This window comes from Rana temporaria, chromosome 4 (assembly GCF_905171775.1).
Source record: "Rana temporaria chromosome 4, aRanTem1.1, whole genome shotgun sequence".
Classification (NCBI taxonomy): domain Eukaryota; kingdom Metazoa; phylum Chordata; class Amphibia; order Anura; family Ranidae; genus Rana; species Rana temporaria.
Window position 1 is genome coordinate 272,710,653 of NC_053492.1, and position 272,130 is coordinate 272,982,782.

General features: G+C 41.9%; 1 protein-coding gene across 2 annotated transcripts; it reads right to left on the bottom strand.

Moving 5' to 3' along the window:
* Positions 1-25,315: 25,315 nt before the first annotated feature.
* On the bottom strand, positions 25,316-217,665 carry ROS1 (ROS proto-oncogene 1, receptor tyrosine kinase). Of its 2 annotated transcripts, XM_040350297.1 has the most exons (41): positions 217,224-217,665; positions 203,204-203,273; positions 199,257-199,405; positions 196,439-196,574; positions 191,014-191,221; positions 180,510-180,586; positions 172,894-173,010; positions 170,298-170,482; positions 165,750-165,847; positions 162,764-163,287; positions 159,073-159,282; positions 154,721-154,831; positions 150,810-150,991; positions 143,310-143,501; positions 136,614-136,714; positions 132,098-132,312; positions 118,257-118,420; positions 115,258-115,423; positions 109,702-109,964; positions 108,286-108,349; positions 106,407-106,609; positions 105,055-105,266; positions 98,638-98,918; positions 95,085-95,267; positions 93,561-93,781; positions 89,741-89,885; positions 87,753-87,985; positions 87,495-87,668; positions 85,092-85,266; positions 83,165-83,282; positions 78,102-78,286; positions 76,300-76,383; positions 76,082-76,217; positions 71,450-71,612; positions 69,161-69,225; positions 66,982-67,114; positions 65,240-65,337; positions 60,768-60,971; positions 58,914-59,048; positions 36,850-37,013; positions 25,316-25,721 (listed from the first exon to the last, which is right to left on the bottom strand). In XM_040350297.1, the coding sequence occupies exons 1-41, from the start codon at positions 217,293-217,295 to the stop codon at positions 25,615-25,617; spliced, it is 6,723 nt and encodes a 2,240-aa protein (XP_040206231.1). In that variant the 5' UTR covers positions 217,296-217,665; the 3' UTR covers positions 25,316-25,614. The 2 variants fall into 2 exon arrangements, with proteins under 2 accessions (XP_040206231.1, XP_040206233.1); XM_040350299.1 differs by lacking the exon at positions 159,073-159,282.
* Between the last annotated feature and the right edge of the window lie 54,465 nt (positions 217,666-272,130).

A 272,130-nucleotide genomic window follows, 5' to 3' on the forward strand; every position in this document is an offset into this window, starting at 1 on the left:
TAAAAAGTGACTAGACAAGTAACAGGCAAGCAAACACTAGGCTATGGATGGAGAATAGTTATAATAAAGAACATGTGTACTGTTTGAAGAAGATAATATACAATTAATTCTTTATTTTGCTTATTGATTTATTAAATAATTTTTTTTTTGTTGTTGTTTTTTGCATTTGTCATTTGATATTTAATATATATATATATATATATATATATATATATATATATATATATATATATATATATATATATATATATATATATATATATATATATATATATATATATATTTTTTTTTTTTACAGTATATATAGCTTTACTTCCTGGCCAGTCATTTAGACTTTAAAGTGATGCTGGCAATTAATTAGACATTAATACTAGTTTTAACATATTATATTGGAACAAATACTGTATGAAAGTGTGTATGAAATGAATGTTTACTAAACTTTAGGTTTAGCCTATATACACAAAAAATGTAATTGTCTACAATTCTATTCAAACCTTAGAAATGTTAATACCATTTTAGTGTTTAATTACAATTGTACATACACCAGAAATACCAATCAGTTTTTTGTCATCTTTCAAATATTCTTTCCTGCCTATTTCATAATTAATATTTCACTATAAAAAAAATCAGGAAATCAGTTTTTATTATGAGGGCTGTTGCTTGCTTTTTTTTTTCATATCGCTGGATGTATTTTTGTTATTCTATTTTTTATTTAATTGTATTGCATGCCATTCTGTCTAAAACTTTTTATAGCACTACAGTGGAAGCCAGAATGATAATCCGTCTTTAGCTGGAAAGATCATAATAGGTTTGAAATATGTTTTAATATAAAATGCAAATAAACGAATCAAACAAGCTTATATTGTAGATGCAAAAAATAAGTACATTCATGTGGCTGATGTATATTTTCTCATTTATATCCTTTGCGTTTTGGCCAAGCTGTCCATTACGATACAGCACTGAGGACTGGTAAGAATGTCAGCAATGCATTGGTTGCAAAGCATCTCTCTATTATACTTTAGCAGTACACATGTCCTGGATGCCTTGTGATTTGCACACTACTAACACCAACATTTTCTGCATAATTCAGGGATAACCTTTCATATGGCTTTGGCATGTAATGTTTTCTTCTAACATCAAACTGTTGTTTACACTGGCTGGTAAATGTGAAAGCGACTGTAGCTTAAAGACTCATGTGAAAATGTATTTTAAGATTTGTTTTATATGATGTATAAAGGTTGTAAAACTCTGCTCAAAATATTGACACCTGCCCACCTAAAACCTATTTTTTTCTGTAAATTCCACCCTTGACTTCATTGTTGTATTCTAGGAAGGTGAAATTCAGTTACGTAAGCACAAACTGGTAAGTAAGCCCAATGGTAGTTATTTTTTTTCTAATGTTGATGTGAAGAGAGATTACATAAAAAAAATCTGGAATAAGTCTTCAATGCCTAACAGCCCTTCCCTGGCAAAAACCCAGAGACTTGGACCACTGCATTTCTGTGTGGGAGCAGAATTCTGTATTTCGACAGTCCCCTACCCTCCCTGCAGAATAACAACTGTTTTGTTCAATACACACAATGCCCACACTCCTTATGTTGATGATTAGAATAGGTCTCCATGGAATGGCTTCTGGGGTTTAGTTAAAATGAATATTAGAAAAAATATATCACAACAACAACAAATAGTTTTTCTGCAGTCTTACTCCACAGGAACTTTAAAAAGCTACAATTTGATTTAAAAAAAATTGTTAAGTCAACACTTTTCTTAAGTTTTGGATAGATTATGAAATGGGTGGAACTCTTGTTAATTTGTTTTTCTTTTCTTGCATCCTATTGACATACCTCTGTTTAAAAGGATGTGACACAAAATCCCCTCAGAGTGGAAAATCTCTTTTCAGTTTGTAGACAGTTTTTCCTGGGACAAGAGCCCCACGTAAGAAAATAAATCCTTTAAATTTCAGGCCTGAATTGTAGGAAAAGCATTGAAGTCCTGATGGGAAAAGGATATAAATAAAACATCTAGTGGACTGCTTCACAAAATATATAGGGCCAGATCCTCAAAAGGGATACGCCGGCGTATCTACTGATACGCCGTCGTATCCCTGTTTCTATCTTTGGAACTGATCCACAGAATCAGTTTCCAAAAGATAGGCAGAAGATCCGACATGTGTAAGGGACTTACACTGCCGGATCTTAGGATGCAGTACCGCATCCGTCGCTGGGGGCATTTCGAATCCAAATGCTGCTTCGGGTATGCAAATTAGCACTTACGGAGATCCACAAAGCTTTTACGCTTCGTTTTTTCTCCGTAAGTATTAAGTTGCATGTGTAAAATTAATGCTGCTTTTACAAAGTGTAGACTGTTTACACCTTGTAAAAGTAGACCCTTCTTACCCGCGACGCTGTTATTTATTTTAATTTTTTTATTTTTTTTGCCGTATCTTTTTTTTTTCCCGACGCAACTTTTTTTACCATTCACAAAACTTGGCGTAACGTAAAACCGCGCTATGCACGTCGGGAAAATGACGTCGTGAGCATGCGCAGTACGTCCGGAGCGGGAGCGCGCCTAATTTAAATGGGACGCGCCCCATGAAAATAGGAACGCCTTGAGCCGGACGGATTTAAGTTACACAGCCGAAAATTTCTAGGTAAGTGCTTTGTGGATCGGGCACATAGGTAGAAATTTTGCGGCAGTGTAACTTAAATCAGAATATTTAAGTTACGGCGGCTCTTTGTGGATCTGGCCCCTAGTGTAGTACTTCGGAAGCTAAACATGTAATGCTTTTTACACAATAAGATAATGTATTTATGAACATTGGTATGATATAATAACTGATAACCTATTAATTTGCAAGCACAATACTTCAACCCTGATATGGAATGTACACATTTAAGACTAGCTGCCAATAAACTCAGAATAAATAAAAAAAATCTTAAAATCTTAGGGTAAATAGATATATTGGGCCAGATCCACAAAGCAGTTACGCTATTGATATGCCGCGTAACTGCTAGGTTGCTCCGGCGTATCTTTGTTTTGTATCCACAAAACAAGATACGCCTGAAGCAGGGCTAGATCCGACTGGCGTACGTCTTAGTAGGCCGTCGGATCTAAGGTGCATATTTATGCTGGCCGCTAGGTGGCGCTTCCGTCGATTTCCGCGTTGAGTATGCAAATTAGCTAGATACGCGAATCCACAAACGTACGTCCGGCCGGCGCATTTTTTTACGTCATTTCCGTAAGGCTTTTTCCGGAGTAAAGTTACCCCTGCTATATGAGACGTATCCTATGTTAAGTATGGACGTCGTTCCCGCGTAGAATTTTGAAAACTTTACGTCTTTTGCGTAAGTCCTTTGCATCTTTAATATTTGAATTCCGTGCCCTTACGCCAGCAGATTTACCCTACGCCGCCGCAACTTTACGCTACGCCAGACTAAAATTACGATCCGCTACGTGGATCTGGCCCTCTAACTTATCAGGAAGCACAATTAAGGTCTAAATAGTAAATTAGAATATATGCCTGTTTATAGGTGTATTTGATGTAATATTTTATTTATGTTAAATTGGATTTTGAGCTACCAGTTGTGGCTTGTAATTATTATGTTACCATATCCCTTTAGGAAAAAAAGTAGGGTTCTTTTTTTACAGGTGAAAAACTTTAAAGAGGAACTTCACCTTACCTATCCTAATTTTATTGTTTATTATTGTGAGATGGGAAGGAGGCAGCCAAGAGGATGTTATTGAAATAGATAAAGGTCAACTATAAGAGAAATGTAATTGTTTAAAAGGAGTTTATAAGGAAAGATTTCCTTAACTGGACACTATAGTGTGGATTTTAAGAGGCTGTATACTTTAAGGGTAGCTACAACTGGCATATGGGCATCCACATATTTACTGAAATATTTTATATAGTTTTAAACAATTGATACAATTAGATTTTTATACTTCTGTAAATTAATTTTATTTGAGTCCATTGAGGAAGACAGGATTGTACAACAGTATATGGCATATGGGTTAAACTGATGCCTACAGGAATTATAGACACTGGCAAAACAAAAAAGTGGTGGCCATGACCACTGGGGGAACCAACAGATGTTCAATTTTACTAGAATTGATGCCTGAATGGAGGCTTGATGGGTAATCATTTATCAAATATGGAAAAGGGCAGTGTGAGGGGAGTATTTGGGATCAGAACAGACAAACGCCAAGAGGAAACCCATACTTGAAGGAGCAATAGGCCTCTACCAACAAAGTGGGATACATCAAATCATCTCATATCTATACTTTTTTAGAGGTTACTTAATGACTGGGAAAAGGGCTCATAATATATACTTGTTCTAAGTCAAGGGTTAAAGCTACCGTATCTAAGCTTCCAGTTGATATCTAATTGATCTTGAAGTTACTTATATATAAAATATCCAGAATGTAATAAAAAATGTAATTGAAGAAAAAAAATGCAGGAAAAATTAGGTTTTCCACACCAGAGCTAGGGAAAGGGTGTTCAGCCTCCTAGGACACTAGCAAATAATGAGGCAAAACATTTTGACATGGAGTTATACAGGGGCTGACTTAACGTTGTTTGTCTTACCAATGTTCAAACCTCCTGTAGGTAGAGGTATAACCTACATTTTAGACTGTTTTACAATCTTGTGTTCCTCAATGGACAATAAAGAAATAAAGCTAAATAAAGCAATGCTTGGTTATGGAGTGTCTCCAGTAGATGGGGCAGCCATCTTTGCTGGGTGTGACTCGATACTATTGGGGATTTGCTGATGCAACAGCTCAAGGAGAAGGAGTCTGCGGGCTGGAGAGAAGAAGAGAGGACAGTCTTGAAGCTGGAGAGGTGTAGAAAATGATTGAGCTGCTGGCAGTGTGGGATGTAATTTGGATGTCTGGTGTGATCAGACTGTACTAGAGAACACTCTCACCGCTTATAATGAAGTAAAAGGGGGACTTTCTCAACAGAATTGAAAGAGAGAGATCACAGCTACTTCTATACCTTTTGGACTTGAACTGGAATTTTTTTGAACCAAAGTTTGTGTCCAGAGACCCAGAAAAGGGTGCCTTGGGTCTGGTAAGAGGCTAACATTGCACAAGTTAATCTATTGTATGCTGGAAACTGTTATGCTTTCTTTAAGGGCCCCAACTTTGCCAGCCTATGTATTTTTTCATCAACCATTGGTCATGTGAGATAAAAGGGACACTGTTATAGCAAGTTAGAACTGTTTTTATATACTGTTGCTAGGTAAGCGCAGTCAGAATACTGCAGGTTTTTAACCATGTCTTTAAGAGCACTGTTATTGCCTTGGTGATTGTTTGTATAAGTATACTTGTTAATCCTATCTCCTTTTAGGCTATTCTTAGACTAATAAATGTTTTACAATACATAAAGGTGTGTCGGTAAGTGCTGGTTTAGTGAGGTGTGCCATCAAGGTACCAGGCAGCAAGGTACCATAGGATTTGGAATAGACATACAAGGAATTGTGGAAGTTGTGGGAGGAGATGGTCAGCAGACAGGCAGAACTCCCAACATGAAAGAAATTTTTCAAGTAAGCTTATATTGGATTGTCAGAAATTACTATTGTTTTTATAGGTATTACAATGCTAATGTTATAAAAATTAAAGTGTATGCTGTGACCACAGAATTGCTTTAACTTTTGAAGCAATATTGATATATGGGTGTTTGCTGCTTAAAGTGGAGTTCCACCCATTTTTTTATGTTTGTCTGTGCTGCATGCCCTAATCTCATAGTGTTCAGAATGGACAATTTTTATTTATTTTGTTGCTTGTAAATACCTTTATTTTGTAGTCCTTCATTACTTCCTCCTCCTTATTAGCCTAGGCTATTAAGTCACAAGGCTATTCGCAAGGGTTTCTGGGATAGGCATCATGTATCCCAGTAGTCCTTGCAAATAGCCTATTTGCATAGAGAAGGGGTGGCAACTTCCTCTGACACTCCCGTTGCTATGGAAACCTGACTGAAACCTATTACATCACTTGGGCAGCACTGAGCTTGTGCGAGATCTGCAAGGCTGAAATCCAGGAAGTCATACAGTCTGGCTTCATGATGCCCACACTTAAGATGGCCACGGTCTATTTCTAGATTATAAACTAACTAAATGCTCTAACAACCTAACAAAACGGACCTTAGTTTACAGACTAACTTTACTAGACTACATTAAGCTTGTGTATTATAGGGGTATTTATATTTAAAAAGTGAAATTGTGGGTGGAACTCCCCTTTAACAATATGTTATCCTTAATACAGGAAAATAAATTTTTCTGAAGAGGTGTTTTGGTGTTTTAACAGCAGACGTTTGTTCCCTTGCCAATATCCTTCTACAAGGATGAAGCAGAGAAAAGGGTTGTATCCTTGAAGAACATAAAATACTGCAATTATGAGTAAATTGATTTGCTACACTAGATATTTACAATATACAAATTGCATGTGAAAAATGTAACAGTTCCACGATACAAGGATATTATAGTACTTCTGATGCTAACTGAAAATTATGTTATTTACAAAGAAGTAGCTAGAAAGTTTTACTAAACTGAGTTGATACTGTTGGAAATTAAACATGAATTCTAAATGAAGGCCATTTATCGGGGATGGAAGTTTTAAGACTTTTATATTTTCAATTATGTTTTTATGCATAAAACACAAAAATATGCTTAAAAAGTACAACGGGAACTTGGCTGCTAAAAAAAAATATATGTAATACTAATGAATTAGAACATATAAAGAAATATACAAAACTGTGATGTAGCAGCCACACAAGTTTTTTTTTTAGATATATATATATATACATACGTTGTGTTACCTACAGAAGCTTGGTTTGTGCTCACAGTTTGTAATATTTATACATTTTAAAAAGAAGTATGCACCTGCACCTCTGGACCCCTTTCCATTACACAGCACCCTGCATCTCGGGACCCCTTTCCATTACACAGCACCCTGCACCTCTGGACCCCTTTCCATTACACAGCACCCTGCACCTCTGGACCCCTTTATATTACACAGCACCCTGCACCTATGGACCCTGTTCCATTACACAGCACCCCAATCAGGGACTAACTGGCCCCCTGGGGACAGACTGGAGAAGAGTTTTTGATTAAATGAGTAAGAGATTGTGCAAAAAGGGCTCATACACACCAGAATCTCACAGGAACTTACATAAGCACGTTCTGTGCAATTCCATGATAAACTGCTACTTATGATTATTAGCTCATATACAGTGGAGGTTTCTATAAGCACTGCTAAAGGGAAGGCCTGATTTAAGTAAAAATTACACCTAGAATTTTTTTCTATAGTTTAGATTAAGGGTGAACCCAAAGTTCCATTGTAGAGACCTGCTGTTCCAAGGCAACAGGGGAAAAAACTTTGGAAATCAAAACACTTTAGCCACTGATAGCTTAATTTAAATTATACACATCTAAAACAAAATATAAAATCTGATTCTTTGTAGAATGAATTGTAAACTACAATAGATCTGCCTAACAGAAAAAGTTAATGCACATTTCAGCATTTTAAGACAGCAAAGCTTTTACTGGCAAAGAAGGACACACGCAAATGGACATTTGCTAAATTGTTGCATTAACCTCAAGGCATTGTTGCTGAAAATTGTAATATAAAAGACTTGTCTGAAAGCTTTGTGACAATAACATAAAAATCCTTGTCCCTGATAAGCATTCAAGATCTGAAAGAATTATGCACACCTGCAGATATTTCTTTTGTAATTTCTATATTAAAAGTGAAGGGCCAAGGAAGAAGAAAATTCCATTTCTGTTTTCATGTCACTTGAATAGGTCACATATGATCAAGGACAAGGCTTCATTTTTTCTTTTAAATTACTGATGCCTTGCTTAAAAGACATAACTTCCATTCTCAGCACACCAACAAGAACATAAAAACACTGTGCAGAGAAATCTCTGTTTTGTTTGTATTTGTATTTTGTAAAAAGAAATCATTCTTTGAAATATGGATTTAGTTGTGAATAGTCTTGATCAAAAGGGAAATGTTGAGTTTAGAAATTAGAGCAAGGACAAAGCTCACACGTAGTTAAGTCTGCATGTTAGAGATTTACACATAGACAATGCCTATGGAATATACAACAGCATCTTGTAACAAGAGAAATGAAAGATTGTCTTCCATACTTAATTAAAAACGTATTAAAGTTATAGTTTGCCATAATAAGCTGATGGGAACAATGAACATTAAAGAATAGCTGTCAATAGAAAAGGGTGAACTCACAAGTTGACATCTAATGCGGTCACTAATTACTTATCCAGAGTGGATTATATATACTGTATAAAAATAGCTTTCCAATAAATTTGAATACTGAAATATAGGAAATGTCATTGCAGACTTGTAATTAGCCCCTTCATGCCGAAGTCTTTTTCTGACACTTGTTGCTTACAAGTTAAAATCAGTATTTTTTTGCTAGAAAATTACTTAGAACAGCCAAAAATTATATACATTTTTTTTAGCAGAGACCTTAGAGAATAAAATGGCGATTGTTGCAATATTTTATGTCACACTGTATTTGCGCAGCAGTCTTTCAAATGCAATTTTTTTCAAAGAAACACACTTTCAACAATAAAGTTTACCCGATTTGTTTGTAAATAGATACCTAAAATATCATAAAAAGAAAATAAATCAGCGCAAAAATGACAAATGAACCCCTGTATAGCAGCTGAACACCAGGGTCAATAATCACAAAATTCCTGTAGAGAAACAATGAAGGCACCACGATCGGTGCCGATGTATCCAGCGTGTATATTAAGCAAAGTGATAGCCACGGGTGACATCACGACGCTCCTTCCGTACGCGTTACGTCCTCTTTGGGCGGGGACTTCTTCAGCGGTGAAGGAGGCACCCATAGAGGACGTAACGGGTACCGATCGTGGTGCCTTCATTGTGAGTGTTTTTTATCTTTTATTGCGATTAAATGGTTTATCCAAATGGAGAGCACTATGTTTTGGCATTTGTTTATTACATGACCTGGGATGACCTATCAGTTTCTCTGTGACGTCTCTACCACTGCTGGATTTGCTGATATTCACACATACAGCGCATTTGACCCTCCATAATCAAAGGGTCCAGGTGGTGAGGTGAGAGGCCATTTCATGTGGTGGTGGATGTGTGTCTAGCACGTGTGAAGTTACCTACACAGTCATCTGTCTGTCTACATTGGCACTCACTGGAGGTGTACTGCGATTTTATGGACTTTCTAATCATCTTTTATTATTTTATTTGAGCGCTGCACCACCTAAAATATCATTAAAAATTGTGCACGCTCGTGGAATGACAACAAACTACAAAACTTAAAAATATCCATAGGCGACACTTTAAAAACATTTACTAGTTTAGAGTTACAGAGAAGATTTAATGCTAGAATTATTGCTCTTGCTCTAAAGATCACGGCAATACCTTGCATGTGTGGTTTGAACACTGTTTAAATTTTCGAACATGACTTACACATGCATTCGCTTCTGCGCACAAGATGGATTGGGGTGCTTTAATTTTTATTTTATTTTTGTAATTTCTTTTCTTATCTTTTTCTTTTCTTTTTTTACACTGTCCCTTCAATTTTTTCTTTTTTTATTGATCACTTTTATTGCTGTCACAAGGAATGTAAACATCCCTTGTGACAGTAATAGTCAGTGTCAGGTTCTCTTTGAGGGGGGATCTGGGGTCTGGAAGTAAACTGTAAGTGATGTCATGACATCGCTTCCAGGTTACTAGATCCAAGACCAGCTCAAAGCCGATTGCGACATTGTTCAGGCCTCCGGCTGTGCTGGCTGATCGCTTGGGCCTCTGGGTGGGACGAGAGAGTCTGGGCGAGCTGCGGAAGGTGGTGGAAGAGGGGGGACATCCCCTCCTGCTGCTTGTAATAAAAATCAACCGGCTGCTTAGCCGTATCGATTGTTATCATAAGAAAGCCAAACACTGGCTCTAAAGAATGGTTCCCGGGTTGATGCCTGAGGCTGCAGACATCACCCCGGTTCAACCCCTTAAAGCCGAAGGCCACATATTTGCGTTATATCAGTGTGAAAAGTGCTGGCTCCATGGCTGTTATTACTGACCACAGCCGTTACTATATAGCAAATCATTGACCTGGAACAAAAATGCAGGATGGGATTTAAGACTTTTCAGACTGGCCCCATATTTGTTTAAATTGATTGACTCAATAGGTAGTGACTCATCAAGATGAGGGTGACAGCACTGGAGCCTGTACCTTTATAAAATGTCAGCAATTCCAGTTACAGGTTCACATTAATCTTCCTTTGTATTTACCCTCATTTATAGCAAATAAGATAACTAAATATATAAAATACAATAAAAGCAATCAAGCAAAATATGCACATACAGTAGAGTCATGTGAAAAAGTAATGACGCTATATAGAAACAGATTTTTCATCATATTTGAACAGTTAAACACTTCAAATAATGCCTACATATAAAGGTAATATACATAATAAATAACACACAAAACTGACATGGTGTATAGATTCATTCGGTTTTTATTTAATTTTTTTGTTTTTCGGGTCATTCGTTATGATTGTAATTCGTAAATTAGTAAATTTGAAAATTCAAAAATAAGAAAATTAGAAAGAATAACTAACTAATAACAACAAACTGTTAAATTATAGGTATTGGAATTTCCTTTTAAATTTGGCTGTTAGTGAACGAAATGAATACAAATTAATGTGAAGTTACAAATTATCCGAAATAACGAATGCCACATCTAAACAAATAGAACGGACCAAATTAATGATAATAATAATAAAATGTTTTTGTTATTATGATTGTTATTTATTATTATTAATTTGTTACGTTCCATTCATCTAGATACGGCAATCATTATTCCGGATAATTCATAACTTCGTATAAATTCGTATTCTTTACATTCATTAACAGCCAAATTTGAAAGGAAATTCCAATACCTATAATTTAATAGTTAGTAATGGTTAAGTTAGTTATTATTTCAGATTTATAGGTTTTCGGATTTCCAAATATCGAATTTCCAAATTTTCGAATTTCCGAAGTAGAAGTAGAACTAGTAGTTATAAAATACCACTAAAACATTTCTATCTATCTAAATATTAGGTACTAGATATGGCTTTCTTGACAGGCTTTAACCACCAGTACAAGGAAGTGGAACAAATATTTAAAAAACATTAGCCAATTTTGTTAAAAGATAAATACTTACAATTAGTATAACCTGCAAAACCACAATTTATTTATAAAAGGGAACCTGGCCTGCGAAACAGGATTTCACCCAATATCCCTGACCCTCCAAAAGCTTTGTCCACTTTTCTTGACAGAGAGACTTTCTATTATTGTACTCGTTGTAAAGCCTGCAAAACGTCTAAAAGAACTAAAAGAAAAATTACCAAAATTACCAATTTCCAATCAGTAGTGACCAAACATAATTTCATAATTTCAAAATTAAATCGGGGGTTCACCCAAATATTTTTAACATTACATTCAGCCGAGTTGTTAAAATGACAATCGGCTGTTTTTTTTAATCTCCTTGCCGTACATACCGTTTTATATATATATATATGTTCACCGCGGCTTCCGGGTATGGAATCTGCGCGACTGGGCGTTCCTAATTGATTGACATGCTTCCGACCGGCGCATACAGCGCGTCACAAGTTGCCGAAAGAAGCCGAACGTCGGTGCGCAGGCGCCGTATAGAGCCGACTCGCAGTCCGGCTTATTTCGGCAACTCGTGACGCGCTGTATGCGCCGGTGGGAAGCATGTCAATCAATTAGGAACGCAATGTAATATTAAAAATATTTTTTGGGGTGAACCCCCGCTTTAAGTCGCTAATCACATGCGATTCAGAATACATCACATACGTATTGGAGTGCCCCTGTACAAGAATTAATGAGCATATCGCAAATATTGTCAAAGGATTTCTGAAACATAGCGTATCCAATCATTTCAGGTGATTTCACAATCAAGATCCCACATTACTCACATTTTATGGGATCGATAGGGTTAAAAAGTATTGGAGAGTAACCAATCGCAAAAAATAAATTTTGCAAAATGAAACAAAATGTTTATATAATTTAGCTGATGTTGATCTAAACTGCTTTTTAACCAATGAGTAAGTTCTTAATGTTGAGGTACATCAATCAATTTTTACTGATTTCTAGAGAATTCATTTAGGGATTGGTACTAATTGTCTTTTTTATATTGACACTTTTTTATATTAGCACCTTTTTATATTAGAATTATTTTTTTATTGTTTTATAAACTATTTTAAATCATTTATGTACCAGCAGATGTGTTGTGAATAGCAAGACTCACTGTGTCTTACATAGATTGTACTACCCAAATTTGTCCACAAGATGGCTCTGCCGATTTATTTACTTTTAATTTCTATGTCTTACATAGATTGTAGTACCCAAATTCATCCACAAGTTGGCTCTGCCATTTTTTTATTTTATTTTGTGTTGTTTATACAACCAATCACATCTCACCCAGGGTTATAAATACGATACCCATCATGTGACCAGAAAGCTTCCTGACGACATCAATAGATGAAACGTACGTCGAGGTGTTCCTGGTCACGTTCAGCTACTTCTGGATTTGGCACGCTAGACCTACCCACGAGAGTGAGACATCGTGCAGCCGGTGCTCCACGTCACATCTAGCTGTAACACGATTGATTCCTTAGTGCCAAGGTCTCGGCACTTGCACAAGTAAGCGGCCGTTTGGCTTTTGTTTTTAATCTGTTTTACAATAAATAGCGGAACCTAACTATGGCCCATTTTTCTTCATTTTATCCATGGTAATTTCTTCTGTTGGAGTCCATTCTTGGCCAGTCCCATCCAGGTACCAGTACAGACCTTAGGCCACCAACGGTAGTAAAGCTCCACCTGATCCTTTTTTAAAAACGAAGGGTCATGGTGGTCTGGTAAGTAGGCACTTACCTCTACCTCTCACCGGGTGACGTCAGTTTGCTATCTGTTCCGTGGTGATGGTGTCTACTCTCAAGTTACCATTTGATGCATGGACTTACCAATTGCTTATCATTTAGTGAGCATTGCTGCATTTTTTGGACCTGTTTGCACTCATTTTTGATGTTGTTATCATATAAGCACTTGCACTTTAAATCACTATTGTATTGTTGACCTTATAGTTAACATATTATTTCAAGTTAGAATTTGAAGCTTCAGAGAGCTGACTGATGGGCTGGCTGCTGAAGATCTAGTCTGGTACCACTGGAGAAAGGTGTCGCTTGGAAGTTAGGAGGCAACCAACTGTCCCTGGACATTTTGTGAGTACAGACTGCTGAGAGAGATCTTAGAGACTTTTGGGCTGCTGCTACCCCTCTTGTGCTAGACAGTCAGTTGTGTATCGGTCTATAGGGAACATCAGCTGGTGCCCTGAAGAGCTTAGTCTATGTAATTTCTTGTGAAGGGATTGTGCTCTTGTAGCTCTAAAGAAAGAAGTTTGCATTTAACTGTTTCCGCTTCAAAGCCAAGTCCACATTTTGCTGTATGCAAGGACTTCTGCTTCAGCTTTTCAGAAAGGGGTTAATTGTTCTCAATCCATATCATAGTTCTGTTGTTTTTGGAGTATTCCAGCCAATTCTCCCAACCCTATCCAAGTTCTCTTAAAAAAAAAAAAACAACACCCCTAGACTGGTTATTGAAGAAACGTGTGGCTGAGATTGTGTGCCTGGCTGTGGAGCAATCCACTGGAGAAGAACCTGGGCAAACTTCCAGCAGCTCCTACGCGAGTAAACACTACATAAGTTACATAGTTATCTGTATGGAGCTATATTTGAAGTAACAACAGATAATAATCATTTGACATATGTCCTAACCACAGCCAAACTGGATGCAACAGGGCATTGCTGGCAGGCTACCTTGTTCAATTATCAATTCACTCTGAAGTTCAAATCTGGCCCAAAGAACATTGGAGCTGATACTTTATCTAGAAATACAGGATTGCTTATTTCATTAGTGTGTATATACAGATCCTGATGTTTTAGTTAACCCTGTCCCTTCTGGTCTAGGATTAAATAGCTATTTCTAGATTAGGGCTTAATAATCAGCATAGAATAGATGCAGGTTAGGCATCTGGTGACCATTTCTGATCGTAAGGCCTTGTACTCACGAGCAGACATGTCCAATGAAACCGGTCCGCGGACCGTTTTCATCGGACATGTCTGCCCGGGGACTTCTGTTCGATGGCTGTACACACCATCGAACAGAGGTCCGCGCGTAAACAATACGCGGGGCGTGTCCGCGGTGTCGCCGCGACAATGACACGGCGACGTGGGCGGCCTGCCTTTAAAATGCTTCCTCGCATGCGTCAAAGTCATTCGACGCATGCGAGGGATGGCGGGCGGCCGGACATGTACGGTAGGTCTGTACAGACGACCGTACATGTCCGGGCGGACAGGTTTCCAGCGGACTGTTTTAAAGCAAGTCCAGGAAACAGTTGTCCACTGGAAACCTGTCCGATCCGCCCGAAAATGGTCCGCTCGGGCCTACACACGGCCAAACATGTCTGCTGAAACTGGTCCGCGGACCAGTTTCAGCAGACATGTTTGGTCGTGAGTACGGGGCCTTAGAGGTCTGGTCGCATGAAAGATTAGAAAATACTAGGGACTAAGATGCAATGTAGATAGGCGACTCTAAGTTCCAGTGCCACACAACTACCCAGTTTCTGCTGGGGAGAAGCTTCCTTTCAGGCTGGTTGAACAATGTTGGAGGATCTCCCCATCACAGGTGATCTTGTCCTCAGATATCTGACTTAGGCCTCGTACACACGACCGGATCTGTCCGTTGGGATTTATCCGCGGATCAGTTCCAGCAGACAAATCCGGTCATGTGTACGGCCTAGCGGACATTTTCCAGCGGAGATTTCTCCAGCCGACGGTTTTCAAGCGGATAAAAATTTCTTAGCATGCTAAGAAATCTATCCGCTGGAAACCTGTCTGTTGGACTGATCCGGTCGTCTGTAGAGACTCACCGGATAAGTCTGAGCGATCCCCATCCCTCGCATGCGTGGAAGTGATTCGACGCATGCGTGGAAGTATTTACCTTCCAGGGTCGCGCACGTCGCCGCTTCATCGTCGCGGCGACGGCGCGGCACGTCACCGCGTATGTTTTCCGCGGGGATTTTGATCTGATGGTGTGTACAGCCCATCAGATCAAAATCGGGAGCAGAAATGTCCGCTGGAAACGGTCCGGCGGACCGTTTCCAACGGATATCCTCTCGTCTGTACAGGGCCTTAAAAAGGGACACCACACAGCGATTATCCTCAAGGGCCTCTGCAAGTGAACTTTGCTGTAACATTCATCTGGAGGTATCTATATACAAACAGGTACTGTAAATGTGCACAATTCCACCAGGATTCTTGTTGGGCCCTTTGTTGATAATACCTATTTGTACATTGGATATATGCACTTACTCAAAAAACCTGTTTTAAAAGTTAAAAAAATACCTCTTATTGAAACCTCACTGGGATAGCATCTACAGGAATTATCAAACCTTTGTAAACAGGCTAGAGATTGCTTTAACACTGTATATATATATATATATATATATATATATATATATATATATATATATATTAGCCTGTATATTACATTTGTAAATAATAATGTATGGTCAGCCTGCATGGCTTCCTCTTTCTAATAGTCCAATAGTTCGATACAGACTTTCTATAATACATTCTTTATTAGATGGCTCTATAAAACTGTATATAAAAAACCTATGCTGCCTGCCTACAATGTATTTCCTTTACTATTATAAAGGCTTAAATTACTTTTAAAAATGGCTCTTTAACCATCTAATTATTCTTTACTTTATCATGCTTTTTCAGTTGAGATCAGCTCTCCTACAATAGAGCCCCTCTCCCGTTCTGGGTTTTCCTCATCTGCAACACTCAGGTATATATAAATGTTTATAATAAATACCACTAAAATATATATTTATATTGATATACAAACTTTTTATAACTTCCAATTAAACATCTAAATTACATTCACTACATCCCAGAATTATTTATGCATTCTATTGCAGGATATCTTCACATCTGACCCCAGTGAGTTGCTCTGGCCATTCCCCTTCTGTGGGGTTCAGAGAGGGCTGGAAATCAGCTCTTTGGGATAAGACACACTATGGGGCAGATCCACAAAAGTATTACGCCGGCGTATCTCTTGATACGCCGCATAATTTCAAATTTTGCGCGTCGTATCTTTGTTTTGTATCCTCAAAACAAGATACAACGGCATCTCGGCTAGATCCGACAGGCGTACGTCTTAGTACGCCGTCGGATCTAAACTGCAATTTTACGGCGGCCGCTAGGTGGCGTTTCTGTCGAATTCCGCGTCAAGTATGCAAATTAGCTAGTTACGGCGATTCACGAACGTACGTCCGGCCGGCGCATTTTTTTACGTCGTTTGCGTTCTCCGGCGTATAGTTAAAGCTACTGTTATGAGGCGTACTCAATGTTAAGTATGGCCGTCCTTCCCGCGGAGGAATTTGAAATATTTACGTCGTTTGCGTAAGTCGTTCGCAAATAGGGATTTGCGTAGAATGACGTCACCGTCAGAAGCATTGGCTTGTTCCGGGTTAATTTCGAGCATGCGCACTGGGATACCCCCACGGACGGCGCATGCACAGTTAAAAAAAACATTGTTTACGTCGGGTGATGACGTATTTACATAAAACACGCCCCAATTACATCCATTTGAATTCCACGCCCTTACGCCGCCAAAGATAAACTACGCCACCGTAACTTACGGCGCGGATTCCTTGTGGATTAAAAAAAAATTAAGTTACGGCGCCGTAGTGTATCTTAGATACGCTACGCCCGGCGCATAAATGCGCCGCTGTACGAGGATCTGCCCCTATGCATTTATAGGACTCTTTTTGACAGTTGAGACATTGAAGCAGAAAGTCAGCAAGCACAGTTCCTTCTTTATCGTTTCTTTGTTTTTATTTGTAATATGATGGAATGTCAATTTAACACATCACCATAATACATGTAAGGCCGTGTACACACGGTCGGTCCATCCGATGAGAGCGGTCCGAAGGACCGTTCTCATCGGTTAACCGATGAAGCGGACTGATGGTCTGATGTGCCTACACACCATCAGTTAAAAAAATGATCGAGTCCAGCGCTGTGACGTAAAACACAACAACGTGCTGAGAAAAATGAAGTTTAATGCTTCTAAGCATGCGTCGACTTGATTCTGAGCATGCACAGGTTTTTAACCGATACTTTTGCATACTAACCGTCGGTTTTGACCTATCGGTTAGGCGTCCATCGGTTCAATTTTAAAGCAAGTTCTAAAATTTTTGACCGAAGGATATCTGACTGATAGGGCCCTCACACCATCGGTCCTTCAGTCCGTTTCCATCGGTTTTGACCGACCGTGTGTACGCGGCCTTAGTGTACTTTTAAATCCTCTGTACAATTGTCAGTCACAATATATATGTATATGTTGCTATACACTTACTTTGTTTCAAATTATATTATAGATATATTTTCCTCTTCAATATACCTCCCTGAAGAAGGACATATCTGTACTCTGAAACGCATTGGCTGCAAGAGGATTATATCTGTTATGCCAGTAGATGGTGATAATGTCATATGTGTGATATTTGTCCACCTCTACATCTGGCAGTAGCCCCGAAATACATAACTTATGCCGCGTACACACGATCGGTTAAACCGATGAGAATGGTCAAAACCGATCGTGCGCCATCGGTTATTTAACCATCGGTTAAAAAAAAGCCAACTTGTTTTAAATTTAACCGATGGATTCCTAACTGATAGGACAAAACTGATCGTTAGTAGGCACGACCATCGGTTAAAAATCCACGCATGCTCAGAATCAAGTCGACGCATGCTTGGAAGCATTGAACTTCGTTTTTTTCAGCACGTCGTTGTATTTTACGTCACCGCGTTCTGACACGATCGTTTTTTTAACCAATGGTGTGTGGGCATGACAGGCCATCAGTCAGCTTCATCGGTTTCTATATGAGTTGGCAATCTTGTTATAATAAACATTTTTGTTTGACCTACTAAACTCAGATGGCGCTGTTTGTCTTCCCCTAGTCTATGTACACATATTCGCCAACACACCAAGGATCATTGAAAAAACTTCCAAAAATGTAATGCATAATAGCGATCCAAAAAGCAACGTTTCGAGGTCACGCAGGACCTCTTCGTCAGGCAAAAGATACAAACACAATGCAGTACACAAATATATATAGAAAGCTGTCACCAATCAAACCATGTGAAAAAATAAAACCCACCCATCCCAATCACCTCCTCCCCCTCCCCTCCCCCCAATCAGGAACCTTCATTGATTAAATCATGCAAGTACCTGCTAGTAACCAGCTGCTTGTGGATTATCATCAGGAAAAAGCAGCCTGGGGTGCCGACAACCTACCCCCGCTGTACTCACGATCGCAGTGGCGATCGCACAACTGTGTCACACATTGCTAGTGAGATAAATCAATCACATCACATGTAACAGGGCTGAAGGTGTCGACAGTATACCCCCCCCCCGCTGTGTCTGCGATCGTAGTCACGATCGCACAGCTGATACCCCACATAATACAATAAGGATTGCCAAACGCCAATCATGCAAGCGCACAGGATGCGGGAAGACATCTCGGAAGACGCCGATGTGCGGCCGCTGCCGCCATGGAAACAATGACGTCAGGGCGCCGCACATCGGCCCAACCTATCACTCAAGGCAGATGTGACAGCGAGGCTTGGAAAGCAAGCCGCTGTCACATGGCTAAAGGGGCCAAGGAGAGTTACGAAATAGAGGAAGTATGGTGCGCTCACCCCAGCTTAAAAGCGCAGCGGAAAGACAGTAAAAAAGTAGGAAAAACGGAAAAAGAAAAAAGATTAGAAAGAATAAACGCTGATGAGCATACATACAGATAAACAGGCATACATAAATAAAAATGAAAAAAAAAAAAAAAAAAAAAAAAAAATAATAATAATGCCAAAAAACGCTAAAAAAACGCAAAAAAAAAAAAAAAATAGGGGGGAAAAATGTTAAAAATACAAGAAAAATAAAAAAAAGAAGAAAGAAAACAAATAACAAAAGACAAAAAAGTGAAAAGTAGCCAGGATGAGCAGACTAAAAAGTAAAAGATGTGACATGTAGACACTATGCAGAGAGCTAACAATCCGGGTGAAAACACCAACAGACAAATGGTTGCTACAACGAGCTATATCAATGTACACCCTATCAAGACCTGCCAAAGGTCTAAGTTGATGGGGTCATCGTCCATACATGGCAGAATGCACAATGTCTACATTGTCAACATGAAAAAGGAAAACAAAAATATACAATTCAAAAGAAGCCCACAGGGGCTTGAAAAAAAATCAATTGTATAAACAATACCATATGGGGTGTCATTCATAATGAACAATGGCAAAGCTAAAACTAGCATTTAAATCCAGTATGATTAGTGCATACACGAGAACGGTATGCGATTCGAGCAAAAAAGAACACTAAACGAATAAACCTAATAAAGGGCCAAAAGGCACCACATAGGGGAGCCTAATGGAAGACAGAGCGACCCATCAGCGATCATCAATGAAGCACGTCAGAGACAAATTGGTGTTCAACCCACCAGGTTGTACTGTCCCCAACGTGTGTATCCAATACGCCTCACGGCGGAGTAGTGATCGATTACGATCGCCACCCCTATAGGGTGCTTTAACATGTTCAATAACCATTCCCCGAAGTTCGTGGACCTGGTGTTTGACTGTCACAAAATGTAAAGCCACAGGTTTGTTCAGATCTACCTGTTCCCCCTTGGCGGTTTTAGTCAAAGCTATCCTAATGTCGCTTCTATGTTTTTGGAAACGCTTCCTAAATGGGCCAATAGTCTTCCCAACGTATACTAATGTACAGGGACATTTCAAAATATAGACACAAAAGTCGGTGTTGCAATTAAAATATTCGCGTATGGGATAGCGACCTCCCATATGCGGATGTGAAAAATATTCCCCACAAATAAGGGAGTTGCATACATTACAGTTATAGCATCTAAAACACCCGGTTTTATGGGATATTTTAGTTGCGGTCTTAGCGTACTTGTGTCGTGGGTCAGCCTGTACTAGGTGATCTCGTAACGTCTTACCGCGTTTGTACGCCATCATTGGTTTGGTCTTGATTTCAGGACCCAAAGATCTATCTGACTGCAATATTTTCAGATTGCGTTCAGTGGCGCATTTAATTGTGCCTGATTCTTGATTGTACGTATGGACTAGCATAGGGCAAGAGATAGACCTAGAACTTTTGTTACTACCCGCTAGTGCCTTATCCAGAGCCTTATCCAAAACTAATTTGGGATAACCCCGTTCAAGGAATTTCTGGTACATGATGTCAAGTTCCTTCTTTTTATCATGCTCGTCTGAGCAGATCCGTAAGACACGGGCAAATTATGGCGCAAATGTGTAGGATGTGCACTCTGGAAATGTAATAGAGTATTTCTGTCAGTAGGTTTAGTGTATAGAGATGTGGTCATAACACCACCAGTGATAGTGATAAGTACATCAAGGAACGGAATATATTCACCCGAAATTTCTGGGTTAAACACAATCCCTGGGAAAACACTATTAATATACTCCACAAATCTTACAAAGTCCGTCTCACTCCCCGTCCATATAAAAAAGACATCGTCTATATATCTCATCCATTTTTTGACATATCGATGAAACAAAGGGGATAGATAAATATACACCTCTTCCAGATAGCCCACAAACAGGTTAGCAAAAGAGGGAGCTGCGGAGCTCCCCATAGCTGTCCCTCTAATCTGTGTGTACATCATTCCTTCAAATCTAAAATGATTATTCACCAAAATAAATTTGAGGCATTCAATAATAAAAGCACTTGGTAACCCGAGGGAACCTCGTTTGGTCAGGAAATGTTCAACAGCCTGAAGACCAGCTTCATTGGGTATACAGGTATACAGTGATGAAATGTCCATTGTGGCAAGCTTCCAACTGTCCTCGAACGTAGCGGAGGGACCAAGTTTGTCAAGGAAATCACCCGTGTCCCGGATGTATGCTGGTAGATCCTTGACTAACGGTTGTAGATAGTAATCCATAACCTGGGCCAATGGCTGGGTTCATGATGACCACCCCCCCCCCCCTGCCTTTGTCGGCGGGCTTAATTATGATGTTTCTGTCATTCTTGAGGGATTTCAATGCTGAAAAGTCCATAGGTCCCAAATTGGTCTGTGCGTTTTTAGAGGCTTTACTAACAACATCATGTTTGATCGTTCTGATGTAACTCTCGATCGAATGGAAATGTCCAGGAGGAATAAATTTGCTCTTTAGTCTAAATGGAGGCAGAGCTTTGGAAGATATCATGGGTTGATTGTGAAAGAATTGTTTGATTTTCAAAGTGTGTTCAAACTTGAACATCTCTACCTCAAAGTAAAATAAATTTAATCTATTAGCAGGGCAAAATGATAGACCTTTAGACAACAACTTAGATTCGCCATCAGTGATTGGTCTTGAAGGAAGGTTAATCACCGGGCACGACCGGTTCCCCGTCTCGTGTTCATGCGAGGTGGAGGGGGGACTAGATTTCTTAATGCCCCTCCTGGATCTGTGTTTCCGCCGGCAACCGGAAAAAGGTTTGCGTTACTGGCGTTTCCAGCGGGTTTGCTGCCTGCACTAGTCCCAGCCTCACTGTCACTCGATGGATTCCCCTAGTCTATGGCTGCAAGTATCCCCCAACCTTCTGTCTTACTGCCAGCACCACATTGCTCCTTCTCACTACCAGAACTACAGCACTCCTCCTCACCACCAGCACCCCAACTCTCCTCCTCACCTTCAGCACCACAACCTACCCCTTTACTGACAGCACTCCTTTCTCCTCCTTGCATTCCTCCTCTGCTTCCTGCTACTTCCACATTCTACATGCTGATGGAGGGCAGGGATGGCCTTCTGTAAAGTAATGAGAGTTGGTGCGTGAGCTTTTGGTAAACTAATGGTGTCTGAATACCTGACACTGTGGTGTCACATGTCACAAGCTTGCATACACCAGGCAAAGCTGGCATTAAGATGCTTGCTGGGCATGGAGGTAAATTGGGGAAAGCTTTGTTAAGACTAAAGTGGGATTAGCTGAAGTGGAGGAATAGGAAAAGTATGCATAAGCAGCACTAGAAAGGCAAGTGGCTGTTTTGCACCCTTAAGAAGGAGAAGTAGGAGCAGCACCATAAAAATATAAAGTGGCTGCTCTGCAGCCTTAACAGGAAGGAGACGGGAAAGAAATCAAGAAAAAACTGAAATGTTTTGGAATCCTTGGCAGAGTTATGGTGCTATATGAGGGAAAGGAGGAGGAAAAGCAAAACTTAAAAAAAGTGACTGCACTCCCGAGGAGGAGGAGGAGGGGGAGGAGGTGGAGGAGGAGGAGGAGTAGAAGAAGGTAAAATACACATGAGCAACACTAAAAAGGAAAGTGTTTGCTCTGTACCCTTGAACAAGACAAGGAATGGGGTGCATTAGCAGCTCTAATAAATAAATAAAGAAAAACTCTGCTTAAAGCGGAGGTTCCCCCTTAAAAACAACTTTTTTTTATTCCACTGGCCCCCCACATTACAATCGAATTAAGGCTATTATTTTTTTTTTGCTGCTGTACATACCTTGATACAGCATCTTCACCCGTGCATCCGGGTTGTGAGTCCCGCGGGAGTGGGCGTTCCTCACATGTGTTTGATTGACGTTTTTCGGAAAAACGAGCTCCCCCCGTCGCGTAAGCCGCGTCACGATTGGCGAAAGGAGCCGAACGGCGATGCGCATGCGCAGTATAGCGCCGACTCGCCGTTCGGCTCCTTTCGCCAAGCGTGACGCGGCTTACGCGACAGGGGGGAGCTCGTTTTTCCGAAAAACGTCAATCAAACACATGTGAGGAACGCCCACTCCCGCGGGACTCGCAACCCGGATGCACGGGTGAAGATGCTGTATCAAGGTATGTACAGCAGCAAAAAAAAATAATAGCCTTAATTCGATTGTAATGTGGGGGGCCAGTGGAATAAAAAAAAGTTGTTTTTAAGGGGGAACCACCCCTTTAAGAAAGAGGAAGAGGAAAAGGATGCAGATCTACTAAAGTTACTGCTATAAACCCTTGAGGTGAAGAATAAAAAGAGCAAATTTGCAGCACTTGCAGGCAAGTGACTGCTTTGCACCCTAAAACAAAAGAGAAGACAACAATTTTGTCAACCACTTAATTACCTCCTTCTGAAATCACCACTAGCGAGGTAAAAAAAAAAAACAGTTCCTTAGAACTTTCTTATACTGGCTCTCTGATATGTGCAGGTTTAAAGGATAATTTGGGGGTAGGGTGGGAAGCCTTTGTCTATAGGATTAAATGTTTAACTTTCATCAGCTGCTTGTCCTTTCCCCTGGGCTGTAGGGTTTAGGACTAGAACTACCAGCATGCATTGCTATACTTGATCATGTGTGCTTCACCAAGGCAGGGACAGCCTAACACATAAAAAAAAGAATAATAAAAATAAAAAGTAAATAAAAAATATAAATAATACAATGTTGAAAATAATGGTACATAACAGCCGCAAACATAACATAAACAATCTACAGCCTATGATAGTTGATATCCTGTTTCAGACCTTCTCCACAATATAGTTTGACATTTGAAGCTGTCACTAGTGTGGGGTCTCCGAGACAGGTGCCCCACATATCCAGTTTGGTGCCCCTAGTCCTAAAACCATGACTACGAGACACTTTTTTTCCTTAATTTTATGTAGTGTCACTAACCTACCCATCTCATCTTGCTTAACCTCCCTGGCGGTATGATTATTTCAGATTTTAGGTGCTGAAAGCGGTACAATTATTTTGCAAGGAAATTTGGCGTTTTACATTGTAGGCCTGTAATTCTTAGGAATAACTCACTTAAATCTGTCCAAACAAGAGTCTAGTAGACATCTCGGGTATGATAAAGTTTGAAAAACAAAATCATAAATTATAATATAATAAATAACTATAAATAATTATAACAAATAATAATATAATTATAATAAAAATTATTCAATAATGTAATCAAATCAAAAACACAGAAATTTGTTCAGTTGCAGAATTGTCGCTGTCATTACTTTTATTTATTTATGACGAATTTCCCCACAAATCGCTATCGCTCAATTCTGCAAGTGATTATAATTTATTATCGCTGTTTTCTAGCACTTTTGACATAAAGGGACAGTTTTTGATTGCTATGGACAATCTTCAGTTTTCAGGCAGACCAGTTTTTATTATACAAAATTACATGCAGGACACTGGGCAGACCACTAGGGACAAAGGGGGTGTGTATTTTTTACATACAGTACTGTAATCTTTAAGAGTACAGTATACTGTATGTATTGTGTTTATTTACTTTTTTTAATTTTGGCGCCGTTCTCCACCCCCGTGCGTCGTAACGGAGCTCGGCGGCACACAGGCACTGTGTGAATCGAGCGAGGAGACAGATCGATCACACAGCGGGGAGGCATCGCAGGATCCAGGGACAAGGTAAGTAAACCATGCCTGTGGATGCTGCGAGGCGATCCCGAGTCTGGCTCGGGGTTACCGCTCTCGGTTCTAAAATTCCACCCCGAGCCAGACTCGGGAATACCACCAGGGGGGTTAACTGAACAGTCCAGCACAGAAGCTCTTATATGTGTGAGGAGAAAGGTTGGGGGTGGGGCTGTATCATGTGTGAAGCGGGGGGTGTGGGCTGTATTATATGTGAAGGGGGGGTGGGAGTTGTATTATGTGTGAGAGAGCAGGGGAGTTATATTGCAAATGGGAGGTGCGCAATGGGGCTTCATTGTGTTAAAGGAGGTGGGCAGGGATTTGCATTGTGCGTGAGAGGGGCAGGAAGGATGTATTATTTGTGAGTGTGAAGGATGCAAGGGTCTTCATTGTTATTGAGCGTGAGAAGGAGGAGATCAAGGTCTGCACTGATTGAAAGTGGGATGAGCAGTGGATAAGTGAGTGCAAAGACAAATAGTGGATGAGTGAGTGGTGACAAGGGAGCAAAAGTAAGCGGAGGACAGGAGGGGAACTCTGAGCTGTGTGTTAAATGGTGGAGTTGAAGACAAGTTACATGAATGGGAACACGTAGCATGTGTGTTATCCCAATATGGCTGCCAAAAAGGAAATACACTTTAAGGTAACCATTAAAGAAAAGATGGCACTCCTATAACTGAAGGAAAACCAGGAGAATTCCTAAGTTATGTTTGAGAAAAACATTCTACATAGAGTCATTGCTACAAAGTCCATCTGAGAAATAAATATAATATTTCAAATACGAACACAGTTTATTTTATTAAATCGTTTTTTTAAGCAATATGGGTCATTCAAACATGTTTTTACTATGTACCAATATCTTCTTTAAAGACAGAATGAAGGCATTTGACTGAAGCCATCAATTTACATCCTCACATGACTTCAAATTCTTCAGTATTCAGCATCCACACGGTAGCCATTACCATTGTTGGCCTGTTATATTCACTAAAGGAAGTGTTCAAGGCTTTGCTTTTATATAATTCTTAAAACAGGGATTTTTTTTTTGTTTTTTTCCAAGTATACCGACTTATGTAGTCACCATTAGATAATTGAGGCCATCCGCATTCCTTGCTTCTGTGAGGGTCACTGATCCAGTGTCTTCTGAAGCTGAACCCAGAATGCCAACATCTGTATCTGAAAAAGTAAACATGTTTTGTACATTTATTCACTGAAAGGCCAAGGAAAATGATCTAAATTAAAAAATGCAAACCATTTGATGAAAAATACTTCATGATAAAACATTAACAGAAGGAAATGTCTGCAATGTAAATTGAAGTTTTCTCTCTGCTTTCATGAGGAATTTGATTTTTTGTAATAAAAGATCTCGGCAATAACTTGACTTGTTATGAACACTGAGATACTGTGTGGAAAAGACAAAGATTACGACTTTAATGTGGCATAAGAGAACAATGTGCTTGTTAGAAAAAAGAGACATATTGGAGGATATGAATAAATAGTTTTATTCCAACTTTTTAATTTGCCATGGTATAACCGACAGCTGATAAGCTATACATTTCAACTGTCTCTACGTTAATTTAGCAAAAGGAACATGATCTAGTGAATTTGTATGAGAAATAATTGTGAAATGAACACATACACTGAGAGATGTAGGCCCGGATTCACAGACAGCGACGCACTATAATGCCGCCATAGCGTATCTCCTTTACGATATGCTGAGAGGCAAGCATTGAATTCACAAAGCCAATGCTCCCAAATCTGCGCTGGGTTTCCAAGGCGTAAGTCGGCGTAAGTGGAAGTGGGCGTGAGCCATGCAAATGAGGCGTGACCCAATGCAAATGATGGGCCAGATACGTATAACGAACGGTGCATGCGCCGTCCCGTGGACGCATCCCAGTGTGCATGCTCACAATCACGCCGGATCACTGCCTACGGCGTGAACGTAACCTACGCCTAGTCATATTCACGTCCAACGTAAACTACGTAAAATACGCCGGCTTGTGTTCCCTGGTGCAGACCTTTGCATGTCTGCTGCTGAGTTACACCTCCTTTATTGGGCATAACTTTACGCTGGACGTATGACGTATGGCGCACGTAGATTCGTGAATCGTCGTATCTCCCTCATTTGCATATTTGAATAGGAAATCAATGGGAGCGCCAAATGCGTCCAGCGTAAATATGCGCCCACTCTACGCCGGCATAGGCAAGTTACGTCGTGGGATGAAGCCTGCTTTTAGGCGTATCTTAGTTTGTGGGTACGGCGCACAGATACGACGGTGCATATTTGCACTTACGCGGCGTATCTGGAAATACGTTGGCGCAAGTGCTTTGTGAATCCGGGCCGTGATGTTTATAACACAGCACTCTACTATATTAGCAGTGATAATTTTTGGTCGGTATAATAATTCTTTATATCTTTTGACATGGCTGATTAATAATAGATTAGACCTTCAGGTCTATTGACACCACACTGCACTGCACCACACCACAACATGTGCTCTGAGGCTGCAGCACAAAAAATTGTACCCTTTTCAATAAACTGTAACTCACACTGTGCACTGCAGTGCTTTGCAACACAGGTGCATTGGACTGCTATTCAAAATGAATGGCACCACAGCACATCAACTAAAGTTGCCACCTCATCCATTTAAAACTGAACACATATTAAAAGCATTCTGAGCAGTGGTGGCTGGTGTTCAAAATTTTTGTGGGGCGCAAACAAACTGAAAAAAAAAAACATCAATTGCAGCCACTGTGCCCATCAAACGCAGCTACTGTGCCCATCAATTGCCACCACTGTGCCCATCAAACTCAGCCACTGTGCCCATCAATTGCCGCCAGTTTGCCCCATCAAATGCCGCCAGTTTGCCCCATCAAATGCTGCCAGTTTGCCCCATAAAATAATGCCAGTTTGCACCATCAAATGCCGCCAGTTTGCACCAATAATGCCAGTTTGCACCATCAAATGCCACCAGTTTGCCCCAAACACCGCCAGTTTTCCCCATCAAATGCCGCCAGTTTGCCCCATCAAATATGCAAGTTTTCCAAATCAAATGCCACCAGTTTGCCCCATCAAATTATGCCAGTTTGCCCCAAAAAATTCAGCCAGTTTGCCCCATCAAATGATGCCAGTTTGCCCCATCAAATGCAGCCAGTTTGCCCTCCCGCCCGGCACTTAACTTTCTCGGGTCAACGCCGTCCTTCACGCTCCCTCCGAGTCCTCGATGTCTTCTCATGTCCTCTTCATTTCATCTCTGCTATGATTGGATGCCTGATAGCATCCAATCACAGTGCCTGTCGCTTCAGCCAATCAGGTGACTGGCAACCAGACTCGGAGCACCTGATTGGCTGAGAGGCGGGTCAGTGTTAGGGAAGTGATTCCCTAACACAGCACTGTTTAAACAGCGAACGCACGGCCACATGCTCTAATCAGGAAGCCTATTAGAGCCAACAGCCCCACCGCTGTAATTCAGATGGACACCTGAAATAGTGGATGGCAGCGGCGACAATAGATAGATTCATGCAATACATGAATCTATCTATTGTTGATTGATGGGTGCAGGAGAGAGGGTGCGGCACACCTGCGCCCACTATGGATGCACCGCCTCTGATTCTGAGGCTAATTTAATTCAGATAAGGCACTAGGTGAGTTTAATTACCACCTAAATCAGCCACAAAACCTGTGCAATTAATAAAATAATGATATTAATGGGTTAAGGTGGCAACCCTAGTATCAACACACATACTGAGTGTTTCCATGTGTTGTGGCAATGTGCATGTGTGTTTAACAGGCCTTGCTCACAGACTTTTGATGATCGATAAATTCATTATGTTTGAGCAACAAGTGGAATGTCTGTAAGATATCCCTGATCTAAGCAGTAGCTCCTTAGGTATTTTACCCTGATTTTGGGTGACAAATTACTATTGTGTATTTATTAACAAGAGTTTAAACAAAAACATAAAGGGCTAGATTCAGGTAGCTTTGCGCATTGATACGGGGGCGCAGCGTATCGTATTTACGCTACGCCGCCGTAAGTCAGAGTGGCAAGGGCTGTATTCACAAAGCACTTGCCTCCTAAGTTACGCCGGCGTATCGTAAATGGGGCCGGCGTAAGCGCGCCTAATTCAAATGAGGATGAGGGGGCGTGTTTTATGTTAATTATTGGTGACCCGACGTGATTGACATTTTCCCGAATGGCGCATGCTCTGTCCATGGAATTTCCCAGTGTGCATTGCTCCAAGGTACGCCGCAAGGACGTCATTGGTTTCGACGTGAACGTAAATTACGTCCAGCCCCATTTACGGACGAGTTACACAAACAACGTAAAATTTTCAAATTTTGACGCAGGAACGACGGCCATACTTAACATTGCGTACACCTCCTAATAGCAGAAGTAACCTTACGCCGAAAAAGCCTAACGTAAACGACGTAAAAAATAGCGCTGGGCATACGTACATTTGTGAATCGGTGTATCTAGGTCATTTGCATATTCTACGCCGAAAACTACGGAAGCGCCACCTAGCGGCCAGCGTAAATATGCAACTAAGATACGACGGCGTAAGAGACTTACCCAGCTCGTATCTTAGCCTAATTTAAGCGTATCTGGTTTCCAGAATACGCTTAAATTTACGACGGCGTAGATTCAGAGTTACGATGGCATATCTACTGATACACCGGCGTAACTCTCTCTGAATCTAGCCCAAAGCATTTTATTTCACATACAATGTGTTAAAAATTATCATTTTATTGTTGATGGTGCAACCCATGGTCTCGTTAAAAAATGAATATTAAACATTATTTTTAGGTAGAAAGTCCAGGCTTACTCACAATTAAATCACAATTAAATTAGTAATTTAACCTCCCTGGCGGTATGATTATGTCCGATTTTTGATGCTGAAAGCAGTACCATTATTTTGCATGGAAATTTGGCATTTTATATTGTAGGCCTGTAATTCTTAGGAATAACTCACTTAAATCTGTCCAAACCAGAGTCTAGTAGACATCCCGGGTATGATAAAGTTTGAAACACGAAATCATAAATTATAATATAATAAATATATATAAATAATTACCAAATATAATAATAATAAAATGTATTCAATAATGTAATCAAATGAAACACACTGAAATTGCTCAGTTGCAGAATTGTCGCTGTCATTACTTTCAGTGCCTGATGAATTTCCCTACAAACCACTATCGCTCAATTCCTGCAAGTGATTCTTATTTATCATCGCTGTTTTCTAGCTGCTCTAAAACCACTTTTGAAGTGAAGGGACACTTTTTGTTTGCTATGGACTTTCTCCAGTTTCCAGGCAGAAAGAACAGTATTTATAATATAAATCTGCATGCAGGGTATTGAAAAAAACACTAGGGACAAAAGGGATGTGAAATAATTTGATACAGTAATACTATTTGTAAGATTACAATGTACTGAATATGTTATGTATTTTGCACTTTTTGAATTTCCCACCGGGCTCCGTCCCCGTGCGTCGCGACGGGGAAAAACGAGACACAAAATGTATGCTAGATGTGAATGGGGCCTGAAAGTAAAATTGGTGCGATAACACAAGAACGAGGCTCCATTCACATCTGTGCGTTTCCTTGTATTTCAGAGATGTGCTGCACCAAAAATGGCAGTAAAAAAACACACCAAGCTCCGCTCAAAAAAAAAAAGTTCTGAAGCTTCTTTGGGGCGATTGCTGTGGGTAGGGCAGCCCATTCAGGTGGATGGGCTGCCCAATGTGTAATGAGTGAAAATGCTCCAAAATGCCTCCCCCTCGCTAAAAAAAAAAAAAACACGTGGGAATGCGAGTTCCCGTTATGCAGAGTTGTGAACAGGGCTTGACAGCTGAGTGTTTCTGTCCACTCCCTCCTATGTACTTGTATATAGATGGCCATACACTATGCAGCTGGTCTACTGTGTCATGACCTAAAGTCTGATCAGGAAGAAGACATTACTAATCTAAACGTCTGGAAACGTGGATTAGGACAAGAAAAGTAAGTGACTGTAGATTTAAAGAAATAAAAAAAAGTGTACAAAAGGTGAACATTCAGGTCCAAAATTCTAAATATCTTATTTGGTTATTTGAAATTAGATATTTTGTCTTGTCACTGGCTGCTTGTCAATGCTCTGTGACATAGGGGGAAATATACTAAAACTGATGCATACAGAATATGGTGCAGCTGTGCATAGCAACCAATAAGTTGCTAGGTTTAAGGATCCTTTCACACTACCCATCTCCAAAGTTGTGTGATTTTAAGCGCAACTTTGGAGTCTGACCTTGATATCACTTTGAAGTGACTTTGACACTCTCTGGCATTGAGGGCATGTCAACGTCGGATCAAAGTAGTGGAGAAACCTTTTCAGAAGGCGCAGCAATTTCAGTAGTGTCAATTGGAACTGCATTTCACATGTCCTGCGACTTGGGGTCTATGCACAGCTGCACCAGTTTTTGGGTGCCCCAGTTTTAGTAAATATCCCCCATAGACAACCGCTCAGACAACAACCTCCTAGATATTTTTCTTGGCCACCAGAGATACACTATCTTGTCAAAAGTATTGGGAATGCCTTCCTTTACACACACATTAACTTTAATAAGATCCCAGTCTTAGTCCGTAGGGTTCAATAGTGAGTTGGGCCACCCTTTTCAGCTATACCAGCTTCAACTCTTCTGGAAAGGCTGTCCACAAAGTTTAGGAGTGTGTCTATGGGAATGTTTGACTATTCTTCCAGAAGCACATTTGTGAGGTCAGGCACTGATGTTGGATGAGAAGACCTGGCTCCCAGTCTCCGCTCTACTTCATCCCAAAGGTGTTCTATCGGGTTGAGGTCAGGACTCAGGCCAGTCACTGCACTGGTCCAAATTATTTGGTGGAGGAGTAATTATAGTGTGGGGATGTTTTTCAGGGGTTGGGCTTGGTCCTTTAGTTTCAGTGAAGTTAAATTTTAAGGTGTCAGCATACCAAGACAGTTTGGACAATTTCATGCTCTCAACTTTGTGGGAACAGTTTGAGGATGGCCCCTTAATTACTTCCTTATAACATTACTACCAGTGCACAAAGCAAGGCCCATAAGGACACAGATGAGCAAGTTTGTGGTGGAGGAACTTGACTGGTCCTGACCGCAACCTGATAGAACATCTTTGGGATGAAATAGGGAGCCAGGCCTTCTCGTCCAACTTCTCGTGCCTGACCTCACAAATGTGATCCTGGAAGAATGGTCAAACATTCCCATAGACACACTCCTAAACCTAGTCAATACTTTTGACAATATAGTGTATGTAGTGTATGAACAAAAAAAATCATGGGGCCAACAGAAGGGATACTGATGGATCTACCCTGAGACGGTCCCATCCTGATGTTCTTGACGTGAGGACACCAGCAGAGAGAATGGAACTTGGTTTATTTATATAATTCGGTCTATCCCTGACAGCTGAAAGAGTAGATGACAGGAGCACATGAAAATATTAAAATAATCATTTTAGTAATTTTTTATTGTGTCAATGGATGTTTAAAATCGTTATCTGTAATCTGACTGCATTTTAGCTTAAGCTATGCCTAAAGATCTGCTATACATAATTTTGCTCTGTAAGCAATGAGTTTTATTTAGTGATGGCCACCTCCCGCTAAAAATAAGTTAATATACTTACCTATTCCCCGGGTTCCATAGTACAGAGGCTGACATCACCATCCTTCTGTTGATATCCCAGGGAATATAAAGTGGCCGAAACCTCACAATATTGCACTCCAGCACAGAGCAGGATCAACTATCCCTGGGATCTCTCCACAAAGATGTTGACATTACCCCAACAATTGTTGTCCCACGTTTTTCTTCAGCTTAGAGCAAGGGGGAGGTAGCCCTCACTAGTTAAGCAGACCTTTCTATTTAAGTGCAATTTCCATTCGAATCCTTGAAAAATTTCACAGTTTCCTGAATAGTGAATTTCTATGTGTCTTCCGGTCTTGAAAACAGCAGACTTTGCAAGTACATTTCAAGATCATGCTGGCCTTTTCACCATCCTTGACATCTGCCATGTGTGAAGTTTTGTTTCATGAACCACTTAGTTCAAAACCCTTAAGGCTTGGCTGTTTTTAAACATGTAACCCATAAATGTTCCCTATTTTCAACTTGCTCTTGAGGCGGCAACATTATAATACGGGGTTCTAATTAAATCTTGGTATTTATGTTCCAGACACATGCCAGCCAGCCTGCCTATGTTTAGAGCAGTTTCCTGTATAAGTGTATGGTGGTAATGTTTGCCTAAACGAAGCTGTATGAACTCATGATGATATTTTTATTCATGTATGTCTGTGTTCCTATTTCTGTCAGCTGATGGGTCGTGGAACTGCTCTGACTGAGAATTTAGACATGAAGTGTGCTTCCGGCAAACCACAAAAAAAACTTGTGTTGAAACCAAATGACACTATGTAATATGGTTTTGATGGTGGTGTTAATGATGATATTATGTTTATATCAGTATATTGAAAACACACATGAATATGAAATTGCATGCAAGCAATAGAAGGTGGGACATCACAAAAATAGTGGTTTAAAGCATATTGACTTGCAGCACTGGATCCTGGGTTTTGTGAATTTCTTCTGGGTGTTCTTCTGTTCAGAGTAAGATTACATTAGCAATTTTAAAATACCGTATGTCTGAAATATCACTGGATTACATTTATTTTGCAAAAGCACCGTGTACCATGAACAATTCTTCATATATTTTTCTTGGTAAAATATTTTTTTTGCTCTTTTCTTATTTTTGATCTTTTTTTGAACTTCATTGCTTTTGATCCCCCTTCAGCCTCAGCCAGCCACTGCCTGGCCACTTTCCTGAGTGTCAGTACAACCATTTTTATTTTTCACTAAACAAGCATGTGACAAGGTGACAACCGGGCAACTGAGAGCCAGACACAGAGCATTGCAACCCCATAATAGGAAGTGTCTGAACAAGAACCTCCATGGCAAGATTACCAAGTATTATTTAATGAAAGTTGCAGATTTAAAAGATTTAAAAAAATGTAAATTGCATGAGCATGTTAAAGACTTTATGAGATTTTACAGACTAAGTTTACGTCAACATCCAAGCCCAACTCTGGGCAACTTTTTTTTAATTACTTTCAGGTGTCTTAATATAAGTGTATCCCTGCCCTTTATTAAATGTTCACTTTTTATAAAAACTCTAATTACCGTATTTATCTGCCTATAGCGCGCACCGGCGTATAGCGCGCACCCCTAATGTAGAAGGGAAATTCCTGGGGAAAAAAAATGAATTACTTACAGTTTTGGTGTCTTGCCCGGCGTCCATCGGCGGCCTTGTCCGGTCCGGCGTCCGTCTGCGGCCCTGGTGGTGTCCTCCCCGCTTCTCCCACACTGTTCTTGAGCCGATCCCCGCTTCCCACGCTGTGTTTGAATGCCGCCGCCGACATATACCGAGCGCAGTACACTCGGGCACGCTCGGCTCCTCTCGCATAAAGGCTAGGAGGCGGCACAGGGCGTGACCGTGAGCAGAGCCGAGCCTGGCCGAGTGTACCCGAGTGTACTGCGCTCGGTATATGTCGGTGGCAAGGTTCAAACACAGTGCGGGAAGCGGGTATCGGCGTATATCGCGCACCCACGATTTTCCCCTTATTTTAAGGGGGGGAAAGTGCGCGGTATACGCCGATAAATACGGTACTGCTATTTTATGCTTCTCCCCAAAGTAAAGAGGGAGTTTTACTTTTAGCTTGTGGCTGTATCAGAGAGGTTTCTTTGAAAGACTCCAGTGCCAGTGTCAAGTCTCCACCCTCTCTTTGTGCTTTCCATTTACAAACAGCAGCCTGAGATAAGTCTGCAGCCACATGGCTATATGTGGTGGGGCATCATTGGAATGTCATACCAAAGTTTTTTGGCTCAGAACTAGTAATGGCTGCTGTGATAAGCACATTAGCACTTTCCTGATCCCACAACAAATTCTAACACATAAACCAGTTCAGTTATGTTTTAGAACAGTGGCGGCCCATCCATAGAGGGCGCCCGGGCGCCGCCCCCCCTTCCCCATCAGTAAAAAAAAAAAAAAAAAATCTAAAAAAAAAAAAAGTTTATTTAAACATGTCCCTTTAAGGAATTTTTTTTTTTCAAAAAAGGTCCTTCGGTGCACTGTGTCCCAGCGCCGGACGCCGGGCACAGTGCTGTGTGAGTAGCGCCACGTCTGTGCAATCGCAGACGAGGCGCTACATTGGCCGGAAAAAAATGCCATTGTGGCGTTCTCCATCGCGCCACTTGCTTCCGGCGCGATGGACTGTGTTGTTATGGCTCGGGTGCACACTTTCTGTGTGCACCCGCACGTCTCTATGCTAGTCCCGACGTCTCAGGAAGAACCGGAAGTGACGTCGGGACTCTCGAGCTCAGTGCGCCTGGAAGCTGAGCTATGCTGCCAGCATGCCTGCAGTAACAGGTATGAACCCCCTCCCTGCCTAATCAAAGTATTTGCAAATAGCGAACATGTATGTAATAGCGGGCAAACGGACCCCTACCTTCACCCGTATCGGCCCCCCCCCCCGCTTATTCAAATGTGTTTTTTTTGTTAATCGACCCCCCCCCCCCCCCGCTTATTCATGTTTTATTTTTGGGCTTGTTAAAAAAAAGTATTTAACATTGGTTTTTTTAATTTAACTGGTGGAAATAGCAGCCGCAACGGCACCCAAAGCCCCCCCACCCCGCTTATTCATTTTTTTCGACCCCATCCAATCCCCCCCCCCCCCTCGGGCTTGTTAAAAAAGTATTTAACATTTTTTTTTTTATTTATTTAATTGTTTTTTTTTTTTTTTTGGACCCCATCCAATCATATCTGTGCAACTTCAAGTCACAGTGACTTCGAAGTAGTCCCTGCATTACTTTTGTCCCACTTTGATGTGACTTGAGGTGCATAGACCTCCAGAATACATAGGCATTGCTTCAAGTCGCTGCAAAATCGCAGCAAAAAATTGTGGCAGAATCTTGCGACTTTAAGGCTAACGCAGTCTGAAAGTTTGATGCGATTTAAAGCAATGCCTGTGTATTCTGGAGGTCTATGGACCTCAAGTTGCATCAAAGTGCGACCAAAGTAATGCAGGGACTACTTTGAAGTCGCTGTGACTTGAAGTCGCACAGATATGAACGGTTCTCATTGGAAATCATAGGGTACGACTTGTCATGCGACGTTGAAGTCCCAAGTCGCAGGACAAGTAATGCAGTATGTCTGCAGTCTCTGGTCATCTTGTGCAGTATGTCTGCAGTCTCTGGTCATCTTGTGCAGTATGTCTGCAGTCTCTGGTCATCTTGTGCAGTATGTCTGCAGTCTCTGGTCATCTTGTGCAGTATGTGCGCAGTCTCTGGTCATCTTGTGCAGTATGTCCGCAGTCTCTGGTCATCTTGTGCAGTATGTGCGCAGTCTCTGGTCATCTTGTGCAGTATGTCCGCAGTCTCTGGTCATCTTGTGCAGTATGTGCGCAGTATCTGGTCATCTTGTGCAGTATGTCCGCAGTCTCTGGTCATCTTGTGCAGTATGTCCGCAGTCTCTGGTCATCTTGTGCAGTATGTCCGCAGTCTCTGGTCATCTTGTGCAGTATGTGCGCAGTCTCTGGTCATCTTGTGCAGTATGTCCGCAGTCTCTGGTCATCTTGTGCAGTATGTCCGCAGTCTCTGGTCATCTTGTGCAGTATGTGCGCAGTCTCTGGTCATCTTGTGCAGTATGTGCGCAGTCTCTGGTCATCTTGTGCAGTATGTCCGCAGTCTCTGGTCATCTTGTGCAGTATGTGTGCAGTATCTGGTCATCTTGTGCAGTATGTGTGCAGTCTCTGGTCACCTTGTGCAGTATGTGCGCAGTCTCTGGTCACCTTGTGCAGTATGTGCGCAGTCTCTGGTCATCTTGTGCAGTATGTGCGCAGTCTCTGGTCATCTTGTGCAGTATGTCCGCAGTCTCTGGTCATCTTGTGCAGTATGTCCGCAGTCTCTCATAATCTCATGCCCATTTAGAGTCCTTCATAACTAACAGTGTAATTTTTTTGTTTGCGCGATCTGTAAGGCTGCGCTATATACCATGATTTGTGATGCTGGGGCTATATACTCTGTGCTGTGATGCTGAGCTGTATACTCCTGACACTATGAGGGGAAGCAAGTGGAATACAGGGAACGGAGTGAGTGTATTCTATAGGGGGTGTGGCTTATGAGAAGTGGGAGGGACCAAATGTGGAGGGGCGGGGTCTTGCGCCCCCCCATTCTAAAATGTCACCAGCCGCCACTGTTTTAGAATATATGAAATTCATATGTAAATAGTGAGTTACCTTCAAAGCCTGGATTAATAATGCCTTCCAAGTTCATCATTTTCTGTTTGGGCCGAGTGCATCTTAAAGAGCAGCCTTTCAGCTCTTCAAGCTGTTTATGAATATGACTAAAGCTTGGTCTCTTTATCGGATCTTGCATCCAACACTTTAGGATCAGGTCCCAGCTGCAGAAAGAAAAAATTAAGCTACCATTAATAAATGTTTGATAATTATACACTTGTCTGCATTACTAGATAAATGTTAAAGGCTAAGTGTACCTATAGTGAGGTTTTGCGTAGGTAATTTTACATAAATGCTGTGAGAAAGGGGCCCACTAAGGGTAAATGTATGGCCTCGTACACACGACCGTTTCCTCAGCAAAATCCATCAAGAAAAATGCTGGCAGAGCTTTTTTGCAGAGAAAAACGGTTGTGTGTATGTTTTTCGTTGAGAAAACTGTTGTGGATCTCGACGAGAAAAAAAGAGAACATCCTCTCTTTTTTCTCATTGGGAGTCTCAATTTCCTCGTCGTGTTTCTCGTCGGGCTGGTTTACGACGAGAAACACCTTCGTATGTATGCTTAGAAACCCGCGCATGCTCAGAATAAAGTATGAGACGGGAGCGCACCTTCGGTAAAAGTAGCGTTCGTAATGGAGATAGCACATTCGTCATGCTGTAACAGACTGAAAAGCGCAAATCGTCTCTCACCAAACTTTTACTAACACACGGTAACACGAGATTAGCAAAAGCAGCCCCAAGGGTGGCGCCAATGGAATGGAACTTCCCCTTTATAGTGCCGTCGTACGTGTTGTACATCACCGCGTTTGAGAACGATGAGATTTTGTTCTTCAGGGATTGCTACAGTGCAGTGTTTTCTGCAAATATCTCCTTAACCGTGTAGGTTAAGGAGATATTTCTTGCACCTACAGGTGATCTATATTACCTGTAGATGCAAGTTGTCTAGTTGGGTTTACAACCACTTTAATTTATTTAATTTATTAATATATTAATGAAAACAGAGCTACATTAATTTGTGTCTTTTATATCTGCTGGGAGATCGCCTTTAATAGTTCTATCATGTGACTTCATGGGTTGTTATGGGCATACACTCGAGCAAGTTCACTGTGACCCCTGTGAATATCAACAACACTGCTGGGAAATGTGTTTAGGTTATATATTTGAAATTATTAATCTGGGGGAATAATTTATCCTTTAAAAATCATGACTCGTTTTATTCTAGATATAAACCAATTGAATACCTTTTCTCTAAAGGGAGAATCAAACAGTTCAACTGGGGCTGAAATTGTTTTTGTGGGTTATTTTTGGCAATTGAATGATTGATTCTTTACCAGCTGAGAGTAAAAGGAACAAGCAAAGCCTGTGGATCTATAAAATATATGAACATTGATGCCCCATTACCACACTGACACATGCAATAACTGAACCTATACATCATTGCATTTAAAGAGCCCAAGCAATGACGATCAGACTTGTAGCTAGTATAAAAGTTACTTTGATGAAGGGATGGAAGAAGAATATGTTTAGGAAGCTGTCAGCGAGTGTGGTATTCTTAAATGTTAGTGAGCTATGTGACACTATGTTTAGTGACAAGGTCACAGTAAAGTTGGATGGATCTGGTATGCATGTGAAATGTGAGACAGACAGTTGATCTGTTAATGGGAAAAATAGCCTTAAAGAAGAAATCGGCAAAAGGCAAGTGTGCATGCATAGCCAAAGATATCATTAGAGTAGAAGAAGCACAGCCATGTTCATAAAGAGAGCTGCAAAAGTGACAAATAACTTCACATGAAAAACATTTAGTAATAATGGTAAGTGTGCTAGCAAAAGATGTGCACACATGGTTATTTTTTAAAAAAAATTGGAAATGGTGTGCAGCGACTTATGGCAAGTGGCAACCAATGAGAAATCAGTTTGAGCAGTTAGTGTTAGGAAACCCAATGAAAGCTAATTGCAGATATGTTGCTAAAAAAAACAGCACTGCTCTTTGCACACTACAGTTTTTAAGCATTATCTCTTTTTGTTTATTTATTTTTCTGCTTTTTTTTTTTAAAAAAAAGGAGGTAAGATACCAAATAGGGAGAACGAAGTCCAATCTAGATCTAGTTTTTGGCACTAGTAAAGAAGTAGCCATTATTTTGGCATTTGCACAGTTTGAAATGGTCATTACATAAATAGCTCTCTACCCTCTAACACTGGGCACGATTGCGTTCCTACAAGCATGTTTGGTATTAGGATAATGTGGACACGCAGAGGTGACAAAATTATCACAATTTAAAGTTATTTTACTGCTAATGTTTAAGAGGCAGTGTGCATATACACAGGCACACATATCTGAAATGTTGAAATTAACAGTATCTAGTCACTACAGCGTGCATTTATGGGGAAAGCAACAGAATACAAATAAGATAGAGTTACAATATTATACCATTAGTCTCAGACTTCATTTCATAGTATTGGATTTAGTAGTAGTGAGCAGGAATAATGTTACTGTATGTGGCTTAATATGTAGAGAAGTTAAAGGCGCATTAGTTCTCGCCTGCATGTAAACATCAGTAACGATTACTGTCCAAACTAGAAAATAAATTTGCTTATTTACCAATGTAGTAAGCTTTAGAACTTCTCTTAAAAGACCTATACTATAAATAATAACATATTTTGATACCAGTATGCAATTAATACATGTGATAACAGTGTTTAGTTTATTAATTGCTTTTTTACAACATGTAAACTGAGAGAGTTTTGAACAAACAATAAAGAAAACATATTTTTCTTGTCTACATGACATTTATTTTTATTTATTTTTTTCTGTCTTGAATCTCTAGTTGTATATAAAATGCACTTTTTATCTTTTAAACAGTGTTTCCCAGTGCTAAACCTTTCATTCAATTTCCAAATTGCTGTATTTGTGAAAAAGCAAGTATAAAGGGAATAGAAGTGATAAAAAAAAAAGCACTTGTGGATTTTTTTCTTTGTTTGCTTTCGGAAGAGGAACCCCGCCAAACGGCGTCTGTCCCTTAAGTACCCCTCCCCAGAATGCACATCGGGTTGACCACACACCCTGCGCTACTTCTGGGAAAGAGATACCCAATGCATCCAGCCTGCTGCCTTTCCAACCTTGTCCTGTGGTAACAGACACCCACCGTCAAGGGCAAACTTGTGCAACCCAGCTGAACTGAAAAAGAACCAACAATTTAGCATAATCCTTCTGAGCCAAACTACTGCTCAGACAACTATAATTTAACACATAGCGCCTACTCAATGGCAGCAGGGTGCTACAATATATATATATATATATATATATATATATATATATATATATATATATATATATATATATATATATACTATATTACTAAAAGTATTGGGACGCCTGACTTTACATGCATGTGAACTTTAATGGCATCCCAGTCTTAGTCTGTAGGGTTCAATATTGAGTTGGCCCACCCTTTGCAGCTATAACAGCTTCAGCTCTTCTGGGAAGGCTGTCCACAAGGTTTAGGAGTGTGTCTTTGGGAATGTTTGACCATTCTTCCAGAAGCGCATTTGTGAGGTCAGGCCCTGACATTGGACGAGAAGGCCTGGCTCACAGTCTGCGCTCTTATTTTATCCCAATGGTGTTTTATCAGGTTGTGGTCAGGGCTCTGTGCAGGCCAGTCAAGTTGCTCTACCCCAAACTTGCTCATCCATGTCTTTATGGACCTTGTTTTGTGCACTGGTGCACAGTCATGTTGAAACAGGAAGGGGCCATCCCCAAACAGTTTCCTTCACTGAAAGAACAACCCCACACCAAGATCCCCCCATCACCAATATCACAGTCCTGCTATAAGTCTTTAATCTCCACCATTACTAGTATAAAAATAAATAAATAAAAATGTCATTATATAGCCCATAGTTTGTAGACACTATGGGATTTATTTACTAAGATTGGAGGGTGCAACTCTATGGAAGAGCCCTGGGGCCATCATAAAAAAAAAATACTAAATTCTGAGTTTCAAAGTCAGAATTCTGAGATTAAAAAGACAGAATTCTGTGTTTCAAAGTCAGAATTCTGAGATTAAATGTCAGAATTCTGTGTTTCAAAGTCAGAATTCTGAGATTAAATGTCAGAATTCTGAGATTAAATGTCAGAATTCTGAGATTAAATGTCAGAATTCTGAGATTAAAAAGACAGAATTCTGTGTTTCAAAGTCAGAATTCTGAGATTAAATGTCAGAATTCTGAGATTAAATGTCAGAATTCTGAGATTAAAAAGACAGAATTCTGTGTTTCAAAGTCAGAATTCTGAGATTAAATGTCAGAATTCTGTGTTTCAAAGTCAGAATTCTGAGATTAAATGTCAGAATTCTGAGATTAAATGTCAGAATTCTGAGATTAAATGTCAGAATTCTGAGATTAAAAAGACAGAATTCTGTGTTTCAAAGTCAGAATTCTGAGATTAAATGTCAGAATTCTGAGATTAAATGTCAGAATTCTGAGATTAAATGTCAGAATTCTGAGATTAAAAAGACAGAATTCTGTGTTTCAAAGTCAGAATTCTGAGATTAAATGTCAGAATTCTGTGTTTCAAAGTCAGAATTCTGAGATTAAATGTCAGAATTCTGTGTTTCAAAGTCAGAATTCTGAGATTAAATGTCAGAATTCTGAGATTAAAAAGACAGAATTCTGAGTTTCAAAGTCAGAATTCTGAGATTAAATGTCAGAATTCTGAGATTCTAAATATAGTAGTCTCTATTAGGAGGATTTTAGGAGCAATTAGCAATAATGTAGTAACACCCATAGACCATCATTCTGCAGACATACAAGTCTGGTGCTCTAGATATAGATCTGTAAATCTATCTTAGTTACAGCATACAGTATGGGGAAGCAGGCAATGCTGGGCTCTCTGGTTCCTCTACAGTCCCACAGTTTACTGTCATTTGCTCTAACATAAAGAGGGATGCTGAAAACGAGTGTATTGTGTGTGTGAGTGGGGGGGGGGGGGGGTGACACAGCTTCCATAGATAACAGAACACAATGCACCCCAACTTTTAGGAAACATTGCACTGTTGCCCCAACAAGAGGGAATTGTGAGCACAATGTGTGTCTTTGTTCAGAACGGCTTGATTATAGCAATTACATGTCTGGACTAATTCTTTCAGAGAATGAACCCCATATTACACATAAAAATCAATGCATGTATATAGCTTGAGAAGTAGCTCAATGCATAGACTGACAGACTTGGGTTTCATATTTTGTGGGTTCGAATCCAGGAGACAGCACAATTTGTTTTTAAGTTATATGTATATATACATATTATTTTATACATTGCTCTTAGATTAAAATAGAGATGTCCCAATACCAATATTAGTAAATCAATATATTGAAAATGTATATGTCTTCAAAAAATTAAGCTCTGAGCTGGATTCGAACCCAAAACTTATAAACACAGAAGTCTATTACTCTAACCATTGAGCTATAACCCAAATCATACAATTCTACTGGTTTTTTAGGTTTAATATGGGGTTCATTCTCTGTAAGAATTAGTCCAGACATGTAATTGCTATGATCAAGCCGTTCTGACCATAGACACACATTGTCCTTCTGCCTTCTAGCCATTCACAATTCCCTCATGTTGGGGCAACAGTGCAATGTTTCCTTAAAGTTGGGGTGCATTGTGTTCTGTTATCTATGGAAGCTGTGTCACCCCCCCCCCCCCCTCACACACAGAATACACTCGTTTTCAGCATCCCTCTTTATGTTAGAGCAGATGACAGCAAATGGAGGAACCAGAGAGCCCAGCATTGCCTGCTTCCCCATACTGTATGCTGTAACTTAAATAGATTTACAGATCTATATACAGAGCAAAAGACTTGTATGTCTGCAGAATGATGGTCTATGGGTGTTACTACATTATTCTTAATTGCTCCTAAAATCCTCCTAATAGAGACTACTATATTTAGAAACTCAGAATTCTGATATTAAATCTCAGAATTCTGACTTTGAAACTCAGAATTCTGACTTTGAAACTCAGAATTCTGACTTTTAATCTCAGAATTCTGACTTTTAATCTCAGAATTCTGACTTTTAATCTCAGAATTCTGACTTTGAAACTCAGAATTCCGACTTTTAATCTCAGAATTCCGACTTTGAAACTCAGAATTCTGACTTTGAAACTCAGAATTCTGACTTTTAATCTCAGAATTCTGACTTTTAATCTCAGAATTCTGACTTTTAATCTCAGAATTCTGACTTTGAAACTCAGAATTCTGACTTTGAAACTCAGAATTCTGACTTTTAATCTCAGAATTCTGACTTTCAAAGTCAGAATTCTGAGATTTAATATCAGAATTCTGAGTTTCTAAATATAGTAGTCTCTATTAGGAGGATTTTAGGAGCAATTAAGAATAATGTAGTAACACCCATAGACCATCATTCTGCAGACATACAAGTCTTTTGCTCTGTATATAGATCTGTAAATCTATTTAAGTTACAGCATACAGTATGGGGAAGCAGGCAGTGCTGGGCTCTCTGGTTCCTCCATTTGCTGTCATCTGCTCTAACATAAAGAGGGATGCTGAAAACGAGTGTATTCTGTGTGTGGGGGGGGGGGGGGTGACACAGCTTCCATAGATAACAGAACACAATGCACCCCAACTTTAAGGAAACATTGCACTGTTGCCCCAACATTAGGGAATTGTGAATGGCTAGAAGGCAGAAGGACAATGTGTGTCTATGGTCAGAACGGCTTGATCATAGCAATCACATGTCTGGACTAATTCTTACAGAGAATGAACCCCATATTAAACCTAAAAAAACAGCAGAGTTTTATGATTTGGGTTATAGCTCAATGGTTAGAGTAATAGACTTCTGTGTTTTTAAGTTTTGGGTTCGAATCCAGCTCAGAGCTTAATTTTTTGAAGACATATACATTTTCAATATATTGATTTACTAATATTGGTATTGGGACATCTCTATTTTAATCTAAGAGCAATGTATAAAATAATATGTATATATACATATAACTAAAAAACAAATTGTGCTGTCTCCTGGATTCGAACCCACAAAATATCAATCACAAGTCTGTCACTCTATGCATTGAGCTATTTCTCAAGCTATATACATGTATTGATTTTTATGTGTAATATGGGGTTCATTCTCTGAAAGAATTAGTCCAGACATGTAATTGCTATAATCAAGCCGTTCTGAACAAAGACACACATTGTGCTCACAATTCCCTCTTGTTGGGGCAACAGTGCAATGTTTCCTAAAAGTTGGGGTGCATTGTGTTCTGTTATCTATGGAAGCTGTGTCATCCCCCCCCCCCCCCCCACCACTCACACACACAATACACTCGTTTTCAGCATCCCTCTTTATGTTAGAGCAAATGACAGTAAACTGTGGGACTGTAGAGGAACCAGAGAGCCCAGCATTGCCTGCTTCCCCATACTGTATGCTGTAACTAAGATAGATTTACAGATCTATATCTAGAGCACCAGACTTGTATGTCTGCAGAATGATGGTCTATGGGTGTTACTACATTATTGCTAATTGCTCCTAAAATCCTCCTAATAGAGACTGCTATATTTAGAAACTCAGAATTCTGACATTTAATCTCAGAATTCTGACTTTGAAACTCAGAATTCTGTCTTTTTAATCTCAGAATTCTGACATTTAATCTCAGAATTCTGACTTTGAAACACAGAATTCTGACATTTAATCTCAGAATTCTGACTTTGAAACACAGAATTCTGTCTTTTTAATCTCAGAATTCTGACTTTGAAACTCAGAATTTAGTATTTTTTTTTTTATGATGGCCCCAGGGCTCTTCCATACAACTCTGCATAGAAACCAGCTTTCAGGTTTTATTGCCAAAGCTTAATTAAACAAGCTTGAGTTAGAAGCTAATTGTCTACCATGCACAGTTGCACCAGATTCAGACTGCACCAGTTTTTGCAAATCCACCCCTATAACGTTTGCGGAAACCAATCAATATATGCTCATTGGGATTTAAAAAAAAAATATGTAGCAGAATACATACTGGCCTAAATGTATTTTTTATTTTTATCATTGGATATGTTTTATAGATTTTTAAATTGTCAGTCTTTTTTTGTCTATAGCGCACAAAATACACAGCAGTGATCAAATACCACCAAAAGAAAGCTCTATTTGTGGGGAAAAAAATTACATTAATTTTATTTGTATACAGCGGTGCATGAACTAGGGCAGTGTTATACCGCAAAAAGTGGCCTGGTCATAAAGGGGGCTAAATCTTCTGGAGATCATGTGGTTACCTTCTTGACCAGTAGCCGACCAGCCGTCTTCATTATACTGTGGCAGGTCAGCTCTCCTGGGCAAATCACCTAGGTATATGTCAGGAGTGCGGCCGCCTAGAGGGGTGCGCACTCCCGGCGCACCCACGGCAATCTGATTCGCTTCAGAACCGATTATTCTCCAGGCCCAGGTCAATGATTTATGGCCTGGACCTGGAGATCGGTTCTGGAAAATGAGAGACTGTCCTCTGCCTGTCAAAGTGTCACCAAGTGCAGTTTTCACTGATCACTGTATTGGTGTCATTTGTGACTAATAAGTGTTACGGCAGTTAGTAGTAGGCCCGGGTAGGTCTATGGTACCCCCTAAACCCCCCATATAAGGGTTTAACCCCTTGATCGCCCCCAGGTAACCCTTTTACCCCCTGTCTCCAGTGTCACTAATATAGTGTATAGGTCTATATTCTGATCGCCGTATTAGTGTCACGGGTTAGCCAGTTAGTTGGTTTGTTTCACTGTCATTCTTTTATAGCGTCAGGGTACCCCCATACATTACCGAATAAAGGTTTTAACCCCTTGATCTTCCCCAGTTAACCCTTTCACCCCCTGTCACCAGTGATCACTGTATTAGTGTCACGGGTGACGCTGGTTAGTAAGTTATGATTTTATAGCATATGGGCACCCGCCATATATTACCCAATACATTTTGATCCCCCTGATCACCTGGTGGGTGACATTAGATTTAGCATCAGTTAGGGTTTGCGTTGCCAGAGGCAGCATCAGATAAATGCCAGTAGTGTCAACAGCCACGCACACACCATACACTTCCCTTAGTAGTATAGTGTCTGAATGGATCAATATCTTTGATCTGATCAGAACTATATTAGCCTCCCCAGTAGCACCTGCATTTAGCCTCTCCGCACAACCCAGCCCAGCCCACCCAAGTGCAGTATCAAACGATCACTGTCACTTACAAAACACTAAACACATAACTACAGCGTTCGAACACAGACCTGTTGAGCCCATAGTGCCCTTCCTGCTGCATTTGCCAATCCTAATTGGGAGCCCACCACTTCTGCAGCACTGGTACTTCCCCCGTTCACTAATCCCCAGTTGATCCTTGCCAGAGATTGGAAACCTATTACGGTTTCCATATTTAAAACCATCCCGGGCCTATCTCTCCTCATGGGTATAACTAAAAAGAGTGAGTCGCGGTCATATTGGTCCACTGACCCAATTCACCATTTACTTGTGTTCTCTGCATCCATGGCCAGGGCTAGATACGAGCAGATCTTGCAATTTATGTACTTCAATGACAATGAAAATCGGCTCTACAAAATTCGGCCCCTCGTAAACCACTTTAACCAACAGTTTGCAGCCTTGTTTACCCCCAATCAAGTTGTCTGTGTTGATTAGTCCCTGAAAATGTTTTCTGGCCACTTGTCTTTCAAACAGTATCTTCCCAGCAAGCGTGCCAGATATAGGGTCAAGTTGTATAAGCTCTGTGACAGGGTAAAAGGCTATAAATATAGTTTTATGGTTTACGAGGGAAAAGATAGTCACGTGGAGCCGGAGAACTGCCCATACTACATTGGGAGCGCGGGTAAGATTGTGTGGAACTTGGTGTCATCCTTATTCAGAAAAGGGTACCACTTGTACATTGACAATTATTACATAAGCGGACGCTTTTTAGTCACCTTTTTGACTGTGGAATAGGTGCATGTGGCACCGTGTGATCTAATCGCTGGGGCTTACCCCAGCGGCTTGTAGATTCCCGTCTTAGGCTGGGGGAGAGAGCCCGCTTGAGATGTAAAAATTTGCTTGCAGTGAAGTGGAGGGATTTACGGAATGTTTTCATTCTGTCCTCCCTTCATGCAGATACCACAGTCCAAATTCCAACGGGGACTGGTGTTGTGTCCCGCGATCGGTCACTGGAGCTGAAGAACGGGGAGAGGTGTGTGTAAACACACCTTTCCCGCTCTTCACAGTGGCAGTGTCACTGATTGTCTGTTCCCTGATATAGGGAAAGACAATCAGTGACGTCACAAGTCCAGCCCCACCCCCCTACAGTTAGAAACACACATGAGGTCACACTTAACCCCTACAGCGTCCCCTAGTGGTTAACTCCTAAACTGCAATTGTAATTTTCACAATAATCAATGCATTTTTATAGCACTTTTTGCTGTGAAAATGACAATGGTCCCAAAAATGTGTCAAAATTGTCTGATGTGTCCGCCATAATGTCGCAGTCACGAAAAAAAATGCTGATCGCCGCCATTAGTAGTAAAAAAAAAAAAAATTATCAATAAAAATGCCATAAAACTATCCCCTATTTTGTAAACATTAAATTATATTTTGCGCAAACCAATGGCTTATTGCGATTTTTTTTACCAAAAATAGGTAATAGAATACGTATCGGCCTAAACTGAGGAAAAAAAAACTTTTTTTATATCTTTTTTGGGGATATTTATTATAGCAAAAAGTAAAAAATATTGAATTTTTTTCAAAATTGTCGCTATATTTTTGTTTATAGCGCAAAAAATAAAAACCGCAGAGGTGATCAAATACCACCAAAAGAAAGCTCTATTTGTGGGAAAAAAAGGACAACAATTTTGTTTGGGAGCCACATTGCACGACCGCGCAATTGTCAGTTAAAGCGACGCAGTGCTGAATAGCAAAAAGGGGCAAGGTCCTTTAGCTGCATTTTGGTCCGGGTCTTAAGTGGTTAAATACCAGGAAGAGCCCTTCTGATTCTCATTTGTTTTTGAAAATTAAGAAAGAAAAATAAACATTCTTTTTTTCAATTTTCAAAACTTTGTGACAAAAGGCGAGATCTGCAAAATACTCAACATGCCTCTCAGCAAATAGCTTGGGGTGTCTACTTTCCAAAATTGGGTCATGCTATCTTGACATTTCAGGGCCTCCGAAATGGTGATAGGTAGTGAGGATAGGTAGTGAGGAGTGCTTGGTTTCTGGGGTCCTGTACGCAGCTAGGCTCCCAAAAAGTCCAACACATGTGGTATCCCCGTACTCAGGAGAAGCAGAAGAATGTATTTTGGGGAGTCATTTCACATACACCCATGGCATGTTTGAGCAATATATAATTTAGTGACAATTTTGTGAGAGAAAAATGTTTTTGTAATTTTCCTGAAACTTGTGGCAAAATATAAAAAAATAAATGGATTCAATATGCCTCTCAGCAAATAGCTTGGGGTGTCTACTTTACAAAATGGGGTCATTGGGGGGGAGTTTGTGCCATCTTGACATTTCAGGGTCTCCGAAACTGTGATAGGTAGTGAGGAGTGCTTGGTTTTCGGTGTCCTCTATGCCGCTAAGCTCCCAAAAAGTCTCCCACATCCCTGTATCCCTGTTGTCAGGAGAAGCAGCAGAAAGAATTTTGGGGTGTAATTTCACATATGCCCATGGCATGTTTGAGCAATATATAATTCAGTGACAACTTTGTGTCAATTTATTTTTGTAATTTTTCAATCACTTGTGACAAACAAATAAAATATTCAATGTGCTCAACATGCCTCTCAGCAAATTCCTTGGGGTGTCTACTTTCCAAAATGGGGTCATTTGAAGGGGGGGTTGTACTGCCCTGCCATTATAGCCAGGGCCGATCCTAGGGTCAAAGGCGCCTGGGTGCAGAAATATTTCTGGTACCCAAAATGGGTGCGGCCATTTTACTAACTCCTCCCCTTTGTGTGTGTGAAAGGGCTCTTGGTACATCTCATTACACATCACATCTGTAGATGGACTACTGAGGCGCTGGAATGGGCAGGGGCTGTTTATCCTATGCAATCTATCATGCCATAAAACATCCAGAGCAGGGGCAGCCCAGAGGAGATGTAAAGGGATGCTGGGGATGCCATTCCCCAGCACACAGCACACTGAACACTGTGACTCACCTTGGTTCTCTCTCTGTGTCACAGTCGATGTTTCGCACAAAATCAGTGCTTATTCATATAAGCACTGATTTTGTGCGAAACATCGGCTGTTCCCCTGTTTCTGTTGCTGTGATTTGGTGATGTATTTGCTGTTCATTTAATAAAAGACAACCTGTACGGTTTTTGGAGTGAGGCCATCCATCCTTCAATAAATATACGCTTATTGAGTTTTTTTTACCCAAAACATGTGGCTGAATGCATTTCGCTTAAATGTATGACTAAAATTGAGATTATTGTATTAGTAAAAAATGGACACAAATTTTGTTTTGGTACAGTATTGCATGACCACGCAATTACCAGTTAAAGCAGCGCAGTGCCAAATTGTAAAAAGGGCTCTGGTCAGGAAGGGAACAAATCCTTCCAGGGCTGAAGTGGTTAAAGAGCACGCCTCTTCTGTTTACAAGGTTAAAGCAGTATTTATTGCTAGGAAATTATGTATAACCCCCAAACCTTATATATATATATATATATATATTTATTAACAGAGAGCAGTAATAGCAAACCTTGGCACCCCAGATGTTTTGGAACTACATTTCCCATTATGCTCATGCACCATGCACTCTGCAGTGTAGTTGAGCATCATGGGAAATGTAGTTAAAAAAAATCACGGGTGCCAAGGTTCGCCATCACTGCCCTAGGGAATAAGTTGGTGATTGCATATGTGTGCATGACTTTCGTATGCATTTGCTTCTGCGCCCAAGCACAGAGGGATGGGGTGCTTTAATTTTTTTTTTTTTATTATTAATTTTTTTTTATAATTATCACTTATATTTCTATTACAAGGAATGTAAGCATCCACTGTAATAGAAATAAGGATAACAGTTCCTCTTTATGGAGAGATCTGGGGTCAAAAAGACCCAAATCTCTCCTTTACCTTTAAAAGCAAAAGATTAAAAAAAAAATCGATCTTTTTTTTTTTTTTATAAAAAAAATGTGTTTACCTCCGCCCTAGACCGGAAGTGATGTTGCTTTGGTCCTCCAAGGCCATGGAGGCACTCAGAGATGATCTGGTCTCTGTCCACCTCTGTGACCAGCCGGCCACACTGTCGGATCATTTCTCTTGCGCTCCTGTGAAAACGGTAAGTCTGAGAAACTCAGGTAAGTGACAGAAGGGGAGGACATCACCGCTCCTGAAACCATTCCAATGACTCATAAACCACTTGGACTACTTTCATGTGAAAGAAAGCCACTGGCTGAAAAAGAAAATACTGGGATTATGGCCGATAGTTTCAGCAAAAACCCCGGTAAACCACTTGCAAACCATAATGTATAATTTTATATATATATATATATATATATATATATATATATATATATATATACACACACACACACACAAATATATTTCTCAATGGCCACAAATTATATAAATCCACTTTAGTGTGCCTTTGTTAACCCAGATAACACCATATAAAAAGTAGTTGTGACATCATTACATTAATATACAAAGCCTGTTCAAAGAGTAACGTTGTGAGAGGGACCCCACCTACTACAGGCTTTCTGCAGAAAACTACAAGAGGGAGCGGAGACAAGACCAGTCACTCTACACAAGGAGAGAGCAGCACTGACCAGTCTTTATTACAGGAAGTTCCTACACAGAGCAAAAGCTTCACACTGCTTTACTGCCCAGATCTGGAAGAAATACACAAATTACATCAAGATTCAAGTAAAAATTTCACATGCCAATAGTCTATTTACAATTTTTGTTTATCCTAAAGTTCAGCTTTAAATCTATATGATAGGATGAATATAAGAATCAATGAGCAGGCTAACTGTGCCCCAAGTCCAAGTTTAAATAAAATATTTTGTAAAAATTGTATCTGATTGTCACAAAGTCTTATTGCACATGTGCGGCAGTTATATTACTTATGAGCTTGGGGAAAGATGACAATATAGTATATAGATTAAAGGATTTTAAAAGGTATTTTTTCCCTGACACATCACATATAGCCCTACAGGCCAGTTATCTAAAATAACTGAAAGGTGCAATATCATGGATAATTAAATATTTTGTGAAGCAGTGACTCTTAACAGGGGTTTATCTGTCTTTTTGTAAAGAGTAAAACTGTGAAACGACTGTCAGTTTATTTACTGATCACAGCACTTGGAGAAGTGCTCTATAACATTTAAGTGGGTAATGACTGAATGGACCCTGGGGCATTAGGTTTTTGTCATTAAATCATTAATCAAACATCATTCATTTGTCAGAAGCTTCATCATTTGTTTATTGCTTGGTCATGTAACAAAATGCTCAATACCATGAGCACTACAAATTTCAAGATCTTATACAGCATATCTGGTTACAAGAGATATAAAATTTGTGTATGCAAAGATAAGATGTATTTTAAAACTTCCACATAAGTAAAATTATTTGTATCAATGTCAAAATGTTGACGTGTATTAATTATCAAAATTACATCTTTTTATTATGCTAACATTTGTTTGTTGCCAAATAGGATGTCTGGTGTTCTCATTACTGCAGACTGAGTGTTTTAACACTGCTAAATAAAAGACAATACACACAAGCATGGTATAGTTCTGTGTGTATATATGGTTCCCTCTGCTGGTAAGAAAAGAGAAACAAGCAAACAGAAAATAGTGCACATGGGGTTGGGCCATTTAATACTGCCTCTCTCCACCTTTCTTAAATATTAGTATCTGTTTCTCAGTAGTTCACTTTAATCATTTATTTCAGACAAAATCCTTTTTTTCACTTGATTGGGTAATCCAAATTAGCATAGCTTTAGCTTTAATTTTTTTGTGAACTAATTTAACAATCTTTACGCCTTTAGTAAATCATCCTCAAAGACCAATATTCATACTTTCCCAGTGTAGTAGTAGAGAAAAATACATGTGTTTGATGTATATTTTGTAAGATGTCACATCCTTATGCTACGTCTTTAAAGCGGGGGTTCACCCGTACATAACACTTTTTCCCCTTAGATGGATGCTCGTTTTGTCTAGGGGAATCGGCTAGTTGTTTTAAAATATCAGCTGTACTTACCGTTTACGAGATGCATCTTCTCCGTCACTTCCGGGTATGGGCTGCGGGACTGGGCGTTCCTATTTTGATTGACAGTCTTCCGAGAGGCTTCCGACGGTCGCATCCATCGCGTCACGATTTTCCGAAAGAAGCCGAACGTCGGTGCGCAGGCGCAGTATAGAGCCGCACCGACGTTCGGCTTCTTTCGGCTACGAGTGACACGATGGATGCGACCGTCGGAAGCCTCTCGGAAGACTGTCAATCAAGAAGGAACGCCCAGTCCCGAAGACCCATACCCGGAAGCGACGGAGAAGATGCATCTCGAAAACGGTAAGTACGGCTCATATTTTAAAATAACTAGTCAATTCCCCTAGACAAAATGAGCATCCATCTAAGGGGAAAAGGGAAAAAAAAACTCCATTGGGTGAACTCCCGCTTTAGGAGTCATGTATATATAGGACCAATATATATCTTTGATTTTGTCATTTTAGCTACATAACCACATTGCACCCAACTGTTCCTGATTTCAGGAGAATTGTCCCTGAATTGGAGCAATGTCCCACTTTTTATCTTTCAAAAAATGTTTCGCAGTGCTAAACCTTTCATCCCATTTATAAATTGCTGCATTTTTTTATTTTAAAAAGCCAATAAAAAAGAAATAGTAGCGGTAAAAAAAAAACCCTTGTGGATTTATTAACCTTTTTTGGGGGGTTAATTCACCTTTAAGCGGGTGTGACAGGGGGCGTGTCCTATGCCTATATACGTTTGGTACAGTAGGTGCCGCCGATTTTGTATATCCAGCGCGATGGGATTGCGCTGGATATCGCCACTGTGAGGCTGTGCAGCGCATCTATAGGAATGTATTGCGGGTGGAGTAACAGAGCTCAGCGCTGGTTCCAGTGACAGGGGTTGTGGGGCGGCCAATGTCGCACTGCCTGACCGCGATTATGTAAAATATCGCGGTCAGGTACTGAAGTAGGTGTCCCTCATTCCTATCTTGAAATGTTGGAAGGTATGCATAAAAGTCAGGAAGTAAATTTTGGGTACTTGCACATGGTACTGGTGCATGCTACCTGATGTTTAAACATCAGTATTCCTGGCCAACATGTCTTGTGTATGTGCGTATGCACATACACAAGTAAAAAAATAATCAAGCTATCAGGATGGAATTTTGGAATTTTAACCTCAAATTAACAGTTTACAATCACACACATGTAAAATATTGACCAGCAACTCAGATCTTATTTACTCATTTATACATAGTGCATCTTTACATGTCCTTGCATACAGGCACTTTAAAAAAAATGGGCTACATTTTTTTAGTCAGCAGTGTACACAATTAATTATTAAAGATCAAAGTATAAAGCCTTAAGCCTCGTACACACGACCGGTTTTCCCTGCAGGAAAACTGCCAGGGGAGCATTTAGCTGGGAATCCCGGCCGTTTGTATGCTCCCTAGTAGTTTTCCCACCAGGAAAACAGCCTGGAATCCCGACGGGAAAATAAATCATTATTCCTGGTCCATGAGTGCTTTTCATAGTTCCAGACTGCTTCACGTCAAGTTCTACAAGCAAGAGCTTCACGTTTTCAGGAAACAATAACAAAATGGGTCCCGCTATGTAATTATTATTATGCCGCATACAGACGGTCGTTTTTTGTGATGAAAAAAAACGTTGTTTTTTAGCATGAAAAAAAACGACGTTTTTCAAACTTCATTTTCAAAAACGACGTAGCATACACACCATTGTTTTTTCCAAAAGCTCTAGCAAAGCGCGGTTACGTTCAGCACGTACGACGGCACTCTGTTCCATTCAAACTCGCGTCCTAACTTGCTTCTGAGAATGCGCAGGTTTTAAACGTCGTTTTGCCCACACACGGTCATTTTTTATGACACAAAAAACAACATAAAAAATTCAAGCATGTTCGAATTTTTTTTTTTGTCGTTTTTTTTGAAGACATAAAACAACGTTTTGCCCACACACTATCATTTTAAATTACGTTTTTTAAAACGTCGTTTTTTTTTTTCATCACAAAAAACTACCGTGTGTACGGGCATAATACATACTTGCAGTTTCATTTGCTTATTAAAGCTGAACTAAGTCCTCCTGTCCTTTACAATTAAGGAAGCTGCCATCTTAGCCTTTGTTTGTTATGACACCAGATATTTGATGCCTGAACAGTTTAGCTGAGAGCAGAGGCAACTGTGAATTATCATTCATGCCATGCCTTGAATGTAACTGTTTTGGGAAACTGCTAAATTAATGGGTTTAGTTCTGCTTTCACATACAGTATATATACACTACAACGCAAAGGTTTACAATGGGTTGGAAACAATATGCCATGAGATGGAATTTCCTTTTATACTAATTTGGGGATCTGGGTTTATATAATGGGACTGCATCATCTGCAACGTATAACAAATGAACATTGGGACATTTTTTGGACACATCCAATGTTGTGACAATGTTTTATTATTGATGTGGTTTGATGTGCTGTAATAATTTATTAATTTGTTATATGTTTATGTTTTGTTACATATGCCGGTAAAGCAGCAATTGTATTGTACAGTCTTATTTTAAGGTGAAGGATATTGCAAGTTGTCACAGCTTTTATCATGTGGAAAATTGTTTCTTTTTTTTAAATAGTGTGCACATAATATTTGTATCTATTTATGGTCATGTCATTTTTATATTATTTCATTGATTGCTCCTGTTATTTTAAAAAATGGTATAGTTTTCTTATTTAATTGCATAGAAAAACTGTCCAATAAATTGCATTAGAATCTCCTAGGAAAATGAATTTCTTCTTGTGAAGTCTACAAGCTAACTTCATTACTTCCTAATAAATAGCCATATACAAACTGCCAAGGTTTCTAATAGGCTTGCACTTCTCATCTTTGAACCCTAAACTGATCATTGATGGATAGTTTAGGAAATGATAATCTTCTATAGCGAAGCAGAAATAAGAGACGATTAACGACCCTTTCCTCGGCTCTTCATGCTCAGAACTATGTTTAGGATAAATGGAATTTAAAGAATTCAGCACTTCCATTAATAACTGGCTGTAGTGGCAACAGACAATATAGTTAACTAACAGGAGCAACATACAGGCGCTGAGTTCTAGGTCAATCCCACAAAAAGAAGGATAGTGACCTAAGCAGCTTACCCCTACAAGCCAGCCTTGGGCTCCGCAGGCAACAGGCTAGGTTAGGTTTATTTTTAAAGACTGAGGGGTCTTCCGTTTTTTTTTTTATAAACACATCTTTTCCTAGCTACAAATTTAAAGTTGCCATACAGAAAGACTGATTGTTACTTGATCTTGCTTTTATTGCTAATGAAATGGTGAAATTAACATTCATAAGTATTACATGAACAGTAAAAAAAACACAATGTCAAGTGTTAACACGTAAAACCATTATGTGAAATGTACTAGCTAATCTAGTACAGTAAGGTTTACAGTACATTGAAATGTTCACCCTAAATATTAAATACAGCTTATCGAGACCAGCTCAATATGTATATGAACATTTGGCTAATAAAAAATGTATAGTTCATTCAAATACCGTGAATCTGTGGTTTTCAAGAGACACTTCCTGGTCTCCTCTCTTCCCCAGCGCCCCAGTGTTTGCTGGGAGTTGATCGCAATGTCTCCTGGGAGTACAGTGTTGTGCTTTTCAGGAGACTATATTATTTATTAAAAAATCTGTGCAAAATAGCTTATAGTGCAAGTCTCATATTTAACATGTGAAAATGTTCTTGTGTAAAACCAAACACACTTATTCTTATGAAAATAGTGATGTGCCCAAAATCACACTGCACACAGGTGTCCACTTTGTGGTGCCCACAAGTGCTCAAACTCCTTGCCAGAAATATAGGATCTTATATTATAAGAGATAGATGGCAGCTGACTGACACACAGCCTTCATCTACAGAGGTACTCCAGTGCCTCAGCATTTAACATCACAACTCATATGGAGCATAAGGAGGACAAAGTGACAAATCCTATAGTGTAGCGTTTAAAAGACCTTCGCATTTGGAAAAAATATCACTCACATGAGATACAGTATGTAGAGACCAGCACAAAGAGGGAAAATATTGCCGACAGTTCACCGGCGTGCATGATGACATAATGGACCAGGCCCTGCTCAACAAGTTTCTTCGCTAAACTGACATCATCAGGGGAAGAGGGCTAGTCAACGACATCCACAGTCAATGTTATATATAAATTAGGATTGGGATTATCCAGCGCTCCGCAACAACTCCCACATAAGATAACAATATACAGAACGGTCCAAATAACAAAACAAGAAACCAAAACCAATGCAAATTTAAACGGTAAAAAAATATATTTTAATTTACTTTTTTTAAATTGTTATAAAGTACTGCCAGATTGCCATCTAGTGGACAAAAGGGAAATCTTGACGGCTAAAGAAATCCTAATATCATATTGCTGCCATAGAGAAAATCTCCCAAAGCTCCAGACATTATTGTTTAGTTTCAAATATTAAAAGCATAATTGAAATGCCATTACAATAGTCTGTGGTGTGTGAATTCTAATTGTTTACAACATAAAACATTCCAACATAAGACATCAACATCCCAATAAAAACTCAAATAAAAAAATATTAAAACTCCTAAAAAAAACAAGGAACATTTATTTATTGTACTTCAATATCTAAAAGAAGGATAGAATACTGTACTAGAATCTGTTACTGATAAAACCGCCAACGTCCCACTCAACTTTTATTCTGAAGGGACTGTACATCCACTTATGGATGTACAAACTTTTGAGGTTAACAAAGAACCATGCTCAATATTAAGGACAGAATTCATTTCCTATTCTTAAACATCATGCTAATAATCTCTTTTGCAAAAAACTTTGTGTAAAAATAGCCACCTGTGTCACATAATCTTCCCTCTAAGTGCAGTTTCTCCTGAATCGTTTGAAACAGTTCCCTTGGAATAGCCTTCAGCCAAGAGGTGTGGTGGCAACTTCCTATAGGAATGTAGCCTTTCCTAACAGTTTTTTATAGATGGGTTCTGATCAAAAAATAATCCCCCTTGCAAAAAATGACCAAATCCAAAACATTAATCAAAACACTTTTCCATTTATAGGTAAATCTTATACCCCAATTGTTACTGTAAAGGCAGATTATAAAGTTAGAATCAACTTCGCCCCTCAATATAAGGAGGGTGTTATCAATACATTGCCTCCAAAAGAACTCAAGAATAGGGGTTACCAAAAATTGCACTTCCTCCCACCAAACTATTAATAAATTTGCAAGGCTGGAAGCAGATTTTAATCCCTTTGCTACGCATTTTGTTGTAAATAAAAGGTCAACCTGTACCAAAAATAATTATGTTCCATAGCAAAAGTAATTTTAATACAGTCTCTTTCTGTATAAGAGGCAGAAAATCATTCGAATTCAAATAATGCTCAGCAGCCTCAAAACCCTTATTATGTGAATAATAGTATACAAAGATGAGACATTGGCAGTAATGAGCAACACATCTCCACTATGTCTCATAACTTTCAATTCATTATAAACCTAGGTTGCAACCTTCAAAAAAGATTCTCCTGAATATTCATTCAATAACATAATTTGAGCTGTATATACAGGGGCAGGGGAGACCCTCCAACATTTCTCCCCAGAACAAATCTGAAAGATATGAGTTTGCATTGTTGCCAAATCCTTATATTGTGCAAGAGTCAACCATATGCATACACAAATATAGTCCATGTACAATCAACCAGTCATTCAGTACTTTAGTAGGTATCTTATAGCTCCAAATATCAAGGGTGGCTCATCTACAGGGCTATCCACTGGGTAACAAAACAGTATTTCTGGTGTTATAACAGGGCAGCTTCACTAGAACGCATGCAGTGATCATATTAATTTTTTTATTAAACACAATTGTTTTAATCACAGTGGAAACTAGCCTAGTGTCAGATATTTCATTTTTATTTAAAGAGCCAGCAAATGAATGTTAGTAGAATTATATATTTCTTTCGTTATAGTTGTACACTGCATATAAGATGTTTACATAAGCATCAGTAGACATGTGCACTGAATTTTGTTTCGGAATTTCGTTTTCGTCCGAAAAATAAATGTATTTAGTTACTCCCGACATTCGTTCAAATCTGTCATTGAAGGCTTACGGTGTCTGTCAAATGTTCTAAGAAGATTCAACGAAGCAGCTAAACTGTACGTCGAATCGTACATTTCCGGTCTAATGTTCCGCCTACAATCTATAGTAGAATTCTAATGTTGTATGTCACTAATAATAATTATATTTATAAATTATTATTACTAGTCAACCAACATTCAAATTCTTCAATAGCCTATGGGCTGAGCATTTGACTGGAAATTTACAATTGCGGTGTCATACAGTTTAGCTGCTTGTCAAATCTTCTTAGAACTTTTGACAGACACCATAAGCCTTCAATGACAGATTCAACATTTGTATGTTTTTCGCTGCTTCGTCGAATTTTTGTCGTTCTTGTCGAATGGTCTACCCCAACACTGTCTCTATAATGTCAAATCTTTTCTCTCTATGTCAAATCTTTCCGCTCTATGTAGAATAATCTTGGACTAATAGAGTTAAGGTTAGGCACATTTGACCGCAGGTTCAATAGACGAACGAAAATGAAAATAAAGCATTTTTTTATGTCGGATCTTTCGGATTTCGAATTGTGCGCGTTCAATTTCCTTTCTTAAAACTGTAATGAAAATACACAAAATTCGGACAAAAATGCATTTGGACGAAAACGAGTGCACATGTCTATTGTTTAGACTGTTTACATCAAGATAACTTGCATGATAGTAGTAATGGTAATTTAAACGTGCACTGGTACTAGTATAATGAATTAAGGATTTCTACTTACATGTCATCAGGGCAGTTATCAGGAGAATCTATTCTCCTTCCAGAGCGTACATAATGTAAAACCTCCATGTTTGAATAACCTTGATAAGGCTGCTGACCCAATGTAAAGAGCTCCCACAAAAGAACCCCAAAAGACCTGAAATAGAAATATATATATATAAATATCAGCTGGGAAAAACAGTTCTTATAATATATTAAACATATTCCAAAATTATATTGTTATAGGTCATACTGTGCCCGATATATTAAACCTGTAAACCTGTCCTGAAAAAGGACAACAGCTTAATGCAAATAATCATATCAATATGTGATAATAAATAAAAAATCTTGTCAAGTTCTGCCTTACTGAACATTAAAAAAGGTACTAACACCAGGGATTGTTGATCCAGGCATTATATGATTGCTTTCTGGGGATCAGGAAGGAATTTATTTTTCCCCCACTGGAGCAAATGGGACCATGCTTTATAGGATTTTTTTGCCTTCCTCCTCTGGATCAACTGTGGATATATTATTCTGTATATTGGTGGATTTTTATTACACTATTTATGTATTTATTTATTTATTTGTCTACTGGTTGAATTACAAAATTTGAATTAGAAAAAAAACGTACACAGGTGAGAAAAGGAAATTTAAATATAAATCCAGGGTGTTCCTCACGCAGCAACATATTTGCTGCATGCACAGAGCAGAGATGAAAAGAAACTAAGGTAAGAAAATAAGCAGAATGCTTTAGAGGTCTGTTAAGTTCAGAATGAGTTATGTGAGTTATGTGAGCAACAAATGCATATTTCAGAGAGAAAAATAGATGAATAGCAGTCCCTCTCCGTGCTCTATCCTTCACCTGTCACTCCCGTTTGTTTTCACGAATCTTACAGAACAAGGATGGAGTACAATACATCCACATGCATTTACCTTAAAGCTGACCACAGACAGGCAGATGTGTTACTGAAAGTAACAGGTGACAAGTTATGTGCCTGTCCTAATTTACAATCCTCTTCCAGACTCTGCCAACATGAGGTTGTGGCACATGAATAGATACAGGCCCACTCTAACAAAATAGATATAACTAATAAGGTGACCGGATTCTTAAAATGAAATCCGGGACATATTTTTTTTACTAGTAATGGTGGCAATCAGCGACTCTATGCCCGTCGCCGCCCGGCTCACAGCCTGTCAAGTCTTACCCGGCTACTACTGGGTGGGGAGCGGAGGAAGATCACTCCGCCAGGGAAGGCAAGGAGACAGGCAGGCGGCTGGCCGGGACTTGAGCCAAGGCAGAAGAACATGCGAGCGGAGTTGAATGGGCATGCACCTGAAACTGAAGAAATATTCCCTCTGCTCCGACCAGCACACGATCATCAGAAAGGGGCACAGACAATGAAAAAAATACCCCTCCTCTCCCTAAGCTGTAATTCAGATTTTTTTTTATTATTTTGCACTGACTGTTTTTAGAATTGCATCAGCCCCTGCTCAAATCCAATCCAGGGATAAAACCGGGGACAGACTTGGTCCTTAATTCGGGGACTGTCCTCTGAAACCGGGGATGTCTGGTCACCCTATTGTAAAACCTATGTATATGATAATGAGGGCTCTCCAGGCTCAGCCACACACACACTTTTGAGGGAATTTACTAAACCGGAGCACTCAGAATCTGGTGCAGCTGTGCATGGTAGCCAATCAGCTTCTAAATTCAGCTTGTTCAATTAAGCTTTAACAATAAAATCTGGAAGCAGATTGGTGTCTATGCAGAGCTGCACCCTCTATATTTGGTATTCTTCCTGTACTTGCCCTGATCCCTACCTGAACACTTTTTATTTTTTTAAATAAGTTCACAATTTGAGGTAGTAAAACTCACCATACATCAGAGCGATTGGTGAAGATCCCATCAATAAGACTTTCCAAAGCCATCCATCGGACAGGCAGAAGTCCTTCTCCCTTCTTTTTGTAATAGTCACTTTTATATACATCTCTAGCAAGTCCAAAATCCCCAATCTTCACTGTTCTTGTTGGGTCATTGTATTCTTTCACCGAAATCAAGCAATTGCGGGCAGCCAAGTCTCTAACAAACAGTGAAAATGTATAATGAGCACAATGATCCAAAATTAATCAGTGGACAAAGATATGCAAATGCTTTTAGATAGAAATTAACATTATACTGTAACAAATGTTTGTAATGTAGGTTGGACAAAAGCTATCCTGGCTCAGGAGTGTTAATGTAAAACGCTACCATCAATGAAAATTTTTTTATTCTTTGGCACACCAATCCAATTCATCATTCATCCATCTATGTATGTGCCAAGTAACAATGGGCCAGATTCACGTAGGTGAGCGGCGGCGTAACGTATCGTAGATACGTTACACCGCCGCAAGTTTTCATCGCAAGTGCCTGATTCACCAAGCACTTGCGATGAAAACCTACGCCGGCGACCTCCGGCGCAAGGCGGGCCAATTCAAATGGGCGTGTGCCATTTAAATTCAATAACATAATTTGAGCTGTATATACAGGGGCAGGGGAGACCTGATTTTTTCGAACGACGACAGGCGTAGCGTAATTACGTATTCCCGGACGGCTTACGCAAACGACGTTCATTTTTAAATTTAGACGCGGGAACGACGGCCATACTTTAGACAGCAATACGTTTGCTGACTAAAGTTAGGGCACCAAAAAAAAACGACTAACTTTGCGACGGGAAACTAGACTAGCGGCGACGTAGCGAACGCGAAAATCCGTCGGGAATCGCCGTAACTCCTAATTTGCATAACCGACGCTGGTTTACGACGCGAACTCCCCCCAGCGGCGGCCGCGGTATTGCATCCTCAGATCCGACAGTGTAAAACAATTACACCTGTCGGATCTTAGGGATATCTATGCGTAACTGATTCTATGAATCAGTCGCATAGATAGAAACAGAGATACGACGGCGTATCAGGAGATACGCCGTCGTATCTCTTTGGTGAATCTGGCCCTAAATTCTTTAAGAGAGAAAAAAAGCAGTGGAGTTTTTTAGACAAGAGGTCACCATTGTCTGTAAGGAGATATGCAGCTAAGGTAGTATGGTATAGATAAGTAACTAGAAACATTTTCCAAGTTATATATCATCAGGACATAAAATAACTGGTTTCTGGGTCTTCCCTGTGTACATAATTGTGATTTGCTAATTTTCTGGAATAATCATCAGGTGGAGATTCAGTTTATCTGATAATGTTGGTGTTTTTTGGTGCTATAGAGACAACCAGGCAAAAGAACACAAAGGGCTGATTTATTTTGGAGGGCAGATATTGCAAGCCACGCACCACAGGACATTACTGTTATTACATTATACGGTGTTGTATTTTATAAATCATTTATAACATGCAGAGCACAATCTGGAGCCTACCACATTCTACTGAGTGTTCTTGGCATATTGTTGAAGACAACACTTCAGGACAAAAGGAGAGTCCTTTTTTCTCTCCCCAGGCACATTTTTCTCCTGTTCATTAGAATGATAATTTAGAAATTAATTTAGAAATCAAAGGGGTTGTAAAGGTACAATTTGTTTTTCCTACATAGCTTCCTTTACCTTAGTGCAGCCCTCCTTCACTTACCTCATCCTTCCATTTTGCTTTTAAATGTCCTTATTTCTTCTGAGAAATCTTAGCTTCCTGTTCTTCTGTCTGTAACTCCACACAGTAATGCAAGGCTTTCTCCCTGGTGTGGAGTATCGTGCTCACACCCTCCCTTGTGGAGTTACAGACAGAAGAACAGGAAGTGAGGATTTCTCAGAAGAAATAAGGACATATAAAAGCAAAATCAAAGGATGAGGTAAGTGAAGGAGGACTGCACTAAGGTAAAGGAAGCTATTTAGGAAACAAAATTGTGTACCTTTGCAACCCCTTTAAGCACTGATCCCTTATTTTAGAATACGTAGGTTTTGCAGGTGAGAACAGTGTAGCTCACCAGCCACTTATTTTTTCCTCAGTCTTCTTGCCAAATGTGAAGAGAGGAGATGATGTCTCTTTTGAAACGTAGCAGACCTTTGTTTGAAGAAATATTTTATGCTGGGATAAGCACTTTTTAAAGCTGCCACTTACATAACAAACATGTCAACCCTTATAAATATATTTGATAATTTATTTATATGGCGCTCAAAGAACCAAATAATCAATATACCAATAGGTGATGTTGATCTATATGGATAGTGACAACCAATAAATAATTGAAAATTATTAATGAAACCGTGAAGAAGTTATGATAAAATTCCAGTGCTCAACAATACAATTATAGATATGGTATTGGTGAAATGTAATAAAAGTCCATAAATACAATCCTTATTCAAATGAATAAAAAGTACATGTGAAGCTGATAAGTAAATAAGGGTGAGACAGAGATCCTCCACCGGAAAATGCACCCAAATATTGAGATGTAGTCTCCTTACCAGATATATAGATCGTATTTCAACGATCACATGGGGCTCAGGGACGTTTAAAGTCTTCCCAATGAGACTATCTCTTAGTGTGGAAGGTGTAAACAGCAATTCCAAATCCTGTGTACTTCAAAAATGCTTCAATAGGACAGTAGCCATCCGGGCTCCCATGAAATGAAAAAACAGGGGGACCACATAGTGTAAAACCGCTTGATATAGGATTTAATAAGAAATAGTAGTGCACTTACAATTATGTAGAAGTAAGAGCGCAATAAAACATGAGGGGAAGCAGCGTCTCCTCTACGCTTCCTTTGTCTGCTTTAAACGTCCCTGAGCCCCATGTGATCGTTGAAATACGATCTATCGATCTGGTAAGGAGACTACATCTCAATATTTGGGTGCTTTTTCCGGTGGAGGATCTCTGTCTCACCCTTATTTACTTATCAGCTTCACATGAACTTTTTATTCATTTGAATAAGGATTGTGTTTATGGACTTTTATTACATTTCACCAATATCATATCTATAATTGTATTGTTGAGCACTGGAATTTTATCATAACTTCTTCACGGTTTCATTAATAATTTTCAATTATTTATTGGTTGTCACTATCCATATAGATCAACATTACCTATTGGTATATTGATTATTTGGTTCTTTGAGCGCCGTATTTTCTTTGTTTTTTCTGTTGTATTTACTTTGGTATCCTGAGTATTAATACTGGCAGCTCTTTATACACTCACGTATATTTTCTTGGTTCATTTATTGTGTTAGCGCAGTGTTTTTTTCTTCCTCTTGTAGGAAGGAGAATTTTTTTCATAATTTATTTATATGCCAGTTGTTAATCTAAGTGTCTGTGCCCACAAGGCGTACATAGCAGGAACCATCTGAGATTTGAACCCTTAATGGGCAGGCTGAATGTACCAAGTTGATCGATCGATTAACTTGGGTAAACCCAGCCTGCTAGATTCTCTTGTTATAATCACTGTCTTCTCCCAATGGAAGTACAGTGTGTTTGGGGCACTAGGTCACTCTCCTTGAATTTTTGTATTTGTTTTATAAAAGTTCAAAGATGCAAAGGAAACAGTAAGTCCACGTACACATAAGCTCACATTTATAAACCTAGGTTAAAGTCAGTATATGTGATTTTGTTCAAAAGCCAATATGTGAGAGGGATATCAACAGCCCCTTCATTGGAAGAAAAACACTACTAATTGTGTGTAACTTAAACGTCTCCTAATGGAGTTTAATTATGGGAAGAAATGAAAAAGGGAAATCCTTTTTCTGCTTTTGAAACTTGTAATTTTATTTTATACAAGTAAAGAATTTACCTTCTGATAAAAGGTAATGGCAATCCTGTGTGGACATTGATTTATTTGTCTGGTGAGTATTCTTGATGGAAGAACATGTATATGAAGAAGAGAGACCAGACACCTGTAATTTTAGGGCTCTGGTAGGGGGAACTAGTTAAACTGGTTCTACCAGGCTAGTTGCTACCCTGTGTGAGGGTGCAATGGCCTGGGTGATGATTTTCACCCTAGGTGATTTGGGACCTCGGGTACCTGTGTTGGATAACTTGGAAGTCAAAGCATAATTACTGCTATGTTGCTGTGAGGTCTTGAGGTTGGAGCTCCATCCGTGACCTATGAGGATTGGTAGGTCCAGTATTCAGCTAGCAGATCTCCAACTGCTGTGAACTGAAGTCAGGTGTTCTGTATCCCAGGGGATTGACTGCTAAGCAGAAAGTAACCCTGTGTTACACACAGTTGTCTTTGTATGTAGTTTCACAAGTACTGCCTAGAACTGTAACATTTTATTTTGCACATTTTCTTATTTAGCTCCAGATAATTATAACAATTTTTCTACTGCTCTGTTTTCTTAACTAGAAAAATGAAAAAGTCATAGTTACAGCATCAAAGTAGTACCTGTGTACAAAATGTAATCTCTCCAAATAAGCACATCCTCTTGAAATGTCAAGTGATATGTCAAGAAGATCCATGGAAGAAAGCAATGGGTCTTCATACTAGAAGAATTGAAAAGAAGAACAGTGAAAGCTACCATCCTTTCATTTAACTGACTAATGTTCACACAACATTCTCATGATGGCATTTTATATATGATTTATGACTTTATGACATAGTAAGAGGTAGCGTAAGCAAAGGTTTTTCTTTTTCTAGCTTGTCATCACCAGGCTTCATGCATCTTAATAGCAACTAAACTACTTTTAATTTAGTTCCACGGAAGTCAAAATTAAAATGCAGCATGTTGACAAGATTGGAATGTAGCCAATATAAAATACCAAAAAAAAAAAATCTACTTAAAATAGATCTAAACTTTACCATTTAGGCTTTGACTTGTTAATGTAACTTCTAAAGTTAAAGGTGCATATTTTTAAATATGCAACTTTTACTGAAATAATTCTTGGCAATGCTGGCCCTTGTTTAGGCACCACCTGTTGTAGAGTGACAAATGCACTGTCACTGTCTTCCCTTTGTGCTCCTGCATTGACATCTTGTCACATTAATATTATTATACAGGATTTATATAGCGCCAACAGTTTGTGCAGTGCTTTACAACATGATTAGCTACTAGTCAAGGCTACAAGCAGCTGTGCCAAAACATATTGCGCATGCATGGTTCACTGTTGTAACTATCAGAAAGTCGGTCCTAGGCAATGATGTGCAGCTAATATAGGAGGGAGAGGGAGTATGCAGATAGAAAATGCCTGAAGGTTGCCGTAAGAAATTAGCAGCACTGAGATGCATAAAAAAATTAAAACTCAATAAACAGTTTGAATACAAGAAAACATCTGGCAATTGCTATGATACATTATAATTTATATGATACATATCAGATTAATTATAATATAATATCATACATTTGATATATCATCATCCTTCAGTTAGGGTTTAGAATGTTAATGCTGAACTCCAGCCAGAAATAATTTTTACCAATTTTCAAAATCATTGTAAAAATAAATTATTATTATTATACAGGATTTATATAGCGCCAACAGTTTGTGCAGTGCTTTACAACATGATTAGCTACTAGTCAAGGCTACAAGCAGCTGTGCCAAAACATATTGCGCATGCATGGTTCACTGTTGTAACTATCAGAAAGTCGGTCCTAGGCAATGATGTGCAGCTAATATAGGAGGGAGAGGGAGTATGCAGATAGAAAATGCCTGAAGGTTGCCGTAAGAAATTAGCAGCACTGAGATGCATAAAAAAATTAAAACTCAATAAACAGTTTGAATACAAGAAAACATCTGGCAATTGCTATGATACATTATAATTTATATGATACATATCAGATTAATTATAATATAATATCATACATTTGATATATCATCATCCTTCAGTTAGGGTTTAGAATGTTAATGCTGAACTCCAGCCAGAAATAATTTTTACCAATTTTCAAAATCATTGTAAAAATAAATGAACAGTACAGTATGGTCAGAGCCTAACATCTGGCACTGAAAATAGGTTAAGATCACAGCATGTAACTATCTGTGTAGCTTGTATGTTCACAAAGCACCTTGCATTGTTTTTCGGTGAATGCAAAGCATTCTGTGATTGGTAGAGGGGCTATTGGACTTTCAACTGCATATATAGGCATATTTTAGACAAGTATTTCTTTGCAACACATGGACAGAAAACAAACTTACCATAGTATTTGGTCGTGCTCCTCTTAAGTATGAAAGTAGATCGCCACCATCCATTAATTCTAAGATCATGTACTGAGGCTCATTAAAAAGACAGACTCCAAGTAGCTTCAGAATATTAGGATGATGGAACTGACTGGACACAAAGTCAGAGACTGTTATGTTGTTATCATGATAATTTCTAATCTTCTTAAAAGAGAAGTATGGGGTTAACAAAAAAACAAAAAAAATGTATACTCACCTAGTTGGATGCAGCATTGGAATGGATTCTGCATCTGTCCCCCACCGTCTCTGCACTGAGAACTGAGCGATCAAACACCACTGATCGGTCAGTTCTCCCCTCTGCTGTGAGCAGAGACCTTGTGACTGTTCTGTGCTCTACCCCTCCAACGCTCAATGGAGCGCTGGGCTGAGGAGGGGAGGGAGAACCTGGCTTGGCCTTCTCCAGTGGTGCAGCTGAGAGACTGAGTCAGCTGCCAATCCAGGAATTTGGGTGGATCCTGACTGTAAAGTTGGGATCATTCCCCAGCCTGGTATTTTGTAGGGGAAACATTGGTATTCTTCTCTGCCTGTGCAGTTGAAAAAAAGTGCATAATTTTAATCTAATGGAGCTGCCCGTTCCAAAGTTGTAATAAACTAGTAAGTGAAAATATGTATGTGATGAACTGCGCTCCCTATCGTAACCGCTTTGGAAACAATGGGATATCTTTGAATATCCGTCCCAGCAAGCCCAGTGATACCTCCGATTAATCATTTAAGAAGAGATGGCCACACATGTCCGGATCAGACATGAAACAAGATACAATCTCCCATGGTGAAGTATATCATAAAAGCCTCTTAAAGCCATCCAGCAAAAACAGAAGTAAAAAACATACAAATAGGCTTGCTGAGACGAATCTTCAAAGATATCCAATTTTTTCAAAGCAGTTACGATCTCTGTAATAGGGATCATCCTCATCTGGTGAATGGGATGAGTGCTTTGTGTTGGTGAAGGATTCCTACAGTCACCCATTCATTTATAATAATAATAAATGAAATCACCTTCTCACTGGAAAAAAATTTGATGACCCTTTTTTGGACTTAAAACTTTTTTGCTTTAATTGGTTATTGGACATTATTGTTCTGTGACTCTTATCAAGTTGATGGAATGTATGATTGATCACAATTTTATGTACACTTATGTTTACTATTTAGTGTTTGATTACATTTCTACTGATTTTTTTTTTTCACTGTACACACTTTATATTAAGGTATTAAGCCATCACGTACATAATTTCGTTCCCCAGCCTGGACCAGCTGAGTGACTGAAAAAAACATTACAGGAGTGCAGAAAGAACTGCACTTCTGTGATCCATAGGAGAAGTAGGGCCAAAAGAGCTTTGGCCTTACTAAAATACATTTAATACATAGTCTTTTAGTAAATATTTCCTTTACATCGGATTGTACATTACCTGTGCTTATTTAATTACAGTACTGAAAAAAATCTAGTAATGTTACATTTGATAAAGAAATTGTGTGCTATGGGACATGTGTAGAAAGCCATTGCTAACCTCCTAAAAATGTATCTGAATCAACGATTAAGCCTCCTGGTCTGCTCGTTTGTTTCTGATTAGTGTCCCAGGAACACTGCAAGCCTATGGAGCGTGGGATGTCAGCGGTGACATCCGACCCGATCCGCTAAAATCAGACGTATAGCGATACGCCGCCATCCGCCCATGGCGGATCGGATCGGGTGAGATCTGATGAAAACGGACATGCTGTCCGTTTTCATCAGATCTCTCCATAAGAGACAGCGGCGCTCGACAAGCCCCTTCCCGCTCAATGAGCAGAGAGGGACCTGTCATCCGCCAGCTCAGCAGAGATCAGTGGAGAGATCTCCTGCTGAGCTGGCGGAATCTGTAGCGACGTAGTCTGCCTCGTCTGAATGAGGCTTAAGAGAGAAGTTCCTTTTGTATAGACAAGATAAGTGGCAACAATGCATTTTCATTTCTCAAATTAAATTTGCTTTAAGTAATTTTAACATGGATGTATGTTGCACCTTTGCCATGTCTTGACTGTAATTATCCTCCCTTTCTTAGGTAGTTTGTATGTGCACAACTATATTTATTGCCATGTTATCAGTTTACACAAGACAATTTAAATGACATCATATTAAAAGTGCAGTTATGATATTTGACTTTACCTCATCAAGTGGGCCTCTTTCAAAAATTCCACCTTCTCATTATCAGTTGCACCGCTCTTCAGAGTCTATTCAACACAACAGTAATAGAAAATGTGGTAACCATGAAAATCAAGGTATTTACACACATTATAAAGTTTGGCTATTGCACATTTATTCCAAAGCTATTTTGAACCCTTAGCCATATACCATGGTGCAAGTAATCTAAAAAGGCATATTTAAAAAAAGATTTTATTAAGGACTAAAAATGATTTTCCCCTCTTGATCGATCAATAAAGAAAAATAAAAAGACAATCCTAAAGGAACCTGTTAGGTGTTTGTCTCTTCATCCTTAGATGATTCCATCCAAGAGTAGACATACCATTTTAGCAGACTGCATCTGCACAAGTTCTATTTGGGATATAGGAGCCCTTTACATAAAATGTGGGTAAGGCAGACCTTTAATCTGCCATTTATTTTTGAAGGCAGATGATAAGTGGGAGTTATTCTTCATGATCCCCTAAGTGTATTTCTGGTCTGTAATATTCAAGTGGTATTAGGCAGTAAACACCTAACTTCCTGAGAGTCACTAAGACATGCAGGAGACTTCTCCATCCTTTAACACATTTTGAACATAAGGGAGTGCTTGAGTTCTGACCCCAGTTGTATAATTTCCAAAGTATTACAAATGCTACTCTTCTATTAGTCTATTAGTACATAGTAAGTAAGTGTTGGTAAATGGCAGGTGAGTGCATAGGGAAGGGCAATAATTGCTCCTGCACAGGATCTCTTTACGGACTATGGGGTTCATTTACTAAAGGTAAGTCCACTTTGCACTACAAGTGCACTTGGAAGTGCAGTCAATGTAGACCTGAGGGGAAGATCTGAAATGAGGTGAATCTCTGCTGATTTTATCATCCAATCATGTGCAAGCAAAAATGCTGTTTTTTATTTTCCATGTCCCCCTCAGATCTACAGCGACTGCACTTCCAAGTGCACTTGCAGTGCATTTGGAAGTACACAGTGGATTTGCCTTTAGTAAATAACCCCCAAAGTCCGTTGCTGGCTTGATCCTCCAAAAAAAAATATTACAGAACTGAAGCCTTGGCTTCTAGGAGATTTACATGTTCTTTTTGGTTAATTATCTTTGCCTTATCGGTAATTCCATGCACCAATACTACAATGAATTTCTGTGAAATGTATTAAGGGAAACTTGTACTGAAACGACTATGGAACCTGCCTACCGATAAAAAGTTAGTTGCCTCGTTGTTTATGGTTTAATACTTTCTGAATCATTACCTTGGACTAGGCATGCAGATGGTGAATTTAGAGTAAAGTCTGCATACTTGTTTTGGGCTAGTATTTTAGAAAGACCTGCAGCCTTTGGATTAGGATAACAGCCAGCCAGCTATTATTGTAAAAGGTGAGTTCAGCAATATCGCTTTTTGTATTTTCTTCATATAGGCTTCCTGTAATTCTACAACCTGAAGCCACAGCATAAATTTCTGTTTCTAAAATATAAAGCTGGACTCTGGGCACAGAGATAAATACACTCCTGAAATAAATTGTTTTACATATCAGTTGTTTATTACTACCAAGAAATGCTTGTGTTACAGTCATCCCAGTTAGACATCACAACCTGGTCAACAATCTGCACTGTAACAGCACCATTCGTCAGCAACCTCCTCTGTACTATCACTGGACCAATGAGAAGCAGAAGAGGCGAGTGTCCATCATCACCCAGCTCAAAAAATGTACTACTTTTTTGTGCTCCATTCTTATAGGACAAAGAATTGGTATCCACATGGCAGGTAGCCAGCAAACTTGTGGCTCTTTTTGCTAAGGTGATATAATATGTATACTGTACCTAGTGCCTAGTGCCCTAGTTACACTTGTATTTCTTAACCAAATAAAAAATTTAGCAATAGAAATTCCACTGGCAAATATGTTACATTTACAGACATCTACCACCTGTGAATAGGTTGATCAAGACTGTGTGTCAATCTGTACAACATGTTTTTTTTAAAGAACGCCTGTTTCTAAATTGCCCTCCCTTTGGTTTATTTCAGAGTCTAGTTTAGTTTGTATATGCAGGGACAGTTATTTCAATTATTCATATATGCTTGCATCAGAATGTAAAACTAGGTAGGAATCTTCCAAATATAACCAAATTAATTATAATTAACAGCTGCAAATCTGCTTTATTAAAGAGTGTAGACTGTTCTCTGTTCGAGCAGCAAAAAATATATTTTTTCCAAAATCGAAAATGTAAATTCAAATCTTTGCAGATTCTACAACTTCTGTTTGTAATACCTTGACTGCTACTTTGCTGGTCCCGGTCCCAGGCCCTAGAATATCTTTAGCAGTTCCTTCATACACTTCACCAAAGGCTCCGCTTCCCAAGAAATCACAGAGGGTTAAATTCTCCCGAGGAAAGCTAGGTAAGTTCTCCATTTCACTTTTTGTTGGCAAAGTACTGAAAAAAAAACTGCTGATTATACAGAATCAATTGTCATAATAATCAGTGACCAGCAGAAAATCCAAAAGTTGTTTTCAAGAATGAATGCTCAGAACTTTCCCCAGAAACGGATTAGGTTTCTGAAATGAACACATGCCAAATTATCCCATATTGTTAAACAGCAGAAAAAAATAATAAAATGTTACTTCAAAATAAATAATAAATGAAAAGACACAATAATTTTATATAATAATGGGCTATTGTTCACAGCCACAGGAATAAAAATTCTATCTCTGGGTCTCATGCTTGATGTTATCATTATGAAGCTTATTCCAGGCTTCTGGTTCACTGCAATTTAATGTAGGTTCTCCAGATCTAGGGATAAAAGTTGTTCTCCAATATTTAAAGAATTACTGTTCTATTGTCCAGGCTAGGAAATAGCAGATGAATGCCCAAACTTCTACCCATTTGGCCCCTTGTTCGGTGTTAGCTGAGTATCATATATAGAAATAGTATTTATACTGCCTCTATATATGGCAGCTTCTCACTGTCAATCAGTAGTTCTGTCAACTGTCAGTACCCACTGTGTCCCTAGCAATCACTGCCTTCACTATTACATTGGCTTGCATAGCCAGGAATCGACAATCACATAAGAAAATGGGTGGGGATAATGGTCACACCACTGCCCAAATATGGTCACTCTTCATATTACCTTATATAGCTGACCACAGCTCGAGGAGTTGTCATTTGGCAAGCAGTACTGTATGGATTGGTCATGTGTTTGCCAGGTTTCTAATATTGGTGAGTTGGTGGCTGGCATTGTGACAATGGATTTACAAAGGGGCTTTTTTGGGGGAAATTATTATTTTTTAATAAAGTAATTGACAAACGTTTGGATGTCTTTATTTCTAGTTTGTTTTCTTTTTGTGAATGAGTAGGGGTACTACGCACCCATACTGGTTCACATGGGGGGTATCTGGGGCCCCTTTATTTTTAGAGAGCACCTCCAGATTTGCTTAAGCAACCTCTCCATGGGACCCCCACAACCACTGGGCCATGGTTCTGGTGAAAAGACCCTTGTTCCCCTAAACATGAATGTTATGTGACCTGTATGGTTCAGGGGGGTTTATCCCCTCCCCCCATTCCTGGCCAGCTAGGCTGTATCCTCAGATTAAGAGTCCGGAATGAATTTTTAGGGGGACCTAATGCATTTTGTATTAAAGAAACAGCTCAAACAGAATCCAGAACAGTTTGGCTTATTCCTAGTCTTGACATGTTGGATCACCATAAGGGCCATGTGCTTAGGTTGCAAGACAGTGAAGACCATACAGCATGGAAAGAAAATGCTGTAATTTTTTGTCATTGCTACGTAGTAAAAACATGGTAAAATGTGAAGCAACTTCAATGATCTCCTGTTAAAATTTACATAAACCCTAATGAAAAAACGTCTTTAATTTGCACCTTTTTGGTCTGTCAGATAGGTTGAACATATATAAATATGTTAAACATATTTTTTTATATCTGTATGGCAAGGGCAAAAATACCTGTGGATCTTGCCAGAGATTCAGTGAGCTTGTTCCTTTGGTTATGGAGATGAGGAGGGGGTATATTCAATAGTCTCAACATGGTTTCTGTCCTAGAATGACAATGTTGTTCCCCAATAGATATATAGTAGTGAGGAAGCATTGCCACCTTTGGACACGGAATTACCAGGTGAAAACAAAGAAAAAATCAAATGACACCACAACATCTAAGGACTGGTAATACACATTATATTGTATTTGTGTTCTTAGATTTAGAAACATTTTAGGTACAATTCCAGGAATTGCATACATATGCATAAACTTAGCGGTTTTCTAAATGGGCTTTCAATACATTGAGTTTTTCTTTATTTGTCTTTTTTCGTTTTTTTCCTTAGTTTTTTTGTTAAATCCAGATCTACTGTATAGCGTTACTCTCTTACCGGCTGGATCAACAGGTGAAAGTAGAGAAAACAAATGCAGCCACCACATATAAGGATTGGTACGCTGCAATAAATTCCTTTTTTGCTTTTGAGTTTAGGTACACTTTACCTGAATCTGGCTCTTGTCAAATACATACAGTATTGATCTTGCTTAAAATTCAGAGCTGCCCTGTATACTGTCCACACTTCTGTGTTAACTCAAGGGGCCTGATTAGCTCTCGAAGTTTTAATTTAGACTACAGAGCAATTAGTCTTTTTGTTGTGAACATAAAAAGTAGGGACATGATTCAGTAGTTTAGCAAAAGAAAACTGGGCAGGGCTAACACTCAATTCACAAAAATGCTGTGAGTTGCTACTACAGAGGAACCAAGTGCATTTCTGGCACATCAACATACATGATTTCATATTGCAGGGTGATTCGCCCCACTCTCATGTATTTATTATGTTTTGCATTGATCTGCATTAGGTTATCATTCTTCAATAGTATGCTGACATCTAGTGTTAATTTCTGGCCACTTTAACTTGTTAACTTTGTGATAACGTTATTCCCCCATTAATTCCATGTTATTTCAGTCAGTGTTAGTTATTCACAGAGACAGGAAAGTCATTGACTTCTTACACTTCAGAAGACTGTAAAAGCATCATCTGTACTGCAATTGTCGGAAATAAAATTATGTTAGATTCAACTTCTGTGTCTTATTGACAAGTTAAGATGTCTGTGGATGGTGCCAAGTCAACAGGTGACTGTACACTAGACTAAGAGCCCTTTCACACGGGGCGGATCAGTAATGATCCGCCTCCGTGTGTCCGTCAGCTCAGCGGGGATCCTCCGTAAAATCCCTGCTGAACCGTCGGCTGACAGGGCAGTCCCCGCACACTGTGCAGGGACCTCCCTGTCTTTTCTCCGCTCTACCCTATGGGGGGATCGGATGAACACGGACCGTGTGTCCGTGTTCATCCGATCCGATCTGCAGACGGAAGAAAAAATATGATTTTCTTCCGTCCGCAAAATCTGAGCTTTGCGGAGGCGGGTGATTATGGGTGTCAGCGGATGTTCATCCGCTGACACCCGCAATCACATAGGGACCAATGTATGTCCCGTTTTCATCTGCAAACGGATGGATGAAAATGTGGACATACGGTCCGCAAATGTGAAAGGGGCCTTAGTCCAAGGAGATATGTCAATGCATAAAGAGGCATTTAAAAAAAGAACACAGGGTCTTTAAAGGGATAAAACACTGGGCAAGTGAGTAAGTTCAGGTATTTGAGAAATATGCTTAAGAAGTTACAGCTGTCATTACATAAATGTATACACAATCTCCTGTGCTGTGCAACACACCACCATACATACGCAGTCTATGATATATCACAGACCCTTTAACCACTTGCCGACCAGTGCACGCTGATATACGTCGGCAAAATGGCACAGACAGGCAAAAGGGCATACAGGTACGTCCCCTTTAAACTGCCATCGTGTGGTCGCGACGCGCTGCAAACTCCGTGACCGCGCCCGCAGACCCGATCGCCACCGGTGTCTAGCGATCGGGTCACAGAGCTCAAGAACGGGGAGATGTTGTGTGTAAACACAACATCTCCCCATTCTGCCTAGTGACACTGTCACTGATCGTGTTCCCTGTCATCGGGAACAACGATCAGTGATGTGTCACATGTAGCCACGCCCCCTACAGTAAGAATCACTTCCTAGGGAACACTTAACCCCTTCAGCGCCCCCTACAGGTTAACCCCTTCACTGCCAGTGTAATTTTTATAGTAATCAGTGCATTTTTATAGCACTGATCTCTGTAAAAATGACAATGGCCCCAAAATGGTGTCAAACGTGTCTGATGTGTCCGCCATAATGTCACAGTCACGATAAAAATCGATGATCGCCGCCATTACTAGTAAAAAAAATAATTATTAATAAAAATGCCATAAAACTATCTCCTATTTTGTAGACACTATAACTTTTATGCAAACCGATCAATAAACACCAAAAATATGTAGAAGACTACGTATCGGCCTAAACTGAGAAAAAATATGTTTTTTTAATATATTTTTGGTGGATATTTATTAAAGCAAAAAGTAAAAAATATAGAATTTTTTTCAAAATAAAAACCACAGAGGTGATCAAATACCACCAAAAGAAAGCTCTATTTGTGGGGAAAAAAGGACGTCAATTTTGTTTGGGAGCCACGTCGCACGACCGCCCAATTGTCAGTTAAAACGACGCTGTGCCGAATCTCAAAAAGTGGCCCGGTCATTTAGCAACAAAATGGTCTGGGCTGAAGAGGTTAAAGTAAATATATAATTATGTCTTTATGTTATTTTAAAAACAAAAGATGACTGGCCTAGAGTATGGCATTTATTTATGGGTGTGGATTAACGTATACATTTTTTGGGGCCTATAAGCTAGTGGGATGTTGAAAAAACATGTGAGCATTTCAAACAAATTATAACTATAACTATGCTGTTTAATACATATTCCATACAAACATTTCATATAAATTCTAATTACACTGTTTACCTGACAGCATAACATGCATTTGCCAATCCAACTGCATAGGACAACCCTCGAAGTTTAGCAAGTTCTTTGTCTTCATAAATAATACATATTTCATCTTTCTTGTCAATAGACTTCTGCTTGAATTTCCGGTAGGCCACTAAGGAAAAAATGTATTAATAAATATTAATAAATGCTTCCCCACCCAAATATCAAACAATATAACTTGAATTTGTACATACCAATGGCAGCTACCAGAAGCAGGACCAGAAGGAAGCCTAAAACACAGCCAACAACTATTGCAACCACATTGGAAGAACCATTCTCTGAGAAAAGTAAAATGAAAAAAACAAAAATGAATATATGCAAACAAACAAAAACCTTCTGTCATGGTGCAAGCACACACAACTGCTATAAATGCGTACAACAAATACATACTTCCCAACAGCAGTGGCCAAAATTGGGGAAGCTAAAGTGTTCTCATATTTACCAAGAATCATCCAAAGTCAATCATATATGGGCAACCACCCACTCTTTTCAGAATCGCAAGCATGAAATTGAACTATTTAAATTTGTCACTGGAAATTGCTATGACTCATTTAGTATACCCTGAACAAGCATGAAAGAGAGAACACCACAAAAGTATTATTACTGTAGGAAATGTCATACTTGTCATCCAGAAAGTACATTGCATAATACCTGCCATTCAGAAAATTTGCAAGGAAAATTAAACCAGAGAAATAGTTGCGTCTGTTTTGGCAACACAAAGGATATCAATTCTCACTGCAAGAACAAATGTAAGCACAACTGCAGCAGTAATTGAAAAGTTCATTGGATATTGGAATGCCTCATTGACAATGTTTGAAAAAATATACTATGCATCAGCCAGTAAAGTAAGGTATGCTCAGACATCCTTACATCATTTCCTGTGTTCTCTGTAAAATTGGTACTTTGGTTGAGTTTAGATAGTCATGACAGCAGCATCAATTCTATAGTTGCAATCACAAAGTATGGGAACATTTTATTGTTAGTAAACTGATGATTCTGTAGCATATGTTTCCTACAAAATGACAATGACACAAATGTTTCTTAAAACTGACCACGGTGTGTTCTACTGCTTAGTAAGGTTCGTTTTGAATAAGGAATCAAATGGGGGCTAGCAGGAACACCAGGGATTTCACACAAAGGAAGCAATACAAAAAGAACAGGATACTTTCTCATACAAGTACATGGCACTGTAGGCACATACCGTGTCTCCCCGAAAGTAAGACCTACCCCAAAAATAAGACCTAGTATTATTTTCTAGGAGGGCTGCAATATAAGCCCTACCCCTGAAAATAAGCCCTAGTTTAGAATGCTTGTAAAATCCTATTATCCACTCTATTACAGTAGTATATAATGTACAATGTGTGTCTTTCTGTAATTTAATTGTGGGGAAGAGAGCTCCGGTGGGTCACAGAAGAGCAGAGAGGCCCTATAACGAAGGTAGTTGGCACAATTATATTACAGAAACACACACATTGTACATTATATACTACTGTAATAGAGTGGATTATTGGATTTTACAAGCATTTTAACTCAGTTCACACTGGGGATTCCTGACAGGCAGGAAGGGAGAGAAGGAGAGAACACAGCACATTACATGGTAAGACCTACCCCCGAAAATAAGCCCTACTGTGTTTTTTGTTGCCAAAATTAATATAAGACCCAGGCTTATTTTCGGGGAAACACGGTATCAGGAATATGAAGTGTTGGGATAACAAACGCTTTATTGCATTTTACTGATGCTCATTTCCATTTGGAATCAAAATTTTAAACTCTACATTTAGAACTATATATTCTGTATATAGTTTAGAACTTGGAGCACATTACAAATTTTAATCTCTTACTAAATTATTATAAGCAAAAGCAGAGTGCACTAAGATAAGGTAATCAGCTGGTAAAACATCTTTACATTAAAGTTTTTCATAAAATATTAAAACACGACTAAAGTACAGTAGTTTGTTTTCAGTTGTCATTTAGTATTAGAAAAGTAAAAACTGACCTTTATGTAACAAAATATTTTCACTAGTGTCGCTGAAATCTCCGAGCCCTAGAAGGTTGGCTGCCACTGCTCTGAATTGGAATGTTCCACTCATTGTCCTAGACTTCCATATGCAAATGTTACTGCAAGAGCCCTTGTATGCCAGCGTCCATGGCTCTGTCACTTTGGCACCAGAAGCCACCTCCCTAAAAATACATGCAATTGGCAAACTGAGAGTTGTCATCAAAATTAATCACTAAAGAAATCAGAATGCATATAGAACACAGGTTTAGAAAATAAGTAAAATGTTTCATATTTTCATTTTCACCTTCCTGCCAAGTATGAACATTTTCATTTTTACGCTGGTCAGGAAAGTGAATTTGCACCTTTTTATACAACACAATACAATTACATTTATATAGCACTTTTCTCTTTTGTTTTATGGGTATATATATTTCAAGTAGTGGTTGTGATGCACAATGTCTGTGATCGGTGCCACACACCCACCCCTGAATGCTTGCCAAGCTCTACTGTATGGAGGAGTCCATACAGCCGCTATTTTGATACATAAGCACCATACATTTCTGTATTAGCTAAATTATGTAACTACTACTTTTGCTGGACAACTTGGACTGTATTTTAAGGCGAATATAAAGGTCTGTAAAATAAAATAAAAAAAAGAAATCAGAATTTACAAATAATTACGCCCCTCCCCCCCCCAATGTCTTCTGGGAAACACACAGGTTCCAGAAGACAGCGGGGACCAGTTAGGATGCACAGTGCAACTCGCGCATTGAGCAGTAGGGAACCTTTAAGTGAAGCTGCAATGCTTCACTTTCTGATTCCCTCACCCCGGATGGTGACAGGGGCAGCCGAGACGGGCGATTGCTCAGCTTCGGCTGCTGAAATCGCGGGCACCCTGGACAGGTAAGTGTCCATTTTTTTAAAGTCAGCAGCTGCAGTATTTGTAGCTGCTGGCTTTTAATATGTTTTTTTTGGTGGACCTCCGCTTTAAAGTAGCAAGTGACAGAATCTATACATCATTTAAGCTTTTTTAAATTAACTACATATATAGGTGGTTTTTAGCACTGTTAGCCCATCACTGGTAGTTTTGCGCACTGGTTATTTGCGCCCAAAAACAATATTGGATAAAGTGTTTGACCAAGTATACTTGGCATCTAACCTTAATGTACCCCTTAAAGAGGTAAACCCATCAATTTACCAGTTTAAAAAAACAGCAACATTCCCAGTATGACGGGAAGGCTAACTGTCACATTGGTTGTGCTCTCAACCAAACTATTAAACCATCCAATGGCTGATGTTAATAACTGATCACATGTGCAGCATCATAGCAGTTGAAGCTTCCTTGGCTTCCTTGGCTGAAAATGATAAGAGGGTTTACTTCCTCTTTAACTTTCCCCCCTGGCTGTATTCCCGAGTCTGACTCGGGGTAAGATTTTTATACCAAAATTGGTATCCCCGAGTCAAACTCTGGCTCGCCACGCTGCAGCCAGAGACAAAGTTACTTACCTTGTCCCTGGATCCAGCGATGCCGCCGCACTGTGTGAGCGAGCAGGACCTTGCTTGATTCACACAGTGTCCTCCTGTGCCGCCGATCTCCGTTCCCTGCGACGTTACGATGCACGGGGCGGAGAACGGCGCCAAATTCAAAAAGGTAAACAAACACATTACATACAGTATACTGTAATCTTATAGATTACAGTACTGTATGTAAAAAATACACACACCCCTTGTCTCTAGTGGTCTGCCCAGTGCCCTACATGTTCTTTTATATAATAAAAACTGTTCTTTCTGCCTGCAAACTGTAGATTGTCCAAAAGTGTCCCTTTATGTCAAAAATGGTTTTAGAGCAGCTAGAAAACAGCGATAATAAATTATAATCACTTGCAGAATTGTGCGATAGCGATTTGTGGGGAAATTTGTCATAAAAAAATTTAAGTGAGTTATTCCTAAGAATTACAGGCCTACAGTATAAAACGCCAAATTTCCTTGCAAATAATGGTACCGCTTTCAGCACCTTTTTTCTGAAATAATCATACCGCCAGGGGGGTTAAAGTGTTTGCAAACCCCATATATGAAAGTTGACCTAAGAACATACATCTGCAGTGTTTACTTATCTCTCTCCAAAGCTCTAAATACCATTTCTCTCTGGTTCTTCGTTCCTCTATTGTCAGCAGAGTCAATTCTGACAAGTTCTACGACACATGATAAAACAGCAGCTGCAAATTTGTGTCGAGAGGGAACTTAGAGGTAGATAAGCAGAGAAATTGTCTATTCAGACTACAGTTCTGCATGTTCCTTTGTTCCTCTGCCTATGTGGAGGGGGGATGTGTGCCTTTCCTCCAGTCACCTCTCACACAGTGTAAGCCCAGACTCCCCACCCACTGCTGAAAGAGGAAGAAAGATTTCTAACACAATCTGTACATTCCAAAGATTGTAGAAAGGGGAAGACAGCAGAAATACAAGTAAAGATTATTTAGGAGACTTCACTGAGTATATGTGAGGGTTTACATCCACTTTAATGTTCTAGCTAAACCTATCCTCACTTGAGCCTTATGCCACGTACACACGGACGTTTTTCTTGTCCTAGAGAAAAACAAAGTTTTTCTCGACGTGATTCTTGTCAAGCCTGCCTTGCATACACACGATCATGGAAAAAAAATGCTGGAGCAAAGCGCGGTGACGTACAACACGTACAACGGAACTATAAAGGGGAAGTTCCATTCAGATGGCGCCAATCTTTGGGCTGCTTTTGCTGTTTTCGTGTTAGTAAAAGTTTGGTGAGAGACGATTCACGCTTTTCAGTCTTCGTGCTTTTCAATCTGTTACAGCGTGACGAATGTGCTATCTCCATTACAAACGCTAGTTTTACCAGAACGAGTGCTCCCGTCTCATAACTTGCTTCTGAGCATGCGTGTCGTTAAAGCCTACACACGACCGTTTTTTTCACGACTGGAGCCCAGACACGGACGTTTTTAATGACATTAAAAAAAAAAAAATTCACGTCATGAAAAACGGTCGTGTGTACACGGCATTACAGCTTATTTTAATCCCGAAAAGTAACCCAGAAAACCTATCTTTCCTCCTATTGCTTCAGATTAAGGTAGCGGGAAAGGCCAAAAAAATCCACATTTTAAACATTACCTTCCCATTACCCTTACACTTGCTTTATACCATTTGCATGAATCTCATATATCTTTATTTTTTTGTTTCCTTTTAAACAAAGCCCTATTGGGTGTGCCTGTGGACAACAGCACTGACTCCAGTGACATCATACTACCGGCCTCACCGGTCTCCATTGAGCTAAGGTGTTATCAAGTTGAGAGAGTTACCACCCACCAGGTGCGTCAATAGACATACCCTCCAGAGCTTTGCTGTCATGTCACCACTTGGAAGATCATTTTAAAAAGGTACTTCTATTGAGGTATCTTACAAATTGTACACAGCAGGTTAAGTAGCCTTATACATTTAAACTAGTCTAGTGTTTCTGTCTCTAGAAAAGTTGAACTTCTGAATACATTTCTGCTGCAGCCACAGGAAACTTAGAACTCATTCGGGCATGATGTAACAAAAATATGTCATAGAGTAGAGTTAAATTTTGCTGTAATTGTCATGAAGAGCAGTAATGACATGCTACCTCTAAACAATTCTGAAAAAGGATTTTCTTTTATTGATTTGGATAAAATTAAATAACTGAACACATTTTTGTATTTTGCTAAAGTAATTCTTAAACAGTAATAGTATATGTTATTTGTTTTATGCCTTGTACACATGATCGGAATTTCCGTCGGGATAAACTCAGACGGATTTTTCTGACGGAATTTCGTTCAAGCAGTCTTGCATACACACTGTCACACCAAATTCCGACCGTCAAGAACGCGGTGACGTACAACACTATGATGAGCCGAGAAAAATTAAGTTCAATGCTTTCGAGCGTGCTTTGACTTGATTCTGAGCATGCATGTTTTTTTCTCCGTTGGAGTTCCATACAGACAAACGGAATTTCCGATAGAAATTTTTCTTTCTAAGTCCTTTGGAATTTCCGAACGAAAAACTCTGATGGGGCACACACACGGTCGGAATATCCGATGAAAAAATTCCGTCTGACTTTATTCATCGGAATTTCCGATCGTGTGCGAGGCATTAGATGTAAAGTGGACTTGTCACATACCTAAGCAGTTCTAACTGAACATGTGATGGCGTGGGATCAAACTTAATTTTTATGAGGTAAGTTGAGATTTGCAAAATGATTCCACTGTCTATATCTCTGGGTTTACTGATTTACAAAGATACAGTATGTACTTTATACAGAATTCGCATTTAGGGTAAATGTGACTTTCCAGACTAGTGTTTCTGGGCAGAGAAAGCTGTGTATTTGGCTTTCTACGGATTGTGTATTTCTGGATTATTCAGTCCTGTGTCAGGGTTTTGCTAGACACCTGTAACCTGGTTGAGTGCACAGGTGTGCAAAGTCGCTATATTCCAAAGTCGTTATATTCCAGGTCTGAGGATAGCTCAGAGCTCCCAGTTTGAAGACTGCTCCCAGTGGGGGAGATGTAAGGTCTCATTGAGGGGTCAGAGGGCCCAGCTAGAAGCCAAGAGGATCTCAGTTCCAGGAGTCAGGTCGGCTCCTATTGGGGTGTCAGGAGAATCCAAATCCATAGGCCAGAGGTGGGGCGCTGTGACTAAAGGCTATAAAGGCAAGTATCCAGGAGAGCTAGACAACACAGTTAGTGAAACTGGTAAGAGGTGTGAAGCGTAGTACTGCTGTTGAAGCTGAGCGAGCTTATGAGCCAGGTGGCTCTGCCAGGTGGCTCTGCATTTTCCAGCATTTGTATTCTGCTGAATATCCCCTGCGTAGGAAACCTTATATTGGACTTCTGTTTTGCTTTCTACCGTTTTAATAAAAGTGGACTACCAAGCACTTACTTACATACTTCCTGTATGGCGTGGACTCTTAAATTAACTAGCTAAGATGTGTGACATTCCTACTTTAAGCAGCAATTACATGAACAATCTGGCTGCATTCCCTTCTAAAAAAAAGTCCATACAGGTATTATTACCTATACTCTAAAATATTATAAGTCAGGTTACTTCCATTATCATCACCCATCTTCCACTGGATGGTGCTTTTATCTCCAGGAACAATCTGTGGAACTCCTGATTTGCCTGGGACCCCAGCTGAAAAGCAACAGATAGAAGATTGTATCCTATATTAAAAACTCATATTAATGTACTTTGCTTCCAATGGTCACGAAAAATGTGTCTATTGTAAACTAATGTACAAGCACTTTTACAAACAGTACAACAAAAGAAGCCTTACTTTGCTCTAAATGCTTTAAATGTTAGTATATATGGCACATAGAAGTTGTGTTCACTTTGAATACCCATGTGCTAGTAAATCCTGTCTTTAATTTTTTCCTGACACAAAATTGGGTATTTAAAGTGAACACAGATTCACCTTATTTAATAACATTAACTTTGGAGTATGAACATACACTCTGCAAAATGAACATTAACTTTGCTAGATGAACAGCCACTGCTCCTTTAGTAAAACAACCAAATAAACCTCATTCCCATAAATCCATAAAAAGTATCATAGACTCACTTTTGAATTCCAGCATGCCTCCACACCACAATTGTTGCTGCACTTATTTGTTTGGAACAGATACAAAAATGTATTGTCGGAGGCAGTCAACAGTGAAGGTCAGCACTACTGAGCTCCCTGCACAAAGACAGGCATAATGGCTGGGACGTTTTGTTGTGGGGTGGGTGGAACCTGATGGGGAAAGTTAGGACTAGTTCTCCATCAGGTCTGCTTGCTTTGTGATTGACAACAGTGGGTAAATTCTATTGCCGTTAGACAGCCCAATAGCAGCTATGGCATTCACCCTGGGCAAAAAAGTGTCAATAAAAAAAAATACACTAGACAGGTTGTTGACTCAACACTCTCTCCCGCTGTAATGCCGTGTGTACGGTGCGTAACGACTTATAAAGGCATGGGGCATGGTCACCAGGTGATGTCACCTGGTGACCTCGCCCATTGTGACGTCAGCGCCCCATCATGCCACCGGTGGTGACATCATAAGGGGCGGGGTCACCAGGTGACATCACCCGCTGACCACGCCCCATGCCTATATAAGTCATTGCGCACCACACACATGGCATTACAGTGGCAGAGAGCGTTGAGTCAACATTGGAAGAAGAACAGAGGGAAGAAGATGACGGAGAAGACCGGGCCACCGCTAGTAATAGAGCGGACAGAAGATAGCAGAGGAGTCAGGCTGAAGGCACCAGAGAGCGGTAGAGGAACCTGAGAGTGCAGAGAAGACTCCGGACAGGGGGAGAAGAAGCCGGAGAGAGTGGAGAAGTCGGAAGAAGACCCCCAGAGCTGCCTAATAAATTACTTTTAAAAAAACTCTAGTCTACTATGTTTTTTTATTGACAATTTTTTCCCCAGGTGAATGGGTAGGGGTAAGATGTACCCCATACTAATTCACATAGTTGGGGGCAGGGGGTGGGGGTTCCTCTCCCCTTCAGCCACTGTCACATTTAAAAGCAGCACAGCATGCTGTCCACCCACACAGCCGTGTCATTCATTCACAGTGATCTGTGAATGAATAAACTGCTGCAGAAGAGGGACTTGTAGTTTCAATAGACTGCTTTCTACAGCTTTAAAAACTGACAGCACATCCAGAGCACAAGCACAGAGCTGTAGGCAGTGTCTGCAGGAACCTGGCATTGCACCCGCAATCCACCAAGGGGTATTTGCTTTGTAAAGCTTCTGTGAAGAAATAAAATAAATACACTTTTTTTTTTCTGCAAAAACATGTGCATTTATTTATTTTTTACAACAATGAACTTAGCCTTTAAATGCCCTGGCATTTTATTTACAATTTCAAAGAGAGTTTACTGTCAATGTTCTCAGCAAAGAGGTTCACAATACAAATGCTTTGTTCGTTAAAAGCATTACAGTTCAGAGATTCCAACCTGCAGTCTTGAAGTTTGTTGGACTAGACACACTTTGAGCTCCAGTTGTAAAAACCACTGCAGTGCGTATGTTGTAATTAGCATTGGGAACAAGTCCTGTGGCTGTGCAGATATAGATAGATCTGCCTGTGCTGCAGGATACATCCATAGGTTTATACTGGGTTCCCAATTTTACCTAATTTTTAAAACACAAAGTTATAAATGGAAAAACAAAAGCATGTTGGAAAAAGTTACACGGTGATAGATCATTTTCAACAAAAGAAACACATTAATTTTTTATCTTCCTCCCCAAACACCATCACAACCAGACTATTTAGTACAATGTGAGCTAGCATTACAGCTATGAAATGTTCCATTCACTGCTTACAAAAAGATGCCCCTAAGTTATTAACAATTATCTCTGTTATGGCATTTTAACGTTTCATTCCTAGAAGTCATTGAAATCCACATGCCGAGGCCACATTGAGCAAAATGTGTATACAATAGTTAACATGACTTTAACTTAATGACCAATTTGTCTATTTCAATCATTTTTACATAGAGAATATAATGCATGTAATGTTTTTTTGGTATTCTATTTAATTATATGTTGAGAAATTTTGAAAATCGTATTATTTTTTCCCTCCATTTAAGTCCGTATAGGTTGAGATGCGATTTGTGCCTGAGCATCTTCTTTTTGCACACTATTGTTTGCATGTCAATACTGAATGGGTCACTTATGTGGTGTAAACCTTACAATAACGTTACACTACAAGTAGAGCATTTTTTTTTTCATTTTTTTTTACGAAGCTAAATGCTGTGAATGGGCCCATAGCATACAAATAAATTACATATCATTACATACAAATGCAAACATACATAAATTACATACAAAATATATACATATACATTATGGATCTGAATGCAGCAAATTGTGCGCCCATGTTTTCAAGCCATTACACCGTTAGGCCTCGTACACACGATAGGTAAAAAACAGAGGACAACGGTCTGATGGACCGTTTTCATCGGTCAAAACCGATCGTGTGTGGGCCCCATAGGTTATTTAACCATCGGTTTAAAAAAAGCCAACTTGCTTTAAATTTAACCGATGGATTCCTAACCTATGGGAAAAAAACGATCGTTAGTAGGCACAACCATCGGTTAAAAATCCACGCATGCTCAGAATCAAGTCGACGCATGCTTGGAAGCATTGAACTTTGTTTTTTTCAGCACGTCGTTGTGTTTTACGTTCTGACACGATCGTTTTTTTAACCGATGGTGTGTAGGCACGACTGACCATCAGTCAGCTTCATCGGTTAACCAACGACAGCGGTTCATCAGACCGTTCTCATCGGATGGACTGATCGTGTGTACGAGGCTTAACACAGAGACACACCTTCAGACTGCAGTGGCCTTTCCAAGCTGAATACTTTTTTCATGAATAAAGCTTCCAACCTTCATGTGATTACTATGTCATAGCTGACATAGTGATCACATGATTGGGAGCCACTCTGGATCCTGATCCTGATTGTAATGTAGGGACTGGAACTGTCATTGACATGGGGACACATATATTAACATTTCCTCAGAATGAAACATTGAGCAGGAAAAAGGTTATTCTACAGATCAATGGCCATAGGCGTGCGCACAGGGTGTGCCAGGTGTGCCCAGGCACACTCTAATCACCCTGTGCAGCACAGATTCCCCCTACTGCCCTGGCTCCCATCTTTCCCCCCGCAGTGCTCTGCCAGCTTCCCTCCTCTCCTATTGGATGTTGCTGCTGGGATGTTTTAGAAGTGGGGAAGGGGCCAGTAAATATGTAATTTACTGGCCCTTTCCCTTTCTGAATGAACATCGTGAGTGATTGGTAGTGTGTGTTTGGGCTTTGTGGTGCACACCCTAATGCAATAGCCTGCGCACACCTATGTCAATGGCAGATTGAATGTAGAGGTTGTAGTTGAGGTCAATCAAGATGACAGTCTAGATCAGCGATTTCCAACCTTTCGATCCGACGGACCACTAAAATCACAATTTTGAATCCTAACTAACATGAGTTTTACACACAATGCTCTGTCTCTCTGCCCTCCTCCCCCTGGATCACACTGCTGCCTTACACACACAATGCTCTGGCTCTTTGCCCCCCCCACCACACTCTGCATCACAATGCCGCTTTACACAGAATCATTGTTGCATCGCACCTCTTTATCCAGCCATGATCTCAAGCTCTGTGCTCCCTCCCACACTCTGTGATCAGCGCTACCATTGAAAGTCCCCTCCTTTTTCACCTCCCACTCTCTGCAGTACTCTCGTGCCTCCCTCTGAGTTCACAGGAGCTGGAACTACAGAGGAGGCATTGGGTATCAATGTGTGCTGACAGTAGATAAATACAGTAAGTAAAAAAAATGTAATAAAATAATAAGTCACCTTATTTTCTTCAAACCAGAATTCTTGTATGGGCTCTTCTGGAGCTGTCCATTCCATCACTGAACTGATATTCCCTGAAACTATATTATGTGGAGGTGCGGGTGACTTAAATGTTCTGGCATAAATGGCAGTACTTTCAGTGTACCAGTTCTCATCTGGGTGAAATGCAAGGACCTGATTAATTAAATGAATACCTCAGATTAATATATTGCAAATTTCTTAAACCAAATTATTTTCTTAAATTCAAATTAAACTTACCTTGAATTGATGATTAGTTCCACTTTTAAGATTCTTAAAAGTCCACAAAAGTTTTTCATCTGGAAATTCTCTTTGTCTTAATGGTACAGAAGGACTTGGAGGTGAATTGTCTACTTTGATCTGATATCGGATTAAATCAAGTGGACCATTTGGCTTGGAGGCTTCTACCCAAGTTATATTAACTAATGCGTCTGATAAAACTGTCACATTTATGAATGAAACTGCTTCTGGAACTAAGAAAATTGATAACTCACATTAGATGTCAGTATTCACAAGATGTTTTATAATATAAGTAAGTTGACAGTCCAATTTTTTTTTAAACTCTGCATAGGAGTAAAAAGGATAGCCAAGGTGTTTCGGGTTTACCGGTACTTCTTTATCAGGGCTTGTGCATGTGCAGGTTAGAAATAAGCTTGACTGAGAGTGGCTTTACTAGACTAGATCTCTCTAGCATAGATTACCTGCTCTGGGCTAGGCTATACAGGCTGTCAGTCTAGCTTTCTTTCAACCCACACCTGCATAAGTCCTGATGAAAGGGGAACTGGTTAAGCCACCGAAACACTCACTCACTCTCACTCTGCCAAGCTTACTACTGTGCTTTTTTTGGACCCATAATGACTCTGAGAGCAGCTTCTTAACTTAAAAATCTAAATACCGGTACATGCCAAAATCCTGATCCACTGCTTCCCCAACATATCTTAATTTAAGGCTCATTTTAAGGAAGGAATAATAAGATATTATGGACCTTAACAAAGTTTAGTTACCGGTTTATTACCAGCTATTCTCCAGGAAAAGACCCAGAGCTCAGTGTGCTCACATAAAATATAGTCTCCCAGCATGCCATCAGGGCCTGCCTCCCTGGGATTGGCCAGGGCTGTATCAATATTCATGCTGCCATCTGCATACTGTAGCTCCACACCTATATCCAGAAACATCTCAAGCTCTCTGGAAACAGAGGGTGCTATCAGGCTGGCAGCAACTGAGCACACTTAGCCAACTTAACTAGTGGAACGCACTATTCACACAAGTATAGTGAGAAAACTATGATTTACCCAACAAACAAACACAGCCACAATGGCTACAGGGTGGCAACTAAATATACCTATCAAACACATACTAATTCTATCTATCTAATCCTGGTACCTACCCAGGGTGGTGCTACACAATGTAATATCAACTTTACTTGTGGTATTGCTTTGATGAACCTGCTTTGCCCACACATTCAAGACTCCTGTGCAGATGTCTACTATAAAAAAAAGATTGATATAAAAAAAAGAGCCCAAATGCTACTTTTCAACCACTAATTACTGTCAGTATACATTTTAAAAGTACAACAATTTCCACATTGTTTCAGACTGTACTGGAACATTATGATATTGCTGTAGATTCACTTTAAATTGGACTTTGCATTGTGTAAGCTTAGGTTCACCCTAATGCGGTGTGAGTTGAATCCGTGAGATTTCAAAGAGCAGCTCTAGTGCAAGTTAGTACAGTTCTGAAGCCATTCTAATGCATTTTTGATGCGTATTGGATACAGTCAGTCAGTCTCTCTTTCTTTCCTAACATCAACCAGGGATAGGAGATAAGGAACAAAACTAAAACTTGCAGAAAATGTACTTGAATCGTTTTATCTTAGGATAGATAAGTGATAGGCATGCATTTCCATTTAAGTCTATCTAGCTACAAATCGCACCACACTGCACCAAACTTGTACAGGACCCTTTTTAAAATAGCATCGGAATCACACTACATATATGTGAATGGCCTCTATAGAAACCCATGTTAATTTACTTGTTATGCAATTCTATGCATTCTGGAACACATCAGTGTGAATCTGGGCAAAATCAGAAGGTAGCTACTGTATGTATTATACAGTATAGAGCCACTCTGCTCATCCAATATATACTTAAACACTGTAAAACAATACAGTTTTGTCTATGTCACTACTTGTAATAAACACATTATAAAATCATGGATTATATACTTACTACCATAATCAGTTTTTCCAGTAACAAGAAGATTTCTTGGCAGTTCAGCAAGCAAAAACGAGTAATAGTTTGTCACGCTCACTTCCATTTCATAATCTGAGAAAGGTTGTAACCCATGGATAAGTGCAATCTGATTCTGAAATTCCTGCCAGCACAGAGAAAATATATCCTTACCAATAGAAAGAAATGTATTTTGTACGGTGTTTACTACTTTGCTACATTATGTGTCCTTTCAGTCTGTATATTGCTAAAGTGTCTGAACTCTAATTCTTCTTTATTCACTTATGAAAAAATAAGGCCAAATGGTTTCCTGTGTGAATAAAATATACTAGCTAATTGTTTTTAAAAGTGACAAAGTGGTTTATTTTCAATGTTAGTAAATATGTTATAAACAAAAACAAAACAAAAAAACTTTCATCCATTCTACACACCATCTACAGAAAAATAGTAAAAGACAGACACAAATAAAATATCTCTAAAACCACTTAAAGAAGTTGTAAAGGTACAATGTTTTATCCTAAATACCTTAGTGCAGTCCTCCTTCACCTACCTCATCCTTCCATTTTTTAAATGTCCTTATTTCTTCTGAGAAATCCTCACTTCCTGTTCTTTTGTCTGTAAATACACACAGTAATGCAAGGCTTTCTCCCTGGTGTGGAGTGCCGTGCTCGCCCCCTCCCTTGGACTACAGGAGAGTCAGGATGCTCTCTACATTGCAGATAGAGAAAGAAGCTGTGTGTTAGTGGGCACGACACTCCACACCAGGGAGAAATCCTTGCATTACTCTGTGTAGTTACAGACAGAAGAACAGGAAGTGAGGATTTCTCAGAAGAAATAAGGACATTTAAAAGCAAAATCGAAGTATGCATTGCGGCATGCCCAGTAATTCACACCTCCTTGAAGTCTCTAAAACGTAGAGAGCGTCCTGCCGCACAGATGTAGTTCCCAGGAGGGGGCGAGCACGTCACTGACCACCGCAGTAAAGCCTCCCTTCACGGTGGTGATTTGCAATCAGACAAGCAGGAAGTGAACAGAACAGAGAAGAAATAGAGCAACTTCTGAGCAAAAACGAACAATAAGGAAGTGAAAAGATGAATGTCTGCAGGTAAAGGATGCTTATTATGAAAAAAAAAAATCCTTTACAACCACTTTAACCTTAATGCATTCTCTGCATTAAGGTAAAATAAACTTGAATGTGCAGCTCCCCCCTGCCCCTCCTAAAAAGGTATCTAGCAGAGGTGCTGTGCTCTCTCTCACACTCCTCACCAGACTGAGAGCAGTGGGAGCCATTGACTCATGCTGCTGTTAATCAAATAGCGGCTTGCTATGGTGGCACTCAGAAAGACAGGAGGAGCCAGGAGCACCGGCAGGGGACCCTAGAAAAGGAAGATTGAGGCTGCTCCGTGCACAGAGTAGGTAAGTATAACAAGTTTGTTACTAAAAAAAAGAACCTTTGCACCTTAAAGCGGAGCTCCTCCACTTGTTTGCTCACTCCCCCCCTCCACTGCCACAGTTGTGGGGAGGGGGAGCGGGTACCTCCTGGCCCCTCCTCTTTCCCCCTGTGACCTTCTGAAACGTGTGTGTGTGTCCCTGAAGAGGGCAAGACCATTCAGAAAGTTTAGCGTGACTCGTGCATGCACAGTAGGAAACCGTCTGTGAAGCCTAAAAGCTTCACTAACGGTTTCTCTTACTTGTAATGCCGGCCCATGCACCCAAAGCCGATAGGCGAATCGGCTTGGGGTGCCGATATTGCGGGTGTCCTTATATTAAAAGTTAGCAGCAAGAGTATTTGTAGCCACTGACTTTTAATTATTTTTTTTCCTCAGGCTGGCACACATCTTTAACCACTTCAGCCCCGGATCATTTTGCTGGTCAATGACCGGGCCACTTTTTGCGATTCGGTACTGCGTTGATTTAACTGACAATTGTGCGGTCGTGCGACGTGGCTCCCAAACAAAATTTACTTCCTTTTTTTCCTAAAAAAAATGATTTCTTTTGGTGGTATTTGATCACCTCTGCGTTTTTTATTTTTTGCGCTATAAACAAAAATAGAGCGGCAATTTTGAAAAAAAATGAATATTTTTTACTTTTTGCTATAATAAATATCCCCCAAAAATATATAAAAAAAAAAAAATTCCTCAGTTTAGGCCAATACGTATTCTTCTACATATTGTTCGTAAAAAAAAAAAAAAAATCGCAATAAGCGTTTATTGATTGGTTTGCGCAAAAGTTAAAGCGTCTACAAAATAGGGGATAGTTTTATGGCATTTTTATTAATATTTTTTTTCACTAGTAATGGCGGTGATCTGCGATTTTTATCGGTACTGCGACCTTATGGCGGACACATCGGACACTTTTGACACATTTTTGGGACCATTGGCATTTTTATAGCGATCAGTGCGGTAAAAATGCATTGATTACTGTAAAAATGTCACTGACAGGGAAGAGGTTAACACTAGGGGCAATCAAGAGGTTAATTATGTTCCCTCATTGTGTTCTAACTGAAGGGGGGTGGGATTGACAAGGGAAAGGACAGATCACTGTTCATACATTCAGTAATTTCTCCCCTTGAAAGAACCGGGAGCTGTGTGTTTAGCGATCGCTACCCTGTAGCTTAAAAAGTATCAGAAACATTATAAAATATGTTCTAAATCTACTTGTAGAAGAGGGAGGGGAGAGGAACCAGGTTTAAAGTGGTTGTAAACCTTTAAGCCTATAAAAAGGGTTACCTGTAGCTACCGTGAATATCTACTAAATTAGCTCATTATGCCTTTGTCTTTCAGTTTTTTTTTTGGGGGGGGGTTTACAACCACTTTAAATACTGTATGACCAAAGCATATCCCTCTATAGTGGGTACTTGTCTCAATTAAGAGCACTAAGTGTCATTTCTGTCTGTTCCCTCGTTCCTCTGCTATCAGCATGAATCACTTCTGACAAGTTTTCCTGACACCAAGAGTAAAAAAGTGATAAGGAGAAAGCTCCAGCAGATTGACCTAGCTGAGAGAAATGTCAGGTTGGTCATTAGCAGGATATGCTGTAACAGGGTTGTGTAAATCTCAGGATTAGAAGAAAACAAATATATTGACAGGTTCAACAGTTCCCACATACCGTATATACTCGAGTATAAGCCGACTTTTGAAGCACATTTTTTATGCTGAAAAAGCCCCCCTTGGCTTATACTCGAGTGAAGGTCTCCCGCTGTGTCAGTCTTAACTGTTCAGCGGCCATCCACTGTAACAAAGCCCCACCTCCCCCTCGTCCATGATAGACGAAACACTGAACACTGATAACAATGCTGGGAAACGGAATCAGTGTTACGTCTATCACGGATGAGGAGGAGGTGGGGCTTTGTTACAGTGGATGGCTGCCGACTGCAATTGCATGACACAGCGGGAGATCAAAGGTACATGAGGCTGCAGATGGGCATAGTGAGGCTGCAAATGGGCACTGTTGAGGCAGCAGATGGGCACAATGAGGCTGCACAGTGAGGCTGCAGATGGGCACATAGAGGCTGCAGATGGGCACAGTGAGGCTGCAAATGGGCATAGTGAGGCTGCAAATGGGCATTGTTGACCCTCTTTTCCACTTACAGTAGCTGTTACATTTCCCATCCTAGGCTTATACTCGAGTCAATACGTTTTCCCATTTTTTTGTGGTAAAAATAGATGCCTTGGCTTATATTCGGGTCGGCTTACACTCAAGTATATACGGTAAGTATTTCAGTGGTGTATTTAGCTGTTTATCTGGTGCCCAACTTTTCTAATCTTACTGTGTTAATATTGTATATGAAAATTAGCAAAATTAACCCATCTTATCTTACTTGTGTGCTTCTACTGATGATATTTGCAGACTTGACATGCTCCTTACGTTTGCCATCTTCGAGTTTTCTAGATTTTACTATGTATGTTGGCGTGCTGCTCATTATTAAAGGGCAGCCTAAATTATAACTAACTGGAGGCAGTAGTAAGGTTAGGCTGGTATTGGTAGAGTTCAGTACAACTGGTATAGAGGTAAATAATGCCAGCACCAGGCATTCTTTGTCTGTAAAAAAAATAAACAATTTTAAGATGCAAGTCTAAGCAAGGATAATGTGTTAGAGATCACTAGAGTTTCTGGGTAATGGTACCTTTTTTTTCAGTGCACAGTGTTTTCTATATATTTTGCTATTCATTTTTTATTATTCATTTTTTATGTGCAGGAAAAACAAAGAAAATATTTAACTTTTTTATTCAGGTAAATATGAAATATTGTACAACTGCATAGTAAATATAAGTCTGGTGTTGTTGGGCATCGTTCTTATGATAAATTGCATATTTTTTTTTAATTAACAAGATATTTAACCAAGTAATTATTTGTAACAAAGGTAGGTGCGAAGGTCTAATGCAATCCTTTGCCAGGCCTGGTTTACACAATCTCCAACATGTTTTAATGGAGATCACAGCTGCTTGCTCTGCTGTCTCTTAGTGCTTACACCTAAAAATGAATACTGTAGAATGCCAAGTCACGGGATCAGTCTACACCTTCAGGCCCCATACACACGAGAGGATTTATCCGCAGATACGGTCCAGCGGACCGTATCCGCGGATAAATCCTCTCGAGGATTTCAGAGGATTTCTATGCGATGGCGTGTACACACCATCGCATTGAAATCCGCGCTGAAATCCTCTGCCGATGACGTGTCGCGCCGTCGCCGCTATTATGACGCGGCGACGGGCGCGACGCTGTCATATAAGGAATTCCACGCATGCGTCAAATCATTACGGCGCGTGCAGGGAATCCCTTTAGACGGATGGATCCGGTAAGTCTGTACAGACGAGCGGATCCATCCGTTGGAATGGATTCCAGCAGATGGATTTGTTGTGCATGTCAGCAAATATCCATCTGCTGGAAATCCATCCCAGGGGAGATTTATCCGCGGATAAATATCCGTTGGCGTGTACACACCATAGGATCTATCCGCAGAAACCCATTTGATGGGATTTATCTGCGGATAGATTCTATGGTGTGTATGGGGCCTCACACATAGCAGTAGCTGAAAAAAAACTCAGTTTGCCTGGCATTATGACCGAATGGCTAATGCTGTAAAAAGATGACCCATCACTCGTTTTGGAAGTAGAAGTCTCTTTGTCTCTTAATAAGCTGCCATCTTCTACCCTTCTCTCCCTTTAGCCCTACAGTGTCTTCAATAATTAATATAGAAAAGTGTTTATAAGCAAAGTGTTCGATTAGATTTTTACAAATACTTGGACACCAGGCCTGCTCCATGATAAATCATAGGTGACCATGCTTTTCTATCCAGCCTTAATAGTTGTAAATAGTTAATGAAATGTAGTTCTTTTTTTACCTGGAAAGTGTTGCAAAGATGTGCTGTATGCTATAACTTTGACATGCTGTTCAGGAAAAATTTGCAATAAAGTGACTATGAGATCTTTTTTTCTTGCTCCATATATGCTTGTTTTTTCATCATCTTCAACACTCCAGTATATAAAATAGTCATCTACTGTCAGGCTAGTAATTGTGAAATTTGCTATGAAAGTAATGAAATACAGTCATTGTAAAATAATACATGAAAACAACCGTACTATAGGTTTAAAGTTTATCATAAAGACAGAATAAAATATTTAGGTATTCAGTGATTTTAAATCCCCCATACTGTCACAGGGATGTAGAAAAAGAGCACCAAAACCCAATAAAAAAGCTGCATTTTTTATTACTAGGCTTTGTGTTTGCACATCCTTAATGAAATTTGGGTTGCCATAAGGGAAGTACAGCTCATAATTCTATGGGGGACTTAGGAGTTCAAAATCCAGACTTTAAAAGCTTGTCTAAACTGTCAGAAAACTGGGCTGTGGAGGGGGCAGAAGCGGCTGGCTCAGCCTCTCAGCAGTGCGCTGAGAGGCTGAGCCAGCTGCCGGTCAGGCATCTGGGTGGATCCCGACATTTAAGTTGGGATCTCTCCGGAGTCTGGGCCGGCAGAGTGACATTAGTCAACAGCAGACTTTAGCCCACTGTCGGCTAAATACGGGTCACAGGAGTCCAGAATGAAGTGCACTCCGGTGACCTACAAGGGAAGTAGTAGGGCCAAAACAGCTTTTGCTTCCCTCCCTACTTCTCCTAAAGCTAGACTAAAGTTCTGCTATTATACGCTGTGAACAGGCAGGAATTTTTATGCAGAAGAATCAATGTCCCTTGTGCAATAAAACATACCCTGCCCAGTGCCCACCAATGAAGATAGCTGAAGCCCAGCACACAGGAGAAGATGATGGCAAGGGAGCATTGGGAAGGTTAGTATATCTTATTTTCAGTTTTTTTCACACTTGACTAAATTTCTAATACTTAACAAATGCTCATATAGCGTTAGAATAGGGGTTAGATGTGCGTTAATGAGCTTTAGTGTCTGCATTAGACTGGCGTTTTACAAGCGTTAATGACGAGTTAAAAATGCTCCTTAAACACCCTATGGGCAGTTTGGAAGCATTTGATGAGCATTAATGCATGTTAAAACCGCTCTACAAATGCCTATTCCATTTTACAGGTAATACAGTAAACTAACCTTAAAGCCCTGCAACCGTACCGCAACTGCCTGCCAGAGCATTTGTGAAGTGTTACCATAGACTTGAATGGGAAGCATTAAAAGGCTTCAAACGTCTGACTCGACATGTGCCTTCAATTTTGAAGTTTTAATAATGTTGAGGAACACTGTGCTGTCCGTTGTATTATGTGCATAGACGTTTGAGGGGCATATTTAACACCTCTCAAAGGCTGCTTTTAATGCCAGTGTGAACTTAGCCTATGTTCCACTTTAAAGATCACTTAGTTTTAGTGTTATTAAGATCAACATGTAACACTAAAAATAATGGATTTGTTTAATATTATCACAGCCATTTATTTACCTTAATATTATGACAAAAGTACAACATTTTTTTATCCAACAACAGTCATATTTGAAGATCAGCTCAAATGTAGAATGCTATACCTAACAGACTGTATACTTCTATAGTTTATCTTTTAAAAATCAATGCATGAAAACATTGTAAAGGGCATTATGTGAACATTTTAGTAAACAGAAAAAATATAAAACACAATAAAAAAATAAGACTTATGTGGACAAATGTTTAGGTGGAGACTAAGAACTAGGAATGACTGTGAGCAGCATTTTAACGTAACACAGATACTTAGGGTAATATGTAACATACAGTACATGTCCCCTTTGCTTACAAAAGAACGAGAAAATAAACATAATTCAGGAAAATTGTAAGGGCAATTATATAGCGGTTTTATTAATATGAGGCAACATATGAAGTAGTTATATTGCATTGCTGTGTAGAGGACACCTAAAATAAATGTACAGGCTAAAACATAAAGTCCAGCCTTAGTCTGTATTCAAAGGGAAATTTTGTGGATCTTGGTCAATTTGATTTGACTTTTCATCAGTGAATTTTTTTTTTTTTAAAGTTTAGTTAAAACGTTTATATGTTGCGTATATAAATAAATACATTTTTTTTTTATATATATATGTAAACCTGGTGTAGCAGGTGCTCATTTCTGTGCGCGTGAGCAAAGATATGGACATACCAATGAGCATAGGTCTGCCTAGCCTCATTTCTGGATTGTCTCTTATGTCTGCAACTGATTCATGTTATCAACCCCGGCCTGGATTTTTGATCAAGATTCTGCCTGCTCATTTTGTACTTCCTTGCCAGCACGTTGCTGACCCCTACCTGTCTTTAACCTGGATTTTGATTGTGATTCTGTACCTACCTGCCAATCAGCCATTACCAAACTTGGCTTGTGACCTGTCTACAGGCTTCCATTTATCAAACCTCAACACCTCCAATTTCAAGGTTGCTGAACCAACCCCCTGGCACATGCTCCCTTCCACCGCCCTAGCTGGCCCTGTCTCCACTACCAGGGGGGTTTGGATAGGAATGTTGTATATATGTTATACAGTGCACTGTATATGTTTTATATTTTGTAAATGTTTGTATAGTGCCTTCATTTTCTATTTAAATGTTTACCAGAAAAGGTATGCCGATTCCAGGAAAGCTTGGAAATATAATGCAGGGAGTATGTCAGACCTCTACAGAAAGACCACAGAACAAATGTCCCACTGTGCAACTGCTAGCAGGGGAAAAGCTCTTCTACTCAAACTGTAACTGCTTTAGACAGAAAATCAACTGTTATGCCGCGTACACATGGTCGTTTTTCGTGATGAAATAAAACAACATTTTTAAAAACGTCATTTAAAATGATCGTGTGTGGGCTTCACATCGTTTTTTGTCTTCTACAAAAAAAAAATTCGAACATGCTTCATTTTTTTATGTCGTTTTTCAAAATTTAGCTTTTTGTGTCATAAAAAATGCTTGTGTGTGGGCTAAAACGACATTTAAAACAACATTTTAAACCCGCGCATGCTCAGAAGTAAGTTATGAGACGCGAGCTTGAATGGAACAGAGTGCCGTCGTACGTGTTGTACGTAACCGCGCTTTGCAAGAGCATTTTCAGAAAACTATGGTGTGTGGGCAACGTCGTTTTTTATGATGAAGTTAGAAAAACTTTGTTTTTTTTTCATGATGAAAAAAACGTTTTATTTCAACAAAAAAAACGACCGTGTGTATGCGGCATAAGACATTATACACCTTTTGTTTTCATGCACCTGGAATGTATTTAGCTGATTTTCCCTGAAGATTTAATTGGGATTCAAATGATAAATTAAGTTAATTGGCAGTTTAACAGTTTTCCCTAAATTAGCAATAGAGTGTGTGTGACCACATGACCTGGTGAATTTACAATGCTAGCTCCACGGTGGTAAGGGTGGATATCAATAGTTAATTGTATTCCATAAAATAATAAGGAATTCAGTACTACTAGAGAAATCAATAGTAATGAATACTCACCAGACATAAGCGGTACGTTAATCACATTCCAACAATGACATCCATCCATGTCGGAGGCCCAGATATTTGTTTCATTCCACAAGAACAATATCAGTGAGCCGCTGGTATTTGTTGTATCCAAAGTCATTAATTTCAAGCTCTTGATATAACAATCACAACCAGTTGCTCTAGCAACATCTTTCTGATCATATTGTCCCAAAACATATACTATTGTGGTGTTTAAAATATCATAATATGATATGCCACTACCCGTTTCCCAGTGTTCTATCCAGTACAAGCGGCTGAAAAAAATTAGAACCAACATACAGTCAATAATATTGTTTCATGTAACTGGCTGTAAATCACAGCTTACTATGGAATCATTTTTATTATTTACCAGTATGTATTCATGGCAAAGCTTATGAATAAGAAAAAAATAATACATCTGAGTAGAACAACGATAAAATAAATCTGGATGTTCTGGTAGATCATCAAAGAATGCAAAGCAAAGCTGCAACAAGCAAGATACTTTCTTGTAAAAAAAAAAAAATGAAAATAAGTATAAAGAAGTACAGTATAAGTATAAAAAAAAGACAATCTTTCCCCTGTAAACAGCATTAGTAGGACCTTCCCTGAAATATTCTATCTAGTTTTGGCCATCCGTTCACAAAAAGGATGTTGCAAGACTGTAGAAAGTGCAGAAAATACCTACTAAATTAATGAGGGGCATGAAGAACCCCAGTTATAAGGATGATATTCGATTTCAGGTCAAATGTGAGATTCTTTTTGGGAGATAGGATGTAGAAAAGAGGCCCTTGTCCCTCAATGCATTGACAAATTGGCATGCAAGGGAGGAAAGGCTTCCCCTGCCCCCTTACAAGTTCCCCCAATGTTGAAAGGCACATCGCCTGGTATGGTATACAGTAGGAAGAAGGTGCATGCTTTTTACCCTCCCTTTCCTGGTCACCCAGGCTGTATGCCTGGAAAAAAGGTTTGGTTAAAATATTAATGGGAACCTAATTAAATTTTTTTTTTAAATGACACTTGGAGTACATCGTACTGTTCCATAATACCACAGCCAGCTTTTAGGCATCCCTCATATTAAAGCATTTTATTTTAAGGATTTGTGTATTTTCAATTTATTTTTTTTAAACCGTATGCTCTTCTTTCAATAATAGCTTTCCTATTAGCTTTTAAAATGGCGAGAAAAATAGGATTTTTTAATACAGCTTACCTGTAAAATCCTTTTCTTGGAAATATATCACGGGACACAGAGCCTTAATTACTTAATGGGTTATGTAGTCACCACAGGTGATTGGACACTGGCAAACTCAATTAAAATGTAGTTCCTCCCCTATATAACCCCTCCCAAATGGAGAGTACCTCAGTTTTGTAGCAAAGCAATAAGTGTTCCACGTTAACTTCGAAGAGGGGTGGGAGCTCTGTGTGCCATGATGTATTTCCAAGAAAAGGATTTTACAGGTAAGCTGTATTAAAAAATTCTATTTTCTTGATCATATATCACGGGACACAGAGCCTTAATTACTTAATGGGACGTCCCATAGCAATGCTAAAATTAGAGGGGAGGGAGACACAGATCAGAATAAGACCACTATCGAGCCAGAGGATTTATACTGCTGCCTGCAGCACACTAGGCCCGAAGGCGGCATTCTCGTAACCCCTTACATCTACCTGATAGAATTTGGCAAATGTATGGACCGAAAAAGTAGCAGCCTTACAGATCTGAGCCATGGAGGCCTGGTGATGCACTGCCCATGAAGCACCAACTGCTCTAGTCGAGTGTGCTTTTATCTGAAAAGGAAGGATCTTATTTTCTAAACCATAGGCCTGAATAATGATGAATCTGAATCTTGACGCTGCCTGGCCCTTCTTCGGGCCTTGTGGTAGAATGATCAGACAACCAGTCTTCCTTATCTGAACCTTAGCTTGCAGATAAACCCTTACCGCTCTTACAACATCTAGAAAGTGTAGACTCTCTTCCTCCGTAGACTGCGGATTTGGAAAAAAGACGGTAGGACTATATCTTGGTTCAGATGAAAACCTGAAACCACCTTAGTTAAGAAATTCAGGTGAGACCGTAGCACCACACTGTCTTCATGAATAATCATATACGGTTCTTTACACGAAAGAGCCGCCAATTCCGATACCCTTCTAGCCGAGGATATGGCTACAAGAAAAAAAATGTTTCTGTGCCAATAGACTTGTATAGGTTGGTGTAGGTAGAAGGTAGCTTCTGTAAAACAGACAATACCAAATTCAAATCCCATGGGCACATGGGAGACTTAATCAGCGGATTTAACTGCAGTGCACCCTGAACAAAGGCCCTAACTAGGGAATGAGAAGCAAGCGGTTTCTGAAAGAATACAGACAAAGCCGAGATTTGGCCCTTGATAGTGCTCAAGGCCAACCTCATATCTAAGCCCAACTGAAGAAAGGCAAGAATCCTATAAATGGCAAATTTCCCTGGATGCCACTTTCTGGTTTCACACCAGGAAACATATGCCTTTCAGATTCTATAGTAGATGAGCCTGGAGGCTGGCTTCCTAACACTAACCAGGGTGGATAGAACTGGTCCCGAGAGCCCACGTTCCTTCTTTGTAAGGCAGGATGGAATATTGGACCCTATGATAATAGGTCTGGGCGTAATGGAAGAATCCAAGGTCTTCCTACTGCTATCCTTATGACTTTTGTGTACCAGGGTCTCCTGGGCCAAGCCAGGGGCAACCAAAATTACAGATTTTCCTTCCTTCTTGACCCTCTGAAGGAATCGTAGGAGGAGCGGTACTGGGGGGAACGCATAAATCAGGGAGCCTGATTTCTTTGTAAGAAATCAGCATACAAAGTTCAATACGTCTTAAACTTTGTATGCTGATTTCTTATATACTGACTATGTATGGGTTTGATTTGTTGCGCATCTGCCTGTAAACCAATCAGCTCTGTCTGAGCTATACTTATTGTCCCTTATCTAAGATGGCCCCCATAGAGCCTGATGAAGAGGCACGCATGCCTCGAACGCGCGCACCCCCCTGTGACCTAACCCGGAAGTGACGCTCCGCCGCCTGCGCTCCACGGTTGCGTTCCACCACTCTGTCTCACCGCGTCCCTGTATCTCTCTGTCCAACCAGCGCAGGATGTCACCTAGGGACACTTACAGACGCCGATGCCTTGACCAGTGGAGGAATCGCACAGTGTCTCCCCCTGTAGTGGGAGTCGAGAGCATCCATCCATCCATCCCAGGATCAGAATATCAGCGGAGTCCACCTACCCCGGAGGTCAGCCACGGATGACATCCTATTGTGATATGCCTTTGTTCCCTGCAGTCTTGTGAGTAGTACCCTCATATGAATTGTCCTGTTCTTGTGTAAATAAACTTAATACTACGCTTAGAGGGCGCCGCTTTTTGTTTTCTTGTACTGTATCAGAATTGCTTCTTCTCGTCAGCTGGCAGTCCCCTCTGCATAAGTACAACTTTTCTACCAGTCATATGAACTTGATCCAATGGACTGAATATTTTCATATAATCTGTTTTATATACAAGCAAAAACGTGTCTTTTTCCCCCTTTCCCAGATCCAGTTCTTGTCATTACTTTTTCTTTTTCATTATCCATACTTCGTTTGGAGAGCGCTTGATTTACCTGTTTGTTTTTTGTAATACATTTTTATTGCCAGGGTTTTGTCTTGGGCCTATTGTTGCACAGTTTGGTAATGATGCAGACATACATATTTTAGAAGGTTTTTCCATGGTGCTGGTGAAGTTGGTACAGACAGAGGTTGTGAAAAAAATGGTAGTAAAAAAAGGCCTTCTATGAACCACCCCCACTGCGCTGGAGATAAATGAATAATAGTGAAGTGTAGCTGCTGTTAATAACGAAAATATATATGTGACAAATGATACCTATAATGACACCTGAATGTGTAGTATGTCAATATGAGTGAACAAAACAGCGCATGTAATGAAATCTTAATCACATTAAACAGTTTAAATAAATAAATAAATAAATAAATCTAGTGATGCCACCTTAATGTGAAAAGAATCAGTGCTACAGCAATGAGAAAAGCTGCACAAAAAAATAAACAAAACAATATATAAAGTCTATGAATCCATAAAATTGGTGAGTCCAAATGAAAATGTGTTCAGTAAGTGATCTTATCACAAAAAAAATCTTCTAAAATTCTTCCACCACACCACAAGTGTTGAGAGTGAATCCTCCACCCTTATAGACTGCGCACTCACCGCAACAATTTGCCTCACACTCTCGTGTTTTGGCAAAATGAGTATGTTAGGATCCCTAGGGACAAACAGGTAGGTCTCCGTTTCCAGGTAGTGCGTTCCAGGGAGGTTATTCACATGGATAAAGGAAAAGAGTGCACAATAGTGTGATATAGTAAAAGCAACTTTAATAACACATCTTATGCAAAACCTCCAAAATAACCACTCACAAACAAACTTGAAAATCAAGCAGTGAATAAATCCAAACGTAAGTCAAGGTGATGAACAAAAAACTTCTCCAGATATGACAGTGGTCACGGCGGACCATACAACAGCCCAAGCACATACTCACGACCCTTATGGTGTAATGGAGTAAAGATGCAAATTCTGAGATGCCTGTCCTGGCTAAACAAGTTCCATAGCCAAACCAATTCAGGGTAGACTTGTAAAGTGACTTAGTTGCCAATTTCCGACATGTTTCGTCGTATAGACTTAACCCCCCTGACGGTAAACCCGAGCGTGACTCGGGGTTGGTTTTTCATGTTAGGATCGGTAAACCCGAGTCACGCTCGGGCTGGACGGGCTTACCTTTCGCTGGATCCACAGGCTTGGTTTACTTACCTTGTCCCTGGATCCAGCGATGCCACCCCGCTGTGTGAGCGAGTGGGACCTCCTCGCTCGATTCACAGTCTCCCCCGTGTGCCGCCGAAAAATTAAGAAAAGTAAACAAACACTTTACATACAGTATACTGTAATTTTATAGATTACAGTACTGTATGTAAAAAATACACACACCCTTGTCCCTAGTGGTCTGCCCAGTGCCCTGCATGTACTTTTATATAATAAAAAATGTCATTTCTGCCTAAAAACTGTAGATTGTCCAAAAGTGTCCCTTTATGTCAAAAATGGTTTTAGAGCAGCTAGAAAACAGCGATAATAAATTATAATCACTTGCAGAAATGTGCGATAGCGATTTGCGGCGAAATTCGTCATAAAAAAAATAAAATAATGACAGCAACAATTCTGCAACTGCAAATTTCAGTGATTTTGAGTTGATTACATTATTGAATAATTTTTATTATAATTATATTATTATTTGTTATAATAATTTATAATTATTTATTATATTATAATTTATAATTTTGTTTTAAAAAAAAAAAATCATACCCGGGATGCCTACAAGACTCTTGCTTGGTCAGATTTAAGTGAGTTATTTCTAAAAATTACAGGCCTACAGTATAAAACGCCAATTTCCTTGCAAAATAATTGTACCGCTTTTGGTACGTAATTCCAGACAGAATCATACCGCCAGGGAGGTTAATCATGGAAGTCAGAGGTTGGTACGCAGGTACAGGGCTCGTGCTCTCTTGAGAAAGAAAAAAGGAGCGCATGCTCTGAAAAACACACAATTTCCTCTCAGTGATCCATTTTCCGGGGGGCGCTGCCTGTCATGCTGCACTCCAACCATTGCAGACTTGCGGACTGCCATCTTTGCTGATGGCTCTCCAATGCCATCTTTGCTCCGGAACACCTGCAATTCTCCTGTGGCACACTAGTGTGCAGACAGTTTGAGAAAGGGCCCTTTCACATGGGCTTTCAGATAAGTCCGCCTGTCAGTTTTTCAGGTGGACCTGATCGGACAATTCATTCAGCCCTATTGAGTGGTGTGATGTCAGCGGTGACATGTCCGCTGACATCCGCCAATATCCATGAAATCCAGATGGATGAGAACCCTTTTTCCCATCCGTATAGAGATTCGGATGGGAAAGGCAGTCCATTTTCATCTGATCTCCATAGAGGACAGCAGGGCTCTGACAAGTCTGTCTCAGCACAGTGAGCGGAGACGGACCTGTCATCCGCCTGCTCAGCAGGGATCAGCGGATTGATCCCTGCTGAGAAAAGCGGAGTCCATACACGGACAAGCCTTTGTGAAAGAACCCTAACACTGCTTTAAAGGATCAGGTAGAAATGTTGTCCCTACTGAAGCAAACTGGACCTCAATTAGCTTGCCTTCCTCTGTATCCACTGCAGGTTGAGGTTTCAGAGGATACAGGTGTTTGGTTCAATTATGTCTTTTGGTTAAACTTTATGGAAATGTGTTTTTTTTTTTATCCTCACTGTGTAACTATATAACTTATAAAAGATCAAAGAAAGCAATAAAATGATACAAACTGAACAGGAAAAAGGTAATAAGAAAAACTATTTACCTAAGCAGAGGGTAAACCGCTATGGCATCTATGGTCAGGTTGGATAATTTCAGAGATGTGTCAATGGGTTTGAGATTTTTCTTCTCATGCTCCAGGTCAAGAAAGAAGAACTCAGTACCATTCTGTGCAGAATGTACAGTTACATATATACGTCTTGCTATCCAGTCTGCTGCCATGCTTCGAGCGCCTGAGAAACGTTCATCTTCCAATAACTAAAAATAAGGCCTTTAGTAAGTATAGAAAACTACAATATATAAAATGCAGTCTCTTTGAAACCAAAATCACTTTTTATTTGCCTACAAACTCTTAGTTAACAAAAGCTAAATTATTATTGGCTGCTACAGAAAATTGCATATTTCATATTATAAAATCAACACCATTGTACCAGCTACATTTCCTGAATTATCAATTCGCTTGAAAACCTTTTCATAAAAATCTGTTTAAAATGGATTCACAATTCAAAGAGCAAATTTTTTTTTTATATATTGTCCATGATGCATCATTCTAATTTTATTGGGTTCACATTTTGCTTTCTCTTTATTTTGGTTGTGCTGCAAAACTAACAAAAAAAATTGAATGAACATCCTGTTTCTATTAACCACTTTAAAGCATGACATGTTAGTTATCTGATTTACTATAATATCATCTTTTATATTTTAGCCCAAAAATTGGGTATTATACTGTGTGTACCAAAATGAAGAAGCATATGGGGCACATTTAGACAGCAGCATTGTTAATCTGGTGGAGGGTACCGCTAAGCCTGTTAAGCCCCATACACACAGGCCGAATGTTGGGTGACATCAGGCAGTTCAATAAAAAAAACAGCAGACATTCTGCCCTTGTGTATGACAGCCAGTCCAACAGAAGCCTTCCTCTTGGTCAGCTTCTATCAGATGTGCATGCTGGAAACCAGCAGCCGACCGACTCCGGATTAGTGCTCTCAGCCAATGGCAGGGCTGAACAAAAAAAAAAACTGGCAGCTCAGGAGCTGCAGTTGTACTAAAAATCCGATGTTAGTACAGTGATCTCCCCTACTGTTCTATTGTGTTTTGACAGGGGGACGGCCCCCCACCAGAACACTCGATCAGTGCTCTCAGCCATAGGCTGAAATCGCTGATTGGGAGACAGTCTGCCAAACTTACTCGGTTTTCTGTCGGACCCGCTACAGTACATATGGGCCAAATGTCGGCCAGCTTCTTTTGAAGCGGCCAATGCCACCCAACATTCGGCCCATATGTACTAGGCTTAACATAGGGACTTGCAGAAACCAAAAGATGCCAATGGTCCCTCAGTATATCTAACTTTAGCTAGTTTTCAGCTTCACTTTAATTTAAAAAAGTAAAAACAAGTACCAGAAGTGTAGAATGGCTTTTAGTATCTCCCAAAAAGATTGCATCATTAAGCAGAAAATAAAGACCTCCATCAAGGGCTATGTAGGAAGCCAACTTTATATTCTCCTCTGTAGTAATATTCCACAGAATATCATTTCTGTCCAGATCATTGAAAGAGATTTGTTTAGAAGAGATACCAATAAGAGTCGGAGCAGGGTGAATATCTGTGGAAAGAAATAATAGCATAAACAACACAGGGTGCTAATAAGCAGGACTTTTTGTACAATTCACTGACATAAATTTGTAAAATAAAAAAGATAATTGTGAGACTCAAGGCACCAAAATGACTGCCCTAATCTAACTAAATAAACGATATAAAGTTTATAAAGGGCTGAATAGATAGTTTTATGGTGAACTTTCTTAACAAACTCTTTGTTTTAGCTTTATGTAGAAGCATTTTCATTGCTTATGCATATGTGTTGGGAATGTGTTAGCTTGCACCTTTTCCAGTTCAGATTTGCTAAATGTTTTTAATCTATTTTCAGGCATTTTTGCCTTATTTCATTGAAATATAGCACAAAGAGCCATACATGGACTTTCGGATCATAAGGCAGTATTCCCGAGTCTGGCTCGGGGTAAGATTTCATTACCGAGCCAGACTCCGGATCGCCTCGCAGCAGCCACAGGCAAAGTTACTTACCTTGTCCCTGGATCCTGCAATGCATCCCCGCTGTGTGAGCGAGCGGCGTCCTTGCTCGATTCACACAGTGTCCCTGTGTGCCGCCGATCTCCGTTCCCTGCGACGTTATGACGCACGGGGGCGGAGAACGGCGCCAAATTCAAAAAAGTAAATAAACACATTACATACAGTATACTGTAATCTTACAGATTACTGTATACTGTAATCTGTAATCTTACAGATTACAGTACTGTATGTAAAAAAAAAACACACACCCTCTGTCCCTAGTGGTCTGCCCAGTGCCCTACATGTACTTTTGTAGAAATAAAAACTGTTCTTTCTGCCTGCAAACTGTAGATTGTCCATAGCAACCAAAAAGTGTCCCTTTACGTCAAAAGTGATTTTAGAGCAGCTAGAAAACAGCGATAATAAATTATAATCACTTGCAGAATTGTGCGATAGCAGCGACAATTCTGCAACTGAGCAAATTTCAGTGTTTTTGAGTTGATTACATTATTGAATAATTTTTATTATAATTATATTATTATTTGTTATAATTATTTATAGTTATTTATTATATTATAATTTATGATTTTGTTTTTCAAACTTTATCATACCCGGATGTCTACCAGACTCCTGTTTGGACAGATTTAAGTGAGTTATTCCTAAGGATTACAGGCCTACAATGTAAAACACCAAATTTCCTTGCAAAATAATGGTACCACTTTCAGCACCTAAAACCAGAAAGAATCAAACCTCCAGGGAGGTTATGTACACAATGAGGTTAATTTACTAAAGCTGGAAAGCACAAAATCAGGCTCACTTCTGCATAGAAATCAATGAGCTTCCAGGTTTTATTACCAAAACTTAAATGAACAAGCTGGGGTTAGAAGCTCATTGGTTTCTATGCAGAAGTGAGCCTGATATTGCACTTTCCAGCTTTAGTAAATAAACCCCATTGTGTACTTAAAAGTAGGGTATGCCTGTACTACACTTTGATTTTGGGGAAGGATGCAGTGAAAGGAAAGGAAATATTTGATTCTGGTCCCTTGTGCAAATGTTATTGTACTGCTGGTCTTTCAACATGATTGAACATAAAAGGCAATCGCAGCATTCGCCATTATTCACCAACATAAGTGAACTCCTTTAGTAAATCACCCATAAAACACTTCCTTTTCGCCAATGTTTAACTGATCAACTGTATTATATTTTGCATAATACCTGAGATAAGCGCTTCTGCCATATTAGAAAATGGCCCAGGTCCAACAGAAGTATAAGCTTGCACCTAGAAGATAAAATATGAGAATTAAAAATATTTTATGTTTAATAGTCTAGATATTTTATAGTTCAAGCTTTACTATACTATGGCAGGAAATTGAGTAAAACAAGCAAACCTGTGCTGACAAAAAAATGTATTGCCATGGCTATCCACTCCTAAAAATGCTATCATGCTGATCTACTTGCTTTCATACTTGCCGAGTTCCATAGTTAGACCCCCTTTTACACTAAGGCGCTTTGCAGACGCTATAACATTAAAAATAGCACCTGCAAAGCGCCCTGAAAGAGCCGCTGCTGTCTCTCCAATGTGAAAGCCCAGAGGGCACTGGATAGGTGCGCTAGCAGGACAGTAAAAAAAATGTCCTGCTAGCAGCATCTTTGGAGCGGTGAAGGAGTGGTGTGTGAACCACTCCTCCACTGCTCCTGCTCATTAAAATGAATGGGCACCGCAGCTATACTGCTAGCAAAGTGCTGCTGCAGCAACACTTTGCAGTGGTTTTAACCCTTTCTTGGCCACTAACGGGGCCTGCTAGCGTCTTGAAATTGACGGTAAAGTGACGCTAAAAATGGTGGCGCTTTACTGCAGACGCACCCACCGCCCCAGTGTGAAAGGGGCCTTAGTCAGGTTGAAAAAAGACACAAAAAAATCCATCATACAATCAAATATACACAATCCTTCATCCACAGTTGATCCAGAGGAAGGCAAAACACCCCAGCAAAGCATGCTCCAATTTTCTACAGCAGGGGAAAAAATTCCTTCCTGATTCCCAGAGAGGCAATCGGAATTTCCCTGGATCAACTTTACCTATAAATGTCAGTATCCAATTATATTATGTACATTTAGAAAAGTATCCAGGCCTTTCTTAAAGCAATCTGCTGAGCTGGGCAGAACCACCTCTGCAGGGAGTCTGTTCCACATTTTCACAGCTGACCTTTCCAAATTTTGAGATGAAATCTTTTTTTCTCTAGATGTAAAGAGTGCCCCCTTGTGCTCTACGATGACCTTAAAGTGAATAACTCAATTAAACCTGGAAGCTGTTTCTATACAGAAGTAAGACTGGTTTTGCACTCTCCAGCTTTAGTAAATAAACCCCAGTGTAAGAAATTCTGGACAGAGGTCTCCAGTGGCTCCCAGGCAGATAAAAAGATCTCCGTTTTGGGTAGACTTGATCTTTAATCTCTTACTTTTTGTTAGCCACCTCAATGAGCAGTTTCATTTCTAAGGACTGATGACTGGCTCCACAACACTGTAAGTCTAGCCCCAATTGCTTCTATTTTGTCAGTCATTAATAGTAGTGCGCCAAATGCTTTCATCTTCTAAAGTTTCTAAACCACACATGTATCATGCAGAAGCCTCACCTGAAACCGAAGTAGAACCTCAGGACCAAGGTCATAAAGAGTGTATGATTTTGTAGAAGCTGTAATGTTAAGTGTTATCGGTATATCATCTGTTTCATTATATTCACTTCCATGTGTTAATGTATATGCAATTGTGTAATTTATCAAAACGCCATTGCTCCTATTAGGGTCATCCCATCTTAATTCCACTCCGATACTTTTTATGTCAAACAAGCTTGAATTTCCTACAGAATACACACGTGGACTCAGAGGTGCAGAAGGGACTAGGGAGAAAAAAAAAGATATAATTACATCTTAGAAGCAAGTGCCCTTTACATTTTAAAAGGCCATAACTATAAGAAAATACATTTTTTTGGACAATACTTGTTAAGATACGTGCACAGAGGATTCGGCCCATCAGCATTTCCAGGAGCAGAGGAGGCTCAAGTGCAGTGTCCAGGCCTGCTGTCAAAATCTATGACAGGCTGAAATACGCATGAGCTGGGCATGGCCAGACACTGTACCAAACTACTTCCATTTCGGGCCCAAAGCTAACAGGACCATATGCCAGATGACTTGCAGGAATTTGTTCATTTGGGGCCCTCAACATGAGTACCACTTGGTACAATGTCCAACCTCTGTGTATTTCAGCCTGCCATAGATATTGACAGGCTGCAGGCAGTGGGGCTGGGTATTGTACCTCCCAGATGCCAGGAAATGCTGGGATTTAAAACTGAAGGGAGCTCAGCATAACATGCGCACTTTATTATTTTTTAATTACTCAATGATGATGGAAATTGCCAAAGACTATTTATAGTAGTATGAGAATATGTTAATTGAATTAATCGGCAAACTAAATATATTTAATCAACAAGCCTTAGTATTTATTTATTACTTACAATGAACCCTCAAGGAAAGTTAACAAATATATGCTTTTATATAAACTACTGGATTATTAACTCCTTTGACAAAGCCTAATGCCGCGTTCACACGATCAGTCAAACAGATGAGAACGGTCTAATGGACCGTTTTCATCCGACCAAACCGATCGTGTGTGGGCGCCATCGGTTATTTATCCATAGGTTAAAAAAAAGCAATCTTGTTTTAAATTTAACCGATGGATATCTAACCGATAGAAAAAAAACAATCGTTAGTAGGCACGACCATCAGTTAAAAATCCACGCATGCTCAGAATCAAGTCGACTCATGCTTGGAAGCATTGAACTTCATTTTTTTCAGCACGTCGTTGTGTTTTACGTCACCGCGTTCTGACACGATCAGTTTTTTAACCGATGGTGTGTAGGCACGACTGACCATCAGTCAGCTTCATCGGTTAACCGATGAAAACGGTCCATCGGTCCGTTCTCATCGGATGGACCGATCGTGTGTACGCGGCATAACTTTTTAGTTATTTTCTTTTTAGAATTTGCACATGGAATGGTATCTACATTCAATGGGGAGTAGTTCCTGTGCTGGTGACTGCCGTTTTAAAATCAGAAGTTCGCCATACCCCACAGCATTAATCTTCTGGTGCTGCAGGGGTTGATACAGCTACTGGACCTGTCATAGGCACCCATCAAGGATGTCAACTATGCCTGCCCTTTCCATCTCCCTCCTTCCTTCCTAGAAGCTGTACTATAGCTTTCGTCAATTAAAAGAACTCTATGAATAGAGGAGGCAGATCTTTCATTCATCCGCTTGTCCTCCATTCATAGAGCGCTTTTCATTGCTGGAAGAAATAGTACAGCTTCTATGAAGGAAGGTGGAAAGGGTAGGAATAATCAGCATTTTGACAAGTGACAAAGTCCAGTAGCAGGGGTACAGGGGGCAATGGACTGATGATTTCAACTAAGAGTAGCTACCAGCACAAAGAAAATCTCTCATTGCCTGTAAGTATTGTCCCTTGTGCTGGTGGGGAAAAAAAGCATGGAAAGCCACAGGTTAAAAACATGGGAATCTCAACAGCATGAGCTGCATATGTTGTGTGTACAACAGCTCAATGGAAAAAATGTCTATAGATGCAGATTGACACTACGCAAAAGAAGTGCATACACACGGAAATGTGTGCCACTTGTTGCCGTACGTCATAGTGTGAGTGAAGAACTAATTTTACATATTGCATTTAGGCCTGTTTATTGAGCAATAACGTTGTCATTACTTAACATTACAAAAAAATATATTTTTCCATATAAACAAGGTTTCTTTTGGTGATATAGTCTTGCCATTTATTTTCTATGCAATTCATAGACAAAGTTTAAAAAAAAGTAACACAAAGTCCTTTTTTATCTTAATTAGCATTAGCTTGAAAACAAATAGCATTACTATAGATAAAAAGTATTCATTGTATTCTATCATTTGTCCCATTAATGACACCTAAGCCTGATTTTCACAAGAAGCAGCCTGAAAAGCACTGAATAGTGGACTTTTTAGAGGGCAGTAGAACTGCTACAGTAGGTGATACTGACTGCTGCCTCCAACTTGGGCCTCTTTCAGACCGGTATTCCCATCAGTAGGTATACCCAGGGCCGGTGCTACCATTGGGCGCACTGCTGCCTAGGGTAAGGTGACCAGATTTTTTTAATTAAATCCGGGGACATATATATATTTTTTTAATAGTAATGACGGCAATCAGAGACTCTCTGTCCATCGCCGCCCGTCTCACAGCCTGTCAAGTCTTAAGCCGCGTACACACGATCGGTCCATCCGATGAGAACGGTCCGAAGGACCGTTCTCATCGTTTAACCGATGAACCTGACTGATGGTCCGTCGCGCCTACACACCATCGGTTATAAAAACGATCGTGTCAGAACGTGGTGACATAAAACACAACGACGTGCTGAAAAAAACGAAGTTCAATGCTTCCAAGCATGCGTCAACATGATTCTGAGCATGCGCGGGTTTTTTAACCGATGCTTTTGCATATCAACGATCGGTTTTGACCTATCGGTTAGGCGTCCATCGGTTTAATTTTAAAGCAAGTTCTCATTTTTTTGACCGAAGGTTAAAGAACCTATGGGGCCTACACACGATCGGTTTGGACTGATGAAAACGGTCCTTCAGACCGTTCTCCTCTGGCTATCCTATCGGGTATACGCGGCCTTACTCTCTGGGCCCCAGCTACTACTGGGTGGGGAGCGGAGGAAGATCACTCTGCCAGGGAAGACAAAGAGATTAACAGGCACGCGGCTGGCCGGGACTTGAGCCAAGGCAGAAGAACATGTGAGCGGAGCTGAATGGGCATGCACATGGAACTGAAGAAATATTCCCTCCGCTCTGACCAGCACATGATCATCAGAAAGGGGCACAAATAATAGAAAAAAAAATACACCCCCTAAGCTAGTAGGAGCGGCGGAGTGGGGGTGTGTAATTCCAAATGTATTTATTTATAATTCTGCACTGACTCTTTGAAATTGCCCCAGCCCCTGTTCAAATCCAATCCGGGGACAAAACCGGGGACAGACTTGGTCCGGGGACAGTGTCCTCAATCCGGGGACTGTCCCCTGAAAACCGGGGATGTCTGGTCACCCTAGCCTAGGGGCGCTCGGACACTGGTTTCCCCCTGCGTCTGCATGCTCTGCAGGTTGCAGCATGTAACTAACTCAGTCCCAGGCAGCTGCTCTGTCTGACCGGTGGTGTAATTAGAGGTGCATCGCAGCACTGGAGCCAGCGCTAGAGGAAGCCAATGCTTCCTGTCACATGGGTAGGGCAAAGGGGTGGAGCCCGGGGTTGGGCCAATGGGGGAGGTAAAATTAGGTTTCACCTAGGGTGGCAAAAATCCTTACACCAGCCCTGGGTATACCTGTGTATTATGATTGTAATACTACTTCTCAGTAGGTATATCTGTATATTATTATTTATATGTGTGTTTTATGTTTGTTATCCTGCTCCTCAGCAGGTATACCTGTGTGGTATCATTTATACCCGTCCTGTGTATTTTGATTGTTTTACTGCTTCTCAGTAGGTATACCTGTGTATTATGATTATAAGACAAACCATTTACCACTGAAAGGGGTGCTTACAATGATAAGCTCTTTCTGTAACTGATTATAAAGTGTGAGCTGGAGTTTGGCTTCAATTTGTTAGTTTAATCGAAATGTGATAGTACATCTAATGCCCTGTACACACGATCGGTTTGTCTGATGAAAACAAACCGATGGATTTTTTCATCAGATATCCGATGACGCTGACTTTCATCAGTCTGGCCTACACACCATCAGTTAAAAATCTGATTGTGTCAATGCGGTGACGTAAAACACAACGATGTGCTGAGAAAAATTAAGTTCAATGCTTCCGAGCATGCGTCGACTTGATTCTGAGCATGCGTGGATTTTTGACCGATGGATTTTCCCACGGACGATCGTTTTTTTTCTATCGGTTTTTAACCATACGAAAATTTTAAAACAGGTTCTATCTTTTTTTCACCAATGGGAAAAAAAACTGATGGGGCTCACACACGATCGGTTTGTCCGATGAAAACGGTCCATCGGTCTGTTTTCATCAGACGAACCGATCGTGTGTACAGAGCATAACACTCCGCTCCCTCCAGACTGACAATGCTGCTGTCCAAAAGTGCCCCCTGTGCTCCTTCACCCAGAGTGGGGGCACTTTATTACAGGAAATGTTTTACTAGCCAGATCAGGTGAAAACAGAGGGAAAAAGCCAAAAAAATTTTAAAAAATGCAGCCACCACATCTAATCATTGGTAAGCTGCAATATATAACATTTTTGTTTTTGGCTTTAAAAAAGGGAGGGATACATATAATTCAGAAGTAAGACACACAAATGTAATGATTAAATGTTATTTATTCTGATTCCTGTATAAAGTTTCGATTGGTGCTAAATTGAATTGCCCAGCTGTCCCTGGCTGAAATACATCTGAGTAAGGCCCCTTTCAGACGGACGGCTGTTTTGCCGCAGTTAAAAGCACTACAAATGTTTTGTGAAATTCAAGGCTCCAGGCACTGCGATTAGCTGCATTTGCACATTGCGATTACATGTGTTTACGTGCGTTTAATTGCAGCCGCGTTTAGCTGCGGTATTCATTTCCATAGCAACCCTTTTTATTTTAATTTTTTTTGTTTGGGTCCCTTGAATTCTAAAACGCTGCTATCCGCAGTTGACAAAAAAAGACTGCGATTACCTGCGGTTATGTGCATATAGCTCGCACCTGGAAGCATTCAATTCTATTTTTTCTATTCGCACCAAACCGCATGTAATGTAATCGCACGCAAACGCTGTGTGTGAATGGGGCCATAGGAAAACATTGTGTGCTTTTAGCTGCGGTAGAAAAATAGAAAATCCGCAGCTAAAAGCACCATTCTATCCGTCCGTCTGAAAGGAGCCTAACAGGCTCAAAACAAGCAAGCAGCTCATTAAAGTCAGATAGATTCCCTTGATGCTTGTTCTGTGTAAATGAATTAGAAGATATTGAGGCCAAAGCTTTAGGATATCAGCCAGCCAACTAGTGTTTCTATAAAAAAGATATCTGCAATGGCAGCCTATATACTGTATTTCTCTAATGCCCGGTTTATTTTATAGCAATTCTACAACTATACAATTTGCAAATTTGATGCATACCTCCTTGTGGTGATCGAAGGGTTAATGATGTTGAAGGTCCTTTTCCCCAGTATGTAAAAGGAGTTACAGCAAAGTCAAATTCTGAGTATGGCTCCAACCCCTCTACAGTATAGAATGAATCCGTAAGCTTTTCAGAGTTTTGGCAGAAGTCAGAACTTTCTCCAAGCTGTAAATACAGAGAAAATACATGGCTATATACAGAGAAAATACTTGACAAGATACAAGATGGGATTCACTCTGCTCTCCACATTTTATATTCACTCTTTTTACAATATGATGACATACACCAGGTGAATGCAGCTACCATTAAATATTACATGTACAGTATCAATAAAGATATGGACCACCGCACTATGATATACATCGACAGAATGGCACGGCACGGCACTGGCGGCACGCTCACGACCCGGTCCGAAGCGACCCGCGGACCCGATCGCCACCGGTGTACCGCAATGGGGTCACAGGAGCTGAAGAACCGGGAGAGGTGAGTGTAAACAAACCTTCCCCGTTCTTCTCTGTGGCTTGTCACTGATCGTCTGTTCCATATCATAGGGAACGACGATCAGTGACGTCACACGTCCAGCTACGCCCCCCCTACAGTTAGAAACACACAATAGGACACACTTAACCCCTTAAGCGCTCCCTAGTGGTTAACCTCTTCACTGCCATTGTCATTTTTACAGTAATCAGTAAATTTTTATAGCACTTTTCGCTGTGAAAATGACAATGGTCCCAAAAATGTGTCAAAAGTGTCCGATGTGTCCGCCATAATGTCGCAGTCACCAAAAAAAAACACTGATTGTCGCCATTACTAGTAAAAAAAAATATTAATAAAAAAGGATGCCAATTTTGTTTGGGAACCACGTTGCACGACCGCGCAATTGTCAGTTAAAGTGACGAAGTGCCGAATCGCAAAAAGGGGCCAGGTCCTTTACCTGCATAATGGTCCGTGTCTTAAGCCGTAAAATAACATACAGCTGCCTTCATGGTATAACAAAATGCAGCAGTATTTTTTACGTCCGTGTGCATGAGGCTTAAAGCTGCCCATACAGCAGATGGATAGAATTTCAAACAACATTTTTTTAGGAAAATTGCTACAAAAATTTGAAGAACATTGTCATAATGTTTGATGGTCATTTGAAAGATTTTATAAGGTAAACTAGCTGAATACCCGGCGTTGCCCAGTCTTCCTATCTTAACCTTTTGGGGAGGAAAATCATAGTAATATAAATATACCCATCTTTTATATAAGGGTGTAGGTAAGGGTTAATTTAACTGTCATATATTTTTATTTGGCATATAAGTAATATGTGTACCAGGTATTATTGAAATATCTCCAGGCGTACAGAAGTTATGTGGGAAAATACATTTCCCATTGATTTGCATGGGACTTTAAACAAAAACCCAGACCCTCACAAATGGGGGTAGTTAAGGGATAAATTAACTATCCTATAGTTTAAGTGGACATATAAGTAACATGTGACCAAGTGTTATCGAAATATCTACAGCCGTTTGGAAGTTATGAAGTAACATGTATTTCCCATAGAGTTGAATGGGACTTTAAAGAAAAACCCCGACCATGGCAAATGGGGGTGGGTAAGGGTTAAACCACCTATCCTATGTTTGTTGCTGACATATAAGTAACATGTGTGCCAAGTTTCATGTTAATATCTTTAGCCGTTTGGACGTGATGCTGGAACATACATACATACACACGTTGAGTTTTATATATATAGATTGGAACAATGTAGCGCTAATACCTGTGTAAAGATATGGAAAGAACCCACATCTAAAGATAACAAACCAAATCTACATATATTAATACATGACTAAATCTTAAAGCGTCACCAGTGGCGGCTGGTGCTCAAAGGTTTGGCGAAACTAGTCGGGAAGACCTGACCAATGGCCTGTACTTTGATGTTTTGCTCCCACGTTCCTACTGTATTGCTTATATCTTTGAACCAACTTTTTACCCTTTTGTAATTAATAAATCTTTTTTATTTTTTATATTTACTGAGTTTTGGTTTCTATTTGTTGGCACCGTAATAATCCCACACTCCTCTATTCCTCTTTTCAATTCAACTAAGGGATGAGGTGCCGTATCTTTATTAGGACTATCGACCACTAACTACCTATTAATAATTAATGTGAATAATAAAAAAAAAACAGTGATTGTATTGTATTAATGCTTGTGTTGTTGCCAAATTATTTCTTACTTGGATCAGGGAAGGGACTCTGTCTAATGCCCTGTACACACGATCGGAATTTCCAATGGTGTAAAATCCAATGGAATTTTCCGCCGGAATTCCGTTCAAGCTGTCTTGCATACACACTGTCAGACCAAATTCCAACCGTCCAAAATGCGGTGACGTAAAATAATACGGGCCAAGAAAAATTAAGTTCAATGCTTCCGAGCATGCGTTAACTTGATTCTGAGCATGCGTGGGTTTTTTCTCCATCGGAGTTGCACACAGAAGATAGGAATTTCCTATCGCTTTTTTTTCCATTGGAAAAAAAAAAAAAAAATTCTATTTCTAAAGACAGGCGGAAAAAAGTCAGATGGGGCCCACACGCGATCGGAATTTCCGATGAAAAAAGTCCATCGGAATGTGTACGCGGCATTAGAGGCACCTCTCTTCTCTTTTATACTCAGTTGTGACGTGACTCAATGACAGTGAATCTGGTGAGAGTTTCTATATCTACAGACAATTGTAAAATGAACTTGGCATAAAAACACAGATAAAGCATCTAGTATGTTAATGTTTACAAGGCATAAATACTTCCACATTACAGGTGCAAAAACATATGTGGGCGATCGGCACAATATGCTGTATACATACAAGCTAATAAGTAAACATTTGCTTATCCCACAAAAGTTTTTGCAGTCTGTACATTTCATTGGAGTTAAAGCTACCACTGTATTCACTTGGAGCATTGGTAATTCTTCAGCATTGGTGGGGTGGCGGCGGAAATGGAAGTTTAATCTGATAATTGAATACCATTTGGTGTAGCACTGTGGATTCCACACAAAAGAACAATAGTCCATATTCCAAATTTGATGGCCCCTTCCAAGAAATGACAAAATGTGAATAATTTCCTCTAATTTCAAAAGAAGAAGTGGGGATGAGGTCAGGGATCACTTCAGGTGTATGTGAGAAATTCTCTGTAATAGAAACATAAATAGAAAAGCAATTACTACAACAATACTCACACACACGTGTGGCTTTTAATAATCAACTGGGGCACTATATACTGTAACTATTCATAATGGCCAATAAAACTTCAATAATAATGTTTGTAAAGAGCGGTAAAGGATTTAACCTCTGGCTTCGTACACACGACCGAGGAACTCGTCGTAAATGAAACATCGTTTTCCTCAACGAGTTTCTTGTTAGGCTTGTCGAGAATCTTGAGCTTTCTTTGCATACACACTGTCAAGACAAAATTTCGTCGTTCTCAAACTCGATGACGCTCAACATGTACTACGGCACTATAAAGGGGAAGTTCCATTCCATTGGCGCCACCCTTGGGGCTGCTTTTGCTAATCTCATGTTGCCGTGAGTTAGTAAAAGTTTGGTGAGTGACGATTCGCACTTTTTAGTCTTCGTGCTTTCAGATCATTTTCTGCGGTTCAGTTTGTGCTTGTGGGTTTGTATCTTGTCTTTCAGGGCGTGTGGTCAGGTCGTATTTGTTTTACAGTGCGTTTCTGTCTGCACATTTCTGGTTTTCAGGTCGTTCTTCATAGGACTTGCTGTTCTTCAGTGCGTTCTGTTTAGTTTGTTCGTTCTGATTAGAGGTTCGTTTCTAGCCATGTTGCAGGCACCTGCTCGTCGTTGAGTTTGTGTTATGCAGTCGGTGTGTGTTGGTCTTATTGTTTTAGACCTAGACGAGGCCATGAACAGGGTGAGGAGGCGTTCATGGACCAAGAATTGGTTGCTCCGTAGGAACCAATTTTCTCATATGTAAAAAAGGTACTACAGCGCTATTACTAAAACCATATAAAATACTAAAGATAAGCTGCAGACACGTGAGGTGCACAAAACCAAAGTGAATAAATAAGAAAATATTGTGTTGCGCTGATAATCAAGTAAAAAATTGCATACATATATATATACACACCATATACATAAATAAGAACCCCCTACACCTCAAATCAGGGAGGTATATGTGCAAAAGATAAACAAAAACCACTCAAAAACTATAATGTGAAAAAATTCAAATAGAACCAGCAAAAATAGTTCATGGAAAAAACACAGTTCAGTACATAGGCTAATAGGAGACAGGTGTGAGATCCACAGTCCTTTGGTGTGCAGCTGTCATTATAGCAAAAAATAAAATAAAAAAAAATAAAACCTTTTCCTTCTGGACTCCCCGATTAACACAGGATATCAGCCGCTCATAAGGAGAAAAGAAAGATATATGGTGCAAATAACGTAATAAAATGGGAAATGAACCCTGCAATACAATGATTGCACTCACGGAACCTCGATGGTAAAAAGGCTCAACTGCAATCAGTCATTGAACGCCGCTCAGTGCTACGATCTCCTCAGAAGGACGGATTCGACCGTCGATCGCGTCACTCGGCTTCTCCCCCACGCGTATCGTCAATAGCCACTTGACTTATTCATGGGTTGCCATGTGACCATGTCAGCAGTCTATTTATACAAGCTGACAATGGAGGCAAGAGCAGAGGGGTGGATCCTTCACATCATTGCCGGCTGACTGGTGCGCTTTAGCCACAACATTTTAATGTGATCTTTACAAGCAAATAAAATACATATATACGAGACCATTTGGAACAAATTAAATGTTAAAATACATTATAAAATTCATTTATGCAACCTTCATTATGAACAACTAATAGCCTATACACGTCACTGCCTCCAGTGGTGAGAAGAATAAATACACCTAATATTACTCAACCACTTTCAAAAATAAATAAAAGAAGGCATAGATAATCACCCCCCCTAGTGGGTGATAGTAATATTACAAGAATTACTATAGACATGACATACAATGGAAGGGGATAAAAATCCCGCATACTGGTGAATCTTCACCAAAAAAAACACATGATCAGCTGATCAATAGGTTATAATAATAAACCCAGTCCATAAGATTATTAAAAAATATTAATAACAATATATAATGATAAAAATATATTGATAAAAATATATATATATATATTGATAAAAAATATATATATATGGATAAAAAATATAAAAATGTATATAAAATGCCCCTAATTAGAAATCTGCGATGAAGCAATTGAGGTCAAACTCGATGTTAAGGCCATTAGGTGCCAGGGTAGCCATCTCGTGAATCCACCGAGATTCACATTTACTCAGCTCCCTGACTTTGTGACTCCCCCTCCAGTGGGGTATATACTTGTCTATGGCCCAAAATTTTAAACCTCTTGGATCATTATTATGGCATTGTTTGAAATGTCGTGAGACATTATGTTCATCACAACCTTTTTCAATGTTTTGTACGTGCTCCCTAATCCTTTTCCACATGGGTCTCTTAGTGCGTCCCACATACTGCAAAGAGCACGGGCACTGGAGCACATACACCACCCCCTCAGTCCTGCACGTTATTAGCTCTTTTATTTTATAGTCTTTTTTGGTCACATTAGATGAAAAACTGGAACATTTTTGGCCATTTTGATTTGTCTTCCTACATGCAAAACAGCGTTTGCAAGGGAAAAAACCTTTTCCTTGCCAAAAAGTCAGAACCTCCTTTTTATTTGGGGGGTCTGGGACACTTTTTGCAACTAGATCCCTTAAAGTGGGAGCTCTTCGATACACAACTTTAGGTGCGACAGGCAATACATCCTGGAGCTGCCTATCAGCTTTTAAAATCGGCCAATGTTTCCTGAATATTGATTCTAGTTGCCTGTGTTGTACATTAAAATTTAGGATGATAGGTATTTCTTGTTCCACTTTTGCAAACTTTTTTTTATCTGAAATCAGGTTCTCTCTTGATACATTCTTAACTTCCTCAATCTTTAGTTGAATAAAATCTTCACTGTAGCCCTTTTGTGTAAACTTAGAGCCTACAAATTTGGCCTGATCCATAAATGTATTATCATCCGTACAGTTCCTTCTGATCCGCGTCAATTGCCCTTTTGGTACGTTGATCAGCCACGGGTCATAATGACAACTGTCTGTTGGGATGTAACTATTACGGTCTACTGGCTTGAAGAACGTTTTGGTACTTATTTTCTGATTTTCCAAGGAGATTTCTAAATCCAAAAACTGGATAATCTTATCGCTTATAGTATAAGTGAGTTTTATATTTTTTCCATTCTTATTCAACTTTTCAAAAAATTGTTTCAGTGAGGTGTCATCCCCTTTCCATAACACAATGCAGTCATCTATAAATCTTTTGTAAACTATTAAAGAGTCCGGTGAATCATTATATATGGCAGTCTCCTCCCATTCTGCCATATAGATATTGGCAACACTTGGTGCATATTTGGCACCCATAGCTACTCCGTTAAGCTGTCTGAAATATTCCGATTTGTGCCAAAAGTAGTTGTGTTGCAAACCGTAGGCCAGACTCCTCAAAATAAAGCGTTTTTGCTTGGACACTAAGTCGCTGAATTTATCCAAGGCCCATTTGGACGCATCAATAGCCTCCTTATGGTTGATCACCGTATAAAGTGAGGCCACATCTGCTGTGGCAAGCAGATAGGTATCACCCGTCTCCATTTTAATAGTTTCCAAGATTTGTATAAGATGTTTTGTATCCCTTAGATACGCTCGAGTCTTGGGCACCAATGGTTGCATGAAACGATCCACATATTCACCCAACCTAGAGTTTATGGATTGAATGCCATTTATAATTGGTCGCCTGGGAGGTTTTTTAGCATCTTTGTGTATCTTGGGAATTGTATATATGATAGGTACCCTGCATGTGTCTGGCACCAAATACTTATACTCTCTCTTATTCAGGACCCCTTTTTGTCTCCCTCTGTACACCAGATAAGCCAATTCTTCTTTATATTCTCGTGTGGGGTTCCCTTTAAGTTTAATATACGTATTAGTGTCCTTTAGTTGATTATCCAGTTCCTCATAGTAGTACTCCCTTGAAAGGACCACAATTGCTCCGCCTTTATCTGCGGGCCTTATAATGATTCCTTTGTTCTTCTCCAGCTCCTTGATCCCCCTATGTATAATCATAGGGTCAGGTATGCGTTTAACCTTTAGGCTATCCAAATCTTTCAGGACCATTTTACTGAATACCTCAATATGGTGATTATTAGGCACCTGAGGGTTAAAGAGGGATTTGTTTCTAAGAGTGCTATATTGAACTCTACCTTCATCCATGTTTCTATCAGCCTGATTCCTAACAGGCTGATTAAGCATATATTTCTTAATGTTCAGCTTACGCACAAATTTTCGAACATCAACATATGCATCAAATTTATTTAAATTCCGTTTCGGGGCAAATTTCAAACCCTTATCTAATGTCATCAATTCTGCAGGGGTAAGGTCAATTCCACTTAGGTTATAGATACCCTCGCCTACTGTACTTTCCGTCTTTTTGACCTTGTGTCCCCCTCTGCACCCCCTGGTTCGTTGGGGCTTCGGGCGAGATCTAACTGTTCGTACCGAGGTGGGGTCTTGTCGCTCCGGCGATATTCTAAAAAAGAGGAACGTGAGTCTTCTTCGTTCCTATAGGTGCTAAGTGGTTCATATCTGTTTTGCGTATGCACCGGGCTCCTTCTGTTATCATAATAATAATTATTATGGGGAGGTGCACCAGTTTGCTGGGGGTGCTGAGAAGGTCCTCCTTGTTGTTGGTAATAATTTACTGGTGGTTTATAATAATCTCTTGGGTCTCTATACTCCTGAATATGTTGTCTAGATTCCTGATGGTAATTTTGTTCATAACCCTGTTGGTTCTGGGGTTGTCCATGATTTTTATTTTTATTTTTCCAGTTTGTCTTCCTTGGAGATTTTGATTTCGGTTTTTGATTACCTTTATTCTTCCACCAAGGCTTTGGTGTCCTAGGTCCATTGTGATCATTCCTAGGATGTCTATCATCAGAGTGGTCTCTAGGGGGCCTAATATGATTGGCTTCTGATGGTCTAGAAGATTCACCAGGCCTAGGGTCAGGGCCTCTGGTGGGAGACCTTATCCGTACCTCTCTATCCTTGGTGGAAGAATAAAGGTAATCAAAAACCGAAATCAAAATCTCCAAGGAAGACAAACTGGAAAAATAAAAATAAAAATCATGGACAACCCCAGAACCAACAGGGTTATGAACAAAATTACCATCAGGAATCTAGACAACATATTCAGGAGTATAGAGACCCAAGAGATTATTATAAACCACCAGTAAATTATTACCAACAACAAGGAGGACCTTCTCAGCACCCCCAGCAAACTGGTGCACCTCCCCATAATAATTATTATTATGATAACAGAAGGAGCCCGGTGCATACGCAAAACAGATATGAACCACTTAGCACCTATAGGAACGAAGAAGACTCACGTTCCTCTTTTTTAGAATATCGCCGGAGCGACAAGACCCCACCTCGGTACGAACAGTTATATCACGCCCGAAGCCCCAACGAACCAGGGGGTGCAGAGGGGGACACAAGGTCAAAAAGACGGAAAGTACAGTAGGCGAGGGTATCTATAACCTAAGTGGAATTGACCTTACCCCTGCAGAATTGATGACATTAGATAAGGGTTTGAAATTTGCCCCGAAACAGAATTTAAATAAATTTGATGCATATGTTGATGTTCGAAAATTTGTGCGTAAGCTGAACATTAAGAAATATATGCTTAATCAGCCTGTTAGGAATCAGGCTGATAGAAACATGGATGAAGGTAGAGTTCAATATAGCACTCTTAGAAACAAATCCCTCTTTAACCCTCAGGTGCCTAATAATCACCATATTGAGGTATTCAGTAAAATGGTCCTGAAAGATTTGGATAGCCTAAAGGTTAAACGCATACCTGACCCTATGATTATACATAGGGGGATCAAGGAGCTGGAGAAGAACAAAGGAATCATTATAAGGCCCGCAGATAAAGGCGGAGCAATTGTGGTCCTTTCAAGGGAGTACTACTATGAGGAACTGGATAATCAACTAAAGGACACTAATACGTATATTAAACTTAAAGGGAACCCCACACGAGAATATAAAGAAGAATTGGCTTATCTGGTGTACAGAGGGAGACAAAAAGGGGTCCTGAATAAGAGAGAGTATAAGTATTTGGTGCCAGACACATGCAGGGTACCTATCATATATACAATTCCCAAGATACACAAAGATGCTAAAAAACCTCCCGGGCGACCAATTATAAATGGCATTCAATCCATAAACTCTAGGTTGGGTGAATATGTGGATCGTTTCATGCAACCATTGGTGCCCAAGACTCGAGCGTATCTAAGGGATACAAAACATCTTATACAAATCTTGGAAACTATTAAAATGGAGACGGGTGATACCTATCTGCTTGCCACAGCAGATGTGGCCTCACTTTATACGGTGATCAACCATAAGGAGGCTATTGATGCGTCCAAATGGGCCTTGGATAAATTCAGCGACTTAGTGTCCAAGCAAAAACGCTTTATTTTGAGGAGTCTGGCCTACGGTTTGCAACACAACTACTTTTGGCACAAATCGGAATATTTCAGACAGCTTAACGGAGTAGCTATGGGTGCCAAATATGCACCAAGTGTTGCCAATATCTATATGGCAGAATGGGAGGAGACTGCCATATATAATGATTCACCGGACTCTTTAATAGTTTACAAAAGATTTATAGATGACTGCATTGTGTTATGGAAAGGGGATGACACCTCACTGAAACAATTTTTTGAAAAGTTGAATAAGAATGGAAAAAATATAAAACTCACTTATACTATAAGCGATAAGATTATCCAGTTTTTGGATTTAGAAATCTCCTTGGAAAATCAAAAAATAAGTACCAAAACGTTCTTCAAGCCAGTAGACCGTAATAGTTACATCCCAACAGACAGTTGTCATTATGACCCGTGGCTGATCAACGTACCAAAAGGGCAATTGACGCGGATCAGAAGGAACTGTACGGATGATAATACATTTATGGATCAGGCCAAATTTGTAGGCTCTAAGTTTACACAAAAGGGCTACAGTGAAGATTTTATTCAACTAAAGATTGAGGAAGTTAAGAATGTATCAAGAGAGAACCTGATTTCAGATAAAAAAAAGTTTGCAAAAGTGGAACAAGAAATACCTATCATCCTAAATTTTAATGTACAACACAGGCAACTAGAATCAATATTCAGGAAACATTGGCCGATTTTAAAAGCTGATAGGCAGCTCCAGGATGTATTGCCTGTCGCACCTAAAGTTGTGTATCGAAGAGCTCCCACTTTAAGGGATCTAGTTGCAAAAAGTGTCCCAGACCCCCCAAATAAAAAGGAGGTTCTGACTTTTTGGCAAGGAAAAGGTTTTTTCCCTTGCAAACGCTGTTTTGCATGTAGGAAGACAAATCAAAATGGCCAAAAATGTTCCAGTTTTTCATCTAATGTGACCAAAAAAGACTATAAAATAAAAGAGCTAATAACGTGCAGGACTGAGGGGGTGGTGTATGTGCTCCAGTGCCCGTGCTCTTTGCAGTATGTGGGACGCACTAAGAGACCCATGTGGAAAAGGATTAGGGAGCACGTACAAAACATTGAAAAAGGTTGTGATGAACATAATGTCTCACGACATTTCAAACAATGCCATAATAATGATCCAAGAGGTTTAAAATTTTGGGCCATAGACAAGTATATACCCCACTGGAGGGGGAGTCACAAAGTCAGGGAGCTGAGTAAATGTGAATCTCGGTGGATTCACGAGATGGCTACCCTGGCACCTAATGGCCTTAACATCGAGTTTGACCTCAATTGCTTCATCGCAGATTTCTAATTAGGGGCATTTTATATACATTTTTATATTTTTTATCCATATATATATATTTTTTATCAATATATATATATATATTTTTATCAATATATTTTTATCATTATATATTGTTATTAATATTTTTTAATAATCTTATGGACTGGGTTTATTATTATAACCTATTGATCAGCTGATCATGTGTTTTTTTTGGTGAAGATTCACCAGTATGCGGGATTTTTATCCCCTTCCATTGTATGTCATGTCTATAGTAATTCTTGTAATATTACTATCACCCACTAGGGGGGGTGATTATCTATGCCTTCTTTTATTTATTTTTGAAAGTGGTTGAGTAATATTAGGTGTATTTATTCTTCTCACCACTGGAGGCAGTGACGTGTATAGGCTATTAGTTGTTCATAATGAAGGTTGCATAAATGAATTTTATAATGTATTTTAACATTTAATTTGTTCCAAATGGTCTCGTATATATGTATTTTATTTGCTTGTAAAGATCACATTAAAATGTTGTGGCTAAAGCGCACCAGTCAGCCGGCAATGATGTGAAGGATCCACCCCTCTGCTCTTGCCTCCATTGTCAGCTTGTATAAATAGACTGCTGACATGGTCACATGGCAACCCATGAATAAGTCAAGTGGCTATTGACGATACGCGTGGGGGAGAAGCCGAGTGACGCGATCGACGGTCGAATCCGTCCTTCTGAGGAGATCGTAGCACTGAGCGGCGTTCAATGACTGATTGCAGTTGAGCCTTTTTACCATCGAGGTTCCGTGAGTGCAATCATTGTATTGCAGGGTTCATTTCCCATTTTATTACGTTATTTGCACCATATATCTTTCTTTTCTCCTTATGAGCGGCTGATATCCTGTGTTAATCGGGGAGTCCAGAAGGAAAAGGTTTTATTTTTTTTTATTTTATTTTTTGCTATAATGACAGCTGCACACCAAAGGACTGTGGATCTCACACCTGTCTCCTATTAGCCTATGTACTGAACTGTGTTTTTTCCATGAACTATTTTTGCTGGTTCTATTTGAATTTTTTCACATTATAGTTTTTGAGTGGTTTTTGTTTATCTTTTGCACATATACCTCCCTGATTTGAGGTGTAGGGGGTTCTTATTTATGTATATGGTGTGTATATATATATGTATGCAATTTTTTACTTGATTATCAGCGCAACACAATTTTCTCATATGCCTCTGCTGCGAGAGATCCAGGAGAATAATGATGATGATTTCAGGAATTTCCTTAGGATGTCTGACCTCGTTTTACAGCACCTCTTGGCTTTGGTGTTGCCATATATCACCAGGCAGGACACCGTTATGCGGGAAGCCATCAGCGCTGAGCAGTGGCTAGTTGCCACGTTACGCTATCTGGCAACTGGGAGAAGCCTGCGGGACTTGAAGTTCACAACGGACATCTCCCCCCAGGCTCTGGGCATCATAATTCCGGATACCTGTTCTGCTATAATACAGGTTCTGCAGGACGACTATATGAGGGTAAGTTTTCTCATTTAATATCACATTTAATGTATTTAATGTATGCGAATGTATTGTATTTATTTCCTCCTTCCCTAATTACCATATGCTATGAATGTCCCTTTTGTCCCCATGCATGCTGTAAGCTTTTAATGCCCCTTTTTTGCCCTACATGCATATTTCTCTTCACTCACCTCCCCAGCATGCTATCCTGGGCCCAAACACACCTAGCCTAGTCACTTCCCAATGTATTTTGTAAGATCCATTGTAATGCTTCCCCAGCCCCCACCCCCTAAAATGTGTTTCACAGTATAGCTTTACCTTTTTTTTTTTTTTAAGGTCCCAAACTCATCTAGCCCCCCCCCCCCTAAAATGTGTTTTAAAGTATAGCTTTACCTTTTTTTTTATTTATTTATTTTTGAGGTCCCAAGCTCATCTAGGCCCCTTCCCTAAAATGTGTTTTAAAGTATAGCTTCACCTTTTCACCCCTAAAATTGTTACAATGGCCCATCAGAGGGGGTGAGGAATGTGATAATTGGGCCTTATATTTTTGGGGTTAAATGCTCCTTAAAATAAATGTTAGAATGATGTTGGCCAACAAAGTTTTTGTATAACCTGCTTGCAATGTTATGTGCAAAATTTTTTTGGCTTGATTCCACAGCTTCCGTCCACGCCACAGGAATGGCAGACTGTGGCATCGGAGTTTGCTACGCTGTGGGACTTCCCCAACTGCGGTGGAGCCATTGACAGAAAGCAGGTCCGCATCGTGCCACCACCCCGTTCTGGTTCCCAATTCTACAATTACAAGGGATTTAGTAGCATTGTGCTGATGGCGGTGGTGTCAGCACAGTATGAATTCCTCTATGTAGATGTGGGGAAGAATGGCCGGATGTCGGATGGGGGAGCCTTCAGGCAGACGGAGTTTGCTCTTCGTCTCCAGAGTGATGACCTTGCATTGCCACCAGATGCAGAGAATGTGGAAGGACTCCCCTTCGTGTTTCTGGCTGATGAAGCCTTTGGACTGGGAAAGCATCTAATGAGGCCATTCCCCCAGAGGACCCTCACCCTAGAAAAGAGGGTGTTCAACTAATGGCTGGCCAGAGTCCGAAAAGTTGTGGAGAACGCCTTCGGGATAATGGCCAGCCTTTTCCGCCTGTTTTTAACCTCAATGCATATGGCGGAGTATAAATGGAATTATATTATTTTTTGTTGCTGCATATTACACAATTTCTTAAGGAGACAGTCTCCTACCTATATGGCCACAGTTGGGCCCGAGGCCGGACTTACCTCAGGTGTAATTGCCTTGCCGGGCCTAGAACATGCCCGTACTGGCTTGCCCCCCCAAAGTGCCCGTGCAGTCCGAGATAAGTACGTGGAATATTTCACGGGTAGGGGGGCCATTCCTTTGCAAGCCAATCTGTAATTAATTATTTTGAGCCAAATCCTGAAAGAAATCTGTTTAAATTCCATTTTTGATGTCTCGCTTGTGTTTATTTTAGCTGTCTCTTATTTTTTCCTAGTGTACTACTTGTAATGTCAAGTGTATTTTCATTATGAACTAACAACCATTTCACTGGTAACACCAAAACTAAACACATCGAAAGTTCTAGGGTATTTAAAAACAAGACACACTCTCTTGACAAGACACCGACAACGGCGCGTCGCTGGACCGTGGAGCAGGTGAGTATGTTTATTAAAAGCCAGCAGCTACACTTTTTGTAGCTGCTGACTTTTAAGCTCTGTGATTCACCTGAGGCCAATCACTTCACTGGGTATATGTAAGGGTTTACAATCACTTTAACCACTTGAAGACCAGGCCTCATCTGACACTTTTAGTTTACATGTTAGGCCCCTTTTACATGGGCGCCTCTGCCTGGGACTCCACTTAGCCAGCGGGGGATCTCTCCACTGATCCCAGCTTAGCAGCCGGATGACAGGTCTGTCTCCACTCACTGTACAGAGCAAAGGCGAACCTAGTTCCGCTGTTCTCTATAGGAAAATCTGTTGAAAATGGACCGCCTGTCCATTTTTGTCCGATCATATCTAATCCACCAGACAGATGGAACAGACAGGGGGTCTAGAGCTAGAAATATAGCTCTTGCTTTAACGTTCGAGGTGATACGTCACATCGTTTATAAATGCGTGCACATTCTATGTATGTGTTCACCTCTGCGTGCGAACATGGGGAGACAGGGTGCCTTAATTTTTTATTTTATTTTTTATTCTTTTATTAAAATATATTGTCGCTGGCAATAATCACATGTAAAAATCCGATATGCTGGTTAATTTAAGTCGATTGATGGATCAAGTTGGGTACAATCAGACTTCCCTTTGGTTTTTCGAATCTCGGCTGGTCCCTGCTGAACTGGCCAAACTTTCTAACCCGTTAATGGTCAGCTTAAAGAAGACCAGAACACCCTTATCTCAGTTTGTACATGTCATGTCCTTCCTAAAGAGGAGCTCCAGTCGTTTTTGTGTTTATTAACTTTTAATACTCACCTGTCCCTGGATCCAGCGATATGGCTTCTGGAACCCTCGGTTCTCTCCCTCGCTTCTCGCTGGCGCACACTGCGCATGTGATGTGTCACAGATGATTGGAGGGAGGGGGAGAGGAGAACTTCCGCTCGCACCACCTAGTCAAAACTAGGTACTCGCTCACGACCCAAAAAAGTACATGCCAAATGTAGCATAGGAGGGGAAGGGGGGGGTTAAAATGGAACCCCTTTTGGGTGGAGCTCCGCTTTAAGGCCCATACACACGATAAGACGATCAGAACAAAAATGTTGTACGACGAACGTTCAGCCAATTATCTTATTGTTGGTATAGTGGGTTTCGGATTACAAGACCTAAAGGTGCAGGCTACATTTTTATCATAAGTAAAGTCCAATTTTCTTTAATTAGTACAGTTTTCAACTGAAAAACAATTGTAAGAGCAAGACTACACATGCTTGGAAACGAAAGAATACATTACAAAACAATTCAACACATTAAATCAGTTCCGAAGTTGAATTAGGTCTTATGAGAATTTTTGTAAGTTGAGTAACCTCTTTATTTTGGATATGAGACTAGCATGCAGAAAAATCAGATGATTATTCATCCGATAATTTCATTGTGTGTACCAGGCTTTACTTTCCAAACTGTACTGAAAGCATTCCTGCAGGTAACAATCACATATACTTACCATTTACTGTTCCAATGAAACCCAAGGTTCCTCAAATATAAAGGCTTACACGTATCTTATTAGCGTATCAGTACAGTTATCCTTCCACCTCTGGATTTTGTTCACTGACAAAACCACTTCCGTTGCAATAAAAGACTGGAATTCACCAGAATCCTAATGCCGCGCACACGCTCGGAATTTCCGACAACAAATGTTCGATGGGAGATTTTGGTTGGAAATTCCGACCGTGTGTAGGCCCCAGGGGACATTGTCTGTTGGAATTTCCAACAACAAAAATTTGAGAGCTGGTTCTTAAATTGTCCGACAACAAAATGCATTCTCGTAAATTCCGAGCATGTGTAGACAATTCCAACGCACAAAATTCTACGCATGCTCTGAATCAAGTACGAGATGGAAGCGATTGGTCTGGTAAAACTAGCATTCGTAATTGAGATAGCACATTCATCACGCTGTAACGGACTGAAAGCACAAGGCTGAAAAGCGCAAATCGTCTCTCACCAAACTTCTACTAAAACGACTGGTATTGCACTTCCCTTTTCTAGTGCTGTCATACGTGTTGTATGTCACCACGTTCTTGACGTTCAGAATTTCCGACAAAACAGAGTAAGGCCCCGTACACACGAACGAGTTTCTCGGCAGAATTCAGCCAGAAACTCGGTTCAGAGCTGAATTCTGCCGAGAAACCCGGCCGTGTGTACACTTTCGGCCGAGGAAGCCGACGACGACCTCGGCGAGGAAATAGAGAACATGTTCTCTATTTCCTCGTTGTTCAATGGCAAAACCTTCAGGAGTATAACAACGCACAGGAATTACCATGATTTTAGAGACTTTTTTATGCTAATGCGTTTTTTTTGGTAAATGGACTTTGTATCATCGTTTCTTTTGCAATTTCAACCATTATCATTTCAGTGAGGTTTTGTGCTCTTCTTTTTCACTCATGGTATATGATTGATTTGGAGTGACAATTGCTCTCACCAAGGGTGAATATCTATCACCATAAGCAGAGGGGTAATTTTAGATTTTTTTCTTTTACCTAAGCGCTGTTAGTGTTTCCATATAGAGACACCTTTCCCAATGAAATAGAGAACATGTTCTCTATTTCCTCGTTGTTCAATGGCAAAAGTCGGCCCGCCGAGTTCCTCGGCGGCTTCCACACTGAACTCGACGAGGAACTCGATGTGTTTGGCACGTCGAGTTCCTCGGTCGTGTGTACGGGGCCATAGAAAACACAGGAGCTTATAGAGTATGAGAAGATTAACATGCTTTGATTACCTGGAAACTTCTGAAGGTTGTTTCCAGCGAGTGTAAAGCCTGTAAACTCCCCAGGCTGGGAAAATGGTGTACATGTACTTTGATTAAGTTCTTGGACTGTGATGTATTTCTGCCCATTTATCCAAAATATTCGGTCACTATAGAAAATGAGGGCATGCTGGGAAATTTGAGATAAACTCCATGATGCAAATTCTGTGATTTTTACTTCATTAGATCTAAAATAGATAATGATATGAAAGTCATAACTTAATACATGTACAGAAAATATGTATCTTATAATTTGTTTTAGAAACAAGTGAGAGGCAGCATGGTGCAGAGACAACATGTTGGTGCAATAAGAACTTGTAGTGAAGCAAAGCAGCAATAGCTCACAACAAACCCAGTGAGAAAGCTACACAGCTGGGTACACTCACAGTTTTAGTTTAGTGACAGGAGCAGGTTTCAGCCATAATGACGGGGTACAAAATGTGGCCGGGCCATCTATTGCCCGACCGGGAAGGTGTCCAGAAGAGATGCAACCCTACACTTACCCTCCTTGTCAGGAACCTTTCCCTAACCTTAGTACTGACCCTAACAGATGGAGTACCTGTCCCTACTCTGTCACTCACAAAAAATGCAACAACCCCGGGAGCCAGGGACTTTAAAAGGTTCTGGTTGACCCATGATGGCTGCTTGAGTCAGACAAGTGGCAGAATTCAATTGGATTGCTTCTCCAGTGATCCACAAAACCATAGAGGAGCCTAGTTCCTCTTGGCTTCCTCTCCAACAACAGTGCCACTGCGGTAAGCGCCCCCTGTCGTCGAGAAAATAGTCTGCATCTGCCTACACACATTTTTTGCATTAAATTAAATGGGAAATCAAAAACACTGAAATTAAAATGGTTCTAAAGCCTAAACATTTTACCTTAATGCATTTCCTGCATTAAGGTAAATAATGTTTAGCTTTCAGTATTGCCCCCCTTATACTTACCTGAGTCCTCACTCTATCCAGCATTGTGCCCGTCTGCAGTGGCTCTCTCCTCTCATTTCCCAGTTTCAATGGCTTTGCTTAGGCAACGGGAGCCATTGGTTTGACTGACTGGCAGGGACAGGGCCAAGCCATGCTGTCTGTGTCTATGGGCGCAAGCAGTTTGGCTTGGAATTGCACCCACAGGTGTACCACAATAGAAAGTAACTTCCTATGGTGGCACACCAAGAAGAGGAGATACAAGGAGCAACCACAGGGGATCAGAGAAAAAGATGTTCAGGGCTGCTCTGTGCAATTCCATTACACATCGCAGGTCGCTATACCATGTTTGTTATTTAAAATATAATCTGTTACAATCATTTTAAAATTGCATATGTAAAGAAATACCAACAGCCACCTAATTTTGAATTTTTCCAATACCTGCAGTACCATAGAATAACGTCCTTGTGGAAATTGGACACCTTTCCATAGACCACAACTCCCTCTGAGCACACCTGTCTTTCCTCCCCAGGTACCCCCAAGCCTATTTCCCTACTATACTCCTGCCTCAATGCAAATGAGAAACTGTCTATTGTCCTCAATGATAAGCAACCCAAATTCCGCAAAAACTGGTAAACATGCATTAGTTACTGTATGCACTCCCAACCTTGTACTCCTCTAGCTTGGCATTATGATTTGCTTGATCCGAGTCTGTGGGGGATGTGCCCACACTTTCTCTTTCTCTTTCCCTTCCTCTCTTTCTCCTCTTAGTTGTTTCTAGTTAAGTTTTCCTGGATATGCAGTAACCTATCCCAAACTGGTCAGTCCCTATTAGTGTTTTCAACTTTCAGGGTAGTTGCCGGGGAAAAAGTGGCAAAAGTGGTATTTTTATCTGTTCTTAGACACAAAAAATTGCCATGCTTACCATAAACTGTTGCCTGTGGATTACAGTGTCCATGCCTTAGCCCCTGCGTGGGCATACTGTATGTTATATTCAGTGGTGTATTTAGGTTTTGTGCTGCCCTAGGCCTGACTAAACTCGTGCGCCCCCTAATTTAAATATGACCCACCCCTTCCTGTCAAGGCCACGCCCCTTTCTGTTTAAGACCTGCCCTGAAATTTTCGAGTGGCGACATTAGTTCTTAGGGCCTGGGGGGGGGGGCATTGGACTCCCTTAATTTGCATACATTTCCTCTCACTTCCGGTTTGGCTATGGGACAGGAAGTGAAGGGAAATCTCTGCAATGGGTTAAGGATGGTAAAACAATAAACTGTCAGGGGCTATAACCCTCCCTTACTCTATCCAAAGCCTCGCCTATAGTTCTACTTTAACCACTTAAGGACCAGCCCATGTACATATACGTCCACAATATGGCACGTACAGGCACATGGGCGTATGGGTACGTCCTCCCCTATTAGCGGGTGGGGGGTCCGATCGGGACCCCCCCCGCTACATGCGGAGGTCGGGTCCGCTCGGGGAGCGATCCGGGACCACGGCGCGGCTATTTGTTTATAGCCGCTCCGTCGCGATCGCTCCCCGGAGCTGAAGAACGAGGAGAGCCGTGTGTAAACACGGCTTCCCCGTCCTTCACTATGGCGGCGCATCGATCGCGTCATTCCCTTTATAGGGAAGACACGATCGATGACGTCATTCCTACAGCCACACCCCCAAACAGTTGTAAACACATACACAGTGATCCCTAACTCCTACAGCGCCGCCTGTGGTTAACTCCCAAACTGCAACTGTCATTTTCACAATAAAGAATGCAATTTAAATGCATTTTTTGCTGTGAAAATGACAATGGTCCCAAAAATGTGTCAAAATTGTCCGAAGTGTCCGCCATAATGTCGCAGTCACGAAAAAAATTGCTGATCGCCGCCATTAGTAGTAAAAAAATAAAAAAAAATAAAAATGCAATAAAACTATCCCCTATTTTGTAAACACTATAAATTTTGCGCAAACCAATCGATAAACGCTTATTGCGATTTTTTTTACTAAAAATAGGTAGAAGAATACGTATCGGCCTAAACTGAGGAAAAAAAATGTTTTTATATATGTTTTTGGGGGATATTTATTACAGCAAAAAGTAAAAAATATTGCTTTTTTTTCAAAATTGTTGCTCTATTTTTGTTTATAGCGCAAAAACTAAAAACCGCAGATGTGATCAAATACCACCAAAAGAAAGCTCTATTTGTGGGGAAAAAAGGACGCCAATTTTGTTTGGGAGCCACGTCGCACGACCGCGCAATTGTCTGTTAAAGCGACGCAGTCCCGAACTGTAAAAACCCCTTGGGTCTTTAGGCTGCATATTGGTCCGGGGCTTAAGTGGTTAAGCACAAATTTCTGATAATTTTATGGAGAGGACTAAGAAGATATAACCATGCCAATGGTGCAGCAGAAAACATAAAACATATAGCACAGTGAGGAAGATTTGTGGTCCAGGTAGACAGTCAAAATTAGAAGCAGCTTGTGTTACACTAACAGTGTAGCACAAGCCAGCGGGGACTCTTTCCGTGCTGCCCCCCTGCAGAGTGCTGCCCTAGGCCTGGGCGTTGTTGGCCTAGGCCAGGATACAGTGTTGGTTATATTATTTGAAACGCAATAAAAAACATTGGAATAGAATATGTGCAAAATAAATCGATGATAAATGTGCAAACTACACATATAATTCACATATATACCCAGCTATGGAAAGTTTCAACCTACTAAACACACTTGATAGTCTATTATTAAACATTAGGGAAAACTTTTATTTTTATTTTAAATAAATGGGCCTAATTTTGCCACCCTGGGGTGAGAGATATCTGCTCCTAGCTTCTGGTTGCTTTCTCATTAAATAGGTTTCAGAGGTAGTAGGTAGTATTGACAAGATGCTGAATCTTGTTTATTTTGCTCCCTGGATCTTGATCGGAGAGAGTACCTATGTATAGTGGTAGGTATACAAATAAAATATTACAATTTTAATCACTCAACAGACTTGCCATGAAGTTGGCCTGATGGCTGTAGGTTAAATTTTGTTTTATGCAGAAGATCTTTGTTAACCTTTTTTGGATAAATAAAAGTGAGTTAAAAGGCCTGAAGTAGATACTACTGCATAGACTGATTTGAGTTTAGAGATAATGCCTCACCATATAAAGTATTGCTTATAATATATATAATTTAAGGGCTTTTTAGGCAGGCCCTCTATTGTGTATGCATAACGCCGAAAACGTTGTGCTCATCAGTTTTTTCTTGCACAATTAGACATACTTATATTTTTTTTGTGTCTAGGACTGCATAGTGCCAAATAAATCATGGTGCTTAAACTGAAATTCCCACTGCCAATGTCTCTTCCACTGAGTTTACCATACATATCTCTTGCCCTAACACCGATCCAGTAGTAGATCTGTTCAGAAGTTACAGAAGCCTGCATCTTCTGTGTGAAGTTTTCATGGATTAATAATGCCCTCTGAGGTATTGGCTTACCTGAGCAGCACTGCAGTACAAAAGAGAATCTTAAAGTAATTAAAGCCGATCAATGGCTATGGCTAATGGTGTAAAAGAAGACGTAAGAGAAATTGTAAGGATTTACCCATCTTTTCGTATATTTGTCCTGTACAAGTTTATAATGAGTCCATCCTTTACAAGCCAGTAAAGCCATCCTTGTTTAAAGTCCAACGCCAGTGCCACAACCTGTTAAACAAACATAACATGTGTGTATTTACAGATAGATACTGTAGGATGAGTTAGTATTTCTGAATGATGATAAATCAATAAGCTTACATCATGTTTATACCTCTCAAAATTTTTTATATACTGTGTTTCCCCAAAAATAAGACCTACCCCGAAAATAAGACCTAGCGTCATTTTCCAGAAGGGCTGCAATATAAGCCCTACCCCGAAAATATGCCCTAGTTTAAAATGCTTGTAAAATCCTATAACCCACTCTATTACAGTAGTACATATTGTACAATGTTTGTGTTTCTGTAATATAATTGCAGGGAAGAGAGCTCTGGTGGGTCACAGAAGTGCAGAGTGGCGCTATAATGAAGGTATTTGGCACAATTAAATTACAGAAACATACACATTGTACATTAAATACTACTGTAATAGAGTGGATTATAGGATTTTACAAGCATTTTAACTAAGTTCACACTGGGGATTCCAATCAGGCAGGGAGAGAGGGGGGAGAAGACAGCACATTACATGGTAAGACCTACCCCAAAAATAAGCCCTACTGTGTCTTTTGTTGCCAAAATTAATATAAGACCCGGGCTTATTTTCAGGGAAACACGGTATTGCATCTTACAAATACATAAATGTGGTGGCTGCATTTGTTAATTTTTTTTAGGGGTTTTTCCCTTTATTTGAACCTAGCGATTCAGACAGTAAAGACTTTCTACCTTAGGGTAGCTCTATTCTATGGAGAATCAATGGACAGCACCACTGTCAGTCTGGGAGAGGGTTACTCTAGCTGATTTAGATGGACTTGACTAACTAATCAAAGCCAAACTCCAGCTAACACTTCATAAAGCAGACCCCCACCATATAAATGTACTTTCCCCTGCGTTACAAATCTTCCCTCTCTAACATATGCATAGTATTGAACTTAATAGGGTTTTTGTTCGTGTCTAGGTGAGAATGACATGCAAAGCAGGGCTTCAAATCCCTGTAGAGACCTGCAGTACATCTGCTTACACATGGGTTTCCCATGTATGCATGCATGCGAAGATGGAGAGGTTTGGAAGAAGCAAACCTCTACACATGTATGGAAACCCCTCTGAATGCATGCACATCTATGCACGCACCAGAGTAACAAAGAAGGCGGTGCCAGAGGAGGGGGCAGAGCCAAAGCTAAAGGGGACTGTAGTCACAGAACCAATTATTTTTTCCTTCTGTGATAAATGTTTTGCATAAATGAATAAAAGCTTGCCATTGTGAGCCCCCTATGAGTTTTAAATAGTTTATCTCAACCCTCTAACTGTCACTTTTAGATTGGTCCATTAAAGGCAGTTGAAAAATAAAATACGTATTCTCCACATAAACAGATGAAAATAAAGGAATAAAAGGCTATAAATGATGCAAACACAAGGCAGATAGATGTTTGTTAGAAACCAACTTAAATTAGACTCTACAGTCTTTGTTGTGATCTGTGAAGATGTTCAATAATTAAAATGCTACACAGTACAAGCAGCTAGAGAGCTCATTGTGCATTGTACGCAGTTGCGCTGAACGCGATAGAAATATACGTTTTGCCACACTGCGATGCAAAGTATCGAGACTGTAGCATGTGTACACCTCCATGATGCCTTTGCAGCATTTGCCTGTGCATTACCACCTTCTAACCCTTGCATCTGTTACTTTACATACTCTTGGCCCATGCACTCTATGTGTTACCCACTCCTGACCCTTGAACTATGTACATTACCCACTCCTACCCCTGCACTCTGTAAATGACCCACTCCTGACCCTTGCACCCTGTACATTACCCACTCCTTAACCCAGAAACTATGTGCATTACACACCTGTCCCCTGCATTCTATGTGTTACCTACTCCTGACCCCTGGACTATGGACATTAGCACCCCTACACCTGTATTCTGTAAATTCCTCACTCCTGAGCCCTGCACTTTGTACATTACCCAATCCTGACCCCTGTACTCTGTACATTACCCATTTATGACCCTTGCACTCTGTACATTACCCGATCCTGACCCCTGCACTCTATACATTACCCACTCCTGATCCATGAACTATGTACATTATACACCTGTCCCCTGCATTCTATGTGTTACCCACTCCTGACCCCTGAACTATGTACATTACCCACCCCTACAGCTGTATTCTGTAAATTACCCACTCCTGAGCCCTGCACTCTGTACATTACCCAATCCTGAGCCCTGCACTCTGTGCATTACCCACTCTTGACCCTTGCACTCTGTACATTACCCACTCTTGACCCTTGCACTCTGTACATTATCCACTCCTGACCCCTGCACTCTATACATTACCCACTCCTGACCCATGAACTATGTGCATTATATACCTGTCCCCTGCATTCTATGCTCTACCCACTCTTGACCCCTGAACTATGTACATTACCCACTCCTGACCCACACTCCCTACACCTGAATTTTGTACATTATATACACCTGATACCTGTATGTTACATACTCTGGACACTTTTACTTTGTATGTTCATACTTTTGACCCATGCACTCTAGGCTGTGCCGGGCCCCATGATATCCAACAGCGATGCTGGAGATGGAGGGTCAATAGTTATTTGGGCAGTGCTATTGGTCAACATGCTTACAGAAAGAAAGAGCAGAATGATGACCTTATCACTGTACTGATTCTCCCTCATCCTTAAAATACAGGCTGGGGGCAGGTTGTTGGACGCAATAAAATGAAAAATGAAAACACTCACTGGTGAAAAAGAAACCAAAGTAAGGTGGCCAAGCAAAAAACAAAAAAGTAAGATCCCCAATTTGGCTGTGTTGTCTAGCAGGGTTGCTTTGATTACAAGTCTGGCTAAATGCAACTGCTAATCATCTGATGACCAAAACAGTCCATATGTATATTTAGCTGTGTGCCTGGATTTCAGAATTCAGAAAATACAGTCATTTACACAAATGTTTCCAAAAATTTTAAGATACTGAGATATTTGACTTTTAACACTTTAATAGTAGTAGACGATTGTCAGCTATTTAAAGCTGGTAGTTGCCAAAAAAAGTTTTCTTGATGTGCTCTCTGGACTCTCTCCTTAAAGTGTCATTAAACCCAGACTATGGAAAACTTTCATTACATACTATAAAAACAGAGTGTTCATACTCACAAAGCCACTAAAGCATTTGTTTTGAGTGGAGTGAAATATACCAGGTTTATCCTGCTTTCAGCTGTCCCTCCCATCTTCTCTGTGTCCCCGCTGCAGTAGATCAGCTGGTGTGCTCTACTGAGCATGCTCATATTTCAGTTCCCTTCTAAGCTCTTCATTTCCTTTTTTTATAATCTGTGCAGCCCACTTGACTATAGAGTCACACATGTGGGCGTAAATGATACTCCCATCCCTCCCTCTTCCTCCATTTGCTAAACACTATAGGGGAAGGGATATAGTAAGCTAAGTGATTACATTCACTAAGAAACTCACAAAAGCGCTTAGTTTTAATATAATCAGTATTAAATATATCTAATGTTATTGCTAATACATGTAAAGAAAAAAAATTGCTTTGGAAACAGATGCCTTCTGAACAAAATGAAAGCTGTTGCCAATCATATTACACCCTGCCTATACCATATTAATGTACAGAAAATACACATCTGATGTTCAATAAAGATTTATTGGGAGTTGTAAAACGCTTATTTGATATTTATAATCTAATTTGAAACTTTGACATGTGACTGGCACAGCACCAATCAGGGCTGGCCAGACACAGACTCAAGCCTCGTACACACGGCCGAGGAACTCGACGTGCCAAACACATCGAGTTCCTCGGCCAGTTCAGCACTGAAGCCGCCGAGGAGCTCGGCGGGACGAGAGCTCCCATAGAACAACGAGGAAATAGAGAACATGTTCTCTATTTCCTCGCCGAGGTCCTCGTCGGCTTCCTCGGCCGAAAGTGTACACACGACCAGTTTCCTCGGCAGAATTCAGCCAGAAACTCGGTCGGAAGCTGAATTCTGCCGAGGAAACTGGTCGTGTGTACGAGGCCTCACACTGTAGAGAGGATACATCAGCAGAGTAAAAACAAAACAAAAAAAATCTAAATATAGTGCCGATATACAGTATTTATATGATGTATGTGAATGAATTATGGCAATTAACACTTCTCTGTTTAGGATTAGTGAAAATTGCGAGTATTGCCTCTATTAAGTTTGATGACAATATCTATAAAATGTGCCAGCATCCCTGTTGTTTGTAATTGGTGAGACCTGATCAATAAACTCAAACAAGGGCTGCTTGGGGCCTAGTTGATTGACCATAGATCAAAAAAGGAAAGGGAAATGTTTGGGATTTTCAAGGCACTCATATGAGACAATGTATTAAAAATGTATAAATATTTATTTGACAAATTATAATAATACAAAAAGTACAAGACATTTGGGACAAACCCCACAAATCAGATCGATCACAAGACCGTTTTTGTCTAATCGGTGGAGTCATAATCTCGACCGGTTTCGCAGTGTAAAACTGCTTCTTTAGGAGAATGTCTAAAAAATACAGGTAAGATATAATAAAACAACAAGCAATTATATACAATAATTTAATAATAAAGAAATTTCATAGGATCAGTGTTGCACTTTGTAGGAGAGTCGCAGGACTACTCACCTCGGTTTGCCAAAGTGATCGTGTGCTTGCAATACCCCCTAGGGCGCACGTGGGGGATAATAAAGACGGGCTCTGAAGGATAAGGTTGATTAGTTAGTCCTAATAGTTAGTATAATTGTGTATGAACGGTTATTGGGAAAGGAGGGAGAAAGCAGGGGGGGGAGGGGGGGGAAGGGGGGGAAAAAAGAAGGGGGAAGGGGGGAAGGAAGGGGGGTGAATAGAGTAGAAGGGAAGGGGAAGGGGCGAAAAGAAGGGGGGGAAAGGGGGGAGGGGGGAGAGGGGGAGAGAGGGAAGGAGGAAGGGAGGGAGGGGAAGGGGGGGAAGAAAGGGATTTTATGGCCCAGGGAAGGATAGGGGTAAAAGCAGTGAGGAATGAAAGAAAAAAGGGGGGGAAAGAAAGGGGATTGGGGGAGGGGGAAGATCAGGCAGGGGAAAAGAAGAGTGAAATTGAGGATGGGACAAGGAGATAAAGAAGGAACGGAGGATGGAATAGAAGGAATGATGGACAAGGGAAAAGAATGGGGGAGGAGAGGGAAAAAAAAAAAAAAAAGGAGAAGGGGAAAGAAAAAGGGGGAGGGAGAAGGGGAAAACAGAAGGGAAAGGGGAAAGGAGGAAAGGGGAAAAGGAAGGGGGGGGGGGATTTTTTGGGTATTATTTTGAAGGGGAGGGGGAAGGGGGGAGGAAAAAAGAGAAAAGAGAAAGAGGGGAGGAAACAGAGGGGAAATTAATTAACAGTGGGGTAGGGACAAGAAAAGGGGGTGAGTGGTAGGGATCCAGAGTAACCAAACAAAAACTGAGGAGGACAACCGGAAGTGCTGATAAATGAGTGAAGGGGACACCAGGAAGTGACGACTAGTGCTGGAATAGCAAGGGTTAATTTAAACTCTAGCTTACCGTTCAGGGTATAGTAATCAATTTAATGATACTGGGGCGAGTGACACATGGTTATAGAAGAGGAACCGGCAAGATGACAAAAGAGCCAGTGTAATTTAAAACAGGCGATAGCCAATCTAAGAAAGACATAGGACCAAACATATAGTTTGGAGGTAAATGTCTGGGGTAATCGAATGGCAAAAAGCATACAGTGCAAAGTGAGCATAGACAGTATAGACTTACCAAGTTCCATGGAGTGTCAGCGCGTCCCCAGGGAGAGCTCCGTGCGTCTCACTCAAGCTGCTCGTGGAGCAGCTTAAATGGGATATCCCAAGTCGCGTCACAGGTCACATGGCCGTGACGTAGACGCGACTCACCATCCCTAGGGGGTATTGCCCGAGCAAGCACACGATCACTTTGGCAAACCGAGGTGAGTAGTCCTGCGACTCTCCTACAAAGTGCAACACTGATCCTATGAAATTTCTTTATTATTAAATTATTGTATATAATTGCTTGTTGTTTTATTATATCTTACCTGTATTTTTTAGACATTCTCCTGAAGAAGCAGTTTTATACTGCGAAACCGGTCGAGATTACGACTCCACCGATTAGACAAAAACGGTCTTGTGATCGATCTGATTTGTGGGGTTTGTCCCAAATGTCTTGTACTTTTTGTATTATTATAATTTGTCAAATAAATATTTATACATTTTTAATACATTGTCTCATATCAGTGCCTTGAAAATCGAAAACATTTCCCTTTCCTTTTCTGTTTAGGATTACTTAAATAACCATAGTCTATAATAACCTTGCTTGGCAAATACCTTCAGTTTTTATAAACTTTTGTTACTTTCACACATTTTCTTTAAACATTTAGTATTTTACCTAAGCTTACTAGTGTTATAATCACCCCTGTTCGTTCGGCTCCATACACACAAGAGTCAATGGCGGAATTTCAAGTGTGCTCCCTAAGCTCTCCCAAACACCATGGGAGATAATGTGTATAGGGATCAATACATACAAGCATTCAGTAGCACATTGGCAAGAATTCATAAATAAAATGTTCTGCTTCCCTTAATCTTTCACTCACTTGAGTACTGGAAAATACAGTAAGGTTTTGAATGATAAGATGCTCCTGCCCATTCAGTCTGCAGGTCTCCACTGTGTAATCCGTTGTCCAATACAGAAAAGCATTAACCGAGTCCACTGTCACATCAGTAATGAGACGCCGTCCAACATGAACTTCTTCAGTAAAAAAATTCTTTATAGATGTTCTGAGAATCTGTTAGTTAATAAAGAAGTTTGATAAAAAATTAAAAAATGACCTTTACATTTTCTGTACGGCTGCTTACATGTAGGCATTGATTCGCAGCAATGAGTTGAATATATCAGGTAAAAAAATACATACTTAATGCAATGAAATGACCCCCAATAAAAAAAAAATTCCTACGATGTGAAAGCTTTTATGAGAACGAAAGGCAAATCCACTTTACACTACAAGTGCAAACTACAAGTGCAAACTTCAAGTGCAAAGTGCACTTGAAATTGCACTGAAAGTGCACTTGGAAGTACAGTCACTGTAAATCTGAGGCCTTGTACACACGGCCAGACATGTCCGATGAAAACGGTCCGCGGACCGTTTTCATCGGACATGTCTGCTGGGTGAATTTGGTCTGATGTGTGTACACACCATCAGACCAAAATCCCCGCGGACAGAGAACGCAGTGACGTATACGACACCGACGTTCTCTGACGCGGAAGTTCAATGCTTCCACGCATGCGTCGAATCAATTCGGCGCATGCGCGGGATTTCGGGCCGCTGGTTATACATCATAACCAGCGGACATGTCCGATGAGTCATACTGACCATCGGACATGTCCGACGGACATGGTTCCAGCGGACAAGTTTCTTAGCATGCTAAGAAACTTTTGTCCGCTGGAAACCTGTCCACTAGCCTAGGAATCCGGTCCGGTAGGCCCTACACATGGTCGGACATGTCCGCGGAAACTGGTCCGCAGACCAGTTTCAGCAGACATGTTCGGTCGTGTGTACGAGGCCTAAGGGGTAGATCTGAAATGAGAGGAAGCTCTGCTGATTTTATCATCCAATCATGTGCAAGCTAAAATGCTGGGTTTTTTTTCCTTCTTGCATGTCTCCGTCGAATCTACAGTGACTGCACTTTCAGGGCAACTTGAAGTGCACTTTGCATTTGTAGTTTGCACTTGTAGTGCAAAGTGGATTTGCCTTTAGTATATAACCCCCATAGAGCCGTTTTTCTGATGTTGCCCAACATAGCTGTAGTGAAATCTACTTGTTATATTTATATATCATTTTATAAAGTATAATTATAAGGTAACCAGTGAGCTTTCAGCTTTGCCTGTCTGTTGGTAGCAAAGGTTCAGCCCTCCCAAACTGATATTCTAGTTTTAGGTATATGCTAGGTCAGCCCACAAAATTTCCACTTGCCTACTAGCATTTGGCGAGTGGATTTAAGCTGGGGGCGAGTGATGACAGGGCTGCATGACCAATCTCCCTCCAATCTGTGCCTACACTTAGAGTCCCGATGAGATTGGCGGCCGAAGAGGAAAGGTGCATGCTCGGGAAAAGTAGTCTGGTGAGCCGCGCACAGGCAGAGCAGTACACAAGTGCTCTCCTTACAATTCTCATTAAGCCATGGGACCTAACAGTATGACCTCCCTGAGCCTGCCCCCCTCCCCTGGGCCCCGACCAATGTAGCTGGAGAGCAGAAAGTAATGAGTGAGGTGGAGGATTGCAAAAATTACCACTCCGGTGCAGCGCTCACTGAAAGTTGCCCTGACATGAGAGCGGCAGCCTTCTAGTTTGTGCAGTTTTCTTCTCCTTGTGCTCTATGTAAGTGTCCAACAGTTTAGCCTGAGCACTGTGAACAGACTGGTCTCAATGTGTGCTGTGTGCTGTCAGTGTGCGCTGTGCAGTTGTGTGGATCTCAGCGCTGGATTGTACTTCCTCCCCCTGTGCTGCAGCTCCTCTCCTCTCTGCCAGCCTGAATAAAAGGGGGAAGTGGGGACATGCAAGCGTGGAGCCGCACACACAGGCTCCTGATGATGAGATGAATGGGAGAGAGAGCGAGAGGATGGATGGGAGTTGCAGAGGAGACAGCAAGAGAATGGGGAAGAGACCCAGTTCTAGTGCCCTATCCCTTTGGTCGTGTTTACGGGTGCAATTAGGCGCAGGGCAGTGTATGAATTAGGTGGGGCAACTGGTGGCGAGTAACTCTTGAAGCCTAGCTAGTAGCTCAGGACTTGAAATTTTGAGCCCTGTGCTAGGTACTTAGGGCCTGATCCACAGCCGCCGAGCGCAACTTAACTTTTCAGAGTTAAGTTACACTGCCGCAAATCTCCCAAGTTAGGTGCCGATCCACAAAGCACTTACCTGGAAATTTGCGGCGGTGTAACTTAACTCCGTCCGGCGCAAGGCGTTCCTAATACAAATGGGTGATTCCCATTTAAATTAGGCGCGCTCCCGCGCCGGACGTACTGCGCATGCTCTGTCGGGTAACTTACCCGACGTGCATTGCGCTAACTGACGTCGCTCCGACGTCATTTGCTTAGACGTTAACGTAAATGGCGTCCAGCGCCATTCACGAACGTCTTACGCAAACAACGTAGAATTTCAATTTCGATGCGGGAACGACGGCCATACTTAACATGGCTTAAGAGAGCTAGGGCTGAGCCCTAGTTTTACGTGGTGTAACTCGACGTAAACGACGTAGAATTAGCGCGACGGGCCCGTCGGAACGTTCGTGGATCGCCGTAAGTGTTCATTTGCATATTCTAGGCCGGCCGCAATGGCCTCGCCACCTAGCGGCCGGCCTAGAATTGCATCCTTAAGATCCGACAGTGTAATTCAATTACACATGCCAGATCTTCTCCCTAACTATGGAAAACTGATTCTGTGGATCAGTTCCATAGTTAGGACCAGGGATACGACGGAGTAACAGCAGTTACTCCGTCGTATCTCTTTTGAGGATTTGGCCCTTAAAGTATAACATAAGGCAGACTCAGCCTACTAGACTTCACCTAATGCATAATTTGGATATCACTCTAAAGCTTCGTACACACGATGCGATTGTTGGCGTCTGATTTTTGTCTTAAGGGTGTGTGCCTGGATCTTGTCTTGCATACTAATGGTACACAATTGTCGTGCAACAAACACAAATGTAGTGACGTACTACAAGGAATTTCAGCTCTCGAGAGCCACCCATTGGGCCCCTTCTGCTAATTTCGTGTTTGGTGAGCATTGATTCTGAGCATGCGTGTTTGTACTTTTGACTTTTGTGTGACGGATTCATGCACTGACCATCAAAAAATCAAAATCTCTGTGGCACAAATGGAAGGCATGGACTACCTCAAGGTGCAGAGTCTGTGTTCTTGTTTTTTGTGACCAAAAACCGTATGGACTTTGGGCGCCACTCCAAACAGTGGTAGTGTGATACTCTGGTGACTCATATTGATGGTAGGTGCCAGCATTAGGAGAGCCCGTCCCCTGTGTACACACATGGGGAAGAAGAAAATGAAATGCCACACTCCAGGGGAACAGCTGAGGTGTGAAGGGAAGTAAAAGCGGCTGCAGCCCAACTTTTCCCAGGCCATGCCCCCAATGCATTTTGCCCCACCCACAGGACGTAGTCATGGGGTCTATGAATAAGTCCTGTGGGCAAGGCGAAATGCGTTGCAAGTGTAGCCTGGGAGGAGTCGGGCTGAAGCCACTTTTATTCTACTTTATTCCTGGGCTGTTTCCTGGAGCGCAGTGCTATATTATATCTGTGCCTTGAAGTAGAATGTTGGTCAGGCTGTGGACATTCAAATATTTATCAATTCTCAGAAGTAAATAAGCTTTAAAACAAGCCCTTTGACTTCTGTTGACTGTTGTAGCTCCAGACGCTGTTAATAAATTTATCTTCAAGTTTAACAAAATAAGTAGCAAGGTTGTTCAAGTCAGGGCTTAGCATTCTGTCACTCTCTTCTTCCTGTGGACCTTTTCTATGTGTACATTAGAGGGAAGAAGACTGGAAGGCTACTAAGTCCAGTCATATATGGTTCGAATCTCAGCTGGTTCAGCAAGAACCAGCTGAGATTCAAACCATTAGGCCTTGTACACACGATCAGTCCAAACTGATGAAAACGGACTGAAGGTCCGTTTCATCAGTCCAAACCTACCGTGTGTAGGCCCCATCGGACTGTTGTCCTTCAGTCCAAAAATGTAGAACTTGCTTTAAAATTGGACTGATGGACGCCTGACTGATCAGTCAAAACCGATGGTTAGTACGCAAAAGCATCGGTTCCAAACCCGCGCATGCTCAGAATCAAGTCGACGCATGCTTCGAAGCATTGAACTTAATTTTTTTCTGCACGTCCTTGTTTTTTACGTCACCGCGTTGGACTCGAACAGTTTTTGAACTGATGGTGTATAGGCACATCAGGCCATCAGTCTACTTCATCGGTAAACCGATGAAAACGTTCCTTTAGTCCGTTTTCATCAGTTTGGACTGATCGTGTGTACAGGGCCTTAATGGGCAGCTCAATGTACCAAGTTGATCAATTAGGGTACAACCAGCCTGCTGGATTCTCATACGATTATTGCTAACGGCTGCTATAGCCACTAGCAATAATCAGTATCTTCTCCCAGAGGGGATGGCTTCCCCTGCGCCCCCACCAGGAGAAGACAAAAGTCTGGCAGGAGGGATTGCCGCATTAGCCCTGTCTGTGTTGATGGTGGAATCAAGCAAATTTCCTTTGTGCAACCCGTAATTGCAGGAAAGAAATTGTCTTAAGTTTATGGTTGGCTTAAGTCATTGCTAGGAGTAGACAGGAGGGCGGGCTGATAAATTTAAAGTGTTTCTGCTGTAAAAATTGATGAGATTAGACATGTGCAATTCGTTTCGTTCCAAATTCGTTTTTTGTTAAAATTCGGCATATTTGTTCATTTGAAAACATCCAAATTAACGAAAAACCGTTTAACAAATTTTTCCGAAAACACATTTTCTTAAAGAATGAAAACTCAAAAGAATGAAAATCCAAAATTTGAAAATCCGAAAATTCGAAAGAAAGAAAATCCAAAAATTTGAAAATACGAAAGAACAAAATACATTCTAGTATAATTAAATTATTACGTTTATTAAACGCTAATATCATTTTTGTTATTATTATTATTATTAATAATAATAAATGATAATAATATTAATAAAAACTATAATAAAAGTTATAAACTATTAAGTTATATATATTGGAATTTCCTTTCAAATTTGGCTGTTTGTGAACGTAACGAATGCAAATTTATCCGAATTGACAAGTTATAAAAAACAACAAAAAACGCATCTATACGAATGGAAAACGAAAAGAATTAAAATCACATTAAAATGTGAAGATTATATAATTATACATCAGAACAAACATTTAATGTTCACAAAATTCTCAATTTCTGATCAAATACAATACATAGGCAAGCTATATCAAAATACAATTTCCTGTAACAAACTGTTTTATTCTATCTAAATAGATTATTTATTAAATTCAATACAATTGAATGGCTTTATCACAAAAACTGATCATGTTAGCAAGTACTTTCGTTGTAACTTCCTTATCATCTAAGCCAATAAAGGCAAGGCATGGGAAATGTCAGTAGAATGTATTATTATTATTAGACATGTGATGACTATCACTGTAATAAAAGACATACATTGAAGTGTGTCACTGGAGCTTGGCACAGGTTTACACAACGTAGGAAGGTCAGCGTACACAAGGAAATTGTAGACACACCTTTTTTTTTCATTCAGCGATTACAATTTCACAAATAAAAAATATAGATAGCAGGCTAACATTCTGAAATATGTAGTTATATTAAAAGCTGTTTAATAATATTGGTAGTTAATTTTATTTATGACATTTATAAATGTAGGAAGCAATGGTACCTTCAAATATTTACACTTTTAATAGTTGACCATACCTGTTTCCTATGGAGGGGAGGAGAGTGGCACAGACAGATATTACTAGCTATTTTTAATTTATTGGTGGTAATATCGATTCAGAAAGGGTTTTCTTACTCGTCTCGGTGATGCTACCACCAAGAAAGGTTGGCTGGCAAGATCTATGATCACCTTCTAGGCCAGTGGTGCATTATTGTTTTTTATTGTTCAAGGATTTTACAATCTGTTTGTATAATGTATTTTTTTTACCCAATTGATGAACTGACATGGTATAATGTTCTCATATTTGTCTTTGTTTTTATATAATAATATATATATATAGTATATTTTTATTGATATTATATGTATATTAAAGTAGTTGTAAACCCACAAAAAAACAAAAACAAAAAAACCTGCAGGACAAAGGCATAATGAAATACTCATCTTAGATCAAAGCCCCCACAGCTGTCCCAGTACACAGCTCCGGCCGGCAAAATCGCTCCCGGAGTTACTTCCGGGTATCGTCGGGCTCCGACGCTGTGATTGGCCGGAGCCACGATGATGGGAGACGCCGGTAACGGCACACTAACTGAATCAACGTCACGAACGTGCCATTGCTTCAGTGCACATGTGCCGATGACGTTGGCACATGCTGATACAGGAGATATCTCCTGCAATTTTTGTTGCATTAAACTACAGGGCAAGGAGACTGTGGAGATCCTCTAGAGCAGAGGTCTTCAAAATTTCTAAACAAAGGACCAGGTTGGGGGGGCTGGACTGTGGCCAACATGAGCACAAAATGTCTCAGCATCAGTGGGTTTAAACAATCCCCCATCATTGGTGTCAGTGGGAGGAATTGTGCCCCATCATTGTTGTAATTGGGCCCCATTGTTGGTGGAGGAATAGTGCCCCGTCATAATTTTAATTGGTAGGAATTGTGCCCCGTCATTCGGAGGAGTTATATACTTCATTGGTGTTAGTGAATAAAATAGTGCCCCAAGGGCCAGATAAAAGTAAGCAAAGGGCCACATCCGGCCACTGGGCCACAGTTTAGATACCACTGCTCTAGGGTGTAGAAATTGCCTGCCCGGGAGCCAGATCATTTACATCACCATCAATAATTTAAGATAGCAATACAGTGAGGAAACTCTATGAGTCCAGCACTATTTTCCACTTTTCTCAACATGGACTTGGAAAAAGCAGTTTTACTTTCTCAATTGTGCACTCCCACAAGTTTTTGAATTCACAAGGGAAGCGAATGGTATAAGCTAGTTGGCAAAACTGGTTGAACTTAGTGGCTACATTGCGCATGTAGATTCCAGTTTCAAATGTCCATAAAACATATGAGAGGGCACTTCAAAATGTACCACAGCAACCAATCAGAATCAATCAGAATTACACATAAATATACTGTAGCTCTGTTCACTCTGACTTATTGAGTAAGTTGGAAAAAGTGTCAGTAGATGCTGGCATATAAAGACCAATCTTGTGTGATGCAACCATTTGTGTTTTGGTTAAACAAGAAAACAACCTAGTTCAAGATGGATATATTTTCATCTGTCGGTCAAAAGCAAAATGTCAACCTGCTTAAATCACTTCACTCATCTCCATTGCAGAAGTAAATATCGGTTAGACTATTTTCATACCTTAGCATTCCCTTTGTCAGCCCAGTAGATGTACTGTCCAATCCAATCCAATGACAAAGGGCCAGCTCTTTTTATTCCAGGTATGCACAAAAAGGAAAATTCAGCTGTGCCATTGATATTCCACATGTGGACATGTCCTGTTACATTGCTCCAGTAGAGGGTGCTGTTGTACCAGTCGAGATCTGTCATTGAAACATACAGTATATCTGATTACTGTTCCATTACAAGCACAGGCAGCAGAAGAGAAAACTCTTTTGCAAACCAGGTTTGAAGGTTAGGATTTTCATATTCTACTGAAAACAGTGGGATGATATTTGTGTCCTAAATTTAGAATGGTACTTTATTCTTGTATAGGTGACAACACACTATACAGTCTGATTGTTCAATGTCCTTTGGATCTACTGTCAACTAAGTAGTGCAAGAGCCTGCCTAACTGCATACTAATTCAATGGATTGTTTACATATTTCCTCCCAGTACATAGTTGTTGGTAGATTTATATGAGATTGTACAATCAGATTGTAACATGCATGGTGAGATTATCACAGATCTTGAATTCAACCATTTACTCTAAAACACGTGTGATATGTGTATGTGTTACACATTAGTCAAATGAGCAATAAAAGTATCTGTGTTTGTGTGCTAGGAGGCATTCAAAATAAACTATGCATTTACACTAAAATAACAAAACGAATCTATATGCAAAAAAAAAGAAATACACGGATAAAATACATAGGGTCGTGGGTTCAAATCACAACCACAGCACTACCTTCCTGGAGTGTTCCCGCTCACGTGCATGTTCTCACTGGCCCGGATTCAGATAGAGATACGACGGCGTATCTCCTGATACGCCGTCGTATCTCTGACTTCCGACGGTCGGATCTATGCGGCTGATTCATAGAATCAGGTTCTACACCGTCGGATCTTAGGCTGCAATCTCCCGCTGGCCGCTAGGTGGCGTTTCGTTTTTTGTACGCAACGAATATGCAAATGAGGAGTTCCGCTGATTCAGAAACGAACGCCCGCCACTTTTTTTTTTACGTCGCTTGCGTTCGGCTTTTTCCGGCGTATAGTTACCCCTGCTATGTGAGGGGTATCCTATGTTAAGTATGGCCGTCGTTCCCGCGCCGAGTTTTGAATTTTTATGTAGTTTGCGTAAGTCGATTCAGAATACGGCCGGACGCAAGTTACGCTCACGCCAAAACCAATGACGTCCTAGTGACGTTATTTGGAGCAATGCACGCTGGGAAAAATCGCGGACGGCGCATGCGCTGTTGGATCGGCGCGGGGACGCGCATGATTTAAATTGTAGATGCCCCCTAGCCGCGGAATTTGAATTCCGCCGGGGGATTTACGATACGCCGCCACAAGTTTTGAGGTAAGTGCTTTCTGAATACAGCACTAGCCTCAAAAACTTGCGCCGGCGGATCGTAAAGCAGAAAGATTACGCGGATCTAAAGATCCGCTAATCTATCTGAATCTACCCCACTGTGTCCACGTGTGTTTCCTCCAGATACTCTGGTTTCCTCCCACACTCAAAAAGACATGCTAAGTCAATTGTCTGCTGTCTAAATTGACCCCTGGATGTATGAATGTGAGCTTGGGACCCTAGATTGTAAGTTTGTTGAAAACAGAGACTGAATGTGCAATATATGTGTAAAGCATTGCGTAAATTGATGGTGCTATATAAGTACCTGTAATAAATAAAAAAATATATATATAAATATGAAATATGTTTTCTCTGCCAAAGGATTTTAATTTCTGTCCACCCATTCCTGCCGCAAAGCAAAGCCCTGACTGGCAGAGGAGGAGACCTGATTGGCCATGTACCTCCTTACTGGAGGGTACCGAACTACAAATTATAAATACCTTAACGTTAATCGAAACCACCACCCCGTAAAATAACCCATTCAATTTAAAATATAAATGAGAGGCAAAAACATTTGTTTACAGATATAAAAAAATAAAATAAAATTATAAATAAATGTTTCCCTTTTTTTTAATAAGTGATCACATTCCCTCTGTTCTCAGCTGCATAACAGCTGTGGCAGGAGAAACAGCAGTACATGTATGTTCTCAGTTAACAGTGAAAGGCTGTGTGGGGGGGTGGGGGGTGGGACAAGTCTGATCATTGGAGGAGAGCATAGCTAGAGAACTAACCACAGTTTATTCTTCTTCGTGTGATCAGTTTTTTTTAGGAAAGCTGTCCCAGGAACACATCTTCCGCAGGTGCTGCCAATCCCCAGATGTGTCCCACAGAGCTCCCCGCTGTGACATTTCCTCATAGTAATACCGGACTGCGCCAGCCCCGGGACTCTTTTGCTCCAGCCTGTCCCTCTGGTGCAGCCTGTGTGTGAGTTCAACAGAGGGGGCAGGGCGGGGCTCGGTGGAGATCATGGTAGCATTGCGAAAGGTGCAGCAGCTGTTAGCTGACCTCCCGGCAGGGACACCAAGAAACAGCTGGATGGCGGGGACTCCTAAACAATACTGCCCCCCCCCCCAGTGCTGAGGAGAGCCCTGATAAGATGGATGATGAAGCCATTAAGTGGTAAGGAGGAGGAGGATGGATCCTCCAATTTACATTGTACTGTGTGTGAGGTTGATGATGGGAGGGAGGGAGAGTGAGTAGTGCAGGAGGTAGGTCAGGTTGGTCAGTGTATGTGTCGGGTAGGTTAGAGCATGTGTAAGGTAGGTCAGTGTATGGGTCAGGTAGGTCAGTGTATTTGTCAGGTAGGTCAGTGTATGGGTCAGGTGGGTCAGTGTAATGGTCAGGTAGCCCAGGACATGGGCAATGCAAAGGGGGTGGGGTCAGAGCCAGCATCAGGGCCAGGGTGGAGGAGGGGCAGCAAAAATTTAACAGGCACATATCAGTAATATGAAATGTTGGGTTTACATATTCTTTAGGAATGACATGTAATGGATAGACACTATACAGTAGATACTCCACATGAATGCTATAACCCCTGTCAGATGTATTTTTGTCATCTGTGTCCCATTGCGGAAATTTCCCTTTGCTTTACCAAAACATAGTTCCATAGCCAAACAGGAAGTGAGAGGAAATCCCTGAAAATAAAGGGACCCCCAGGTCACCAAAACTAGTGTCCCAATTGGAATATTTCCCCTCTATTACTTTTCTGGGGACAAACCAAAATGTGGGTTTTTCTTTTACATTCACTTTCAATGATAATAGTACAAATAGGGAGGGTGGATCTCCCTAACAAGGATACAGACAGCAATAAAAACTGATGTGTGTTCTAATCCATCTACACAACATGCATTCTCACCTAGATGGCTGCAGCATGGATCTGAGCTGCAGCTGTCCTCTGCTGGTTCTAAGACCAAGCCCATCTAGTGCTCACTGGAGCTCTGGGCTGTGGAGGGATCTAGAGCACATGGCTCAGGCTCACAGTGCGCCACTGAGAGGTTGAGCCAGCTACCTGTTAGGCAACAGGACGGATCCCAACATTATTGTCGTGATCCGTACAGTTCCTGGACCAAAATAAGCGCACTCGTGATCCATAGAAGTATGGCCAAAAGAGCATTGCTGGTCCTTTTAATGCTGCTTGTGTGTGCAGTGCTTAGAGTTATGTAATATACATTTGTAGTACAGAGTGGAGGTATGCATGTAGAGGAGATTCCTAAGAGACTCCATAAATTCTGGGGGCACAGGGGAAAATGTAGTACAGAGAGTGTGTCAGCACAGCCAAGGGACATTTTCAAAAGCAAATGCAGACAATGAATTTTGCCATTATATACAGTATGTTGTATTATGATTATCTGTTTTATGGGCAAACATAGACTTTAATGTCACTTTAAGGTTGTGATATACACAATAGTAAGAAAACTATCTTTAATTTATTGAAATAATATCATTATTTAGTCTGAATTACAGTGTGTGAAGAAAGATGTTTACCGGATGCAAATCTGAGGTTTTTGTTGACAACTTCTACAGGACCGAACTTGTCCAAAGGTTGTTTCCATAATCCATCGGAGCCAACTGCTAGGAAATAGGACTCTTCTTCCACTGAAAAAGATTGTGTAAGCAGTAAATTCTTCTCACATTTATACTTATGTAGTTATACGTGTTTCCTAAGCTGTCATGACACTATTCAAACTTCATCCAGTTACTGGTGGACTATAGTCAAAAAGTGGCCCTGTTGCTATTTCCCCACCAAACAACCAGAGAGAAACTATATAGCCATAAAGCAGCTGCATCCATTCAGATGCAGGCGCTGTTTGGGTATTCTGCCACCTGCCATCGGGAGCTGTCAAAATACAATGGGGCTGATTTTCTAAGGCCCCTTCCACACGGGTATGGATCCGTCAGTGGCATCCGCCAGCTCAGCAGGAGATCTCTCCGTTAATCTCTGCTGAGCCAGCAGATGACAGATCCGTCTCTGCTCACTGAGCGGGGAGGGGCTTGTTGAGCGCCGCTGCTTGTCTATGGAGAGATTTTGACGAAAACGAACAGCACGTCCGTTTTCATCAGATCTCAACCGATCCGCTAGGACGGATGGTGACGTATCGCCATCCGTCTGATTTTAGCGGATCGGATGTCAGCGGACATGGTCACCGCTGACATCCGATGCTCCATAGACAAGCATGGAGCGGCCGTTCAGGTCCGCCAAATAAATTGACAGGCGGACCTGAATGGTCCGCACGTGTGAAAGGGGCCTAAAACTGGAGAGTGCAAAATCTGGTGCAGCTCTGCATGGTAGCCAATCAGCTTCTAACTTCAGCTTGTTCAATTAAGCTGTGACAAAACAAAAAATTAAAGTTGATTGGTTTCTATGCAAAACTGCACCAGATGTTGCACTCTCCAGTTTTAGTAAATCAACCCAAATGGGTATTGCTCACGAGGTGTGGTATGGATAGTTTTACATGCATAATTTATGTGCATTTTATATGCATATTTTCTGTGCATTTATTATGTTGGGTGTGGCAAAAAAACATTTTATGATTCCATGTCAGCAAAAACAGACAAGTGTGCACAGACTCTAAAGCCCTATGCACGCTATCAGTTTTCCTGCAGGTTTGTCTCTTCAGGTTTACCAAAACCATGTAGTGCAAGGGCCTGCCTGATTGCAAACAAATTGAAACTCTTATGCCGCGTACACACGATCGGTTCGTCTGATGAAAATGGTCTGTGGGGTAATCCATCGGTTAAAAATCCACGCATGCTCAGAATCAAGTTGACGCATGCTCGGAAGCATTGAACTTCATTTTTCTCAGCACGTCGTTGTGTTTTACGTCACTGCGTTCTGACACGATCGTTTTTTTAACTGATGGTGTGTAGGCAAGACTGATGAAAGTCAGCTTCATCGGATAACTGATGGAAAAATCCATCAGACCTTTTTCATCGGATGAACCGATTGTGTGTACATGGCATTAAGGTTTGACCTCATATTAGATGGTTTTGGTAAACCTGAAGAGAAAAACCTGCAGGAAAACTAATAGGGCCAGATCAACTTAGCGGATCGTAATTTTAGTTCGGCGTAACGTATCGTATTAGCGCTACGCCGCCGCAACTTTGAGAGGCAAGTGCTGTATTCACAAAGCACTTGCCTCTAAAGTTACGGCGACGTAGCGTAAATCTGCCGGCGTAAGGGCGCTGAATTCAAATGTTAAAGATGTGGGAGTGTTTTATGTTAATTTTACTTGACCCGACGTAATTGAAGTTTTTTCTGAACGTCAGTGGGGGTATCCCAGTGCGCATGCTCAAAATTAACCCGCAACAAGCCAATGCTTACGACGTGAATGTCATTCTACGCAAAGCCCTATTCGCGAACGACTTATGCAAACGATGTAAAATTTTCAAAATTCAACGCGGGAACGACGGCCATACTTAACATAGGATACGCCTCATATAGCAGGGGTAACTATATGCCGAAAAAAGCCTTACGGAAACAACGTAAAAAAAATGCGCCGGCCGGACGCACGTTCATGGATCGCCGTATCTAGCTAATTTGCATACTCGACGCGGAAATCGACGGAAATGCCACCTAGCAGCCAGCGTAAATATGCACCTTAGATCCGACGGCGTACTAAGACGTACGCCAGTCGGATCTAGCCCAGCTTCAGGCGTATCTTGTTTTGTGGATACAAAACAAAGATACGCCGGAGCAAACTAGCAGTTACACGGCGTATCAATAGATACGCCAGCGTAACTGCTTCGTGGATCTGGCCCATAGAGTGTATGGGGTTTTAAAGTACAAACTTTTTTGTATTGTTTTGTATAGTAGGAAATGGTCAAAGCCCTGTCATGACATTGCCACTGCTCATGCATATTACCTGATTATATCAGCAAGAAGGGAGATGACAAGACTTTACTAAAACTAGTGCACTCAGAATATGGTGGAGCTGTGCATGGTGGTCAATCATGTTCTAACTTCAGCTTGTTCCATTAATCTTTGACAATAAAACCTGAAAGCTGATTGTTTTCTATGCACAGTTGCACCAGATTTTGCACTCTTCACTTTTAGTAAATGACCCACATTGTGTTCTAGTTCATGTCCTAGAAAAACTAGTAGAAAAATTGTTTATCTCAGATGGGGCGGAGGGAGGACACAATTTTATTAGTTTTATGCTTGCAGGGAATGTTTTTGTGTATATGTGCATGTGTATTGGGGGGCACCATTTTGTAGTATATTGTTGTATTCCCCACTGAAATACAACTGGATGAATGTATTATCCAGAAATCTGGATTTTGGGACATGATTTAGAGTCCCAATTTATCTATACTGTGGAAAATGAAAAAAGCTGGAAACAGACTTTAATGTTTATCAGGTGCGAGAAACAACAATCCCTTTTCCAACATTCTATGAGCATACTTTTGTGGACTGTTTGTAATTTGGATGACAGCAGATTTAAAAATGTAGCTATTCCAGTAATGTCACTCCTTAAACTTAAAGTGACCCATAGCATTCATTATTTTCCCATGTAACAATATCTGTATTTAGGGGTTGTTGTAAGCTGTTTATGCCCCCTTTCTCATGTCACAGCTCATGTCTCATTGTGAAAACTGTAGAAATCGACGTTACCTTTATAAGTCAAATATACATACAATACCTGCTTAAAGGAAGTCTGCCTAAATACAATGGCATCATAGTGGCCCACTTCCCAGCTTGCTAGAAATATTAATATGTTTTTTGTTTGATTGACCTAAAAAATAACTTTAAAATGCAACCTACCACCATTCTCTCTCTTGCTCTCTGTTTATCTCTCTCTCCCTCTATATATATATATATATATATATATATATATATATATATACACAGGGCTTAAAATTTCAAGTCTTGAGCTACTAGCCAGGCCTCAAGGGTTACTCGCCACCAGTTCCCCAACCCAACCCCTAGCCTGCTCCGCCCCTAATTCTTCCGCTAATCACGCCCTCATAAATTATCTCATGAAATTACACTTAAATGTTTTATGCAGAATTAAGTTACAGAAATAAATATTAACAACAACTTTATCAGTTCCCCTTAGCACAGCCTCACCTGTGCTCATCAATGCAGCCTCACTATGCCCACCATTGCAGCCTCACTTTGTCCCCCATTGCAGCCTCACTGTGATCCACATTGCAGCCTCACTGTGCCCCACATTGCAGCCTCACTGTGTCTCACATCATGACAGGATGGAGAGGAGAGCCGCAGATCGCAGAGCAGTATAGCCCGCTGTTAGACCTTACATTTAAATGTCCTCTGAGGCTCTCCTCTTCCTCCGTGCTCTCTGCCATCGGGGTGATCGCTGGGACAGACATAGAGAGAGAATCGTTCACCATAAATTGTTGCTCTGATGTATTTAAAGCTCTTTCACTTTTTCGACCATACTTCTCGTGTGGGTCACAGGAGTCCACTTAGTTCAGCAGTCCTGTGACCCAGCTTCAGCCAACAGCAAACTAAATTCCGCTGTCGGCTGATGTCGTAGAGCCAGTCAAGGTCCATGCTGGGATCCCTGCTGCTGAAAGCCAGAGCGGATTAAAAAAATTAGCAACTAGATCTCTCAGTTTTTGGTGTAGAGCCGGTGGGGGGCAGCTGCAGCATCGAATTGATGTTGCTGCCATCTAAGTGAAAATGTATGTTTATTTTTATTTTGTCATTCCCACACTTCTATTTAAATTGTTTTGTAGGTGAAAAGCTGGTTGCATCTGGATGAAACTGCTGTGAAACTGCTGTATAAATGGGCAGCATAAGCGGTAACAAAAAATCCTATCATCTAAACTCTCCACAGCTGGCATATTTTCACAGTATTTTATTTTTAATATACCTGTGTCTAGTGTGGTTCCTTCCACAGGGTTTGTCCACTGGCTATCCCCAGCAGGTGATGATGCCCTTACAATTATCTCATACTTGGTTGATATGTTTAGATTAGCCACCATCATGTTTGTAGACGTGATATTGGTGAAGACCTTTTGCATCCCAAGTTTTTCCATCGATATTGAAACACTGTACGTCCACCTCTGCCAAGAAGCAGCACCTTTTATGAAAAATCAAAAAAAGTATTTTAAGTTATAGTATTTGTAGCAACCTCCTAGATACAGTAGGTGCTAGGATAGTTAGATAATGGCTAGAGTGTTTTCGTAGATACATTTAGTTGCCACACTGTAGGCAGTGGGGCTTTAAAATGGTTGGTTAAGGTAAAAGCATAGATTTGTTCACTCTATTCAGTGAGCTGTGATTGTCTAGTCGGGTCTGATCTGTGTGCTCTGCTGTTGCCAGTCTGCTGGATAGCTCCCTCTGTATCCAGGCAATTTAAGAAGATTCTGGATGATAGATGTGGAGCTATGAAGATGGCAGCATGAATATGATACAAAGCTAGACTATCCCAGAGGGGCAGGCTCTGCTGGCATGCTAGGAGACTGTATTTATTCTGAGAGCACACAGAGCTCTGGGTCTTGTCCCAGAGTGAAGTGGACCAGCCTGAGGGGGGCAGGCAGCTTCCTCAGGCACAGGCCGCCATGAGGAGGCCTCAGGTGGGTGACCTGAAAGAGGAATGCTGAGACCCAGGTGCTTGGAAGAAGCTGATTGAGGGGAGCTGTCTGCTATAGATTGGTCTGGTATCACTGGGGGGCATCGCTTGCAAGATTGGAAGGGGCTCGAACTGTCCTTGAGCATTGTGAGTACAGACATTGAAAGATCTTGGGAACCTTGTGCTTTAGTTACCCCTCTGGTGCCTAGTTATAGTCAGCTGTGAGTCTGTTAGAGGGGGCACTGGCTGGTGTGCTGAAGAGTACAGACACCTCTTACTTAAATTAACTTTTCTTCACTGCTTCGACTACTACTACTGAAGTCTACTGTTTGTTACAAGCCCTGACTTCACTAAAGCTTGCTCAGAAAGGAAAACCAAGTCCTGAGTTGTACATAGTTCTTATTCTTGGATTATCCCACCAATTCTCTCATCCCATCCAAGTTCTCAAAAAAAAAAAAAAAAATACAACATCCCCTAGACTGATCTTTGGGGAAAGAGTGGATGAGCCTGTTGTGTGCCTGGCTACGGGGCAGAAGTTGGGAAGACCTGGATAAGTAAATCCAGCAGTTCCTATGGGAGTAGCACTACATATATTTTGTCAACTGTCAAGATTCATGAAAGTTAACTTAAAGTGGAGTTCAACCCTAAAGTGGAACTTCCGCTCATCGGATTTCTCCCCCCCCCTCCGGTGCCACAATTGGCACCTTTCGGGGGAAAGGGGGGACAGGATACCTGTCAAAGACAGGTATCCTTCCCCACTTCCGGGAGTCCGGCCGCGGCCGTGACGTCACCGCGGGGCTCCCTCACGCATACGCAGTAGGTTTCCCGGTGTGAAGCCGAAGGGCTACACTGCCGGGTTCCTTTACCCGCAATGGCGACGGCAGCACCTGACAGCTGATGGGAAACATCAGCTGCGGTGCCGACATTAAGGGACACCAGGACAGGTAAGTCTCCATTTTTTAAAAGCCAACAGCTGCAATATGTGTAGCTGCTGGCTTTTAATGTATTTATTTTTGCCCAGAAAACCCCTTTAAAGTACAACTAAAGGCAGCTCATATATTTTAGTGAACCATTAAAAAAGCTCATGAAAATTACACATATTATTAAATATAATAAATAAAAGTATGGTTACCTCATTTTACACCTGCAACAGCTTGTTCTAACCCCCCTCCCTGAGCCTGTGCCGCTGGATTCAGATAGTGCGTACTACGTTTTTTTTTTTTTTTTTTTTACCTTACTGGAGGTGATGTTGCCTAAGGCCCCTTTCACACAGGCTTTCCGATCAGGTCCGCCTGCCGTTTTTTCAGGCGGACCTAATCAAAGCCTCCATTCACTCCTATGGAGCGGCGAATGTCAGTGGTGACATGTCCACTGACAACCGCTGCTATCCGATCCTGTCCGTGAAATCCAGACGAATAGTGACCCTATTTTCCATCCGTCTGGAGGATTGGATTGGATAGGATCGGATGAAACCGGACAGGCAGTCCGTTTTCATCTGATCTCCCCATAGAGGAGAGCGGGGCTCTGACAGGTCCATCTCAGCACAGTGAGCGAAGACGGGCCTGTCATCTGCCTGCTAAGCGGGGATCAGTGGATCGATGCAGACCGCCCGTGTGATTTTTATGGGTTTTTTTTTTCTTTTTTAATTCCATCCATCCCTAATTACAGACATTTATGTGCTTAAATACAGTAGGAAAGAGTTAAAATGTGGTCAGGTTCGTTTTTCTGTCTGTGACTCCATTAAAGAGGAATTACACTGAATCTGAGCACCACTAATCAAAAACACTATTTTATTTATTTGTAATATTTAAAGCAAACTCACCCATCTATGCTTTATTGCATATGCTTTATTGTGCTGAGAACTCACTATGAAAAACACCCTCTACCTGCTGGTCGTGGCCATCTGAAGTAAGGGAGAATGATTGAAGCAGCATTTACTTCCTGGAATCCTTCTGCCCTTAGCTCAGGGATGCAGGCAGAAGGGTGTTCTTAGCTGAGAAAACCCCTGCCCAAAGACTCCTGGGATGTATGACCTAGGCCTGCAAACCAATAAGTAACTAAGGAAATATAAAAAAAAGGTAAATATGATATTCTTTCCTATCTATTTACTACGTCAATGTTGATTAAAATAGTGGCGTTCTACTTAAGGAGATTTCCTATCACCTTCTGCCCCTGGTACACCCATACAAAAAATAAAAGTGGGAAAGGGGTGAATCACCCAACCCGGAATAGGATGTGTGAAAAAATGTACCCCATTGGGACGCTGACAGAAAAAGAAAATGGACAGGCTCCTTCCTGCTCAATCCAAGTTGAAAAAAAAAATTCTGTCTGGAGTTTGGATTTTAAATGTACAAAATGTGTTTACCGGAGCACCTATCCGATTTCTCTTTTCTAGGGTATACAATAGAAGCTGACTGGTTGGCAGGGACACTATTTCCATAACTACATCCAGCAGTTTTAATACATTAGGCACATTGTGGGTGTAACCATATATAAAACTTACTGGTACCAACAGTCATTTTTTACATTAGGCTCCATTCACACCTAGGCAGACAAATTCGCAGCGTTTTGTCGCCACAAATCGCGGTACAAATAGCAGCGTTTTGTACTGCGATTTGCGGCGACAAAACGCCGGTATTGTCCGCCTAGATGTGCCCCAGATGTCACCCCCTCTATGGAGATGCTTCCCATCTCCTAGCCGAACGCCGAAAGCCGCCTGAAAAAAGGTCCGGGACCTTTTTTCAGGCGGCAGGCGTCAGGCGTCCGGCGTTCGGCGTGGAGATGTGAACCATCTCCATAGAGGGACATGTGTTCTCATCCCTCTGGCGGCAGCGGCGTAGCACTACAGGCGTAAAAACGCCTAGATGTGAATGGGGGCTTAGACCCATTATGGCTGTAACCTTATATTGAACTTACTGGCCCCAACAGTCAGTTTTGGTGGTTTTAATACATTAGGCCCATTGTATCTGTAACCTTATATTAAACTTACTGGCTCCAACAGTCAGTTTTGGTGGCTTCCATAGAACTGCAGCAGACTGAGGTCCAAACACAACCATCACATGCTCAGGGCTGCCAGGCAGAGGAATAGGCTGAGATGACTTTCCATACAAAATCATGTTATTAAATCCAGCTAATGGTGGAGCAGCCAAGTCACAATATACTAAATATTCATTGTACCAGTATTTATCAGAAAATACTTCCTCTTTAAACACAACACTTCCATCTGTGAACATCAAGGAGTTGTCGAAATAAAGGAAGCTTATAATTTCCTTAATTGAGGTATCTTCTATTTTTCGAAAGAGATGATCATTACTTCCATCCAGAAAAACAGACGCTAGGTAGAAAATCCCTGGGCGAGAGCTATTCAGATAAACCAGCCTCTTGGACTGAACACTGACCATGAAGTCAAGGATGTCAGTGCTATTTACAATATGCTCTGTGATATTACTATGAAGTAGAGAATGAGGGAGGACCATTCTGTGAATACCATCATCCAGAAGAAGGAATAAGTACCTATGAATAAATAAAAAATATATATTAGTGATTATTTCAGTGCTAAACTTTACAGACTCACTTGATTCTATTAGGGTCAGCCTATATAATAATGTAAACATAGCTAGCAAAGATACAACTCCCCACAGTATTTATATATCAACTAACACTATCTACTAATTAGTCCTGATTTCAAGATATTCACTAAATACGGATGTGCCGACATCATCAGCACATGGGCACTGAAGAAAGGACTCGCTCGTGCCATTTTTTCAGTAGCTGTGCCATGGCTGGCGGCACCCGCGTGCATGCGCAGGAGTGACATCATCGTGGCTCTGGCCAATCACAGCGCCGGCACCTGCGAACCCTGAAATAACTCCAGGAAACCTGTCACGGTGGCCCCTAATCTACATGCAGGGCGCCAAAAACATGGATTCCAATGGGGTTTTCTTCTTTTTTTTTTAAGCACATGATTGGAGCTGGAGGCCCATTGGCCAGGAGTCCGAGGATCCAATTGGCCGTCAGGAGAAGCAACGGCCAGAACACAGAGGAGACAGGGGGGGGAGATGCCGCCGCAGCCATGATCTGCATGGGGTAAGTGCAGGGCTGACGGGAGGCCAGAGGTTGAGCGAGGCGATGACCAGGGGAGAGAGTGGGGGTTGTGGGTATGGTGTGCGGTGGCAGACTCGAGCGACGGGGGGGGGGGTTAGTTTGGGGTGGCAGGCTGGAGCAAAGGGTGGGGGGGATGTCTGTGGTAATGTCTGTCTGCCGCCCCCCCAACCAATGGAGCACCAGCTGCCACTGGTCCAAAGGCTCCAATTGGCTTAAAAAAAGGGTGAGCTCGGAAATTAATATTCACTATTATCTTCCTGATTCTCCTCCCGGCTAATCGGGAAGCGGGTCTTAAAACCTGATTACCCGAAGCGATCCTATTGGCCACGAAGGGAAGAAGAAGGGAAGCTGCCATGGAGGAAGCTGTTGTGATGCCAGGGACACAGGGTGAAGCCACCACAGAGGAGGAGCCAAAGCTGCTAGATGGGGTAAGTGCGTGGCTGGTAGGGGGGATGAATGAGTGATCCACATGGACACAGACAAACACACAGGGATTTCTTCAGAATAACAAAAAGGTAGGAACCTGCAAAAAAATGTTGCTAAAATCCTTGCAAATGTATAATGAACACCCAGAGGGGAATGTTTTTTTCTCAACAAAAGTGGAGTGACTCTTTCGCTCTTTCACACTAGGCGGACTCCGTCACTACGGAGTCCGCCAGCTCAGCGGGAGATCTGTCCGTAGATCTCCGCTGAGCCGGTGGATGACAAGCCCCTCTCTGCTCACTGAACGGGGAGGGACTTGATTCCTATGGTGAGATCTGATGAAAACGGACAGCATGTCCATTTTCATCAGATCTCACCCGATCCGATCTGCCATGGACGGATGGGGACGTATCGGCATCCGTCTGATTTTGGCGGATCGGAACGGGTCGGATGTCAGCGGGCATGTCTCCGCTGACATCCGACGCTCCATAGGATTGCATGAAGCGGCTGTTCAGGTCCGCCTTCAAAACTGACAGGCGGACCTGAACGGTCTGACCGCGTGAAAGGGGCCTTAAACTTCAGATTTAAAGTCTTTAAAGAGTAACGCCACTTTTGTTGAGAAAAGGTGTTATCTATGTACATTGCAAGGATTATAACAAACTTTGTTGCAGATTCCTACCTTTTGTTATTCTGCAAAAAAATCCCTGTGTGTTTCTCTATGCCTCTGTGGGTCTAATGGGAGTGGTTCATAATTAACTGTCAGGTGTTGATCTACAGGGCATTAATGAGGAAATCTGCTGGGCCTGCATCCCTTTAGATGGGTTCCTATTGAAAGTATCTCTCAAAAAATGACATTTTTGTTGCAAGGAATGCCTGAAATCTGATTTGTATCTTAGGCAGACTTCTGGGGAAATTGGTGAGCCTATCACATAAGCATGAAATTATGTTTTTGGGAAGTGGTCAGTACACATTCTTCGTACAGAAAACTCCAGGTAGCCATACTGCAATGTTCTCTCAGAAAATTACATTTACTGTAAATTTAAAAGGAAAGGTAATTTTTTAATAACATTCTTTTACAAATCGAATAGTGTCGCAATCATATGCACTATAATATTTCTTCTTTATTTGCTATTTTTTGAAAGTGGAGTTACCCTTTAAATAAGGCTGCATTAAAGATGCTTGTTGAAAGCTTTGCAAATGCTTTTTAAACGTTTTCTGTACACACTGGACTTGTGCTCCTGTATGAGATTTTTTTTTGTAATCTGAAAGTCTAAATTAGCTGTGAACTATCACCGTTCAGTAAAATCACTAAGGAGGATAAAAAGACAGATACAGACAGAGAGAGAGAGAGAAATAAATTCACGTATGACCATTTTGCTTGATGAGCTGCTCAATTTACAGGGGAAGGACAATTTTGTTTTATTTGTAAAGAGGATAACGAAGCATACCCGTTATATGGATCGACTGCAATCTTCTTGGGCTTGAAAACTTCTTGTAATGGCATCTTATAAGCAGCTATGCAGTTTAATAAATCACAACTATATATCTAGATGGAAGAACAAGAAATTAAATGTAACTTATATACCAGCATTAAAGTGTATCTAAAACAATGTTGGTGCACATTTCTGTAAAGTCAAAAAATTTAATAACTATTGATTATGTGTAGACACTTACCAGAGGAAGACTGGTTTCAGGTTCTGTCCGCTGAGTGTCTGATGAGCAGGCAATGGACAGCTCTGTGCTGCTCTGCTGCCTGCACTTCTCTCTCTTTTTTGGTGATCACTTTCTAATTACAGGGTAGAGGAGAAGTGACAGTGACAGCTCGGCTAGTGTGCGCTGCCACTGTGCAATATGCACCTAATAAACAGAGGTGCCCAGAGCCATTTATCTGGCCCCCTATGTCTCTTCTTCACTAAAACCAACTAACTTGAATGTTCGTAATCTTCTCTAGAATGTATACTTAGCTGCTCATATGAAGCTCAGTGTATATTCTCGGCACACTTCAGTGCCAGAAACAAACTCCCAATGCGCTTGCAAGGTAGTTATGGTATTTCGTCAATCAAGCTGGCCAAAAAGAAGCCAGACTGAACCATGAGATAGCTCCATGATGCAGTTAGTTTACTAGCAGCTGCAGATCTATCACACAACCTCGCAGAGCTGATTGTTTTCTACTGAATTTGTGAAGGAACAGTCAGTGTTGCAGGACTGTGTAATAGATCTGCAGGCACTATGTATGTTTATTATAGGTGTGTTTATTATTAACAATATCCTTTTAAAATGCAGCATCTTTTGGTACAACACAGACACAAACGTATGGCCTAGCAGTGGCGGCTGATGCTCAAATCTTTTTGGGGGGGGGCGCAAACAAACTGAAGAAAAAAACATCAAACGCAGCCACTGTGCCATCAAACGCAGCTACTGTAACCATCAATTGTTGCCAGTGTGCCCCATAAATTGCTGATATTGGGTGCCTATCAATTGCTGCCAGTGTGCTGCCAGTGTGCCCTATCAATTGCTGCCAGTGTGCCCATCCATTGCCACCAGTGTGCTGTCAGTTTGCCCCATCAATTGCCGCCAGTGTGCTGCTCGTTTGCCCCATCAAATGCCACCAGTGTGCTGCCAGTTGCCCCATCAAATGCCACCAGTGTGCTGCCAGTTTGCCCCATCAAATACTGCCAGTGTGCTGCCAGTTTGCCCCATCAAATGCTGCCAGTGTGTTGCCAGTTTGCCCCAAATGCTGTCAGTTTGCCCATGAATTGCCGCCAGTGTGCTGCCAGTTTGCCACATCAAATGTCACCAGTGTGCTGCCAGATTTGCCCCATCAAATGCCAGCAGTGTGCCCAAGCCCCACCCCCCCTCCCGCTACTTACCTGTCTCGGTCAAAGCTGTCCTCCGAGTCCTCGATGTCTTTTCCCTTCTTCCGTCCTCTTCCGTCTTCTGCTATGACACAGTGACGCTGTGTCACAGCGCCTGTCGCTTCAGCCAATCAGGTGACCGGTAACCAGAATGGCTGCTTAACAATTTGGAATCAGGAAGCCTAAAAGAGCCTATGGATCTAATCAGGCACTTCCAAGACACCCCCAGATGGCCGCACTCAACAAGAGGCCGGACACCTGAATAGTGGGCAGCAGTGGTGACAATAGATAGATTCATGCAATGCATGAATCTAGCTATTGTTTATTGAGGGGTGCAGGAGAGTGGGAGCGGTGCTCCTGCGCCCACTATGGACGCACCACCACTGTGGCCTAGTAATGTTCCTGTCATAAAGCAAAGCATGGTCCATGGTCCTCAGATGCCTTCTGGTGGTTTGGACCCTGGGGAAAGAGTTTCAGGATTCAAACTCTATGCTGTTTCCTCAAATTTTTCAAAAGCAAGTCTTATGGTCCCATGAGTTGGGGACCCATCTAATCGCACTTCACTTTTTATCAGAACAGTATATTTCCAGTAGTGTTTTTTGGCCAATATCAAAGCTTAGTTAAATTTAGTTTAATTTGTTAATGTAGATAACTCTAATGGAAGGTTGGGCAACATCATATATTACAATCTAACGGTACAACATCTCCTTTAGATTCACCAATGAAATATGAGGAGCTACCTAGAATATCCAATATATTTTTATTCGGTCAGCTAGGCCCTTGCTCTACATATTGTTTGATAGATTCAAAGCAGATTGCACAATCAGATTGTAATGTGTGTAAACATTTTGAGATTTTTTAAATAATTTATAACATATATTAAATATATTAAAAATAATTCAAATTATTTTCAGACTATTTTCAAGTATCATTTGTAAATGTTTATTTACACAGCATTTAAGATGTCTTTCCTAAGCTGAACTCCAGGCAAAACCACATTTTTACCATTTACACTGTATAAATAAATGAACAGTAATGAAGTGCTTGCAATGTGTGGCCACCTCTGTGTAATATTCTTGCCTTCATCCCTTAGCCCCATACAGTACAGTTAGCTCCAAATGTCCAATGGTGAACACTCACACTGAAGTGCACAGATCAGTGGGTCACTCTCTCTGCAGCTCATCCAGTCCGAAAACATCTTGCATTCTTTTCGATGAATGAAAGACATTCTGTGATTGTATGGGGAGATTGTGACATTTATCTAAATCAGTGGTACTTTATAAAAAAAAGAGCCAGTTTACTGTTCTTCAAGCTTCAGAGGGGCCAGACTGTGGCCAGTGGGAAAAGAAAATGTCCTAGCCTCAGTGAGAGCTACTAATGCCCCATCATTGGTATTAGGGGGGTCAATAATGCTCTATCGTTGGTATCATTGGGAGAAATAGTGCCCCATTATTGGTATCACTGGGAGGTGTCTGTGGGAGGAATATTCCCCAGTCGTTGATATCAGTGGGAGGAATAGTGTCCTATTATTGGTGCCAATGGCAGGAACTATGCCCCACTGTTGCTGATGGAGGCAAGCCAGAGGGCAACATTTGGCCCCAGGGCCGCAGTTTGGAGACCACTGATCTACACCTCCAACAAATCACAGAATGCCTTGCATTTATTCAAAAGAATGCAAGACCTTTTTAGAATGGATGAGCTGCAGAGGGAGAGACCCACTGTGATTTGTGTACTTCAGACGGAACTGGAAAAATAAAAGTAAGACTATTAAACATTAGTGTTTGTTATTTTTACAGTGAAAATTGCCAAAATTTGTCTTTGGACAGAGGTCAGCTTTAGGCTTCAAAAACACTAGACATTTAGCCTCGGTGTATGAGACTGTGCTAACAAGGGGAATATTTGTGCTAAAAGGGGGATTTGGAGGGGGGGGGGGAATGTGCTCTCAGAGGGGAAATTTGAGGGGTGGAGAATTTGTGCTAGAGGAGAGATTTTTTTGGGGTGGAGGCATTTGTGCTGGGGGGATATGGGGGATGGAGGGGACAAGGATTTGTACTGTGAGGGGGGACTTCAGCGGGGGGGCGATTTGTACTGGGAAGAGGGGGAATTTATGCTTAAGGGATAATAATGCAGTTAATGGTGGGAGGGGGTATTTTTTCTGACACATAATGCTAATAAATCTTGGGGGGGGGGGAGCAGTTTGGAATGTTCGCCCTGGGCTCTAAGTGACCTTGAGAGTCTCGGTAAACACCAGAGTCTCATACAGTGGGGCTGAATGTGGCTTTAAGAGTGAGCTGATAAGGCCATTTGAAGTATTCATTTTTGTTAGTCTTCTTTGACTAAATGCTGACAGTTATTACTGAACAATATGTTAATTACCCACGGTCAATGTTCATACTAGTCCCTGCATTTTGTGAAACAGCCCTGCATACATAACGTGGGAATTGTCACATTATACAGAGGGCTTCAAACATGAAACAGTCTCTACTAGAGAGTCAGTTTATGAGTGATACCAAAGTCATAGGCCGCGTACACACGACCGGTCCATCCGATGAGAATGGTCCGACGGACCGTTTTCATTGGTTCACCGCTGAAGCAGACTGATGGTCTGATGTGTGTACACACCATCAGTTCAAAAACCGACCGGGGTCAGAACGCGGTGACGTAAAACACACGACGTGCTGAAAATGTTCAATGTTCAATGCTTCCAAGCATGCATCGACTTGATTCTGAGCATGCGCGGGTTTTGAACCGATGCTTTTGTGTACTAACCGTCGGTTTGGACCGATGGTCAGCCGTCCATCGGTTCAATTTTAAAGCAAGTTCTCTCATTTTTGTCCAAAGGACAACAGACCGATGGGCCGTACACACGGTCGGTTTGGACCGATGAAACTGAACCTCGGTCCGTTTTCCTCGGTTTGGTCCGATGGTGTGTACGCGGCCATAGAATCAGGCAAAATAATGAAAACAATGCATCTATGGCAAACATAGGCATTGTCTATACAGACATTTCAATACATTTAGCTGTGTAGCATTCAGGATACGGCCAATAAGTAAAGGTTCAGCTGTTCAGCTGTTGACTTGACTCACCTTATTTGCATGTTTATGATCACCTTAATCAGACATACATGAAATAGTTCATACCTGACTGTCCATAACGAAATAGATCTTATGAAATAACCAATCTACACATAGTGAAGTTATGCTTTCAGAACCAGTATAGATAGTGCCAAAATCAGAATAATCTGACATGTTTGCAGTTCCTTTCATCCAAATATGATTTTTCTCTGAAAAGTAGACCACTTGGTCATAGACATTAGCAGAAACACCTAGAAATACAAAACAAAATAGTTTTGTCTGTTAAAAGAAAATTACAAGTTAAAGATCAACAACGCTATCCCAATGCCCAGCAGTCGCTCTACTTTTTTTTCTATGTAATATGTGCCTTATGCCTCTGTAAATAATTTAATTCCTACATATTCTGAATTTATGGGGACAGGTTCAGGTTTTGAAGATTCGTCCCTGAACATAAATATGTCATCATTACATAATTTTTCAAAATTCAATTTTTCTTGATTAAAAAGGCACAGTTGATAGTAAGTCACATGTCTGATCATACTTTAGTTGGAGCCTGTAGTGTCCCATAGCTCCTCAAGTAGAGGTGCCAACAGGTGCGCAAAGAAGAAGGTGCTGGAAGTAGCTATGGATGAAGAGCTCATGGAATGGACTTATTAGCAGGTTCTGCAGTGTACTGCAGCCCTAACTTTATAATTCTGAGAGTCTCCTGAGTTGGAGCACATATACTGTATAATAATGGATAGATTAAAGGGGTTGTAAAGGTTGTATTGATGTTTCACAGACCCCAGTGTGCTAATTCAGACCCTTGTTTCTTAGAGAGATATGCCAGGCAGGGCCAATCCACCCTATTGGCTCACTATGCAAGCCGCTTAGGGCCCCGCAAAGCTGCAGAGGGACCCCCAAATTACAAGAGGCAATTTTTGGCCATTCACCCCGCTTCTCAACTCGCTGGCTGCATGGGAGAAGAGGTAAGAAGTCAGCGCCCCCGCCTTCTCACTTTAATGTAAGATGTCAGTTCTGATAGCAGAACCCCCCCCCCCCCCCGATTCTCAACTTTAATATTTAATGTGATTTTGTTTTTTTATTTTCTAAATAGGTTCCTGTAAGCTAGTGCATTGTTGGTTCACTTACCTTTTCCTTCGATTTCCCTTCAAAATGTTTTTTTCTTTATCTGAATTTCTCACTTCCTGTGCCTCCTCAGTAAGCTGTTCTGGCTGACTAACCCCCAGCCAGATGATGGGGACAAGCTTACTGAGAAGAAACAGGAAGTGAGAAATTCAGACAAAGAAAGAACATTTAGAAGGGAAATCGAAGGGAAAGGTAAGTGAACCAACAATGCACTAGCTTAAAGGAACCTATTTAGAAAATATAAAACAAACCTTTACAACCCCTTTAAGGGCAGGTAGGGTTCAAGAGGATCAGGAGGTGAAGGGAAATCTTTGTAAAATGCGTAAAACTGTTTTTTGACAACTGTCTAACCTCTTGCCGCGCACGTAATGCATATGTGTAATGTCGACTAGGTTGGGCTTTAACACCCACACACTACACATATTCATCCATGGACTGTCGAGGTATCTGTGCTAAGAGTGTTCTCACTGCGCGCTACCAGCACATTGAGTCGTCATTGACAGTTCAGCAGGGGTTATGATATCCCCTCACTTTGCTGACTTTCAAAGTCCAGGGCCTGATCAATTGCAGATAGCAAGTAAATGCAAGCAGCCATGAATGGCTGTGGGAACTGTCAGCCTCCCATTGCTTTCAATAGGGTTTGCCGCCCACAGCTGAACCTTGCAAACCCCTGCTGGGTCTCCTGCATGTTATCGCTACTGGCCTTATTTTCAAATGAGAAGGAGGCCTAATGCCTGATACTGTAAGTTTATTTTATTTTTTTTGTTCAACCCAGCCGGCTGAATAAAAAAAAAAAAAGAGGAGTTCGCTGTACTAACTATCCAATGTTATTACAGCGATCTCCCCAGCTTTTGTGTTCTGGCAGGGGGACTATTCTCCCATCAGAGTACACCGGTCAACGCTAGCAGCCGTTGGCTCCCATCACTGATTGAATGCTGATTGGATGCTGGTTTTCCAGCATGCCCGTTCAACAGAAGACAGCCGCTCAGCCGACTTCTGTCAGACAGGCTAATGTACACATGGGCCGAATGTCGGGCCGTTTCTTTTGAACTGGTTGATATTGGGCCCATGTGTATGGGGCTTAAAGGGAACCTGTACTGAGAGAAGTATGGAAGCTGTCAATGCTCATTTATTTGAAAAATGTTAGTTGCCAGGCTGCTATGCTGGGCCTCTGCCATCAGTATTCTGAGCCTCTGATCTGCAACAAAATAAAGTCAGTGTAAAGGAAGAATTTATTACATTACTGACACTTGTTCTTGGTTAGAGATTTAATAGTTGCAGTCATTTTAAGGGGATGTCAGCATGGCAGCCTATGTGTTTCCCTCATGACAGGCTTACTTTAAGACATGCCTAACTTTTATGGTACAGGATATATTCATAGTCAATGTCCACACAAGTCAGTTATTATGTGGTCAATGTCAACAAATGCTTAATACATACAGCCAGTTCACCTTGCTTTGTACCTTTATTTCGTACATAGTACCAGCTGGCTTATAACCATAGTCTAGTATCAGAAAAGATAAGCCGCACTTACTGCTGATTTTGCCTGGTGCTGTAAGACACTGAGCTTCATGCAGAAATTCCTCCAGATTATCCCTCTTTTTGAGAGTGTTGTTTCTAGACAGAAAAAGCCACTGTGACTTATCTGGATCTAAACCAATGAGATAAGGAGATTAAAAATGTCAATGTTATTGGTCTTGCAACCCAAAGCACAGATGCATCTACAACGCTAAAACAGGTTCTTTTGAATACTAGACCACAGAATGTATTGAACAATCCCATGGAGCATCATCCGTGTACTCGTGTTGCCATGACTACTCTACAGTATGTGTACTTTTATTTCCAAGGGATTTGTAAGATTTGTTATCTTGGTTTGCTTTATATGGTAGCTTTGATAGGCATGTATTGAAAACAAATAAAACTGCTTTGTGATGAGTGATCAATGCCCACAGCTAAGCTGCACAAAGAATATAAAAGGACATTTATTTTCGTACACCTTGTTTACCGCATGATTGGTCATCTCAATGTAGATTCTGTGACTAGAACATTTTCTATCATTTCATAGGAAATAATAATAGTTTTAAAATATTCACCTGATGCAAAAGTAGCAAAATGATGAAAACAAAAATAATGTTTCAGCTTGTGCATATAGTACTACTGTCCAGATCAGTGTTTCTCAGCCTTTTTCCAGTCGGGGCGCTCTTGAAAAGTATTTTCAGTCTTGAGGCACCCCTGTCCAAGACTTGGTTCACGTCGCTGTGTGTTGCGGAACACGCGCAAAATCGCACTCGTTCTTGACACACAGACAGCCTCACCTGTGCTCATCAATGTAGCCTCACTGTGCCCACCATTGCAGCCTCACTTTGTCCCCCATTGCAGCCTCACTGTGCCCCACATTGCAGCCTCTGCTCTTTAGGGGTGCCAATAATTCTTAATGGTGCCCCATCCATTGGTAAACATGGGTTGCTTTTGTTGTGGCACAATAAAAAAAAAAGGGTCGGGGACTTCTTTCCCCGCATTACTGCGGGTAGGGAAATGAATGGGCTGCCCTACACGCAGCACGCATCCACACAGAACCAAGAGCTTGTTCACATGTCAGGCTGGAGGGGCAGTAAAACCACATGGTTGAGCTGTTTTTACCACCCCCAACTTTTGCCCCTTTAGCTGCAGAGGCAACAGCTGGGGGTGTAAACATGCTGTGGCTGCAGCTGGAGGTATACCCAGGGTGATTGGGGCTGCACTGCAACTACCCCGCAACTGTGTACATTGCATTTACGGGCTTAAAACAGGTGGTGAGGAGGCAAGATATGCCTCTTTACTGGCTGACAAATGCACCTGAAAAGCGATATGAACACAAATTGCTTTTTTAGAGGAGCAGCAGTCCTTGCTGCCATCTCGAACAAGCCCTACAAAAGTAGTTCTGATGGTACAGGAATAGGGGGGTCAGGATTAAAAGTAACATACATACAGACAGATGCGCACGCACACAAACAGACACACGTACAAACACACACAGTGTGTGTGTTTGTACGTGTGTCTGTTTGTGTGCATGCGCATCTGTCTGTATGTATGTTACTTTTAATCCCGACCGCCCTATTCCTGTACCATCAGAACTACTTTTGTCACACACACACTAACAGACATGTGTACACATGCACACATACACTGAAAGAAGAACTGTCAGAGCTGCACAACAACCAATCAGATCCAGAGTGCTGTAGCCATGAATGGAGGATGTGGGGTGACTGACAGCTGGTTATTCATAGCAGAGCCCCCCCTCACCACCTTACCCTTGGCCTTGCAGTCAGCGCAGTACTTTTTGTCCTCCTCCCTCACCATACGAGACAGGATGGCCTGGTGCTGCTCATTCAGCTTCAGGGCCTTCTCCCTCTCTGAGCGGGTGGCCATGTCTGCGGGAAGGGGAGCAGTGTCGGTCACAGTGGCTCTACTCTTTCTTCTCCCCCCTCAGGGAAAAGCGAGCCAGGCAGAGTTCAGGACGGTACTCGCGGCTCTCACGTCACAGAAGCAGTGCGTGCGTCCGACCCTCCCATAGCAACCGATGACGTATTCGGTTGGCAAGAAGCGATCGGGAGGCCCGCATAGCCAGCACAGCTTCCCGAGTGCCGGGAAGTAAGTTTTCCACAGCGGACCAGCACCGCTGTAAAGAAAAATGGCCAGCAGTAGTGTTACAATATTTGGGGTCATTTTGCCGCGGCACACCTGGGGACTCTTCACGGCACACCAGTGTGGATGATACACACTGGATGATACAAGCATTCTCTTATGTTATACTTTTTTTTCTCTTTTCAAAATGTATTTATTTTTTTTATCCAAAAGCTAAACTCCAGGATAAGCAATTATAGTCTAAATACAAGAGTCTTGTGTATTCTTACTTGAATCTTGGTGTATTTTTTTCCCAGATCTGTGCAGTAATCTGGTGTGGAATATTTCCTCTGTGAAGGAGCTTTCTGTAATAAAGACCAATCACTGCTGCTCTCTCGACTTGTGCAGGGTGACGGGTCTGGTCTCCACCCCCTGCTGTGTTTTTCTACAGGCAGCCTGTAGTGGGTGGGACTTTTTGGGTCCCTCCCACAGCCCCACTCTCTGCAATGGGCATGTACGGCACAGTGATGATGTCACCACTACTTTTATCTGGGTTCGCAAAGGCATTTGGTGCATACAGAGTTCACCTTAAAAGTAGTACTTACGTTTTGGACAGGGTTCGACAAATCCAAGTCTACAGGTCACCGTGGCGAGTAGAAAATGCAGCCTGCGGCGGCTAGCATGGGGGGTGCAGGCAGGCGCAACATTGCTGGGCAGCTGGCAGGTGTGCCGAGTGTTTACTGATGCTGGGGTGAAGGGTGGGAGGTATGGGTCAGAGGAAGAGCAGAGCTGACAGGGACGGGATGGAGTCCCTGGCAGGAAGTGTCCCCTGTGTGTCTCTCTGCTCCCTCCCGCTGGCTTTGGTGCTACATCAAGCTGTCTGGGGAGACAACCTACAGCAGAAATGGCCCCAAACCAGCCACCACCTCACAGGGGGTTCTCGGCTCCAGTTGACTCCTGGACAGTCTACAACTGCGGCTCCGAGTCGAGTCTGAGCAGCACAAGAGCCGCTACTTCCTGGACAGCCGGTGTGGCCACCTATTACTGCCCATTAGTGCAGCTCCATCAGTGTTGCCCCTTCACTGTTCCATCAGTGCAGCCCCATCAGTGTTCCATCAGTGCAGCCTCATTAGTGTTCCATCAGTGCAGCCTCATCTGTGCGCTCCTCCTCTGACCCATATCTCCCACCCTTCATCAGCATTTATTATTCGAGTAGCAGCCGAACCTCCAGGAGCATCATCTCCCTATCATCATCTTTATTATCGCTGCATCGGCAGGATCAACGTATCATCACATCACCATCAGCCCCCTACCACCATGCTCATCATCGAGTACTCAGCAAACACCCTCCGCAGCCTAAGGAACTTTGCCTCAACGCTACTAACCTCCACGCAAAAAACACTACGGAAAGAACAACTATTTAGAATCAACCGTCAATCAACCACAAAAAACAGGAAGGTACCGCCGCAACTACGACACTTATCATGCGCCCTGATCAACACAAGATCTGCAGTCAAGCACAGACAGGAAATCCACGACTTCATCGTCCAACACAACACAGATTGCCTCTTTATCACAGAAAGTTGGCTAAGACCGGACTGTAACACCATCCTAACAGAATTGGTGCCTGAGAACTATTGCATCCTAACCGAGCATAGATCAGGACAAAGAGGAGGAGGCCTAGCAGTGATCTACAAATCCCACCTCTCGCTCATCAAACCAACTCTACAGAACACATTGCCTTTTATGGAAAAACTCACCCTGCAACTTAAAACTACACCAGAGGAAACAGTCCACATACTACTACATTACAGACCTCCGGGACCTAAGACACATCTCCTCACACCCTTCACCGAATTCATTTCGACGTACACCTTGAAATCCAAAAACCTGGTGCTACTTGGGGACTTCAACCTCTGGGCTAACTTAACCCAGGACCCCATCGCTACCGCTTGCATCGACCAACTGGAATAACTAGGCCTGCAGCAACTGATAAAGACACATCTGGACAACAGGCCTTTACCTTGGACGGACCACCATGGCATCAAATTTATATTAACCACCAACACCATCCTCCAAAAACCCAAACTCCAAACAATAATACACTGGGCAAGATCGCAGAAGAAACTGCACTCTGAACTATTAAAAACCACTCTATCGACCAAAATAGAAGTACCAAATCTTAACCACTCAACGGAACAAACACTCAACGCCTTAAACAAAGCTTCACTACAAAGAGCAGACACAGTCGCTCCGAAACGCAGATTTCTTATCCGGAAAAACAACTCGGGCTGGTTAACGACACCTACTAAAACAAGAACACAAAAGAGCGGAAGGAGCCTGAAGGAGAAACCCTTCAAAAGAAAACCACACAAACTACAAAGCCCTCACCAAGAATTACCACAAAGCGATCTTAAGCCTAGGTTCACACTGCTGCGAATTCAAAATCGCGGTAAAATGCGCGATTTTACCGCGATTTCGCATCCGCGATTTCGCATCCGCGATTTTGCCGCGATTTGCCGCGATTTCGGACGCAATTTAATGTAAATCGCGGCCCGAAATCGCAAAAAGTAGTACAGGAACTACTTTTTGAAATCGCAGATGCGGCGTCGCACTGATTAGGACAGTGCCATTGCCGACAATTGCCTGCAAATGCCGCCGATTTGAGATGCGATTTGACATGTCAAATCGCATCTCAAATCGTTCCAAATCGTACCCAGTGTGAACCAGGGCTCAAAGCAAAAAAAGAGCATTTCTCAAACACCATCTCAAAAGCCCTAAACCATCCGCGGGATCTTTTCAAACTGGTCGCGCAGACTATGAACCCCACCTGCTTAGAGCCCCCTACAAGTGAAACCCAAGAATTCTGCAACAAACTATCTGATTTTTTTATTGACAAAATCGAAAATATTCGCGTAATAATTCATCAGACAAAAACAACCAACCCCACTCAGACCAAGCAAGAAGAAGCAAGCAACACAAATAGTACACGATCGACAAATTTTTCGCTGATCCCAATTACTATCGACCCAACTAAAAACATCATCAGAAGCCCCCGAGACAACACATCTCCGAATGACACCATTTCCACAAAACTCTTGAAAGAATGTACCGACATCCTGGCACCCACCATAACGCACATCATAAACCAATCATTCAGGGAAGGGATTTTTCCGATTCCCCTCAAGCAAGGCATAATTAAACCCCTCCTAAAGAAACCCAACCTCGACCCTAAAGACCCAAACCATCGCAGACCGGTAACGAGCCTGAACACCATCTTCAAGATCATGGAATCATGAAAGCAGTAGTACAACAACTACAACCCCATCTGGACACCCACAAACTCCTAGATCCTCTTCAATCAGGTTTTCGCCCAGGCCACGGGACAGAAACGGCTCTCCTCAAGATATGGGGTGACGCTCTCGAAGCAGCAGATGATGGAGAATCATGTCTTCTGGTGCTACTGGACCTCAGTGCAGCTTTTGACACGGTAGACCACAACACCCTGCTCACTCGACTCAAAGAAGTAGCCGGAGTCTCAGACTCGGCCCTACCGTGGTTCGCGTCTTTCCTAGAAAATCGAACACAGACCGCGAAACTAGGAGGCTTCACGTCAGAAACACGGACCATTACATGAGGAGTCCCTCAAGGATCACCCCTTTCCCCGGTACTCTTCAACATCTACATCCGCCCACTCCTTCAAATTATCAGCAAACAGGACCTGCGCTACCACTCTTAGGCCCTGTACACACGATCGGATAAAACCGATGAAAACGGACTGAAGTTCAGTTTCATCGGTCCAAACCGACCGTGTGTGGGCCCCATCGGTCAGTTGTCCTTCGGTCCAAAAAAAGAGAACTTGCTTTAAAATTGAACCGATGGAAGCCTAACCGATACGTCAAAACCGATGGTTAGTACGCAAAAGCATCAGTTCAAAACCTGTGCATGCTCAGAATCAAGTCGACGCATGCTTGGAAGCATTGAACTTCATTTTTCTCTGCAAGTCGTTGTGTTTTACGTCACCGCGTTGGACTCGATCGTTTTTTTAACTGATGGTGTGTAGGCACATCAGACCATCAGTCAGCTTCATCGGTTAACCGATGAGAACGGTCCGACGGACGGTTCTCGTCGGATGGACTGATCGTGTGTACAAGACTTTATGCTGACGACACGCAACTTTATTTTCGAATCACCAACAAAGAACACCAATGTCAGGAACTAGGAAAATGCCTTACACTGATCGATAATTGGATGACTGAAAGCTCACTCAAACTCAATGGATCAATGAATCCAAAACAGAACTCCTTATCCTTCACGGAAATCGGAAATCTAATTCTAGGACCACATGGACACCACCCATGTATGTACGCCCGTCGCAATTAGTTACGCCGTTTACGTAAGACATACGCCGGTTAAAGTTAAAGCTGGTCTCTAGGTGGCCCAGCCCATGCAAGGTATGGACGTCGGAAACAAGCGTATCCTTTTACATCATTTACGTAAGTCATACGTGAATGGGGCTGTGCGTAGGATACGTTCACGTTGAGCCGGCGTATCTTTGGGCGTAAATACGACGTGATACTGAGCATGCGCCGTTCGTTCGGCCATGCATCTACATGGGGTCAAGCTTAATTTAAATACAACACGCCCACGACCTGCCTACTTTGATATACGCGCGCTTACGCAGGCCGATTTACGCTACGCCGCCGTAACTTAGGACGCAAGTGAATACAGCACTTGCCTCTCTAAGTTGCGGCGGCGTAGCGTAACTGATCGGGGTGCACTGATGGAGCTACACTGTTGGGACACGGATGTGGCTGCACTGATGGGACACTGATGGGGCTACACCGATGAGGCTACACCGATGAGGCCACACTGATGGAAAACTGATGAAACTGCACTGATGGAACACTGATGAGTGAGTGAGTAACTTGTATAGTGCTAACAAATGCGAACCGAATCGCCTCAAGGCACTTTGCATCCATTGTCGTACTGATCCTTCAGAAGAGGTGGGTCTTTATTTTTTTCCTAAAAGACCAATGGTTTTCTTCCATGCGAACGGTCGTGGGTAGAGCATTCCAAAGTCGAGGTCCTTGGACTGCAAATCTGCGTTCTCCCTTAGATTTGTAGTGGGTGTTGGGGATTTGGAGAAGGTTTTGGTTAGTTGACCGGAGCATGAATGGGGCTGGACGTAAGTTACGTTCACGTCGACTAGGCATTGAGCGGGCGTAATTTAGTTAAAAAATTTGACGTGATGCTGAGCATGTGCGCGCATGCGCCATGCGATAAAAGCGTCATTAACGTGGGGTCACACAACATTTACATACAACACGCCCCCTACCAGCCTAGTTTGAATTAGGCGGGCTTACGCCGTATCAGATACACTACGCCGCCGTAACTTAGAGCGGAAGATGTTTCTGAATACGGGACCTGCCGCTCTAAGTTACGGCGGCGTAGTGTATCTGAGATACGCTACGCTCGCCTAAAGATAGGCGCTTTTTTGAGAATCTGGGCCATAATTTCTACATTTCATGCAATTGTATTTTGTACCTGGTAGTCCTGCGGTAGTAATATTAGCCTCTGCTGCAGGTCCTTCTCCTTGCTCATTTACAGCAGTGATGAAAAATCTACAAAAATATTAGCAGAACATAAATATTAAATCAAAGCAGTATATATACATTTTGCAACATTCATTGCAATAGCAAGTGAGGCCTCGTACACACGACCGAGAATCTCGTCGTAAATGAAACATCGTTTTCCTCGACGAGGTTCTTGTCAGGCTTGTCGAGAATCTTGTCAAGCTTTCTTTGCATACACACTGTCAAGACAAAATCTCGTCATTCTCAAACACGGTGACGTACAACACGTACGACGGCACTATAAAGGGGAAGTTCGATTCCACTGGCACAACCCTTGGGGCTGCTTTTGCTAATCTCATGTTACTGCGTGTTAGTAAACGTTTGGTGAGAGACGATTCGCGCTTTTCAGTCTGTTACAGCGTGACAAATGTGCTATCACCATTACGAACGCTACTTTCATACTTTATTCTGAGCATGCGCGGGTTTCTAAGCATACACACGAACTTGTTTCTCATCGTAAACCAGCCCGACGACAAACACGATGAGGAAATTGAGACTCCCGACGAGAAATAAGAGAACATGTTCTCTTTTTTTCTCGTGGAGATCCACAACGAAAAACATACACATGACCGAAAACTATCGTGTGTACGAGGCCTAAGTTTTAAAAATCTACCCATACTTTGCAAGTGCCAGCATCACAGAGCAAGAAGGCAGTGGCAAACCTGGCATATCTGGAACCCAGGGACAATTATTTTTATTGAATTTTTTTTTTTTACACCCAATAAAAAAAAAGATCTAAAACAATAAAGAGGTGTCTGCAGTGCGCTGCCCCAAATTGTAGGTGTGGCCAGATTGCACTAACAGAGGATGGGGCTAAGAAAGACAAAGTTAAAGTGGTTGTAAACCCTATACCCAGTGAAGTGACTGGCCTTAGGTGTTACACAGAGATTACGCAAATCCTCTTACATAAGTCGTACTTGTGTATATGAAGTCTCCTCTTGTCGAATTTATGCACCTTGTCTAAAAAGGGAGTGGGGACCTGAAATTACACTCTGCAAAGCTTAGTGAGTGCTACTTGGTGGGAAGGAACAGACCCCCTTCACACAGGAACAGAGATGAGACTGCCAATCACAGGCTGTGTGCTGAAGATCCTTCCCCTCAGCTTTTTCCTCTTTCCTTGGTGTCAGGAAAACTTGTCAGACGTGACACATACAGATAGCAGAGGAACAAGTCCATGGATGGCATCAAACTCTGACATCGGCATGGCACCAAAAAAACAGACACCGGCAATGGCGACAAGTATGGGCCCCCTTAGTAAGACAGAACAGGCCAGACCAGAACTGAGCTAGGCAGAGAGTGCCCTAGAGAAAACTTGCCAAGAAAAATCCAAGTAAACAAACACACTTAACTAAGGGCAGCGTTAACCATTACTTGCCTACAAGCACGTCTTTGGAGTGTGGGAAGTAAGCCTAACCAAGGACAGGGAAACATGCACACTCCAAGCAGTTAATTTCCTGGCCAACACTCAAACCAAGACCCACAGCTGCAGGGCAGGGGTTTCAACCACTAAGCATTTGTGCTTTCTGTAATCATTTTAATTAAGTACCTAGAACACTCTCCCAAGGTTCCTTGCCTTAAGCTGGCCATACACTGTACAGTCTCTGTACAATAGACTTGGGATTTTGCATAATTATGTAATATGGAGGACAAACATAAACATTGTACTCAATATATAATAAATCAGGCAGGCCCTTGCACTATGTAGTTGATGGTAGATCTAAAGAAGATTGTACAGTGTATGATTAGCCTTACATACCTACATGGACTGTGTACTTGTTGTGCCCTACTGTTTGAAAAATTTGTGTCCTGTAATGACACAGGGAACACGAGGAACCACAGAGCAATGATGTGAAGCCAAGGAGTCGGTTGAGGCTCTGCAGGGATCCTGACAATAATGTCAAGTTCCACCCAGATGACTGACCAGCAGCTGGCGTAACATCTCAGCATGCAGTTCCAGAGCCCAGTGCTCCAGTGAGCATTGGAGGGGCAGATCACTGGTAGTCACTGCTGTGTACTCAGAGCAAACCTGAGAGCTGAGCAATCTGCAGTATTTGATTGCTTAGTTCTCAGTGTAGAGTTGGTAGTGGACATGTACAGCATTGGATCAATGCTGCAGCCATTTAGGTGAGTATGGATGTATGTTATTTTTTATTCCCACACTTCTCTCTTAAAAAGAAGTTTAGGAATCTATAAAAACAAGCAATCATACTCCTCTAGATGGCTGCAACACCAATCCCAGCTGCAGATGTCCCCTGCCGTCTCTAGACCGAGAACTGAGTGATCAAAGACTGTTGATTGCTCTGTTCTCAGTCTTCACTGAGCAGACAGTCACAGTCTCTTTGCTTTGTCCCTCCAGCACTCAGTGTGGCACTGAGAGATGCCAATCCAGGCATCTTGGTGCATCCCGAATGCAAATTTGGGATCAATCCAGAGCCTGAGCTGTCCCTGTGATGTCAGATGAAAATGGGTCACAGAATTGCAGAACAAAGTACACTTCTGTGACCACCAGAAGTAGGGTTAAAAGAGCTTTGACCCTACTTCTCCTTTAAAGTGTAAGTTCACCTTCTGCAAGGTTTTTCATAAATCCCCCTATGCAATTCCATATTCTGTGAATAGTACTTACCAACATGCCTCCTGTTTTAAATGGTGCATGTTCTCCCACAAAAACCACTAGCCCTTCTTCCCCCTCTGTCCTGTGGTCTGCAGGTCCTGTTAAACATTACAATTCTGCACCACATAGCAGCTACTCTGGGCTGTTAAAACTACAGTCCTGTGCAATGCCTGCTCTCCCCGCTCCAACTGAGCTCAGTAACGTCAACTTTAGGCCGCATAAACTGCACGCATGTGCAATGCACGCTCTCCTTTTCTAGCTGAGCTTGTGACACAACCACTATATACATATTTCCCAAATGTCCCTGATTTCGAGGGACTGTCCCTGATTTGGAACAATGTCCCTCTTTCCCCCACATTTGTCCCTCATTTTGGTCTGATACGTATATAAAATGTACTTTTTATCTTTCAAAAAGTGTTTCCCAGTGCTAAACCTATCATCCAATTTCTAAATTTGTAAATTTGTTCATTTTAAAAGCCAATATAAAGGAATAGTAGTGGTAAAAAAAAAGCCCTAGTGGATTTAATTAACCTTCTTTTGGTTAATTCTCCTTTAAGGGGGGATGGCAGGGGGCATGCCTACATACATTTTTTAGTATGTGCCCTTTATTCCAATCTGAAAATGTTGGGATGTATGTATATATCTCTGAAATCTAGCCAATGTGGTTTACACACAATTCCAGTGAATTCTATCTTTAACTCAGTTGCAATATTTCCTAGTTAGAAAGAATTAATAGCTCACTAATTTATTTTTACTTGTCTGAAATTGCTCTTAAACTCTGAGCCAAGCATTGTGAAACAACCTAATAATTACTGGTAGTTTACAGATTTCTGAGCTCTGTCCACTTACGAAAAACAGTCTAATTGTCCACCTTCATTTCTGTCTAAACAAGTGGAGTGATAAGGTCACAGGCATACTCTAGCAAGTTTATATTTAAGCTACAACATGAGAGTGCATATCCCACCACACCAACTGGTCTTAAAACCTAACTTTTATTAGTTCACAAATTAAATATTGAAAAACTGTGTGAAAGAATGTATCATGTTTTTACTTAAAGGGGGCACCTCAAAAAAAAGGAAAGATGAGAGATTACCACGGTGGTCACTATCTAACCATGGGTCTTTAATACTGCAAATATCTTCCCTGCTTCTAATCTGATCAGGATCTCTCTGGCTGTATAGTAGAACTACGTGATCTGCTGGCTTTGCTGCAACTGTCTAGCTGCAGGCGGCTTCTTTAATACCCTACCTGTCAAAAAGAAAGATATCATGACAGATGCCTATAAGCTGTTCAAAATAAATACCTTTCAACAGTTCTACTGCTCAGCTTAGATAATTGTATCATTAGTTCTATCTGTATTATCCAATCTGCAGCTCTACTCCAGCCAATCTATATTGGTGGTACTACAATGGCTACCTTGTTGTAGATAATACGCCCTCTCTAATGACCACCATTCGTCTCTCATCAAACCGAAGTGCTTAACCCCCACTAAAGCCATGTATACCCACAACCCAAAAACTCATCAAATGAACTGAAAGCCCAAACAACCTACATATTTCGCTTTAAAGAAAGCTTTGTCAGTTTAACTGATTCTCAAAACAGTTACATCCATGGCCATGAATACCTGTCACAGTTGCTAGAGTTCTAAACTGAAATGTCAAGCAATCAAATGGCTGGTGTCATAACTGATCATATGTACACCATGGCAACTGCCTATCAAGCAGAGGCCAAGATGTCAGCTTCCTTTATTGTAAAGGTTAGGAGGGTTTAGTTCCGCTTTGAATGCAGCAGAGTAACCAAAAACAAGAGGAATGTGTATTTTTTCTGTATTGCTTACCACATTTAAAGTGCAAGTTCACCTGCAGCAAGATTTTTCCAAAATTACCCAAATTTTCTATTCAATTCCATATCCTGTGAATAGCACATACCAGCACTCCACCACGGTGGCCAGAATTTAGAGAGGGCCTCACATGTATGGTGGTGGTGTCAATTTAAGGTTGCACTGAATAACTTCCTTTTTAAAAGTTTGCTGCATCACTTGTGATGCCCATGTGCAAGGGACCAAAAACTGTGGCCCAGATTCTCAAAGGAGATACGACGACGTATCCCCAGATACGCCGTCGTATCTCTGAGTCTGAGCGGTCGTATCTATGCGCCTGATTCTTAGAATCAGTTATGCATAGATTTGTATTAGATCCGACCGGCGTAAGTCTCTTACGCCGTCGGATCTTAACTGCATATTTACGCTAACCGCTAGGGGCGTGTACGCTGATTTACGCCTAGAAATATGTAAATCAGCTAGATACGCGAATTCACAAACGTACACCCGGCCGACGCAGTACAGATACGCCGTTTACGTTAGGCGTTTTTTCCGGCGTAAAGTTACCCCTGCTATATGAGGCGTACATGCGGCATACCAATGTTAAGTATGGACGTCGTTTGCGTAAGTCGTCCGTGAATGGGGCTGGACGTAATTTACGTTCACGTCGAAACCAATACGTCCTTGCAGCGTACTTTGGAGCAATGCACACTGGGATATTCCACGGACGGCGCATGCGCCATTTGTGAAAAACGTCAATCACGTCGGGTCACAAGTTATTTACATAAAACACGCCCCCCTGTTCCACATTTGAATTAGGCGGGCTTACGCCGACCTATTTACGCTACGCCGCCGCAACTTACGGAGCAAGTGCTTTGAGAATACTGCACTTGCCCGTCTAAGTTGCAGAGGCGTAACGTAAATAGGATATGTTGCGCCCGCACAAAGATACGCCGATCTACGTGAATCTGGGCCCGTGTGTAAAGAACTGATTAATGTTGAGTATAGGTGAGTAAAGGTGTGTAAGCATTTCCTTCATTGCCAGTATTGTATTATTCTCATTTATACTTATGACATCAATGTGCAATAAAAAGTAAATTACCGGTACTGCACTCAATAGAAAAATGTTCTATTTTTGTTTTACTGCTCTTAATACTGTATTACTGATCTATACTCTGTGCATTGTCCCATAGACAACAATACATCTAATTTCAGATCAGTAAAAACATCAGCATTTTGTTACTCCTATATGCAACAGGAAGCAGGTAAGAAAAAGGTGTCCTAAATCACTAGATTACCAAAAAATGTAAGTGACATGGATTGATATGCTACATCTATGTCTGGATTAGGTATGAGCTGGGTTCATATCTGAACTCAGTCCAAACCCTAAAAGCTGTCACAGGATCGTATTCCCACCGACCCAATGAACTGTGGGCGGGAGGCCCCACAGTTGTATGTAGCAAAGGGGCAAAGATGGTGATGACATCATTGACCTAATATGGCTACATGTCATTTTCCCAATATGTGGCCATATTTGGTCAATGAGGTCCCAAGCTTTCCTGCCCATTTGGCTCAATGGGCCAGCAATACAACTCACTTACAGGTTCTGACTGAACCCAAGCTCATCCCTGTTCTGGATGAAAAAATGGATGAGAAAATGTTAGCAACCTTCGCTTGAAAAATCCGACTGCTGGCCTTCTTCAGAAAATTCGTATTGCCTGGTTATTTTGCTGATTATTCTTTCTTTTCTGAATCACCAACTTTTGAGCAAGTATACTGATCAAGCTTGACCCAGATAACGGATTTAAAGTTAAAGACGATCAGTATTAAAACCAGACGACTTGCATTTTTTAAAAGAAGAGGTTAGTAATTTTCATGGTACTCTCCTGAGAGGTTTCCTTTAAGCCCTGTGCAGGTAGGGCCGCTTAATACACAACTTAAATGTGGGAGTTGTCTGACCTGCCTTCATATTTGTGTATATCCAGTCTTGAGAATTAAACGGCCCAGCCAGACAGTGCAGCCAAGCTGGTGATCTAGAATCTCTGTGGTAGTTAAAACAAAATAACCTGATCACCCCTCCTCACCCTGGCCTGTGCACAGTGAAGAAGTTGGACACTCCCAGAGTGCTGATGTACTTGTATTATAAGAGGCTAAACCAAGTCAAATGCAGGTATTTATATTATTTGCATTTTATTTATATTTTTTGTAATAAACTCATTTACTGTTTTTTTTTTTTTTTTTTTAATCTGCATGGAGTTCAGCTTTAAATTAGCACATATTTATGATCAGACATTTATGGTATTGTATTTAAATAATTGTTCATTTAAATATTCAATTGAAAATGTTTCATTTAATTTGTCTCTATGTCTAAGGATTTAATGAGGATTGTGATAAAAGAACATTTTAATGAATCACAGAATAACCTTCACAATTTATTTAAACTGTATATAAACTTGATTTATAGTTGTTTTTTTTTCTGCTGGAAGTATTTCTCACTTGAAAGCCTTCGCTTTATACTGAATAAAACCATTCAGGAAGGTTAGGTAAGCACATATCCATTTGGTTCTCGTCCATCTATGGTTATAAATATTGCCTGCATTGTAACTGTATTAATTCAAGCTTGACTTCGGTCAAAACGTTTTTGCTTTTTGGATAATATGAAAAATAAGAGCTAGTGCATTGGCATAAGGCTATGTTTACACTTGAGTAGAAGGAGGCCGTTTGTTTGTCATGTATATGCGTGAAAAACATTGGTTAGGCACACATTACAGAGGTCACAGGGATAGAAAGACACAGACAACAATAACATATTTCACAGTTCTAACCTACCCCCACTTTACTAAAAGTGATGTGGTTCTGTTATCTTCTGTGACCCTATTAGACGATTTTTCCATCACTTCCAGTCCCTGCAACACTATGTTATCAGGACAGGAAGTGAAAGGAAATGTCTTCCAGGAGGAACTTAGACACTAAGGGCCAGATTCACAAAAGAGATACGACGGCGTATCTCCTGATACGCCGTCGTATCTCAGTGATCCGCCCGTCCTAACTATGCGGCTGATTCATAGAATCAGTTACGCATAGATAGCCCTAAGATCCGACAGGTGTAATTGACTTACACAGTCGGATCGTAGGATGCAATTCTAGGCCGGCCGCTAGGTGGCGAGGCCATTACGGTCGTCGTGGAATATGCAAATGACTAGTTACGGCGATTCACGAACGTCCGCGATGCCCGTCGATCTAAATTTACGTTGTTTCCGTCGAGATGCGCGGCGTAACATTAGGGCTACCTCCTAGGTGTTCTATGCAATGTTAAGTATGGCCGCCGTCGTTCACACGTCGAAATTTAAAAATCACGTCGTTTGCGTAAGTCGTCCGTGAATGGCGCTGGACGCCATTTACATTAACGTCTAAACAAATGACGTCCGTGCAACGTCATTTAGCGTAATTTTCCCGACGGAGCATGCGCAGTACGTTCGGCGCGGGAACGCGCCTATTTTAAATGGTGCCCGCCCCATTTGAATTAGGCGGGCTTGCGCCGAGCGGAATTACATTACACCGCCGCAAGTTTACAGGTAAGAGCTTTGTGAATCAGGCACTTACGCTGTAAACCTGCGGCGGTGTAACGTAAATGGGATACGTTACGCAGCCGTGGAGCAACGTAAATGTATCTGAATCTGGCCCAAAGGTTCTAGCCCTTTTCTACTCTATGCGAAGATATCAAAAAAAGTGTTTAATGGAGTTGTACTTTGAAAGTGTGATAAAAATGACACAAAGAAAATGAACTTCAGTGCTTCAGGTAAAAACTACAAGTATGAATTCCTCTACAGTGCCTGCAGCTACAAAGGTCAATGAGGGTTTTTTACAGCTAATTACAAACATCCAGGTGCTACAGCCTTAGTGAAAAAAAAAAAAAAAACAATTGAATTCAAATCCAGCCACTTGACCTCAATGCTCATAGAAAAACTCCCAGGAGTTCAGGAGTCATCAGAAGAAAAACACACAAACAAAAGCGCTGTTGGTAGGTGGTCACTAGGTAGTGTTAAAACTTTGAAAAAGTGGCAAGACCATGAAACATGTTGTTATGGCTACTAGTTTTCTTGTGGTTTAAGGCTCCTTCTTTTGAGCATTGTGGCTTCCTCCCAGTCTTCTGCAGTTCCTGTGAGGTCATTTCCTGCGCGACCATGTGTCACTTCCTGTGCAATGACTTTTTAGAATCTGCAGTACAGTCTCTCCACACTGAACGTCATCTCTCCAGCTGATTCTGGCCTCTTCCTTGGAGTCACCTGTTTGTCCAGCGATTCTTGTGGTGCCTAAGGCTGGTATGCTATTACTGTCATCTTTAAAGTGTCACAGTGAGCTTTTTACCATAGCATAATTTATTTTAAAGAGCCATTTAAAATGGTTGTAAACTCGAAAAAAGAAAAAAAAACCTGCAAGACAATGGCATAGCATACTAGCTCATTAATAAATACTTACCTCAGAACGATGCCCTGAATTGGCGTCGGCGCTCCGAGAACACGGCTGACATCTTCCACCGGAGTTACTTCCGGGTTCCCGACTCACGTGCTGCGATTGGCTGAAGCCACCATGACATCATGTTTATGCGTGTGGGAGCCGCCGGTCACGGCATGAGTCCTGAAGAAACGGCACCTGCGGGCTGTTTCTTCAATGCGCATGTGCCGATGTCGGCAGCAGCTCATATACTGAATATCTCCTAAACTGTGCAAGTTTAGGAGATATTCATGGTACCTACAGGTCAGCCTTGTTATAGGCTTACCTGTAGGTAAAAGTGGTGTAACAGAGTTTACAACCACTTTAATTTGTCCTTATGTGCTCAATACACCTTTTTTAATGGACCCCCATTGTGGACACATGCCTTACGCCATGAACTATTTATATAGAAACATATATCAGTCCATCCAGCTAAACTCATTAATGGTGCTTTAGCACTACCTAGTGACCACCTACCAACAGGGCTCTTGTTTGCATGCTCTTTACAGTTAATTTGCTAGTAAATGTAAATGTAAATTTTAGAATGTAAATAGCCTGCTTACTGTTACAACTTAAACACCCTAATTTTCAGGGATGGGAACATGTAGACACTGAGGGGCAGATCCACATACATCTGCGCCGGGCCCATCGTATCTAAGATATGCTACGCCGCTGTAACTTTTCTTTTTTAGTTTGAATCCACAACGAATCCGCGCCGTAAGTTACGGCGGCGTAGTGTATCTCTTGTGGCGTAAGGGCGCGGAATTCAAATGGCTGTGATGGGGGCGTGTTTTTTAACTGCGCATGCGCCGTCCCTGGGGGTATCCCAGTGCGCATGGTCGAAATTAAACCGGAACCAGCCAACGCTTTCGACGGTGATGTCATTCTACGCAAATTTCTATTCGCGAACGACTTACGCAAACGACGCCAAAAAATTCTAAATTATTCGCGGGAAGGACGGCCATACTTAACATTGAGTACGCCACCATATAGCAGCTTTAACTATACTCCGGAAAAAGCCGAACGCAAACGACGGAAAAAAATGCGCCGGGCCGACGTACGTTCGTGGATCGCCGTAAATAGCTAATTTGCATACTCGGATTTTGACGGAAACGCGGATTTTGACGGAAACGCCACCTATCGGCCGCCGAAAAATTGCATCTAAGATCCAACGGCATACGAAGACGTACGCCTGTCGGATCTAGCCGAGATGCCGTCGTATCTTGTTTTGAGGATTCAAAACAAAGATACGACGCAGGAATTTTGAAATTACGCTGGCGTATCAATAGATAGAAGAGCAAGAGAGAGTGAGAGAAATAAATATTTATTTGGAATACCAACTCATATTCTCAAGATACATTTAATTGAATACCCACTTTAGATTGACACTTTTGAATTAGCTTGTACTGCTGTTCAAGGTTATATATAAAACAGCATTTTTTGTTTAGACAAGGGAGTTCAATTTTGAAAATAGATTCATATACACATTACCTGTACATTGTTGCTTCTTTTGTTCCGTAAAACTGGAAGTTCTGTCTCTCAGCCACTGAAAGGTGTCTTTGTTCTTCACCCGCAGTGTAAAGGTTTAGATTATATCCAGTAATTCTTCCATTTGGGAATAGTGGTGGAAGCCAACTAACCTCAATTGTGTCACTGCTAGAGCTGTAAAGAGTCTCAATCCGTGGTGCAACTGAAGGTACTGTAATTTAGAGTTACATAGTTTATAGTTAGGTGAATTTTATTTTAAAAGTGTGCATACACTATGAAAAAGATGGGTATAGAAATAGAGTGAAACTTTTATAATTTGCTTGGTGAGTAGTTAATTCGATTCATTCTTGCTATCTGGTAAAGATTTAAAACCGGTGTTTTCTATCTTTGCATTTCTTTTATTTATTTTTTAAACTTTTTTTATTGAGATTTTTTAGATGTACAAAATTGCAGCAACAAAACACAAAAAAAATAAAAAAAATATAAAAACAAAAAAATTAAAAATGATAGAAAAACAATAGCCTCACCAATGTTGCCAGTGCTGAGGTCACCCAAGAGGGTGACAGACCTAAGACCAGTAAAGTACCTTTGCATTTCTTTTTAGCACACACTTACAAACCTATTGCTGTAAGCTTACTAACCTAAATATCCTAGGATCTTGTGGGGAGCATATTTTTTAATATAGCAAAGATAGGGAAAAAAAAGTCTGCCAGATTTGATTTGACATTTTTTAAATTTCATATTTAATCTACTTAAATTTTAAGACAACATTTAAATGAGCATGCTTAGAAATTCCATCCCAGCAGACTACACTTATAGGCTGGTAACCCCAATAACATTTCAGGCCTCTTGCTATATAGTTATGTTTGCGATGTTGGTACCAGCCTGCATGCTTTTCAGCATTTGGCAGGTATTTTATTAAGGGACCAAACAAATTAGCCATCTGTTAAAATAATCATCTCCACAACAGATTCGCTTGCATTTTACTGTCCCAGAGGAGTTGCTGTTTTACAAGGTGCTAAGCCTTTTCCCAGTGAATTGGCAGTGGGGTTTATTTGGCCCTTTACCTGTGCAACACACCACAAATTATTTGCAAAAAACATGGACAATGATTTAATATACTGTAAATGACCCGAATTCAAATAAAACAAACTTTCACTTTTACAATTTATCAAATTTACATGAACAAAAAATCCTCAGGGGTCTTCTTCTTGTGTTAAATCTGAGTTTTGTCTTTACTGAGGGGCTTACAACCTTTCTCAACCTTTTTAACAAGGAGGAACCAATAAAACAAAAAAAAGTAAGGTCTCAGGCAACGCCTGGTTATAATTATTATATCTACAGCTTATAGGACATTAGCGTGAGCAGTAGTTTTTAGATACAAATAAATAAAAGAAAAGAAAGTATGTGGAGTATTTAGCATATTTGACACTTAGACAGCATTTAAACTTTAGTGTCGTGTCTTTTTTAGGCATTTTTTTGGGTGGTTGTATGTATGTTTTTGAGCATTTTTGAGCATTTTCGTACAGCGTTTTTAAAGGGTTTTTGTGCTTTGGCGGTTTTCTATTAGCCAACAAAGACAAATATCAACTGGATCATCATTTACTGATATGTTTTTCAGCTTTTTCATCTAAATTTATTTATTATTTATTTATTATTATTACAGGTGAAACTCGAAAAATTTGAATATTGTGCAAAAGTTCATTTATTTCACTAATGCAACTTCAAAGGTGAAACTAGTTTTCGAGATGGACTCATTACATGCAAAGCAAGATAGTTCAAGCCGTGATTTGTCATAATTGTGATGATTATGGCTTACAGCTCATGAAAACCCCAAATCTACAATATCAGAAAATTAGAATATTGTGAAAAGGTGCAATATTCTAGGCTCAAAGTATATCCCTCTAATCAGCTAATTAAGCCAGAACACCTGCAAAGGGTTTCCGAGCCTTTAAATGGTCTCTCAGTCTGGTTCAGTAGGAATCACAATCACAATCACAAGAAAGACTGCTGACCTGACAGTTGTGCAGAAAACCACCATTGACACCCTCCATAAGGAGGGAAAGCCTCAAAAGGTAATTGCAAAAGAAGTTGGATGGTCCCGAAGTGCTGTATCAAAGCTCATTAATAGAAAGTTATGTGGAAGGGAAAAGTGTGGAAGAAAAAGGTGCACAAGCAGCAGGGATGACCGCAGCCTGGGGAGGATTGTCAGGAAAAGGCCATTCAAAAGTGTTGGGGACTTTCACAAGAAGTGGACTGAGGCTGGAGTCAGTGAATCAAGAGCCACCACACACAAACGAATCCTGGACATGGGCTTCAAATGTTGTATTCCTCTTATCAAGACACTCCTGATAAACAAACAACTTCAGAAGCGTCTTATCTGGGCTAAAGAAAAACTGAACAGGTCTGTTGCTCAGTGGTCCAAAGTCCTCTTTTCTCATGAGAGTAAATTTTGCATCTCATTTGGAAACCAAGGACCCAGAGTATGGAGGAAGAATGGAGAGGCACACACTGCAAGATGCTTGAAGTCCAGTGTGAAGTTCCCACGGTCTGTGTTGATTTGGAGATCCATGTCATCCGCTGGTGTTGGTCCACTGTGTGTCAGGGAAGGTTCCCCCCGCTGGTGTTACTGCCTGGTATTTGGCGTGCAGTACTGTGGCCCACCACCAGGTGTCTCCCGACAGTCTTGGACTGTCGGGGGAGTTCTTCCCTGGTGGTGTTATGTTATCCTTGGGCTGCAGTACTGGCGTCCACCAACGGGGGATTCTTGGCAGTGTGGAGCACACAGCCCTTCCTGCGTTCAGGTGTAACCTGAACGTAATTAGCAAGCATATATATACCCGGCGTGTGCAATCAGTCCTCGCCCTGGTATCGGTCTACTTACCTTGATCCTGAGCCTGTATTCTGACCCTGATCCCTGGACCTGATCCCTGGACCTGATCCCTGGACCTGATCCCGATCCTTGATCTTGATCCCTGCCTGGACTTATCCTCCCTGTTTCCTGATTCCTGTCCCCTCACCCTTCTGCTGGCATCCCACGTGTATGACCTCGGCCTGGCTTGTTTTTGAATACGGTATCTCCCTTTGATTGTACATACTGTTTGCTGTTTATTGTGCACTGGTTGTCCCCACATATTGTAAATAAACACCTTTTACTTCACTACTCACCTTGTTGGTTCTCTCTGTGCAGTCACACAGTACTGATCTACTAGCATTCCTGACACTGTGCTTCATTAAGTCCAGAATCAATGCAGCCGTCTACCAGGAGATTTTGGAGCACTTCATGCTTCCTTCCACAGACAAGCTCTATGGCGATGCTGACTTCATTTTCCAGCAGGACTTGGCACCTGCCCACACCGCCAAAAGCACCAAATTCTGGTTTAATAACCATGGGATTACTATGCTTGATTGGCCAGCAAACTCACCTGACCTGAACCCCATAGAGAATCTATGGGGCATTGCCAAGAGAAAGATGAGAGACATGAGACCGAACAATGCAGAAGAGCTGAAGGTCGCTATTGAAGCATCCTGGTCTTCCATAACACCTCAGCAGTGCCACAGGCTGATCGTGATAGCTTCCATGCCATGCCGCATCGAGGCAGTAATTGCTGCAAAAGGGGCCCAAACCAAGTACTGAGTACATATGCATGCTTCTACTTTTCAGAGGTCCGCTATTGTTCTATGTACAATCCTTGTTTTATTGATTGTATGTAATATTTTAATTTTCTGTGATTGTGGATTTGGGGTTTTCATAAACTGTGAGCCATAATCATCACAATTATGACAAATCATGGCTTGAACTATCTTGCGTTGCATGTAATGAATCTATCTCATATATTAGTTTCAGCTTTTATGTTGCATTAGTGAAATACAAGAACTTTTGCACGATATTCAAATTTTTCGAGTTTTACCTGTATTTATTATTATTATTTTTTTACTTTTTTTGTAAGGAGTTTAGAGTTAGGGGTTAACTTATTTATTTAGTTATTTTATTATTTATTTGCTTATTATTTATGTATGTTGTTAGGTTAGGGGTTAGAATTAGGGGTTAATATTAGGATTATATTAGGGTTTTAGATTAGGATTAGGGTTATGGGGTTAATATTAATGTTAAGGTTTAGGGCTAGGGTTATTTTATTTATTATTTATTTAAAATTATTATTTATTTATTTATGTATTTTATTTATTATTTATTTACTATTTTTATTATTATTATTATTATTATTGCTTTTAATCAGAAAAGCACTAAACAAAGATAATTAAAAGGCACTAAAGCGCTTAAACACGCTTGAATCAAGCTTTTCCATGCATTTTCATGGCGCAAAATAAACACCAAAAACACTCTAATTTGACAAATTTGAGCTACAAAAAAGGTCCAGAACTTTTTCAACTTCAGGCAACTTATAGTGGATATATGAACCATCGCCATTTGAAAATAATTGATTTTTTCTAATGCATCATTTTGAAGCTTTGAGCTGAGTGGGGCCTTAGGGCTGCTTTATAACACAAATGTATTTTCAGTAATAATAACAACCAAAAAATGTATAATAACGGACAGAAAAAAAAAAGATTAGATTATGAACATTGTAGTGCTTCCACTTGTTGCTAGTTGGTGGTAAATGCCCCCTTGCATTGAAGATCAGTGAAATAGTGCCCCCTTTAACTGATGTTCAATTAAGTGACAATTTATATTGGTAGTCAGTGTAGTGCCCCTTACATTGGTGGTCAGTAAAATGACCTTTTATAATTGGTGATTCGGTGGAGAAGGCCCCACTTACATTGGTGGTCTGTGAAGGACCCTATTACACTAGTGGTCAGTGGTACAAATGCTCATTATATTAGTGGTAATTGGAAATAATGCCCCTTACATTGGTGGCCAGTGGTACAAATGCTCATTATATTAGTGGTCAGTGGAAATAATGTCCCTTACATTGGTGGCCAGTGGTAAGTATGCACCTCTTACAGATAGCTGAAAAGATTATTGATGTCAGTAGTAACTTATCTAAATGGTAGAAATTGCTCATTGCCCAAGGAATCACTAGAACGGAACCCTGTTTATAAAAGTCTGTCATAGAGATTCATCATTTTACTAGAGTTAGGGATTTCATATCCCATTTCTAACACTTTGGTTGGTTAATTTAATTAATGACTCATAAGAAATGTAATAAGAGCGAGTCTTTCTTCATTATTCAACACTGGATCAAGAGATGGCAGAAGTGGAATAAGGAACTGCATTGCCAAAGGGTGCTCCTTTGTACATAGATATTGGAATCTATAAATCGACATGGTCCATGTTAGCTCTCGTAGATCAGTTTACTCCTCCATATTCCTAAATTCCTTTATATAATGTATACGATTAAAAAATATACAGTAATAAAATGAACGAGAAATCAAACTGAGCCAATTTTATTACAAATGTCATTCTTACCTCCATCTGGAAGTGTCCTGTAGGCAGGGCTAGCTGTAGAATAATACTGCATATGACAAATGATCCATATTACTCTAAACCAATATTCAGTGTAGGGCTGCAGGTTAGTCACAGTAAATGATGTTTCTGTTATTGGCTGTATTCCATAGACAAGTAAAATGACAAAACCACACAACAAAACACGTTAGTATTTCCAAATGTATTTTAAGGAGAAATGCATTTTATTGAATCGTAAAAGATAGTACAAAGCACTACATTACAGTAATAGAAAATATCCAACAAATAAGCTACTGTTTCTGAAAAAAATTAAAATGTGAATCCATCCTCTGCGTGTAGGGTAGAGATCATACGAAATATACCCAATGAATTATTCATTGCAAGGGGTTAACGTATACAACAGTCAAATGGTTTATAAAGCGCTATTATTGATACATACATTTCCCTCCAAATAAAATTTCCAACACTTGAATTTCCTGTTTACAAATTAAGGGCCAGATTCAGATACAATCGCCTATCTTTAGGCGGGCGTAGTGTATCTCAGATACACTACGCCGCCGTAACTTAGTGAGGCAGGTCCCGTATTCTGAAAGAACTTGCGCCCTAAGTTACGGCGGCGTAGTGTAAATGGGCCGGCATAAGCCCGCCTAATTCAAAGTAGGCATGTAGTGGGCGTGTTGTATGTTAATGACTGGTGACCCCACGAAATTGACGCTCCTAATGAATGGCGCATGCGCCGTCCGTGAAAGTATCCCAGTGCGCATGCTCCAAATTACGCCGCAAATAGTCAATGCTTTAGACGTGAACGTAACTTACGCACACAGCCCTATTCGCGTACGACTTACGCAAACAACGTAAACAACGCAAAATTCTACGCTGTCCCGACGTCTATACTTAACATTGGCTACGCCTCATATAGCAGGGGTAACTTTACGCCAAAAAAAGCCTTACGTAAATGAGGTAAATCAATGCGCCGGGCGCACGTACGTTTCTGAATCAGCATATCTAGCTCATTTGCATATTCTACGCGTAAATCTACGGAAGCGCCCCTAGCGGCCAGCGTAAATATGCACCCCAACATGCGACGGCGTAGGAGACTTACGCCGCTCGTATCTAGGCAACAGTGAGGCGTATCTGATTCTATGAATTTTACCTGCAGTATGTATAATATTTGTTACATTTGACTAACAGACTTGCCAAAGCCACACCACAGCAGTGTGTTGCTGTGTGTGATTATATGACTCAAAGCCCACTCTAGCAAGTCTTAAGAACACTTAATGCTTCCTAAAGTGCTATTTTATTCCTGTGTGCATCAAATTGTGGCACTGAAAGGGGAATAAAATGCTCCTTAAGTAAAACATTCACTTGAGCTTTATCATTTCACTGTGTTATATAAAAATCATACTTATGTAATATCATGTTAATTACCAGACTTTGGTTGTTATATTTTAAGGTAAATTTCCAGGGATGTGCTCATTAAATTAAAGGGGGTACAATTTTTTTTTCCTAAATAGCTTCCTTTACCTTAGTGCAGTCCTCCTTCACTTACCTCATCCTTCCATTTTGCTTTTAAATGTCCTTATTTCCTCTGAGAAATCCACACTTCCTGTTCTTCTGTCTGTAACTCAACACCGTAATGCAAGGCTTTCTCCCTGGTGTGGAGTGTCATGTTCACCCTCTCCCTTGGACTACAGGAGAGTCAGGACACTCTCTACGTTGCAGATAGAGAAAGGAGCTGTGTGTTATTAGGCATCCTGACTCTCCTGTAGTCCAAGGGAGGGGGCAAGCACGACACTCCACACCAGGGAGAAAGCCTTGCATTACTGTGTGTAGTTACAGACAGAAGAACAGGAAGTGAGGATTTCTCAGAAGAAATAAGGACATTTAAAAGCAAAATCGAAGAATGAGGCAAGTGAAGGAGAACTGCACTAAGGTAAAGGAAGCAATTTAGGAAAACAAATTGTACCTTTACAATCCCTTTAAAGCCTTTTGTCCCAAGAAAAATTATGTTATGCTACAGAAGCTAAAAAATATAAGGTGCAACCAAGACAATGCCAAAATTTGATTTATTGTCATTCCACCAAGGGCATTATAGGAACAAAAAGACCCTCTGCTGATGGTCAGCATGCTGTGTTGATGGTACCATGCTCTGGCCCACACAGCCCTTTTATGGTAGGCCAGGAGGAGAGGGAAATGTAGATACAATCTCAGTGCTGGGGTCTATGAGACTTGCAAGGCTTACATCTGAGTGGCCTGGAAGTACAGTGGGAACAGTACCAATTCCTAAATGTAAGCAAGCAACTTTATGGGATGTAGAAGAAAACATACATGATGGGAGGTAGTTTTTGAGACAGCAACTATTGGCTATGCTTGTGGAGGTGACCACAATAAGACATCCTGTTAAAGTTAAGTGGCAAGTAGGGTTTTTTTTTTAAGTTCGGGTTCGGACACAATCCACAGCAACCAGTAAGAATTGTTCACTGATCAGACCACAGTAAACTAAACTCTAATACGTTGCATTGTGTTTTCCTATACAAATCATTTATTACAACCACAGAAATACATGTACACTAAAAGAGTATATTATCTCGGATTACTTATGAAATACTTGGCCTGTGTTAATGGAACCTCCTATTTTAAAAGGTTCTTATCTAAAGGTGGCTATAGACGGATTATAATTCAGCTGATCCTGCAGGGATTAGCCAAATTTCAACCAGTGTGTGGCCATCCTTGTACAACAAAAGTCAATCATTAGGTCGCCTTCTATTGAACTGACAAGTTCAACCACAGCGTGCATGTCAGTGAATGTTGGACACATTACCTGGGTATATTCCCATTCCCCTGGAATGCTGACATATTTACTCTGAATTATGTATGTTACTTCTGATATATTTGCTGCATTCCACCTTAATGTTATATTGTGTGACCCAGCAGAGGATAAAACAGGAGGTGTTGGTTCAAAAACACAGTCTGTAAAACAAAATAATGTTAGATGATTGTTCAGTTTTCTTAGATCAAAGTAGAACAAATAAATAGCTGCATGTGTATTCTATAAAAAAAAGTTTACTTTGGTTACTAGAAATTTAAAAAAATTTACCCTATGTAAGATTGTATAAAACTGGAAGCAGACATTATCCCTTAAAAGGATACTTCTTTTCCTAAATCTTATTCAGTCACATCCTGTAACCTCTAAGGCCTTGTACATACGAGCAGACATGTCCAATGAAAACGGTCCGTGGACCGTTTTCATCGGACATGTCTGCTGGGAGCTTTTGGTCTGATGTGTGTACACACCATCAGACCAAAATCCCCGCGGACAGAGAACGCGGTGACGTAGAAGACACCGACGTTCTCTGACACGGAAGTTCAATGCTTCCACGCATGCGTTGAATCAATTCGACGCATGCGCAGGATTTCGGGCCGCTGGTTATACGTCATAACCAGCGGACATGTCCGATGAGTCGTACTAACCATCGGACATGTCCGACGGACAGGTTTCCAGCGGACAAGTTTCTTAGCATGCTAAGAAACTTTTGTCCGCTGGAAACCTGTCCGCTAGGCCAGGTAACCGGTCCGCTAGGCCGTACACACAGTCGGACATGTCCGCGGACCAGTTTCAGCGGATATGTTCGGTCGTGTGTACGAGGCCTAACAACTGGAAACCGTGTTTGATCATAACCAATCAGTGGGTTGATTTACTAAAGGCAAAAAAGCTGTTCACTTTACAAAGGAAGTTGTACTTTGCAAGGGAATTGTACACAGAGCTTAATGAACATGGTGAAGCTCTGCTGACTTCCATCATCCAATCATGTGCAAGCAAATACAAATTTTTCCTTGCACGAGATCGGATAGTAAAATCTTACCACATTCACTTATAACTGGAGCAGATTCCCTTGCACAGTGCAACCTTGCTGGCAAAATTAACAGCCTTTATGCCTTTAGTAAGTCAACCCTTATGTCATTGCTGATTAAAGCGATTGTACCCCTTTTTTACATTTTTACCTACACGTGAGCTTATAATAAGGCTTACCTGTAGGTAAAATGAATATCTCCTAAACCTACACAGTTTAGGAGATTATCACCCTGCATGCAGCCGCTCATGTCAGTGGCGCATGCATGGTGAAGGTCTGGCGAAGGTCCGGCGTATCGTGCCGGAACTCATCACGGCTCCGGCCACTCACAGCGCCGGAGCCACAAACCCAAACGAAACACAGAGGGTAAAATGTCAGCTCCCTCTGTATTGACCAGGATCCAAAGCGGGGGCTTCGTTTTAAGTATTTCATAATGAGCTAGTATGCGGTGCATACTAGCTCATTATGCCTTTGCCTTACAGGGTTTTTATTTATTTATTTTGTTTGAAGGTATATAACCACTTTAAACCACAATGTTAAATCAGCAGTCTTGGTGCCCTTTGAATCACCAATACTTCTGCAGTGTGCTGCATGGAAATGTTTTACAGGTATGTGCTCTCAATACTGCCTGATACCTAAACGCTATAGATAAATGATTCAGTACCCAGAGGAATTATTGTATAAATTGTATCTTTAAAATATTTATCCAGACAGTGACACAATCAGCAAGAGCATGCAGCTTAATTTTTATTAATGCCTGTTTTTCTAGTGATAATTTGTAATTAATTTAGAGTAACATAAATAATAGACATAAAATAAGCCTGTACTGAGAGGCCATTTAAAATGTGATTGCTGGCCTCTTAAAAATTGCTTATTGTCTGGATTTCTATACCAATGCAATGGTTTTGTTTATTTTTTTACTTTACTGAAATTACCTGGCCTTGCAAATTAGGTATCCTAACTCTGACGTTCTGCATCCCAGGCATTAGTCCAGAGATGCATACTGCCCTAAATGATAATAGACTTGGTGCACCATCCAGCATCATCTAGCAGCACCAGCTGTCATCCTCTCATGGTACAAGCAGGGCTGGATGGTGCACCTCTGTCTTCAACCCAAACCTAAACACTGAAGTCTCATGCACAAAGGCTAAACATTCTGGCCCAGATTCACGTAGATAGGCATAAATATAAGCGGGCGTAGCGTATCGTAGTTACGCTACGCCGCCGCAACTTAGAGAGGCAAGTGCTGTATTCACAAAGCACTTGCGTCTAAAGTTACGGCGGCATAGCGTAAATGTGCCGGCGTAAGCGCGCCTAAATCAAATGAGGAACAGGGGGGCGTGTTTTATGTAAACTAAGCATGACCCCACGTAAATTATGCTTTTTTCGAACGGCGCATGCACGCGCATGCTCAGTATCACGTTGAATTTTCAAATTAAATTACGCCCGCTCAATGCCTAGACGACGTGAACGTAACTTACGCAAAGCCCTATTCGGGAACGTTTTACGCAAACGACGTAAACGACGGAAAATTTTACGCCGTGCCGACATCCATACTTAACATTGCGTACGCCTCACTATAGCAGGGGTAACTTTACGCCAGTCCGACGCCTTACGCAACCGACGCATATAGATACGCCGTGCGCACGTACGTTCGTGAATCGGCGTATCTACCTAATTTGCATATTCTACACGTAAATCTACGGAAGCGCCACCTAGCGGACAGCGTAAATATGCAACTAAGATACGACGGCGTAAGAGACTTACGTCAGTCGTATCTAAGCAAAAATCCGGCGTACCTTGCTTTCTGGATACAGAAAAAAGATACGCCGGCGCATCCTAGAAGTTACGCGGCGTATCAATAGATACGCCAACGTAACTTCTTTGTGGATCTGTGTATGAGGCCTTAGACAGCTACATATCTAAAATGTAAGCCAGAGACAGCCAGAAAACTAGTATTTTCAGAATGGCAGTCTACGTGTTTTTATCAGTACATACAGTAAGTACTTTAAAACATGCAAGTTTTAATTTCAATGATATCTATTTTGATACTAAATGCACACCACATCTAACATGTGTTCTGGAACACTTGGCCAACCAATGGACTTAAAATACTCTTTCCTAATTTTTGATAGAGTGGGGGGGGGGGGGTTAACAACCAACTTATCGTTTATTTTTACCATCTGTGTTCCATTGGAAAGATTTCACTTCACTTCCAACAGGAAGTAGCAGGAAATCCCTCCAAATCAAGAGAATCCCTAGTTGTCACCAGGGTCACCGTAACTAGTGTCCTCATAGTATACTTTATACTAAGTAAACTTTTGGAGGCAGTAAAGGAAATCTGTACTGATAGAAATATGAACTAAGTTTGGCTGACCTCCTTCTGAGAATGCAAATTTGCTGGCTGACTCTGGCTTCAACACTTTCTGCATCAAAGACCTGGCAAAGGATTTAGATTAAAAAGCCAGGACTACTGGTCTGCATACTAGTTTTCAGTAAAGATTCAGAAAGTAGTAAATGTATTGGATCAGCCAGAGAACTGGTATTCACAAAAGAAGAGGACATGAATACCATGTCCTCCATATGCTCTCATTAGAATAGAAGATAAAGAAAAAAATCACTATACCAGAATCATCCTTTAAGTATAAAGGTTACTGATACAAAAAAGTGCCTCAGATATTACCGGTAAAAAGCTAAAGTGAAGCTGACAACCAGTAATGGCCTAAAGCAGACATGTATTTTTTTTTTCTAAATACTGGGCTTTAGTCATTGAATTATTTGCACTGTATTATTGCTGTAAAAGTCTATTTGCTAAGATGAGGAAGAGGAAATGAATAAGCACAGCTGACAAATGCACATATAAGAATCTGCTAATCCCATGATAAAAAAGACTCCTATCCATTAGACTTATACACACCTTCTGTGTAGACTTGTGTGTCACTGAGGGAAGCACTTACATTAAAGCAGGAGATATCACAGGGTGTAATCTGTAGAAATGTAAAATAAATACCACAATCAATTATCTGTTCCAGCATATTCTAATAAATTATATGGATAAATATACAATTTCCAAAAATAATAATATACATTCCACCTACGTGCAAAAGGTAAAAAAAATTGTACTGGCATGTTCACATTTTTACTCATTGGATATGTACCAAAGCTAACTTTGACTCTATGGGCCAGATTCACGTAGATCTGCGGCGGCGTAACGTATCGCATTTACGTTAGGCCGCCGCAAGTTTTACGGGCAAGTGCTTGATTCACAAAGCACTTGCCTGTAAAGTTGCGGCGGCGTAGCGTAAATCCCCCGGTGGAAGCCCGCCTAATTCAAATGATCCAGGTAGGGGGCGTGGATAATTTAAATTAGGCGCATTCCAGCGCCGAACGTACTGCGCATTCCCTGTCCCTAAATTTTCCCGACGTGCATTGCGCTAAATGACGTCGCAAGGACGTCATTGGTTTCGACGTAAACGTAAATGGCGTCCAGCCCCATTCACGGATGAGTTACGCAAACGACGTAAAATTTTCACATTTCGACCCGGGAACGACGGCCATACTTAACATTGGATACGCCACCTAGTGGGCATGTTTATCTTTATGCTACGTATCTCTCACGAAAACGGCGTAAATTTACTGCGACGGACAAGCGTACGTTCGTGAATCGGCATAACGACTCATTTGCATATTCTACGCCGACCACAATGGAAGCGCCACCTAGCGGCTAGCGTAAATATTGCACCCTAAGATACAACGGTGCAGGCCGTTGTATCTTAGGCATGTTTAAGTGTATCTCAGTTTGAGAATACACTTAAACATAAACAGATTCGGAGTTACGTCGGCGTATCTGCTGATACGCCGGTGCAACTCTTTGAGAATCTGGCCCTACATGTTTAGAAGGGAATAATAATGAGCAATACTATAAACATAATATTAATATGTAACGTGCATAGCTCTAATGTAAATAGTACAAGCACAGAGCTCTGAACACAGGTTATTTCTTGGGCTGCCTGTAAAATCTCTGATTCTCCCTAGGACCATAACGATTTCAGCATCATTATCAAAAACTGTAGTGCACAGGACATGCAGAGGATGCAAACAGCAACAGTTCCACCCATTCCTTTTACAGATTCTTCTCCACCTTGTTCAATCAGTGAACACTTTGAATTCATTCGGATAATGCAAAACATTGAATGATGCCTGTAGCAGTGACTATCTCAGTGGTTTTCAGCTTTCAGTGGCATCGGCAAGGTATGGTATATGCATAGTTAGAAACAAAACTAAGTGTCTCAACTATGCATGAAATTATATGAAAGAAAAATGGCAGCAGGTGACCTGGACCAATAAGCCCAACATTTTAATATTTGGCTGTATTAAAAGGCAGTCTGTTCGCAAGGGGGTGGAGAGTGCTATTAAATTAGTGCTATAATAAGGAACGTCTGCAGGGAACAGTGAAGCATGGTGTAGGTTCCTTGCAAGTTTGAGGGCTGCATTTTTGCCAATGGAGTTGGAGAGTTGGTCAGGATCAATGGTGTCCCCAATACTGAGAAATACAGGCAGATATTTATCCATCATGCAATACCAACAGAGAGGCGTGTGATTGGCTCCAAATTTATTCTGTAGCAGGACAACTACCCCAAACATACAGCCAATGTCATTAAGAGTTCTCCTTGTTCTTCTTTACGCTGAAGATAGTTATCTTCAGCATAAAGAAGAACAAGGAGTCCTGGAAGTTATGGTTTGGCCCCCCACAGAGCCCTGATCTCAACATCTTCGAGTCTGTCTGGGAAACCATGAAGAGACAGAAGGATATGAGGCAGCTTACATCCAAAGATGATCTGTGGTTCGTTCTCCAATATGTTTGGAACAACCTACCTGCCGGGTTCCTTTCCCTTTTGGGGTCAATTCTCTAACGTTTACTGTAGTAAATTAAGTCCAATTCATAAATAAAAAATAACGATTATGCTTTGTATTTACCAGGAAAAAAAATGTGCCAGTAAATATTGATTTAAAAATTCTTAAATCCAATTCACAAACGGACCAGAGTCGGCCACTGCATCCTTAACAACAGATAACGCATCGGCTGTCAGCGGGTTCCTGCTCACAAACAACACAACACAAACATTAAAAAAAAAATGTGGGGTCCCCCATAAAGTCCATGCCAGACCGTTATCCCCCCCTATCCTGAACAATACCAGGCTAAATGCCCTCAACGTGGGGGGGGTGGGTGCTTTGGGAAGGGGGCTCTGCCCCTCACCCCAAAACACCTTGCTTGTCCACAAGGGCCTCATGCCCACAACCGTGGCCAGTGGTTGTGGGGGTCTGCGGGCAAGGGGCTTATCACCAGGCCAAAAATTGGGAGGAGAAAACGCACTGACCAAATAAGTATATTGTGAAAACTAAAACGTGATAGACAAGCAGCTAGCAAAAAACAGTCAGATGCACCACACAAAAAATTATAATACAAAATATTGCTGAATCCATAGCGATAGCTGGATTACGCACAATTTCTTTTTGCACGAATATATGATTTTTATTTGCTTTCATTACCTCTTTGGATTTCACTTTTTTAGATTTCACTTGCACATTGTATCATTTTATTATTGTCATGGACTTTTAGCGCTGAAATATATTATATTATCACCAGGGGGCCTCAAGATCCCGACTCCGCCATGTGAATGTGTATACCCTACCCATTCACCAAAAAAGTGTTAAAGAGGGTGCAACCAACATCCACGTATGTGGGGAAGAGGCCCTTGTCAACATGGGGACAAGGTGCTTTGGGGTGGGGGGGCACCCAACCCCCCCTATGTTGAGGGCATGTGGCTTAGTATGGTTTAGGAGGGGGCACTCACTTGTCCCCTCCTTTCCTAACCTGCCAGGCTGCATGCTCAGGTAAGGGTCTGGTATGGATTTTTTTATTTTGCCGTTTGGTTCCCTTTAAAATCCATACCCGACACAAAGGGCCTGGTATGCCTTGGGGGGTGGGCCCACACTGGGGTTTTTTTTCATAATTTTTTTTGTTAGCCTTTTTTTTTAATTCAGCTGTCAGCTGGGTACCTGATGAGTAATCCGTTGTTAAGGTTGTGGCAGCCGGCTTCCTGGCCTGCTCCTTAGCAACCAGCTCAATGGCATAAATTGCCACATTAAATAATGCGGTAATTACCACTAAATCAAACAAATACCGCATTTGGTATTTAACGCAAAATTGTTAATGAATTGAACACTTCCACAATTGTTACCGCATGCAGTATTTTACCAAATTTTTGAGCCATTATTTAACTCTTAGTGAATTGATTCCTTTGTCTACTAATTGTCCACAAGATGGTGTTAACAATTAGTCTTACCTGACTGCGACTGGATTACGAATTGCCAGGAGTAGTCTAGGAGATGTAGTTTTGTAAAAGGATTCTAACTACAGATGTTCGTGGGCCGCAACTACAATGCCCATAAGCACCCGAGAGCCATAGGGACCATATAAAAATAAAAGTCCCTGAAGTAGCCGGTCAGTTGGGGAAATGTGCCAACCGGGTAGGAGAGAAAGGGAGTTTTGCTTTGCCAAGCCGTGCTTTGCTGAGCCACGTTGTACTGATCCACGCTGTGTCAAGCTGTGCAGCACCAAAAAGAGAATGTGTTGCTGTGCTGGACACTGGAACCCGGAGGCTGACCCATCCGCATCCAGAGTAGCTGCTCAAGACACCATTTCATTTACCACCATCTGCTGTACCATTGCATTAGGGGGCCCCCACCATACATACCACTTGCTTATTTGAAAGGACTGCCTACAGAGGAATCGGGTGAGAGGGCATCTGACCCACATTACAGTTTCAACCACCTGTTGACACTTTCTTCAGTTTAGATCTGATAAAGAGTCACTTCTCTCAATTGACGCTTTGCCTCAAGGGATCTATCACATTTGTTGCTCCATCTACCACTAAGCAGTTGCCATCAAAGCCGATCATAGAGCATATGACCATGAATACTCCAGAATGCTGACTTTGCCCCACTACTTATCTGCTTCCCATTGCTACAGGGTATCCTTATCCTTATATCCCCCACTGCCCTTTGAGCTGGCTCCACTTTCTGAAATGAAGTCTACACATCTACTGAGCCCAAGTTTACACTAGACTGCTGTTGAATGCCACACTCATAGTCCTTTTCATCAAACTGATTTAAAGGGCTCAATAATAACTGTCAGACTTGCCAAGTTGTTCCATTCCTGAGGGCAGAACTGGGTGGCTGTTACTGAGTTTAAATTGAAGGCCTAAGCCTAGCCCTTTTGTCTGATAGTCCTCAAGTAACTTAGTTTGCTATACCTCTTCATAATTCTTTTTGGAGACGTAACCAGTGCTTTAAGTGGGCCAAAAGAGGTGGCGGTACTCTATTAGGAGCCGGTGCTCCCCCCCCCCCAATACTGAACATGAAAAGTTGTGGTGACAATGGGCACAGTGGCATCATGGGGCACAGTGGTGACAATGGGCACAGTGGCATCATGGGGCACAGTGGTGACAATTGGCACAGTGGCAACAATTGAGGGGCACAGTGGCTGCATTTGATGGCATGGCACAGTGGTGACAATTGATGGAACAGTGGCTGCGTTTGATGGCATGGCACAGTGACTGCGTTTGATGGCATGGCACAGTGGTGACAATTGATGGCACAGTGGCTGCGTTTGATGGCACAGTAGCTGCGTTTGATGGCATGGCACAGTGGTGACAATTGATGGCACAGTTGCTGTTTGATGGCATGGCACAGCGGTGACAATTGATGGCACAGTGGCTGCATTTGGTGGCATGGCACAGTGGTTGCATGTGATGGGCACAGTGAGGCTTCAATTTTTTTTTTTTGCGCCCCCCCCCCCCCCCCCCAATTTTGAGAACCAGCCGCCACTGTTCCAGACATTTGTAATGTTTGTAGATCCTGGGACACACACACACATGTGTGAAGGTAAAGTGTCTGCAGGGAAAAGTCAGGGAAGGGAGGGGGAGAGATAACAACCATCTGAGAGGATCAGTGTGACAGGCAAAGATGAATGGATCTGTGTGAGGATGACAGGGAGCAGGACGGCCGGCCAGATAGTGGCTGAGGAAGGGAGGAAGATGCCAGGGAGAGAGAGAGAGCATTGCAGACACAGCCAGAACTGACCTGTAAAGCCAACATGAGGAGACCTGTTACCACTGCTGCCCGAACCTGCTGGGAGGAAACTTCAAAGGCCCCCCATGCACCTAGGACCCCTGGGCAGTTCACAGAAGTGCCTGTGCATTAAGACAGGAAAGCCCTCCCCCGCTCTCACAGTGTCCCCCAGCTTTTAGGGAGAGGAAAGCAGGCAGCGCTGGGGGGAGACCAGGCACCTATAGGAGGATCACATGTGGCTAGAACAGGGAGGCAGATCGGTGCGCTGTGACAGTTACAGAAATGATGCCGACAGGAGGGAGAGATACACAGCATCGGTTCTGTAACTGTCAAAGCGCACCGATCTGCCTCCCCATCAGCGGGCCCCACTCGGCTGCGGGCCCCATAGCGCCCGCGTGGGTCGCTATGGCGGTAGTTCTGCCACTGATCATCATATTCCTGGCCTGGGGCTGCGTTCCGGTATGGGAAACCCACGTACTGGGCGCACGGAGAGGTGCTGGTACTCTCCAGGGCCATTTTTGGAAGTGGCGGTACTGAGTACCGCCGCGTTCCGGCCCAGTTAAAGCACTGGACGTAACCTCTCATGGGCAGAGCTAATGTTTATGCTCCAGACACTGCTGTATAAGCTTATAGATTGTAAGCTCTAAGGAGCAGGGCCCTCTGATTCCTTCTGTATTGTATTGTGATTGTACTGTCTTCCCTAAAGTTGTAAAGCGCTGTGCAAACTGTTGGCGCTATATAAATCCTGTATAATAATAATAATAAGCTGGGTTTGACTCTAAAAGTACCTCTGTTGAGTGCCCTGTATCTGTTACTGTTGTGTTCATATGCATTAATGTTGATGTACCAATCTGCTCTGTTTTATTTATAACTTTAACCTGCTAATACAGTCTGCTTATCTTTTGCATTGTGCACAAATTACAGCACTACAGTAGTATGGGGTATGGGGGGAGCACTACAATAGTATGGTGTAAATCAGGGCTCGACAAAATCCGGGCACCCGGTCGCAATTGCGTCAAGAAATTGTGACCTGGCGCCCACCATTAATTGAGGCCGCAGCTTTGCGGCCTTCACAGAAGGAAGCTTAGGCCGCAAAGCCGCGGCCTCAATTACTGGCTGGCGTGGGCCCGCCGCAATCGCGTGGCGGGGAGGTGGGAGCGCACGGAGACACAGGGTCCTGTGTCTCCGTGGGCCCCCGCTGTGCGATCGTGGCGGGCCCACGCCTGCCGGTAATTGAGACCGCGGCGTTGCGGCCTTCTGCAGGCCTGCAGGCCTTCTGTGATCTGGCGCCATCTTGTGGTGGCCGTTTGGCATTACAAGTAAAACAGTACTAGCAGTTCTAATGTGTTTTTTTTACTGTTTTCACTGCCATCTCCTTCCCTCTAATTAGAACCCCCAAACATTATATATATTTTTTATTCTGACACCCAAGAGAATAAAATGTCGGTCATTGCAATACTTTCTGTCACGCCGTATTTGCGCAGCGGTCTTACAAGCGCACTTTTTTGGGGGAAAATTACACTTTTTTTTTTATTAAAAAATAAGACAACAGTAAAGTTAGACCAATTTTTTTTTATATTGTGAAATATAATGTTACGTCGAGTAAATTGATACCCAACATGTCACGCTTCAAAATTGCGTCCGCTCGTATAGGCGACGTTTAAAAAATTCTACAGGTTGCATGTTTTGAGTTACAGGGGAGGTCTGGGGCTAGAATTATTGCTCTCGCTCTAACGATTGCGGCGATAGCTCACATATGTGGTTTGAATACCGTTAACATAATCAGGCACTACTCGCGTATGTGTTCGCTTCTGCGCGCGAGCTTGGTGGGACGGGGGGGGGGGGTGTGTCTGGCTCCTAACTTTTTCAGCTTTCTAGATTCCAAGCAAATTTTTCAAACCCTGGTGTAAATAAAGAAAATTAAGTTGGATCTCTTTAGACTATTGGCCTTTTTCTCTTTCAAACACTGTGAATGATTTTGATTCTGTTGCAATGTAGTTGAGATTCTGGAGGAAATATTTAATTTGAAACTATTTGTCTTTGTATTTTTTTTTGGTGGAAAATAACAAATACCGGTATGTTATATTTACCTGCTCTGTGCATGCAACCCCAAAACTCCTCTTCTGGGGTTCCCCGCCAGCACTCCAGGCTCCTCCTATTCTCTGTGTGCCCCTATAGGAAGCAGCTTCCTATGGGGGTGCACTTGCGGGCTCAATTCCGAGCAAGGCTATTTGCGTCCACACACAGCGTGGCTCAGCACACCTCCATCCGCTCCCATATGCTTTATGCTCACAGGATTGGATAGTATAATTATACAAAGTATGATTTAAGAATAAAAAAAAGCACAAATCGAACAAAACACCTAACTAGATGACCTTTAGACTGTAGAGCTGGTAAAAAAGGAATGTTATTAATAATGATGTTTGTTTGACACAAGCAGTTCGACTATATTGATCTACCATGACATTTCCAGGTGCAGTTGGCTTTGGTGCCTTTCAATTATACATACATAATGTATTGACAGTACAGGACTGGACTAGTCAAATGTATGCATTAGACAAATCTATTAAATGTGACAAACAAAATGAATAATATAACCGGAAAAAATATGTTCCTCTCCAGTGGCCTTAATAGTCAGCTTCTTTATGTAGGTATCTACAGTGATATCTTGAATAGAGAAATTAGGGATCAGTAAACTATGAAGGCACTGTGTGAGCTTATGATATGGCAGTGTAGAATTAGTACTTGGGAGAGACAGTGAGGTAGAAATATTGGGCTCAAGTCATAGGTGCAACAATTCTTCAACTTCTGTACAAAGCTACTACAGGAGTAAACCCCTTAAAAATAGCCACTAACAAGAGTAATAGACATTTATTAAAAAGATGTCAATTTTTTTATTTATTTGTTACACCTGGTGCACACATTGTCAAACCTCTGACAGTTTCCTGCAATGAGATACTGTAAATGTGTGTTACTGATTTCCTGTATGATTACTAATCATAATCCATCAGGTTAACATGCTTTGCAGTAGACATGTGGAGAACGGAAACATTTGTTTAGTTTCGGATAGGTTCGTTACCAATTTTCGTTTCAAATAGAAATCTGCTCACCTCTAAGCATGGCTGTCATATGAAAGTGGTAAGCAGAGATACAAGGGAGAGCACGCAAACTGCAGCTAAATATAACTCTGCTGCAAACTCAGGGATGCTGTAGCTGAACTATAGAAGGTGCCATCGGCAAATGTGGGCACCTGCCTGCTTACTCTGTGGTCGGTGGCTGCACTCCTCACCGTAACTGGATTCAAATGAAACATAGTCCCACTCACAACTCCATCGGCAGAGCTGTTGGAACAGACTTCAGGCACTTGCCACAAGTAAGAAAAAGCTCTGGCACAAGAAGTACAGCCAGCACACCCCATGCGTGTGTCCATAATACACATCCCATGTGACGTCCTAATTCAAACACTGCTTTATTCATTGACATACTTCTTTAGAAGTATGTCTGCAAAGTATAGTCGCCTGCTGATTTTGCACCATCCACAGAAAACTGGTCCCAGCACTACCTCTTCAGGCCCTGCCAGCCCACCTGGCTACAGCTGCCTCTTTACACCAGTCCACCCGCCTGACTTTTCACCAGCCCTCTTGACTGACTTTCAAAAGATCTCTCAGGCCTCGTACACACGACCGAGAAACTCGACGGGCGAAACACATCGAGTTCCTCGTCGAGTTCCTTGTTAGGCTTGTCGAGGAACTCGACAAGCTTGCTTTGCGTACACAATGTCAAGCCAAAATCTCCTCGTTCTCAAACGCGGTGACATACAACACATACAACGGCAGGGGAAGTTCGATTCCACTGGCTAAACTCTTGGGGCTGCTTTTGCTAATTTCATGTGTTTACGTGTTAAGTAAAAGTTTGGTAAGAGACGATTTGCACTTTTCAGTCTGTTACAGCTTTAAAAATGTGTTATCTCCATTACAAATGCTACTTTTACTCCCGTCTCATACTTTAATCTGAGCAAGCGCGGGTTTCTTAGCATACAAACGTCCGAGTTTCTTGTTGAAAACCAGCCCGTCGAGGATCTCGATGAGCCAAATCAGACTCCCATCGAGAAAATAGAGAACTTGCTCTCTTTTTGGCTCGTCGAGTTTCTCGACAGTTTCCTCAACGAAAATGTACACACGACCGGTTTCCTCTGCAAAAAAATATCTCCCTGCAAGGTTCTTGCAGGTTTTTGCAGAGAAACTCGGTCGTGTGTACGAGGCCTCAGAGAAAGGACTGAAGACTTAAAGGGGTTGTAAAGGTTCGTTTTTTATTTTCTAAATTGGTTATTTTAAGCTAGTGCATTGTTGGTTCACTTACCTTTTCCTTCAATTTCCCTTCTAAATGTTGTTTTTCTTTGTTTTCTTTGTCTGAATTTCTCACTTCCTGTTCCTCCTCAGTAAGCTGTTCAGTAAGCTGTCCTAAATGACTTTCCACCACTCGGATGATGGTGGAAAGCTTACTGAGGAGAAACAGGAAGTGAGAAATTCAAACAAAGAAAAAAACATTTAGAAGGCAAATGGAAGAAAAAGGTAAGTGAACCAACAATGCACTAGCTTTAAGGAACCAATTTAGAAAATAAAAGACGAACCTCTACAACCCCTTTAAGCACACCGCTGTTTCAAGGGAGACTGGCTACATGTGGCAGCCTCCCTCCTTTGTTAGTCCCCACCAGGGTTGAACTACTCACTCTGTTCTTTCTTGCTCCCGTGCCTCCAGGAAGACCTCCTTCCATGTGTTTTAGCAGGACTCTTCCAGCACTCGAGCCCCGGCCCAAGGCAGGACCCCAGACTAGGGGGTACTGCTCAGGGCCACTGACTGTCTCCTCAAACATGTATCTCCATATTCCACCGACTGCCCCTGCTGGCCTGGCCCATGTCCAGGGGCATATCATGAAATGAGTGGGCCAGTGTACAAGATAAAAAGTGAGCCCTAGGCATAGAAGAAAAATGTGGCATGGCTTAAATTGCACTAAATGTAGGGCAGGGTAGTGCACCTGGGGAAGGGGAGGGGGTATGAGGCAGTGGACAGTGTCAGTATGGCAGAGGTTGGTGTCAGTAGAGCAGGGGATTTTGTCAGCTTTTAATTTTTATGTATTTTTTTTTACAATTTAATTTGTTCCTTGGGGGGGGGGGCAGTGGACAGTGTATAAAGGGCAGGGGGTGCTGTCAGTAGTTTTTTAATAAAACATGTTTTACAATTATATTTTAATTATTTTTTTACAATTTTATTTTTTAATGCTTTTTGCAATATATATATATATATTTTTTTTTTCAAATCAGCCTTGTCTGTAGTCTTTGGTGGGATATCAGGGGTCTAGAACCCTAACATCTCCCCTTTGAGACAGAAAAAGGGACTGAGGACACAGATTCCCCAGTCCCTTTCTCAGCATAGAAATGAATGGACAGGAGACAACGGCTCCTGTTTATGCATAACTGAAGCAGAGTAACACAGAGGTAACTCTGTTCAACTGATACAGGACATAGAGAGCTTTAGATAACGATCGCTATGTGTGTCCAATTCAGAATAGAAAGGGGCCAGTAAATTACATATTTACTGTCCCCTTCCTCTGCTCTCCAATTCAGAAAAGGAAGGGGCCAATAAATGACATATTTACTGCCCCCTTCCTCGGCTCTCCATCCTGACAGTTCACCACCGCAGCCTGCGGGAGAAGAAAGGAGGAAGCTCGCTGCGGAGGATGAGGGGGGCAGAGGAGGAGGACACAGCTGGCTGGAGAACAGGGGCTGAGGAGGAGAACGGTGGAGTGGAGAATGAGTACACAGCGGACTGGTCAAGAACACAGGGAGCGGAGAAGCAAGATATATATAAAGTCCACTCAAAATTTATTGAAAAATGAAATAATATATACAAAATATACAAATATACAAATATAAGATAGTTCCATATCATCTACAGTTTCAGGCTAAAAATAGTACACTACACGCCCTTCCTCAGGATATTTGATCATAAATTATCTACTATTCTCTTTCACAATATATACTCATCTCACACCGGGAAATAATTAGGAATTGAATTCTTTAAAAAACATACAAAAAAAACACATTTTATTTCCTGATTGCCTTAATCTCAAATCAATGGCTGCATAGGTTAAGTTCATACTCCATGTGGTAAGTCATCCTTTGTTGTCTATATCATTAAATGTCCATGTGATCTCCTATATGTGGGGAAAACCACACAGAAAGTGAAAGATCATATAGCTAGACATAAATATTCCATATATGATAAATTAACTCAGCTCCCAGTAGCAAGACATTTTGTGCAAATGAAACATACATTGGCTCAACTTCACTTTATGGTCATTGAAGCAATCCCTCATGATAGACCTCCTGAGGGCCTATGCAGTCATCGATTTGAGGTTAAGGCAATCGGGAAATAAAATGATTTTGTTTGCATGTTGTAAAGAGTTAAATGCCTAATGAATTCCCAGTGTGAGATAATTATATATTGTGAAAGAGAATAGTAGATCACTTAGGATTGTTTTCTAGCAAAAGTACAGATTTTTACTTGTAAACAACAAATGTCAGAAAAAGGCCTGGTCTTAAAATGGTTGAAGGAGTTGTATGGGCTTTTTTTTTAAATAACAAACATGTTATACTTACCTCCACTGTGCAGTTTGTTTTGCACAGAGTGGCCCCGATCTTCGTCTTCTGGGGTCCCTCGGCGGCTGTCTCGACTCCTCCCTGCAAGAGCTAACCCCCCTCTGGGAAGGGCTCTTCCAAGGGGGGTTAGATTGTGGGCGTTCTCCGTATGATACAGTCGGCGGCCATAGCCCCCAAGTGTATCACTTGGTCACGCCCACTGGTGTGCCGCGTCATTAATTTGATTGACAGCAGCGGGAGCCAATGGCTGCACTGCTATCAATCATCCAATGAAGAGCCGACTAGAGCTCAGTGAAAGCAACGCAGGATCGCGCCAAAGGAGATTCGGGTCTCTGGTAAAAAAACGGGGGCTTGGGGGGGGGGGGCTGTGACTGCCAGGTGTTTTTTCACCTTAAAGCATAGTATGCATTAAGGTGAAAAAACACGAAGCTTTACAACCCCTTTAAAGTTTAAAGAGCTGTACAGTTCTTCATGAAGTTCCTGCTGATGCCTTTATTGGCATGCATAGCTACTTTTGATCCAATTTTATAAATCCTTTAGATGCTTAAGCACAACTGCTGCACCCAACGATGCAGGGAGCATAGAAATTATTAGAATCTGTATGGCAATATGTAATGAAATCCGGCCTGTTTCAGTTCAAATTTTTTGTTAACCAGGAAGTCAGAGCTGAATTTGCATTAAAATGCTGTGGTACAGGGTGTAGGAATTCAAGTTATTAGAGTTACTACAGGTGCAGACACTTAGCAGCACCTGTTTTCAAAAGTTACTTTTATTCGTTTTATTATGCGATTGGTTTGCTTTGATCGATATGTCGCTTACAACCTAGGACTAAAGTGGGGTACACACTATACGAAAATTGGCAGGTTTTCCTTGATGTTTCAAAGCAAGTCTGAACCGAGGATAGAAATAATGTATGAAAATTCTTGTACGACAAAGGCTTATTTTTTGTTATTTGTTGATTTTGATCATGCGCAGTCTTTCGTATCTGATTTTTCTCGTACTAAAATTGTACGAAAACCATACACATTAAACTAAAAATGTTCTTTCTGTTCACGTACAATAATTTTTTGGGAGTTTGTCCCTTCGGAAATTTTTATTTGCAAAATTGGAATCGGATGTCGAAAGTTGTGTACACACTAAACAAAAATTGAACAATCGTCCCTTGTATGGAATTTTTATTCCGAATTTCTCATAATTTGTACGGGGCTTTAGGCTAACTCTTTGTTTCAAGATTTCTGTTCCTTTATCTTTCTTCATTAAATCCTTTCCTTCTTTTTGTCCTTCTTGATTTTATGACTGTATAGTATACATTTCTAAAATTAAGATCATATAGACTTATGCCCCGTACACACGACCGTTTTTTCCATCGGAATAAACTCCGACTGGTTTTTCTGACAGAATTCCGCTCAAGCTGTCTTGCATACACACGGACACACCAAATTCCGACCGTCAAAAACGTGGTGACGTACAACACTACGACGAGCCTAGAAAAATTAAGTTTAATGCTTTCCAAGCATGCGTCAAATTGTTTCCGAGCATGTGTGTTTTTTTCTCCGCCGAAATTCCATACAGACGAACGGAATTTCCGATAGAAATTGTTTTCGTCGGGGAAAAAAAGAGAACCTGTTCTCTTTCTAAGTCCGTCGGAATTTGCGACGGAAAAAGTCTGATAGGGAATACATGCAGTCGGAATATCCGATGAAAAATATCCGTCTGACTCGGAAATTCCGACCGTGTCTACATGGCATAACTTGGAAATTAACAGATACATGTATACTCTGGTTGATCTTCACTCCTAAACAATTTTAGCCAGTTTCCAATGTGCAATTCATTTTAACCTGCTCAGCAGGGACATAGACAACAATAAGACTCAAAGGGGTCCTAACCCTTTCCCACTCTCCCACCCCATCCAAAATTATCAAGAAAACAACTTTTGACTATTGAGCCACCTTAAAAGTCTGTCGGTGAGACAAAAAGCACATTATACTACTATATTTTCTTTATCAAAAATACTTTGTTTCTCAGTCAAGACGTATTTCTGTTGCCAAATATTTCTGTCCATTCATACATTTTAATGTAATACGTAGGATAATAATGTAACTCTATTTCTGCTTTTTAACTTAATAAGAGAAAATTATGACTTACCTGGCCATATGTGTGTAAAAAGAGACCATCTCCAATGATTAACAGAGCAACCGTGCAGAGAACACTGTACATAATTTCTGCCCTCTTTAAGTCGTAGCTTTAGGTTTCCAAAACATTCCAGCAGTGGATTTTAAAATGATAAATTACTGGGAATCAAACATAAATTGGCAAAATCATGACAAAACCCCCTCTAGACGAAGAAGGATTATTTCTGCGTTGTTTGACACTATGAAAAAAAGAATTGCAGATTTCTTCGGTGGGTGTGTGATTCCTATATATCTAAGGAGAATCTTAACAATTTTTTCCCAAAAAATGTATGGCAAAATGTTAAAGTTATTCTCTACTGATAGCTAGATATTGCTAATAAATCCCAAGACTGAATCTGTCTTTTCAGTTTTAATCTTAGTGTACACAGTCGCACCCTCCTATGACTAAAGTTCCACAAGTAGTGTGACATAAAACTGTTTAGTGGCCTTCCTAGTTATTCATCAACCCGCCAAATGTCATAGCTCTCTTTGAAAGTTTTAATAACTGGACACGTCCCAAGGAAACGTGCTTAACTAAGAAAGAAATATTAATTATTTACAATAGAATCCCAATGAATGCTTTGTTCCGCACACTTGTATATACACATTTCTTCTAATATTATGTGTGGTGTGTGTATATATACAGAGTTGCCAATTCACACATAATTCTTGGGTGTCCCCTGATTCCAAGTACTCTTTCCCAGACTCCCAGCAGCCAGTTCATATCTCCTAGATTCCTCTGAGGTCCCCACTGTCTAAATGCTTATGCTCCAGGGGGTGAGGACAGTCTTCAACTCTAAATGCACTGCCAGTAATCTACCTGCCAATGTATTTTTATTTTTACAAGTCATGAGTACTAAGTTGATGGGCTAAATTGGCAGAGAGGGGAAAGACTGAAAGAGTAAAGAGAATGAAATCTGCATAAAGTTGTTGTAGGGTGCAGGAAGGGAGTGCTGAGAGAGTTGGGAGGAGGGAGGGATGATATGCTGTCAGGATGGGGCACAGAAAGTAGTAGGGTGTCGTTAGGATGGGAAAAAGAATTGGAGGGGGACAGGATAGGCCACAGAGAGTCGTAGGAGGGGTTAACAGTATGGGACACATAGAGTTAAAGTGGGGGACAGTATGGGACAGGAGAGTTGGAGGAGGGAGCAGCATGAGGACCATAAAGTAGGAGGAGGGGACATGATGGGAGAGAAACAGAGTTGGAATAGGAGAAATATGAGGCATAGAGACTTGGAGTGGGAGATGGAGGAAGAGGCAGAATGGTGCTTTGAGAGTTGGAGGTGGGGGGTAGCATGGGTTACAGAAGATTGGGGAATGAGGTCGAATGGGGCATAGAGAATAGAAGCATTGGGATTACAGGGGTGAATACTTTATTGGGTGCAGAATGGGTCACATGGTGTTTGTGTGGGAGGTAGGGTGGGGCACATGGAGTTGTAGGAGGGGGAGAAGGAAGGGGTAAAGAGAGTAGGATAAGCCACAGAGAGTGGAAGAGTATGTAGCATATGAACGAAGAGTTAGGCCTCGTACACACGACAGAGTTTCTCGGCAGAATTTGGCGAGAAACTCGGTCAGAGCCGGATTCTGCCGAGAAACTCTGTCATGTGTACACTTTCGGCCCGATGGAGCCGCCGAGGAACTCGTCGAGAAAATAGAGAACATGTTCTCTATTTTCTCGTTGTTCTATGGGAGCTCTCGGCCCGCCGAGCTCCTCGGCGGCTTCAGGGCTGAACTGGCCGAGGAACTCGATGTGTTTGGCACGTCGAGTTCCTTGGCCGTGTGTACGAGGCCTGAGAGAGAATGATAGGGTAGAGACAGTTATAGTGAGAGGGGCAGGATAGGGCACAGAGAATTGTAGGGGGGGGTGGGGGGCAGGATGGGGATAGGGAGTTGGTGTGAAAGCAGGATAGTACACAGAGAGATGGAAGTAGAAGCATCACAGTGAACAGAGAGTGGAGGACGGTTAAGAATATGGGGCACACAGAGCTGATGTAGGGCAGGATGGAACAGAGTTGGATGAGGGGATAGGATGAAGCAGAGCGTATGAGTGCAGGATAGGACAAGAGTTGGAGGTAGCATGGGCCACAGAAAGTTGCATGGATTCACAGAGGGAATAGGACAGGAGGGGATGCAAATCATTTAGACATTGCCCACACATCGCCACAGCATAAAATATGTAGCACTTACTGATCATCCTACAAACAATTCTAGGTCTTAAGGACCGTCCGACCACCCCACATACATATACTGCAGCAAGACGGCCCTTTAGCACGAAATCACGTACCTGTAGGTGATTTCTTTCATCAGCTCTTAGGCACGTGCACACGCCGTCGGAGCCGCACTCCCGCTGTGATTGGACACAGCGGGAGAAATCAGCAGGTCCTGTGGGCGCCATGGCTGCTGGCCACCCGCGATCGTTTTCTGGAGAGACAGAATGATGGTCTGCCTATGTAAACAATGCAGATTTGTCGCAGTCTCGCTAAAAATCGCTGATCGCCGCCATTACTAGTAAAAACAATAAATAAAAAGTCTCTAAATCTATCCATAGTTTGTAGATGCGATAACGTTTGCGCAAACCAATCAATATACGCTTATTGGGATTTTTTTACCAAAAATATGTAGCAGAATACAAATTAGCCTTTTTTTTTTTTTATTGCATGTGTTTAATAGCAGAAAGTAAAAAATATATTTTATTTTTTTCAAAATTGTCTCCCTTTTTTTGTGGCTAGTCTACCTGCCCCAAACTTGGAGGCTTCAGGTACCTACTTTTGAATCAATATGGTAGCTTTGGAGGCATTGTACACTTTTGAATGTTTTTTAATGTTTTATTAAATGTTCTGCCCTTGTTGTTTTAACTTTGGGTAGTAAAAAAAAAAATTTCTGACAGTAAATATTACAGCCCACTTCCTGTTTATTTTCTGGTAAAAAAAACCTAGGCGTATGACATCATGCACAGCTCTCCCTCTCTCACTTTCGTGAGAGTTTGCCAGGAAGGGAGGGGGGAGTCATAAGAGGGCAATGAGAGCTGCAGAGCTGGAGGTGTGCCTCTGTGTGTGTCTGTGTAAATCCAGAAAGTGAACAGGCAGCAGCTTCAGCTCCCACGGTTGAAATGGATGCAGCCAGACTCAGTGGAGAGAGATTTCTGCAGCATATTTGGCAAGTACAGAATCACAGTATATATAAAATAATATGCAAAGTGGTTGGAGGGAAGCTTCAGAACGGCAAAGATGTTTTTTTTTACAAATTATGTGAGCAGACTGCAGTTCCGCAAGGATGTAGTCCCAAGGGAGGGGGCGAGCATGCTGACTAACCCCATGCCAGAACGGCTCGGATGAAGGTGGAAAGCATACTGAGGAGGAACAGGAAATGAGAAATTCAGACAAAGAAAAAAAACATTTAGAACGGAAATCGAAAGAAAAGGTTAGTGAACCAACAATGCACTAACTTAAAGGAACCTATTTAGAAAATAAAAAAACAAACCTTTAAAACCCCTTTAATTAGGGAAAGGATGTTGTCGCATGTTGTGCATGTTCTGTCAAGTGTTCAGTAAAGTTATTTACTCTGCTTAAAGCCTGGTCTGACATTACTGAAGGGGTGCGTGTGGGGTCCTGGCATATCTCTCTAAGAAACCAGGGTCTGAATTAGCACACTGGGGTCTGTGAATCATCACTACAACAAAAGGTTACCTTGCAAGGAAGTTGCTATGAGTAACAGGAAAGACGAACAGCAACCAAGTCGTTGGTGTGGTACCTAAATAGGTGATAGGTTCTTTGGTAGTGAGGGGGTCCAGTGTCTCCCTCCTTAGTGGTCTATCTCCGCTGGTCACTGATAGTGTACTAGAGTAACAGAGATCTAATACCTGGTCACCCTATTCTGTTACTGGGCATGCGGTAACAGAGGTACACTGACTGGTGGAATGGGCGGGCATAGGCTCTGCATGCCTCTCCTAATGCAACACATACAACTGTGTAGGGTAAGAGACAACATCCTCTGGAGGAATTCCGCATACAACACTACACACAAGTGGCTGATCTCTGAGTTGGGAGACTGCCATAATGTTTGAATTTCACATGACTGTGGCCCTCGCCTGGTTTTGGCCATTGGTGAGCAACACTCCGGGCAAGGTGTTACACCTGTGTTAGGATGAATAACCCTGTTCCTTGCCTGGCATAGCTCAAATAATCCACCCCAGAGTAGGCCTCCTAAGTGAAGGACATACTTGGTACACAGCAAGTTAATGGGGAACATACAGAGGACGTTTCATCCATCTACCGCAACACGCACACTTTCCCCCTTACACATGGATTGTGGGATATGTAGTTTCATCATAGGAAGTGTGAGTTCTTAGACTGCAAACAGAGGTCATGCATTAACCTGTGTAATGCCATGCCGCATACCTAATGTTTGGACACAAAGAGAAACTTCTGACATTGGAATGTGAAGATTTAAAATACTATTTACTGTGCATACAGGGCAAAAAAAACTATGAAACTACATGATCAATGTACATCTTATGCATACAAAAAAACACAAAGTGCAGATAGGAATTTTTACAATGCCTTTAACATATTAATCTGAGGAGCTGTTCAGTTTTTTAACATCAAACCCCTCAAATTTGTTAGATTAGTCTTTATACGGTATACTTTAGAGTGCAATTACGTAAACTACTAAATGTATTTGTATAAAGATACTATTTTATACAGATCTCGACATTGAAGCAATTACACAGTATAGTGTAGCATTTATAGTATATGTATGGACTTTGAACTGTGTCACTTTGTTTTTGCCTACTGAATGACCTATCCTATTCTTAGTGTAATTATGAGTATCTTTATTGTTCTGTATGTAGTGATATTGCACAGGATCTCTTTTCTTCTTTTGTACACTAGGCATGATTCTCAGTATCTGTTCTTGTTCTATATGTATAGATAATGTTACACTTTTGGTCTGTATGCTGGGTGTAATTTTCACTATGTATTATTGTATTGTATGTATTGATGCTGTAGAGTAGAAACTTACTTGAGGCACTTCTTAGCATCTCTGGTTACACAGAATCTAATGCCCTGTACAACATAGTGTATTTTCTCAAAACCTCCTTTTTATGGTGAACGCACCTTAAAGTTTTAACTACTTTGGAACACAGACACTTCCTTGTTACACTAGAAACTATTTTCACAGATTTACATTTCTTTAATTATTTATATGGGTCAGTAATAAGAAGTAGTGTCATGCTGTACTGAACCATTTTCTCAGCATTCGACCTCCTTTATAAAAAAAGAAAAAAAAATGTAACACTAAGCAGCAATTGCTGTATTTCCCCCCTTGCCAGCCCTACCTAGACTACCAAAGTCAGAGTGAAGTCGGAACTTTTGATTCTGCATTCATATTCCAAGCTGATAAAAGCCCAATTACCTCTGTGCGTGAATTAACTCATTAATATTATTATTATTTTTATAAGTGTATTTTGGTAAGGTAGCCCATTGATTTGAATGTGCAGTATAACACATATGTACCATTTTTTAGCAAAACAGCACACAATAGCATGAAAGCATGTGTTTTGATGCTCTGCAACGTAGGTGTATTGCAGGGGTAGGCAACCTCGGCCCTCCAGCTGTGCTGAAACTACAAATCCCATCATGCCTTTTCCTCTAGGAGTCGTGCCTGTGATTGTCAGGCCGCGTACACACGGTCAGTCCATCCGATGAGAATGGTCCGACGGACTGTTTTCATCGGTTCACCGCTGAAGCAGACCGATGGTCTGATGTGCGTACACACCATCAGTTCAAAAACCGATCGGGTCAGAACGCGGTGACGTAAAACACAACGACGTGCTGAAAAAACGAAGTTCAATGCTTCCAAGCATGCGTCGACTTGATTCTGAGCATGAGCAGGTTTTGAACCGATGCTTTTGTGTACTAACCATCGGTTTTGACCGATGGTCAGCCATCCATCGGTTCGATTTTAAAGCAAGTTCTCTAATTTTGTCCGAAGGAAAACAGACCGATGGCCCGTACACACGGTCGATTTGGACCGATGAAACTGGACTTCAGGCCGTTTTCATCGGTTTGGACCAGTCGTGTGTACGCGGCCTCAGGGTCTTGCAATGTCTCATGAGACTTGTAGTTTCACCACAGCTGGAGGGCCGAGGTTGCCTACCCCTGGTGTAACTGGGTTGGTATTCAGAATGAATCAATGCATATAATATTTTTTACCACCATGCAATAGTAAGAATCCAGACTAAATCAAAAATGAACAATATCAGTCTACATATTGCTTCAGTACAGGTTCACTTTAGCCCCCTTCCCGACCAGAGCACTTGGCACTGCATCATTTTAACTGACAATTGCGCGGTCATGCAATACTGTACCCAAACAAACATTTTCCCACAAACAGAGTTTTTTTTTTGTGGTATTTAACCACTTGCCGACCGTGCACCGCAGTTATACGTCCACAAGGTGGCTCTGCTGGGCGAGAGCACGTAATATGACGTCCTCTCTCCCAGCCGCCACTAGGGGGCGCGCGCGCGCCCCCCGCTCGCCCCCGACTCCCGTGCGTGTGCCCGGCGGGCGCGATCGCCGCCGGGCACACGCGATCGCTCGGTACAGAGCGGGGACCGGGAGCTGTGTGTGTAAACACACAGCTCCCGGTCCTGTCAGCAGGGGAAATGCTGATCTTCTGTTCATACAATGTAGGAACCGAGGATCAGTGTTTCCCCTAGTGAGGCCACCCCCCACAGTAAGAACACACCCAGGCATACTTAACCCCTTCCCCGCCCCCTAGTGTTAACCCCTTCACTGCCAGTGGCATTTTTATAGTAATCCAATGCATTTTTATAGCACTGATCGCTATAAAAATGCCAATGGCCCCAAAAATGTGTCAAAAGTGTCCGAAGTGTCCGCCATAATGTCGCAGTACCGAAAAAAAAAATCGCTGATCGCTGCCATTACTAGTAAAAAAAATATAATAAAAATGACATAAAAATACCCCTATTTTGTAAACGCTATAACTTTTGCGCAAAGCTTATTGCGATTTTTTTTTACGAAAAATATGTAGAAGAAAACGTATCGGCCTAAACTGAGGAAAAAATATGTTTTTTTATATATTTTTGGGGGATATTTATTATAGCAAAATGTAAAAAATATTCATTTTTTTCAAAATTGTCGCTCTATTTTTGTTTATAGCGCAAAAACTAAAAACCGCAGAGGTGATCAAATACCACCAAAAGAAAGCTCTATTTGTGGGAAAAAAAGGACGCCAATTTTGTTTGGGAGCCACGTCGCACGACCGCGCAATTGTCTGTTAAAGCGACGCAGTCCCGAATCGCAAAAAGTACTCTGGTCTTTGGGCAGCAATATGGTCCGGGGGGTAAGTGGTTAATCACCTCTGCGGTTTTAATTTTTTGAGCTATAAACAAAAAAAAAATTGAAATTAAAAAACTATATTTAAATAGTTAGCTATAATAAATATCCCCCAAATTTTAAAAAAAATAAACAAATTTCTTCATCAGTTTAGGCCAGGGGTCTTCAAACTACGGCCCTCCAGGTGTTCAGGAACTACAATTCCCATCATGCCTAGTCATGTCTGTGAATGTTGGAGTTTTAGAAAGCCTCATGGGATTTGTAGTTCTGCAACAACTGGAGGGCCGTAGTTTGAGGATCCTTGGTTTAGGCCAATATATATTCTTCTACGTATTTTTGGTAAAAAAAAAACACATATATTGATTGGTTTGCACAAAAGTTCTAGTATCTACAAACTATGGGAAAGATTTATGGCATTTTTATGGCATTTTTATTTTTATTATCTTTTTTACTAGTAATGGCGGTGATCTGCGATTTTTAGCAAGACTGTGACATTGCAACGGACAGATTTTGACAGGAAAATCCACTTTGCAGTACAAGTGCACCCTCTGTAGATCTAAGGGGGACATGCAAGGAAAATAAAAAACAGCATTTTAGCTTGCACATGATTGGATGATAAAATCAGCAGAGCTTCCCCTCATTTCAGATCGTCTCCTCAGATCAAAAGCGACTGCACTTCCAAGTGCACTTGTAGTGCAAAGTGGATTTGCCTTTAGTAAATCAACCCCATTATATTTTTAAAATAAACCACTAGATGGCACTGTTAACAATACATTGGCACACAGCAGCAGAAATATAAGAATCGTTCAGCAGCTGTGATCTGGTCCCCAAAAGATGCAGTTAGTTGTTTCTAAAGCCAACCATAATGCCAGCTACAAGCTTGTGATGAAGGTTGGACATGCAGGTACAATACAACAGCCAAACAACTGTTTATCAGTTAATCATTAGGTGAACATGCACTGTAAGTTTACTGACAAATTCAGAACTAGCTTTATCTCTGCGGATTGTGTGGACAAAATTGGCTGATATGCATGATAATTATCTTGGGCTGATTTAGGCATTAATTAGGATGTGCATCAATGCATGTCATAACGCACAAAATTACATCATTGTGCACATCATCGCATGTCCATGCATGTTACCATGCATGTTGACATTCAATGCAAAGTGCCTTGAATCACGCATTAAAAAAAATGTTGATTTTAATAGAAAGTACACCAAAAGGGGAAAACATACATGTGTAAATCCAGCAGCTTATGGGTACCCACATTTTTGTAATTTTAACTTTGTACCACAAGCTCCAAGTAACTCATTGTTATGGAGCAACGTTTCATTCGACTACATTCAATGGCCCAGATTCAAGAAGCACTTGCGCGGGAGCAAGTGTGATTTGCGCCGCGCAAGTACTGATTTGCTCCCAGGCAAATTAGCGGCTGATTCTGTAAACCAGTTAAGCCTGAAATGCGGCCATTTTCCCGCGCACGCAGCCTAGCTGCTCCGGCGCAATTATAGCGCAATTTTGCGCGCGGTGTAAGTTGCGCCTTCATGGAATTCCCTCAGCGAATATGCAAATTAGGTACTGCCGATGATTCAGAAACATGCGCGTGTGATGCGCATCTTGCGCTGGAAGCGCGCAAGCTTTTTTCCCCCGGGCAAACTTGCTCCTGCTAAAAGCAGGGGCAAGTTAGCAAAAGATGGCCACATGTCATCTGAAGGAGCGCGCAACTTCAGCAGCACCTAGACAGACGAGCTGAACAAGCAGAGCACCCACATTTTCGGGACCTCACATCTGTGCACCAACATGCCAGGGGCAGCTATGGTTCTTGATATTCTATTGACTGAGCCGACTCGTAGGAGGGCACGGGAGAGGATTTACAGAGGGCGCTACAACCTTTTTGATATGAGTGATAATGAGGTGTATCGCATGTTTCGCTTCAGCCCTGAAGTCATCCTTGAGTTGGTAACAATCCTGCAGGATGACATCAGCAGCCCGACCCATCGGGGACAGGCAGTGCAGCCACTGGTGAAGGTAGTGGCAACCCTTCATTTTTTGGCAAGTGGCTCATTTCAGCGCACAGGTGGAGTGGTGGCGGGGATGTCCCAATCCAGCATGAGCAGGTGTGTGCACCAAGTGATCCCTGCAATACTCAGACGCATGGGCACACAATTTATCAAACCAACCACGGCTGACCTGCGGCAGAAGGCAATCAGTGATTTTTATGAAATAGCCAGATTCCCACGCACTGTGGGTGCAATAGATTGTACCCATGTGGCACTACGCCCCCCCCCCCCCCCGGCTCCTCGAGCATATCTACTGCAACAGGAAGCATTGGCATTCGATAAATGTGCAGGTGATTGAGGATGCACATGGCCTCATATGGCATGTCCGTGCCAAACACCCAGGGTCAAGCCATGACAGTTTTATTTACCGACACAGCCCCATCCCAACCGAGTTTGACCAGAACATGTATGGAGACAGCTGGCTGATTGGTGAGTGACATGGGTGTCAGGTATGACTGCCCCTCCCCCCCATGATGCAGACATCACAAGGGGCACATGCACGACTAACATCCTCCTGTCTTTTCCCTTCCAGGTGACTCTGCATATGCCCTGGGACCTCACATGATGACCCCATTTCGTAACCCTCAAACACCAGGAGAGGAAAGATTTAACGAAGCACATGCACGTACCCGTGCGGTGGTGGAGCGCACATTTGGCATCCTTAAATCTCGATTCAGATGTCTGGATAAATCAGGGGGGACCCTGTTGTATTCACCCAACTTTGTGTGCCAAATCGTCGGGGCATGTTGTATTCTCCACAATTTTGCTGAGAGAAGGGGCATGCACATTGAGCTACGCAATGACCTTACCCCCGAACCACGCAACCCCCCCCCCCCCCAAGAAACACTACCGGATCTTCTGAGGGAAGAGCAATCCGGAATGGTCTTGTGGAACGTCTCTTTGCACATTAAACACACCCTGATCTTGTCACAAGTATAATGCATGTATGCACACCACTGTAGTCCCTAGCACACACACGACACATGCACCCCAAATTGGATTAGACCCAACAATACCCCATGGTATTAGGGAGCAGCAACGCCGCATCAAGGCTCCAATTATGTTGCTGTCCATTCATACACCTTTCACATGGCAGAGGGTGACACCCCTTTTCCAGCAGGGGGGCCCCCCCCCCCCCCCCCATTCACACACCAGTCACACTGTAGTATACACTCCTCACCGTGTGTAGGGACTACAAATAAATATAAAAGCTCATATTCTGAGCATATATAAAAAATAAAATAAACTCATATTCTGAGCATATATAAAAAATAAAATAAACTCATATTCTGAGCATATAATAGTTGTAGAAAGTAGATCATTTTTTGGATTTCTTCTTTGGGCCAAGGGTGCCCCGGCTCTGGCTCCTCAATCTCCGTGGTGCGGAGGAGGCATGGGGTGGGGATTGAGGGGGGGAGGAGCATCAACCCCTACTTCCAGACTCCTCGCAGGTGGTGGCTGCATGCCCTCCATGGCGTTGGCCAGGCGGGCGAGGATGGTGTTGGTCTGGGCCAACATCCGCATTTGGCGGGTGGTGGTATCCCGCTGATGACGGCGGGTAACTCTCCCCTCCTCCCGCACTGCAGCGGTGTTGGCCTGCACAGCAGCGGTGTTGGCCTCCACCGCAGCTGCCATCCTGCTTAATAAAGCGGGGGCGTTCTCCTGAGCCACCAAGCAGGTGACTATGGCCTTGGAGTTGCCACTTATTTCCGCCAGGCTCTGTGAGACATGTTTGTCCCGGTCTGCATGCAGGGTGAGGGCATGCTGCACAGAGGTGGAGGTGGATGCCATGCTGTCCGCCAGACGTCGAACATCTCCCACCATGGCCCCTATATGGCGGGTCTGCAGGGCCTGCTCCTCCAGCAGACCGTCACGGAGGCTGGAGGATATATGCCTTGTTTTAGACAGAGCCTTCCTGGGAGGAGAGGCTCGGGCACGGACAGAGGGAGAAGGGGAGGGGTCCACAATGGAGGGGCTTGCCCTGGAGGGGGATGACGTGCTGGGCGGGGGGGTGGTGGGTTGCTCAGGGATGGTGGTATCCTCCTGGAGGGAGCCAGAGTCCTCCTGGATGAGGAAAAAGGAATCCTCCTCCAAAACAACTTCCTCCACCATACTTGGCCCCGGTAGGATCTCCTCCTGGACCAGCATTGCCATAATGTCCATGGGGCCTGACTGGACCCCTGGCTCTGGTATGGATGGCGTGGGTCGACCCGCAGCCGAAGACGGCCCAGCTTCATCATCATCATCATCACCACCTGTGGATGACACCAAAACAAAAGATTTTGCTGGTGCAACACACTGCTCACATGTTCACTTCTACCCCCTCCCATGATGCACAGCAGATATGAAACAAAAATAATAGTTCCATCTTCACTTCTACCCACAAATATGTTCACTTCTACCCCCTCCCATGATGCACAGCAGATATGAAACAAAAATAATAGTTCCATCTTCACTTCTACCCACAAATATGTTCACTTCTACCCCCTCCCATGATGCACAGCAGATATGAAACAAAAATAACTTACCAGTCCCCAAGTTCCCAACAGTGGAGTCGTACCCTGCAAGTCCCTCCACCTGCTCCTGCACAAAAGTTTGGGCAATAAGCTCCTCCTCATGATTTAGGCGGATCTTACATCGCGGTCCACCTCCCGTGCCACCGGTATGTTTTCGGATAAGAGCCAGTTTATCCCGGACCCTGCGCCTCATATCATTCAGTTTTTTTTTAATGTCATCCCAGGAACGATCTTCATTACCCAGGGCATTGATGTCCAGGGCTATGGCTTCAAAGATAGCCCTCCTTTGGGCAACGGTGGTGTTTGCCCGCTGGGCACCATATAGAAGTTCTTTATGTTGCTGGAGTGCAGCAATTAAGATGTCCATCTCCGCAGCCACAAAGTTTGCCTTCCTTTTTTTAGTTCCTTTGGGAGGTGCCATCTCTTCAAAATGGGCTGAATTTCCTTGCTCAGGGGGGGTTGGAAAAAGCAGGATGAAATTCAGCAAAGAACCTGCGCAAGTCTGCTCCTATTTATTTGCTCAGTGCAAGCAGCTGAGCAGGATTTGCCCTGAAAGTATGCTAGGCGCAGTTTGACGCATGCGCAGACGGCAGCGCTCTAACTGCGCATGCGCGCGCCCGGCGCAAACCTCTGCTGAGCCGAAAAATCCTCATTTACATAGGGGCACACCCACTTTGACTTGCGCGGCCTTGCGCCCTCAGCTTTGCCTTAAACAGGAGCAAATTAAATGAACAAACGATTCCTGAATCAGGTGGCAATTTGGCAAAATTGCCCCAGCGCAGAGAAATTCAGCTGAGCAGCTCATGTGTAAGTAATGGGCAAATCTACCTGAATCTGGGCCAATGGGGTTATCACTGTTTATCCACTTTATGGATTCTCTAGGATGGGACTTTCTTTAACAGGGAATTCTATTTTCCTCAATAAAATATGCAACTCCTCTGTATTTGGAACAACGGTCACCTACCTCGCCCACCCACCTTGCTTCCTATATGTTTTCTGAATCAACTCCAACCTTGTGTGCAAGGTTTCACAGGCTGCCTATGGAAGAAGCTTCCAGAGCTCAGGGAGGGAGATGAAAATAACCATAACTAATGCTCCAGCCAGTCACTGGAGTGGAGTGTCCAGAAGGGGGTTGGAAGGGTGATAAATAGTCTGAAGCACTGGAGAGTTCCAGAGGGTTCCAGAGCCTGGCGGCTACTGCCCTTAGGCTCTCTGCATGTACACTATGGGGCAGATCCACAAAGGTATTACGCCGGCATATCCCTTGATACGCCGCGTAATTTCAAATTTTGCGCGTCGTATCTTTGTTTTGTATCCTCAAAACAAGATACGACGGCATCTCGGCTAGATCCGACAGGCGTACGTCTTAGTACGTCGTCGGATATAAGCTGCAATTTTTCGGCGGCCGCTAAGTGGCGTTTCCGTCGAATTCCGCGTTGAGTATGCAAATTAGCTAGTTACGGCGATCCACAGACGTACGACCGGCCGGCGCATTTTTTTACGTTGTTTGTGTTCGGCTTTTTCCGGCGTATAGTTAAAGCTGCTGTTATGAGGCGTACTCAATGTTAAGTATGGCCGTCCTTCCCGTGTAGAAATTTGAAATTTTTACGTCGTTTGCGTATTGCGAATAGGGATTTGCGTAGAATGACGTCACCGTCGAAAGCATTGGCTTGTTCTGGGTTAATTTCAAGCATGCGCACTGGCATGCGCAGTTAAAAAAAACGTTGTTTACGTCGGGTCACGACGTATTTACATAAAACACGCCCCCATTACATCCATTTGAATCCCACGCCCTTACGCCGCCAAAGATACACTACGCCGCCGTAACTTACGGCACGAATTCTTTCAGGATTCGGGGGAAAAAAATAAGTTACAGCGGCGTAGCGTATCTTAGATACGCTGCGCCCGGCGGAAGATTCTGCGCAGGTACGTGGATCTGCCCCATTATGTCAAGAGTCTGAAGCATTTAGAAATACTCATGGCAGCTATGAGCATGTATCTGTTTTGTTCAGTCAGCTCCTAAATTTTAATGAAAAGTGATCTGGGTGGCTGCATAGCTCTCAGATTACCTTCACGGTGCTAGTGGTGGCATGGGGGGGGGGGGCTCACAACTAGATGTCGTTTTTTTTACTATGCCGTTTCTGGCCCCTTCTCCTATTCAGCACTGTTGCTCAGGTTTCTGAAAGGAAAGTACACTGACAACTAAAGAAGCAACATATTACATACTTTTCCAGTGTTACATCTTTCCTTTCTGGAAGAGCTCCAGTAACTATAACAGGTGTCCCCATTGGAAGATTTTCCCCCTGTAACTGCATCAGTGACAAATGTAAAATTTTGCATTTCCTATCACTTTCTGTCACAATGGCATAGTGAATCTATCTAGCTTTGGCTTCAGATATAATTTGACGCTTCAATTGATGAAATGTCGAAATGCAGCACACATTCTCATCTGCTTTAATGGGATCATAATGAAGCTGCTTTGTTGGTTATACTGATGAAGTTATGCCAAACGTATCTTAAAAGCCATTTGTTTTGTAGTGATATAAATAATATTAATATTATAGTTGTTGTTAGATTTTTTGGGGAAGTTACCACAACACCATTATCGCTGAGTTTTTAAAATCAAAGATACAACTACTGTATGTTGGTGTCTCTTGTTCATTTTCCATTGTGTTGTTTTTAATGTAACTGCTTACTACCTTCAGCCAATCAGGTGCCCGGTATTACATCCGGGCCTCCTGATTGGCTCAGAGGCAGTTCTGTGTTGAAAATTTGCTTTGCTAACACACCTGGGTGCACTGCGAGTGCAATGGTTTGTGCTCTCAGTGCACCTTTTTTGACATCTTACAGAGTCTACGGCTCTAATCAGGTGCTTCAAAAACAACCCCCCCGCCGCTGTAAGGGCCGGATGCCTGAATGGGGGTGGCTACAGTGGCCGTGGATATATTCATGCACAGAGAAGGTGGTTGGAGAGAGGGGGCGGCACCCGAGCACCCCTAATGGACGCACCGCCACTCCAGTTCAACATCCTTTTCAGATCACTTAGCTTACAGGGTAATGTGCCATGACCAGACATTTGTAGATTCATCAAGCTACATGGGACCCAGGGTGCCACACATAGTTCTATACCCACACAATATGGTGATTCCAAATGACTCTCAACAAACTAAGATCCTCAAAAGTCTAACCACAAATGTAGCACCATCATCCTGTAGTTGCAATGATTTACATTTTCCCACAGATAAATGATCTGGGATTTCCCACCTGAATTACTGAATTGGTGACATGCGTTTCATTTACTAATAATTACATCAATCAAATTAATACACTAAAATAAAGTAAGCAAAACATGCCATCATGGTCTTTCCTGAAAATTTGGTAGAAATCATAACATCCACCGGGGGCACTATGCTAAAACTTTGCATAGGCCCTGTAGAGAGTTCACTCATGAACAACTGCAAATTCCACACAATGTCATTTGAGTTCCATAGCTGTTGCACAGATTCCAGTCCTCTAGAAAAATAGAACTTCCGACTGTGAATGAGGAGCTAAGCAGCACAAATATAAGAGAAAATAAACAAAGCTGTTTGGTTTTCTCAGCTGCTGGTGATAAGTTAGCCCTGCTGAGAGATATTGCAGCACGGCTTACTTCTGGCATGTGCTGCAAGAAGAAAGCATAACGTACATAAAGGTACACTAGGAAGTATTTAGTATGATGGGGGAATCTATACAACTTTATGGATTTGGGTAAGCTTACCCTAACTAGATTAGGGATTTAGGAGCCTGTTTACACCTAGGCAGTAGGTCATTTATTAACCACTTCAATACCGGGCATTTTAACACCCCCTTCCTGTCCAGGCCAATTTTCAGCTTTCAGCACCGTCATGCTTTGAATGACAATTGCGCAGTCATGAGACGTGGCTCCCAAACAAAATTGATGTCCTTTTTTCCCCACAAATAGAGCTTTCTTTTGGTGGTATTTGATCACCTCTGCGGTTTTTATTTTTTGCGCTATAAACAAAAAAAGACGTATCTCATATACGCTACGCCGCCGTACGTTAGAGAGGAAAGTGCTGTATTCACAAAGCACTTGCATCCTAAGTTAGCGTAAATGTGCCGGCGTAAGCGCGCCTAATTCAAATTGTGAAGAGGTGGGCGTGTTTTATGTAAATAAAGCATGACCCCACGTAAATGACGTTTTTTTTCGAACGGCGCATGCGCCGTCCGTGGACATATCCCAGTACGCATGCTCCAAATTACGCCGCAAAGACTCATTGGTTTCGACGTGAACGTAAATTACGCCCAGCCCCATTCACGGACGACTTACGGAAACGACGTAAAAATTAAAACGCGGGACCGACGTCCATACTTCACATTGGCTGGGCCAGCTTTTTGTTGGACTAACTTTACGCCTGAAAACGCCTTACGTAAACGGCGTATCTTTACTGCGACCGGCAAGCGTACGTTCGTAAATAGGCGTATCTCGCTGATTTACGCATTCTAGGCGTAAATCAGCGTACACGCCCCTAGCGGCTGGCCTAAATAGACAGCTAAGATACGACGGCGCCCGCCGTCGTATCTTAGCTAGATTTAAGTGTATCTCAATTTGAGAATACACTTAAATTTACGACGGCGCAGATTCAGAGTTACGACGGCGTATCTACTGATACGCCGGTGTAAACCTCTCTGAATCTAGCTAATAGTGCCTACAAAATAGGTGATAGATTTATGACTTTTTTTTTTGTTATTAGTATTGGCGGTTATCTGCGATTTTTGTCAGGACTGCGATATTGCGGCGGACAGATCGGACACTTTTGACACTATTTTGGGACCATTCACATTTATACAGTGAACAGTGCTATAAATATGCACTGATTACTGTATAAATGTGACTGGCAGGGAAGGGGTTAACACTAGGGGGCGATCAAGGGGTTAAATGGGTTCCCTGGGAGTGATTCCTACTGTGGGGGAGGGTACTGACTGGGGGAGGGGACCGATCAGTGTCCCTATGTACAAGGAACACAGCATCGGTCTCCTCTCTCCCTGACAGGACGTAGATCTCTGTGTTTACACACACAGATCCATGTCCCTGGCTCTGTAACTGCCGATCACGGGTGCCTGGCGGACATCGTCGCCGCCAGGCACGTGCATTGGAACCCACATGACGCGACGGGTACGAATTTTCTCTGATGAGCACCCGTGGCGGCGAGCAGGGAACTAGTAAACAGGAGGACGTCCGGAGACATCCTCCCGGCAATTGAGCGCCGCACTGTAGAAGTCTTTTGTCTATAGCACAGGCGCAAAGAGGTTAAATTGTGTTGTGTTAAGGAAGTCCATTAATTTGAACCACGTTCCAAGTGAAGGGAACTCTTAAAGCGTCAGCATGCCAAGACATTTTGGACAATTTCATGCTCCCAATTTTGTGGTAACAGTTTAGTGATGGCACCTTCCTGTTCCAACATGACTGAGCACCAGTTCACAAACAAGGTCCATAAAGACATGGATGAGCGAGTTTGGGGTGGACGAACTTGACTGGCCTGCACAGAGTCCTGACCTCAACCCGATAGAAAACCTTTAACATGAATTAGAGCAGAGACTGCAAGCCAGGCCTTCTCGTCCACATCAGTGCCTGACCTCACAAATGTGCTTCTGGAAAAATGTTCAAACCTTGTGGACAGCCTTCCCAGAAAAGTTGAAGCTGCAAAGGGTGGGTCAAATCAATATTGAACCCTACAGACTAAGACTGGGATGCCATTAAAGTTTATGTGCATGTAAAGGCAGGAATCCTAATACTTTTGGTAATGTAGTGTATATCAACTTTTAAAGCAACACTGCTATGCTTCAAATATAATTATTATTTAACAGAAGGTCCTGCTAATCCATGCACATCCACTACCCAAAGGCCCTGTAAGCTATTTGTCATTAAATCGTTTCTCGCTGTGTTTTTTTGTGCCTCATTGTAACAGCCTCTGAAAGTTCCCAAACTTCTCCTTTTCCCTCGCACTTCCGTTTGTCTGGAAACAGAAATGTATAATGGTTGTGGTCATGTGCACTGCTCTATACATACTACAAATCCTATAGTTCATAGTTCCTAGCCCAATCTCGGGAACAAGCAAGAGAGGGTGTCTATGGGCCAGATTCACATAGAAGAGCGCCGGTGTAACGTAACCCGTTTACGATACACCGCCGCAAGTTTCCAGTTTTAGTGCCCGATCCACAAAGCACTTACCTGGAAACTTGCAGCGGTGTATCGCAAATACGTCCGGCGCAAGGAAGGTCAATTCAAATGGGCGTGTGGCATTTAAATTAGGCGCGCTCCCGCGCCGGACCTACTGCGCATGCTCCGTTTCGCAATTCCCGTCGCGCTTTGCGCGCAGTGACGTCATTTTTTCGAACGGCGACGTGCGTAGCGTAATTCCGTATTCCTGGACGGCTTACGCAAACAAAGTATTTTTTTTAAATTTCGACGCGGGGAACAACGGCCATACTTTAGACAGCAATACGTTTGCTGACTAAAGTTAGGGCACCCAAAACGACGACTAACTTTGCGACAGGAAACTAGACTAGCGGCGACGTAGCGAACGCGAAAATCCATCGTGGATCGCCGTAACTCCTAATTTGCATACCCGATGCTGGTTTACGACGCGAACTCCCCCCAGCGGCGGCCGCGGTACTGCATCCTAAGATCGGACAGTGTAAAACAATTACACCTGTCGGATCTTAGGGATATCTATGCGTAACTGATTCTATGAATGAGTCGCATAGATAGAAACAGAGATACGACGGCGTATCAGGAGATACGCCGTCGTATCCCTTTTGTGAATCTGGCCCTATGTTCCTACACGCATTGGGACCATGGAGAACAAATGTAGCCACCCTCTAACAGGAATCAGATCAAAGCTGCAAAAAAATAAAGGAATTTGGAGATTTGGAGGAAGCTGAGAGCAACAGAAGATACTTTTTTGAGTTAAGGCAGTATTAAAGTAATTTTTATTTTAAAAACGCTGGCAATATTTCGATAAGAGAAGAGACCCTAGTGGTCTCTTCTGTCATAAATGCCTTTCCTGGCCTATCAGCGGTAAAGTAATCTGAGCCATGCATGTGCAGCTAGACCACATTTAGTGCCGGTTCACACTACGGCGACTTGGGATCCGACTTGTATCGCCCCAAGTCGGGCGACATGAGAAAATCAATTGAAGTGAATGGAGTCGTCTTAATACACACTACTGAAGTCGCTCCGACTTCAGAAAAGGTTCCTGTACTACTTCAAGGCGACTTCCATCCGACTTGTACCCATTGATTTCAATGGAAGTTGCCTCCAAAGTTGGATTACCCTCTTAACTGAAGCAACTTTACAGGAAGGCAAACCCCTCCCTCCCACAGAGCTGATTATTCTGTGATTGGCCTGTCCTAGAGACAACTTCAAGTCGCGCTGAAGTCGCCTTGCAAAGTCGCGCTGTAAGTCGGGTTGCCCCTGTTTGAAACAGCACTTATGGCACCAGCTTTGTGCCATGGTAAAGTGACCACTCAAGCACCCTTGCGGGAGTGACGTCATCGCGGCCTGGCTATTCAAGCAGCTGGAGTGCGTGCAGGGCCGTCTTAATAGCATCATGGGCCCCTGGACAAAGTAATGCTCTGGGGCCCCTACAATGATGACAATGCAGGTAAACAGACATTAAGTAGGTAGGAGAAGGACTGCCTCCCCTTTGCATCTATCACTCTCAGTGCCATCATGGGCATTTTAGGGCAGTGTGGGCTTAAGGACCAGCTGCTTTGGGGAAAGTGCAGGGGCCCCCCATGCATTGCCCAGGTGTGCCCTCTCATTAAGACAGCCCTGAGTGCGTGAACCAGGAAGGAAGACGGGGGGAGGTGGATGAGCCCAGGACCTGCTGGAGCGATGACTGCGCAATGCTGGAGGGTTATTTTTGACAGGTAAGTCAGCCATAATTTGCTAATATACGAGGAATAAAAGCGCATTACTGCAAAAAGCTCCTGGGGGTCCATAAAATGTTGTGGAATTTAATATTACTTTAGGAATATACAGTATAATGAAGTAGAATTTATTTTAAAGCAGTGTTTAGTGTCTCTTTAAGGCTCGGTTCACACCAGTGCGCTGTGCTACCTCGCATGTGATTCGTACTGCACTGCAAATCACATGCAATGCGATTTCACCCTTACAGATAATATGAAATTGCATCGCATTCAGACCAAAGTCGTGCAGGACCCTTTTTTTGGTCCGCACCAGAATCGGATCACATGGGTGTTCAGACCTATGCGATCTCATTCATGTCCGCACTGACAGTTCGCACTACGATATGGGGGTGTCATTAACTTTCTATTGACATTTCCAGCAGTTCACATAAGGCAGTGTGAATTGCCTTGCGAGTCAGGGAACCTGCAGTGGATTCGCAATGCTCCCGCATCGCACCTATGTGAACCGAGCCTAAGGGTAAGTTCACATATGATCTCTATCTTTTATTAAACAATCAATTCTCTTCAGAATTGGTGGCAGTTGTTTTTTATACAAACTTGTTTATTTATGACATACAATCAATCACTTGGACTAATTGCAAGCACTGCAAAATGAGCGGTAGTGGGTAGATAGTTCTCTTCCTGGATCTCACCATATCCTGTCTTGCACTGATCAGACTTGAGGAACTAGTATCTCAGGTTTGACTGACTCCTGAAATGACATGACTATAAATATCTGTTTTGCACAATGTGTGACCACCCTTCCTTTCATTAAGGTATTTTCAAAACCTACTTTTGTAATGTAAATACATTCTTTCTGGTTCCCACAAAATCAAACTACAAGGATGGTTTCCACTAGGGTTGTCCCGATACCACTTTTTTGAGACCGAGTACAATTACCGATACTTTTTTTCAAGAACTCACCGATACCGAATACCGATACTTGTTTTTAATGTCATGTGACAGTGGCGTTTTTTTTATTTATTTATTTTACACAATTTAGTTTTTCTATTTTTTGTTTTTGTTTTACAGTGATTTTTTTATTTTTTAAGGGGGGGGGGGGGGTTTGTAGTGGATTGTCAGTGAGTTTTTTTTTATTATTATTATTATTATTATTATTATTATTATTATTATTATTATTTACATTTTATTTTTTTAATTATTTATTGCAATTTTTTTTCTTTTTTTTTAATCAGCCCTGTTGGGGGGGCTTTGGTGAGATATCGTGGGTCTTAACAGACCTCTGACATCTCCCCTTTAAGATAGAGAAAGGAACTAAGGACACAGATTCCCCAGTCCCTTTCTCTGCAGCCTCAGCTGAAATGAATTGAGAAAGCTCCTCTCCATTCACAGGTTACGATGCTCAGTTATGTGAATGGACAGAGTCAGTGATCACTGACTCTGTCCATTTCGGAAAAGGTAGGAGCCGGGTTTAGCGGCTCCTACCTCCGCTCTCCTTCCTGATAGATTGAGGGGGGAGAGCGGCACGGAGGGGGGGGGGAGAAGACAGCTCGGGGGAGAGCACAGCACGGAGGGGGACAGAAGACGGCACGAGGGGAGAGAAGATGGCACGGGGGGAGCACAGCACGGAGTTGGACAGAAGACGGCAGGGGGGAGAGAAGATGGCACGGGCGGGGGGAGAGAAGATGGCACAGGGGGGAGCACAGCACGGATTTGGACAGAAGACGGCAGGGGGGAGAGAAGATGGCATGGGGGACGGCACGGGAGGAGAGAAGATGGCACAGGGGGAGAGAAGATGGCACGGGGGGAGCACAGCACGGATTTGGACAGAAGACGGCAGGGGGAAGAGAAGATGGCACAGGGGGCGGCACGGGGGGAGAGAAGATGGCACGGGGGAGCACAGCACGTATTTCGACAGAAGACGGCACAGGGGGAGAGAAGATGGCACGGGGGTGCACAGCACGAAGGGGGACAGAAGACGGCAGGGGGGAGAGAAGATGGCATGGGGGGAGCACAGCACGGAGTTGTACAGAAGACGCCACGGGGGGAGAGAAGATGGCACGGGGGAGAGCACAGCACGGAGGGGGAGAAGACGGCTCAGGGGGAGAGAAGATGACACGGAGGGGGACAGAAGACAGCAGGGGGGGGAGCACAGCACGGAGGGGGACAAGACGGCATGGGGGATGAGAAGACAGCACGGGGGACAAGAAGACAGCACGGGGGAGAAGACAACATTGAGAAGACTTGTAACTCCCCCCACCACCCGACACCTGACTGCCCAGGTATCGGGTGAAGCATCAGAGCATTTGCCCCGAGTACAAGTACTCGGGAAATGCTCGGTATCGGTATCGGGACATCCCTAGTTTCCACAAACTGACAACTTCAGTGTGGTAATGAACAATTTTGGCACTAGTCTACTGGTATTTTCATTTACAGTGAGGGGAAAAAACCTATTGAATCGGAGATTGAATGTTAGCTGAATCGTCTTCCCCTCATGACACTACTTGTTCCCAGATGGGGTGTCTGAGGATATCAGATTATTTTCCTAACCTTGAACCTTGGAATAGATTGCAATGTTTACATATGTTTATTATAATTGTTTTTTCTGTTGTGCCCATATAATGACACTACTTCATATGTCCTACTGTATGGTTGTTTGTTTAACTCCCCCTTCTTCTTTTTTTCTGTTCTTCCTGAAAACTACAATAAAAATATTAAACTGAAAAAGGTATTTGATTCCCTGCTGATTTTGTACATTTGCTCACTGACAAAGAAATTATCAGTCTATAATTTTATTGGTAGGTTTATTTTACCAGTGAAGGACAGAATAACAAAAATATCCAGAAAAACACATTTCAAAAAAGTTAAATTGATTTTCATTTCAATGAGCGAAAAAAGTATTTGATCCCCTAGCAATCAGCAAGATGTCTGGCTCCCAGGCGTCTTCTATACAGGTAACGAACTGATTTTAGGAGATTTTAGGAGCATTTTAGGAGTGCTCCTAATCTAAGCTTAGTATTGTTGCCTGTATAAAAGACACCAGTCAATCAAATTCCAATCTCTCCACTGTGACCAAGACCAAAGAGCTGTCCAAGGATGTCAGGGACAAGATTGTAGACCTACACAAGGCTGAAATGGGCTACAAAACCATCGCCAAGCAGCTTGATGAGAGGGTGACAACAGTTTGTGCGATTATTTGCAAATGGAAGAAACACAAAAAAACTGTCAATCTCCCTCAGTCTGGGGTTCCATGCAAGATCTCACCTCGTGGAATTTCAATGATCATAAGAACGGGTGTTTTCCTGCTAAGGGGACAAGACAAGTTCACTGCATCAAAGGGACGATAGACAGGGCTATGTACCGTCAAATCTTGGATAAGAACCTCCTTTCCTCAGCCAGGGTTTTGAAAATGGGTCATGGATGGGTATGCCAGCATGACAATGACCCAAAACACACGTCCAAGGAAACAAAGGAGTGGCTCAAGAAAAAGAACATTAAGGTCCTGGAGTGGCCTAGCCAGTCTCCAGACCCTAATCCCATAGAAAATATGTGGAGGGAGCTAAAGACTTGAGTTACCAAACGTCAGCCTCAAAACTTTAATGACTTGAAAAGGATCTGAAAAGAGGAGTGGGACAAAATCCCTGCTGAGATGTGTGCAAACCTGGTGGCCTACTACAAGAAACGTCTGACCTCTGTGACTGCCAACAAGGGTTTTGCCACCAAGTACTAAGTCATGTTTTGTGAAGGAGTCAAATCATTATTTTGCTCATTAAAATGCAAATCAATTCTTAACTTTTTTTAAATGTGTTTTTCTATATTTCACTGTTAAAATAAACCTACCATTGAAATCATAGTCTGATCAATTCTTTGTCAGTGGGCAAACGTACAAAATCACCAGGGGATCAAATATTTTTTCCCCTCATTGTACCTGTATGAAGAGCTTGAGATGATGAGGGGAGCCTCTTGCACACCCTAAATATAAACACCCTTGGAAACTAAGGCAAGAAAGAATGATGGAAGGGCACAAGTGCCCAGGTGGCGAAACACAGGAGCGTTGGTATCAGATGCACAAGAGTACAGCTGGCATTACACCCAGGATGTACGGATCTCCGACACGGTCAGGTCACAGGCCAGGGTCGACAGCAGCAAATCACCAAACCATGAGCAGAATCAGAGCTGTGAATGGACAAAGGTCAGCTATGTGCAAGCAGTGAGGTACAGAGTGGCACGTGTCCAGGCTGGGGTTACATAACTCACATAATCAGTTGACATAGGCAGAGAAGGGAAATCCAATTCATCAGTTGAAAAAAAAAACATCATAAATTCCATCCAGAGATATTGGATTCACAAAAGCAGATCGCATGCAGTATTTAGGTGTTTTTCCAAATACCGTATGTGATCATGAAAACATAATTTCACTATTGCTTAAAGGGTTTGTAAAGGATTTTTTTTTTATCTTAATAGCTTCCTTTACCTTAATGCAGTGCTGTTTTCATGTCCTCATTGTTCGTTTTTGCTCTCAAGTTGCTGTAATTCTTCTCTGATCTCCACACTTCCTGGTTGTCTGTTTCCTGATAACCACAGTACTGGGAGCTTTCTCTCTGTGGTCACTAATCAAGGAGGTGTGATTACTGTGTGTCTAAAACCCCTCAACACCAATCAGTTTCGTTTTCCAAACCATCACTGCCCTGTATTGGCTCTGTGGCTCTGGACAGCAGAGGCCGGAAACAACATGCAAAAACGAAACTAGAAACTACAGGTACATTATATGATTGATTTTTATCTACTTTTAATTGTTTTTAAAAGGAATCAGTCCTATTATGTCTCTATACCCTGTAAACAGCAATTTCAGCAAAAAAAATGTTTTATTTACAACTCCTTTAATGCAGTATTTACCCCATAAAGCAAAAACGACCGGTAAATAGCGCATAAAACAGGAGTTAAAGTGGAGTTCCACCCATAAATATAACATTACATCAGTAGTTTTAAAAAAAATGTCATTAGTCCTTTACGAATTTTTTTTTTTTTTCGATGCCTTCAAAGTGTTGTTGCTAGGCAGAATAGTTAATCTTCCCACTTCCTGCACCTAGGTGCTTAATACTTCCTAACCTACACCGCACAGACTCCTGGGAATGTAGTGGGTGTAACTTTCCAGGAGTCTGTGCACTCTCCAGTCTCAAAAAATCATGTGACTTGGACAGCACAGGTGCTGAAACCTGATCTGACACTGCTTGTGCAGCACTGAGCATGTGCGAGATCTGCAAGGCTGAAATCCAGGAAGTCATACAGTCTGGCTTCATGATGCCCACACTTAAGATGGCCCCAGTCAATTTCTATGTTATAAAGTGTCTAAATGCTGTAACAACCTAACAAAACGGACCTTAGTTTACAGGCCAACTTTACTAGAATACATTAAGCTTGTGTATTACAGGGGTATTTATATTTAAAAAGTGCAATTGTGTCCGAGAACTCCGCTTTAAAGTAAATTCACGAAAGGAAAAAATAAATAAATGAATGCCGTAAATAAGTAGTGGTCCCGGCATGCAATATTGAAAGAAATATATACACTTTCAACGAAGTATCCTGTCATCTGACAGCTTTGCCCTCTGGCTAGGTTGGTGATGTCATAAGGGGCGGGGCCACCAGATTACAAACAAAAGTAGTATTCAGAACATCCAGAAAATAACATATAGAACGGTTGTTGGCAGGTGCAGATTTTCCTTCATACAGTAGGTGGCACTGCACCATTATACAGATGGAATGAGTCATTAGAGGGAATTGTCCCTTCAGGGACTCCATTGGTCCCTCCATGGGTTGCAGGAAAGAAATTTGCACAATTCCCCTATCAACACAGAGATTATTGATGTGGAAATCCCATCAGAGGGGTGGGGGAAGCCGTTTGCGCCAGGAAAATACAGTGAATATTGCTATAGCAGCCGCTAGTGATAATCACAGGTAAAACCCGGCATGCTGGTTGTACCCAAGTTGATCGATCGATTAACTTGGTACATTCTTAAGCGGTATGGCCCGCTTAAGACAACACTTAAAAAGACATTACAGGTTACCAAGTATCAGCTCAATATGCAGTGCAAAAAAAAATGTCCACATTATAATAGTCCATAAAACACATATATATCCAAAAAACGTAGAGGAGGATCCCGACACCAGCTTCAGTGCAAAGAAGAAGATCCTAAACAATACCAAAGTGTGTATTTAAATCTGCTTACCCTCAAATTAAAGAGCAGTCAACTGTGGCTTAAAGGCATCTCCTTTAAGGCCTCTTGCACACTGCAGCTTGAAAAAGCTCAGTACAGCTTTTTTTACTGAGCTAAAATACGGTCCATTAAATTCTGTCTATGCACACAGGTGCGTAAAAAAGCGCTGTGTATTCTTTAGTAAAAAAAAAGAAAAATCAGCATTTTTGGTCAGTAATTTACGCCTCATGCGCGATCGCGCCCAAATGTGTGCAAATGCTAATTTACATACTGCAGAGAGCAAAAATGCGAGAATAGGTTTCTGCGCATATGTGCGAATTTAACGCATATGCCTGAAATCAAGCGAAATTGCACAAAAATAAACACAAGAAAAAAGTCTGAAAAAAGTACATGCTCAAATAGGAGTATCATGTGCAAGAGGCCTAAGAATCACACACCCTCCGGTTTCAAATATATTTGGGCCGCTCCATCCACTCAAGCAGAAGTGTCACCACCAGAGCGAACCTCCAGCTCAAAACCACCAGGACCCACCAAGGCACCAACCATAAGTCACTTGGACATGTTTTGCTTCAGGGTATGTAGGGATACACCTCACAAGAGCATAAACAGATCTCCATGGTGTAGTAATTAATAAAAAGTCATTTTATTAAGCAGAAAGGTTTATAGCCGCAGCATCCAGCGTGATGACGTCACACGTCACAAGATATTTATTTCCTAACATAGCTCTTGTGTCTTCCTGGGAAATGGGGAGGCTTTGATGTGCTTGGTTTGATAACAGAGGGGTCCAAAGAAGCAGAGGAAAGGAGCCAGGAGCCAGGTTGTAAAGGTTTGTTTTTTATTTTCTAAATAGGTTCCTTTAAAGGGTCACTAAAGGAATTTTTTTTTTTAGCTAAATAGCTTCCTTTACCTTACTGCAGTCCTGGTTTCATGTCCTCATTGTTCGTTTTTGCTTTTAATGTTGCTGTAAATCCTCTCTGTTTTGGACACTTCCTGGTTGCCTGTTTCCTGATAACCACAGTGCTGGGAGATTTCTCACGGTGGTCACTAATGTGATTATTGTGTGTAAAACGAAACTGGATTGGTGCTGAGGAGTTTTAGACAAAGTATCACTGCTCTCTATTGGCTGACTGCCCTCTAGTGGCTCTCTGTACATCAGAGAACCAGGAAACAACAGCAAAAACGAAACTACACTGCAGGCACATTATATGATTGTTTTTTATCTATTTGTAATCATTTTTAAAAGGAATCAGTTAACTATTATGTCTCTATGCCCTGTAAACAATCATTTCAGCTAAAAAAAAAAATTCCTTTAGTGACCCTTTAAGCTAGTGCATTGTTGGTTCACTTACCTCTTCCTTCGATTTCCCTTCTAAATGTTTTTTTTCTTTGTCTGAATTTCTCACTTCCTGTTTCTCCTCAGTAAGTTTGCCACCATCATCTGAGCGGTGGTTAGTCAGCCAGAACAGCTTACTGAGGAGGAACAGGATGTGAGAAATTCAGACAAAGAAAACAAAGAAAAAAACATTTAGAAGGGAATTCGAAGGAAAGGGTAAGTGAACCAACAATGCACTAGCTTAAAGGAACATATTTAGAAAATAAAAAACAAACCTTTACAACCCCTTTAAGACTCATTTACATGTGCAGTTGTGTTTGCCCCTCTGGAACGCTTTTCAGGTGCATTTGACAGGAGGCTCAGAGATGAAATGTCGCCTGCTCACCGCCTGCATTAACCACTGAAAGCCAGCAGCGCAGCTTTGCACCACAACTGTGTGCATTACACATAAGGGCCCTTTCACACGGGGTGGATCAGTAATGATCCGCCTCCGTGTGTCCGTAAGCTCAGCGGGGATCGCTCCGTATATCCCCGCTGAGCCGGCGGCTGACAGGGCGGTCCCCGCACACTGTGCAGGGACCGCCTTGTCTTTTCTCCGCTCTCCCTTATGGGGGGATCGGAAGAAACCCGGACCGTGTGTCCGTATTCATCCGATCCGATCCTCAGACGGAAGAAAAAATAGGACATTCTTCCGTCTGCAAAATCGGATCTTTGCGAAGGCGGGTGATTACGGGTGTCAGCGGATGTTTATCCGCTGACACCCGCAATCACATAGGGACCAATGTATGTCCCTTTTTCATCCGCAAACGGATGGATGAAAAAGCGGACATACGGTCCGTACGTCTGAAAGGGCCCTAACAGTAGCAAAGTAGCGATGTGGCCCCATACATTTGAGTGTGTCACATTTAGTAGCTGTACTGCCTGCCAATCACGACCTGTTTTATACATTTTACCTCATTGCATTGTGACCACAGCAGTTTGTACCAACACGGCTTCTGGCCATGTCTACCTGCAGCTTGGTGGTCATGGGGCAGTAAAACAATGACTCAACCACTTGGGTTTTTTTTTACGGCACCTCACCTGACCTTCCAAACAAGGCCTACAGTGAGGAAAAAATAATAAATCTTATTGAAACAGATTAGCATGGCTGTTCAAGATAAATCTATAGAGCCCTGAAGGACACATCTCACATGATGTTTGGCTTGGGCTTTGATGAAGAATGTCTCAAATGGGAAATGTCTAGCATACTATGGTCTTAAAGGGGTTGTAAAGGATTTTTTTCCCCCCTAAAATAGAAAAATAATTCATTCCGCATTGACTTCTATGGCATGCAATACCGCATGTGGCCAGAGGTGGGGGGGGCGCCAGGGAGCCTCGGAAATATTTGGAAAGGCTCGGGCACAGCCTGAACTCGGAAAAGCTTGGAAACTGAGTATTTCCAAGTTTTTCCAAGCATTTCTGAATGGCTCCGATCGGCTCTGCTCGGCTCCGGCGCCCCTGAACCTCAGACCAAATGCGGTACTGCACACCGATGTGGTTTGAATCCTGCTTGTTTCGCGAAACAACACTCGCATACCGTGTGTCGGGAAAGGATCCATCCGCTGGTGCTATTTATTATCTGGCTCGCAGTACTGAGTTTCACCAGCAGGTGTCTCCTGGCAGTTTGGAACTGTCAGGAGAAATTCTCCCTGCTGGTGTTATATCACCCTTGGGACGCAGTACTGGTCTCCACCAGCGGATGGACCCTGGCAGTGTGGAGACGGCCTTTACTGCTCTCAGGTGTGACCTGAACTCAATCACCACACCTCTACATATACCCGGCGTGTGCAAGCATACCTCGCCCTGGTATCTTTCTACTATCCTGGACTTGCCCTTCCTGCTTCCCCATTGCCTCTGTTCCCTGTATCCTTGTTACCTTGGATCCCTGCTTCTCAGCACAACCATCCATCATCTCCCTGTTCCTGCTCATTCCCTGTCCTCAATCCATCTTATGACCTCCCTGTGTATGACCTCGGCCTGGCCTGTTTATGATTCCGGTATCTCCCTTCTCTGTACATATTGTCTTTAGCATCGTTTTGTCACTGCTTGTTTATTTATTTATTGCACTGTGTTTTGTTGGAGGTGGTGGGGTGTTACCCCCTTTTCTTAATAAATTATTATACTTACCTATATACATTCTGGGTTTCCTCCTTTGCAGTCACATAGTCTGGTCTACTAATTTCCCTGACACTGTCAGTCCCAGGATTTAAAAGAAAAAGTGCTCGCATTGCGAAATGTTCGTTAACCGCATTACTCGCAAATCCGAGGTTTCACTGTACATGTACACCAGAGCACAAACTCTTTAATGTATAACACCTAAACACTCACTTTTTTCTTTTCCTACACCAGCAAACTGGTGACTCTCAACTTACTTTACCACTCCAAAATCAACATGTAGGCAGGTGCAGTCCATTTTCTTCACTGTAGGTGGTGTTCGATCATAGCGACACTGTATTTGGAGGGAAGGTCAAGAGGAATATGGTTCCTCTATTGTTTCCTGGGTAACTGAGGAAGCTGATTGGATGCTGCCACCAAATGTGACTCTGGCAGCCATCTTGGGTCAACCAGAGACTATTTAAGGTCCGACTCCTAGGCTTGGCGGGCATCTTGGGTGTGGGTAGTGTAGGGACATTCCCGCCCCTCAAGACAGATGCTGTTGGCACTTCTGAGACCTGCTCTGCTACACATTGCTGTTAGTTTATGTGTGCGATCCCAGCCGGGCCCCTTCCCACCAAGCCTATTCTGAATTGCTAAACTTTATTATTAATATAAGCTCTGCTCTCAGCAACTGGACTCTGAGGGGCAGATCCACAAAGAAATTACACCGGCGTATCTATTAATTTCAAAATTCCTGGGTCGTATCTTTGTTTTGAATCCTCAAAACAAGATACAACAGCATCTGGGTTAGATCCGACAGGCGTACGTCTTCGTACGCCGTCGGATCTTAGATGCAATTTTTCGGCGTCCGCTAGGTGGCGTTCCCGTCGTAATCCGCGTCGAGTATGCAAATTAGCTATTTCCGACGATCCACGAACGTACGACCGGCCGTCACATTTTTTTACGTCGTTTCCGTTCGGCTTTTTCCGGCGTATAGTTAAAGCTGCTATATGGTGGCGTACTCAATGTTAAGTATGGCCGTCCTTCCCGCGTATAATTTTGAAAATTTTATGTCGTTTGCGTAAGTGGTCGGTGAATGGAGCTGGACGCCATTTACGTTCCCGTCGAAATCAATGACGTCCTTGCGACGTCATTTGGAGCAATGCACCCTGGGAGTTTTTACGGATGGCGCATGCGCAGTTCGTTCGACGCGGGGACGCGCTTCATTTAAATGAAACACGCCCCCTACTCACCGAATTTGAATTCCACGCCCTTACGCCGCAAGAGATACACTACGCCGCCGTAACTTATGGCACGGATTCGTTGAGGATTCAAACAAAATCGAAGTAAGTTACAGCGGCGTAGCGTATCTTGCATACGCTGCGGCCGCCGCAGATGTATGTGGATCTGCCCCGGACTGTTTACCTCCACGCACCACGCGGCACTTCCCCACATACAAGCACATTTTTATTTGTTAAATATATTAGTCGGAGATTGCATGTCCTGAGCCATGCCTTATTTCATGTAAAAGTGTCAGTGGGATGGCATTTCCAAGCAGGAAGGGGAAGTTGTACCTGGAAGAGGAATACTCCAAGACGACTCTTGTAGATTACGAACAGACTAAAAGGCCCATACACACGATCTGACTTTTTGATGACAAATGTCCGATGGACCTGTTTGATCGAACAATCCGACCGTGTGTACGCTCCATCGGCCAAATGTTTTGTGTTTTTATCGGACAAATGTTCGCTGTGAAAACAGACAAACTTTCCGTCAACAAATGTCCAATGGAGGATAATCCTATCATGTGTACACAAGTTCGTCGGACTTAAGTCCAAAGTACATGCACACATGCTCCCGTCCCTCTAGTGACGAAACGCTGGGAGGAACGATGTTCTGATGTCACTGCGTTGCACGCTAGGCTGCTATTTGGAGCTGTTCTTACATGTAGTATTTACATGTAAAAATTCACACTTACAATATATATGTTACCTTAATAAATATATAAAGGGTTTTATGCTATGTGAATTTTATCCCGTTCTTATGTGGTGATATCCCGGATCCAACTTATTGTCTGAGATATTCATCTGTGGGAGCTGAGACGTTCACTATATGAAGCAGAGACCCGAGGCTGGGTTATTAGCCATATGCGATATTGATCTCCTATAGTAAGAGATCATTCATATCTGGTAAGCGGCAGTGTTTACCTTAGGTGGAGGACCTTTCCTATCATCACTTTTTTCCTACGTTGTGGATTAAGTTTTGCACCGTGGATATTTGAATATTGGGACATTTTCGTTCAATAGCAGAAGTTCCCCATAGGGTGGCGGTAAAGAGCTGAAAAACCATGTGATTTGGTGAAAGTTGGCTGAAAAAGTCCTGCCGTCTGTATGCATACCAAGTTCACGGACAACGCCCTTTGGACAGAAATCCACGGAAAAGTCCGATGGAAGTCCGATTGTGTGTATGAGGCTTAAGGCTGGCCATTTGCAAAGCAAATTCTTTTCTGAAACCACGGGTTGCAATTAAAGAAATTCACTTGATACCCCTATCAACACAGACAGTGTTGACAGGGAAATCTCTCCCGCAGATGTGTTATTCCAGCCGGGGGGGGGGGGGTACAGTGGGAGCCGTCCCCTCCTGGAGAACACAGTATAACAACCACTAGCAATAATCTCATGTAAAATCCAGCAGACTGGTTGTACACAAGTTGATCGATCAATCAAATTGGGTCCATTCAGCCTGCCCATACATGGCTTGAGATTTGAACCATCTATGAGAAGCTTTAGGGGAGTCATGGTGAATAATCCTTTACAAATAAATACATTTTGTATAAAACCTACAAAACCCTCTAAACAATTTCAAATCGCCACCTAGATTTCAGCTCAGATCATTTTCAGAGATGTCTGACACATATTATGTAGAGCATATATTTTTTATTTTTTTTCAATAAAGCATCAGAATCAAATTAACACTATGCAAGACATTCCATTTTAGATTTTAATTCACACGTTCACAGTTATTTGTAATCTAGTTATCACATTTTAAACAGCTGTGTCTGAAAGTCTAGGACTATTGCACCTGCACCAGTTTTTTTTAAATTAGTGCGTATAAGGAAAAATTATACAGAACTCTTACTTTTACTGTATTTTTAATTATACTTTTGAAAATAGTAATAAAGTGGAACATAAAAAAATCATGAATAGTTTCATCTCAGTATTTCCAGAATTACTTTTTTTTTTTTAGCTGTAACCCTGCACTTAGCTGAATCTTGGACTTGTTCTGTACCTTTTTGATGTTAAAAAAAAAACTCCCATCAACTCCCTACATAACCTTTTATATAGTAGGCAAGGGAGGAGTAAAGGAGAATACCATAGTCTGCTGGGTTCACTGACTTTACACTCAAGAACACTGACAATACACTCAAGAAGGCAGCAGTCTTAGGCTTTATGGATGTCTACACAAAGGAAGCTTTTACAGGTCAAAACATCAATAAAATATGTTAAATGCAGATACAATCTTATATGAAGGTTGTTGTTGAAATGAATGGTCTGGCACAAATTTCAGCTGGAGTTAAGATTAAAAGCAGAAGTTCAAGCAAATAGCTAAATACATTGATGGAATAAATACACAAGCCCTGTTTTTATGCCATAACCCTGGCATCTTTTTAAACAGCGGACAGTCCGCTTTTTAGATAAAAGTGGTCTATGCGGTGGATTCCACGGCGGAAGAGGTGCCCCCTCCCCTCCTGCTGCTCCCCATTGGTCTCTGCCGCTTACCGGAGATGTCGGTAGCGGTGGAGATGATCGGGTCCTTTCCCCAGCGAGACATGGAGCCAAGTGAGGGAAAGATGTCCCCCACCCGGCTCCATACCTTTGGATGACGGAAGCGACGTCAAATGTCACTTCCGCCCCCAATGGTCTTAAAGCGGAGGTTCACCCTAAAAACATGTACAGTATATACCATTACATTCAGCATACTTCCGACATGTACAGTATGCTGTTTGTTTTTTGTTTTTTCGCTGTACATACCGTATTATTGTTCTTTTCCACCCGGCTTCCGGGTTCTCACTCCCGCGGGAGTAGGCGTTCCTATGCAGCAGCGCAATGTCACCTGGGACTTAGCCCACATGATTGACGTGCTTGATAAAAACGTTCCCCCGGCGGATAAGGCACGTCACGAGTTTCCGAAAATAGCCAAACTGGGAGTCGGCGCCGTATAGAGCCGACTCCCAGTTTGGCTATTTTCGGAAACTCGTGACGCGCCTTATCCACCTGGGGGACGTTTTTATCAAGCACGTCAATCATGTGGGCTAAGTCCCAGGTGACATTGCGCCGCTGCATAGGAACGCCTTTTCCCATGGGAGTGAGAACCCGGAAGCCGGGTGGAAAAGAACAATAATACTTGTTTTTAGGGTGAACCTCCGCTTTAAAGACATTTTTTTTTCACTGCATTTAAGTGTAAATATGAGATCTGAGGTCTTTTTGACCCCAGATCTCACATTAAAGAGGTCCTGTTATGCTTTTTTTCTATTACAAGGGATGTTTACATTCATTGTAATAGGAATAAAAGTGGCCCAAAGTTGTTAAATGGACATTGTAAAATCAAAAAGTAAAATAAATATAAAAAAATAAAAATTTAAAGCGCTCCGTCCCGCCGAGCTCGCGCACAGAAGCATACGTAAGTCGCGCCCGCATATGTAAACACTGTTCAAACCACACTTGTGAGGTATCACCGCAATCGTTAGAGCGAGAGCAATAATTTTAGCAAAAGAGCTTCTCTGTAACTCAAAACTGGTAACCTGTAGAAATTTTTAAATGAAGCCTATGGAGATTTGTCGTAATTCCACGAGCAGGCGCAATTTTGAAGCGTGACATGTTGGGTATCAATTTACTCTGCATAACATTATCTTTAATAAAAAATAAATAAAAAAATTGGGCTAACTTTACTGTTTTCTTATTTTTTTATTCAAAACATTTTTTGTATTTTTTTTTTCAAATACCGCTGTGCAAATACGGTGTGAGAAAGTATTGCAATGACCGCCATTTTATTCTCTAGTGTGTCTGAAAAAAAAAATATATATATATATATATATATATATAATTGTTTGGGGGTTCTAATTAATTTTCTAGAAAAAGAAAACTGATTTTAACTTGTAAACAACAAGTTTGAAAAATAGGCCTGGTCCTCAAGCGTATAAAGATCAAACCACTTTGATTTTCAAGGCAATTTTTCAGCAATACCTAGAAGCCACCCAATTGAAACAAAAATACAAAAGTCCAGGGCTTTGTCCGTGTGACTAAATGCTGTTGAGTTGAATTTGCGTCTAGTTGCATAGAATACCCTGAGTGTCCGCACAGTGGTAGAAGGCAGAGAATCTTATTGAAAGGGTGAGAAGTTTCGGGTTTGCACATGACTAGAACCTGTTTTATTCACTCTCAGTATAAAGTCGTCCTCAGTCATTCGGGAACACACAGAAGTGTGGTGGGTCTTTGTCATTGGTAAATACAACAAATACAACAATGAGATTGAAACTGAGTTTCTAGTGAAACCAATGTCTACAATCAATCTCTAAATCCCCTAACTAGCAGTCGGCAGCTACACTCAAGATAAGGATTGAACTAAAGTGCTCAGACTCAACTCTGGATTAGGGATGAGTTCAGACATGTTCTGATAATAATCAGAAACCAGCCTGAGCTATCTCGCCAGAAAGCTGTCCCGGCTGGCTGCCAATCATAGGCCAATCATAGGCATACCCCAACCGCTCAATGTCTGCCAACCCTCTCCTCCAATCCCTACACTGGCTCCCGATCGCCCAGCGAATTGAATTCAAAATACTAACCACAACTTACAAAGCCATCCACAACTCTGCCCCGAGCTACATCACCAATCTTGTCTCCAAACATATTCCAAACCGTCCTCTCCGCTCTTCTCAAGACCTCCTACTGTCAAGCTCTCTCGGCTCCTCCTCCCATGCTCGTCTCCAGGATTTCTCCAGAGCCTCTCCCATCCTCTGGAACTCTCTACCTCAACAGACAATTTTAAAGCATGCTATCCCACATTTGTTGGCGGAAAATCCAACAACAATTGTCCAATGGAGCATACAAACGGACGGATTTTCCGACAACAGCCTGTCATCACACAATTCCCGTTGTATAATCCGATTGTGTGTATGAGGCTTTAGCGATTCTGCCGTTGCAGTTTGACAAATTGTCAGGATAGCTAGATGCAGAGTCTCCCATGTCTCATCAACCTAAGGCCTCGTACACACGACCGGATCTATCCGCTGGAATTGATCCGCGGATCAGTTCCAGCGGACAAATCCGGTCGTCTGTACAGCATTGCGGATATTTATCCGTGGAGATTCCTCGGGCCGGACCATTTCAAGTGGATAGAAATTTCTTAGCATGCTAAGAAATCTATCCGCTTGAATCGGGACCAGTGGATTGATCCGGTGGTCTGTACAGACTCACCGGATCAATCCGTCCGCTCCCCTCCCTCGCATGCGTCGTAATGATTCGATGCATGCGTGGAAGTACTTACCTTCCAGCGGCGCGACACGTCACCGCGGATGAATTCCGCGCGGATTTTGATCCGATGGTGAGTACAAGCCATCGGATCCAAATCCGGAGGAGGAATCTCCGCTGGAAACGGTCCGGCGGACCGTTTCCAGCGGAGATCCCCTCGTGTGTACGGGGCCTAAGGCTAAGTTTAGATTTGCCGCTGCCCTTACTGCTCCTCTGGTGGATTGATTTTCAGAGGCGTCTGACAGGTGGTTAGGGGGTGTTTTGTCACCTCCTAACTGTCTGTTTAAACCCTGTAAATACTGCACTGCCAAGCCTCAACTGCTTGCATTGCATGCAGTTACAGTGCAGCCCTATGTGCTCAAATAGATCATGTTCAATTGAGGTCCTGTCTGGCGAACACGATATTGGAGATCATCTTTGCTGCGGGTATGAAGCAAAGCATCCCAGCATCAGCATGTGTACAACCCTGCCTTTTAGTTTTAAGGGGGTGGCAGGGGCAGGGTCGCTGATAAGGCAGTACAACCAGCCCTCCTGTACTGGGCCTGGGCCCCTTTAGTTCAAAAGAGGGGTTCAGGCACCTGCCAAGTAAAAGGCTTGTCTGTACTGCCCTATTGCCGACTCTTGGGTCTGCCACTGAAGCGCTGCCATTTTGTCCTCCTATTGCTTCCTCTGGCTGCGCAGTAGGGGAATAAGTATCTGCGCCTCCAACCCCCTTCTGTTCAGACCCCTCAGCTTCCCCCCTCTCCTCCCTACCTGGGAGCTGCTGCAGGCACACAGGAGGATGAAGAGTGATGGGCCCAGTAAATTTGTCATATTTACTAGCCCCTTCCTTTCCTAAATGAACGCAGTGAGCGGTCGTCAACAATCACTCTCTGTGTTCCTTCATAACTGAAGCAGAGTAAACTGTGTTTATTCTGCTTCAGTCTGTCAATTAACGGGGAGCTTCAGAGTGCTTCCTATTCATTCACTGTCCAATGCTAAATCTAAAACAATAAGTAAAAAAAAAAAAAAATGAAGGACTTATTCAAATATGCTTTGTTCTCTAAAGAGCAGTCAGCATTAAGATTGCTCTTCAGAGAGCATTTGACAGGTGATGGGAAGGCATATTGCTTTAACCTCTGCTTTAGCACTTTGCACGCAGTTGCAGAGCAGTGCTATTCACCTTTGACACCCCCCCCCCCCACTTTGCAGAGTAGCCCTATTCAATTGAATGGGTTTTGATCAATGACGGTATAATTTCTGCCATAGCTGCAAAGCATGGCTGTGCCATTTTAGTGAAAATATCATGTGAGGGGAATCCCTGACAGGTAGGCTGTACGGTGCCCCATGATTCCTAACAACAGCCCTGCTCATTTCATTTCTACAGTATTATATTCATAAAGAACTGCATCCATTTATTGAACTGCAAATACTAAGACCTAAGAATTGAGCACATTTCTTAATTACAAAATGTTTTTTTTTTACATAATTGTCATGCTTTGTAAGAGATCAAGCTCTGCTTCTAAAGCAATCAGTGTTGAACATGGGACAGGAATGTATGTGATGGCTGCCTAGGGACAAATGTGTGCATATTTCACTTGAGAAGTGTAGATGACACCTTTTCTTGGCTGTCATTTGCTCTTGTGGAATGTGCTATGGCTCTTACATCTTGACATAGCTGGAATGGTTTGGGGTGGGTGGTATAGTATGTTTGTGGAAATACACTACTTATTTGAGCCTTGATGACAGAAACTCCTGAGATGGTATTAGAGCAGTGTTTCTCAACCTTTTTTCAATCAATGCACCCTTTAAATGTACAGACAACCTCAAAGCACCATTTAAATTGATGGACAATCTTGAGGCACCCCATCCTAAAATGTAAAAAACAAATTCTAACAGCTTTAAAAAATGCAGCAACATCCACACATTGGATGCCCAACATTAGAGGTGATTTATTCTTACAAAGCAAATACACTTTTGCACACTGGTACTGACTAGTATGCCAATGTTTCCCTTCCCCTTCGGTTTCTCTCCATCAGTCAGCTAATGTCACCCCAGTGCTGAGGGAGAGGGGCACAGGAGGGTCAAACAAGGATGCTGTGGAGGCAACAGACATCCTCCTTATTACCTGGTGACAGCAATGGTTGTTAGGATGCCAGTGTCTAGAAAGTTGTAATGGTGCATAATGAAAACCTGTGGCTTTGTGTAACTAAACGCCAGGCTTGATCAACATGCAGGCTTGTATACAATTTTAGATACATTTTTCGTCATTTTGCCAAGGCACCCCTATAGAAACCTCAAGGCACCCTGGTTGAAAAAAGCTGTATTAAGCCCCATACACACTATCAGTTTTCCTGAAGGTTTTCGCTTCAGGTTTATCAAAACCATGTAGTGCAAGGGCCGGCCTGATTGCATACAAATTTAAACTCTTATGCCGCATACACACCATCACTTTATGTGATGAAAAAAAACGACACTTTCTGTGAAGTAAAAAACGACGTTTTTGAAACTTCAATTTTCAAAGACGAAGTTGCCTACACACCATTGTTTTTCTCACAATGTTCTAGCAAAGCGAGGTTACGTTCACCACGTTTTTCCATTGAAGCTCGCTTCATAAGTAGCTTCTGGGCATGCGCGGGTGAAAAAACGTTGTTTTAAACTACGTTTTTTGCTACACATGGTCAATTTCTGTGAAGTAAAAAATGACGTTTTGAAAAACGACACATAAAATTGAAGCATGCTTCAATTTTTTTTTGTCGTTTTTTACAAGACATAAAACGACGTTTTCCCCCACACACGGTCATTTAAATTGACGTTTTTAAAAATGTAGTTTTTTTTCATCACATAAAGTGATGGTGTGTACGTGGCATTAAGGTTTGACCTCATATTTGATGGTTTTGGTAAATCTGAAGACAAAAACCTGCAGGAAAACTGATAGTGTGTATGGGGCTTCAGAGTATATACAGTGTGGCATTTTAATATAAGGGCACCAAATGGGTAAATAGAAAGCAGCAGCAGTCCTCCAATACCTAACTTAAAGTGACACCTACCTTCTAAGTTTTTTTTTTTTGCTGCTGTGACTATGTTAATTCTCCATGGGTCCACTGTAAGTAGAAACATAGGGTCAGATTCTCAAAAGAGATACGACGGCGTATCTCCAGATACGCCGTCGTATCTCTGAGTTGTGCCGTTGTATCTATGCGCCTGATTCATAGAATCATTTACGCATAGATTTCTATTAGAGCCGACCGGCGTAAGTCTCTTATGCCGTCGGATCGTAACTGCATATTTACGCTGGCCGCTAGGGGCGTGTACGCTGATTTACACCTAGAAATATGTAAATCAGCTAGATACGCAAATTCACGAACGTACGCCCGGCCGACGCAGTACAGATAAGCCGTTTACGTTAGGCTTTTCCCGGCATAAAGTTACCCCTGCTATATGGTGGCGTACATGCCGTGTACCAATGTTAAGTATGGACGTCGTTCCCGCGTCGAATTTTGAATTTTTTACGTCATTTGCGTAAGTTGTCCGTGAATAGGGCTGGATGTCATTTACGTTCACGTCGAATCCAATACGTCCTTGCGGCGTACTTTGGAGGAATGCACACTGGGATATTCCACGGACGGGTCACAAGTTATTAACATAAAACACGCCCCCCTGTTCCAAATTTGAATTAGGCGGGCTTACGCCGGCCTTTTTACGCTACGCCACCGCAACTTAAGGAGCAAGTGCTTTGAGAATACAGCACTTGCCCTTCTAAGTTGCAGAGGCGTAATGTAAATCGGATACGTTACGCCCGCGCAAAGATATGCGGATCTACGAGAATCTGGCCCATAGCCTTCCACCTTCTACTACTGGCACCCCAGATGGACAGGTGACTATAGACTATGGGATTTGAAGTGTGTATAGAGAAATGCACATGAACACAACTAACATCCAAACAAAAGCAAGTGAGGGGGGAACAGGAGAGGGTTGTGAGCTCATGGAGGATGTTACAGGGTGGTAGAAAACAATTTCATATAAACTAGGTTACAGGGCCATTATATAATGGATGTGCATGGATTATTTTTTTGGTGAATAGGGATATAGTTTAGTGTGTCTTTAAAGCAGTGGAGTGTGCACCAAAGTGATTCAATTCTTTTAGAGCCATTTTAGAAGTTGCCCCCTCCTGTCTCATTTATAAAACTGCCTGAAATTAAACTGCCAATATGTTCTACAATCTCCTATTTAGGCCCCTTTCACATGGAGCGACATCCACTACGATCGGTAACAGATCTGTGAGCAGATCCCCTGCTAATCAGAGCAGAGCAGGATGGATGCCCGCTTAGTTTATGCAGAGTGGGCACAAGTGTACCCCACTGAGATCTATGGTCGGCCAGGTGTACAATTAAGGACTAACGAGAGTGCGAAATGCGTCAACTTGACTCTTCTCCTTGTGCTGTTTCTTGATATTGACAATGAGGGCCCTGTTTACATCTGTCGATTTTGGATTCCAAATTCACCTGCAATAGTGGCAAAACACATCACGTGTGTTTGGGTGCCATTTTTTTTTCAATGGCACCCAGGCGCGTTGCTAGGTCTACAAAAGATCTGCAGCTAGAGCCCATAGCAGCGGTCCCCAACCTTTTTGGCACCAGGGACCATCTGCGTGGAAGAAAATTCTGCCAAATCGCCTGCCACTATTTGCGGATTGTCAATTGCCACGTTGCGTACCACATCGCCTGCAACCATTTACGGATTGTCACTTGCCACATCGACTGCCACTAGATGCGGATTATTACTTGCCACCAGATGCGAATTGTCACTTGCCACGTCGTCTGCCACCATTTGCAGATTGTCACTTGCAACATCGCCTGTCACCAGATGCGGATTGTCACTTGCCACGTCGCCTGCCACCAGATGCGGATTGTCACTTGCCACGTTACCTGCCACCAAATGTGGATTGTCACTTGCCACGTCGCTTGCCACCAAATGCGGATGATCGCTTGCCACGTCACCTGCCACTATTTACAGATTGTCACTTGCCATGCCAGCCAGCGCCACCAAATGTGCATTGTCGCTGCATTGGTGGCAGCACTGGTCCATTTAGCACAGAAGCAGGTGCAGTGGTTCGTTCTGAGTGAGGGCAAAAGAGCGGTGATGTGGGGAGGGCAGTAAGAGATGATGTAATCTCTCTGTTCCCTGCCACACCTCCGACATTGAAGAGGCCCGGCTTTGAAGGCAGAAGAGCAGTAATGCAGGGCGGGCAGAGAGAGATGATGTTATCTCTGCTTGCCGGCCTGCTTGCTTCTCTCATCCTGCCTGGCTATCTCATCCTTCCGCCCAATAGTTCTCTCATACAGCCTGCCCACCGCCCAGCTACAGAGAGGCCATGGACCGGTGGTTAGGGACCCTTGTGGCAAGAGACTCAGAGCTATGGGCCCCAGATTCGGGTCTATAGCCCCAGAAGCCACCCCCTAATGACACCACTCAAATGAAGTGCAGTTCTGCCCATAAATTGCATGGCAATTGCAGCAAATCACATCACATGAAGCGTCTTGCCAAAAAGAAGCTCCGGCTCCTTTTTGGGAGACAAGATTCGCTCGATGCGGTCTGCCATGCGATTTAACATGCAACAATAATGACAAAACTTCACCGCGTATGAGGTGCCATTAAAATGAATGCCACCCAAACACGCATGGTGTGTTTTGCCACCATTGCAATGCGATTTGAAATCTCAGACAGAATCGCAGAGATCCCAAATCACCAGATGTCAGGCTTGAGGTGGGATCCATTAAAGCGGTAGTTCACCCCCCCCCCGACACATTTTACCATCGAGACAGGCATTGTAGCGTGAGCTACAGTATGCCTGTCCCGATTTTTTTAACCCCGTACTCACCTTGTAGTCGTCCATCGTAGATTCCGGCTCCCGCGGGGAATGGGCGTGCCTATGGAGAGGGAGGATGATTGACGGCCGGCCCTGGCACGTCACTCTCCCCGAAGACAGCCGGAGTAGGTCTCGGCTCTTCACGGCGCCTGCGCACAGGCTATGCGCACGCGTCGTGAAGACCGAGCCTATTTCGGCTATTTCCGGAGAAGCGTGACGCGCCAGAGCCGGCCGTCAATCATCCTCCGTCTCGATAGGCACGCCCATTCCCCGGAATCTTCGATGGACGACTACAAGGTGAGTACGGCGGTAAAAAATTTGTGACAGGCATACTGTAGCTCGCGCTACAATGCCTGATTTTAAGGTAAAATAAAAAAAAAAAAAATTTTTCCCGTCGATAGGGTGAACCCCCGCTTTAAGTTCTGGGAGCACTTGAATAAGGATTACATTTATCTTTCAATAAGTTTTTATTAAATATTTCATATAGGAATACAGTCATCATATATACTTTTCAAAAATAGATATGGCACCTAGGATCATCACATAGCCGAATGCTAATAAATCTTGTAATGTTTAATACAATTAAATAAAATAATTCTTTGAGGAAAAAACAGAATAAGTAGTGACTGTCTGGTAGGTTAAATAAAGAAGTAAAATTAACTATCCTCATGACCCAAGAAGGTCATTCTGAGTAAACTGTGGCTCGGATTCGAGGGCAACGCGGAGACCAGACCCTCAGCACCCCGTATGGGATCCTGCTGTGCTAAGGGAAAGGTCCCCGACCCCCGTTCCTCGCCATCCCCCCCCGCACCACTCTCACTAGTGCGGGCGAGTGGAGTGCAGCGGGATGCGAAAAACCCACTATGAAATTCCCCCTACAACATTTGCTATAAATAGAGAAGTCTAACAAGACATTAAAGTGTCAGTATCATCGACCGTAATCCTATAAAGATCGCTTGGTTAAAAAAAAAGAAAACAAGAGGATCTAGTACCAAAGGGAAAGTCACATAAAGGTAATAGATTAGGAAATAGATAGAAGAAGAGGGGAAGAGGTCAGGGAAGGGAGGGGATATAGCATGTCTAACATAGGGCTAGGCGGCAGTCAAGCTGTGACTTAAACAGGTGCCAGAGGAACACCGATATAGTCAGCCCAAGGTCCCCAGGTTTCAAGAAACATCTCAAAAGAATCATCCAGAATGCTGGATAACTTTTCTTGGGTCATGACCCATGAAATTTTTTGCTTAGCCACCGATACCATCGGCTTGGGTTGCTTCCAGGATTTTGCAATGGCTATTTTGGCACCAAGCAGAATAAAGTGCATTAATTTTTGAGTAGGTTTGGCCAGTAGAGGGATATGGGCATTCAGGAGAGCTACCTCTGGAGACCTAGGAATCCGGGTCCCTGTCACTGTGAATATCATGTTGAAGATGATTCTCCAGAAGGAGCGAATCCTAGGGCACTCCCACCATATATGAGCCATAGTGCCTCTCAGCTGACAACCCCTAAAGCAATTCGGGTTTCCATCTAGGTACATGACCACTAATCTGGAGGGTGTGAGATACCATCTAGTAATGACTTTAACACTAGCCTCCATCAAGGACGTTCCCTGTATACCCCGGAATGATCTAAAGAATGCTTTATGCCAGGATTCTTGGCTAATAACCATACGGAAGTCAGCCTCCCAGGCCTCCATATAGGGTGTTTTGGTTGATGGATGAGTGAGGGCCGCATAGATTGCCGAAATACCACCTCTCCGCTCCATGGCTTGGCCGCACCAGATTTCATATGATGTAAAGTTAGGGGGTAGAGGTTTTGATTTCCAAATGGCATGCAGGAATTGTGAAATCTGCTGAAAGTGGGCCTTCTCCGATTCAGGTAGTTTCAGGGTGTGAACACAGAAAGAAAGGGAAATAGGACCACTAGGGGTAAAATATTGTCCTATCCGATACAGCCCCTTATCCAACCACCATTGAAACTCCTCAGATCGCATTCCGGGAGGAAAATCAGGGTTATTAAAAATCCGAGCTAAAGGACGGATAGATGAGGTAAGGTTGGTGTTTTGTCTAAGGCGATCCCATAAGGCAAAAGATTGGGACAACACTGGGGATAAGATAGAAGGGCGAGATTTAATAGGAATCCATAGAAGGCAATCCAGTGGTATGTTGGGGACTGCTTGTTCCTCAATGTTGACCCAATCCGGTATATTGTGTTTGTCATATATAGATGAGAGCTGTACTAATCTAGCTGAGAGGAAGTAGTTGTATAGATCGGGAAGACCAAGCCCACCTTTCCGTTTATGTCGAAAGAGTGTGTCCTGGGGTATACGATACCCCGAAGCGCCCCATACGAACTTAAGTAGTTTACTTTGAAACGATTTTAAGTGATTCCTTCTGATTGGGATAGGAAGGGAGCGAAAGAAATATAGGAGTTTGGGGAACAGAGTCATTTTGATCGAGTTGATCCTACCAATCCAGGAAAGGTTTAATTTAGACCAATTAAGCATGTCAGTTTCCAGTTTTTTGTATATGGGGGGATAGTTAAGGTTATAGAGAGTCTCGGTCTTGGCTGCTAAGGTGATGCCTAGGTATTTTATAGTCGACTCACTCCAGATAAATTTAAAGGAATGTTGGAGGCCCTGAACTTCTTGGGGACTTAGAGATATATTTAGTGCTTGAGATTTGGAGTAGTTGACCGAGAGGCCCGAAAGTTTAGAAAAGTTGTCTAGAGTACGACATAGGTTGGGGAGGGTGGTAATGGGAGAAGTCAAGAACAATAGTATGTCGTCCGCGAAGAGCGCACATTTATGGATCTGTTCCCCACACTTGACTCCTAATATATCGGGATTCTGTCTTATGGCAATAGCGAGAGATTCTATCGCAATAGCAAATAATAATGGCGACAGGGGGCAGCCCTGTCTCGTGCCTCTCTTAATTTCTATGGGTTTGGAGTAGTGTCCATTTATCCGAACAATCGCCCTAGGGTGTGCATACAGTGCTCTGACTATACCTAGAAACCCAGACCCAAACCCCCAACGTTCGAGAACGTTGAAAATGTAAGGCCAGGAAACAGAATCGAAGGCCTTTTGGAGATCCAGTGACAATAAAAACCCCTTCTGGGGGGTCCCTCCCGTCCAATTGGTTTGTAGTATCGATATTAAGTCTATTGCCCGTCTAATTTGATCTGGGCCTTGTCTGCCCGGTATGAATCCCACTTGGTTACTGTGTACATACTGTCCAATAAACCCCGCCAGTCTGTTGGCTAAAATTTTTGTGAGGACCTTAAGGTCATTGTTAATAAGGGAAATTGGACGGTAATTATGGACATCTTCTGGATTTTTGTCAGGTTTGGGGATAACTGAAATAAAAGCCGTGTTAATCTGGGGATCAAAAGGGCTGCCCATGGTTTTGGAGTTAAAGAATCTGACCATATGGGGTGTGAGAATATCTACAAAGGATTTATAATAAGGGATGGAAAGACCATCCGGTCCCGGAGCTGACCCCTTACGGAGACCCTTGATCACCTCCCTCACCTCATCCCCTGTGATTGGGGAATCCATTATCTCCCTGTGAGCCCTCGAGATAGAAGGGATGGGGAGGCCATCAAAAAATTTTGAATGTAGGTTCGTCGAGGGCGGTGTATGAGAGTCATAGAGGCTTGAATAAAAGCTATGAAAAGCTTCCAGGATCTTGGAGGGATTGGTCGTGGGAGGATCCCCCCCTATTTTAATTTTATGCATGGAGATCAGTTTGGTTTTGGGGGAAAGTTTGGATGCGAGCATGGGTCCGATTCTGTCAGCTTTGGTGAAGAATTTGTGTGCACCCCATCTAAGTGATTTTTCTGCTCGGGTTGTCAGAGCTAGGTTCAGAGCCAACCTGGCATTATCAAGCAGGGTAGTAGGGACTCCCGTCGGATTCTTTTTATGCGTTTCCTTAAGGGAAGAATATTCCCTTTCTAATTTCTCTATATCAGCTAATCTTTCCTTCTTAACCCGCGAGGAGATCTGTATAAGCTTACCCCTGATATAGGCTTTGTGGGCCGCCCAGAGTGTTTCCTCCGACACATCTCCAGTATCGTTGAGCTTAAAATAGTCTAATAGGGCAGATCCTATCTCCTTGACTCTGGCCGGCTCAGAAAGTAGCGACTCATTCAATCTCCATAACGTGCGCGAGCCTACCCTGAGGCCTAGTTTAAGTGTGATAAGAACTATGGAGTGGTCTGATATAGCAGAGTCCCGTATGGAAGCAGACAGTACAGCCGGTAAGGTGGTGGAGGGTGTAAGAATGTGATCAATGCGAGCATATGTGAGATGTGGGTGGGAAAAGTGAGTGTAGTCTCTCTTAGAGGGGTTGAGTTCCCTCCAGGCATCCGCAAGGCCAAAGCTATGCAGAAGCCTGGCGATTTTGAGGCTTTCTCTCGACGGACGTATTAGTCTAGACCCAGGCGGTTTAGTTTTGTCTAATCCGTGATCCAGGGCCATATTGGAATCCCCACCAAATACTATAGTACCTTCTAAATTAGGGGATAGGGTCTCAAGCATCTCCTTGAAAAATTTTGCTTGTCCCCTATTCGGGGCGTAATAAGATACAAATGAGAATATTTGATCCCCTATCCTCCCTTTCAAAAGTAAGAACCGCCCATCCGGGTCAGAGATGTCGGAAGTCTTAACAAATGCACACTTTTTGGAGAAAAGAATAGCCACCCCTTTCGTTTTGTTTTCTGCACTGGCTAAATAAAATTGGGGGAAATGCTGATGAAGAAAAGTAGGGCTGTATCGGATAGGAAAGTGAGTCTCCTGTAACATAATGACATCAAAATGGAGAGATTTATATTGATCCAATACCTTCCTTCGTTTAATCGGGGAGTTAATACCTTGGACATTTTGGGAAGCAATGCGGAGCTTAAGATCACAGGAGCTAGCCATGGAGTTCAGAGGTGGCCCCCCAGCGCAAGCATCCCTCACTCACCTGCTGCAGTCTCAGGACCAAGAAGGATCTTACCCAGATCGCAGCAACCTTCACAAGGTCTGGACCCCCCGAGCTGATTCTGTTAACTGGGGTACCTGGAAGCATAACACATGTTAGACCAACGGAAAGATGCATAGGGATCACGGGAAGAGGGAGGGGAAGACAGGAAAGGACAGAACCAGAAAGGTCTCCTGAAATAAGAAAAAGGAGCGCTAGGGAGGAGAGGCCCCAGACGCTCATGTAAGTGAATTCACAATCAGCTCTCCCCAAACCAGGGAGAGCCGTCCATCCCTCGGGGACCATAAGTCGACCGAAGGCTGGAAGGAGGCGCATAGGGACCAGGCCCAGACCGGGCGCCCATGAAAAAGGAATGATCACATAAAAATAATGGAACGGTGCACGACATACAATATATCCGTAACCTGGGAGTGATAGTGAGAAACCCCCGAATGCCTTCGCGGGCCCTCCCCCTCGGAAAAAAAGAAGAAAAAAATTGAGCAAAACCCAGATAATCCTCTAGTAAGCCTAATAAGTAGCCTCCCCAATACCCAAAGGGTTCAGCTGTAGTAAAAGGGACAATATAAAGTAACCAGGAGGGAGACATAGAAAAAAGACAACCGGTCTAGCATATCTGGGAGTATAGAGCACACTTAAACCTAGAATCCAACATTTTAGTAGAGACTAGGAGAGAAAAAATTAGAAGAGAAGAAACACCACACAATGGAAGAAATCGAGTGAGACAAATCAAGTCAGTTTGTTCAGCTCAGCCAAGGTTTAGCACAACGGTGAACAAAAACCTGCTATTCAAGCAGGAGAAGTACTACTTCAGGTAGTTCCATCATCTTTAGCCTTCTTGTTTTTGTTCTTCACCCATAATGGAGATGGAGGGCTAGTGGGAATGGCTCGTTTATTAGATCCCTGTCCTGTGTTGGACGTGTCCATTTCCGCTTCTTGTGTAATGATCTTCAGGCGAAGGAGCAATGCCTCACCGTCTGGGAGATTGGAAAAAGCGTAGGGTTTGCCTTTGAATTCAAACTTGACTGCAAAAGGGAAGGACCATTTATATTTGATCACTTTCTGGGTAAGAGCTAGGAGCAGGGGCTTCAAGGATCGACGTCTCTGGATGGTGGATGGAGATAGATCGGTGAAAAGTTGTACCTGATGTCCCTGGCACATTATGTTTTGATTAGATCTTGCTTGCCTCATGACCTCCTCCTTTATGAAGTAATGATGGGGTTTGGCAATGATATCCCTAGGGAAACCGTCTTTCCTGGGAGGTCCCAGGGCTCTATGGGCTCTATCCAGCTCCAAATGATGGGGGGCAACAGACGGGACAAGATATTTTATAAGGTCCTGCACTGCTTCTGGCACATTCAAAATGGTCTCAGGGAGCCCACGGATCCTAATATTCGCTCTTCTCGATCTGTTCTCGAGGTCATCGATACGAGACATAGCAATGTCCAGTTGGTCTTGTAGTGTTTGTAATTGGCTAAAGTTCTGTGAGGTAGCAGCGACTGTTTCCTCCATTTTGCTTTCAATAGCTTCAATTCTGGAGCCTAGTGAGTGAAAGTCTGCCTTCAGATCACCTGTTATTTTTGCAGCAGTTTGAGACAGTCCTCTCTCTAGAAGCATAGAGAATTTGAGGAATAGGTCATCCATTGAAGCTGCAGAGCCCTGTAGCTGCGTGTCATGGCTGAGGGGATTTTGTGTCAGCAGCATGTTAGCTCCCAATTGTAAGGGAGGTGATTCAGCCCCCTCTGGCGATTTTAATAAGCCTATGGCCTCCTGAGACAGAGAGCACCTCTGAGGGGAACTCCCCACTGCTTCTGGGGAAAACTGCTGGGGGGGAGGAAGGGCTGCATTGGCCTGTGTGTCCCCTTCTCAATCAGGCTGTGTGTGAGGGTTTTAGGCTGCTGCATGGCGGCCATCTTGATTTTACCTCACAGTTTTCCTTCTCCTATAACTGCCCGAGTCTTCCTCCGTTTTGTCCGCCGAAGGGGTCAAAATGTGCCTGATAGCCCGAGGAGTCCGCTCGTATCGTCCGTTACTAGCAACGGCGGCCGTGAACCGAGCTAGGGGCGCCGCTGTCCGGGCCTGGAGCGGAGCGCACGGATCAGGCGTCCATCACCGCCGCTCGCGCATGCGCCGTGTCTAGGATTACATTTATAACACCTGTAGCTTATGATTGCTAACTGAAGCCAGTCTCATAATACTTGGACTTTCTGTGGGATCTATTGGACCATTCCCTTAATTAAATTGCAATAGTTATCCAGTCTGGAAAAAACATGCTTATGTTGAGGGATCTGATGCTTCCCATGTGATCCTACAAATATTGGGACCCAGCACAGGTTACATTCATAAAGACTCCTGTTAATGTTGTATACAGTGGGTTCCTGTTATGATACTTTACAACACCCAATATTCAGAGAGCATAAGCTTTTGCCTAGTTGTTTTTACTTGTTGGCCAATATGCTTGTGTGTTTTGTTATTTTGTACATGTTCCTTCTGAAATATTTATGGCTTTGATTAAAAACATGAAGTAACTTTGTCATTGATGTATGGTGTAGCTGGAGTGTTTTCAAACATGTTTGCATAAAAAAAAAAACATTCACACCTCCGCGACAAAACGCCCGACGCCGGACGCTCGTGCCGCTGGAGGGGAGAATTCCCATTGCTGTCTATGGAGATGGTTCACATCTCATAGACGCCGTACGCCTGTCGCCTGAAAAAAAGTCCCGGACCCTTTTTTTCAGGCGGCATTGGCGTTCGGCCATACAAAGCAATGGGAAGGCTTTGTTAAAAAAAAAAGTTACACACTCGCGGCAAAATACGCCGCGTACGTGGCGTATCTTGTCGCGGAGGTGTGAATGCAGCCTAAGCCCCCATTCACACCTAGGCGTTTTTACGCCTGTAGCGCTACGCCGCTGCCGCCAGAGGGCTGAAAACAGATGTCCCTCTATGGAGATGGTTCACATCTCCACGCCGAACGCCGGACGCCTGTCGCCTGCCGCGTGAAAAAAGGTCCCGGACCTTTTTTTCAGGCGTCTTCGAGCGTTCGGCTAGGAGATGGGAATCATCTCCATAGAGGGGGTCATCTTGGGGCACATCTAGGCGGACAATACCTGCGTTTTGTCGCCGCAAATCGCGGTACAAAACGCCGCTATTTTTACCGCGATTTGCGGTGACAAAATGCTGCGATTTCGTCCGCCTAGATGTGAATGCAGCCTTAGATTCTACTCCACTGTGTTTACTCAATATATAATATATTGAGTAAACACCGTGGAGTAGAGTCTAAGGCTGCGTACACACGGTCAGTTAAACCAATGAGAACGGTCTGATGGACCGTTTTCATCGGTCCAAACCGATCATGTGTGGGCGCCATCGGTTATTTATCCATCGGTTAAAAAAAAGCAATCTTGTTTTAAATTTAACCAATGGATTCCTAACCGATAGAAAAAAAAACGATCGTTAGTAGGCACGGCCATCGGTTAAAAATCCACGCATGATCAGAATCAAGTCGACGCATGCTTGGAAGCATTGAACTTCATTTTTTTCAGCACGTCGTTGTGTTTTACGTCACCGCGTTCTGACACGATCGTTTTTTTAACCAATGGTGTGTAGGCACGACTGACCATCAGTCAGCTTCATCGGTTAATCGATGAAAACGGTCCATCAGACAGTTCTCATTGGATGGACCGATCGTGTGTACAGGGCTTAAGCCAGGTTTTTCTTGATTAGATTTTGTATGTCAATGGAGAATATCAGCGAGTCCTTCCATTCTCATCCATTTATACATATTAATACAGTAATACAATAATAAAGTAACTATTTTTCCATTTTCTGCACCCCCTAGACATAACAAATTAACTCTTGCAGTGTGTGAGTGTGGAAAGGGGGGGGGGGGGTCCCACTGCAAGGGTATTTTTTTTTTCAGCCTGGATTTAGCTTTAAAGTTGTATTAAAACTAAACATAAAAAAAATATTAACAGGTGAAATTGTTTGGTTCCAATATTTTTTATTAAGGCTTTAAGGCAAAATAAAAATACAGATACAAGTGCAAAGATCAGATTTGACAACCACGCTTTGGTTATATCTAAAGGTAATTATTAACCATGGAGGATACATTCATTTCAATACCATTGCGCTACAGCTACACAAGCAATATCCTGTGTATTTAATCTGAGAAGAAGACATAATTACTTTTAGACCGCCCTCCCTAGACATAGCGAGGAAGTGAGCTTCTAGTGCCACCCACTCAAAAACAAGTGGGAAAACGGTGCCTACAAAGGGTTAAACAACAGTATAATAACAGAACATTTCCATATGGCCTGCCAATAATGTATAGGAGAAGGAGAAGAAAAGTAAAAAAAAAAAGACGAGCAAGGTGTAGAAAAGAAGTAGCTAGTTGCTCCGCCCAGTACAATTGTAAATATCTGATCCAAGGGTCCCAGACTTTTGCGAATCAATAAAAACTGGCCAGCTTTTCATGGAGCATTACCCAACAAGTTTTGTTCTTGGTCATGACAATGTTAATTATTGGGGTTTTTCAGGCTTTAGCAAAATACATTTTTGCAGCCAAAAAGGATAAAAAAATAAATAAAGAGGCCAAGAGTTTTTGGATATGTCATCCAACATGTTGCTTTATGTTTTGGAAATGTAAACATTACTCACTGTGTGAATGAAGATACAAATGTTACACTTTTTGGCAAGACCACCAAATGAGGTACAGAGTGCCCTCAAGTCCACAGCCCCTAAAGCAGAGTGGGGAGGCTTCAAGGAATATCGTAGCAATCCTCAATTGTACCAGGTACCAGTGAGACAGTACTTTAAAGTTTGCTTTGATGAGTGAAATGTTAATGATTCCCCCTATGCACCATGATGAACCATTGTGACTAAGGATGAGCTCTAGCGTGTTTGCATAGTACACGTACAGAGCCCGCCAGGAAGTCTGCACGGCGCTGTGCTAATCACAACCAGGGAGACATTTCCTGATCTCTGCGGCCGAGCATCGGACATTGTCTCCCTGGCTGTGATTAGCGCAGCGCCGTGCAGACTTCCTGGCGGGCTCTGCACGTGTACTATGCGAACACGCTGGAGCTCATCCTTAATTGTGACCAGTCCTCCTTTTCAATCTTCATACCCAGATCCACTTCCCATGCACCTTGCTAAAGCCCCATACACACGGTCTGACTTTTTGACAACAAACTTCAAAATGAGCAGGTTTTAGAAAAAAATCTGACCGTGTGTACGCTCCATCGGACAAACGTTTTTGGTTTTCATCAGACAAAAGTTCGCTCTGCAAACGGACAAACTTTTTGGCAACAAAAGTCCTACGGTGCAAAGTCCTGCCGTGTGTACAGAAATCCATCGGACTTTGATCCGAAGTACAAATACGCATGCCCAGATCCAATGTTAAAATCAGCCAACAATAGCAGAAGTTGACCAAAGGGTGGTGGTAAAGAGCAGAAAAAACACATGATTTTGTGAAAGTTTGCTGAAAAAGTCCTGTCGCGTGTAACCAACGCCATTCGGACAAAAATCCACTGAAAAGTTTGTTTGAAGTCTGACCGTGTGTATGAGGCTTAAGAAAGCTTGGAAACAGGAATGGAAATGCACCCAGATGCCCCTCTTTATTCCAGGGTCCTGCAAGAACTTGTTCTCATGGTAATATCTTCAATTAAAGCGGATGTGCGCTGAAAAAAAAATATTAAAAGCCAGCAGCTACAAATACTGCAGCTGCTGACTTTTAATATCAGCACACTTACCTGTCCTGGAGTCCAGCACCGTCCACATCAGAGGACGAGCGATCGCTTGTCACTCTGCTGCCCCCCGCCATCCTCGGTGAGGGAACCAGGAAGTGAAGCGCCCCGGCTTCACTGCCCGGTTCCCTACGGCGCATGCACGAGTCGCTCTACGTCTGCCAATTGGCTCCCGCTGTGTACTGGGAGCCGAATGTTCCCAGAACACAACAGGGGGCGGTAGGTGACGTCATGCCCGCAGTCTGCCCGAGACTGTGTGGCCGGAAGTGGGTGCTAATACCTGAAAGGTGTCAAATGTGACACCGGGGGGGGTTCCGATCAGCGGGGGTTCCACTTTAGGGTGCAGCTCCGCTTTAAGTGCTTGAGGAAACTCATAAAATGATGGTGAAGCATTTCTGGGGAATGCATCTTTAAAGTGGAGTTCCACCCATAAATATAACATTACATCAGTAGTTTTAAAAAAATGTCATTAGTCCTTTAAGAAAAGTCCTTTTAGATGCCTTCAAAGTGTTGTTGCTAGGCAGAATAGTTAATCTTCCCACTTCCTGCACCTAGGTGCTTAAGCTTCCTAACCTACACCGCACAGACTCCTGGAAATGTAGTGGGTGTAACTTTCCAGGAGTCTGTGCACTCCCCAGTCTCGAAGAATCATGTGACTTGGACAGTACAGGTGCTGAAACCTGATCTGACACTGCTTGTGCAGCACTGAGCATGTGCGAGATCTGCAAGGCTGAAATCCAGGAATTCATACAGTCTGGCTTCATGATGCCCACACTTAAGATGGCCCCAGTCAATTTCTATTTTATAAAGTGTCTAAATGCTGTAACAACCTAACAAAACAGACCTTAGTTTACAGACTAACTTTACTAGAATACATTAAGCTTGTGTATTACAGGGGTATTTATATATAAAAAGTGAAATTGTGGCCGGAACTCCGCTTTAAGGTTTGAAGGAAGTACTCTGAAGGTCTAACCCATGGGTCTTCAAACTATGGCCCCCCAGTTGTTCAGGAACTACAATTCCCATCATGTCTGTGAATGTCAGAGTTTTACAATGCCTCATGGGATGTGTCGTTCCGCAACAGCTGGAGGGCCGTAGTTTAAGGATCCCTTGTCTAACCCAACAATAATCCAAACAGTGCCCTTTTTAGTCCACCACTGGAGAAAGGCCCAGGGGGAAATGTGGACTGTTGAGATATGGGACCTGAGGAGATAAACTTTACAAGCGATATCCCAGAGACAAAGAGAGTGCGATAAAGTACGGCATATTATCGCCCTGCGGTCCTTGGGACTGAACCACATAAAAAGATCTACTGGATGCGAAGACCCTATCTGAACCTCAAGTGTAATCAAATTCCATCTGTAACCATTGGAGAAGATTTGTGTCACCTGGGTTATTTGGGCTGGCCGATAACTTCTCTGGAGATGTGGGAATCCCAAGCCCACATTCTATTCAGCGACACTGAGAGTTGAGCGGGTGACTTGGTATCTTCTAGAACTCCATATAAACTTATAAAGATAATTGTCTGAAGTTTTTAAAGGTAAAGGAAAGTAATAGAAACCGGCAAAGATGGAAAGTAGTACTATATTTTAGGGAGAACAGTATAGTCATTTCAGGAAATAATATGAATAAAGCTGCATTCACGCCTAGGCGTATATACGCCTGAAGCGCGACGCCGCAGCCGCCCCTAATACGCTGGAGGGGTGATTTTACATGGTCGGCTATGGAGATGGTTCACATCTCCACGCCGAACGCCGAGACGCCTGAAGCTCAAAAGAAGTCCCGGACCCTTTTTTTCGGGCGGCTTCGGCGTTCGGGCATCGTTGACCATGTAAAAAATCACCCCTCCAGCAAAAAACAATGTTTAAAACGTCGCGTTTTGTCGCCGCAACTCGCGGGACAAAACGCCTATTTGATGTCGCTGCAATGCGCGGCAGATCACCTACGCTGAGGTGTGAATGGAGCCTTAATGTAGGCAGACTATGTGTAGCACTGGTGAGATTGGAAAGATCTCCATCTCACCGGCTTTGCTATAAGAGAAGTGCCTACCCATTTCTTTTACTGTGTGGGCAGAGGGGTTGCCACCTCACCCCTTTAAACCCAAACACATATTAATTACACAGGTTGTGTGGCTGATTAAAGTGGTAATTAAACTCACTTGGCGCCTTGTCTGTATTTAATTAGCCTCAGAACCTGTGTAATTCAAAGGTGTTTGGGTTTAAAGGGATAAGG

What these genes read in the sequence shown, in the direction of transcription:
- ROS1 (XM_040350297.1), bottom strand. Translation starts at nt 217,295, where the DNA reads ATGTACAGTGTTCTCTGCACGGTTGCTCTGTTAATCATTGGAGATGGT. An exon ending in AAACCTCAGATTTGCATCCG is followed by an intron (nt 150,992 to 154,720) that starts GTAAACATCTTT and finishes TTTCAATGACAG; the next exon opens with ATCTCGACTGGTACAACAGC. An exon ending in CCTTCGATCACCACAAGGAG is followed by an intron (nt 109,965 to 115,257) that starts GTATGCATCAAA and finishes TTTTCTCCCTAG; the next exon opens with TCCCTTCTGCACCTCTGAGT.